At 43.4% G+C, this 288,358-nt stretch overlaps 3 protein-coding genes and 2 pseudogenes across 6 annotated transcripts; 1 reads left to right on the forward strand and 4 right to left on the reverse strand.

Moving 5' to 3' along the window:
• Window positions 1-10,732: 10,732 nt before the first annotated feature.
• CLDN23 (claudin 23) lies at window positions 10,733-12,258 on the forward strand. Its single transcript, XM_028094144.2, has one exon. It carries the CDS (start codon window positions 10,842-10,844, stop codon window positions 11,715-11,717), a length of 876 nt encoding a protein of 291 aa, XP_027949945.1. The 5' UTR covers window positions 10,733-10,841; the 3' UTR covers window positions 11,718-12,258.
• Window positions 12,259-20,197: 7,939 nt separating this feature from the next.
• LOC114202877 (uncharacterized) lies at window positions 20,198-56,526 on the reverse strand. Its single transcript, XM_088021306.1, is given in 33 exon segments — window positions 20,198-20,661; window positions 20,664-20,707; window positions 20,710-20,786; window positions 22,237-22,714; window positions 24,832-25,068; window positions 26,350-26,460; window positions 27,574-27,699; window positions 28,114-28,663; window positions 29,656-29,856; window positions 30,034-30,198; window positions 30,285-30,486; window positions 31,637-31,817; window positions 32,996-33,182; window positions 33,950-34,134; window positions 34,353-34,482; window positions 35,578-35,711; window positions 35,714-35,815; window positions 37,375-37,590; window positions 38,150-38,347; window positions 39,519-39,731; window positions 40,407-40,718; window positions 45,393-45,617; window positions 47,424-47,549; window positions 48,067-48,292; window positions 49,431-49,599; window positions 49,920-50,088; window positions 50,831-51,034; window positions 52,000-52,125; window positions 53,063-53,182; window positions 54,224-54,337; window positions 55,175-55,414; window positions 55,795-55,914; window positions 56,430-56,526. Coding segments are annotated over 33 exon segments (6,072 nt in total). The 3' UTR covers window positions 20,198-20,574.
• A 17,160-nt stretch (window positions 56,527-73,686) lies between these two features.
• On the reverse strand, window positions 73,687-74,136 carry LOC114202876 (ubiquitin-conjugating enzyme E2 N pseudogene; annotated as a pseudogene).
• A 44,942-nt stretch (window positions 74,137-119,078) lies between these two features.
• MFHAS1 (multifunctional ROCO family signaling regulator 1) lies at window positions 119,079-218,283 on the reverse strand. 4 transcript variants are annotated; one of them, XR_015767735.1, is made up of 4 exons: window positions 215,139-218,283; window positions 131,475-131,601; window positions 125,942-126,051; window positions 119,079-121,695 (listed from the first exon to the last, which is right to left on the reverse strand). XR_015767735.1 is itself a non-coding variant. In XM_088020939.1 (3 exons), the coding sequence occupies exons 1-3, from the start codon at window positions 218,134-218,136 to the stop codon at window positions 121,662-121,664; spliced, it is 3,159 nt and encodes a 1,052-aa protein (XP_087877065.1). In that variant the 5' UTR covers window positions 218,137-218,283; the 3' UTR covers window positions 119,079-121,661. The 4 variants fall into 4 exon arrangements, 3 of the variants coding, with proteins under 3 accessions (XP_087877065.1, XP_087877066.1, XP_027943401.1); XM_088020939.1 differs by lacking the exon at window positions 125,942-126,051; XM_088020940.1 differs by lacking the exons at window positions 119,079-121,695; window positions 125,942-126,051 and adding an exon at window positions 127,530-128,856.
• A 39,125-nt stretch (window positions 218,284-257,408) lies between these two features.
• LOC114196790 (small ribosomal subunit protein uS15 pseudogene) lies at window positions 257,409-257,928 on the reverse strand (annotated as a pseudogene).
• Window positions 257,929-288,358: the final 30,430 nt, after the last annotated feature.

A 288,358-nucleotide genomic window follows, 5' to 3' on the forward strand; every position in this document is an offset into this window, starting at 1 on the left:
GTATCCCCTTCTGCAAAACGAACTGAATTTTTAAAGTATGTCAGTTTTCAACACTTGAATTTACTTTATGGAATGAATAACTGAAATCTAAAGATAAATGGAACAAGAGCTAAGGATTCCGGTTGTTGTTAATGCTACGTTGGTTTGTAGACTGGACCCACAGGTTTTAATGCCACAGCACCCCATGCTGGCTCTTTATCTTATACCCCATAGCTACAGAAAACTAGATACACCGAAATATTGCCTTTTATTTCAAGTCACTACCACATCATCAACATGAACACACAACTTATCTGCTATGCCCTTGAGACTTACAGGTTCCCATCTTTATTATATTTTGGAAACATTATAAAGGTTAACTCATTTATCTTTATAACAATCTGGTTGAGCAGAAACTAACTGCTCTGTTTTATAAGTTAAGATTCTGGGAATTGAGGGGCGCCTGGGTGGCTCAGTCGGTTAAGCGGCTGCCTTCGGCTCAGGTCATGATCCCAGGCTCCTGGGATCGAGTCCCGCATCAGGCTCCTTTTTCAGTGGGGAGTCTGCTTCTCCCTCTTCCTGCCGCTCCCCCTGCTTGTTCTCTCTCTCTCTCTCTGACAAATAAATAAATAAGATCTTAAAAAAAAAAAGATTCTGGGAATCGAACTTGCCCAAAGGCAACCGAAGCGTGGCAGCGCCGGACTTAACACTCACATCAGTTCAGCGTCAAAGCAGGAGCTAAATACCTTCACTCCATAGATCTGAAAGTCACTTCTCTCCGCACCTCTGAGTCCACATCGGGAAAATAAAGAGGCTGGAACCCCCTGAAGGTCCTGCCAGCCCCAACATGTGTTTCCTTGGACGCACCCTGGTAGGCTTGCCCCTTTCTCTGTTGCTGGGTTTCGTCTGGGGGGGTCTTTCTGATGTAGAACAGGGTCAGGAACTGAAGTGTGCCTGGTCAGTCATTAACATTATGTGCGGTTATTGATCCAGGGGAACCGAAAACTGATAAAATGCCTGGCTGATGGCATCCAGCTTCGCAAACAACTGACGAGTTTTACAAGTTTAACAGGTTCTGTTTGGAATTGCTTCTACAACGTGGAGGTGAAGAAGAATGCTGGGCTGGCGAGAAAGGGGTCTTTCTCAAAAGCTCTGGCTGAGAAATGGCACTCTGGTATGGCATTCATTTGCCAGCTACTAGACTAACCAAACCCCACACCAACCGGAAAGGGAGTAATAACACATTTCGGCAGGTTTCTCGGTAATGTGCTGGTGAAATCACTATCCAGATGTCAGGGATATAAAACCCCTCTGTTTCTCATACTCAAGTTGTTTCGGTGAAATTCCCCCCAGTCTCTGTCTGTTGATGTGAAACATAACTGTGAACGGCAGCAAGACAGGGCAAAGAACTTTCCAGCGCAGTCTATACTGCAGTCTCCTCTTAGGGATGAGGGGCAGGGATTGAAAATGTGCAACTGTCCAGACAAGGGGGATTATCTTTGCTCTGAAAATAAGGAGGAAGACACATTTTCTTGTACTCCTTTTTCATTACCGAGTCCAAAGCATCCATCAAGCAAAACACCTGCTTGCTACATTTATTACCTTTTACTTTGTCCGGTTAAATTACATCCTATGGGATAGGGCAATCGTTCCCTTTAAAGGCACTATAGTTTTGATATCTTTAGGCTAAAACTTCCCCTTTGGTCTAATTTAAACTTCCTGACTGAAGCCTATGGACTAGCAGTATACAGTTTCTGCCTGTTACTGGGTTCACTGCATTTCCCACAGGTATTCAGACGTAGCATAATATGGTAAATACAACACTGAGTCATTCATAGAATTGTATTATCTGCTTAGCAACCACAGGAAAGTGTATTCAGAGTTCCAGGAAGAAAAGGAGAGAAATATGTTTCTTTATATTCATAAGTATAAGCATTCACCACAATTATGAACATATCATTAAAAATGCCTTTCCAAAAGAAGAAATAACATAGAAATGAGAAAATGGGATGTATGGTCATTCGGTTAGGAGTGAGTTGGACCGTGAGGTGGATGGTCAGTCAGGCCAGGGTCCCCCAACAAGAAAATATGAAGTCAGGACAGCTAAAATAAAATAGCACTGACATCCTGTTCTGCAGCTTAGACAGGACCCGCACTAACATTCTGCTTGCAGCCTTTGCAGAAATGACTTCCGCAAAACGTCCTAAAATAAGGTAATTAACCACAAAAAAGCATTTGTCAATATCACCGACAAGGGGCAGTTAAGACATAAGTCCCGAGATGTCAGCAAAAAAAAAAAAAAAAAAAAGACCATCTGCACACTGACATTAACCTAATAGGTAGACAGATATGTGACCAAAGCCCGGTTTGCCATGACTCAGCACACCCTGATTGCTTAAGATATTGCCTTTTATTTGAAGTCACTACCACATCATCAACACGAACACACTACTCTGCTATGCCCTTGAGACTTACAGGTTCCCATCTTTATTATAGATTATAGAGTATAGATTTGTTGCTATGTAAACAGTGTTTCTATATTTATTAATATATATTATATATTTGTTGCTATGTAAAGAATGTTTCTATATCATGTATAAACATGAAAAATACCCAGAAATATAGAAAAACAGCACCCAATTTTCTTCCTGAAATAAGTGCATATCATTTCTTGTGCATGCATTTCTGAGAACAAGTCAATGCCACATCACAATAGAATTCAGCTCTTTCACTTTTCACTTAAGAGTAGGCCTAGTTGCGGCCAGAAAAGATGAGGCATTCACAATAGTGAAAGAGATATTTGTGTCGTAAGAATATGGAACTTGACTTTCAAAGTCAGAAAAACAGGGGAACTTAACTGACCGTGAACTTTCAAAAGTTGTGTTTTTCAAATTTAAAAAAGTCTACAGGAAGGAAATTTTGAAAATTTAGAAAAGCTCAAAGAAAATGAAAAGCAATCGTAAATCACATCACTTCAAGAACAGCTAACATTTTAGTATGTTTCCTTCTAGTATCTTCCAGTATACACACACATCTTTTTAACATAATTGGTTTCATGCTGCAAAGCTATTTTACAATCTGTTTATTATAAAGGGTACCACAGTGAATATCCTTATAGCTAAAGTCCTCAGTTTATTTCCTTGGGGCAAATACCTAGAACATTCATTGATAAATCAAAGAGACAGCACATATCTAAGGCTTTAAAAAACAAACTAACATTACCTCTACAATAAACACACGATTTACTTTCCCTCCGGTAATGACTTTTTCTGCAACTCTAGCCAAACTTGGGTAGCATTTTTCCCCCCCTTAACATTTCCGGTTTAAGAAAACTGGTGCCCCCAGGTTTGGTTTTGGATTTATGAGTATAAAAGAATCACTTAATCGATCACCTCTGAACAAGGCTTATTAGATGTTTATTTTCTTCTGTGATTGTGCATTTTCTTTGCCCGTTTTTCACTCTGTTCTTAAGTATTACTATTGATTTGCCACATAGATATGAAATATCAACTGCTTTTCTGCCACGAAAACTAAAAAGATTTGTCCAAATTTTGAGGAATTATTAAATTTAAAATATTAAGTTTCCATACAGTTAAGTCTATCGAGCTTTTTCTCTATAATTGTCATCTTTGATGTTTTGCTTAGAAAGTCTTTTCTCAGCCTATATATTCACCTTCCCCTCTTCTTCCTTCCTCTTCCTCAGGATTCCCTTTTCTACGTAACTATGCAGCCCACCTAGACATTTTTCCCTTTGTTTTTCTACATATTCTGTGATACGGAGACTTACATTTTTTCTTCCCCCAGAGCTCAGCAGTTGCCACAACACTCCTGAATTTTCATGCCTTTCTCTACAAGCCGAAATCCTACTTTATCATATTTATAAGTTTGTACATAACTGGGGTCTACTTTTTGGCCTTGACTATATTTTATTAATCCACCTTCCTATTCTAGTGCTAATTTCACACCGTTGAATTATTAATTACAGCTTCGTAGCACATTTAACAGCCAGAGTGTGCATGCCCTTTCCACTTCTGCTGTCTCCAGAAATTTCTTAGTGTATTTCACTCATTTATTTTTGCAAATGAACTTTGAAATTACCTATTTGATCCTAGCATGACATTTTATTGGAATGGCATCGAATCTTTGCATTACTTTGGAAAGCATCACGATCATTAGTGTACTTGGTTTTTCCATTTAGCAGTTTGCCACGGTTACCATGGAGTATAAATTTTTGGCACACACAAGCGCACGCACGCACACCCACACAAAAACTTGTAAATAAAAAAATTCCATCCTTAAACCGAAAACTATCTCAAAGGCCTACAGGAACCTCGTCCATGGCCTGGCAAATATTTTTGCTCTGCGGTGGACAGGGATGGACAGTGTTGGAGAGAAGCAGGCTCTGTAAGGCAGCAGGGGCTGCCTTTCCTTACCCACACCGTGCAGCCTCATTTTTGCCCAGTAGCAGCCTGATGCTAACTAAGGCAAGAAGGGTTTGAAGCCTTTATTTTTTTTTTTAAAGCTTTTATGTCTTTATTTGAGAGAGAGAATGAGCCGGGGGGAGAGACAGAGGAAAGAAGCAGGCTCTCCGCTGAGCAGGGAGCCCAATGCAGGGCTCGATCCCAGGACCCTGGGACCATGACCTGAGTCACACTTAACCAACTGAGCCACCCAGGGGCCTGGGTTTGAAGTCTTTAGAAGATAAAACTTAAGCAAGCTTTTTTTTTTTTTTTTTTTAAGTGGCATGATACCTTCTGATATGTATGCAAGGGATGGCAAATAGGTTCTTGCTTTGGATAGGTAATCACCATGCAGAATGAAATGGAATCAATTAGAAGCGATATGCCATCATAGAAACATTCTTCACAAAAGCCAAAAGGTGGAAACAACCCAGTGCCCATCGACAGATGACCAGATAAGAAAATGTGGTATACACATACAATGAAATATTAGTCAGCTTTAAAAAGAAAGAAAATTCTGAAAAATGCTACAATGTGGATGAACCCTGAGCACATTATGCTAAGGACATTATGCTAAGTCAGTCATGAAAAGACAAATAGTTTATAATTCCACGTATATAAGTTGCACAGAGTAGTCAAATTCATAGATTTTTTTTTTTTTTTTTTAAGATGTATGCTGTGGGGTGCCCGGGTGGCTCAGTTGGTTAACTGACTCTTGATTTTGGCTCAGGTCATAATCTCTGGGTGGTAGGATCTAGCCCTGCGTCTGGCTCTGTGCGCAGGGGGAGACTCTCTTTCTCTCCCTCTGCCCCTCCCCCCTCTAAAATAAATAATTAAATCTTCTGTATGCTATAACTTCCTTATGTGTTATTGCGTGGACATTTTACAAAACTTCTTTCATCAGTTTAGTACATATTTACATATTGCAACGACTGAGTACTCATTATGAGCTAGGTACTCTTCTAGGTGCCGAAATACAGCCACAAACAAGACCAGCAAGGTCCCTAGTGTTTGGAACTTAACAAAGCTGTGGGAGAAACAGACTATAAATAGGTCAATACATAATTAACAAAACAAAATTTTGGTAGTGATAAGTTCCATAAAGAAAATAAATTAGGGTGATGTGATACTGAGCTGACTGGGTTCTCCTTTAAATGAGATATCAAAAGTTATTATTAGTTTTTTATAATATGAGGCACAAAGACTAGCAAAAGAGCTGTTGGGCTATTTGCCAACAAGGAAAGCTAATGCTATATTGAAGGGACTTTGTTCAATTCTAGCGGTTTGAATGCTGTTTTAAAATAGAGAATGAAAAACAAAATAATGATTATAGTTTAACTTTTTATAATTTATTTTTTATCCTATAACCTTCTGAATTTGCCACTGACAGACTAACGACAGTGTTTAGGGCCTTTGTCTGTGGAGAGTAAAATGTAAGGACCTTGCAGAGCAACTCTGAGGACACCTCAAAGGAGCACACTGATGAGCTGGGCCCCCTGGGGCCTGCCAAAGTTTGTCGTGTGACTTCCAAGATAAAGTCACTGCAGAAAATTGGAATTGTGTGCTAGGTGTTATCTGTGACCCAGCCTGTGAAGGCTAACGGGACCTAGCCTTAGTCCCTTTAGAATTAGTGGCTGGGAGCTCACTCTTCATCTGGAAACCTAGGGCATTGTAAATAGATTCTTGTCTCACAATAGGACCTGTCTTCAGAAAAGAAAGCTATTACAGGGCCTGGGGATCAGCTTACACTGACAGGTACTAATCTTAGCAATAATTCATTCCTGCTGCACTATGATTCGTGCTTTGTTTCTCACTCAGCCTTACGATGAACCTGGAAGCCCATGGAACAGAGAGAGAGAGTGATGCAGGTCTACAATCAGATGCTACACTTACTGCAATCTTTTCTTTCTCTTACTACCATAGAAAGTTACCCCCACAGGGCTACCCTTCTTTGTCAGAAATATCTGGAGCTAGCCTATTTTTCATTGTTTTCTATGCTGATGAACACTAAAGTGCTCATACAACAAACAAGCAAATTTGTTTAGTGAGATGCAGTAACAACCTGTTTTGGCCAGGCAGTCATCTGTAAGAGAAGTCTGCGGATACTATGGGGAAGAATGCAGGGCAGAAGGAGATACAATTGGGTTGTTGAGTGGCTACTGTGGCCAGGCCCTAAGATGGATTTCAGGGCAGAGCAGAACAAGACAAACATTACCCCTGCCCTCAAAGAATTTACAACCTAGCCAGACAACCAGGTGGTTCAAGTAACGAGAAATTGTGGCAGGTGCTATAGTAGAAGAGAGTGGACGGCAGGACACAGCAGGAAAAGTTAACTCAACCCAGGAGATTGAGAAGCCCTCCCCGAGAAAATAGTATTTAAAGCAAAGATCTGAAGGGTGCCTTGGGGTCCGGAAAGGGCAGTCAGGACTCCAGGAAAAGAAACAGCATATGCAAAGATCTAAGGACAAAAAGGAGCACAACGCTTTGGGGAAAAAATGAGAAAAAACATCCAGGTTTTGGGGGTAATGGTGTGGAAAAAGAGGTGGGGGGAGGGGAGGTGGGCAGGAGCGGGTAGTTCGGGCTGGGATGTAGGTGGCCTTAAAAGGGGTTAATGTAAGAGCGCCTGGGTGGCTCGCTTAAGCTTCAGTCTCTTGATTTCAGCTCAGGTAATGATCTCAGGGTCTTGAGATCCAGTCCCAAGTCAGGATCCACACTGGGCGTGGAGCCTGCTTAAGAGTCTCTCTCTCTCCCTCTACCCCGCCCCCCTCCCCCCTCCCCCCCGCCGCACAGTGCTCTCTCTCCCAAAAATTTTTTTTAAAGGCGGTGGTTAATGTAGGCACAAGATTCAGTTTCAGTTTTACAGTGTCAGTTCTGAGGGCCTGGGTGGCTAAGAGAAAGGGAGAGAGAGAAAGCGTGGGTGTAGGAAACCATTTAAAAGCCTGTTGAAGGGGAAGATGGTAGAATGTCATGGGTTGAGGTAGAGGCAAAAGGGAAGAAGGGGATGTGCAAGGGCAGGAGACAGATTTAGGAGGCAGAACAGAGCAGATTCCCATGCTCCTCCCAGGTCACACTGCCTGGGCTTCATTCATTCCACGCAGGACTCCACACGGAAAAAGGATTCAGATCCCGTAAAGTCTTTACAAAGTCTCTCTGCTCTTCTAAACAACAGTAAATTAGAGATAAGCTGTGAAATGCATTCAAAAGCAAAAATGTCCTCTCAGACCTGAAGGGGATTTCAATTGTTTTTGGCTACACTGGCTTTGTGTCCCATACTTCCCTAAACCTAAGAATCCCCTGGGGGCTTGCAAACCCTCACACTGCCCCGGGGAATCCCATTCGGTGGGAATCTGTGTTTTCCCTAAGTGGTAGCCCCAGCTGATCTCGAGTTCAGACAAATTAGGGGGCTGCTGGACCCGAGGAGACATGCTGATAGTCTCTTGTATGCCATCTATATTGTTGTCTGACTGCACTCATACAAAATTCTAGAAAGTGCAAACCAATCTATACTGACAGAAAGCAGATCAATGGTTGCCTGGGGATAGTGGTTGCCTGGGGACCCTGGGCATAGGCAGGGAGAGAGAAGAGGGAGAATTAGCAAGGGCAGAAAAGAAACTTCTGTAGGTAATGGATGTGTTTACCATCTTGATTATGGTGATCGGTTCGCAGGTGTTATGTATATAACAAAACTTAGAAAAGTTAATGTGTGCACTGCACTGTATGTCATTTATACCTCATTAAAAATATATATAGGTCAGTAACTTCCAATACTCAGTCTCAGAGCATCTTAGATCAAATTTCAGAACACATTCATCAACAACGTATTAGCAAGCAGGTGCAAAAACAGTCTTTGAATCTGTTCCATAAATTAGATGAAATCTCAGTTCTCTCTGTCCATTGAGGGGCTCCAAGAGCATCTCTCAGGAAAATTGACTGGAAGCAATATTCTAGCAGCAGGATTAGCTAACCTTCGGGCCGGGGTCAAGAGAGATAGGCTTCTCTGAGGCAGCCTCTAATCACAGGGTGATTTATAAATCAAGGCGGGGGCAGTATTCTTGCAGATATTGGGTGTCTAGATTCTAGCACCCTGTTCCTGGAGGGCCAAGAATGCCTTGCTGGTATTTCTAGCCAATCCACAAATCTCAGACAGGAATGACTTTGCCAGTGAAAGAGCATTAGTAACAGGTATTGTGTTCATTATCAAAGTCCCTGGTACTGATTGGAGACAAAGATGGCTGAAGCCTGTAGTTTCGACTTCTGGAGGGTGACTTTTTGATTCAAGGCTCTGAAATGTCACCTAATCACCCATACAGCAACTCAGAAGGTGGGAGCAGAGTGTGCATCAAAGGATGAATGGATAAACAAAGGAAGACATTCTGACACATGCTACAACATGGATGAAACTTGAGGACATTATCTAAGTGAAATCAGCCTCATAAATACTGTATGATTTCACTTATATGAAGTATCTCCCGGACTCAAATTCACAGAGACAGAAAGTGGGATGGTAGTTGCCAGGGTCTGGAAGCATGAGGAGTGGTGGTGGAATGGGGAGTTATTGGTCAATGGGTAGAGTTCCAGTTTGGGAAGATATAAAAGTTCGAGAGATGGTGATGGTAGCACAACAGTATGAATATGCTTAATGCCAATGGGCTGTAGACTTAAAAATGGTTAAGACAGTAAATTCCATGCCGTGTGTATTTTACCACAATTTAAAAAAAAAAATGTTTTTAAAGACAAGGGTAGTGATTCCTATACCTGGTTATTATCCATTCTAGAATGTTTTATTTCAAATCAACACAACTTTGATTTTTAGAAATAGTTTTCAGTTTAACCAATTATAAAGGTAACACACTTCCATTGTAAGAAATATGGGAAAATGAGAAAAATATTAAGAATAATTTTTAGAAAAATGTAAGATCATGACTCTCAAATATAAAATGAACATGTGTCAAAGATTGTATTTAACTCATTATTAATAAGGGAAGAGGTATGATGTTACAACCAGTTCAAAGAAGAATGCAAAGAACACATTTGCAGGTAAACAGCTAAAGAATTTACAAATCAATGTCAAATTGGTCAGTATCCATTGGGCAATCATCATTTAGGTTCTACTGACTCAAGCCCATTTGCGTTTCTTTGTTATTTTTTTTAAGATTTATTTATTTATTTTAGAGAGAAAGGGGGGAGGATGTAAGGGGTAGGGGCAGAGGGAGAGGGAGAGAGTAAGTCCCCAGCAGACACCCCACTGAGTGCAGAGCCCCAGGCTGGGCTTGATCCCACATCTGCAGATCACCACCGCAGGGGAATCAAGAGTCAGAGGCCCAACCCCACTGAGCCACCCAGGCGCCCCTCATCTGCATTCCTATGAACAAAAGTCACTGGCCGTACTATAGGCTTTCTACAATTTACGGAGGTATAAAGTAGCTCAAAGGCGATGACCGGACACAGGACCCTATATGGTTAGATACAAATGAAAAGTGTGCCACACAGGACGCCCAGTAACACCCTTCCCTTTTTTGGCCTCTTCAAAATTTTCCATGGGGCTAATAATAATAATAATAATAATAATAAATCCTCTGGAACGCCTCATCCCAGAAAAACACTCCCTTCGAGTCGAACTGGGAGTGGAGTACGGAGCTTTCACTAAGCACGCTGAACAAGGTTCATGAAGCAACCTAAGCGCAGCATCCCGGGACGCGCTACTCGACAGGGACCCCGGGCGCACACCCGCCAGGCGCATCCCCAGCGGCGCAGAGAGCAGCGCTGGCACCGCCCACTCGGCCGCGGGTGGCCCAAAGTCAACCGCGCAAAACTCGGAGCGGACGTCGGACCCGCTGGGAGTGGAGCGGGGAGAGGCTGCCTGCGCCGGGCCGACGGGCGGGGACGGAAGACACTCAAAACTCAGATCCGCCGCGAAGCAGGGCAGTTGCTTGGCCACCGAGCCAGGTGCGGCTGTCCCGGCGGCGCCGCCTCTTCCCTCTCCCCCCCACCTCCCCCCACCCGGTCCCCGCCCAGGGCCGGCCGGGGCCGCGGAGCTGCGCGAGGAGCAGGGCGGGGCGACCTTTGCTCGGTCCCGGAGAGCCCGGGCGGCGCGGCGCGCTGTGGAGGTCGCCCGGAGCCCGCCGCGCGCGCGAGCTTCCCCGCCGCCTCTCCGCTCGCATCCCCACCCCCACCCCCGCCCTTCCCACCCGGGCGGGCTGGGCCGCGGCCGGCCGTGTCCGGGCGCTCGCGCCTTGGCGGGCGGTTTCGGTCAGACCCGCCCGCGAGCTGGTTTCGATTGCGGACGGCGGGCCGGGCGGGAGGCCGGAGCGGCGGGCGACGCGCGGCGGAGTGGGGACGGTCCCGCGCCGACTTGGGCTAAGGCGGCAGGTGCGCGGTGGGGCGCGGAGCGCGGACCCCGGGATGCGGACGCCGGTGGTGATGACGGTGGGCATGGTGCTCGCGCCCTGCGGGCTGCTGCTCAACCTGACGGCCACGCTGGCGCCCGGCTGGCGGCTGGTGAAGGGCTTCCTCAACCAGCCGGTGGACGTGGAGCTGTACCAGGGCCTGTGGGACATGTGCCGCGAGCAGAGCAGCCACGAGCGCCACTGCAACCAGCCGGACCTGTGGGGCTACTTCGAGGCCGAGCCCGTGCGCGTGGCGCGGGCACTCATGGTCACGTCGCTGGCCACCACGGCCCTGGGGCTGCTGCTGGCGTCGCTCGGCGTGCGCTGCTGGCAGGAGGAGCCGCGATTCGCGCTGGCCGGCTTCTCGGGCGTGGTGCTCTTCGCCGCCGGCCTCCTCAGCCTCGTGCCGGTCTCCTGGTACAACCACTTCTTGGCCGACCGCACCGTCCTGCCCGCCGACGCCAGCCCGGTCACGGTGCACGTCAGCTACAGCCTGGTGCTGGGCTACCTGGGCAGCTGCTTGCTGCTGCTGGGCGGCTTCTCGCTGGCGCTCAGCTTCGCGCCCTGGTGCGAGGGGCGCTGCCGCCGCCGCCGCAAGGAGCCCCCCGGCAGCCCGCGCCGCAGCAGCATCAGCACGGTGCACGTCGACTGGCCCGAGCCCGCGCTCCCGCCCGCCATCAAGTACTACAGCGACGGCCAGCACCGGCCGCGGCCCGCCGAGCTCGGCGCCGCCCGCAAGCCCAAGGCCGGCTTCCCCATGCCGCGGCCGCAGCCCGGCGCCTTCACCAACCAGCTAGACGTGCTCCGCGGGGAGGACGCCCACTCCCCCGGCGACTCCCTGGGCAGCACCGAGCCCTGCCACGCCTCGCTGCCCTGCGACTCGGACCTGTAGATGGCGCCCTCCACCCCCGCCCCCCAGGCCTGCTCTGGGCCGGTGATGCGCTGACCAAGGACTTGCCCCACCGTGTCCAGCCTTGAACTTGCCTGTTACCTTGCGGCTGGAAATAACCTGACTCGGAGTCCGAACCCGGGACGCGTTCCTGTAACTGGTTTGGAGGGTGATCTTCCTTTCTTGTGGCTAAGCGAGACTTCTTGGACGATTAGGTCAGGTTGGGTTTGGTTTTCTGTCTGTAGAATTTAGTTTTGCTCCCCAGAGGGATGAGGATCCTCTTACGGAGTGACGGGCTTTTCATACTCGAAGCTGAAAGAGATCTAGAAGGGGTGCCTTTGCATCGTGTTGACATGGGACGAAAAGTCAAAATCAGCAAATAGAGGCTCAGGAACCATGTTAACACCTTGAAACAGTATCCGGAAATGCCAGTGAACCTTACATAAATATAATGTTTTTTCCGTTGTATAATTTATTCTCCTGCAGGCTCTCAAGAGACCAATATACTGGCTATGTTTGATTGAAGCTCTTAAAATAAACGTAGAGCCATGCAAACACCAGCTTCTGTGGCTTTTATGGAATAACTTGATTAACTCTTATTTACATTTCTTCAAGTATACACAGGATTTATCTTTATTACTTATTTTTGGTGTGAAAATTGAGGTCACTGGCGTTTCTGTCCTAGAAGCCAGGTGGGATTGAACAGACTAAACTCTATACTGCTCTTTTCCTTGGCTACCTCACACGGGACATAGAGGACCATAAATTAAATATTTGGTACAGAATGGAACCTGTTAATCACATTAGGTTAAAGAACATGGGCATATATCTCTTATTTATAAACAAAAGCTGAACACAAGAGTTTCAGTACACACACAAAAGCTTTTTTGTCTCCAATACAAACTTTGGGAGTTTACTCATCATTACTAACAATTCCCTGGCTGCTTTGGCACTGTTCCTGAAATCTGGCACTCAGATCTTTGCCCCTCTTCAGCATAAGATTACTAAAAGGAGCCAACGGGCCCCACTTAAATCCCTGATTGCTTTATTTTCAAGTCCGTGCTGTTTCTGGGCAAAGCCAAGTCTATTGTTGAAAAAACTAGAAGCACCAGTTTCCAACATGAAGTGAGACTGGAAATCTTTTCCTCTTGTAAACAGTGGAGCCTAAAATCACAGGTAGGCAGCCCTGTGTTCCACAAAGGGGACTAAATCTCAGGCAGGGCCCGCTCTAATTTCAAGGGGTTGGTTGATTTATGCACACCTTTCACTGAGTTGAATTTCATCTTTAAAACCTACCATTGGCAGCCGATGCAGAGGTAGGAACGTTCAGTTCAGTAAGCACTGATAACAGAGAGTTATAGCAGAACTGACTAAAGAGCACACACTACTCATTAGCAGTGGAAGAAATAGTACCGATACACTATTATTTTTACACCGGAATCACCTGTTTCTACCTTTTTCCAACCAAACCCTAAAGTGCAGGCGTATCACCCGGTGATCTCTTTCAAATGCAAATTCTCATTGAGTAGGTCTACAGTGAGGCCTGAAACTGATTTCCTAGCCCACTCCCAGGAGGGAGCCAGAGCTGATGGTTCCTGGCCCCCACTTGGGGCTGCGAGACTTTCCTTGGGACGTGCCTCGCTCAAATTGCGACCCCAACTGGCAGCAGAGAATCAGACCTTTGAGAGCTTGCCGCCTGGATGAGCTAGGGCACTTGCTCCAGGGAACAGAGCCAGATGGAGAAAAGGCAACCCTGGTTTCTCAGTTAACACCTCCAAAGGCAGGGATAAGCGTCTGGGAAGTCAGGACCTAGCCAATAACAAACAGAGACTTGAGTTCCTAGCAAGTACTGAATCTACTGAATTTTGTCTGCATGATAATTCCAAATATTTCTCAGGGAGGCCTGGGTAAAAACAAAACTAGTGTTTTGTGTGTTTTTACTTTTCCTCCCTGCCCAATTATCCTCTTGGGGGCTTATATTCAGAACACTCCGCCTCTGCTGATTAAGGAATTGTTGTCAAGAATAGAGCTCTGTTTTTGCCCTAGCAACAGAAATGAAACCAAAACTCCCTTAAAAAATGCAACCTGGTTTTTGCTATAAAAATAGTCAAGACAGCATGGCAAGGCACTCCTGTGTCAGGCTGGGATCTGTTTTGGGCACACAGGTCATTCTGTGTCCCAGCGGCACAGAGACACAATGACTTTGACATGCAAGACGCTGGACCAGGCGGGAGCCTCCGGAGCCTCTCTTGTGGGCATGAACTTACCCTAAACTGAATACCGACTAGCCAGACAACTTCCCCACAGGGAAGACACTGATGGGAAACAGCCCTGCCCCCTTGCACCATCACAACCTGTCGTTAATGATCCCAATCACATACAAAGTATGTGTCCCCAATTAATGGGCGAAGTCTTCTCAAGATTACTCAGATTGTGCCTGCAGGGACCGAGGAATGTGTGAAAGTAGAGCAGACTCGGCATTCACAGGGTTCCTGCTCTGCCTGTTGGCCAGTCTGGCTCTGATCTAGAAGCATGCCCTCACTAAGGAGGGGTGACGTTCTTAGCACACAAGCTGTTGAACCTTTGCAGATGCTGGTAGGAGGTGCTGCCAGAGAGGTTTCTCGACCCCTCTCCTCTTCACTGCATAGATCAGCCAACCAGTAGGTATGGGTACACCTGTCGTTTTGTCAGCACACTTGTGGCCACCTTGGGAAGCCACCATTCCAGCTCTGCCTTTGGGGAACTTATACACCCAAGCCCAGCCTGAGAGCTATGTACGAGGAAAATGACGAAGTAATAGACCAGGGAAAAGGGCTGGAGGAAAAAAGCGTGTTATTTTAGGAAAGGTGGTCAGGAAGGAGGTGATGCTTGAGGAGAGAATGGAAAGAAGGGAGGGGGGCACATTCCAGGCCCAGAGAACAGTGATGGCATAGCAGGCCTGGCACCGGCAGCATATTTTGCTTCTCCTTGGCTCTAGAACTGGCTGCTAAGGACAGGAAGAAGTTAGCGGTGTCTTTGAGTGTGGCTGGGAAAATCTTGCCCTCTACCCTTTGTCAGGCTAAGAGCTTCTTGAGGAGGGAATGAAGTCTGGCACAAACTCAGCCTTTTATAGAATGTTTTCAGAATCAAGTATAAACAATTTGACTTGTGACTACCTCATGAGGAACATCCTATTCTGTCAACGCATAGACAGCCCACGGCGCGGTGGGCAGAGAAATTCAAATCTCCAGGCCTCATCACATCCCCAGAGTTGTGGATCTCGCCCCCATACCCACCCCGTATGTTCAATCCCACCTTCTGAAAATGAAGGGCTGTCAATCATGTCTTTAAAAGCCTCGGGACCTTCCTTACTTGCCATCCACTCTCAGCTTAAATTCCATTCATGGCTTGGCCAAGGCTTATGTTATCACCCCCACATACCCTAAATGGCTACTTTCCCCCATCAGCTTTGAGGGGTCATATTGGAACATATCACTCCTGTGTTCAAGTGTGGCATGTTCTTGATGTACTTAACTGTTTTACCTCTAGATTGAAGGTAAGGGCGTGATGGTTTCTATGTATCTTTGTAGTCCCAAAATGGGTATTAACACTTGTTCAGGGCCCGTTAGAATTTTCTAAGTTAAAGTTACCTCTAAAATCTGTTTCTGTACCCTAAGTGCCTCCTCGCCTTATACACAACTTGTCTTGTACAGGGCCACAGGCCTACCCGGGGTGGAGGTGCACTGACACGGGGTGTGGGGGGAATGGGCCACAGGAGCAACTTCGTGAACGGCTGGCAAAGACCAGTCCAACGCAACTGGTGCCCCCCCGCCCCGGGTCCCAACACATCACAGAAGAGGTTTTCTCCATGTGAAGGGAACAAAATGAGAGACACCATCACGACTTCAAATAAAAACCTGTGTGAGGGGCCAGGGACGGGAAAAAAAACCAAACTCGTATGCATTTCTCATCCAATCTTCCCAATGGCCTCCGCGTACATTCCTCTCTTTCCTCACTGTGCGCAGCTAAATGACCCCCTCCAGCAAATCTCCATCACACAGGGCTGAACACAGGAAAACAAGGACCTTTGTCAGAATCAAGGAAACTACCCACAAGGCTTTTGGGGTGGAGGAGGGGGGGCAAGGCTGACGAGAGGCTTGCTTCTTCAGTTTGGCGTGTGTTGAGGAGGGCTTAAAACCCGCGGTAAAGACAACTCCACCGCCCTCTGGTCCCACTGGCCTGGGCCTGTCCAACGCCTCCTCCGACAGGCAGGTGGGCGCAGCCGAGCGCCTAAATCAGCGTGAGGTCCAGGCGGGGACCAGCATGTGCACTCACAGGTACCCAGCACCTCTGCTCTTCACTCAACAATTGCCCCCACCATGGCTCTCTCCAACCACCACGGGTGCCTCCCAAAGAGCTGCCATTCATCACAGGGCTGAGGGCCACTGCAATTTTAGAATTTGGGGGACAGAGGCTTTCTAATAGCAGAAGCCCTGCCCTTGTGAGATTTCAGTTTTCTCATCCGTACAAGTGGGAAGACGGGTTAGTTGTGGTGACACGGCCTTTCTAAATTTAATATCTTGGGCATCTGGGTGGCTCAGTCGTTAAGCGTCTGCCTTTGGCTCAGCATGATCCCAAGGTCCTGGGATCAAGCCCCACATCGGGCTCCCTGCTTGGCGCGAAATCTGCTTCTCCCTCTCCCACTCCCCCTGCTTGAGTTCCCTCTCTCACTGTGTCTCTCTCTGTCAAATAAATAAAATCTTTAAAAAATAATAAATTTAGTATCTTAAGAGTGAAGTTTAAGAATGAGATGAGGCTGAGAGCAGTAAATGTGAATAGTGAAGGCTGAGGAAGCAGACTGATCTGTAAATATAGTAACTGATCTGATGGCAACAAACTCCAAGTTCTAGTTCCTGGTTTCTCTGAATTTCACAAGCCTTCCAGCAGTTAAAATAGTAGCAACGTGGTGCATCCCTCCCATCATCAATGATCTCTCCCCCATTTGTTTCCTAAAACGAGTAAGTATCAAGAGTTTAACTGAATTGCTAGCTAGAAACCTAAAAGGTCAAGTTTTGCATAGGGCTCTTTGAACCTAAAGCATGAACCAATGAACTTTTCTATATTTTTTTAAGATTTTACTTATTTATTTGACAGAGAGAGAGAGAGAGAGAGAGAGCACAAGCAGGGGGAGCAGCAGAGGGAGAGGAAGAAGCAGGCTCCCCGCTGAGTAGGGATCCCAATGTGGGGCTCGATCCCAGGACCCTGGGATCATGACCTGAGCCAAAGGCAGCGGCTTAACCAACTGAGCCACCCAGGCGCCCCCACCAATGAACTTTTCTAAAGCTCCTTGTCCTTCTAGAAGAAAACCCAGACCTACCACCAGGTTACAGATGTTGAGTTTCTATAAAGAAATTCAAATTTTACATCTGCTATGGGGTTTACTGCTTCATCTATTTAGGTGGAGAGAAATTAAGAAATTAACACCTGATACTGAGATCATCACAAAAGAAGGTTCTTAACAGTTAACATGCCTTTGCTCCAAACAGGTAAGATTATGTAACTGACATATGAAAGCCAATTTTGGGGGCAGGGGTGCCTAGGGATTGTTAATCTTATGAATGGGTACTTATTTCTATTTAAGACTTTCCAGTGAAAAGGACTTTCAGAGGTGTCTTGTAAATTCTTTTTTTTTTAAGATCTTATTTATTTGAGAGAGCGAGAATGAGAGAGAGAGAGAGCACATGAGAGGGGGGAGGGTCAGAGGGAGAAACAGACTCCCTGCTGAGCTGGGAGCCCGATGTGGGACTCGATCCCAGGACTCCAGGATCATGACCTGAGCCGAAGGCAGTCGCTTAACCAACTGAGCCACCCAGGAGCCCGGTGTCTTGTAAATTCTTGAATTGGGGAAGCAAAACAGGATGCATTAAACTAGATTCAAGTGGGCTAATACTTAGGAACACATTCACAGGAAACCAAGGATAGGAAAAGACATAACTAAGCCACGATAAGAAGTAGAGAGAAGGAGTGCCTCCATGACCCACAGATTTGGCTGTTCCCTGGAAAAGGAAATGGTGAATATGTCTGGAGTCTAACCAGGAGGCGGGGCCTGCAGAAGTCCGGAAGTGGGAAGTCGGAGCTAGCCAGAACTCTAGCGTTGGAAGGCTGGTGGAGGCTCAGGGTGTGAAGGAGGTGAAGGCGACAGCTAAAGTTGTCCGGACAAAGTGATAATGCTGCTGCACGTCATTCGTGCGTGTTTTCAAGCCAGACTCTCATGTCTTTTTTACTCACTTTTCCACAGATGGAGGCAGAGCCTTGCCAAGGGCCAGCTTGGCCGGGAGATGGTTCTTGGGAGAGGTGGCAAGAGAAACCAGAGTCCCTCCGTGGCGGAGAAGGGTCTCGGGCGCTTCGGTGCTGAAAGGGTTTCCCTCAAACACAGCTAAGCGCTGGAGGAAACTGAACTCCGGCTGCGTGTGTCTCCCAGCCTCAGGAAGGGCGGAGCCGCCAGCATTTGTTTTTCCGGTCACGTTGATCTGTGCTTGAGAATTTTTATACTTGACTGCAAGGCACAGTGGATTTTATGTGCCATACCCACAGTAATAAGCTTAGGATTTCTCTTTATGCCTGGTAGCCTACACAAATGCATTCTGCAAGAAACTAGGAAGACTCTAGAAAAAAATCCAAGCAAGAAAAGACTTCCAAGTCAAGTCGTGCTTACAATTTGGACTTAGGTTCTCAGCCTCTGGTCCCATGCCCAAAGGAGTGCACAGGCATTTTTGTATTTTCAAACGATGATCCATTGGCCTGATGTAGGTTCTGTTGTCCCCTTGTTATCATCGGAGAAACAGTTTCATGATTAAGTGATTTGCTCAAGGTTGCTATTGAATTTTAGACAACACTCCTGTCACCCATCTCCCAACACAAATTCAGTGCCCTTGATTCCTTACATAAGAATGTGAAATAAGATGGGCGCCTGGGTGGCTCAGTTGGTTAAGCCACTGCCTTCGGCTCAGGTCATGATCCTGGAGTCCCGGGATCGAGTCCCGCATCGGGCTCCCTGCTCGGCAGGGAGTCTGCTTCTCCCTCTGACCCTCTCCCCTCTCATGTGCTCTCTCTCTCTCATTCTTTCTCTCAAATAAATAAATAAAATCTTTAAAAAAAAAAAAAGAATGTGAAATAAGATGTCATCTGGAGGGTCAAAGGGAGTCTGGGATCTAAGTAGCATCCGAGTGTTTCCCCAGCAGGCAAGAGCTCATTAAGATGAACCTCAGTCCATACCTGCAACACTATGTTAAGGCTCCCAGTGTCTACCCACTTTAAGTCTTAAACAAATCACTTGTCTGAGTTTCTATATCAGTAAAGTGGATTCACTTGTACAGGTGATCCTTGGGCAGATGGGTTGGGACACCCACCCACTGCAGTAGAAAATCCACATATAATTTGACTCCCCCAAAACTTAACAGCCTACTGTTGACCAGAAGCCTTACCCATAACAGTCGATGGACACATATTTTGTATATGTATTATATGCTATATTCTGACAATAAAGTAAGCTAGAGAAAAGAAAATATTACTAAGAAAATCATGAGAAAATACACTCACAGTATTGTACGTACTGATTGAAACAACCTGCACATACGTGGACCCATGCAGTTCAAACCTGTGTTGTTCAAGGTCAACTGTGCTTAGTTTTAGAATCAAGTGAGAGTGTAAGAACAACAGTTTTTATAAAGTTCCAACAAAAGCGAATACTAACTTTGTAATAAAACGTATCTGTGAGGGGAGTGATAAAGAACTAATACTTGAACACTGGCCACACTGCAGAAACTTGACCTTTACCTGAGAGGTAAAGATTTAAGAGAGATCATTCCCTTCTGTAAGATGAAGAAGCTGGTTCAGAGCAATTAAGTACACCTCAAAGTTAGTGACAGAGCCAAGATTCAAATCCAGAACCTCTGACTAGCAATGGGCCAGGCACGCTGGGATTCGACAGTTCCTGCAGGTGAACCCTAACCTAAATCACACAAAGCCTGTACTGAAATTGGACCCTGTCTGTGACTATTCAGTCCTCCAGCGCCCCCCAACAAACCCGGATGACCTCCTCCAATTTAAAAAGCAGTTATTTTGATAAGTTACCATTTTAGCACATAGTTACAGACGTTAAAACAGTACACAGTGCAACATCTAAACAATTTTTATTGAGATGTTTCAGCTCCTTTTTTATCAGGTTAGTCACTTTGTAAAGTTAACAATTCCTGTAGGAAAAGAGACTTCAAGTTAGAGAATATACACTACGATAGTTTTCCTGGTTTGGTTTTGTTTTTAAAGATTTTATTTTTAAGTAATTTCTATACACAACATCATGGGACATGAACTCACAAACTCTAGATCAAGAGTCACATGCTCCACTGACTGAGCCAGCCAGGCACCCCTTAATATATATATATATATATTTTTTAATTCTTATTTATTGATTTATTTTTTTTTAAATAAGCTCTATGCCCAGTGTGGGGCTTGAACTCATGACCCTGAGATCAGGAGTCACATGCTCTACTGACTGAGCCAGTCAGATGCCCCTGAATACACACTACATTAAAACAAAGCAAAACACAGAGGTGGTCGAGTGACAGAGAGGTTAGGAGAGATCACAGGGGGACATAATTTTAGGGGTAACTCCAACTAACCCTAATAACATCCCACCCCACCATAGGACTGAGCCCCTTGTGGAAGTTCACCAAAAGCTGAATGTCTTGATTACTATTTCATGTGCATTTCACTTTGGTTTGAACTAGAGATTGAACAGAGTCTAAAGATAAACAAGTTGCTGAACATTCATTTGATACACATAATAGCATCATCCACCCATTACAAAAAGCTCTGTAAGTTAATACTGCCTACTTTCACCCAGCGCAAATTTTTCAGAAGGGGCATTCTTTAGCTGTATCTCACAATCTGTTTTCCTCAAAGACACTTACTTCCCAGGCATACCTGCTCATCATAGGCTTCGTTGACAAAATCTCACTATTCATTAGATTCTCCTCTTCTTGACCGTTTTCTTTATGGCGGGTCGAATTTTTTGACGCTGCTGCACTATTTCTAAGAATCAAAGAAAGAGAGTCAAAAAAAGTTTTCCAAAAAAAAGAAAGAAAGAAAGAAAAGAGTGTTTCCTTGAGATTGAAGCTGGGATGGGTCGATGGTTGGAAAGGGCCAGCTCAACCCCTATCAAAGGCTATTGTTATGGGAATTTTCTGTCTTTTGAATGAAATCAAATGACCTAGAATGGGTGATACTTGTGTCAATTATGATTTGTTAGTAGGCATTCACTTCCAAAATAATACATCTTCTCAACTGGGGGACTCTACTAATTGGGGTCAGGCAGCACAGAATCCAAGGACAAGTTAGTGGCGATTGGACGCAGGTGAGCTAAGAAAGCGTGTTAATGTGGTGGAAAGACCTGAGGCGACCATCAAAACCCCATGGGTAGCATTTCAGTCAGTCTTAACATTAGTAATCTATTAACCAGGGTTACCTTAGGCAAAGATACACCATTTCTCCTTGCCTTTTTCTTCAGTCTGTGAGTGCTGGACAGAGATGTAACTTTTCAAACTTTCCTTATATTTCTTGATACATAGGCTGCTTAATGTCCCTTCTCAGCATATGCGTGGACCCTAACCAGCATGTGTAACCTAATCAGTGTCTTCAGTTACTATAACTTCTTATACTAAAGCCACTTTTGTCATCATTCCTACTCTAAGCCAGCATTTTGTTATTCTTGTTTGTTTCTTTAATCTCTCTTGCTCCCAGGCAAAACTTAATGTGTTTGCTTTAAATCTTTCCCGAGTTCATTTCCCCTCCCGCTATGGGCTGAGTTGTATCCCCTCCAAATTAGTATGTTGAAGTCCTACGCCCGAGTACCTCAGAGTGTAACCAACCGTTTTTGGAGATAGAGTCTTTAAAGAGGTATTTATGTTAAAATGAGTTCATCAGTTTGGGCCCGAATCCAATATGACTGGTGTCCTTCTAAGAGGAGATTAGGACACAGACATGTACAGAGGGAAGACCATGTGAAGGCACAGGGAGAAGTCTGCATCTATAATTCAAGGAGAAACCAATCCCACAGACACAATGATCTCAGACTTCCAGCATCCAGAACGAAGAAAATAAATCCGTTGTTTAAGAAACCCAGTCTGTGGTGTTTGTTATAGCAGCCCCGGCAAACTAACCCATCTCTGAATTTTTTTCTCCAGTCATTGGCACGAACTCTGCCTCGTTGGTAAAGAATCTCATCACTTCATCCCTGCAATTGAGCCAGTGACTGCTGCTGGGGCAGATTTTACCTGCACGAAGGCCTCCTATCCCTTACAATGACATTTGCCCCGGGGCTCAAAGAGGTGGCCTCTGTTGTCTCTCCGGGTCATCTGCTTCATCCCCTAAATCTTTCCTCAGAGGACAAGCTCTTAGGGGAAGAGTCATACCTCTACCCCCACTAATCCTATAAGCCTTCTTTGAAATGAACTCTCCCATGAGGACATTAAGAGCTGCTCACCTTTTTAATTTGTGCTCCCTTCTGAAACAGACAAATGCTCCCGGAGGGACTAGCACAACTGGAGAGACCATGGTTAAGCTGAGGGCGACGTAGCCAGGGGCAGGTCCATGCGCTGGCTCTTCACAGAACTCCCCGCCATATTCCATCAGACAGCGGCACTTCCTCAGCTCGCCTACCATTGTGCAGATTCCCCTACCATTACAGAAGTCCGTGCTACAGGGCAGATGTTTTGCCCTCTGTGAGTCCTTGGGCTGCACAAGCTCGCCTTTTTCCTTGGTTTCTGGGGTCTTGCTTTCTCTAGCAGGAATTGGAGGGATTAGTGTTTTTCTGACAGGATAACTCATCCCTTCTGGACCTGGATATCTAGCCTTGGTGGACTTGGTAGCTTGGAGAGGTAGGGCAGTTTTTGGAGTCAACCTTTTTCCAGCCTCTGCATTTTTAGATGTTGGTGTTGAATGGGTTTTATCTGGATAGGTACCTACAAAAACAGGTATGAGTGTGTGTATATACACATATTTGTCAGTTAAAAGGATTTCGGAAGAACAAGAACTCTAGAAGACAACCAGATAAGTTTGAATTTATGAAATCATCAAATCATTACCATTACCTTTTGGCCAACCATAAAACTATTAAAATCATATAGAAAAAAAATCCCTGCATATCCTAAGGCACTTAAAATGTTTGGTTTTGGGACCAGTCTATCATACCACTCTATTTTTAAATGATGGTATGCCCAGTTTTAGCCATGGCAGATTCCCTCAGCTACAAAAATAGTTTCTTCTATAAAGCATAGTATGGTAGGTCTAAGTGGTAAATATCTAGAAAGATTTTTGAGATGTATGTTTATCTGTAAATATATTTTTTTTTTTTTTTTTTTTTTTTTTTTTTTTTAGTCCAAGTAAACTGTTGGTTTCACAAGATCTACAAGCTGCAAATCTTGGACCAGATTTGGTGGCAGTAGTGGGCGGGAGGGAGTAGGCAACAAGATGCTTCTAACCGACAATCTGAAAGTTAGGTTTGCGTGTAAGACATTGTACCCTATCCCCCATCATTGTTGGCATGAGCATCGTTCCATACGGAAATACCAAAGACCAAACTACGGGGAGGGAAGGCAGCAGTGTTACCAATAAAACCACCCGCTGCCTCTGCCTCAAGCCGGTGTTACAGGAGCGTTTCTTCTCCTGGGCAGTTTGGGGTCCTTGACAGTTGGGTATATACAGAGGAAGGCAGTCTAGCTTTATATGCTCAGTACCATCCCCCCAGAAAAAGTTTAATGTACAAGTGAGCGTGAAATACTTATTGAGGAGTAGAGCCAACCCCTGGTCATCAGGATGGGAGGGCATGTGAGGGTGGGTTAGGCTTCCGGTTTAGTTCTAAAACCAGATCGAGATGGCGATCCATTCCTCACTCACTGACCTGCCTCCTAGAGTCACTGTAACATGGGGCTTTTGAGAAAACCACCCTCATTCACGAGAATCAATTCTGGGAATCAAAATCTGTTAGCTTTTCTATTTAAGATGAAGTCATTAGGGGGAACAACTCGTATTCCAACTCCTCAGCTTTGAGGAGGATGAGGATTTAAGTTGAGAAGTCGGTAAGCACTCTTCACTGTAAGATTCCTTTTCCAGTTTGTTTCCTTATTAGTTATGACAAGTCTCGGGGCTAAGCCCACGGTTTCTTCAATTCCACGGCTTACATGACTTGGCTACCCCTGGAGTGGTGTAGAATTTGAGGATAGTGACTACCACAGAATTGGATATCACAGTTGCTCAGCTGACTGGCCATGACAACACCCTTCCATGAAGGCGGTATTTGGCAGCAGCATTTCTGTAACAACCATCTACTAGCCAGCATGTAGGAAGTCACTTGACAATGGTATGTGCTAATATGGCAGCTTTATTCACACTCTCTTGTATTCCGTAACTCTTTGAGTTAGAAAGTGCTATTTCTTTTTTTTTTAAGATTTTATTTATTCATTTGACAGAGAGAGATAGCGAGAGCAAGAGGAACATAAGGAGAGGGAGTGGGAGAGGGAGAGGCAGGCTTCCCTCCGAGCAGGGAGCCCGATGTGGGACTCGATCCCAGGACCCTGGGAGCCGAAGGCAGATGCTTAATGACTGAGCCACCAAAGGCGCCCCTAGAAAGTGCTATTTCTATATTAAAAAGGGGGAACCGAGCCAAGACAGGTTAAATCATTAACCCCACCTCCTCCTCCTGGGCTATGCTCACTATGTGATCAATTTAAATGGACAGAATCAAATCTTGTTAAATAAGTGCTATTTCAGACAACATACAAACTGTTGAGCACTTTGGAGCTATCATATTGCCCATTCTAAAACTGAATCAGAGAGCTCATTAGCTTTCCAGAAGGCGTCCACGTAATCTATAGCCAATTGCCCATAGTTAGATGTTTTATGTTGTTCAATTTAAAAATGCCAGTAATAAAAGGCAATGATTGAGAGCATAAAAGCTTCAGGAATACTATAGAACTAGATATTAAGAATTAGATTGAGATATTAAGAATTATTTCATTAAATATTCAAAGTATGTCATGTATGGTGATGAACAGTGGGCTCCCAGATAGGAATTACTCACAGCTCAGCTCATCGGATCCATCCATCCAGTCAGCATGACCATCACAAACTTGCTCCATGGAAATGCACTTCTGACCATCCTTACAGGACTGGGATGGTTCAGAGCACGGGATAGCTTCAACACATTTGCTTATGTTAGCCAAGTAGTGCCCACTGGGACATTTACAAGTCACTCCTTCAGGGTTGGGTAAACACATATGGCGGCAGCCTCCATTGTCTTTTGAGCAGCTGTTACTACCTGTGGATCGACCCCCAAAAAGACACATTGATTTAGGTGGTTTCAGAAGGGTCTTTTGCAGATGTTCTACAAATACGCTATCAGAGTTACAGGACCCAAATGTTTTTTCCAGAGTGGGTAGCTTTTCAGTTTAACTCCTTTTGGTCAACCAGGTACGAAGTGATCGGTGATTCTTCTTCATGGGTAAGGATGGCTTTAGAAGGCTGGGAGTTCAGACAAGGGACCAGCTTAATAAAAATTGAGCTGAACTCTGGCCCATCCAAGACCCCATTGTGAGCTCTCCTTTCCCCTCATACCAAGCACCCAACATCAAAACTAGAAGGGTCTTAGAAATAAAGCTCTCTTTAGATGAAAACATGAAGGCTGTGGTGTCTGTTATCCCTAAGAATCCGGGTAGTAAGTCAGCCATTTATAGCTGACCGTGGCTCTGCAAGGCTCAGATCTCAAGGTTAACTTCTAGTAAGGTCTTATTTTGAGATATTCCAGAAACTGTGGAATAGGTATGTATACAGCACAGATAAAACCTGCTACAAGAGTGGCAAGGACCCACCTTCTGCTTCTCAGAACTAAGCCACAGATGATCACCACTTGGATGACCATTAATCACACTGAAGAATTCTGAGAAGGTTCTCTCCGAAAAGCCAAGACTTCAGAAGTTTAAGCATGACTAACACTAGTTTACAAAGTTTAGCTTTCCAAAACAAAGCAATGGAGCAGCATTCACTTAAGACCAATATACTCTACATGGCGCTTAAGACCAATATACTCAACATCCATGGTAGTGGTAGATGTGGTTAACATTTGAGCTCACATTGTTTGTGTTCATCTTGACTAGGAAAAGACTGTATATTACTACTTTAACTAAGCCCATCATCACTCTACTGAAACACTGGAGAAAAACATCTGAGTACCCCCAAGTTGGTATTTCAAGGATTAGTTAACATCACAAGTAGATACAAGTGACAATAAGTAGAATAAAGACTAGTTCCACTGCAGAACTAAAAGACGATTTCAATTATACCACAGATGAATTCCATCTACAATAGAACTTAAAATTATACCAAACTCCAGCCCCAAATATTTACCACTGTTTTGTCGAATCTAGATTTATAACTGAATAAAGACAAGAGAGTTATGCAGATCTGTAAGAACTTGCCAGAGAAATAATTTGGTGGGAAATACAAAGCCATTTCAAGGAGATATTGCAGGAGACAGAGGATCCCCTTCACGGGGAAATTCAGCAGGCTTCAGTGTTGTTGTAATCATTGCAAAGTTGCTTACCCTGTTGACTAAGTTTACTATAAACTTTTAAATCCACAATCTTCTGGTCTATTTGGAACCACTGGTTTTCTGAAAGTTCTGCCTTGCTGTACCAAACTTTAGTGATTTGGGCTGAAACAAAAGCCAGTGAACAATCATTAAGAAAAGCAAATTTTAAATACTTTTAAGAAAAGCAAATTTTAATTTTAAGACAACTTCCTGTGCAAAGAAAATTGCTCCCTATGAAAACCGTCACCCATCGGCATAAACTCCAGTTGAATAACAAGAGTTTTACAGAAGAGACATGTGTTTTTCTAAATTTTTTTTTTCTGGGAAGAAATTTCAAGACAAAGAAAACTAGTTCTATGCCTTCCTCCAAAATAAAGTCAAGTGTAAGTTATGTTGAGCATTCATATACATCCAGATATGCAAAGATAGATAATTAGGATATGAGACACTTAAATGTAGTCCATGCAAATGATGGGTAATGATTTTAAACATTGTTCTAGAACATATATGCAAATGGCTTTCTGCAATAAGTGTCACCAGTGGATTTTAAAACAGTTAGCAAAGGTCTCACCACATACCTAATAAATTAGCACCTCTGGGGGAAGGATCTGACAACTTGTTTTTGCAACTGTGATGTGGCCAGCCCAACTGGTCAATGGACCAGCATTTAGAAATATTAAAGAGATAGATTTTAAATAGCACTTTCCAGTTTCACCAAATCTAGACTCCAGCCAGAAAAAAACATACTAGGACACTGTTGTTTAGGCAAATCTCTTTAAATACTAGTAATATCCTGCAAGTACAGAATATTCTGTAGTTCACCTAGTACTTTTATATGTAGTGAGAAAACTGAGACAGGTACTGCCCTCGTTTTACGGGTAAGCTGTTATAGCTACTAACTGACAGAGCAGTTACACTACCTGGTTCCAATTCCTGGTCCAGTTCTCTCTGTACCGCATCACAACGTCTAAAGCAGAGAGCTTCAGATGAAAGCCAGAAATCTCAGGCAGAACAGCATTAAGCATCTTCATAGATAAAGAATGACCAAATAAGTCAAAGTTTCCCCAAATCATAGAATCCCTGTTATACATACATGTTAGATTAGGGAAGTTGCTTAATTATTCTTCCAGAAGAAAGACCTTGCCAAAGATCAGTGCTAGGCATTAGCAGATTCGTTTTAGAGACCCAAGAGTAAATTCAGATCACAAAGACAATCAGATGTTGAATAAGACCTACCATCACCAGTTGTCATCCAGAACATCATGCCTTGGCCAAATGTAAAGAGGGTAAGGCCCTCAATTCCTCTGCGGTCTACTCTGTATCTAGAGCCATCTTGTTGAATACTCTCTATGAGTCCTCTCCCTGGAAAGAGAGGCTCAGTTAATTTCACTTAGCCTGCACAGCTCCACTCTATCCTACAGCTCTTTGCGTGTCTTGCCTCCCCTCCAGGAGGACATTGTCTACCACGTGTTTTCTGAAGGACGGTTCTTCATTCACTCTACTCTAACAGTGATACACCAAAGATTTGCTCATGTACATTTGTTAAGTTCTCGATTTTATTCCTTCACAAAGGGACACCTGCATGATTCTTCAGGCTATTACATTCTACTCAGAATGGGGAATCATTGGGTTTGTTTGGAAGGTGGTGTAGAATATGTAAACTCAGACCTAAAAGCTGTTTGAAGTCATGGCTGAAGACCAGAAAGCAGAACGTCACTATTTCACTCTGGTCAAAGTCCTTCAGACTCACGGTTAGGGGGTGTTATAATTGCTTACCAGTATCAGCCCAGTAAACTCGGGTTCCCGAATCCGAAAAGGTCAGGCCCTCAGGGACCTGGTATTTCTGCCACAGCACCTTCCTCCTGCTGCCGTCCATGGAGGCACATTCAATGCTGGACCCACGCCTACCATCATCCTGGGCACCCAGGTCCACAAATCACATGGCTGCAGAGGGTGGGTGCAGCACAACAGAGGTTGGGCGGTAGAGATTTTCACTGACCAGGACAGTGGGATCCTGGCCTTTTGAGGAAGCTACATTGATGTGAGGATTCTCACTGTCAATCCAATATATGTTTCCACTCAACCAGTCCACAGCAAGGTCGATCACTGTTCCCTCCACAGATATGATTTTCCTCCAAGAGAGTTTTCCAGATTCTTTGAGACTCAGTAGCCTGATATCACCATTATCCAACTCTGAAAGGTAGAAAGCCTTTTCCTGGACTATGTAGTCCAGGGATGCAAGCTGTTTCACACTGGTAAAGGGAAGTATCCTATGTTCTGGTAAAGCTGGTTGTCCTAGTAAAGCTTCTAGATTTTTCAGATAAATCTGTGGGGAAAAAAATTAGGTGGATGGCACCAGCTGAATCTAGTATAATTCATCTTGATTTTGCGTTAATGTTACAATATTTAGAATGTATGAAAACCTGAATTTGTCATCTAAAAAGAGATAGCCATTATTTCTCCCCCTTCCTGGAGTACTAAGCACTTAAAAGTCCTTGAATCCACGTGGTTCAAAGATTGACTCCTTTGTTAAATGCCCTCCCCTTTATTTTGTAAATGTTTAAGCTATAATTGACATAACATTTGTCTAAGTTTAAGGTGTATAATGTGTTGTTTGGATACATTCATATATGAAAGGCCCTCCCCTTTAAATGAAACTCCACTAGTAATATCTTACTGAAACTGAAGTCAATCCTCCAACCCCAACATTTGTCATTTTAAAGTGTCCAAGTTGATAAATCCTCTATATGGTAGAAGTCAGAAGTGACTTGTTTGTTGGTATCTCCTATGACTTAAGAAAAGTTCCCTCATAAAATGTACTTCCCCCTCACCAAGCTAGAACCCAGCTGAGTTGCTTGGATTTAGAATTACTCTCTATCATCAGTGAGATGCTTGGACAACTACACTAGATGAACCCTATCTCAGATCCCTAACCTAGCTCTGGCATACTAGTTCTCAAGGAGTCTTTAGCACATAGCCCCTTTTATTTTGGTCAGGATAGCGCCCAGCACACAGTAAATACTAAAATTTAAGTTGTTTTTGAAGAATATTCCGGGGGTGGGGGATGGGGAGCGCCTGGCTGGCTTGATCAGCAGAGCATGCAATTCTTGATCTTAGGGTTGTGAGTTTGAGACCGATGGGTGTAGCAATTACATTAAAAGGAGTAATTAAAAATAAAAAATAAATTAAAAAAAAAAGACTACTCCAAGGGCCAGGGGCCCTACTATGTATCACTGTGCCTGGAGAATTCTAATTATTCAGTTCTGAAACAGACCACAGCCCAGGCACAGACATGTGAGTGAGGCTACGGTACAGTACCTGCATGATAACTGTGGGCAACACGAGGAACAGAAATGCAGACTCCTCGAGCGGAACACAGGTGATGCCATCATCCGCCAGCAGGAGTCCCACTGGGCAATGACAGCTCCCCTTGGATCGCGGGCTCAGAAGGCACAAGTGAGAACAGCCAGCGTCCAGACAAGGATTAGGAGACTTGGGCTGGAGCACTTTGTGCATTATCTGCAAGAGCATAGCTGGATGTCACTATGCATTCCTGAATCCTTACAAACAGCAAATGAATAAATCTTGTTTTAATCATGATGGAAGACGGTCACTACAGTTTGTACTTGGGAAGCTCATACATGTAGCCTTTTCAGGGAGAATTAGGGGGGATATTTTGAAGAGTACACAGTAGACCTTGAGTCCATGAGGCTGTTGGGAACGCTTGAAGAGGACAGCTCTGTTCTTGCCTGTGGTCTTCTTCATGTGCTGTACTGTTCTCGTCTTCATCTCAGACCAGAAGACTTCATCTTCGAACACAGCGACTGAAAAGGGGCGCTTGATTTGCGTTAGCTGCAACATCTCGAATGGGGATGATGAGGTTTCTGGGATGAGTTTTATACAAGGCATAAGACATCACACACAGCCTAATACCAAGGAATACTTACATGAACACCAGTACCATCTAGATTAGCAGAGCCAATACAGTGAAATTTGTCATCAGACCAGAATATCTTCCAGCTCAACTGGTCGAGAGCTATGCTGGTTGGCCAGCCAAGACCTTGACTGACGAGGATTTTTCTGCTGCTACCATCCATCCCAGCTTGTTCTATTTGAGGTTCTCCTCCGATTTCAGACCAGTACATTAACCTGTGTGGATAAAAGTCAGCTTTAAAGTATTACCTGACAGACAATATCGATTCATCCCTTAAACCACTGATTTCTAGCCCAATTATTTTTTCCTCAAACTTGGTCTATTCCTTAAGTGAAATTGTGAAGTAAAAAGAGTTTCCCTTGGAATCTTATGATGCTTGTTCAGTCATCACTTGGAGATAAAATATCATGACAGTTATAAGCAGCCAAGGAATCCAGTAGTTCCTGGACCAATCTCTCCTGGGCTAGAGAACAGGCTGGTTCTATGGGAAGATGTGCACCTCGGACTTTACGGGTCGCAGTCAAGGCCATTAGATGCCACAGAAACTACTGCCAATTTTCTGAGGACCATGGTAACAGATTCCGGGTTGAAGGTATTGAAAAGGTGAGAAAAGCAGAGAGAGTGTACCCAGTCTGGGTCACCTTTCGGTCCTAAGTTTTGCTCCATCTTGTTCTTACATTTGACACACACATGGCCACCCCAACGAGGGCTTGGCTCTGACAGCTAGGAAATGTTGTCTCTAAGTTCCCGGGCTTTTCCAGAGAGAAAGGACTCTGGAGGGAAGAACCTAGATTCAACCACAACACAGTTATTTCCCCCACTACTACCAAGCACATTAGTGTAAATTAAACACAACCCCGGGGCGCCCGGGTGGCTCAGTCAGTTAAGCATCCGACTCTTGATTTCAGCTCAGGTCATGATCCCAGGGTCCTGGGATCAAGCCAAGCGTCGGGCTCTGCACTCTGTGGGGAGCCTGCTTGAGGATTCTCTCTCTGCCCCTCCCCCTGCTTGCACTCTCTCTCTCTCTCAAATAAATAAATCTTAAAAAAAAAAAAAAAATCCTATCCCTAGTTCCATTCTCCTTCCTCCTGCCATTTAAAGCCATAAAAAAATATACCTCTGAATGGAGAATTATTTTCACAGAAGAAAGTACAGGTGGGCCACCAAGTGAGAACACCTATATCTCACCTCACTGAAATAAAGAACTTTTATCAGAAGCTTTTAAGATTACTATACGTATGGTTGACCCACATCACCATAAGATTTTAAAGTCAAGTCAGATAGGTTTTTTTTACTCATTCTGTGTTGAGGGAACACAACCAAAGTAGCACTAGACTTGACTGGCATTTTGACCCCCAGACTCACCCATTTAGGGGATCTAAAGCCAAAGACCGCGGTTGAGTCAAGTCATCCAGGACAATCGTGTGCTCGGATTTTCCTCTCCACACAGCGGTCAGCTGAACTGCCAAAATCCGGCCAGCTGTCCCAACCACCCAGTAGAGGTTCCTCCCAATGCAGTCAACCGCTATACAGTCTGACTTTATCCCTGAAGAGAGAGCAGAAACCAGTCACCATGTGGATCTAGGTTACATTATGGCTTTTACCAGGTTTCAGCTCATAGGCATCAGACTTGAATACCATGTTAATTCATTTTACAACTGGTATACACATCTCCATCAGAGCAATCTTTAAGTTCCTCCAAGGTTCTATTTGTAGAGGAAGATGACCATTAGAAACAACAGCCACTGGCTGACAGTTTGGAAGACTCGCGTGGTCTACTGAGGTAACAATGCAGCTTTCCATTTCTAGCCCACTAGCAGGCCTTGGTCCCTTTTAGTTAAGAAGATTTCACTGAACCAATGTTTAGAATGTTAACAGCCATTTTTCATGTTATGTGTCATTCATAAGGGCAGGATGAAGCCTGCACAGGGGACACACCCTTCACCACGGTCCCCTTCTTCTTTGTGTCCATACTTATCCACTTAATGCTTTCTGCACCGAGATCAGTCCAGAAGACTTTCTGCCCCACTAAGTCATAGTCAATAGAGACAATCATCACATTCTTGTCTACAGTTGCCAGAATGCCTTCCTTCAAGCTCCTCAAGCCATAGAGGAGGAGGTTGAACTGAAGCGCCACCAGCAAGATTGGTTCAGTACCTGCCAGATAAGAACTGTGTTCAGCATGTGGCCTTACGGAGCCTGAATGTTGGACTCAGCCCTGGCTAAGGAATAAGAGAACAAAGTAGTCTTGGCCTTCTCGCTGCCAGGACTGGGACACCAGCTGGCTGGTGGTTCTCCCCTCGATGTGATGCTTGTGCTAATACCCACAGTTTAAAGATACTTAGAATAAAGGCATGAGTAGCACAAACTGGAAAAAAAAATTTCTAACTAAGTATGTAAGCGTAGGTGGGCTGGAAAGAAGGGCTTATCGAGACTTCTGACATTTAGTCTCACTTGAGGTAAGGCTGACCTGTGGCTACAGGGGCCAGAGTCGTGGTTCTGTCATCATGCTGGCTTATCTGTCGACACCTTCAGATCTAATTCCATCTGAACTGCTGCCTTTAAAAAGGGGATCTGGAGAATGTGCCAGGCTTGCGCGGCAGACAGAAAGCAGGCGGGAGCATTTAAGACTTGAGAAAGAAGGTTTACATTTGTATTCCTGGGAGATTCAGGACTTCGAAGGTCCTGACCCAGGTCTTAGGAGACATCCCGGTTCCAGCGTACCTGTTGCTTTACAGGTGTGGCCATCGGGCTCCAGCGAGTAGCCAGGGTGACACGTGCAGCTGTAGGAGCCCTGGGTGTTGACACAGGTCTGACTGCAAGGCTGACTGCCCGGCTTCCCGCACTCGTCCACATCTTTGCAGACCTGGCCATTGCTCCCCAGCTCGAAGCCCCGCTCACAAGCACATACCTGAATGGGTTTCAAAAACATTAAGACTTCCTGAAGACACGGAGACATAACCTTGATGAAAAGGCCTGACCTTGCTATTAAAAGCACATGGCGATGAGCTTGATTTCAGCAGCTCAAAACAAAAAAAGTTCTTAGAACCAATTTCACTTAAAATCCCGTCATTCCGTCGGTCTTGTCAACGCTGACGCACACCTCACACCCTGGCCACCACCGTGGGTCCTGAGTTAAGGAAGGGATCCAAGTTCAGCCCAGGACACCTAGAACCCCAGCAGATTCAGTATGAGGCAGGGAGACTGAACTGAACGGGCTGCCCGCCAACGGAGAGGTTACCGTGATCAGACGTCAGAACACTGTTTCCTTCTACTTGCCCATCAGAGTTAAGTTCACGATGTTCAGCCAGCTAATAATGCTAGACCAGAACATGGGGCAGTCCTCGATTTAAGGGCAGGTCACATTCCAAATACACACATGGAAGAGACGTCCACAAAAACATGTGGCTTAGTCCCAAGTGTCGCCTGGAGCTCACAGCAGCAGGGTTTCTGGAGGCTAGGTGGTAAAACTCCAGGAGACACGACACAGGGAAGGAATCTGACAGGACTCAGCAGGAGCCAGGAAGGGCTCGGCGGACACGGGAGGACCGATCAGGACAGCTCAGCCTCATAAGACTCAGGGCCTCATGAGCAGTGGGGGCCAGCCTGACTGACGAGGTTGCGCCCGTCACTAAACCAAGTTGACAGCTGCTGGTGAGCACAGCTGCATGAACTCACCGGCCCGTGCGGGGACTGGTAGCAGGCGTGGGGACACCGCGCTCGGTGGCATGCCGACGGCGAGCACGTTCCACCTTCATCGGAGCCGTCGGCACAGTCCTCCTTCCCGTCACACACCGGGCGGAGGGCGAGGCAGCCGTGGGAGCGGCACTGGAACTCAGAGCTCTGGCACTTCCTGGGGGTGCCTAGAAAGGATAACTTTCTACTTGAGAGTCTGCTCCCCACCGCCCTGAACATCCCTCCCGCGGCAAGGATGTACAGTCAAGACACCTCCATCCTGGTCAGGGAATGGATGTCAGGGCCCATGGCACTTGCTGGCTAAGCTGGCTTCTCAGGCCTAGAGGAAGCAAGCAGCCGGTGCCCCTGGGAGCCCCCTCCCCTCAGGGGGTGCCCCCGCGCTTACACCCAGCTTCGTCGCTGCCATCCTCACAGTCTCTCTGCCCGTCACAGCGCCACACGCCAGGCACACACTGCTCTCCGCCGGCACAGGCCCACTGCCTGGGGCCACAGCGAAGCTCCTCCGGGTCACAGTCCTGAGGGGACAGTGACTCGGTCAGCGACACCTGCACTCAGAGCCCAGGATGGGGTTCTCGGAGGGAGAACGAGCCTGGCTTACAAGACAACACTAGAGTCCCTCCTGCAACGAGGCCAGAGGAAGCCCCAAGACTCAGAAAAACGTTTTCAGCAGCCAGAGTTTAGGTGAGGAGGTCTAGGTAAAGCGAACCTGGCTGTGAAGTGAAAAGAAAGGTCTTATTTTGTCAAACCAGGACATCTTCATTTGAGAAATCTAAGCATAAGAATGTGCTCTTGGAACCTTTCTTTAGAATTCCTTTGCCATTTGGGGGCGCCTGGGTGGCTCAGTCGGTGAAGCGTCTGCATTCAGCTCAGATCATGATCCCAGGGTCCTGGGATCGAGTCCCGCATCAGGCTCCCTGCTTCTCCCTCTGCCTCTCCCTCTCCCTCTGCCCCTGCTCATGCGCTCGCTCTCGCTCTCTCAAATAAATAAATAAAATCTTAAAAAAAAAAAAAAAGGATTCCTTTGCCAGTTCAAAACCACCCCTAGCACATTAAACATTACGGCATCCTTCGCACCTCTCCTGACTTGGACACTCGGCTCTGGGGCAGGATGTACTAGAGGAGGGAGGGGACATCTGTGCCCCTGCTAATAGCCCCGAAACTTTAGATGCATTCTCAACCCCTCAGGCACCACGAGGCCTATCTCCTACCCATTTGACAGATGAGGAAGTAGAACATGAGGGAGTTAGTACTTTCTTCAGGTCAAACACAAGCAGCAGGATTCAAGCCAGGCTGCATGTCCCACAACGTGGCAGGGTCAGTGCACTTCTCAGTGATGGGGAAGCAGAGCTTCGGAGCAGATCTCTGGGGGGACATTTACACCACAGCCATGAAGACCTAACACTTGCAAACCTACAATAAAAACCTCTTAAATGTTTGTCTTTCGACAAGAGCTCTTCTCACTCTGGACACTTTGTTGTTGTGACGAGTGGTTTTCTGGGCAGTAGGGATGAGAGCCTTCTCTGTTCTTGGGTTTTCTCACATTTTCTATAAGGAAGGCAAGCGTTGCAGTTGTGAGGAGAAATCAATTTTTCTGAAGAAGGGTGCGCTACCTGCTCGTCGGTCCCATCCTCACAATCGAAGTCCCGGTCACAGAGCCATGCGGCGGGCACGCACTCTCCACTCCCCCGGCACTTCACCTCCCCCAACGGGCACCGCAGTGGCCAGGTCCCAGGACAGCCGTCCCATCAGAGTGGTCCACGCAGTCTTCGTTCCCATCGCAGCGCAGAGAGCTCGAGATGCGCTGGCCGTTCTGGCATCGAAATTCTGGGGCGCTGCATTCTGCCTGAACTGGAAAACAGAGCTTTAGGTAAGAACTCAGCCAGATGTGGAAGCCATCTGAAGGCATGTGAAGCGTTGTGAAGACTCTCCAGTCTTCTGCTGTCACCCGGGGAACTAAACCCCAGCCCTCAAAGGTGGTTTGAATAGTGTTAGGCCAGAAAAGGCCTACTAAGCGAGCCCAGAAAAACCCCGTCTTGGAGAATGAGGGTGGGGGGACAGGCAGGGGACACATGAGGGACACTGGGGTAGGGTGAGGAGTAGGGCTCCTCTCAGGACCTTGACAACATCCATGAGGAGATGTCATGCCTCTCATGACAACCAGCATACCCTACATGTTTTGTTCTTGGGCTCAGTTCCTACAGACAGAAGTTGCTTGACTGGGCTCAAGAAAAAAAAGCTCAGGTCCTAGGCAAAACCATAAATACGCATTGAAAAGTAAATTATACTTGGGGTTCCTTCCTGCCTCTCCTCCTGCTGTTCTTCTCGTAAGTCCGAGTGCACTGATAATGGTCTGGCTACCCAGTGACCTCTGTACGCAATCCTATCATGGTACCTCCCCCAGCCTCCTCCTCTGCCCACTTCAACTCTCCAAATTCTCTCTTCTACCCTATTCTTACAATGTGATTAAGGCTCTTGAAACAGGTCACTGGGAAGACTAAAAAGAAAGACTGAGTATCCCATCGACAAGAGGGGAAAGCAATCACATCTTAAAATAAGGACAGCCCACCGCATGAGAAGACCTAGGATCAAAATTAAAATCTTCACGATGGTCGATTCGAGCTCAAGAAACATTGTGTCAAGTAGACTGGTTTTCCACTAACGGGAATCTCGTTACAGAGAGGGAAGCGTTGTACCATGATTTCCAACATCCCTCCAGCTCAGAGCCTTTCATCCTAGTCTGCTAACTTCGTGGTAAGTACAGTCCATCTTCGTTATCTGCAGATTCATTATTTGCACATTCACCTACTTGCCAAAATTCGTAACCCTCCCCCCAAATCCATGCTCCCACACTTTCATGGTCATTTGAAGATAAGCATACACAAAGTAGCAAAAACACTTGCGTTGCCTAGCGCATGTTTCCAGTTGAGGTGGAACAAGGCAACGCTCTGCCTTCTCGTTTCAGTTCAGGACACTGCAAACAAGTGTCCTTTCTGTGGTCTATTTAGAGCCATACTTCCCATGTTGTACTTTAGGGGGATTCTGCTGTTGAAAAGGGCCCCCAAGGGTAGTGCGGAAACGCTGTCTCGCGTTCCTAGCGTGAGATGTCTGTGAGCTGCCTTACAGAGCAAATACATGTGTTAAGCTTTGTTCGGGCAGGAATTATAATGCTGTTGGCCGTGACTTCAATGTTAATGAGTCAACAATACGTATATCAAGTGGTCTTTAAACAGCGATACACCTAAAACAAGATTATATGTTGATTAGTTGACAAAAATATTATCACGACAGATTCTCGGAAACCTCACCTTACATTTTTCCTATGAGCAATGATGTGATATCTGTTCATCCAGGGTTGGTGGCAACTCCGGAGAACATAACCTACCACAAGTGAGTTGCACGGTACTTACCGCATCCTTGTTCATCTCTCTCATCAGAACAGTCTGCATTGCCGTCACACAGCCAGCACTTGGGGATACAGCGGGTCTTGTTGTCACAACGTAAAGAACAATCTTCAGTGGGCTTCCAGCAGCCCAGCTCGTCAGACCCATCCGAGCACTGCTGAGCCCCGTTGCAGTGGTATTTCTCCTCGATGCACTGGTTTCTGTTCAGACGCTGGAAGACCCCTTAAGTGGAAAGGACCAAGGGCTCGTGCCATCTACTCAGTCCTACTAAAGGTTTAAAGTTAGATTAACTCACCCTCATCCTGGAGGTTGAGGGGTAGGTGGACTGCATCCTAACTGTTCAAGCTCCATAGCTTATCTAATCCATAAACAAGCTTTAATAAAGTGCTCAGGTCAATTAAATTAGCGAGCCGAACGAGGTTTTGTTCAAGTAATAAGGGCTCATATTGGTTTGGTGACTTTAACAACTTGTGGAAAAACACTGCCAAATCTGTTCTAAGTGGTCCATTCAGGTCAGTTTATGGCTCAGCCTTGATAGAGGCAAATATTGGAACACTTAAGCAAATTTGAGGAGGCAAGGAAGCGATAGTTAAAAATTACACCTGGTAAAACATCTGACTTCACTGTGATAACACGGATACTAGCAGAGTCTGTAATCTGACAGACTGGGACCTTTAGCTACGACAATTCACCTAGGGGAAGCAAGGGTGATTGCGATCAACGCTGGTCATTCACGCCACGTGCCCAAAGCTGAATCAGCATTCCTGGCACAGAGACAGACCTGGTCTGTTGCAGAACCGGGAACAGTCCCCTTCATCCGAGCCATCCTGACAGTCCGGCTTGCCATCGCAGAGGTACTCCTGAGAAACACATCCCTCCCCGTTCCGACAGGGGACAGAGGATGGGGTGCAAGGCAGCGGGAGTGCTACAGGAAGCGCGGGGGGAGGACCGTCTGCGGCCGCCTCTTCAAGCTCAGGATCTACAATAAACAGTGGCTTCAGTGAGGCAGGCCCTGAGGTCTCGGCACCAGAGATGTGCTTCTACTGTCCCCCTCCTCCAAAAGCCATGCGGGGGTTGGGCAGCTACATGTGTCTACCTCGTAGGAAGAAAAAAGTGAAATGGCCTCAAAGCCTAGATCCTTAGGTGAGATGAGGTCCATCGGTCCATCATCTAATGGCTTCATATTTGGGCAAATCGTTTTCTCCTTCAAGCCTAATAACTTCTTCTCACTGCCTGATGCTATCTGCTAGGAAGGAAAAGTAAAGTTTTGGGCGCCTGGGTGGCTCAATTGTTAGGCTTCAGTCTGCCTTCAGCTCAGGTCATGATCCCAGGGTCCTGGGATCGAGCCCCGCATCGGGCTCCCTGCTCGGCGGGAAGCCTGCTTCTCCCTCTCCCACTCCCCCTGCTTGTGTTCCCTCTCTCGCTGTGTCTCTGTCAGGTAAATAAAATCTTTAAAAAATAAATAAAGTTTCTGCAGACAGGAACTTGTTCTGTCTGGCTTCCTGCTATAGCCTATAACAAAGCCCCCCGCCCCCCCCCCCCCCCCCCCCCGCCGGATCCTGTGATAGGATTTCTGCTTTGTCTGCCTCAAGATCCAGGATCTGATTTTTTTGGCGCCAGGCCAAAGGCTTATGTGAAGAGGGGGAAAAAAAAAAAAAAGCAGCTGGAAGCAGGGTAATCTGAACTACGGGTGCAGCTTCAACAGCCGGAAGGAACTGCTTGTCCTGGTTGGTATCCACAGCCCCAGAATGGTTTCGCAAAGGATCCTCGGCGAGATGCTGCTGCTGGGGGAAGCGGGGGTTCCTCGGTAAAATCTGTTCGGGTAAGTGCTTTAGAACAAATTAAATGGATCTCTTTACTGCCAGATTAAGAGGTTTAAGATGCTAACATGCGAGAGGACTCCCCAAAGGGGTTATGGTGGGCAAACTTCCAGGAGTTTTGCCTGCGGTCTTGTGTCATTTAGCAACTTTGAGAAAGGTGTCCGATTCTTACTCCTCCAGGATAAGGCGAAGTTAGGGAGAAGGCCCGCTGCACTGTGGGTGAAGACAGCTGCCAATACAAAGATACCCAGGATTTTATCCTCTGAAAATACACAGGCGAGAGGCAGAGGAAGTGGATTTCAAAGAAGAAGCCCACAGAGGAAGACTCACCTGAAACCTGCTGATTCTCTGCCAGGATGATCATTTTCCTCACGTATGGCTCTTTTGACACCGCGAAAGGCTCCGGCGTCCTCCTGTCCCACAGCAGGAGGGCTCCGCTGTGCACGGTCACCAGGTAGGGCTCGTGAGCCGCTATAATGCCGTCACTCCAGGTTTTGTTCGAAGTGTACGTTCTATTTTTTAGGAGACTCAGACTTTGCAACCCTAAGGAAGAGTCAAGTGCTTACAAGCTGACAGAGAACAAGTAACCCGTGACAGAGGGCATGGGTAGCCCTCGATTAAGGGTCAGTGAGCCCCAGTGATAATAAGCACAGATTCTTCCTATCGAGTTTTGTAGGTTTTAGTTTTGTAGTTAAAGATAGTCCCAGGAAGTGTTTAAAGCTCCAGGAACGCGAGATCTGCCACGTGGAAGCGTCAGGCATGCATTTCCTGTCTTTCAGGCGGTGTGCTAACACGCTCAGTCGCCTGCACACAGCCACCAGCCATTGGAGGTGGCTTCTGGAGGAGGAGACCATCAGAGTGGGCAGCAGGGTAGAAGTTGTATCTGATATCCAGTGTACCTAAAGCACCTCTGTTTCATTTGCAATGCAAGTTTGGGTCTATTACTTCTACTCATGGAGACAGAAACAGATTCCGAACAAAAAGCAACTAAGTATATGTTAGCTCTGCAGTTTTCTACCTCTCAAGTCAGAATCTAGACTTACAAAGGAAACCGAGTTTGAGCTGAGGGACGTGTGCCCAAGCTGTCACTATGAAAATCAGAATTTGAGCCGAGGTCTAGCTAGTTCTCGGGCCGACAGCGATCCTCATGCTGAAATGAGCCTTACCACCACCACTCCCCCAGCTTCTTCCAACCACGCTGCTCTGTGTCGCGCTTACCTGACCCTTTGGTCGTCCAGAGGATGCTAGATGAGCCAAGGTCTAAGGCCATGTGGGTGTCCGCCGTCCAGGTGCCTGTCCAGACTTGCTGTCTGGTTTTGCCATCGAGGGTCATACTTTGCAAGTATTTCCCACTTTCTACCCAGTAGAGCACTCTCTTTGGCCAACCGAGAAGAAGATGCAGTATAATGCTGCCTGTTCTGTAGAGGGTCCGGGTGTCTGGGCCAGGGATTCTAGTCTTCTGGATAGCACTTCGGTCACAGGGCACCCAGTACAAGTTCCCCGTGGATATGTCCACATTTGCTGAGCAGACTGTGAGGGGAGAAAGGAACTCCCATTAGAAAGGACATTCAAATACATTCGTGCACGGTCTTAACGTCTTGGGTCAAGGATAGAAGATGCTTAGAGAGATGCAAAGCCTGGTGCCTACAAGTCTACATGCCTCATTCACATGAGGAGTCCCATCATGCTTACTCTGGTTCCAGCACCTTATCTCTCATACGAGCCCAGGTGATCCTCACAACCAGCTGGTGAGGGATGATATCCACCGCCTTTTAGAAGTTAGATATCTAAGTGGCAATGCTTACATTTGCATGCAGACCTGCAACTTTGGATTCACCTCCCTCTTCGTCAGTTAAGTATGAAAATCAATCAATGATATGCCAAGTGGCTAGAACTGAAATCGCTATGGGAAAGCAGAGACTGGGTAAAGTGTCACCACAACAGTGGTATGAAAGGTCACCGGTAGAGCGGATGGATAATGAGGAGACCTACAGCTAGAAGACAGAGATAGGGTAGGGACCAAGTATGTGAAAGCCACAAAGTGGTAGCTTTTAAATGTAACAGACATGGGCACTAACCCACCAAGCGCTCCCTACTCCCATCCTGGCCCAGTAGAGCTGCACCAGTGGGTCTCAGCTAGGAAGTACCCACCCTGGGGTGCAGTATAGCATAAAAGAGCAGTATTAGGCTAGCAAGTCAGATTGCTGTTTTTGAAGCACATTCCAAAATAAGGTGTCAGCTAATTACTGTGCCTCAGTTTCTGCAAATGCCTGGCTGGGACGGTGCTTCTCTCAGTTTTGAGGATTAGAGTTCGCACCCATGAAGAGCTTAGGAGAGCATCTGTTATCTTAGAGCCACGTGCTGGAATGGCCAGTTGTTAAATTCAGGAATGCCGCAAGCTTGCTGTCCGATATAATCATTATTAAAACTAAATTACTTCAACTTAATCGTATTTGAAATGAAAATACTCCAGTCCTCACATTCCTGCATTTTGCTACCGCACACCCCTTTCTAACCCCACGTTAAGTGACATTACATTGGGAGCTTGAAACCTGGCACTGTGGGCGTATTTTTAACCAGAGCCATTGGCAAACAGTCCCTGTCTTGGGAGGGCTTGATTTGTTTTCGGTTTTGTTTTCTAGACCAGGGACTGACAAACAATGGCTCTTGGGCCAATTCCAGCCTGCGGTGTGTTTTTGTAAATTCCGGGGGAACACACCATGGTCATTCGTGCACATATGGTCCTTGGCTCCTTTGCAGATACAATGGCAGAGTGCCCGACTAGCCTGAAATAGTTAACTGTAGTTACTGTCTGGCCTTTTCTAGAAAGAGGCTGACAACCCCTGGCCTGGACTTAAGTGGCAGAGGAAAAACATTAATATTGCAAATTAAACTCACATGAGTCTCACCTATGGCCATGACATTTTAAAGACCACAAAAGTTGGGGGAACATTTTCCTAGTATTTGAAAACAATTATCCAAATCCACGAATAAGTCCTTTGGGTCAATAAACTCATTCCAATTAGTTTTCACTGGTGCACTTCTTGCTTGTTTACGGGAACAAGTGTCAAATAACATTACAGTAGGACTGTATTCACTCAGCAATGGCAGCGACTCCTTGCCAAATCAGATCGCAATCAAGCATTTATTCACAGTTGGATTTTGTTAAATTTTGATTGAACTATAAACTGCTTTTTTGTTCTGAATTCTTGGATCTGTAGCCAATCTGAAAATCATGTAGCTATATGAAATTTACAACAAAGGACGTTGTATATTTTGTTATTTGTGAACTGTTACAACCTTTATATCAGTAAGCTTTATTACAAACATATATAACCTATCTATGCGCACATCCCCCACCCCCCAGAGAGCTGGGTCTTTATATAATAGAATACCCTGTAGTGTGCTGGGACGTATTTCAGAACTCAAATGTTAACTACGAGGGAGGCTGACAAACAGACGAGCCACAAAGCTGGGCCATGGGTAGCAGAATGGAGAAGCCTGTACACACATGATTCGTGTGTTCTAGTTCTTCCCACTGCCTGGGTGTTAGGCTGGGAGGTCTTACTCTTCCTCACGTTTTCATGTGGAGGAACTTGCACAGAGTTGTCCCGCACATTCCTTAAGTCACTCTAAGGAAAGAAGGGACTTGAGGTTGGCCAGTTAGTTAAGAACAGACTGGCCGCACCCAGTTCAGCTTCTCTCTTCTCCTTTGGGCTCAGCCATCGGCACAGAAGACATGTTCTCTCTGGCATTAGATCTAACTAGTACCGTGCAGATTCAAGGTTGAAGGGCCAGTTGTCAGGGACACAGAATGTTCTTTGAGCAATTCTATGCAGGTTCTTAAAGACATGAACTCTTGCCTAAAACAGAATTTTGAAGCCCTCCCATTTTTTATTAGCAATCTCCTCTGTATTTCCCAGCAACACTTTTCAATGAGGACAAGATTAACTCATTCAAGAGGAAACACTAGGGCACCTGGATGGCAGAGTCAGTTTAGCGTCCGACTCTTGGTTTTGGCTCCGGTCATGATCTTGGGGTCATGATATAGAGCCCCACGTTGGGCTCCATGCTCAGCACAGAGTCTGCTTACGTATCTCGTTCCCTGTGGCCCTCCCTGCCATGTGTGCTCAATCTCTCTCTCTCGAATAAATCTTTTTTTTTTTAAAGAGAAAACACTGATATTAGCACCCTCTAATATAAGGATAAGCTAAAAGCTGCATGCTTATGAGTTGTAAGGAGGTCCTGAGATCTGCAAACAGGTCCTGATAGGTAGTAACCAGCCTGATCCCTTCTGTGAAGGGCCTGCCTGGCTTTGTCAAGTCTTCAGCCACTGTACAGGAAAAAACACACCCGTGTGGCACCTTTACTTCTACACCTTTACTTCTCCAACACTTCTGACACCAGATGTGGGTGTGTGTGTGGGGGGGGTCCCCACACCAAGCAATTCTGCAACACTAGCCAAATGTCCCACAGTTCAGTTCTGACCCTGTCCTCCTAGAGCTAGCATCTAGGAGGACAGGCCCATGGGTTCTGTCCCAAGACCGCCCCCACTTCTGATGCCAGTCACAACTCTGGTTGTCACCTGCATTCTGATCCACCGGCTCTAAATCGGGGCTCCTACAACCCCCTTGAGTTTAAGAATTTGCTGCTCACAGAACTGAGGGAAACACATTTACTGGTTTATTTCATAAGAGATACAGATAAACAGCCAGCCAAAGAGATCCACAGGGCAACATCCAAAGGGCCCACAAGTAGGAGCTTCTGTTCCCATGGAGATGGGGAGTACTACCCTCCCAGCATACGGATGTGTTCACCAACCCAGCTCGCTGAACCCCCTACTTTGGGGATTTCATGGAGGCTTCATCACACAGGCATGGCTGATCACTGATTCCATTTCCAGCCCCTCTCCACCCTCCAGCGAACAGGGAGTGGGGCTGAAAGTTCTAAGCTTCTAGTCATGGCTTGGTCTTTCTGGTAAACAACCTCCCAGGGTCAGTGGCAAGGTTTTTAAATTTGTTCTGGCCTTAAGTCTGGATAATGTAGAAATGGACCTTAAATTCAATTTTGTACTGCACTGCAGACCCCACCAAAATTGCCTCATTCAAACCAAGCTCTTCCTATCACCTAGAAAATTCCAAAGGACTTAGGGGAGCTCTGTGTCCGATGCTATCACTCAGGAAGTTACAAAGGTCTCAGGAACTCTGTGCCAGTAACCAGGGACAGAGACCTATGTATTTCCTATTATTTCAGAGTCACCTATCACAGGGACTCAATGTTCCACAGTAGAAGCCAGCTCAAATGAAGTTGCCAGTCCCCCTTACAAATCCTTGATGTGATCATTGTAACACAGAAACCTATTGGCTAAGATTGGCCAGTGGAGCAAAGGTGGCTTTTTAATTGGTGGGAAGAAATGGGAAGAAATTCGAGATGACGAGTTTCCTCAGACAGCCATCAGATGTATTTCAAGAACGCTGCCCATTTCACTTTTTCCTGAAAGTTCTCCGGGGCAGGTATTGGAAGTTCTTAGGTGCCAGGCGTTGTGCTTGCCCACAGGACTCGGTAGAGTCTACTGCTCTGAAGGATGTCTCAGGAACACGCATTTCAATATGGCGCTTCTTGTAGTAAAGCACATCATTGGTACTTGGAGTACCCAAGGCCCAGACACTCAGAAATCAAATTACTCAGCCCAGAGCTCTAGCCTCATGTTCTCTTTTATAAAGTAGATGTTTGCCTTTAGGTGGAGTACAGGGTGATAAGGATGGGCTGTGCCATTCAGCAGTGTGGGAGAGGAGAGAAAGTATATATTACCACAATAAGAAGATATCTTGCTAGTTCTCTCAGAAATCTGCATTGCAAATCATTTCTAAATTAGTGCAAGAAAACTGAAATGCAAATGCAAAATTGAAATATTTAAGGTCTATTTCTATCCTACCCAAACTTAAGGCCAGAAAAATAGAATTGAATTTCAAAAAACTTACCATTGACCTTAGGATTTCCCAAATCATGGTAGCCTTTTAACAGCCTGTGCACCTTTCGTAAGTAAAAGGGTAAGTCAGATAGTTCATATTTAAATTACTTTAAAACCATTCTTTGGCATTAAGGTTGATTCAGATCAGGAACAGGTAGATTTTTTTTTTTGGCTCTAATTAATTTTAGAGCCAGAAAATAAAGAGGAAAATCCAAAATTGCCACCCAGCTTACCTGTATGCTCTGTCCAAATCTCTTGCTTTTCTCCTGAATAGCCAGTTGAGCAGAATAGCTGTCCCTGGGCATTTGTCCAGTAGATGAGGTTTCTTTTCCAGTCAATATCCAGTAAATAGATGTTCCTTGGATGCTCTTGAACTAGGGTTCTCTCTATAGCAGTTCCCATAAAACCAACTTTCAATAAGTAGAGACGTTTGCCAGAAGAAAACACTAGCTTTAACTCTACCAAGAAAAAGGAGAGATTTACTGTTTGGCCATTTGTCGGATAAGCCCCATGCTCCTTTCTTGAGCAATCTCTCCAGCTGAGGTACACTTCTAAAGGGGCCTTATCAAGTTCCCTTCTGAAACACATATACAACACCAATGCCCGAGGAACACCAATGCCCTAGCTTCCTTGGAGAAGGGAGTCATTTGGGCAAATGAAGAATTGCTCTGCTTTCCAAAGGCACTAAGTCTTTCGAATTTCTGCTGAAAGTTTACACAGAACCACAAGGATTAGGGCTGGGCGGTGCCCCATTTGATTCGGTAATGTCCTCAAATCCTTGCTCATGGCACACAAGCCTCAGTAGAAAGAATTTTAAATGTGATTGCCTACTTAAAGAAAAGTTACTTGGGTATTTAACTCTATATATAATGTTCAAGATACAATTTAAGCTGAAGTCCTGAGTTTGGCACAACAGCCTATTACATACACCATGATCACATTCAGTCGCTATCCTGGAGAATTATGTTCTTTAAAGGTAGTTAGAGCATGAACGTATTTACATCATTTATCCTTCTTAAAACCTGAGTGTTCTCTAGCAAAAAGTAATTGGGGGGGTGGGTACCTGGGTGGCTTAGTCAGTTAAGCATCCAACTCTTAGTTTCAGCTTAGGTCATGATCTCAGGATTGTGAGATTGAGCCCTGCATTGGGCTCCATACTCAGCGGGGAGTCGGCTTGAGATTCTCCCTCCCTCTCCTTCTGCCCCTCCCCCTGTTCACGCTCTGTCTAAAATAAATAAAATCTTTCAAAAAAAAAAAGTAATTGGGATAGAGATGCTCAATGGAGCTTATAAGCCTTAATATTTCAAAGACAAAACAATTAACAATACTGAAGTAGACCCTGCTTATAAACCTAAGTCAGAATACACAATAGTCATAAGACGATGGAGAATTTCTTTTTCATACCAACTTAATTTTTGGGTAAAACTGAGAGGTGTTAGCTATTTTTTCCTGCTTCAAAAATCAATCAAACCCAAATATTCACTGATGGATGAATGGAGAAATCAAATATAGTATAAATAAAATGATTATTCAGCCTTAAAAAGAAAGGAAATTCTGACACATATTACAACATGTATGAACCTTAAAGACAGTAAAGTAAAATCAGCCAGCAACATAAGGACAAATAGTGTAGGATTCCACTTATATGAGGTTCCTAGAGTTGTCACATTCGTACAGAAAGCAGAATGGTGGTTTAAGGGTGGGGCTGGGGGGAAAAGAATGGGGAGTTATTGTTTAATGGGTATAAAATTTCAGTTTAGGGAGATGAAAAAGTTCTGGAGAGGGGTGCCTGGGTGGCTCAGTCAGTTAGATGTCCGACTCTTGATTTCGACTCAGGGCATGATCTCAGGGTCATGAGATCAAGTCCCACGTCAGGCTCTGCGCTCACTGGGGAGTCTGCTTGAGTTTCTCTCCCTCTCCCTCTGCCCTTCCCTCTTGCTCACACGCTCTCTAAAATAAGTAAATCTTTTAAAAAAAAGAAAAAGGAAAAAGGTCTGGAGATGGATGGTAGTGATAGTTGCATAAAAATGTGAATACACTCAAAGCCACTATACACTTGAAAGAGGTTAAAATAGCAAGTTTTACGTTCTATACTTTTAACACACACACACAAAAAAAAACCCAATCAAGATCTTTGGACAACAAAACTTATCAAAGGTTGTCAGTGTTAAAGTGATTGATCCCAAAATGGAAACTCCATTATTTCCAGGCCTACCATGGAATGTGCCTCCTTGAGCCAAGCCCATTTCACCCAGCATACTTACCACTACATATCCCAGAAGGTAAAAGGAACATTCCCTCTGGACAAACACACTTATAGCCCTTGGGATGGACGGGGGACAGGAGACAGAGGTGGCTGCACGAGCCCGGAGCACATGCTGGGTATTTGCCTATTTTCAAATAGAAATAGGTTAGATATGATTTCAGAATTCTCCACACTAGTTCAAAATTTAATACTCAAGGGGAGTTAAGTTAGTTTTGCCTTAAGAGGAATCCCAGTATACTCGTTACCTTCTAGGTTAGGCATGCTGACCTTTAAACTCCCATGACCCCCTTTCGGATAGTAGCAATTACTTACCCATATTAAGTTCAGGCCAATAAGTCTTCAACTAACAGCATCTTCTGCCCTAGAGTTAAGGCAAAAGGACTGCCCTGGTTGCTGATAGGAAGACTCCTTTAGAAGTAAATAGTGGTCTCAGCTCTCTACTTTGGTGAGTCTCTCGGACCCATTTAAGAAGTATTATCTGAGTTGAATCTGACATATAATTTCTGATTAACAAAAGCTTTTAACTCCTAGTCAATGAATATTTGACTTCCTTCTATAAACAGGATGCTGGGCTTTCTTCAATTTTCTGTCAAGAACTGAAAACTTCTACGTCATCAACAGTTAACATGTCAGTGACATACCCTTGGGCTGTTGGGATTTGTGGAGGACCGAGAAAGCAGATATGGAAGCATTGAGCAATACCACTCTCTCCTTTGGGGTGTGGGGTGAAGTGTGAAACAGCCGTATTTTATTTGCCCAGAAGAAAGAGTTCTCAAATACAGCTAGCCCTATCGGGCCATCATCTTCCAAGAAGATCTCAGGAAAGGTGTGCCTCCCACTGCCATCCACGTTTACTGTCTCTATGGACTGAAGGGTAGAGTCATGAGAGCCGGGCAGCATTAGCAAGAGGTGCTGACGTCAGTGCGCCTCTTGCGTGGACGCCAATTAAACATCTTCACACGCTATCAACCTGATAAAGATGAAAGCATCTTAGAATCCACGGACGCTAAGGCCAAAGCCAGTGGTTGGACTGGCTGGGGTCACAGGTACGTTGTATAAGTAGCTTCTATATCTTACTGTCTGCATCCAGACATTGTACCAAGTCCTTTCCCTACATTCTCTAACTGCTATCTGAGATAAACAGAGAGGGCAATGGGAGCTCAAAGAGGTGCCATAAATTGCCAAAATCACAGCTGAAGTAACAGACTTAAAAATACAACTCCTGGGGTCCCTGGCTGGCTCAGTTGGTAGAGCATGCAACTCCCGAAGTCAGGGTTGTGAATCCGAGCCCCACATTGGGTGTAGAGATTCCTTTAAAAAAATGGGGGCGTCTGGGTGGCTCAGTCGGTTAAGCATCTGCCTTCAACTCAGGTCATGATCCCAGGGTCCTGGGATGGAGCCCCGCATTGGGCTCCCTGCTCAGCGGGGAGTCTGTCTCTCCCTTTCCCTCTACCTCTCCCCACCATGCTCTCCCCCAACCCAAATAAATAAATAAAATCTTAAAAAAACAACAACAACAACTAAAGTCTTAGAAAAAAACCATGACTCCCAAGCCTATGCTTTTAGCCACCATGTCATATTGGTCTGTCAGTTTGATGTTTCCAAAAACAAGATAAAATCAACTGTAATATTAAGACCTAGAAATAGGAGTACAAGTAAGTACAAAGTAAGAAGTACTTAACGACATGCTTTCAAGGAGGTGGTCTGCCATCTTAAAAGGTTTTATATCCTGGGTAACAACATGGAATATGACCTATACTACCAGGAAATTCCAGTGTTAAGTTTGACTGCCGTGTTTGAGAAAGTCACACTAAGTCTCCCAACCTATGTTGATCTGGTCGGGCTCTACCTAAAGATACTGTGCCATCATAGCTTGCTTTTCTCAGTCTTCATGGCCAGAAGGCACCTTGCAGTGTTGATGCAAGACTTAGGAGAACTTTGTAGTTACCTACAGTCCTACCAAGCCCCTACTAAAACCATTTTCTTCCTAACCTCTCTCCAGTACCTCTTTACATTCGCTGATCCAGTAGAACCAGCCGGCCACGTAGTCAAGCATCAGTCCCACAGGCTCCTCCATGTGGACGGCTGTGAGCACCCTCCGATCTGAGCCGTCCATCCCCGCAGCTTCGATAGTTCTCCTGCCTTTCTTAGCACGATTTACCCAAAACAAGGACCTGAGGAAAGCAAAAGCACAAAGTGTTAACAGTACCCCCCTCCCCGCCGCACTGCACATATGCTGTCCTGAACAGCCAGGCCCTCTTAGCGCTCTTGTTCAGGCCCCAGGTCACCGCACAGCTAAGAATGCAGGAGATTTCTGCCCTCAGGCTCAGTGGGCTGAAAAGCTGCTCTCCCTAGGATTCAATTTAGACTTAAAATGAAGACATTTTTGGAGCAAATGAGACCTATGCTGAAAACGTGGAAGGGCTCTCTTATCAACTTAAGTATCTAAGATAACCAATGATTTAGGATATATTCTGAAAGAAACAATACTTACTTCTTCGTGGGAAACACGATTAGCTGCTCTGGCACCAGATCCTTTTCCAAGATCTTGACGTAGCCTCTGCCATCACTCAAGCCAGCACCGATGACCCTCGCGAAGCTGCTAGCCCAATACAACTGCCCCGTGAGCCAGTCCAAAGAGATGCTGTCCACGGTTTTAAGTTCTGGGGATACATGAGACAGGATTATGCTCCTGTATTCTTCTACCTTCTTCTTGCCTTGAAAAAAAGATTCGGACTAAACTTTTCTACATCTTCTGATTTCAAGCCATATGAGGCAGCAAACGGGACACAGGGAAGGAAGACCAGAGATGTGCTATGTTCAATATACAGTGGGCAGTAGGGAAAGAGAGGGACCTTAGCAGAAGCAGAACCAAGAAATCCAAGAGAATGCAATGAGCTCAGTTTGGGGCAACATCTATTACAGAAGTCTCAGGGGGATTATTAGGAATTGCAACTCTTAACTGCTAGCAGAGGATTTCTATGTGCCCAGGACAATGTCAAACACCTCCTCACATATACCATTCTTCTTGAATCCCCAGCCCACCCCACCCATGCTTACCCAATGAAACAAGGGCTATCCCTTTCGTCTTACTGAGCGTGGCTCAAAGGAGTTAACAACTTGCTCAAAGGCACATACCTAGTGATGGAGCGGAGACTAACCTTGGCCTGAGGCCACATCCCCAAACTTTCTGTACTTCTTTAGAGGGACCTCATTCTCCGGTTATGCTCTACCAAAGCTCCTGTTGAGCCAAATTACGTGGTCTTATCTCAAATCGGGATTGTATACACTCTCATGATTCATGACAAGTGAGTCCACAGACGATGTCCAGATAAATACATAGGTTGCTTATACTCTGCTGAAGTAGCTTTAAGAAGTTAAGGCTCTTAACGTCAAGAAATATACCTGGATAGAGAGGAACCGAGTTTGGCCGCCCAAGGATGAACACATGTAAGACTTCATCCCCCCAAAAGTACATGCTTCTCTCAAGATCATAGGCAACAGAAGTAGGCCTCGATTTTATAGGTATCAGAGTCTCATAGAGGCCTGTTCTTCGATCCAGGACACCAAGTTCTCTGTCTGCAGCTATAAGAATTTTAACAGCATCATCTGCAATAGAAGGTGGAAAAGGAACAGTGACACATCCCTTTGACACTTTCTTTCAGGCCATTCTCTTTCACCAAAGATGCTGTCCCATCTCCCATGCTAAAATCCACTTATCCCTGAAGTCTGGACTCAGGTGTGTCCAGAGGAGATCTAGCTGACCACCCTAAGTTACAATTCCTCCTCTGAAGTCCAACACTTTCCAACTCATCTTTGCAACTTTGGGCCTATTTGATTTCAGATGCAGTCCTTCCCCCACCTAGACAGAGGTGCCCTCCACCACCACCTCCATCTCGTACACGAGTTACCTAGTTACCTAGGCAGCCAAAAGCAATTCACCATTCCATCGTCAAAGCAGAGCAGGCCAAGTTAACATTTTTTCGGTGGGGGGGGGGTCTCTGGAGCACCTAGGTGTATAGCCTACAGAAGAGCTAAGTCATTTTATTTTATTTTTTTTTTAATTTTATTTATTTATTTGAGAGAGAGAGAGAATGAGAGAGAGCATGAGAAGGGGAAGGGTCAGAGGAAGAAGCAGACTCCCTGCCGAGCCGGGAGCCCGATGCGGGCGGGACTCGATCCCAGGTCTCCAGGATCATGACCTGAGCCGAAGGCAGTTGCTTAACCAACTGAGCCACCCAAGTACCCTAGCTAAGTCATTTTAAAGATACTTAATATGGGGGCACCTGGCTGGCTCACTCAGGAGAGCATGCAACTGTTGATCTTGAGGTTGTAAGATGTAGCCCCCTAAGTAGAGATTACTTAGGGAAATAAAAATAAAGAAAAATAAAGACACTTAATAGCAACTGATACTTGATTTGGCCAAGGAATGTTGTAATAGCAGCTTCTTTATGGAAAGAATAAAGTCATCTCTAATATTAGACCCTAAAGTGAATCATCGATAGCACTGCTATCTATAATTACTGCTAAGGACAGAGCAAGGGCTAGGCTTTGCTTAGGGTTGCGAAACTCACCTGTAACTCGACAACTGGTACCATTGTAGAGCTGGTGACCTTGAACACACGCACAGGAGTAAGAGCCTGGGACATTACGGCATAGCTGACCACAGGGACCGTAGGCCTTGGAGCACTCATCTATATCTGATAGAGAGTCAGAAGTCAGAGATGACCACGGAGCAATCTTTTGAGTGTTTTGGGGCCACTGGGCCCCCTTTCAGATGCTCACTGGACATGTATTATGTGGAAATCCCTGTGCTGGGTGCTGGGACGGACAGTCCCTGCCTCTATGGAGTTGCCATAAAAGTAAGTGTAATTCAGCAGGAACGTCAGTGTGGAGACCCCAGATGTGTGGCTGGTACAGAATCCAGATGGAAGTTACCCTAGCAACACCGTTGGCGCTGTTGCTGATTCAGAATGAATGGTAAGATGCTTGTGCACTGCTGGGGGGAATGTCAAGTGGGGCAGCCCCCTGTGGAAAAGAGTTTGAAGTTTTGTCGAGTGAAACGTAGAAGTTACCGCATGATATGACAATTCCCCTTCTGGTGCATACCCTGGAGTATCGAAAGCTGGGATTCAGACATATGTACACCAATTGTCCATAGCATTGTCCACAATAGCCAAAAGGTGGAAACCACCCAAATGCCCATCAACAGATGGATCAACAAAATGGGGCATATACATAGAATGAGGTATTTGGCCTTAAAAAGGGAAGGAGAGTCTGACACCTGCTACGACATGGATGAACCTTAATGACAGGCTAAGTGAAATAAGCCAGACACAGAAGGACAGATACCACATGACTGCACTTAGATGCAGGACTAGAACAGGCAAATTCAGAGAGACAGAAAGTGGATAGAGTTTCCCAAGGACTGGGGACAGAGTTCTTGTTTAATGGGGACAGTGTCTGTTGGGGAAGATGAGAAAGTTCTGGAGATGGATCGGGGTGATGTGTACACCCGTTGTGAATGTGGTGGAGGCCACTGAATTACATCCTTAAAGTGATTAAGATGGTAAATTGTATGGCATGTATGTCCCGCTGCCATAAAAACTTCGGAAGATGCACCAGACGAACTCTGACCTGCACAGCTCTGCCCGTCCGGCTGTAACCGCCACCCAGCTCCACACGAACACTGGACTCCCCAGGTGGTGTCACTGCACTGCCTCTCACAGCCCCCATTAGCCAGGGAGCAGTTTTTCCCTGGTAGAGATAGGGCAGCGGTCAGGAGAGCTGAACACAGTCCGGATCAAACGTGGTGTTACAACCCCCTACACGGTGAGAGGACTATAGAGGACGTCTGAACAATAACCTTTGACCCTGCCCTCTGACCTAGGAATGTGGAGGCTTTGGGGCAAGACCATAGAACAGGGCAAGTGAGGAATCATGGCGCAGGGGAAAGGACTTTTCTAGGCAGACAGTCTGGATAATTTCAAATGCTAGTGTATTGCTCACCCACGGAAGGGCCAGCAACCTCTTCCCTATTTTCTCTAGAAAACAGGAGTGGCCAGGACCCTCGCCTCAGGAAGCAATATAGTAATTGCTTAGTCTCAGCGAATTACCTCTACAGCACCGGAAACCTGTGCTTTGTCCCACTGTTCATGCTTTCAGTGTCTTATGTGTTCCTTTAGTAGAAAGCGGCTTTCACAGCCCTTAGCAGCACTACAAAGGTCTCATCATACACATCTAAGCCCAGATTTAAGGAGGAAGTGAGACAGATGACAAAGTGACCTGGGGACAGGTGCTCCCCCCCCCCAACTTGAAACAACAGTGATTTTTATAGTGAGAATCACAAGGTTTTAAGGTTTGAGATGCTTGCTCAGGAGCCTCCCTCCTCACCAGGAAACAGTCTTCCTCAGTCCTTCCTCAGTTAAATCCTTAGAGAATTCACCATATGGTCTTGAACACGTGATTCGCTTCTCAGTGGCAAAGTCTGTGTTTTTTTATTCCAGAATTTTTGGAGCAATGTGGTTTGAGGCATTTAGTCTGTTTCCCTAGAGCCATAATGTGAGGAGAACTCACAAAGTTTTACAGCTCAGGGAAGCTTTGCACACACTCAGGAGACCAGAGCCGAGGCCCGGAACTTGTAGGATGTGGGGGACCCATCATGGAAGGGTGACTGCTGACGTAGGGGTTTGGTCCAAGCATTCCCAGAGAGCGTGGACCCCCATGACAACTAAGGCATTGGCTGATGTAATCGGAGTCTCCCCACCCCCACGTGACACCGGGCAATTGGGTCCTCACCACATGTAGTGGGTTCATCAGCACCATCCGCACAGTCTGCCTCCCCATCACACATCAGGGATTCCAGGATGCATTTCCCTTCATCGCATCTAACCATGCCTTCTGGACAGGAGGCTGTGTAGGAAGAAGAGCCTTCTTTTCCAACAGCACGTGGGGGAAGGAGGAGTCAAAACAGACAACCATTAATTACAGTAAGGCGGCAGGATTTTCAGAACCAAGGCAAGTCGAGGTAGGAAAGAAAGTCTTATCATTTTAAGCAGAGTTATCAGGGAATTGGGACTTAAGACTTGATAACGATGAAGTCACCCAAGCCACTGGGCGCTGGGTTGAAATAATATTGAATTCGAATTGAATTAGTATTAAGTAGTTGTAATTGAAATGGTGTTAAAATCTGTCAACATGAACCCTAAAGGAAGACCCTCTTACAAAACCAGTTTATACATGATAAAAATGTTAGAATCTGAATATATTCAATATTGCAGATTTAATTCTAGAAAGATCAAGTGGGATTGTGGTTTGCCATGAAGTTGGGGGTTCCACTGCATTGTGTATGTGGGGTAAAGAAAAGGAACGTGGTACTCATCAAGTTCTTCGCAGGGGTTGGGGGGTGGGGGAGGGAGTCCTCTTTTAATGAAAATTTCCCCCCCGGCATTGACTGCACAAGGACGTGAGGCATCCGTTAGGAGGCTTCCTTCAGATGTGGACGCTCCGGGGTTCTGAGCCGTGGCCATATGGCCTAGAGCATCCAGCAGAGTTACTATTCGAGCACTGCTCGATGCTTCCATGGACAGCTAACTACATCTTGGTCATTGCTAGGAAACATCCTGTTTTTAGATATAGGATGGAAGTCTCGGTTATAGGAATTAAAATGCAACTTTTATAAAGCAGCCCACATGGTACAACGGTCCTCTTCAGAGGACAGGCCGGGAGGGGTGGGGGAGGGGCACTCACCACAGGCGTCCTCGTCTGAGAAGTCCTCACAGTCATTGACCCCATTGCACCTCCAGCTATCCGCGACACACACCTGGTTCCTGCACCGCCACCGGCCCGCCAGGCAGCGCTTTGGGGAGCAGCGTGCTTCATCGAGCCCATCTCCACAGTCCGCGTGGACGTCACAGAGTTCCCAAGCCTCGCGACACTGAGAATGTCCCGGACACCTGACTTTCTGGCCAGGGCATGCCGTGGAGACCTCTGTAAAAGGCAGGCGTTGGCTCAGTGTGGTGGAACGGCTGAGCTGCAGGCTTGTGTATTTGGGTAGTCACAGTTTGCTCATGGATTTGTTCTCCAGAAAACCAAGAACCGAACGGGATGCGGGCCCCTGGAGATGTGGCCCCCAACTCTGTACACTGAAGTTTCACCCCCAAAGCAGTTTAAAAAGCCAACAGAGGCAAGAATCTTTTAGGTGATTTTGCAAAATGCAGAAGTGGATAAAAGGTCACCTGTCATCCCGGCGACAATCGAACATCCGGCAGAAGACTATCCAGTGACTCGCTGGTGTCACTTAACTGCGTGGAGGTTCATCGACGTGGCTAACACAGAACATGTCCGAAGAGAAAATAAATTGTACGTACCACAGTTAACCTCATCGGAGCGTCCAGGCAAGTCCCCTGCGCCATTACAGAGCCAGCTAACAGAAATACACTTCCCGTCGTCACACTGCCAGGCCCGTGGGTGTCCACGACACACTTCCTCTGCGGGCCGGGGGTAGTGTTCGAGAGGCAGAGAGGAAGAGGTGTTTGTCAGGGCGTTGGCAGCTTTTCAATTTGGGTTTCGTATGAAGTATTTTCATTAGCAAAAGTACAATTAAGTCCCGGTCTGCCACGGAGTCCATCCTAAATTTGCCTGCCCTTTCCATGTCACCCCGAAACAACACACCATACCCCTGCCTTCCAGCTTCGGTACTTATTTAAAATGTTTTATCCCAGTTTCAGTACTTGTCCCATGCTTAAGCTAGACTTGAAGGTGAGAAGCCAGACTTGTGCTGGATTTTCTATTCCAACTAGCCCCCCACACTTGTCCTGAGAACAGTGCTACCAACATGTACATCCCTAGACTCAACCTGCTGAAAGCCGGCAACAACCCAGCACACCTAATATTCCTGAATACCCCCTAAGAGGGAAAACCCTAAGACCTGACACCGTCAGCCAGGCACACAGCACTAAGGGCCATTCATGGGTGAGAACACAATAGAGCGAGGAGTGCTCACCACACTGCTCATCAGTCCCATCAGGGCAATGTTGCTGTCCATTGTAGAGCCAGGTCACAGGAATGCACCTTTCCCCACACGCAGCTTGCCTCGTCATGTTACACCTTACTTCATCTGCATTGGATGAACAAAGAGCAAATCATGCAAGTTCCTGGCTTCCTTGGGTACAAGAGAACACCTTTCCACGAGAAGCTGCAGTGAAAAGGTCATTCAGAGGAAGGTCCTTCATCTAATACCCAGAACACTAGGGGGATTCAGTACCATAAAAATCCATAGCACTTCTGCAGTAATGATCCTTGGAAACTGTTCTTTCTGGTGGTGTGGAGTTGGGAAATTGCCATTCACCTCTGTTTTCCCATTCGAATGGGGCCAACCTGCACTGTGCTCAAAGAGACCCAGCTACTTCTCCAGATCTGGTTTGATCTTAAAGACTCTGTATGAATAGTTGCACATTTAGAAGTCTAAGCTCAAAGTTTGGGCTCTAGTTTACTTTAAAAAAAAAAAGATTTTATTTATTTTTTTGACAGAGACATAGAGAGACAGAGACACAAGCAGGGGGAGTAGGAGAGGGAGAAGCAGGCTTCCCGCTGAGCCGGGAGCCCGATGCGGGGCTCGATCCCAGGACCCCGGGATCATGACCTGAGCCGAAGGCAGACGCTTAAACGACTGAGCCACCCAGGCGCCTGGACTCTAGTTTACTTTTAAGCATGTGCAGACACATCTAAAAATTAGATTAGGATTTTGGGTCCTACATACTATCTTCATAAGAATGACTCTAATAGGTTGGTTATAAATCTTTAAGGTTAGGTTTCAGTTATTTGCATGAGACTGATTTACACTATCTGTTTTATTCAAGTCATGAACTTGTGTTTATCAACCTTGAATGATTAATGCTCAAAAATAAGCCTGTTATGGAATGTGGTCCTCAGAAGGAAGCACCAGGAAGGGCTGACTATACTGAATTTACTACACTGTCCTAACTTTCACAGAGAAAAAGCCAATCTTTAGTTCCTAGAAAAGATAAACCACATGGCCTGTACTAGAAGTCTCTGCAAGATGCAGTGAAGAACCCCCCTCCATGGTCCTACTCCCAGACACAATTTGTACATGGAATGGAAAGTGGTACGCAAGGTTGTGTAATGGAAATTGACAATGGAAGGCCATTGTGTAGACCACACCTTCTTTGGTAAGCGACCATTCCTTAGTCTTACTTGTATCCCTCTAAGATAGTACTTTTAGCTTAGCTACTCAAGGTTTGATTTTGTTTTAAGGCTGACTTATAAAAACATTTCAAATATTCAGACAGTATTGGTTACTAATGGGTAGCTAACAACTCTGCCATCTACTCACGTGCCATGCAAGCCCTCTCACTTAGCTTGACCAAAACCATTGAGAGCAGGTGATGTTACCAGCCATTAATATGGAGCACAGATTTAGCTGTCAGGCTACGTAGGTTGGCATTTCAGTGAGATCACTTACTAACAACATGACCTTGGGAGAGTTACTTCCTCTCTCTGGATCTCAGTTTTCTGCCTATAAAATGAGACTAGTAAATAAGTGATCAGAAGAGAAAGATTCATAGATTAAATGGCCACAAAGCCACTTGGCGCAGTATACCCACCATATAAATCTTCATAAAGCGTTAACTCTGGAAGGATCTTCCAGAAGGATCCCAATTAGGGGTCCAGTCAGCCCTCAAAGACTCACACTTGCAGGTGAGTCACACCTTGAACAATATTTTGCCCTGGTGATTCTCAGTCTGGAGACCAAGTGTGCATGTAGATTCTACACATCCGCAGATGGGTCTCAAGACATTACTTCTCACCTATGTAGATGCTTACTGTGAATAAATCAGAAATGTATTAATATATTTACTTCTATGTTAAGTATAGGGTAGCTTTCTCATAGTCTGTTAATATGCCAAGTAGGGTGATCACATGCTATTCTAGAACAGACATCCTAAAGAGGGCTGCATGCCATAAGGCTTCGGTAACCACCGCTTTGTAAAAAATGCAAGTAGCTGTAAAGGTGCTTCAGGAGTGATGCAAAAAGACCACACAGAGCAAGGGCTTCTCATCACTGCAGAGATGCCCCACCAGGTGAGGCAAAAATCCTGTGGGTTAGAATCCCTCCTGGAAGACCAACAACTCAGTTAAGCGGCACCTCCTCCAAATTAGTTAACACCCCCCTTGACCAAGAGTCTGCATAAGTTAAAATGATTTAAAACCAGCCTTCAATCTATGAGGGCTATTGAGGAGCACCTGTCGGGAGAGATCCGCAGGCCAGACAGTTTGACAAATGCTAGGCACCTCCTAGACATAGCTAAGCCAACAACCGGCCACCCACCACTTGGAAACTGTGGGTGTCTCAGTCACCCTGGGGCATGGACTCAGCTCTCCTCTGCCCTGGGGTCTGCCTGAACCTGAGTGGTATATCAAGTGCCACAGAACTGCACCTCAGACCCAAGCCCCATTTCCCCGTGCTGTTTCTGGAGTGAGGTTATGTCTTCCCGAGGCCCCGGGCCTCCACCCAGGCTAAATCTGCTGCCTGGTGATCCCTGAGCTGCGGGTCCCCTCGGAGACCAGGGCTAGAAAGCGGATCCCACTAGGCCAGGATGTTGGGGGAAGGAAGAGGGTGCGCCCTGCACTCAGGTGTGCAGAGAGCTCTCTCCCACACGCTTGGGGAAGGATGAAGGAAAGACACAGAGGGTGTCCGCGGAGCCCACCTACCCTTCCACCCACTGGGCAGAATGGGAAGGAGTCAAGGGCAGAGAAGCAGGGGACCACGCGACTCATCTGGCGCCCCCCCCCCCGAAGGCCCGACGTCACCCTCCTCTGTGGAAGGTCACTGCAGAACGGGGGCTGGGGGGCGTCGCGCACACCAGACAGGGTGCCCCAAGCTCCCCTCCCGCCCCTTGCAGCGCCCCCCAGCCCGCCACCCCTGCACCCTGTGAAGCGGGCTGCCGTCCCTTCCAGGGCGCCCCGCCCGCGGCCCCACTCACCGGTCCCGGAGCCCGCGAGGCCGCCCAGCGCGGCCAGCACCCGCGGCAGGAGCAGAAGGAGCGCCCGGCGCCCCATGGCGGGGAGCGGACTGGGCGCCTCGGGGCTGGCGTGGCGCTTGCGGGAGGAGACCGCGGGCGGGAGGAGCGCGGGCGGTGCCGGGGGCGGGCTTTCCTCGGCTCGCGCCGCTCATTGGGCCTGGCTGGGGCCGTGGGCGGGGCGTGGGGAGAACCGACGCCGCCAGCTGCCGGGGCCGCGCTGCCCGGGCCGCGCTGCCCGGGCCCCAGCCAGGCTGCCGGGAGCGCGGCGCCCGCCTCTCCGCAGGTCTCCCCTCCTGCGGTGGGACAGGAGACACTCGCCTAACTCGGGGCCTAGCCATTGCCACGAGGAGGGGCAAAGTGGGAGCGCTCAGCCATGCTTAACCAAAGGATTCCCAAACTTTTAAGAGCACAGGAATCACCTGGCACTCTCCTTAATAGGCAGACTCTGATCTTACAGGTCTGGAGCGGGGCCTGAGAGTCTCTAACAAAATCGTCATCAAGTGATGCCTTTGTTGCTGGTCCTCAGACCTCACACTGAAACCCCAGGGCTTAATAGCTTCCAAACTAGGGCAGCACTGGGAACCCAGGTCTCAGGAACCCTTCTCTGCCAGGACTCCCGCTCTGCCTCCTGCCTTCCCAGCGCACCGTGGGAGAAGCAGGCCCTCCTGACCTGGGTCTGTGCTGATGGCTCTGAGGTGTCAGCCCTGAAAAGCTCCAAAGCCCTGAAAAACACCATTCCTCTTCCAGTCTGTGTCCCTGCGGGAGTGGAATGCTTGCTCTCATCAACCATGGGACACCGACATGGATTTGGTGGGTGGAAATCCCTGGAGGGTCGCAGACTTCTAGGACGGGAAGGATTCGAAGGTCATTTTATCCAAATGCTGCCATTCGGGAATGAGATTATGGATAAAAATGAGAGTTGGTGACAGGTTACCAAAGACATAGACCACCCTCCCGTCCTCTTCTTTAGCTAAGCTGTGGCACTCCTTCTTTCCAGTACACCCAGAGAAGTGAGTGTCACATTCTCGGAGAGAACACGACCGAGTTAGAATTTTAGAACGTTAAACTGGCAAGGAACATTTATAGTGTTTGGGAGCTCAAGCAGCAAAAAACACCAGGAAAAAAAAATAGAAACAGAAAACTGAATTGCAAAGTGCCTTCTTAGATTTTATTTGCAACACAGTACTCCAACGGCTTTTTTTAAAATCATACCTCCTCTTCATGTTCACTGCTGGTCCCATCAAACCACACTTTGAAGATATCAGAATGCCATATGCTCTGAAGTTTTCTTTAAATTCGTTGTATGCTCTGATTGCATAAGCCACTTAAAAAGACCCCTCCACTTTTAACAAAAATCTCCTAGTATATCATACTGACTTCTGCTGAAACGTTGTTGCTTTAGAAACAGATTATCTCAGATGCTGAATGGTCTTGAGTGACACAATAGAGCAACGCAGAGTTTTAAGAATATAGACTAGTTTTCCTCCCAGAGAGGAATTGAAGCTAGTGGTGAGTACCTGGAATTGAAGTGTGGGAGACCTGGGTTCAGTCTCAGCTAAATGAAGTGGTATGTGGATACAAATGGTAGCTATATTGTTATGAACAGCCAGTGTCGACTCTTAATAACCCACACCAGCTGAAAAAAGCCGCAGACATGAGTGATAGAAGTAAGAATTTCGGTAACATTTATATTTGTCTTTAAATCCTTATATTCCGACTCATTCTTAGTGACATGTGTTGTCCTCTCCTAGGTCTGTCCCCACATTTCACCTTTTCAATCGGCTCTGTCAGCCTGGGGTGATCAGAATAATGTCCCACCACCACCTGAAAAAGGTAACATTCTAATCCCCAGAGCCTGTAAATTGTGATTTATTGTTGTTTTGGTTGCAGGATATGAAGAAAATCTGGCCTCACACAGAGAAGTGTTGGGCTACAGAAGAAGTAACAGCCTTTCCAGTTAAGCGTAGTTACTCTTTGATGCTGTTACTGGTTTGATTTTTCTGCCTCCCAAAAAATATGTCAATGTCCTAACTCCCAGTACCTCAGAATGTGACCTTATTTGGAAAAGGGTCTATGCAGATTTACTCAAGTTCAGAGGAGGGCATTAGAGTGGGACCTAATCCAATATGGCTGGTGTCCTTATAAAAGAGAAATATGGATGCGGATATATATATATATAGAAGGAAAAGGGTGTGAAGAAACACAAGGAGAAGGTCCTATGAAGGTGGGGACAGAGATAGGAATTATGCTTCTACAAGCCGAGGAGCATCTGAAGCTCCCGGAAGATGGAAGAGGCCAGGAGGATTTTTCTGCTAGAGCTTTCAGAGAGAACATGGACACCTTGATTCCAGACTTATGGCCTCCAGAACTGTGAGGCGACACATTTCTGTTCTTCTAGGCCACCCAGTGCTGGTAGTTTGTTATGTCAGTCCTGTGAAATTAGTATAGATATGAAGACCAGAATTTAAGAAGTGGTCATTTCTGAAAGGTTAACTGCAGTGTGGGATCCGAAACCACATCAATTTCATACTGTTCTTATTAAAATCCATCAGCCTAGGGGCACCTGGGTGGCTCAGTCAGTTAAGCGTGTGCCTTTGGCTTGGGTCATGATCCCCAGGGTCCTGGGATCGAGCCCCACGTCGGGCTCCCTCCCGGGCGGGGAGTCTGCTTCTCCTTCTCCCTCTGCCACTCCCCTGGCTCACACACACACACACTCTCTCTCTCTCTCTCTCTCTCAAATAAATAAATAAAATATTTAAAATAAAATAAAACCCATCAGCCTATTTTGTACTTTGAGTGGATCTTTTACCCATGCATGACTTTGTAACATCATGCATTGATCACTTGGAAAATAGGGGTTCGCTAAGTTACGCTGATATTCCAAATGTTGACACCTTCTATCCTACAATATTTTATTTATTTTTTTTAAGATCTTATTTATTTGAGAGAGAGAGACTGAGAGATAGAGAGCATGAGAGGGGGGAGGGTCAGGGGAGAAGCAGACTCCCTGCTGAGCAGGGAGCCCGATGCGGGCCTCGATCCCGGGACTCCAGGACCATGACCTGAGCCAAAGGCAGTCGCTTAACCAACTGAGCCACCCAGGCGCCCTATCCTACAATATTTTAAAAGTCACCTTTGTGAACATCCCTACTGCTCTCATCAGAAAAGGTTTTGACTGGTGAAAAGCTGGTAAGCGCATGATGGTGGACTCCAGTTTCCAAAAACTATAATTTTCCTCGAAAGCTCAAATTGTATCATTGGTAATAGATACTGCCAGTTGTTTTCCTTGAAGGGACACATATGCACCATTCATTTTTGAGGGTCGTGTCTGCCAAGTACCCGAGTCTGAATAACCAGATGTCTATCAGTCATTCTTTCCTGTAAAAATGGTATTCTGTGAGAAGTGGGGCTCGGCATGCTTGCAACTCAGAGGGTGGTACAGGTGGTTTCCTCCTCCAACTCTGGTACGCAGCCGATGGGCTTAATGCAAACTCCCCATTTAGTAACAGAGAACATTAAAAAGCTATGTACTACCGGGCTAAAATTTAATAAAATCAATCATTTGTACAGCATGAAGTACATTCTCAAGTTTTTGTTTTGTTTTGTTTTGTTTTGTTTTAAAAAAAGACAGGTGCCTGGGTGGCTCAGTCATTAAGCGTCTGCCTTCAGCTCAGGTCATGGTCCCAGGGTCCTGGGATCGAGCCCCACATTGGGCTCCCTGCTCCGCGGGAAGCCTGCTTCTCCCTCTCCCACTCCCCCTGCTTGTGTTCCCTCTCTCACTGCGTCTCTCTCTGTCAAATAAATAAATAAAATCTTTAAAAAAAAAAGGCATATTTTAAAACTACAAGGATGTGGCTGTGCAGAATATACTGACCACAGTACAGTACAGTTTGGTACCACTGCCTTGATTCATGGTAAGGAAGCAGCAGTTCTACCCACCATTAGTGTTTGTTTGTTTGTTTGTTTGTTTACCATCAGTGCAAATGTCAACATAACAAAAAAGGCAAATATTATTTTGAAAATAGTTTTGGCCTTGTAGACCCACAGGTATCCATAGACCATCTCAGAAAGCTCTCATATCCACCATATATAAAGATCTCTTATAACTCCATAGGAATGGAGTTCCTAAGCTGACCCCTTTCTTGCTCCCAGCCACCTTGGCAGTTGCTGTTGTTGGGGCTGTCCCACACCTAAGGCAGGAAGATGGTGGCTGCACAGAAAACAAAAGTCTTTGGATTCAATCAACTCTAGGCTCCAACTCATTATGAGAAGTGGAAAGTACATGCTGGGGTACGAGCAGACTCAAATGATCAGGCATGGCAAAGCAAAATCAGTCATCCTTGCCACAACTGTCCAGCCTTGAGGAAATCTGAGGTGGAGTACTACACCATGTTGGCTAGAACCGGTGTCTACCACTAATAGTGGCAATAATACTGAATTGGGCCCAACATGTGGGAAATACTACAGGATATGAGCACTGTCTCTCATTGATCCAGGTGACTCTGATATCATTAGAAGCATGCCAGAACAGACCAGTGAAAAGTAAATCACGCAAAAGTTTTCTTTAATAAAACTGGCCAGAGCTTATTTTTTTTAAAAAAGCTAAATGACCAAAATTTTTAGCTGGTTAAAATTGGAACAGCCACTTCACAAAAGTAGATATATGAGTGGCCAATAATACATAAAGAGATTTCTATACTTGTAATTGTCAGAGAAATACAAATTAGGTAGACACAGCTTTATAAGCACTTAGATAAGCTCAAGTAAAAAAATAACTTGATAATACCAAATGTTAATCAGGATGTGGAGCATCTGGAACTCTCATCCATCGCTGGTAAGATGTAAAATACAACACCCAGTTTAGAAACACAGTTTGGCAGTTTCTTATAAAATTAAACATCTACTTAATATATGACCCAGTGATCCCTCTCCCGGATGTTTAACAAAGAGAAATGAAAGCATGTGTTCAAAAATAGACTTTTATGTGAATTTTATAGCAACTTTATTCACTCGAGCCGCAAATTGTACTAACGCAGATATTTATCGACAGTGGATCAACAGTGTGTGAGGTATATCCATACAATAGAATATTATTCAGCAATAAAAAAGAACAAACTACTGATAGGTCCAACAACTTGGATAATTCTCAAAACCATCATGGTAAGTAAAAAGGACATACACAGAAGAGTACATATTGTATGATTCCATTTATATGAAAGTCTAGAACAGGCAAAACTAAGCAATAGAATGGAATCCAGACCAGTGGTTGTCTGGGGTGGGTGACAGGGACTACAAAGCTATAAAAGGAAACTTTCAGAGATGATCGTGCATGGGATGGTGCTTGCACAGGTGTGTTCATTTGCTAAAACTCACTAGACTACCCTCTTAAAATGAGGGCATTTTATTGTAAACTATAGCTCAAAAGATGCTTTTTTTTCTTTTTAAGTGTTAGGCTCAGTTGAGTTTTTTTCTTTTTTTTGCCTGAGATCTAGTTCACTTTTAAAGGAAAGATAATTTGGAAGCTATTAAGACCATTACTGATCAGAGAAAATTTTGGAAATAACTCCACTTTATCTTATGAAATCAATATAATTTAATACTTCATAACAGACATATTATATATGAAAATGGAGACAAAAAGTCTAAACACAATAAAAGTAAATTGTATCAAGTAGTTTAAAAAACAGTACTGAATAATAAGTATGGTTTATTTTGGTAAGGCAAAGTTCATTTATCATTAGGAAATCTTTAATTAATTAACTCAAAAATTGAAGGGTTAATGTTATATTATCCATATGATTTGTAAATATATGCTCAAAAACTTAGATGAAATTCAACAGCCATTCCTATAAGACAGGGAAACATAACAGTACAATAAAATGTATTATAAAAGGAAAGATATTTTATTTACCAATGCTGCTATATCCAGAAAACTTAATAAACCCTAAGTCAAACTAAAATTAGTAAGAGAATTTGCTAACATGGGTGAAAACAATATGACAGTACCTTCTCTGAAAGCAAAAAAAGCAGTGGAAATGGAAATGCAAAAAAAAAATTAAAAATAACAAAATCTATAAAATACTTACAATAAAAAAGACACAGGACATAGATTGGGACTATAAAAACTTACCAGATTTTATTAATATTAAATACAATATATGGTAAATGTAATATGTTACATATTATAATATATTTCTATTAATATTAAAATAGTATATTATAATATTTCCTATTAATATTAATACAAAGATACATATGTTTCTAGATAGAAAGACCTTAACCTCTTTATTATAATTTTTTTTAAGATTTTGTTTATTTATTTGACAGAGAGAGAGATCACAAGTAGGCAGAGTGGCAGAGGCAGAGGGAGAAGCAGGCTCCCTTCTGACCAGGGAACCTGATGTGGGACTCAATCCCAGGACCCCGGAATCATGACCTGAGCTGAAGGCAGATGCTTAACCAACTGAGCCACCCAGGTGCCCTGGTAAGAACCTTTTCTTAATCATCTTTGAGCTCCACCATCTAGCACATTTTTGGTATAAGTGAAAAGTCTGTGATAGTTGTGTGGGTGAATAACTTCTAAAGGAGAGGATCCAACTGTTCTGTTCTCTACTGAAGACAGCGTCCTTCTATAACAATGCTCCAGAACCTAGTGGTCAAATGCTTAACTGGCTTTTGGTGTGGCCCAACAAGACACATCCTGCAATCATCTACAGGGGCTTAACTGAACCGGTCGTGATAGTTAATTTTATGTGTCAGCTTGAGAGGCTAAGTGATGCCCAGGTAGCTGGTAAAACATTATTTTTGGGGCATGTCTGTGAGGATGTTTCTGGAAGAGATTAGCATTTGAATCAGTACACTGAGTAAAGAAGATCCACCCTCGCCAATGCGGGCTGGCATCATCCAATCCATTGAGGACCCCGATAAGAACAAAAACATGGAGGAAGTTGTGAATTCTCTCTTTCGTCTTGACCTGGGACATCCATCTTCTTCTGTGTTCCAACATCGGGGCTCCTGGTTTTCCAGCCTTTGGACTCCAGGACTTACACCAGCAGTCCCCCTGGCTTCCCAATTCACCCGCTTTCAGATGGCATATCGTGGTATATATAAACCCCTATCATCGTGTTAGCCAATTCCCATAATAAATCTCTTATCCATATATCTATATCAATGTCTCTCTTTATATATCCTATTGGTTCTGTTTCTTTGGAGAACCCTGACTAATCCATCAGTGTCATGAAATTTGAATGAATGTCATCCTAAATTTGAACCGTATATAAAACCAAAATCTAGACTCCAACGCCTGAGCCTCTAGAGTTCTATTAGGTAATTTTTTGGCACGTTCAAGATTCTGTCTAGAAAAATCTTATATTAGTTCTCCTATTTTTATACATATCTTAGCAGGAGATTTGCATTTATGGTTATGCCCCAAAATTTCAACCCATATAAGGAAAACAAGACAGAAAAATTATGTAATATAATCTGCAATGCTGAACTCTCACAAGTGGGATCTATCATGCAGGTATTCTGAAACTTTATATTTTTACTTTTTTTCTGAAGTTCCATGTCTAGTGAAAATGAACCGATATCTTAGTAACCAGTGTCCTGCCTACACGATATACACGATAAATGTGGAACCAAGTTGAACTGCTCTTAATGATTGTTCTGCTGTTAAAGGTTTTTTTCTTATTTTCGATTTTTTAATTTAATGCCTCAGCCTTCTGATCCGATCTAGAAAATACAGGTTGTTTTATAAAAACTAAAGTGCTTTATGAATTTAGTTGATTAATATTAATAAAACAGCCCTCCCTCTGCGCTCTGGTTGATTTAAAGAAAAAAAAAATGTCAGGAAGTGAAACTCTGCACTCTATGCAGTAGGCTCCTACAGAATTTTTTTTTCCTTCTTTAAATGTTTGTATTGTTATGTTAATCACCATACATTGCATCATCATTACCTACATTTGTGATGTAGGGTTCCATGATTCATTGTTTGTGCATAACACCCAGTGCTCCACGCAGAACGTGCTCCTTAATACCCATCACCAGGCTAACCCGTCCCCCCACCCCCCGGCTCTTACAGAATTTTATGGAGCACCAAGCCCTGAAGATTCAAAATAATTGAAGATATGTGTCCTGCAATTTACAGCAGTGGTAACAGCCTAGCACACCAATGGCTGCAACAGGACAGAACAGTACGATAAATGTAACACAGGAACACAGAGGTATGTTATGGACACAGAGAGGAGACAGGGGTTGGCCTGGGAGATGCACAGTCAGGACAGGCTTCAGAGAGGTCATGATGTTGAGCTAATTTTTGAAAGACATGTTAGCTATGTAAAGAACATTCCAGGCAGACAGGGTAGAAACTGTGAAGACACTGAGGCATGTTCTAAGAAATTCCCATTAATGGAGGATTGCTGGAGTGAAGGGTTCTCATGAGGTGGTAACGGGCGAGGAAGCTGGACTGTCTAGGCGGATCCTAGAGCATGAGGCGCCTGATGAGCTAAGCTGAAGAAAACTTTGGACATCCACATAGGAGTACAAAGATTCAAACTAGACCCAGGTTGAGCCTTCAAGAGGTAAAGAGGAGATCCAGTGGGGAAGGGATGAGGTGATGAACAGGTTGCAGGTATAGCCATTCTAGAAGTTCTAACCAGATGGAGCCATGGTCCAGCAACTGGAAGTAAGAAACCATATCCATACTGCCGAATTCCCTCTCCCTGGCCCCTTGGAGAAGGGTAGAGTCACCAGACATGGAATCTGCCAGGAGAGAAATGGTCTGGAGGCGAGGATGGACAACAACCTTTATTTCAAAAATCCATTGGCCATAGATTCTTTAATAACACTGAAGTTCATAATTAGGATCTCAAAAAATCTTTTGAACTCTCAAAGATATACTGAAATGTAGTGACATGGCAAAGAACTTGGAGTGAGAAGACCTGAATATTACCATACAGCAACACTTTGTTGATTTTTTTGGCCCCTTGGGATCTGGGCACCTTCTTAAGAGCACCTAAATTGCTTTGTGGAATTACCTCCTCCATGCTGTGGGGGCATCTTGGTGGGAGCCTAGCCCCTGCCTCTCACTAATGGCCAGGGTCAGATTCTTTCTCTGCCCTCCCCAGTAGGGTAAGGGAGCAGGCACGTAACCCAAACATGGCTGATTCATCTCCCCTGGGACTTTGAATTTTAAGCCAGCAACATTCCCAATCTTGAGGGAAAGCATTCAGACTTTCTCCATTATATAAGATGTTCACTATGGGTTTTTTTATAGACGCCCTTTAACAGGTTGAGAAAGTTCCTTCTATTCCTGGTTTGTTCGGTATTTTTATTATGAAAGGAGTTAGATTTTGTCAAGTGCTTTTTTTGAGTCTACTGAGATGATCATGTGGTTTTTATCCTATTTTCTACTAATATGATCTATTATATTGATCTACTTGCAGACGTTAAACCAATGTTTTGGTCTGGCCTCAGCCTGTCAAGTAGGAATGCCTGGGGCGCTCACCTGGGCCCCACTACTCACTGCAGCCCCCACAGACTTTTCCCGACCAAAACTGTGGCCGGATCGGCCCTTGCGGTTCTTATTATGATTGCGATTAATAATAAAATGATGGGGCATATTGCTACAAAGCTTTATACGAATGATTGATACTAAAGTTATTAATTTGGTGTTATAAGTATTTTATCTTCTAACTGTGGGATTTGCTAATTTGTATATGTTTAAGCATCGTGAATCTGCGTCAGTGAGCTGATTCACCAATACCTTATACTCTGCCAAGCTGGGTAGCAGAGAACCGTGTGGGTGTCCACGTAAGTCTCAAACAGCCAAAAGGAATAAATGTTGAATGATGATGTGCCAAGAGATATTAGTCTGTAAAGATTTCATGAAAGAGGTGAAATTTAAGCAGCCATTTGAAAGAAAAAAGAAACATGCTACAGAGGATCATTTATGTAGCAAGTCAGATCTGTGTTAATTTCCCTAGCTGTTGAATTGGCAGCAATGGCAAGCTGAACCATGTTGGAAGCACCCATCTGTTGGAGTATAAATACCAGAGAATCACCTTTTCCCAGCCTCCCTTGCAGGTGTCCATCTGGGCCATCTGATTAACAGATTGCTAATATAATCTGGTGTGACATGAGACATTTTGAAAACGGCCACCTGCTTCTCCACCAATGACTTTAACCATGTTTCTTGGAGGAGTCTCCATTCCATGGATGCATTGACTTCACTCCTTGCCCAAATCTGTGTTGTTGGATTATTTCCATTTAAAACACCACACTTTCCATTTCTAATGAGTCATTCAAATGTTATTGTCACCAGTAAAAATGAGTCATCTTAACTCTTGCTGTGTTTCTCCAAAGAGTATGCCCCGGGGCACTCAACCTAAAAGGCAGAGAGTAAAAGATCTTGAAGTTATGGAGCAGGAAAAAATAGTAAGTCCCGTACTGGCATTTCCTTTATAGCGTTATTAGTCTTTATCTTAAAAATAGTGGCAAACGTCAGCATGGAATCATCACAGCAGGGACCACAAAAGGTACAGATATAGCAAGACCTCAGAGCTGCAGCCGAATGTTTGGGGACAGTGTCCGTGCCAGCATGTTCTATTTACATATTAAGTTTCTAACAAGAAAAGCATTCGTGGGCGTCTGGGTGGCTCAGTCAGCTAAGCGTCTGCCTTCTGCTGTGGTCATGATCCTGGGGTCCTGGGATCAAGCCCCTCATGGGGCTCCTTGCTCAGTGGGGAGCCTGCTTCTCCCTCTCCCTCTGCTCCTCGCCCCCCATACTCTCTCATGCTCTATCTCTGAAATAAATAAAATCCTAAAAAAAAAAAAGAAGAAAAGCATCTGTTAGTGAATTTCCTCTATACCCTAATAACAGTTGCCTTGTTGGTTCCATCAGGTATTCATCAGGTCAAATAATTCCACCTATTCTACCTGGTTCTCCCTCTCACATCACCCCCCTCCTAAGTCCCCTGGCTGCACCCCAGCTCTGGCCCCAGGGGCGCCTCCCACGTGCCCTTCTCAGAGGCTTGCATTCGGTGTCTGTGCTTGGCACCTGCGTGCTTGGGGGCCGTTCACGTCCCTGCAGCAGGCTGCTCTCCGACACGGCCACAGGCAGTCTTATATTCCATGGAATACAGATCCTGCTGTATCAGAAATTTTCTTTCTCTGTTTCTTTTTACCAGATACTGCAAGATCGTGTCTAAGAGAAAGACAGAGCTGCCTGATTTTATTAGACTTTTGGAAGTGCAGCTTGTTATTTCATTTACCGGATTTTTTTTTCTTTCTCCTCCTCCTTTCTTTCCTTTTCTTTTTTATCTTTTGTGGTGGTGGTGGTGGTGGTGGTGGTAGTGGTGGTGGTGGTGGTGGTGGTTTTTGTTGTCTTGATTTGGTTCTAGTTTAGGTGTGTCCTGGTAATATTTGAAGATCATATTCATTCGCTGATAGAACATCGATAAAAATTACCGCCCAGGAAGATCTGGGTGGTGAAGTGGGGAAAGAAAGCCATGGTCTAGAAATGAAGAGACCTGAATTCTTCCCCTTGCCCTGCTGCTGATTTGCTCGATGACATTTATTAAACTCTGGAGCCTCTTTGGACTTCACGTATAAAATCAGATGATGGAAAACCGATTCTCTTCCAGATCTTTCTAAACTTCAACATTCTATGAATTGAAAACCAGATTGTTACAAGCATCTAAAAACACTCTTGAAAACCTATAAGGATGGAATTCTGAGAAAATGTCAGGTTAAGTGTACATTTCTGGACCCTCCAGCCTCCGACCTCCTTTCCAAGGCCACCCAACAACCAAGATGTCTCTGATGTGCTAGCAGGTGTCCATGGCTGGGGGCAGTGGCCCAGGGCACGATTCTTTTATACTTTAAAATATGGACAGGTGATCTAGGGATCTTGTTACTATGTGCATTCCTTTTCAATAGATCTGAGGGGGGCATGAGAGTCTGCATTTCTAACTCCCAAGTAAGGCTGCTTCTGCTGCTGGACATGCATAGGTCCCTTGAGGGGTTCTTAAGTGCGTCTGAGGATTACATTCTCCGGGCGCTGGACAGGTGCAGAGACTGACTTTGGACATGCTTGGTGGAAAGCAGAAAGCTTTGCGTCTCCCACAGAGAGGCTTCAGGATACAGACTGCAGATGCTGAGGCGGTCTGAGGAAGCCCAACCGAGAGACTCCGGTGGATCTTTCTGGCACTCTGCGTGTTTGCTGCATGTGTCCTGGGGAAGACTGCAGATCCTGAGCTGAGCCACATAAGGAATGAGCTGCTCCCCAGCCACCTCCAGAAGAGACTTTCCCTGTAACCCTTCTGCCCAGTGTGCATGGCTTCCCCGTTCCCAAAACAACGAGCTCCCCCATCCACTATCAAACTAATTTGCCACAATGTCCTGCTGGTTCACCACTTAACCATGGCTTTCCACAGCCTCACTTCGGTGGGGGCTGAGGGACCCCCCCCCGCCGCAGCCCATTAGCAGGCAGTGAGTGAGGAAGGATGAGCAGGCTGGTTGAGAACAGGGGGGTTCGGTTGAGGTAGAATCAGCACACAAGACAGGAGGACATTTTAATAAATACATAAAAATAACTCTTTGGAGATTTAACTGGAGCAAATAGAAGACTTTCGGAACTTCAAAATACGATTTATGGATTTAAAAAGTCAGCAGACATGAGAAGTACAGCGGTTACTGCCGAGAGCCGAACTGGGATTGTGAGACGAAATGGAAAAAAAGAACTGAGCCCACTAAGCAAAACACAAAGAAATAGAAAATATGAAGGAAGAGATAAGAATGGGTCTTGCCTGGAGATTTATTATGTGAATAATAGAGTTTCTGAGGGAGAAAAAGCACTAGATGGGGAAAAATTCATGCTTGTATAAATATAGAAGAAAATCTCCCTAAGCTGGAGAGAGAATGTTTTCTGTCAGAAGGTGCTTGTCAATTCCCAGGCAAACTTAATGAGAACAGACTTCTATCTGGCCATACATCACTGAAATTTCTGAACCCCGAGAATGGAGAAAATAGAAGGTTTTAGACAGAGGAAACAGTACTTGCAAAATAAGAGAATCTAGGCTAGCAGCAAACGTCTCATGTGCAGACTTCTGGTAGACAAGGGCTGTGATCTCGGAGCCGTGGACAGAAACATGCCATTCAGATGTGAGGGCAGAAGAAGATTTGTAGACATTCAAGAATTCAGAAATGTATCACCCTTGTTCCATTATCAAGGAAATCACACAATGCTCCAAAAAAAAAAAGAAAGAAAAAGAAAATTTAATTCAATTCCAAAACCTAATGACGAAAAAAAGTGAGAATACAAAAAAAATGTGACAAGCGTATATATTCCTATAAAATGTATACATCGAAATTGATAAGGCCAAACGCAAATGAGCACAAACGATACAAAGTTATGCCGTCTCTCCCTCTCCCTTCCCTCCTTTTTTCTTCAAGCCTGTATTTATATCAACATGAACTGAGTGATTCTTACTTTATGCTTTCTGTCATAATCCAATACTACTTTTTATTTTTATTTTTTCTAGAATAACAAAAAATATTTTACTAAAACACAAGATTTACAGAAGTTTCCAGACAAGCCATACAAAATGGTCACAAGCTTTTTCTTGAAGGAAGGATTCTACACAGTCACAATATTAGTAGTGAGGGCTGTGATGTTTGTTTAATGTTCCCATTTTGGTTCAAACAATCAAGTTTGTCCATCTACAGCAACTAAATAAAGTTAGACTTGGCTAGAGAACATATTCTAAAGAACTGGTTCACTACTTTTAACCAATGCAATTAGATCACCATAAAAAGGGGGAAAGGAGCCCATAAAATTAAAATAACTACCTCTTCGCTGCAAAAAAAAATAATTAAAAAAACACCCGCACTTCTGCAGCTAACCCTGACAACTACCTTCATGCACAGTGCTTTATACTTAAACCACGATGAGGGAAGTGAATAAAAGCAGAGAAGGGCCACTGCTTTTAAACGTTTCACAACAATCCAGATGGTACTTCTAGCCTCTGCTCATGCTTTACAACAGTGAATCAGGACAAGACATAGATTTGCTAAGGTGCATTTAATCACAAAAAACTGAAGATGTCTGGGCTTTTATTCTGTAATGTTTCTAAGACTGTGTCCGTTAAATGCAAACAAAAAAGGAGGAAGTCTTGGCCCAACAGGAGAAGTGATGCACACTTGATGATCAGATCGATTTTAAATATTATTCATGGCATATAGCCTAGTGCATGCTCTAGCTGTTTCTATGGCTTGGGCTTCATTGGTCTTCCACTCCATCATTTGCTAATGGATCATCTGGATTGGGAGCACTTAACAAAGCCTGGATCCACAGCAGAACTGTGTGGATCTGCAGTGCTGGGGACCACTTATCTTTCAAGATATCTAAACATATTCTTCCCAACTTGTCTACATTAGGATGATAAATTTTGGTCACGAAACGTACCTTAGGGGTTGCCATCGGGTATTCCTCTGGTAGGAATAGTTCAAGCTTAAAAGTCCCTCCCTCAAAGGGAAATCCTGGGGGCCAGCAATGACCACATGAAAATAACAGGCCTTGCTCTCATCTGGTTCTGCTTTAATGCCAGGAACTGGTTCTGCCAGCAAATGCTGGGTTTCCTTGATAATCCTGTGGGGCAGCCTGGCCATCTTGTCAGATCCCGAGTTCGGCCTCTGGTCTCGATTCTCCCAATACCACTCTTTAAACATCTCTTTGCTCAAATTGTTATTGTGTATGTGTGTACAGGAAGGAAGGAAGAGAAAGAAAGAAAGAAAGAAAGAAAGAAAGAAAGAAAGAAAGAAAGAAAGAAAGAAAGGAAGGAAGGAAGGAAGGAAGGAAGGAAGGGAGGAAGGAAGGAAGGAAGGAAGGAAGGAAGGAAGGAAGGAAGGAAGGAAGGAAGGACCAAAGAAAGAAAGAAAGAACCAAAGAATCCAAGTACCTTGTGAACACAGTATTTGCCTACATTGCCTCATTCTGGGCCACTGAGGTGGGGGAAGAATTGAAAATGAATCTTGAACTCTTTTTAGTGATTGGCTTATTTTAGCAGCATGGACAAAGTAATTCTGAAACTATTTTAGCTGAATTAAAGGACTGAGCAGACTAAACATGCTGATTGTTAGGAGCCAAGTTCTCAATGTGGAAGAAGCGACACACAAATATGACTCCTGCTGCCAAATCTGACACAATTTGAGTGCCAAAATAATGAAGTACAGTATTGAATTACAAACCATTGAAAATATCGGGATTAATCAGTCCACGTTAATAGATTGGATCGATAGGTAGGTAGCTCGGTAGATAGATAGATAGATAGATAGAGAGATAGATAGATAGATAGATAGATAGATAGATAGATAGATAGATAGATAAAATAAGGGCCCTTATTTACAGCAAAATGCCAAAAGCTGATTGGTAAATGTGCAGGAAGTAACAGAGCTGGAAAATCACTATTTTGCAAGCATCATATGTAATGACCGGATCAGGCAAGAACCATCAGTGGATGATAAATGTAGGGGGGAGTTGCATGGAAATGAGGTGTATCATTCCGGACTGCTTATTAGTGGCAAGGGAGAAAAAGAAAACCATAATGACAGAACAGAGAATAAGACAACAGTCTGCACAGGTGATCGAACTTCACATCAGCAGTGGAGGGCAGGTAGGTATTGTGTGAGGGCAGATGAGATAAACTAAGGGAGACCCAAGCTCACCTGATGAGAGCGAGATAAGGATGCATAACCTGAATTAATCATGGTGGAAGAATCAGACAAGTACAAAGTAAACAACCTTATATTTTTTAAATGTCAAGGGAAACTCTGCTCTTATAAAATGTGAACTTTTTCCAAGAAGACATCCAGATGGCCAGCAGACACATGAAAAGATGCTCAACATCACTCGTCAGGGGAAGTGCAAATCAAAACCACAAAGAGATATCGCCTCACACCTGTAAGAATGGCTAAAATCAACAACACAAGAAACACCAAGTGTTGGCGAGGATGTGGAGAAAGGGGAACCCTCGTGCACCGTCGGTGGGAATGCAAACTGGTGCAGCCACTGTGGAAGAGAGTTGGAGGGTCCTCAAAAAATTAAAAAGAGAAATATCATATGATCTAGTAATTCCACTACTGGGTATTCACCCAGTAAAATGAAAACACTAATTCCAAAAGATACATGCACCCCGATGTTTATTGCAGCATTATTCATAATAGCCAAGATTTGGAAGCAACCAAAGTACCCATCTATAAGTAAATGGAAAAGAAGAGGTGGTAAATATATATATATATATTTTATTTTATATATATATATATATACACACACACATACATATGTATTTATTATATATATACATATACACACAATGGAATACTACTCAGCCATAAAGAGAATGAAATCTTGCCATTTGCAACAATGTGGAAGGACCTAGCCAGATATAATGTTAAGTGAAATAAAGCAGACAGAGGAAGACAAATGGATATTCTCTTACAATGGAAACTGTAAGAGAATATCACTCTTCTTAGGAAATACACACAAAGTGTTTAGAGATAAGAGTAGATATAAGGGTATATATGTAACTTACCCTCAAAAAATAATCATATCTGTGTGTGTGTACAGGAAAGTAAATGATAGAGGACATTGGGGTAAAAATGTTAATAGGTAAGTCTGACAAAGGGCAGTGTAGATGTTCTTTGTACCAGCTTTCTTTTTCTTATTTTTTTTTAATTTTCTTTTTAAGGAATCTCTATACCCAACATGGGGCTTGAACTCACAACCCTGAGATCAAGAGTCACACGTGCCACTGACTGAGCCAACCCAGGGGCCCCTAGTTTTGTTTTTCTAATCATAAAATTGTTTTCTAAAAAACTTAGAAGAGGGGTGCCTGGGTGGCTCAGTCGGTTAAGCGTCTGCCTTTGGCTCAGGTCATGGTCCCAGGGTCCTTGGATCGAGCCCCGCATCGGGCTCCCTGCTCAGCAGGAAGCCTGCTTCTCCTTCTCTCTCTGCCCCTGCTTGTGTTCCCTCTCTCGATGTCGCTCTCTCTCTCTCTCTCTCTCTCTGTCAAATAAATAAATAAAATATTTTTTTAAAAAAGAAATCATTTTAGACCTCGCCATCTTCTGTCTACCCCTCGGAGAGTCTGCATTATTTCCACAAGGGAGAATGTGTGGGGTGCCTGGGGGGCTCAGTCAGTTAAATGGCCAATTCTTGGTTTCGGCTCAGGTCTGATCTCAGGTTCGTGAGATCGAGCCCTGCTTCAGGCTCCACGCTCAGCACAGAGTCAGCTTGAGTTCCTCGCTTTCTCCCTCTGCCCCACCTCCTCCTAAAATAAATAAATATATTTTTTTTAAGGGGAGAAGTTGGGGCGCCTGGGTGGCTTAGATGGTTAAGCACCTGCCTTCGGCCCAAGTCATGATCCCAGGTCATGATCCCAGGGTCCCGGGATCAAGCCCCACATCGGGCTCCTGGCTCAGCGGGGAGCCTGCTTCTCCCTCCGCCTCTGCCTCTCCCCCTGCTCATGCTCTCTCTCTCTGTATCTCTCTGTGTCTCAAATGAATAAAAAAAAAGGGGGGGGGAGAACTTGTCCCACCACGAATAACATGAATGATGGCTGTCACAGGCCATAATTTGGAAGCTATCTCTAATTAAATGTTGAACTTCACCTAATACTGCCCTATTGCTGAAGACATTCTGATTTTCTTTTTTAACATAAAGAACCACAAACACATGATTTGGGGAAGTTTGTACAAATGACCTCAGATATCTTCATTCATGCTGAAGAACAGATAAGATAGCTTCAAATGGTGTGTCAAATCTACAAATTATGGATGTTACATGCTTCCAGGTCTTTTACATAAATTACTAAAAGCAAGTAGCAGACCCCCTACAGGGCAGTTCCAAGGAAGGCTTTATGGACTGGCTTTTTTTCCATGCCTGAGTTTCTGCTGCCACCTACAGTCTAGTCTGGGCACAGCAGTCCGCCCTTCGCGCTATTCTTCGCTGTTGCTAAGGTCCCTTAAACATCGGTCTATGCTGCATCTGGAACAATGATTATGGTGTGTATCCCGCACGTACAGACACACATCTACGTGCCAGGAAGAAAATGAAAATGACACAATTAATTCATACCAGGAACATTTTCCCTTGCCAGCCCTGAGATGACCCGAGTGTAGAATCCCAGGGTCACACATTCTCAGACAGGAAGTTCCACTTAGTCCACACTGACCCATGCTCCTCCCCTCCAGAGTTAGCCAGAGGTAGAGACGAGGCCTCAGCCCACCCACTCCGGCACTCCAGTGCAAATAAGAATGACGATATTCCCAAGAAACACAACATTTATTTCATGCTTCCTCTGTGCCAGGCACTTCATCTGCGCATCATCCCGTAAGAGTTCCTCTTATCCCCTTCTTTACAAACAAGGAAACAGACCAAGGCTCAGAAAAATCAAGTTCCTTGTCCAGAAAAATCATACAGCTGGTAAATGATAAGCCCCAGTTTCAAACCCAAATCTTGGGGTTCAGAGTCAACAACTCTTTACAGTACGACATGCTTGATTCGCTCAAGGACGTGGGAAGATCACCACCATGGCTGAGCAACTGAGACAGCTCTCCCTGCCGAGAAAGATAAAATGTTAGTTCACCATGAGGCTTTTCCATGTTTTATTTTCCTAATGGTATCTAGAGAGAAACGTCCCATTCAAAAAACCTAGAGCGGAGCGTCTGGGTGGCTCAGTTGGTTAAGCAACTGACTCTTGGTTTCGGCTCAGGTCATGATCTCATGAGTCCTGAGATCAATCCCCCCCAGGGGCTCCTCCCTCAGTGGGGAATCTGCTTGAAGATTCTCTCCCTCTGCCCCTCCCCCCCAAATAAATAAATAAATCTTAAAAAAAAAAAAAAAAAAACTAGAGCAACCGGGCGCATGAAATTGCTAAGTTCTTAAGAAGTCAAATTAGTAAAACGGCCATATTAGGTGACCACACTAGCTTCACTGAGCCGTTCATCCGGTAAAAGATGTTGCCATTCCCTCCCTCCCTCCCTCCTTCCCTCCCTTCCTTCCTTCCTTCCTTTCCTCCTCCCTCCCTCCCCCTCTTCCTTCCTTCCCTCCCCCATTCATTCATGTCAACAGGTGTCTGGAACTGCACCGGCCACAGAAACCAAACCGGGGTACAATGCAGTAGTTACACCAACAGGGGTGTGTGGGGCCCACGGGGCACAATGTGATACACTATCATCTGTCAGCTTTCATCTCGAGTCAATTGCTGCATTTCCTTCTTCAGATACCTTCTTCATGAAAACTATCTGATATCTTCCTCAAACTACAAAGGTGACGCAAACCTTTCTTTTTATCGCTATGGGTTTCAAAGTTTACATTTTCTTAATTTTTTCCACTTTTGTGCAGTTTCCCACCTTTTCCTAGGCTTGCTTCACTCTATCTTCTCCCTTCCCCACGTTCCTCAGGATAGCCCCCAAGTAGCAGGATAACACATACTGCAAATATTACGTTTTTTCCTCCATGTTTATGTATTCACATGTGGGCGTATAAATCCTTACACCTTTGGGGGGAGAAAAGCCAAGAAAACACTTCTTTCTGTGTGTACCTATAAAGTGAGCAAAGCTATTGTTTGGCTGTTATCTTTCACCTGCTCAGCTTCCGTGCACTCTTGCAGCTGGAAGGCTCCAGAACCCACCTGCTTCAACGCTGCCTGTGGCAAGTGATAGTCAAAGCCTGCGCCTCAGATTATTCTCCTCTTAAAGATCTTCCTGATCAAAGGCTTAGTGATGACCCCAGGCAGGTGAACAAACATGTCTGCATTTCATCTTTTAGGGCAGATACAGTGTTTTCTTACATCTAAGTAACAACTCTCCAGCTTCATTTCAATCCACTTTACAGAGTAAATATTTATCTGATCCTTTGTTTCTAAAATCCTTAAAAGTTATTTGAGAAAACAAAACCTGCCCTAAAGGAGAAAGCACCGATGATTCCAGGGGAAATTCAAGGAATGGAAAGAGCACAGGCTCTGAAGTCTCAAACCCAGCCCCGCACCTGCAGGCTGTGTGGCCTTGGCCAAGCCAGTTCACCTCTCTGAGCCTCTGCTCAGTAGACATTATAAACTCTTTGCCCTCTCACTTGAGATAATACATGCAAAGCACTCAGCCAAAGCCAAGACTCGGGCATTAGTGATAGATTTTAGAAGAATACTGCTGACCCACTTTTCTACCCGAGAAGAGATGCTCCCCTTGGCTTGGCAGACAGAAGCAGAAGGGACGCAAACATGAAAATGCAGCAGGGTGACCCGGAGAACGGGGTTCTGAGTCCACATCCCACGTCCCCACATTAACCGTAGGGCTTGGGATTACAAAACCCCCAGAGGAGCTGAGGAGCTGAAGATGGAAGTGGCCCGTACCTTACCTCCTGGGTGGATCCAGGGAGACAGCAGGACCCAGGCATCCTGTCCCCCGAACGGAGGAGAGGCCGCAGCGGGCGTCACCCTGAGGGCAGCTGAGACAGCTCCCCCAAAGGTCCCAGTGACACTGGGGGGCATCACAGTGGCCCCCGAGAGGACTTGAGGTGTCAAAATGCAGAAGTCGCCTTATCTGGGTCTCTTTCCGTGGAAACCCAAATGTGGACATCTTCCAGGTGGCCACTGGTAGTGGGATTCAGCAGAGGATGCCAGTGTGGACACACACAGATGAGGAACCGGATGCCCCCACATGCACCTTGACTCTGAACGCCGCGGCACTGAGATGCAACGCTGAGGAGGGAGGCATGGGGTGAGAACCCTGGAATTCACAGCAGAAAACCTGAATTGGTTAAGATGGCATTCCTACTCTCAGTGGAATGTGGGCCCCAAATATGAATTCAGATATAAAAAGTAACTGATAAAGTTCAGGGGAAGGGCTTGTGTCTGAGACCCGAGCAATCTGTTTCTGTTTTGCAAATAAAGCACTTAGCTGAGCACCTGGCTGTCATACATGCTCCATCAGTGTTAACGAGGAGGATCGTTAATTACAATGTAGGCTAAAATAACAGTTCAGTGAGGCAGGACGAGAAAGTTCCGAATGACGAAGGTGCCCAAGTGTGGGGGCCCTGGAAGGTGCACGGCCCAGACCTCCTCCTGCAGGGAGCCAGCGGACTGGCTGCCCTTGCATCTCCTCTCCGACCACTCCTGGGCCAAGGCCAAGGCCAAGGACTGGGGCTCCTCTGAGCCTGCTTCAGCCCTGGAAGTCCGCTCCAGCCTGGCCCAAGAGCCCTTAGAGCTGCACCTTCCTCCCAGCCCTCCCTCCTGCCCCCTCTCTCCCCAGAGTCAGGGCCTCTGGTCCGCAGGCTCCTGGCCCATCCTGACTCTCCTGCTTCATCCTTCACAGCCGACCCCCAGGAAACCCCTTGCACACGGAATCCGAGCTCCGTGTCTACTAAATAAGGGTCCTGATCCCACAGTCACCAGGGCCAAAAAGGACCTAGGTGGCTTCAGGAAGAAGTCAGACTGGGGGACCAATAGGAAATAGACATGGCCCGGCTTAAATTCAGAGGATGAGCACTCAGACACACGTGACCTTCGGAGCAAGTGTGGGGCTGGGCTCTGGATGGTTCTGCTCAAGGCCGGTCCACCTGCAGACCTGGTTTCAGAGGCTGGGCTTTATGGAGCAGTCAGTAGGGACCTTGTTGAAGGGCTTTGGTCACGCGGACAGAGGAAGAAGGAGCCGACAGCAGCTGGGAGATTCTGCTCTCCAAGCTTTATCTTTTACTGTGGAATGCAAACCCTTATCTTCCGTCAAATGAATCCTATGCTTTAGCCAGTATTTGAGGAAAGGTATCTCAACGTTCCACACAAGTGAAGGCTGATCCTAGAAACACAGAAGACTTGGTATAATTGCTGCAGAAATTCCCAACTTAAAAAAAAAGAATCTTTATTATAAAAGGTATGCAAGGTTTAACTGGGGAGGAATCATCAAATTATTTTCCCTTTTTGAGCCTTAGTTTCAGGAAGCTGAACAAAATGAAACGAAACTGGTTTTATGGCTCTATAAAAATCCATTGCAGCTCTGCTCACCTGTGCTTTTCAGAGTCGCCCAGCCACGAGCGGTGGCATCATTTCAAATTTCGTTTCAATAGCTGGAAGAGGCTAAGCTGGTTGTATCTGCCAATGCTTAACACTGTGTCACCGAAAAAGATTTCTAAACAAATGTGTCTTTCTTGTGACGTGAGACTTTCAATTTCATCTGTTACATGAATAATCGTTGTTGACAGTTTATACTGACAAGTGTTTGAGCAGTTGTTGGTAAGATGTTCATTTTATTGATTCTTTTTTCTTACTTGTATATCATGACTAAAATATCTATCTGCAGCTCAGAGTATAAATATTAATTGAGAAGTAAGAGCTCCCTGACACACGGCCGTGGAATCCAAGGCTCCCCCTCTGATGCTCATGTATATTAGAAGTAACAAGATTTCCGGAACAAAGACCAGAATGCAGGCAGGCTCAGATTGGTGTCTGAGTAATTTATCAAGAAACCTTAAGAACAGCCACAAGTTTCTTTAGAGATGATTATCAAGATCCCTCTGGTGGATAGAATGAGGCTCCAGATCAGAAAATAGAAGTGAAAGTCACATATTGTGCCAAGAAACACCCCACCCAGTCCCTCCCTCTGCCCCCCCCCAACCCCCGCTCCCTAACATCTGGAGCCAGACTTACAAGCTCCTGGCAGGTAATGGGGGGACATGCATCCTCCTCAGGGAGCTATTAACATTGAGACGTTACCCAGTGAAGCAATAAAGCATCAAGGTTCCTTCCCCGGCCATGCTACAAAGAAACCCACCCAGCAGACACTAACCTCAGATGATACACAACTTACAATCAATTCAGAAATAAGTCTCTCCCATAAATGGCCTGGCACAACTTGCCAAGTATTTAAGGAGAAGATCTAAAACAAAAGCAAAAATAAAGTAAAAGAGACAAAAATAAGCAAGTGGAAGCCAGAAGTCAGAAGAAACAGAGACAATGCAGGGAGCGAAAGAAAATTCCATGGAAATGATGAATATGCTCAGAGAAGTAAACCAGTGTGGCATCTGTGAAACAAGATGAATATAAATCTTTAAAAAGAACAAAGAACAAGGAAAGCCTTGGAAATTAAAAATCTGATAGCCTATATTTTTTTTAAAAATCAGTAAAAGTGTTGAAAATCAATCTCTCAGTTAGCTTTTTTTTAAAAAAGATAAGAGGAGGCAAAAGGTAAATGAATCAGAGGATCATTGCAGGAGGTACACAGCAAAATAATCAGAATTCCAAGAGGAGGGAACGGAGAAAATAGTGCAAAGAAAATTATCAAAGACAAATAGAAGAAAACTTCCCCAAACTAAAGACACAGTTCTCCAGACTCTAGACCCACCGAGTGCCTATGACCATAAATACTCACAACATGACACATCGCCCATAAACTTCAGAACTGGAGATGAGAAGAAAAATCTAAACAGTTCTAGAAGAATCAGGAGATGGGCAATAAAAAACAGCAATCCAAGTGGTGGTGTCAGACTTCTGAATGGCAACTCTGGCAGTAAGAAAATAATGGAACAATGCCTTTAAAATTCTGAATGCAGGGCGCCTGGGTGGCTCAGTCGGTTAAGCGTCTGTCTTCGGCTCAGGTCATGGTCCCCGGGTCCTGGGACGGAGCCCCACATCGGGCTCCCTGCTCAGCAGAGAGCGTGCTTCTTTCTCTCCCTCTGCCCTTTCCCTCCGCCCCCACCCCACTCATGGGCACTCTCTCTCTCTTAAATAAATAAATAAAATCTTTTAAAAAAGAAAAAATAAAACTCTGAATGAAAGTGATTCTTCCAACGCAGAAATCCAGACCCAGCCAACAATCAATTGTGAGGCCAAAGACACGTTCTGTGTTACTTCAAGCTGGTGTCATAACCTCTCTGCCCCTCTAGTGTTCTCCCCTATCAAATGAAGAAGTATCACCTGCCTTGCGCGTCTCACAGGGTCTTTGCTGAGCCACGAAACCAAACATGGCTTCCGTCCATGGAGTACTAATTCCGCTGTAAGTCGTAAATTCTGGGGCAATGTCTAATCACCTTTGGATCCTCTAAGTTGCCCAGGCCAGTGACTTACACATAGTAGGCATTGATAAAGAACAAATAAGTAAGATTTGTAGAAAGACTTTCTAAATGTTGAAACATGGGGCACCTTATATATAATAATAACCACTTAGAAACTTAATATATACAATACTGCATTAGAGAAAAATAAAGGATGGCATAGCCATGAAATAGAATATTGTGTATTTATTTGGCCTGGCAGAGTGTTCATGCTGTAATACTGTGGTGTTGAAAGAGTTACAGGTCTGTAGGAAGTGCCATCCTACACACACACACACACACACACACACACACACACACACATCCATACACCTGCTATATTTCCCAATTTAGTTACCCCAAAAGAAAGAAATGAGCAGAAATGCAGTTGCTCCCTGAGGGAGCAGGTAAGGGACTTGAGAGATGTGTCTCCGCCTTTGGCTTCCAGCTGAAGAAGCTGGTGTCACTCCCCGTCCAGGTGACCCTGTCAGAGTTGAGAAAGTAGCTCAATCTTTGCAGAGTTACTACCCTCTCGTGCTGAGGTTAGCAACAGCAACCCACCATAGTGTGCACCCATCATCTATGTGCCTGCATCTGAAGAAATACTTCTGAGCATTGATCTTTCCTTGTCCTTGAACCTGACTCCACAGCCCCAAGGCTGCATACTCTTGCAGGTAGCAGGTAAGGCCCGGAGTCAGACCTCTCCACACCGCTCTCTCCACTGTCCCAGGAAGCCTGTACCCACCATCCACCCCTGCTCTGATTCCATCCCCTGCTCCCCGGCTGGTTCTCAGACTATGTTGGCTTGAGGCCACCATCACACATCCATATAGTCCACGATCTCAAACAGTCAAAACTCTGGATGAATGGATGAAAATATGATAAAGTATTCATAGTAGCTGCTGGGATTACAAATAGGTTTTTCTTGCTGTTGTTCCTTTATGTTATGTTGTTTTGATTTGGCTCTAATGCTTTTTCAATACTTGCTAAGGGTCCTGCCGTCAGCAGGCATTGACCAGGGCAGGGGAAGCCCTTAGCACAGTGGCCCGTGCACGCTGCTGCTGGGCACAGTCAGAAACCGTTCTCCTGGGGCGCCTGGGTGGCTCAGTCGGTTAAGCATCTGCCTTGGCTCAGGTGATGATCCCAGGTCCTGGGATCGAGGCCCGCCCCAGGCCCCCCCCCTCAGCGGGGAATCAGCTTCTCCCTCTCCCTCTGCTCCTCCCCCTGCTTGTGCTCTCTCTCTCTCTCTCTCTCGCTTGCTCGCTCAAATAAATAAAGAATCTTAAAAGAAAAAAAAAGAAATCATTTGCCCTGTATCATTACTTTTACTGTCAAAGACGTATGCTATTTTTGAAATGTGCTATGCAGAGATGTTGAATATCTTGCCAAATACCATGGGCATACTTGTCTCTGTAAAGTTTTGGTCCATTAGGACTCTAACTCCCTGTGAGATAATAAAAAAACATATATTGGTCTCCGCCCCTGGTTTCTGGCAAAAAGGTCCTATAACCCTTGTGATTTCCTGGGGGACAAGAGCATCTTGGCTCTGAGGAGGAGACTCTGAATGGCTCCTGGATGGAGACCAGTCCCCAGAAAGCTCCCACCAGGTTTAGAGGCTTGGAATTTTCGGCCCTGCCTCCATTCTCTTGAGAAAGGAGAGGGACTGAAAATGGAGTTAATGATGAATCATGCTTATGTGATAAAGCTTCCATAAAAATCTCAAAAACATGAGTTGCAAGGAACTCCCAGGCTGGTAAACACATCCAGATACCAGGAGGGTAAGCCCAACTGCATGGAGGCAGGGGCTCCTATGCCCAGGACCCACCCTATGCATCTCCTCAGCTGGGTGCCCTTCTGCATCCTGTATCAAATCCTTTAACAAACTGGTCAGCAGAAGTAGGCGTTTCCCTGGGCTCTGTGAGCTGCTTTGGCAAATGACTTGAACCTGAGAAGGGGGTCATGAGACGCTCCAATTTGTAGCCAAAGCACACAGGAGTAGTGGGTAACCTGGGAACCTACTATTTGTGATTGGCATCCGAGGGAGGGGGCAGTCAGCATGAGCCTGTGGGATCTGCCCCTCTTTCCGGGTAGAGAGTGGCAGAATTGAGTTAAATCGAAGGATGCCGAGCTGGTGTCACCAAAAAATTGTGTGGTGGGGGGAAGGAACCCATGCATTCACTGACCAGGAATGTCAGAAGTGAAGTACTCCGTGTGAGTAGTGAAGGAGGCACACAGGAAGGGGGAAATAGAGGTTTTCCTAATAGTCAGCTTTTAGTACCATACAGTTCATACCATTTTCCAGTAAAATCCAATGTGCCTTACATCTATTCAGCTGATGGTGAGGCATAGTTCTGAGAATTCGTGGGGGGTGGGGGCAGGACATCCCCTCTGCTGCCAGGAGGCACTACCCTCTTAGGTACATGTATGAAAACCAAAAGAATTCAGAAATCGAAAAAACAAGGACATGGTCTTCAAAAAGCAGAGGAACGAGAGAGTGCGAAAAGAATCAAAATCCCAACAGACTATTTAAGATCAGACTTTTAAATGAATTTCTATTTCCTATTTTGGGAAGAGCTGGAAGCCTGGACAAATGATTTGGAGAACATAAGACATCCCATGGCACCAACTATCACGTTTCTGCGGACAGAGTTTGCAATCTCCAGCCACAACTTCCTTAAATTCCAACCACACAGTTCCAACACCCTGCAGAATTCTCCATAACCAATCAGTGTCCATCAAATAACCTTAGGGGACATTCACTTGTTCGGTGATTTCGGAGGCCCCTTTTGTAGCTCCTTCCTCCTGCTCCAAATCAGCTGGTCTACGGAGCAGTACTGACGTCATTCCAGGAGGTGAGCGACTGGGATGGACACGTGAGAAAAGTTTCAGCACAGCAAAAACTATGTCTCTCACGTTATAGAGAGAAGGCCGTGAGCCCCAACAAGCATATGTTCATTTGTTGGAGAAAAATTCCCATAATGCCTCTCCTTAATCAATTTCCAGTCCCCACCTAATTCTACCATAAAATTATTAATGCTATTCCTAGGATGTGGACAATTGATGCTTTTTTTGGTGATCTGTACCATGCAACATAAAAACAAAATTCTTATGAAAATACATGCAGCTTTCTAGCACATCCCCTACCTCCCTCCCACCTCCCTGGGCTCAGGCTGTAGGCAAGCCCTCCCAGAGACACCATTCAAAGAATGACCTCACACTTTTTCACTCCTGAAACAGAATTTGGTAAAAACTATACCCTTCCTTGCACGGGGTTAAGCTGATAAAGATATTTCCTCATCCCAGTTAAATCGCTACAGAAGATGTCATTCCTGATGTATTTGTAAATGCTGACATTTAGAAATAAAACTTGTAGTCTTCTAATATATTCAACAGAATCCAAGCACTCTAGAAATTTAATAACCACCACGGTTCATTTTAAATATGCATGAGCTCCTTTCATAGTAAGACATTTGATATTATTTCTCTTCCTCCTCGACGCCATTTCATTTCTTCCAGAATTGTATCCTTTGGCAGCACTTTTTTAAGCTTGCAAGTCTTTTTTCAACCATGCTTCATATTTCTTGGCCATCAAAACATATGTAGCTACGCAGAAATTTGCATCTTTTGTTGTTGTTTTTGCCTATCATCATAGAACTCTAAGGGCTACATTTTTTTTCCTTTGGCCTGACTATCTTTACAACTAGTAGTACAATCATTTTAATCAAAGCAACATCGGTATCTTTCAAATTGTGATGAATATTCAACATCAGAAGTGTAGATGCATTGGAAGTACATCATTTAATTAAATGAATGTGGCTCTTTTATTGCTAACTTCGTGTATCCATAGATCAAAATTAGTTCCAACAAAATAAGGTTCAGCATCCAGTCTCTTCCTATTTTCCCTTATTAAAGACTTAATCGAGGGGCACCTGGCTGGCTCAGTCCGTGGAGGGATAGACTTTTGATCTCAGGGTGGTGAGTCCAAGCCCCACGCTGGGTGTAAAGATTACTCAAAAATAAAATCTTTAAAAACAAAAAAGACTTAAGCAAAGAGGTAATTCACATAGATAAATAAGTGGAAATGACAGGTATGTTGTTGCCATAGTGTTATCCACGTCTTTGAATTCCTCTGCAATGATACACGGAGCGCTACACCATGATCTATCATGTCCTCCTTGCCAATCATCTGTCAGCTGACAAATCTCTCTTTTCATTTCGCTCCTGACTTGCAAGAGCATTTGTTACCCGGACATTAGAGTCCATCAGACACCGATATACAAACCTGTTCTTCTGCCAGGTACCGTAGAGATTTTTTGCACTCCTGGGCAATGAACAGGCGTGGGGGCGGGTGGGGAGTGGGGTTTGAGGGGGTGGGACGAAAAGGGCGTTTTGGGAAGAGACGCCCCCTGGTGGCGCCGCACCTTCAATGCAGAAGGATTTTAGACAAATGGACAAAGGGAAGTGCCTTACCTGTAAACAAATGTCCGAAAACCACCTTGCAAGAACCCTTGTCAAGTTTCCGTGCAGGATCAGGGCTATACATAACCCCTGTTCGAAGACTACTGATTCGGAACTCCAGGGCTACGAGATCTTGCTAAAAGCACAACCTGCTAAGAGAAGCGCTAGTGAAGCCAGACGCAGAAGGGACTTGGCAACGATCCACTTCCGTAGGGTCTATGTTTCTCCGAATGGGCTGCCGGATCACCTGCATCCAATATGACCCGGGTGTTTCTTTAATATGTTTAAAATAAGGATTTCTAGACTCCGCCCCAGGCCAACTGACCTGGACTCTAGGAAGAGAGACCTAGGAAGCTGTTTTTCTTTAATGAGCAAGCCTTGTGTTTCTTAGGCAGGGTAAAGTTGGAGAATATTCTCTTGGCCATCTAGTTTCTATTTCTTTGGATCTAGCTGAGGCACCAGAGAGTGTATACTTAGCTGTATTTTTTGCCCACAGCTGTCTTTACTGAATTTCATCTTATGTCTGAAGATTTTGTAAAAGTTACAAACACATATATGTATGGTGCTGTCACATCAGTTTATTACATTGTTATAGACCATATTGATGTTTCTATCGGTCAGTCTTCTGCATTGTAAGCCTCATTAAGGAATTTAATTTAGAAAGCAGTGCTTAGAAATACAGTATTTCCCTTGCTGGTCTGGCATGAGATGCAACACATTGTAATGAAAGTGTGCTGACCCTGTTTTTTCCTATTTTGCCCTGAAGCTCATAAGTTAATTTAAAGTTTAATCACACCAACTCTGTTGAACTTCAAAATTAAAAAAGGGATATTCTTTTTTATTGATCTAGAATTTTAACATCATTTTTTAAAAAGTCATTGTCTGTGCTTTTGTAATAAACTATATTCAAATATAAATTTTTTAAAGTTTTATTATTTAAGCCATCTCTACACCCTGCATGTGGCTTGAACTCACAAACCCGAGATCAAGAGTCTCTAGCTCTTCTGACTGAGCCAGCCAGGTGCCCCTCAAATCTAAATATTTGACAAGACTTGCTGCAAGTAACTTAAGCCAGAAGGTGTAGTTATTTCTTTTTTATATTTTGTTACAGCTATTATTTTTTGTTTATTAGAATAATATAGGTTAATTATACACCATTTTAGAAACCCGGATAAAAGTATAAAGAAGAATCGATCCACAATCTTATCATTCGGAGACAGTCACAGGATTTTCTTGCTTTTCTTTTCTTCCTTTTCTGTATATATGCAGAGTTCTTAGGGTTTGAGGGGGGTTGCTGTTGTTTTTACAAAAGTGGAATCCCGACTTTTTTTTAATGTAACATGATTGTATCCACAAAAGCATTTAACCATGTCGTTAAATATTCTTGAGAAACCTAACCTATTTGTCCTTTCTTCTGGATATATCAAAATATATAGATCTCCTCCGATTGCTTCTGGTTATCTTCTGCTCTACCAACACTGTGATAAGCATGTGATACACACGTTTGATGTTCACCTGTGATCATCTTGAGATAGACTTCTAGAAGTAAAATCACTAGGTCGATGGGTAGGAACGTGTAAGACCTTTGTGATTCTGTGCCAGTTCACTTCTAGAAATGCTCTCTGAAACTTGTTTAATTCTCTAGTTCCCCAAACTCCATAACAATAAAACCCATCAGTTCTCCTTCCGCAGATTTCTTGTATCCATTCCTGCAGCCCTTTCAAGTCCTGCCATCTCTTACCTGGGCTGTTGGGAGCCCTCCCCACCCACGGGTCCGTCTCTGATTCTTCTTCCTGTCCCTCCTCCCCTCTCCCCTGCCCCTCTTCCTCTGCCCTGTCACCTCCCCCTTCTCTTTTTTAACTGGGACACTTTCTTTTGCGTATTTTGTTTTCCCTTTGCTCAAATTAGCTTTTCTTCCCCTTTTAATGAGTGAATGGTTGCTCATGCCGTGACACAGAGCTTTCCAGAAGTGGCTAGAGTAGTGAGCAACATTCTTTACCTCTTGGTAAAAATCCAAGGCCTTATCTTTATAAGGCAAGGAGCTTGAACGCCCTGTTTCCCTGAGGAACAGAAGCCCGCATCTGGCATATGTGTCCAGCAAAGCTTGGACAGACAGCTTCTTTAATCATGGATCTGACTCTCTTACTTCTTTGCTTAAAATCACTGAACGGTTGATGTTTTTTTTTAAAGATTTTATTTATTTATTTGAGAGAGAGAGTGAGTGAGAGAGAGAGAGAGAGAGAGAGAGAGAGAGCACATGAGAGGGGGGAGGGTCAGAGGGAGAGGCAGACTCCCCGCTGAGCAGGGAGCCCGATGCGGGACTCGATCCCAGGACTCCAGGATCATGAGCTGAGCCGAAGGCAGTCGCCCAACCAACTGAGCCACACCCAGGCGCCCGAAAGGTTGATGTTTTATTACTACCTGGATGAAGTCCACATTTCCTGCGCCGTAATCAAGACCATCAGGATGTGTTCCCAGCCCGGTTTCTAGTGTTATCGCTCATTACTTGTGTCTTGTGAACTTGCTGTTCTGATTCCAGCCAAAGTACATGACTGGTTCTGCGGAAAATTCTCCCCAGTCTGGCATCTCACCCCTTGATCTGCCTGGCCCTGTGGTCTTCCTCTGTCCAAATTCTACACAGTCTTCAACATCAGTTTCCATGCTCCTACGAGAAACCTGCCCTTCTGCTTGGAGTCAGCTGCTCTTGGCATTAGAACACACAGAATCCTGCTTTGCCTAATGCTTCCAAATGCATTCCTTTGCCTCTACCGCAGCACTGGGGAGCCTTCAGGACAGGCTCTATGCCTTCTTCTTCAGATCCGCGTCTCCTAGCCAAAGGGCCAGCACATATCTATGCTCAAGAGATATTTGTTGTATTAATGAATTCATACTAAGTGGGAAATACAAAAACCAAGAAGATGGAAGGAATAGGTAGGACCCCCTTGCCCGCTATATAAGGTTAGTGCTTAACTGCATTCACTAAAGAGAATCATGATGGGATTTTCACAACCAAAAGGCAGCCTCCGTATCATCTCTATCTGATGACATATGTTTTCTATTATCTTAATATTACGTACCGAGTTAGGGTCCGTGGTGGAAAGGGCAGGATAACGGGATGGAGGATAGGGTCATGGCTTTAGTTTTTGGAAACATGGGCTATCAAAATGCAATGTGTGAACACCTATCTGCTGAGGACCCTGTAGTCCTCTTAGAAGATAGTGACAAGAACTTGGGGATACGTCTCAGGACATTCACTATCCAGATTAATATGTATAAGCCAAGCCTGGAGATGCTCTCTACCACTCCGGAGTGGGGGTGGTAATCCTAGAGGACAAAAAACCCGGCTAATTTGTTAGTCAGGGGCTTTTCGGCCCAACGTCGGCGAATTTATCTTCAAGGCCTACATCTAGGAGTTTGTAAACTAAAAGAGTCAAGTTACCCACCAGAAGACTAATTAATGGCTGAAAATCCCGGTGGGTGAGGAACTTCAGTAAGAAGATGAGTGCAAGGGCGCTTGGGTGGCTCAGTTGGTTGGGCGGCCGCCTTCGGCTCGGGTCATCGTCCTGAAGTCCCGGGATCGAGTCCCGCGTGGGGCTCCCTGCTCGGCGGGGAGTCTGCTTCTCCCTCTGACCCTCTTCCCTCTCATGTGCTCTCTCTCTCTCTCTCATTCTCTCTCTCAAATAAATAAATAAAATCTTAAAAAAAAAAAAAAAAGACGAGTGCAAGACAGCAAGATAGTAATTGCTCATTGTAACCACCGGGTGGCGCAGCAGAACTCCAAACTCTCAGCAGTCCCGGGCAAACTCGTCTTTCGGCTGTGCCCCCGCAAAGAAAAGATTTGGAGACGGAAATTTGTCTGCAGGAGGGCTCAGAGTCAGACACCATTGAGACTGTAACCCAATACCTTAATTTCATCCTTCTCCCAATTTTACACTAGAAAGTACTTCCAGAAAATATGTTATCTGATAGAACTGACTCGTGAGAGCCAATCGCTAAATTTTAAAATTAGAATTAGATTATATAAATTTACAATTAACTAGATTATATTTAAAAACAAAGGCAATAAACATTCCAAATGTATTGTGTCCTAATTCTTTTATTACATGTTACCATTTTTCTGTGCTCTTGAGGTTATATACATCTATCGTGGTGAGAGGATGCAAACACTATAAAATGGGGTACACGTCTACATGATATAAATACAACATAATGGAGAGTGCTACGGCCCATCTTTTCCCAACTCCGTTCGGTGACGTCAAGTTGGGGATTTGAAATTGGCCACTTAGAAATTGGCCCTGGAAATTGGCAAAGGCTCCAGATCAGCTCTTCCCCGAGGGCTGGTTGTTAAACATTCACCAAACACCCGCGGACAAGCAAGACGGGAAACTAGACATAAAAAGTGCCGGGAGGCAGAAGGAAGGGCGGGGCGGTATTCCGATGTGCCTCTGATAATAACTCAGACACAGCAAAATGCAGCAGCTAAAAACTTGTACTCTGGAGTCAGGATTGGGCTCTGCCCTTTGTTAGCTCTGTACCTTCCGCTACTGACTCCCGGTGCCTATTAATCTGTAAAAAGGATATAATAGTCCCCCTACCTGGTCATAAGGTCACTGTAAGTATTCAACGAATTCCTGCCTATATAAGTCACCTGCAATAGCTGCATGTGTTGGCTATTAACCCCCACGACAAAAGAAATGATGACTTGACGCAAAGAGTAGAAACACACTTGAATTCTAAAACCCTAAGGCCATCTATCCATCTTGTTACATTTTTACATTTAATTTCAAATCATGATTTAAATTTATTTTCTGCAAAGAGACTAAACACACTGTCAAATTTCAGTACAGAACAATACATGTTTACTGTCATACATTCCTGTTTCAATATTTGGAAAGTAAATTTTAAATGTCCAGGGTTCAGTACTAAAGGCTTTTATCCTGCTTTCTTTTTTTTTTTTTTAAAGATTTTATTTCTTTATTTGACAGAGAGAGACACAGCGAGAGAGGGAACACAAGCAGGGGGAGCAGGAGAGGGAGAAGCAGGCTTCCCACGGAGCAGGGAGCCCGATGCGGGGCTCGATCCCAGGACCCCGGGACCATGACCTGAGCCGAAGGCAGACGCTTGACGACTGAGCCACCCAGGCGCCCCTATCCTGCTTTCTTAAATATTTTGTAAACATCAGAAAATTGGTTGGGTTCTCCCAAAGAACATGCCATTTAACCCAAGAGTGTATTTTAAATCATCGGAGTCAAACAGAGGGTTGCTCAGAAATTGGGGTAATAGAAACTCCATGTCAAATGCCTCTAATGGGGGGTTAGGAATTCTTCTTCATATCTGAAAGGCGGCAGCCTTTGAGAATAAATTCGGGGAATGATCTCTCATAGTGACAGAAAGGAATGAGAAGAATTTAGAGTGATTAGACATGTGATTCTCTTTCCAAAATCACAAATTAAAAGAAAGACCCAGCTTCGTGATGTGAGGAGCTTGATCAGTTAGGACTGAATTTTTCGTGATATAAAATTTAGGATGTCGGCTTGCACATAGTTGCGAAAGCCCTTTCTGGAAGTCTTGGAGAATGTCGGAGGGCTGCCTACCCTGTGAGATCCTGAAGTCTTAACGTTTTGCTCGTTGCAGCCAGAGGAAAACTCAGTGACCCGCCAAAGTCACCTCCAGCTAGCAGACGCTGGAAAGCGGTGAACTACATGGGTCAGAGACGGTCAAATCCATTGCCTTCATCCAGCCTTTAAAGCTCGGACTGCAGGGTGTCCTACTTACGCCAGTCCCTCAGCCTGTTTTGATTCACTTTTCCGTTAGCTAATCAAACTAGTATTTCATGTCTCTCTGTGATTTATGCCCCATATTGTGAGAAATGCTGTTTTAAAATTTATTTTTAAAACTATAAAGGAAAAAGAATACTTTTCCAAGATACACAAAGATCAAGAGGGCAGGTTCTATAAATCTGCAATAAATAACAATTCACTCTAAAAAAAAAAAATCCACGACACTTTAACAGTGCAGACAAGTCCAAGTTCATCACTCTGGAACTCTTATGCCCTCCAGAAAATCACAGGGTGTTTCTGCACCAGAGTATGCACATTCTTAGGATTCCTTCTGTTATATGATATACTCATGGCCTCAGGGGACAAACATGGGACACTCTAAGAGACTACAGCTGTCTTACTGTCACAATCCCATTGAGAACTATTTTGGCCCTGCCACAGCTGCTGGGAGGGTCCAGATGGGTGTAACCACACACGAGGAGCGTAGTGATACGGACAAGACAGCTGAACTGACAAGATGCCATCATGACATCAAGGTGACAGCCCTCAGTAGTGCTTTTGAAAATTTTAAATATATGTATATGTTAAAAAAACAGATACATGCCCATGGTTGCATCTGTATAAAATATAAAAGCATAAAGAAGATTGATTTTCTTTTCTTTCCCCCCAGCTTTACGGAGATAGAGTTGAGAGACAACATAGTGTAAGTGTAAGGTGTACAACATGACGATCTGATGCAAGTACAGATTGCGAAATGTTTACCACAGTTAGGTTTGTTAGCACATCCTTCATCTCATGCAATTACCTTTTTTGTGGTTGTTGTTATGGTGAGAACATGTAAGTTCAACTCTCTTAGCAACTTCCAAGTATATAATAGAGTGTTGCTAACTGTAGTTACCATGCTGTACATTAGATTGCCAGAACTTACCTTATAACCAAAAGTTTGTGCCCTTTGACCAACAGGGCCCCATCTCCCCCACCCCCTGGCAACCATGATTCCGCCCTCTGTTTCTATAAGTTTGGTTTTTTTTTCAGATTCCACATCTAAGTGAGAATATACAGTATTTGTCTTTCTCTGTCTGACTTATTTCACTTAGCATAATGCCCTCTAGGTCCATCCATGTTGTCATGAAGGGCAGGGTATCCTTCCTCTTTAAGGCAAAATAATATTCTCTTGTGTTATATATGCCATATTTTCTTTATCCATTCATCTATCAGCGGACACTTAGATAGTTTCTATGTCTTGGCTATTGTAAAAAATACTGCAAAGAACATGGGCAGATATCATTTTGAGTTGGTGCTTTCATTCCCCTTGAATAAATACCCAGAAGTGGAATTGCTAGATCACATGGCAGTTCTATTTTTAAAGTTTTGAGGAATTTCCATACTGTTTTTTTATACTGACCGCATCAATTCACATTCATATCAACAGTGCACAAGGTTTGCCTTTTCTCCACATCTTCGCCAACACTTGTTATTTCTTGTTTTTTTTTTTTTTTTTTTTGGTGCTAACCATTCTAACAGGTGGGGGGTGATCTCTCATTGTGATTTGAATTTGCATTTCCCTGATGACGAATGACATTGGTTATCTTTTTGGGTACCTTTTGGCCATCTGTCTGTCTTCTTTGGAAAAATGTCTATTCAGATCCTCTGCCCATTTCTAAATCAGACTGCTTTTTTTTTTGGCTATTGAATTGTAGGAGTTCTTCATTATTTGGATATTAACTCCCCATCAGATATATAATTTGCAAATATTTTCTCCCATTCCATTGGTTGCCTTTTCATTTTGTTGACAGTTTTTTCCTATGCAGAAGCTTTTTAGATTGATGTAGTCCCCTTTGTTTATTTTCACCTTTGCTTCCTTTGCAAGAGAATTAATTTTGAATGTAATGTCCCACCCTCTAGATATAAACACTACTCACACTTCTGCAACATTTTTTTTCAGACGTGTTCCCGTGTGTTTGTGGGGGGCGGTGGGGAGAGAGAGGGGGAGAAAGAGAAGAAGGGAGGGAGGCCGGGAGGGAGGGAAGGAGAAAGACATTTTTTCTTTTTTCCCCTCACTAGCTGTCCCATTTATTTTGAAACAGTTTCAAGCTTACAGAAAATTTGCAAAAGTAGTATCAAGAATTCCAGGATACTCTTCACCCAGATTCCCTAAATATTAACATTTTATCATATTTGCCTTCTATCTGCCCCCCCCATATGTGTTATATTTTTCTGAGCCATCTGATAGAAAATTGCAAACTGTTCCCTGGCTTCTAAATAATTATGTGTGTATTTCCTAAAAACAAGACCAGTCTTATACATACCCACACGGACTCAACAAAATTGGAAAATTAACAGCGATACCACCGTATTATATAATCTACAGAATTTCACCACGGAATTTCACCTATTGTTCATTGTTCTTTTAGCAGAAAGAAAAAAAAAATCTGGCCCCGGGGCCAGTCCCACATCATTTAACAGAATTTAGTCTCTTTTGGGGTCTAATGTGGGCGGTTCTTTAGCCTTTCTTGCTGGCTCTTGAAGATTTTCTTGCTGGACATTTTTGAAGAGTACAAGCCAGTTACCTTGTAAGAGAGTTTGAAGTTTGTTGCTGTTTCCTCCTAATAGATCCACATATATGCATCTTCAGCAGGAGTGGCACAGAAGCAAGGCCATTTTGTTCTCGGGGCATCAGATCGGGCCACATGCTGGGGTGTTGATGTGTTACTGGTGACGTCAAGTTTGATCAGTCGGTTCAGTCCGTTAAGGTGGGGTCTGCCAACATGTTCTACTGTAAGTGATACTATTTTACCCTTTGTAATAAAAAACTATCTTGTGGGGAGAACTTAATACTATGTAAATATCCTATGACTCTTGCATTGCTTTTACCTACTATTTTTACCATCCTGGCTGATTTTGGCCTGAATCAATCACCATTATGGTGACTATAAATGTTGATAATTCTCTAATTCCATCATTCCTCATTTACTAGCTTACATTATCTGGTGAGGAAATGCTTTCCCTCCTCCTCATTTATTTATTCACTTATTTATTCAATATCAGTACCCACAGATTCTCATTTTAGTCTCTATTTATTCTGAGGCTCACATTGGTTCAGACTTGGTCAGCGGGCACCCCTTCAATCTGGCTCCAATGTCTTTTTGAGATATGCCCAACATCCTTTGCCAACGTCCTTACTTATCTGCACAGTAAGAAGTTCTCACCCTGGAATCAGCCAGTCCTCCAAGTACTCTAGGTTCTTTTCTTGGAGAATGACATTTAAAAACCAGATGTGGGCACTAAACGCGTTCATCGCTCCTGGGGTGGCCATTGTTATAGACGGTCTCAGCAAACAGATCCAAGAATATGTTTGTGTCCTGAGATTCATGTTCATTTCTGAATCTATATATTTCATAACTGTATTTACACTAACACCTCCAATTCCAATACAACCCCACAGGGTATATTCTAGGCTTCTCCTTTCGTGTATTTGTAATTTTATTCTCTGATGGTGAAAAACCTGGATCCCATTATTTGCTCAATCTAAGAGTCTCCATAACATAGTTTCAGAATTGCTAACATATACCACTGCGGGGGAGGGGGGAGCCCAACCCCCACTAACTACAATAATTTCAATAGTTTTTGTCTTTAGCCTGAGGGCATAAAATCAAGTTACTGTTTTCAAAAATTCCTTAATTGGTTCCCTATGCACCCTTTCTGTATGGTTGTCGTTTGTCTTAAATACCATTAGGATTATTTGTTTCTGTTCCTGTTCTATTTGCAGCTTTTATCCCACATCCCAATGGATTCTATTTACTAATGTGTTTGTTTATTTATTTATTCTTTCAGGGTGTGAAGAATACACATGTTTCTAAAAATCGAAACCATACAAAAAGCTTACTCAAGAAAAAGCGTGACTTCCCTCACCCATTCTACCTCCCTGAACGTGACCAGTCTCATTTATTTCTGGTCTATCCTTCCTATCATTCTTTTGACACAAATAAACAGACATGTAAATATTTTCTTATTTCCCATTTCTTTGTTACACGAAAGGTAGTAAAACATAGAGACTCCTTTGCACACAGCTTTTTCATGTAACAATGCATCTTGAAAATTATTCTGTATCAGTCCACTGGGAGATGTTCATTCTTCTTTTATAGCTGCAGAGTACTCCATTGTGTGGATCATGGTTTCTTCAACCCCTCTTGTATACAGCCCTTGGGCTGTTTCCAATATTTTAAACAATGCTACAGGGCATAACCTGGTGCATATGTATTTTCATTTTGCTGGAGTTTATCTGCAGGATAAATTCTTAAGAGTGTAATTGCTGGGTCAAAATGTAGTGTTTTTTTGGTTGTCAGTTTTTTAAAGATTTAGGTATTTGAGAGAGAGAGAGCGCGCGCGCGCATGAGCGCATGAGCAGGGGGAGGGGCAGAGGGAGAGAAACTCAAGCAGACTCTCCAATGAATGGGGAGCCTGCCCGGGGCTTCATCACAACCCCGAGATCACAACCTGACCTGAGACCAAGAGTCAGGTGCTTAACCGACTGAGCCACCCAGGTACACCCAAAAGGTAGTTTTAATTAGATAATGGGGTTATTACATATTGCCAGAATCCCCTTCAAGGCACTGTACCGGTTTCCATTCTCACCAACAATGTTCAAATTGAGTATATTGTCATACTTTTTAATTTTCACCAATCCGATAGGTGAGAATTGGCATTTCAGTGAAGTTGTAATTTGTATTTCCCTAATTACGGATGGGGTTGAACTTTTTCTTTCGGGGGGAGTGAATATTTTTCACATATTTAGGCTATTTTTGGATCTTTTTTGTGTGTGATCTTTTATCTTTTTTTTTTCTATGCAGTCTTGGTCTTCTTTCCCTTAATTTTAAACAGTTCTTAATACATTGGGGACATTATCCCTTAATCTGTGATAAATGTTGCAACTATCTCCTCGCAGTTTATCAGGTATATTTTGTTTTGTTCATTTTTTTGGCAAAAGATTTTATTTTATTTTATTTTTTTTTAAGATTTTATTTATTTATTTGAGAGAGAGAATGAGAGACAGAGAGCATGAGAGGGAGGAGAGTGAGAAGGAGAAGCAGACTCTCTGCTGAGCAGGGAGCCCGATGTGGGACTCGATCCCGGGACTCCAGGATCATGACCTGAGCCGAAGGCAGTCGCTTAACCAACTGAGCCACCCAGGCGCCCAAAAGATTTTATTTTAATCAAAAGATTTTTACCATCTTTTTACTTTTTTTGTTTTGTTTTGTTGTTGCCTCTGGCCTTTGAGTCTTAGAAAACCTTTCCTCACATACATGTAATAATAGATTTACCTCCTGCTTTCTTCTAGTACTTCTTATGATTTTATTCTTTAAAAATTCAGATGATGGGTTTTGTACCCCTTTTTACAAAGTTTATATTATATGTGAAGACTTTCTTGTCTTGTCTTGATAAAAATTATCTGAAGAGGGGCGCCTGGGTGTCTCAGTCATTAAGCGTCTGCCTTCGGCTCAGGTCATGATCCCAGCGTCCTGGGATCGAGCCCCACATCCGGCTCCCTGCTCAGTGGGGAGCCTGCTTCTCCCTCTCCCACTCCCCCTGCTTGTGTTCCTGCTCTCGCTGTCCTCTCTGTCGAATAAATAAATAAAATCTTTAAAAAAAATTTTTTATCTGAAGATACGGTTTTTAAATGCTCCATTTTCTTTGAGTGGGATTGATTATAATTGCTTGATTTATCTGTTATTGTTGGACATATCGGTAGCTTCTACTTTTTTGATAATCTAAGTAACACTGTAATATATATGTATTAGGATATATATGGATATATAAGGATATATATACATATACATAAATCTTTTAACAAGTCTATGATTGTTTCCTTAGAATAAATGTCTAGAAAAGTAAAATGGACAATTTTATGCCAATAGGCAGGCGAATCCATCCACTAGTGATGGTACATCCATACCATGGAATACTACTCAGCAATGAAAAGGAAAAATCAGATGCATGCAACAACATGGATAAATCTCACAATCATCATGTTAGGTGAAAAAAATAGAGACCAAAAGAAAAAAAAAAGGATGAAATGTATTATGTAATTTATATAAAAATCTTAAAGATGTAAATTAATCTATAGCGACAGCAAGTACAGTGGTGGTTTCTTGCGGATGGAGGTGAAAAGAGCACTAGATTATAAAGGAATAGATTATAATAGATTATAAAGGGAATGGATGTTATATAGAAACATTTGGGGGACATTTTCTTGATTGATGATAGTTTCATGGGTGTGTGTGTATGTCAAACTTATCAAGTCGTGCCCTTTAAATATGTGCAGTTTACTGCATGCCCATTATACTTCTTTAAAATTGTAAAAAAAAAAAAAAGATATCAGGCCAAGTGGACCGGGAGAAAACAGATAACAGGCATTTCAAAAGCCCTTAATACTTATGGCCAATTCCTGGCCATCTTACACTTTATGGAGTAGATATGTATAACCACTTCTCCACAATAATTAGCAGCAATTTGGCATCTTTAAAAATCTTTGTTTTTACCAACAAATATCAAAACAATCTAAGATTGTTCTAAGGGGAATTTCATTAATAATGCAGTCCAATATTTTCATATATATGTGTGACTTATATTTCGTCTTCTGTGAATTATATAGGTTGACCATTTTGCTAAATTTTCATTGATTTTTAAGATTTCTTTTTATAATATACCATACCTTCATTCCTGTATGTTGCAAATATTTCTTTAAATTTGTCTTTTGCAAAAAAAATTAATAATAAAATAACAAATTTGTCTCTGCTTTCTTATGTTGTCTATGACATTTTTAGATGGACAGAACTTTTTTTTTTAAGATTTTATTTATTTATTTGACAAGGGGGGATCACAAGTAGGCAGAGCGGCAGGCAGAGGGAGAGGGAGATGCAAGCTCCCTGCTGAGCAGGGAGCCCGATGCGGGGCTCGATCCCAGGACCCTGGGATCATGACCGGAGCCTAACTGACTGAGCCACCCAGGCGCCCCAGATGGACAGAACTTTTAAAAGATGCATACAATCAAATGTGGTGATTTCCTTCATGGCTTTTGTTAGAAAATTCAACCACATTCTGAAAGCAATTCATTTTATTTTCCTAATGTTTGTTTAATTTCAATTTTTATACTTAATCTCCTTATTCCCCCCTGGAATTTACTCAGGTGTATGCTAAGAAAAAAAAAATCTAACTTTTTTTCCCCCACACGTAGTAAAACCTATTTCTGAGGATCATTTTGGTGATATTTCTTTTTTTTTATTGTTATGTTAATCCCCATACATTGCATCATTAGTTCTTGATGTAGTGTTCCAGGATTCATTGCGTATAACACCCAGTGCTCCACGCAGAACATGCCCTCCTTAATACCCATCACCGGGCTAACCCATCCCCCCACCCCCTCCCCTCTAGAACCGTCAGTTTGTTTCTCAGAGTCCATCGTCTCTCATGGTTCGTCTCCCCCTCCGATTTACTCCCCTTCCATTTTGGTGATATTTCTAAAGAATAAACGGCCATTAAAAAAAAAAAAAAAACCAACCCAGGGATTTGTAGTTCTATTGTCCTAGTCGTTCTATGTGTAAAGTATAGTAATTTCCACCCCATCACTGTGTCGCACATAGGAAACATTAGCTTACGCCAAACTGAGCTGGCTCCTGCTTACACTCATGATAAGCATTTTGAGAAAAGGATGTGATCCCCCGATGCCCTGAATTAATGCACCAACAAGGGCTTGAATCAATTACATCTGTAGCCTATCCAGAGCTAAAATGAAGCACTTTGGCAGAAACATGCTCACTGATGACATTCTCAATGTTATCCCTAAGCCTCTTGTTTTTCTCTTTTTCCAAACCCTCTATGGACCATTCATCAGACATAAGGGTGGTAAATCAGATCAACTGCAAGACAAGGTGAGGGAAAGAGGAATGGATAGTAAAGTTCACCAGCTTAAAAGAGAACCTACAATTAATTTCACCTGCATGAATTTGACTCCAGAGTTTTCCCTCTATATGCTATCCCTATATTTATTCCTTAAACACCAATGTTTAAGAAAAAAATGTGATGTACTGACTCTCACCTTTACAGACTTTTTAAGTATTGCAGATATAACTCCTAGCACCTAATATGTGAAACCTCAAATCTATATAAAATATAAATTAGAGGGTCTGTTTGCTACTACAAAATTAGCAACTTTACGAATCCTTTTAAAGAGTTAGCTGTCCCAGTGCACTTAAACTCTGACTGAACTGACAAAATACAATGTTCACAGGTGGAGAAAATTAAGCTCATGCCACTTCTGTTTGGCTTTTAGTCTATATATAGCTGAACTTCTACCCAGGAAACACTGGAATCATCTTTTTGACCTTCATCTAGAAAGTATTTTGTAAGTGGTCTCACCATTTTAATAATATAGGAACCTTTATAACATTTTATGATCACAGGCTTGGATACACCATTGGTTACATTATGCACTTATAAAACAGTCACTAAATAAGAACATTGCATCCTTAGCAAAGATTCTGCCAAACATGGTCAGCTTTATTAGCATTTGCAGCCTTGTGGACATTGGTTCTTCTCTTCTCTCCCAGGAAAACCTACGCAAACATTTGGAAGAATCTCTGCAGAGCCTAACAGTGCTAATATGATTGGTGAACCCTTCTTCTTGAAGCGCTTGTATTTTGGGGGTCTGTCCCCCCAGGGGTGGGGTCATGCTCCTCGTGTGTCTACTGGTATACCTAATCCTGTTGGATTTGCTATACCAAAACACCATAGACGGGAACCTTAGGAGTCCAAGATCAAGGTGCTGGTAGATTCCTTGCCTGGTGAAGGCCTGCTTCCTGGTCCATAGATGGCCATCCTGCTGAGCCTTCCCATGGCCAAGGGGCAAGGGAGCTCTCTGAGGTCTCTTTTATAAGGGCACTGATCCCAGACATGAGGCTCTACCCTCATGACCTAATCACCTCCCGAAGACCCCACCACCTAACACCATCACAGTGGGGGTTAGGTTTCAACATAAGAATTTTGGGGGGGGGGGCCACAGACATTCAGTCTGTAGTGGGGCCTCAGAACAGTTTTAATGCTATGGATTCCTTTTTAGTTTGAGGCCAATTCTTAGCCACCTGCGGGGTGGGGGCCTCTCTTTGGAGAGGATGGAACCTTAGCTTTTTTAGTGCGTGGAGAAAGTTTGGGGAGGAGATAGAAGAGAAGTGGCATTGGGAGAATTCTGTCTCAGAGAGTGGCAGGGAAAGAATTCACGGCTTTTGCCAGATGCTGAAAGAGGAGGCGCGGCGACTCAGACATCTACCTAGTAAGGCTTCAAGGATTCTAGGGGCTGATTGCAAATCCTGCCTTGTGGGCCTATCTTCCTCCCTCCTCCCTCTGCCCTCCTCCCCTCCCCACTTCCCTACCTTTCAGCAGGAGTACACAGTCTGATGGAGACAGCTCAGGGTCCCTAGGCACCCCCCGCCTCCAGCATTTATAATACAAGGGTTCTCTGAAGGTGCGACCCGGGCCAGCAGCACCAGCAACACGTGGGATACCCAGACTGAATCAGAAAGTCTTGGGGTGGAGCCCAGCCGTCTAGGGTCTAAGAAGGCCATCGGGTGATTCTGAGCATGCTGAATTTTAAGAATCGTTGCTATTAGGTAATTGTGTGTTAACTTGTCTCTCCTCTCAAGACCGTGTCTTAAGGGCAGAGACCAGTGTTTTTCTCAACGCCTTCAAAGTACAGAATAGCAAAACTGTTTGGGGAATGAATGAACGAAGCCCACGAATTCCTGCCCAGTCTTAACTGTTTAATAAATGCTCGGTAAATACTTTTGACAGCATCAGACTCAAGGTGAATCTCTAAGGACCAGAGCCAATGAGTCGCTGAGAAAAATCCTTCCCCTACCCTGGAAATAAAAGACATCTAGCTGTGAAAACAAACATTTCTCCAGAATCCATTTAGGACTCATTTAAGTAAATGTTTTGTTTTGTTTTGTTTTTCCTGATGGGAAATGGAACCGGTTTCATTGTAAAACAATTAGAAAAATGCAAAGAAAGTATAAAAATGAAAATTAAAATGGATCTCTTACTCTACCACCTTCTGAGTCTTGTCTATGTACTTTTATATATGTCCCTCCATTGTGATGTTAAAAATAAAAAATAAATCTTTTCTTTATACTGAAATGCAACACCTGCTCAGAAAGTTTGGAAAATACGGGACAGCGTCACAGGGAAAATAACATCACCGATAATTTCATCACTCAGAAACGTTAATGCCTGAGGAATCTCCCTCCAGACTCCGTGTGTGCCTTTGTATGTTTTTTTAAAACCTGGATAGGCTCGTAACCTCCTCCTCTGTGATTCTACTCCCCAGCTCCAGCATTTCATACGTGATTTCTTCCTGCGCTGTGTAATATACAAGGCATACTCACAATGAACTTGCAGGAAAGCCTGTGTTCTGGATATGGCCCAAAGACCCAAAGCTTGAATCTACTCTCCGATTTTCCTTAGCACTACCCTGACTTCTTAAAGGATGAGTTACTTTAATGGGCAAAATGCTGGGAACTTCTTAAGTCTTGGGCTCTCACTGAATAAGAAGCCTGTTCTATTCCAAGGAAAAGTATGAAGATCACTGGGCTTTCCGTGGAGGATGAGCTGGGCTGACATCAGTCTGCTCTTTTCTGGCCCTTGGCTGATGCGTAGGATTTCAAGCACAAGCAGTCATCCATAGATGCTCATCTTGCTGTGTTTCTTCCTATTGTCTTCAAGGTAATCATTTGAAAATAGATAGGATATTGCCCCCACCCACCCATCCTGGAACTCTCCACTGAACCTGTCTACGTGGACTATGACGTTTGTAATCCTCACCAGCAGAACTGAATTCTGTGGCTTTGATTTTCTCGTTTTCAGTGTATCTGTGGGGAGAAAGGGATAGTGGTGATGAATGGGGAGACAAGGCAATCTCAGATAAGGGTGGGACAGTCATCGGCTTTTTGTAATGATATTGTAATTTCAAGGTAAAGCTTATGGTAGGTGATTTGGAAAGCAGAGTAAAGTGTAAAGAAGGAGGGAAAGTAATCACCTGTCCTCCCAAATCTAAAGTAATCCCCATTAGCATTTTGTTTTTCAGCTTTTTGTCTGTGCATTTATCTTCATAAGCATTGAAAAAATACTGTATATAAAACTTGCAACCCAATTTTTTCACTGAAAATTGTAGGAAAAATTTTGTATATTATTATAAAACATTCAGAAGCATAATTTAAATGTCATTTCCCATCATATACTTTCCTGAATCCTTTCCCTATTTTTGCTTTAAATTTTTTTATAAAGATTTTTATTTATTCACTTGAAAGAGAGAGAGAGCATGAGGGGGAGCAGGGGAAGAGGGACAACCAGACTCCCCACTGAGCGAGAAGCCTGATGCGGGGCTCGATCCCAGGACCCTGAGATCGTGACCTGAGCTGAAGTCAGACCCTCAACCGACTGAGCCACCCAGACGCCCTGCTTTAAATCATTTTCTAAGTTTTTATTTTAATCCCCTGGTGCTCATCGCACAAGTGCACTCCTTAATCCCCATTTCATCCATCCCCTCACCCACCTCTGGTAGCCATCAGTTTGTTCTCTATAGTTGAAAGTCTCTTTCTTGATTTGTCCCTCTATTTTTCCCTTTGCTCATTTGTTTTGTTTTTTGAATTCCACATATGAGTGAAATCATTTGGTATTTGTCTTTCTCTGACTTATTTCACTTAGCATTATACTCTAACTCTATCCATATCATTACAAATGACAAGATTTCATTCCTTTTTATGCCTGAATAATATTCCATTGTGTATATATATATATATGTAGCGTATCTTCTTTACCCATTCATCAGTTAATGGACACTTGGGCTGATTCTTGGCTATTGTAATTAATGCTGCTATAAGCATAGGGGTGCATATATCCCTTTGAATTAGTGTTTTTGTATTCCTTGGGTAAATACCCAGTAGTGTGCTTGTTGGATCACAGGGTGGTATATTTGTTTAAAGATTTTATTTTTTATTTATTTTAGAGAGAGGGAGAATGCACGTATGTATGAGTGGGTTGGGGGTGGGGAGGCCAGAGGGGGAGGGAGGAGAGGGAGAGATTCTCAAGCAGACCCTGTGCTGAGCGCAGAGCCTCATTGGGACTTGATCCCATGACCCTGAGATCATGACCTGAGACAAAACCAAGAGCTGGACACTAAACCAACTGAGCCACCCAGGTGCCCCATAGGGTAGCAATATTTTAACTTTCTGAAGAACCTCCATATTGTTTTCCACAGTGGTTACACCAGTTTGCATTCCCACGAACAGTGCACCGGTGTTCCTTTTTCTCCACATCTTCACCAACATCTGTTGTTTCTTGTGTTTTTGATTTTAGCCATTCTGAGAGGTGTGAGGTAATATCTCATTGTAGTTTTGATTTGCATTTCCCTGATGATCAGTGATGCTGAGCATCTTTTCACGTGTCTGTTGGCCATCTGCAAATCTCCTTGGGGAAATATCTATTCATGTCTTCTGCCCATTTTTAAATCAGATTATTTGGTTTCTGACTGTTGAGTTTTATAAGTTCTTTATGTATTTGGATACTAACCCTTTATCTGATATGTCATTTGCAAGTATCTTCTCTCATTCAGTAGGTTGCCCATTAGTTTTGTTGATTGTTCATTTGCTGTGCGGAAGCTTTTTATTTTGGTGGCGTCTCAACAGTTTATTTTTGCTTTTGTTTCCCTTGCCTCAGGAGATATATCTAGAAAGAAGTTGCTATGGCCAATGTCAGAGAAGTTACTGCCTGTGTTCCCTTCTAGGATTTTGATGGTTTCAGGTCTCACATTTAGGTGTTTGTTCCATTTTGAATTTATTTTTGTATATGGTGTATGAAAGTGGTCCAGTTTCATTCTTCTGCATGTTGCTGTCTAGTTTTTCCAACACCATTTGTTGAAGAGACTGTCTTTTTCTCCGTTGGATAATCTTTCCTGCTTTGTCAAAGATTAACTGACCATATAATTGTGGGTTTATTTATGGATTTTCTATTCTGTTCTATTGATCTATGTATGTATTTTTGTGCCAGTACCATACTGTGTTGATCACTACAGCTTTGTAATATAACTTGAAGTCTGGAATTGTGATGCTTCCAGCTTTGGTTTCCTTTTCAAGATTGCTTTGGCTATTCAGGGTCTTTGATGGTTCCACACAAATTTTAGAATTGTTCTAGCTCTGTGAAAAATGCTGTTGGTACTTTGATAGGGATTGCATTAAATCTGTAAATTGCTTTGGGTAATATAGACAGCTTAACAACATTTTTTCTTCCAATCCCTGAACATGGAATGTCTTTCCATCTCGTTGTGTCATCTTCAATTTCTTCCATCAGTGTTTTATAGTTTTCAGAGTACAGGTCTTTCATCTTTCACCTCTTTGGTTAGATTTATTCCTAGATATCTCATTATTTTGGGGCAATTGTAAATGGGATTATTTTCTTAATTTCTCTTCTTGCTGCCTCATTATTGGTGTATAGAAATGCAACAGATTTCCCGTAGATTGATTTTGTATCTTGCGATTTTACTGAATTTGTTTATCAGTTCCAGAAGTTTTTTGGTGAAGTCTTGGGTTTTCTGGATATAGTATCATGTAATCTGCAAACAGTGAAAGTTTTACTTCTTCCTTACAGATGTGGATGCCTTTTGCTTTAAGTTTTTGCTAAATATTCTTACCTACATAGCTTTGACCATATTTCTGCAAAGCTGGGGTAGACTCCTCAGAGTGGAATAAAATTTGGATACATTGATGTCTTTGGTAGCTATTCCTAATTGCTTTCCAGAATGGTCCAACTTCCACTGCCATGACCTCAGCGTATGAGTGCAAAAGAAGCAAACGTGAAAGTGAAAGGTGCACTGTTTGGGAACCTTCACAGCACTAGATGGCCCAAGATGTCAAAACTCAGGTGGGTTTACTGACATGACCCCTCTTAGCATCTATATTCTACAATCCTAAAAATGCAGCACAAGTCTCTTTTAGATTCCATCTGGGGAGTTTGGCCTCAGAAATGGCTCCTATTATGGTCTGGTCAGCCCATGTTTCGAAAACATGGGTTTGAAGCACAGCATTCTAGACGTGTCCCGGGTGTAAATATTTCTAAAGAATCTAGATTTACTGTTTTCCTTTAACTGTGTTGAATTTTTACAAGACATCACCCTTGCACAGAAAATGTACCACTCATCCAACCTCTCTACTTAAAAACTTGAACATTTAGTTCTTTTCACTTGAGTTTAAAAATAACACCATGATAAAATCCTTGAAGGCCAGTGACCACATGCTTTGGTTCATTAGCTACTAGACTCTGCTACTGAGGAGACATGAGTCTGAGAGGCTGGTTCCTTCATGCCATGTATGGGTAAGAAGAAAAGTGTCACAGCCCAACCAAATCCCATTACCTTAAGCCACCGTGTGACCGATGCAGAGTTAGTCACAAGGAGAACCAGGCCAGAACATGTGTGTGGTTCAGGTCAGTTAGAAAAATGACCTTAATGTTGATGAGTCAGCTCTAGTACTTTTGTAGATGTGGGACAACAGTCTAATGAACTCTCATAGATGTGATGCAAATTGTGGAAAGGACCCTGAGCACTTATTGAGTACACAGATAAGCAGTTAAGAAGTCAGAGACATACCCAAGATCCCATGGCTTGTTAGTGGCTCTCTGGGTCTTTAACTAGGTCTTCCTATCATAAGCTAAGTGCACTTTCTAGTACTACATTCAGTGCCTCTCTGGCCCATGTCCACGGAGTCTTGGCAATGTCAGCTGAGCTTGGCAGAACGGGTTGAGAAAGAAGCCTGGACTCGTGAGAGGACCTCCCTTATTATTTATGTTGCTGTCACCTGCAAATAGTGGAATTTTCTGGTGCAGCCCTGAAGCTGACAGTCATCCACTTAACTTCATATGTGTCTCTCAGGAAGAAATAAAATGCGCTTAAGAATTCAGTTCTCTCTCCCCTTATTTATAGCAAACCCCCTCTACATGAAAGGATAGATTCAAATCAAGATTCCTTTCCAATGAGATGCAACCCGATCTGCAGTGAAACATGTAGTCAGGCGACTGTAATTTCCTGCCCTCAACATCATTAAACCTCAGCAAGGCCATCCCATTAGCTTGTTGTCATGTAATTGTATAAACACAGGTTTGCCGGTTCAAAGCACTTGGAAGTATTTCATTTGCCTTCTTCATAGCTAGGAAATACTGACCACATGCTGAAGCTAAAAAAAATAACTAGCTCGTCCCAGCTAGTGAAGATTTGGATTTGTGGGAAGGCAGCTGGACAAGTCTTCAGATATATGCCACCATTTTGTGGCCATCTGCTTGGGTGTGGAAACTGGGAATAAGAGAAAGGTGTGAATGTCCTCCTTGCTTTCTCCCTCCCTTGTTCCTCATAGGCTGAATTTAATTCAGTTGAACCAACACGCATTGAAGGGATCCCGGGTGGAAGGTTCAGTGATAGGCGGGAGGAGGAATCAGGCCCATTTTCTATTCTCAAGGAGTTCAAGTTCCTGAAGATGAGATAGGCATATAAACAACTCTAACTCAAGGCGGAACAGCAGGGATGTCGTGATGGCTATGGAAGCGCTATGTAGCACCACAAAGAGGGAAACTAATTTTGCTTGAGAGATTCTGGAAGGCTACAGGGAAAAGTGTAGCATTTAGCAGGTGAAGGGAATTCTCTGAAGAGGAACCACTGTGAACAGTATGAGTCAAAGGCACACGGCCAGGGGAGTGCAAGTGGGGCTAAGGAATTCAGTGGGAGTAATGAACATCATCATCTCTGACCACAAGAAGATCGGGTGTATGCAGAGGCCTGGTGGTGTGCCTCCTCTAGTGCTGAATCCCCAGTGGGGCCAAACAGCACTTAGCGTGTCATGAGTGCCCGGTAACGGAGTGAAGGAATTCCTGGGAAAGAGGTCCTGCTCCAGCCGGGTATTTTTGGTGCATATGCAGAGATCCGTTCAAGTTACTTCTAGCAATGGGTGGTTCCTTTTAATAATATATTTGACTGGAACAATGGAGGCAACTCTAAGGACCCCCAGCTCTAGCAGGTGTGGTCTCTGGAATGCTTTTTGGCACTGGTCAGCTCTCCTCTCTTACAGCCAGCTTCCTCTGCTTCAGCCAGGTCTGGGTATGGAAGTGGTTCCAATCGCCACTCCGACTCCGCTCTCCATGTCACAGCAGTCCCCCTGCTCCTACTGTTGTTTGGCTCAGGCTCTTCCATGTCTAATGCTAGGAGCAGGACACTTGCTGGCCTGGATGATTTTTGCATACCAGGCCACAAGATGCCCCTGCCTACTTCAACCAGCACTGCCAGGCTGGCAGAGGGCCAGCAAGACCTGCGGGCAAATGTGTCTCCCTTAGAACTGGGGTACGGTTGCCTTGAGAGTCTCAAGTACACCTGCAGAGGAAATAGAGTTCAGTTAGGTTTATGCCAGTTGACCAAGGAATCTGAACAGTGTTCAGTAGGCACAGTGTTGTCAAAGGCTTTTATGAGCAGAGCCTGCTGGCTCCATATCCTTTTGAATCCTCAGACTCTATCATGCTGCACGCCAGCAGTCTAACAACTCATTGCCCTATAATATTTTCCTTTATTTCAGTATTGTGTCTTCACTTGCAAACCTTATCACTCCATTCCCAATTTGGCTCCATCACTCCCTTTGTTCTCTGAGTCTTTCTCATAGAATCCTGTGCCCTCGGCAGATGGCGCCCCATGAGTGGGCCTCGTCTAACCAGTTGAAGGCCTGAACAGGACAAAATGCTGACCCTCCCCTGAGTAAGAGAATTCTCCTGCCAGATGGCCTTCAAACTGAGATCAGCTCTACAGATTTTGGACTTGCCAGCCTCCATAATTGCGTAGGCCAATGCTTTCATTAATCTCTTTCCAATATATGTTATTGATTCTGTTTCTCTGGTGTACCCTGACTACCACACTGCCCTAAAAGAAACCCAGGACTCCGTTAGTCGTCATTCCCTACCTCTCCTCCCTCCAATCCCAACCAACCACTACATAGGCCTATACTGGATTATTTCAAACAAACGGAATCCTACAATGTGGGGTCTTCCGGAACTAGCTTCTTGTACCTAGCATTATATTTTTAAGGTTTCTCCAAGTGATAGCATGTATCAGTATTTAGTTTCCTTTTATTGCCAGATAATGTTTCAGTTGTATGGATATACCACATTTTAGTTTTCCGTTCATCAGTAGGTGTCTGTTTGGATGGTTTCTACTTTTTGGCTATACTGAATTGTAGCCATAAACACTTGCTGACAAGTTTTTGGATAGATGTGTGCTTTTTATTTCTCCTGGGTATAAATTTGGAGTGGGGGGAATGGAATTGCCCAGTCATAGGTAACTATGGTTGACATTTTGAAGAAGTGCCAAACCATTTGCCAAAGTGTCTTCACCATTTTACCAATGATGTATGGTCCCAATTTCTCCACATCCTTGTCAACACTTACTGTCTATCTTCTTTTGGTAGCCATCATAGTGGGTGTGAAGTGGTATCTCATCAAGGTTTTGCTTTTCATTTCCCTCAGAGCTAATGGTTTTGAGTATCTTTTTATGTGCTTATTGACCACTTGTATATATTCTTTGGCGAAATGTCTATTCAAATCCTCTGCCCATTTTTAAATTGTGTTATCTTTTTCTTACTGAGTTTTAATCGCTCATAAATGTTCTGAAGAAGAGTGCTCTTCTATTTTGGGAAGAATTTGAGAAAGATTATTATCAGTACTTTTAAGATTTGGTATACTTCACCATGGAAACCATCTGATCCTAGTCTTTGTGAGAAGTTTTAAAATTACCAATTCAATCTCTTTTCTTGGTATAGGTCTGGTCAGATTTTCTACTTCTTCTTGAGTCAGTTTTGCTACTTTTTATCTATAGGAATTTGTCCATTTTGCCTAAGTTATCAGAGTTATTTCCTTTTTTTAAAGGAGGGGAGGGGCAGAAGGCGAGGGAGAGAGAGAGAAGGCTCTTCTGCCCAGTGCCAAGCCTGACCTGGGGTTCTATCTCACAATCCTGAGGTCACGACCTGAGCGGAAATCAAGAGTCAAGACACTCAACTGACTGAGCCACCCAGGTACCCCTAGGTTAACAGAGTTATTGATTTGAGATTATCTTTTTAGAGGCATGCCTTTATGCAGATTGCCTTAGCTATGTCCTACAAGTTTTGGTATGTTGTGTTTTCATTTTTATTCATCTCAAAGTATTTTCTAATTTCCCTTGTGTTTTCTTCTTTGACCCATTGGTTACTGACTCCTGTGTTGTTATATTTTTATTCATGGCCCAAATTTCCTTTCCTTCCTGATGGATTGACTCTTTTTCACCATGAAATGTCCCTTGTGGTCTCTAGTAACATTTTTATATGTGGGTGTGCTTTAATGTCGATTTTGTCTGATATTGGCATAGCCGCCGCAGCTTTACCGTGGCTGTTTTTCGCCTGGCATATTTTTTTCCATCCTATTATTTTCCACCTATTTGTATCTTTATATTAAAATCTGCCTCTTGTGCAGAACATAATTTTTTAATCCAAAGAGGCAATCTTTGTCTTTTAATTAAGTTGCTTAATCTCACTGGGGCGCCTGGGTAGCTCAGTTGGTTAAGCAGCCGACTCTTGATTTTGACTCAGGTCATGATCCCAGAGTCCTGGGATCAAGCCCTGCATCAGGCTCTGTGCTCTGCAGGGAATCTGCTCGAGCATTCTCTCCCTCTCCCTCTGCCCCTCCACCATGCTCACTCAATCTCTCTCTCTCATAAATAAATAAATCTTTTAAAAAAAATCTCCTGATATGAATGGTATGGTTATTAATGATATGGTTAGATTCACATCTGCCATATTGATTTTTGTCCTCTGTATATCTCACTCTTTATTCCTCTATTCCTCCTTTACTGTCTACTTTTGCATTAAGTGGATATTTTCTAGTGTAACATTTTAATTCCATTAGCTTCTTAAATGTATTTTTTTTAAAAGATTTTATTTATTTATTTGACAGAGAGAGAGACAGCGAGAGAGAGAACACAAGCAGGGGGAGCGGGAGAGGGAGAAGCAGGCTTCCCGCAGAGCAGGGAGCCCGATGCGGGGCTCGATCCCAGGACCCTGAGATCATGACCTGAGCCGAAGGCAGACGCTTAACGACTGAGCCACCCAGGTGCCCCTTAAATGTATTTTTGAATTATTTTCTTAAGGGGTGTTCTAAATCTTACAACATACATCTTCACTTACCAGAATCCACTTCAGATTCATACTAGCTTTGTTCCAAGGAAATACAGAAACTTTATTCCTACATAACTCCATTTTCTCCCATGCTTTTCTGTGCTGTTATTGTTAATTTACATTACATCCACATCTTACAAAAAACAATCCCTTGTAATTATTGTTTTATATAACATCTTTTAAAGATGCTGAGAGAAGGAGAAGAGGAAGTATATACTGTAACATTTGTTATAATAGTTTTAATTATTTACCCTTTTGGCTCATTCATTTCCTCCTTTGGATTTCAATTACCATCTGGTGTCATTTCCTTACTCCATTGCTTCCTTTGTGCTCATGTTGTCAAATATATATTATGTTTGTGTATATTCTGTTATATATGGATTATTTTGTCTGATTGTTTTAAATCAGTTAAGAGAAGAAAGAAGACACGTGCAATCATACAATTTTTATCTTCTCCTCCGTAGTCTCCTTTGTTGGGGCTCTTTGATGTCCCTGCTCAGATTTCCCTCCTGATTTTTATCTTTTAGCCCCACAACCTAGGGGTTGCCCCTGGTTCTGTGTAAGTCACTTACCGGCCAAAAGTTGTGCTTAAGCCAGCAGTTAGATCTTTGCCCTAGGCTGCACCCATTCAGGAGTAATCAGAACAGGACATGGGGCAGACTTCAAAGCATCCCCAAGCCATGCCCAGGCCCATCATCACAGGGCAGAAGCCTCCCTGACTTTGCCCTCTACTTGTTGGATGCCTGTGTAGCTTGTAGGTTGCTATCACGTTTCAGGGAATTACACTTTTCGGTTCCACATTCAGCCAGAGACTAGTAGCATGGAGTTCCTCTCTGATTACTCCTGAGAGAGCTCAGTTTTGGACACGCACAATCTTCTAGGCTCCCAGGAATGAGTGTGATTTTCATTGCAAAGCTGCCTTCCTAGGAGTAGCCCCTTAGTGGGAGTAGCTTACTGTTCGGTCAGTATTTGCTCAGAGGTTATGTTTGAGCTCCTTGTGTCAGGGAGGCTTCCGCCCTGTGATGATGGGCCTGGGCGTGGCTTGGGGATGCTTTGAAGTCTGCCCCGTGTCCTGCTCTGATTACTCCTGAGTGGGTGCAGCCTAGAACACCCCCCCAGAATTGATTGTGATCCCAGGAGTTCTCTTCTTGGCTCTTTCCTTGGTTCTATTAAACTTCTGGCTGCTCTGCTGCTTTATGTGTATCATGGAGCCCCCCAGCCTCCTTTACTCTCCACCAAGCTATCCACTGGTTTTGACAACATCCTTAGGCATGCCATTCTCCAGGCTCTGTTCCAAATAAAGTCAGTCTTCTCGGACAGAGCTGTGGTGATATTCATCCTTATGGTCTGCCTTTCCTCTGGAGCAGACCCCTGTGCCTCTGCACCGGAAGCGAGGGTGGGGAGCTGCTTTTTCTGATAGTGACACCCCTGCTCCACAAGTGGGTACAGCAGGAGGAGGAAGTGGTCTTCCTGGGTCACCTCTCCCGGGGTGGGGAGGGGCAGAGATGATTCTGTCCCACCCTGACTGCCCTAGAGCTCCGCCTGCAAGCAGGAGGCCCGGGTCCTCTCAGCTACTCTTGCCTGGAACAGAGCTTCTGCCACAAAGGGCTGGGGAGGATGAGAAATGCAAGCAGGCTGCCTCTCCCAAAATGCAACTGCAGCCCCGACAAGGAGTCAGGGAGAGAGAGAATCTCCATCTTCTTGGCCACGTCTGTCCAAAGTGGAGGGCCCAGGGTACCACTTCTGGAACACAGAGCTATGGGGGAGGAGGGATCAGGAAGGCCATATCTCAAGTCACAGACCCTGGTCGATTTTGTATTTAGTAGGTTTTCTTGAATGAATACTTGTCCATTTGCTCTATGTCCTTAGGACAATTTCTGAAGATTTGAAATGACCGTGGCTGTGTGTGTGTGTTTTCTAAAGACTTTATTTATTTGAGAGACAGTGAGAGCGAGAGAGACCACAGAAGGAGAGGGAGAGGAAGAACAGACTCCCCAATGAGCAGGGCTCAGGGCTCCATCCCAGGACCGTGAGATCATGACCTAAGACAAATGCAGATGCTTAACCAACTGAGCCACCCAGGAGCACCGGTGTGTGTTTTTAAAAACACTTTCTCCTATTTGAGAGAGAATTTACCCTGAGCTCCTTATTCTGTCGCTCTGGAAGCCCACTCATCTGCCACCTTGGCATACTATCTGGAGTAGGAAAGAAAAGAATGAACGTATCGCTGGTTTGCGGGGCATTTCATCCACCCCTTGACACACACCGGGCCTGTGGCCTGTACCCAGCTTCATTTCATGCCATGATTTCTCTAGTACTGAGTGACTATAAAGCCAGGAGACAAATCGGTTAGTGAGATTCTGTTTTTATTTCTGATGAGTGAGAACAGGAGTTACTTTTTCAGTCTGGCTTCAGTAAAATATTCAGAGAAAAACTTTTTTATCTATAAGCGTCTTCTAGGAAAACATTAAAGTTTGCACAAAATCAATTTTCCCATTCAATTTCAGTTGTGTTTATATGAAAAGTTTTTGGCTGCACTGAACCATTTAAGATGTAGTGAAATTTCTTTTAAATTTCAAATTTAAAAAATACTAATTTTCTAATAATAGTTCTTTGTTAACCTTTCAGTAAATTTTTCTGGTGGAAAATTTAAAACTGTGGGAGTGTCTTTAAAAGCTTTGGGGTCTTCTGGGGCACCTGGGTGACTCAGTCGGTTAAGCATCGACTCTTGGTTTCGGCTCAGGTGTGATCTCAGGGTCGCGAGATCAAGCCCTGCGTCGGGCTCCACGCTCACCGAGGAGTCTGCTTTAGGTTCTTTCTCTCCCTCTCCCCTTGCCCATCCCCCTGCTCATGCGCTTTCTCTCTCTCTCTAAAATAAGTAATAATAATAATAAATAAATAAAAAAGCTCTGGGGTCTTCCAGACTCACAGAGCAATTTCCTGGTCCTTCCATGGGTTGTATTAGATTGTGTCCCTCCATTACAGTACCCAGACATTCACATACCATTTTCATAGTTTTCTGCCATATATTCACTCTTTGTATGCCACCTGCATTTACTCACTCAATATTTTTCTTTCTAATATATTTTAAAGTATTTCTTTCTAAATGCATTCATTTTTATTTTTATTTATTTATTTTTTTAAAGATTTTATGTATTTATTTGACAGAGAGAGACACAGCGAGAGAGGGAACACAAGCAGGGGGAGTGGGAGAGGGAGAAGCAGGCTTCCCGCTGAGCAGGGATCCCGATGCGGGGCTCGATCCCAGGACCCAGGGACCATGACCTGAGCCGAAGGCAGACGCTTAACAAATGAGCCACCCAGGTGCCCCAAAATGCATTCATTTTTAAAGCAAACATTTTATCACTAGGGCAAATAACCAATTAGTAAATATGATAAAACCAAAAATTATTAAAAATTCTAGGTAGGTACTCTTCCTTCCTTCTCTCTCTCCCACCCTCCCTCCTTCTCTCCCTTCCTTCCTCCTTCCCTTCTTCCTTTCCTTTTCTTCCTTCCTTCCTTTCCTTCCTTCCTTCCTTCCTTCCATCCATCCAGACTCAGGCTTGACGCCTGCTTTCTTGTTAAAAAGGGGCACCATGCAAACAAAGAGAATGAGCTTAGCTGCGTTTGATCAGTGCTCACCAGGGCTGGGCACTGTCATAAGCCCTTTATGCGCAGAACTTCATTTGACATTTATTAACAACTGTATGAGGTAGGCTGGTCCCCCCACTCTGCACATGAGGAGCATAGAGAGCAGGGCCAGGATTCAAGTGGAGGCGGTCTGGAGTGAGCGCTCTTCATCACTCCTGCTGATATAAAAGGCCCCCAGAGAAGTGATCATCGCCTGATGCTATGTCCACCTGGCCCACAAGGGGCAGCCCCAGACCCTGGAAAACCTGCTCTCGGAGGGGATCCGCAGCTGACCAGGGAAAGGCTTCCTTCCACACTCATACATGGAGAAACGCTGCGCGGAGGGCCCTTCCCCTCTGCCCTCTCCCCGCTCGCAATCTATATCCGCGCTTCTCAGAGGCCTGCGGCAACAACTGGTTCTTTAATGCAGCATTTCCCAAACCTATTTGATCTTGGCACTCCTCTGCAGAGGAATATGCATTAGTATCTCAGGAGACAACGAATGTCTCATGGAGCAGGTTGAGAAACCTCAATTAGTCTCAGTGTTTAGAACGAAATCATTTCATCCAAAGACATTTCTTGCATGTAAAGATGAAAAAGACGCTTCTTACTTGAGCTTAAGTCTTCACATGGGGTTTCTGCTGCCAGGTGGATTTTCTCACACCTTCAAACCCAGGCAACGTCCAAGGATCAGCTGCTTAATAAAACCTCTCCCAGCAACTCTGTGTCCCGGCTCTAGGAGTCAGTGCAAGAGCACCTAGTTCTAGCGGGCGAGGGCCTTCCTCATTCCCACCACCACTGGGTGCCGGGCGCCCGGAGGAGGGAACCCCTGGGCTTTTGAACTCAACGCCTGAGCGGCCCCCACTTCTGGAGCACTGTGTATTCAAAGCAAACCCAGAATCAACTTCAAAAAGTTCACAGTGAGGTAGGAGAATCAGACTGGAGAGGGAACGACGGGTGCTAAATCATTCAGCGTAGCTGTCGCCACCAGTACCTGCGTATCCAGGGCATGCTCAGCAAGTTCGAAGAACTCCGAGTTTCTTGGTTTAAAAACAACGAAACCAAAACAACGAGGCCTCAAATGATGAGTCATGTTCCCTGTACTACTCTCTTCAGCGGGAAGGGCAGCAGCAGGGTGGAGGACTCTCCTACCCCCCAGAAAAGGCTGCAGGGGCCCCCTCGCCAAGATTTTTTATTTATTTATTTGACAGAGAGAGAGAGAGAGAGATCACAAGCAGGCAGAAAGGCAGGCAGAGGGAGAGGGAGAAGCAGGCCCCCTGCTCAGCAGAGAGCCCGATCGGACTGGATCGCAGGACCCTGGGACCAAGACCTGAGCAGAAGGCAGACGCCCAGCCTACGGAGCCACCCAGGCGCCCCGCCTTTGAAAATTCTGATGGCCACACCCAGGTGTCAGCTTTCAGGCTGGTAGAGGTGGTAGAGGTGCATCTGGATCAGAGGCCCCCAGAGGCTTCACCTACCTTCTCGGCAGGCCCACGCTGAAGGGGTCAGGTTGAGGGGCCAAGGGTGGGCTTTTCTGCCCTCAGTCCCTCCCTGGAGGCCGCAGCTCCTGCAGAAGCTGACATTTTCTTTCCCTTGTCTCTGACCCAGTACCTGCAGGTCCGGTGAATACAGACCCCTCCCCACGCCCGGGGCAATATGCACAGGGCGGTGGCCCAGCCTTCTGCTAAGAAAGGACATTAGGAGTAGGAAGGGAAAAATGAAGGGGGGTACATCGGAGGAGGAGATGAACCATGAGAGACTATGGAATCTGAGAAACAAACTGAGGGTTCTAGAAGGGAGGAGGTGGGGGGATGGGTTAGCCTGGTGATGGGTATTAAGGAGGGCACGTACTGCATGGAGCACTGGGTGTTAAACGCAAACAATGAATCATGGAACACTACATCAAAAACTAATGATGTACTGTATGGTGACAAACGTAACATAAAAAAAAAGGGAACTTGGAAACGTGTAGTCTATGCCTAAGTTTGACAGAAGAGTGTAGTGGAGCAGCACCGATAAAGGGTCTGATTGAAGAGAGAGCCCATATTCAAGCGCTGAATCTGCGTCTGAAAAGAGGCATGGTTTTAAACAGGGGCCCTTCAGTTTTCCTTCTGGGGACTCAACCCCCCAATAGCGCGGCCACCATCCATCTCCCATTAGCTCAAAAGCGACTCAAATACATAAAGTTATTCCTAGAACTGAAATGAAAGAAACCAAAAAACAAAAATAACTAAACTCTGCAAATATAATTGCTTCATCATTTCTTTGTATTTTTATTGAACTTTTTTGACTTTTTTAAATTTCTGCTCAGTCAAGACAATTCAAGGGGAAACCACAATTACAATTTACAAACTGTGGCATGAAAAAGAACACACACACACCCCATCAGGAATTATACCAAACCCTTTCCTTTTTATTCATTCAAAAGAGTCCGATGCACAAATGTCAAATATGAGCACTGTCATTTTTTTTTTTTCTCAGAAGGGGGAAAAACATTTTATCCTGGCAGCACTGTTAAATTCCAGGAAGTGGTTTTGATACCACAGGTTGCAGGAATAGAAACCATAACAAACTTGAAGGGCGTTTGTTTGCGAGGCAAGGGACCACTGCATCTCAAAAGACTCCCCTTGTGCTTTAGTGACCTGCCCGTCAGCCTCGGCAGGCTGAGTCTTCCCACGTATGCAACCGCCTGCATTGACACTGAACATTCCAGTAGAGCAGAGTGTTTTCTGTATCTCCAACCCTCCCCCAACCCTGAAGCAAGGTCTCGAGCTTTTCTGGAGCTTCTGCTGGTCACGTGACCCTTGGACACAATGACCATTTTGCTAAAACACACGTGACACCAAGATTTCTTCTTACACTGCTTCTCTAGGGTTCAGATGACAGCACAAAACATCACTTGTCAAATAATAGCAGATATTAAGAATGTGGGCATTTATGTTCATAAGAATAACAAACATTTTGCAGGGTATGTCACCCAAAGGAGCCTTTTTTTTTTTTTCATTTAATATGGTCCCCTGGGGAGTTAGCCTGAAGTCGCATCCTTCAGTGTCCTTGCAAAAGACTGGTCAAGTCAGTTAATCTGACAGTTTAGGAACCGTCTCGTGCCAATTACAAAAGTCCTATGCCCAACAATTCAATGGTCCATAAAGCAATTAAATGTTACCATTTGGCTCACACGCACACAGATGCACGCACGCACACGCTCGCACAAGAACTGTGACCAAAGGATTAAGCAGGTGATCTTGTGACTGTGTTCTAAAAGGAAATGAAATTTCAAAATTGAGGTGTCATATTCAAATATCCAAAAATGCAGAAATAGTCTGATCCCATTTGATTTTATGGCCGTGAGAAATCATATTCGTTTAACTGAGGTTCTGGAGTCTCAACTCCTGGGGCACAAAATCTACGAAAATCAACTTGGGATTGTTCACAATGCAACCGCTTGCTAGTTTGTTATTCCTTTTAAAAATACGTCAAGACTTTGTATACTGGCATTGCGAGAGTCAATACTTTATAAAAGAAGGAAAAGAATAATACCAGCTGACTCACTTTTCATGCCTTACACTGGTGAGAAACAGTTTGTTTTACACATTTTTCCATCAACACGCAGAGGAGGCAGCCGTAAACAGAGTCCTTTCCATTCTTCAAAGAATGTGTTACTACTGCAGCAGATACGTTTGGCCCCGATTCGGAGTGGATGAGAGAGCAATCTGCTTTGCTTTTCATGTTCCACTCTGTGGAGACTGAACAACAATGGTTTTACTAGTTCTTGGCAGGTGACCATCCTATCAAGGCTCTGCATTTGTAAATAACCAATGTGGGATTATGCTCTCCAGTGAGGCAACTCACTATCTTAAGGTCTGACAGCCAGATGTGGAGGGCTGTCAGAGTGCTCTGCTAAATTTCACAGACTCTGTTGTAGAGAGAGAGAAAAAAAGGACTCGTTAGCAAAGCTCTTTGCACCATTCACAACTGACTCCTGATTATCTTGAGCTATTGAAAGACTCGGGTTTTCCATGGACTCAATGACCCCTCTCTGTCCCTGTCCCCTGAAGAATCCCAACACCAGGCCTCCATCAGTACATCAGCCAGTGACAACTCACTGTCGACACAAAACCCATCCTGGAGCAAGGACCACTTGGCTCGGTGCCAGCGGACAGGCGGGCAGAGCGACACAGGAATCCCACCAGCCCGCCCAACAGACAGGCTTACAGGCGGGGGATCTTTATTTAAAAGAAGGGCAGGAGACTGCCTGCCGTACACGTTTAAGGTTCTTGTTGATTATCGGCAGCCTCTATGACCCCAGCACTTAATCCGTGGGCAGAGAGATTTTTTTTTTTAAATCTCAGACGGATTAAAGAATAAAGAATGAACAAAAAGGTCTTACGCTAAAATAAGAAATTAGCCCCATCTCGGCACAGTTCTCATGCAGAATATTGCACCCAGTGTGAACTAACGCTAGAAGCATCAAACTGTATAAATTTAAATGTATTTGCATATTATAAAAATAAAGATAAACATATACATATTTTACACTAGTTACGGAACAGCAATGAACAGTCGATCCCTCTTTCACATTTAACAGAACTGAAATCTGAGTGCTCAAAACACGGCCACCTATACTGGAACTATGGCTTTAATGTGCACAGAAAACAAAATCCCTGAGAAGCCATTCGACTTTTTTTTTTTTTTTTCTTTTCTTCAAGTAGCGCTCTCCTCGGAGGATCACAGTTCTGAGGTTCGGGTTGTAAAACATTTGCTCCATGTTCTCCCCCAGCCTCCCCCTGCCCCTCCCCACTTCCTCTACAGGCCAGGTGTACGCCCTGCTCTGCAAGCACCCCGAACGTCTATTCGCTCAAGTTCACGGAACACGCGCGGGAGCATGGAGAGGGTTTGCCAGGTATGAAAGATGGTCCAGGTGAGTTCGGATGCTCTCTTTTCTCCACGGAAATTCCATAGCCATAGAAGTCATTGGTTTCTGTGCTTTTCACCAACGTTCTTCCTATATGGGTAGATGAGAAGAAAGCAATGACAAAAGGTGACAGGGATGAGATTCTCAATGATAAGAACCAGGAGCGATCTTAGGAATTGGTGTTTCTTTGCAGATTTTAATTTCTACTTCTGGAATTCCTTATAAAAATGTAAATGTCAGGCAACTCATGATCCTTCAAAGGAAAGTGTCTTTTCACTAGAAAGCTGGGCAAATGCTTCTGTTCATGACACGAAGCTCAGACATAAAGAGGAACTATACTAATTAGCAATAACCACCTAATCCATTGTAATTTCACAGCTGAACTAGATTTCTAATCAAGAACCCCAAACTCTAACCATAGCCCTGGGTCCTCTCAAGAAATATCCACGGACACACACACACACACACACACACACACACACACAAGCAAGCTAAATAACCCTCTACAGGTAGGAATCCATACTGAAAAGTGAGAACTCTCAGTTTAGGATGTCTACCTGGCCTAAAGCATTAAAGGCAAGACTGTCAAACTAAAAGCCAGAGTCAGATGAATAGAAAATGAAGAAACTCCTGCATCGCCACCTAATTAAGCAGAGTGGCATTCAATTCAGACAAAGTGGTTAGAAGAAAAAAATGTCAGAGGTCCCCATCCCTTATATCGGCTTTCCTATAATGACACGCAGACCCTCCACCCTCCATCTCTATCAGTGCTGCTTGATTTTAAGGAGACAGCATAATATTAGCTACTTTACCAAAAAACTGCACCTTCCATTTACTAGCTACTCACTACGCGCCAGGAATCACACCACTCACTGCAGTGCATTATTTAAGCCTCAATTCGTCACGTGCCCATGAAGTAAGCCCATCCTACTCTGCATTCACCAAGAAGGAAATTAAGGTTCCAAGAGGGTAAAGAACTTGCCTGTGGGGGGACACACCAGTGCGCAGAAGGGCCAGCCTTTAATGAGGGTTATTTGACTCCCAAGCACGCTGGACAGCTAAAAGCAAGGTTGGGACGTTCAGGGCCCTAGGGATGGTTTCGTGTTTCTCTGGCACTCAGCCCTGAGGACTTTTTGAAGGCCTATTATTATAGTAAACTTCCCAGTAGAGAAAGTTTTGAAAACTGCCTCAAATTCAAGTAATAATATAATAAACCTAACAGTGAAGAGGATGGCAGTGTGACAACTCACGCCTCCACCAAGCAGTTACCTTTGGCGGTTTGAGCTCTGGGTTTGGGAGGGGGGTGTGCTGGGCAAATGTCTTTCTCACTGACTCCAACGAGCCTTTGGAAACACAGACAGTTGTGTCTGGCTGTCTGTTCCCCTGAGCCACACGTAGGACAGAAACACAAGAATGTCTACGCAAGGGCACCCAGAGGGAATCGTCCACTGTTTAAGAGAGAAAAAAGGAAAACCAGTTTGAGTATATTTCCACATTGATACCACTTTTCGTGTTTAGGCTCTTCAGGAAAGGGAAGAGCCATCACATCACCAGCCTTCCCCACCCCACACTGCTTCTCCATCCCAAAAGATCCACCTCGAATGCCACTTCCTAGAACTTTTCTTGATCCTTCCTGGTAGAGTTCTTTCCTCTCGGTGCCTCCAGGGCTTTGTTGATATACCCACTGCAGCAGGGATCACATTTTAATTGTAATTAGACTCTCACAAGTTTGTTTGGTTGAGTCTCTGATTCCCATTCTCCCCAAAGAGACTCTTAAGATTCATGAGGGCAGGGTCTATCCGCCTATTTCTGCAGCCTCAGCACCTGGCACGATGCCTGGAGGGTAAAACCTCAACAAAGCCCTGCTTAATGAATAATGAATAAGATGCGATGAGAAAGTCACAGGTGAAAAACAGCCAAGATACTACGAGACCATTACTGTCATGGAGGTGTGTAAGAAGCGAGGCAAAGGGTGATTACAGGTAGAAGGGTTGAAGATGGCGTCTCAGGGGAGCTGACACGTGACCTTGGCCTTAGGGACAACGGGCCTTCACCGAGTAGGAGAGGAGGGGTGGCAGCTTGCCATGGGCTGAGAGCCAGCCAGGCGTGCCCTCCCTCCCACAGTAAGGGAGTGTCGCACATGTCAGCAGGGTGGCTGGGGGCTGTGAGTCATGCCCAGGGGTTTAAACTCGAGTCTATAATCATCAGGAAGCCATTTAAGGCTTTTAAATAGAGCAGTGGCAGGGTCCAACGTTGAAAGATAACATTGGTTTGAAGGAAAAAAAGATTAGAGAGACGGAGGCCAGTTGAGACTCAAACACAGGTAGCTTGGTAGGGACGGGGGCATCTAGGGGAAAGCACGGCGGGCCAAAGAGAAAGTTGTCTGGCCCAAGGTACTCATGTCGAGGCACCCTGAAAAGACGGGAGAAGAGGCCTCAGCGGAAGGCTGGGGCGGGGGGGAGGCCTCAGCGGAAGGCTGCGTGGGGGGATGCGGGAGAGGGCGGCCTTGCAGCTGACAGACTCCTAGTTTGGCAGTGGGTGCAAAGCAGTGGCGGCAGGCACAGACTGATGGAGAACATGGAGGGGGAAGACCCTAATTCACACCTACAAAGCCTATGGGACCTCCCAGGGAGATGCAGTGGGACGCTGGCAAGAGAGGTCAGCACGGAGGCTCAGACCCACAGTCCTCTCGGGTTATTGAACCTGCTCTTCCTGGAACACAGCACAGTTCTTCAAGGCAGTTAGCAGCTTAGGCTGAAACTGAAGCTATCCCATGTTGTACTAACCAGGTCTTTTATTCTCTGTTTTCTGATGCTTTGATATCTGGGCCCTGGCTGCCCCTGGCGGGACTGCCCTCCCAGCGTTAGGCAGTTCCCAGAGATAGCACACAACTCCAGTATGAGTGTGCCTCTCAATACAGACCAACTCTGCAGAGCGCACACCCTGCGGGCCACCTTCTTTATCAGGCTCCAACAGCTCAGGCCGCTCTCTATCTGCTCTCCTCACTCCAGGGCCATGTACCCGACAGCCACCGACTGCCCCCACGCCCCACAGCCCGCTGAAACTACTCAGACTGGCCATGCCCGGCCAGCATCTTCCCCCGGAAAGCACAGTACAGGTTCCTGCCCAGTTCCTCCCTCTCTGCCTCATGCCCGAGCCCTGACCTGCTGGCCTTACTATACCTCCAACGTTCTGTTATTACACTACATTCTAAAACAAACGTGTAAGTAAGAACTTGGTGCGAAAACGGCGCTGAACCTGGGAGCTATGACGTAGGTTTGAGGCCCAGCTGCGCCGCTCGGTACCTGCGGCTGTCAGAACGTGGCTTGGTCTGGAGCCCAGAGCTCCCTGCCCTGTGTGACCTACGGGGTTGGTGGAGCATATGAGTTAGGGGGCTTTGCTCTGACGGGTTCAGCAAGCACCAAAGGCATTTGTGATCATGGTATGAAAGAAATGATACCACTCATCTCCTCTTTCTCCCATGAAGATGGGGTTAGGACACTGCAGGGGGCCTTAGACACAGATCCTCCGGGGTGAAGGGGAAGGTAAGCCAACATTCTTCCCTACCTACCCGGCACACACGTTTACCTTCCTTGGGCAGGCACCTCAGTTAAGAAACTAAATGTTGCTAGGCAAGTCAGTGAGCACATTTCATTCTAGGATCTAGATTATCTAGATTTGCATTTTGAAATTTTGTCTTTTAGGATTACCTTGATAGGCCACCCACAGTGCACACCACTACCATTCCTGGTAGAAAAAGCAGCAACTGAGTTTGTTGAGCGCTGTGCACTCTGTAAGGCATCGTGCCAACCATTCCCCTCACAACGGTCTCTCTAAATGCTCACAACAACCCCACAAGACAACCGCTTCTGGAACCTGCATCTGCCAGAGGTCTATAGTCACAGCACCAACAAGTTGCAAAGATTCGAACTCAGGCAGTTTAACTCTGGAGCCCAAACTGCCTTGAGAAAATAAATGCAAACACTACTTTTAAAAAGCTATTTGCTGTGTGGATCCACTTGAGATTTTCCCCCGATTATGACAGCCGTGCATAATACATTTTTTTAAATGACTTCTTTTTTCCCAGCAAGGAACTAAGATGACTAATGCATGCAATATCATAGTTTTAGGCAAAAGAATCAGGCAGTTTCCTTATTCTTAATCCCCAAAGGCTTCTTGATTGGGGATAAGCAAAGGATTTGTAATTTTGAAATGCACTGCTGTATAGGATCTCTTCATCCCAAACCCCACCCCAACCCGTTTTCCCTCTAAACTCTTGAGGCCTTAGGAAGCCCTTATCTATTTAAGAAACCCTCTCTGCTTCCCAGAGACTTACCCTTAAAAATTGGTGCTCCTAAAGTCACAGATTGGGTACAGAAAAATGATGACATAGGGGAAAGAAGCACTATCTTTTCCACTTAATTTTCCAAGAAAGTATGGAGATACCTAAGCAGAGAGGAACAAATTCTAATATCAGTGTGGCTGACGGGGCACTAAATAATCCAACAGACACTATTTCTCCTGGCCCTTGAAAGCAGCAAGGCAATGAGCTGTCTCACTCCTTACAAAAAACACAGCAAATCAACGTGATACACTCCCTAGGCCACCTCCACATTGAGCTCCCTTTCTTCCGAAATACCATCCCCACTCATCGTGCTTTACAACATCTGCGGTCAGTAGAAGATTCTCCCATCGTTATAAAGCCAAATTCATGTTGCTCCATTGATTTCATAAAAAAAAAAAAGAAAGAAAGAAAATGATCAAGTCCATACTAACTAATCTGAGTGCAGTCTAATGTATTTTGCTTGTTTATCTGATGAGATAAAGGGCATAGAGTCTCCATCCTACTTTTTATAAAAGGGCTGTTTCCATGGGTCTTAAATATCCTTATGTCATAACAATGGAACTGCCAAAATTCCTATGCGAGGTCTTCACTATATCTTTGGGACTACTTATAAACAGTAAGAAGCTGGAATTTACCAGGGTCTTGCTTGAATGGGAATGCTACAGTATGTACACAATGACCCCACTTTAAAAGGTAGTTCTGAAACGCAGTGTCTCGGCCCGGCCTTTCATCCTTAGTTGTACTTTCTGGAAAAGGAGAAAGCTTATTAGCTCAACAATTTTCAAACCAGCCCGTGTTTTCCAATTCGGTGACACACGAATTGCCCTGATCCAGACTGACTTCTATGGTCGTGTCTACCACTCCACGTGCAGTGCACACAGGCGTGGGGTCACCGCCGGAAAAATGGGCAGCTGGTAAGAGATAAAAATGCTACAGTCCCATTTCCTGTACGTCCAAGGGTAAGTCCATTAAGAAACTGCACGGAAGAATGTGGATTGCATTTCAGTATGCCTTAAGGTAAAACATTTTTAGATGCTAACCTATTAGATTCTGTCTCCTAGATGAAAATCAGGAGATAACCTGGGTCATCTGGCAGAGCCTATACATTACTTGGTATAGGCAGGGTTGTTCTAAACCTCTCTGGAAACGAGAGAGAGGAATGTTCTACAGGTACCTAAAAATAAAAAGCAAACAGTGAGCTGCCCCTTGCCTAAAGAAGTTCACACTTCCCTTCTGAACTGGAATTTTAAGTGTCTCGATGTGCGGGGCAGGCAGGATAGAGGCAGGAATTCACAAACAAAATTTTTAAAAATAAACTTAAAAGGAATCTACTTTCTCCTTCCTTTCCCCACTGAAAGGATATTTTTGCCTCTTGTGACTTGTAACGTCCAAGACTCAGTATCCCTTTCATGTCTAGGCATCAGGTAGGCAGACCATTCAGAATTTCTGAAGGATGAGTATGTGAGGTGTTGGACGGGGTGACTCACTAGATGGCGAGAACCCGTTCACAATGTACCATATATCAAATCACCACGATGAATGTTTCAAATATCTTACAATTTTATTTGTCAATTAAACTTCACTAAAGCTGAGAAAAAAAAAAGATCACTGGTTGCCAGGGGTTGAGGAGGGAGGGAAGAATGATACAGATGGAGCGCAGAGGACTTTTAGGGCATTGGAAATATCGGTTTTGATACGATAATGGTGGATACACAAACCCATGGAACGGACAGCACCAAGCATGGACCCCGATGTAAACCGTGGACTTTGGATGACAAAGACGTGTCAGTGTGGGCTCATCCACTGTGACAAATGTGCCGCTCTGCTGGGGGGGACGTCGATGTGGGGGAAGCCGTGGTGTGTGGGGGTGCAGGGGACACGGGATCTCCCTGTACCTTCTGCTCAGTTCTCTTGTGAACCTCAAACTGCTCTACAAAATAAAGTTTATGTTTTTAAAAAATGCTACCTATACTAAAAAAGGGAAATGGTCTGAAGGAGGCTACTCTCCCTGCAAGCAGCTCTACTTCACCCCTGCTGTCCAACGGTGGGCTGGCAGCAGGGTGGGGGCACGTGATTCACTGCCTTTGGACTGAATCAGGCCAACAAGAACACTTTATAAGAATTGCTTTGAAACTCACAAATCTGCTTAATACCAACACACCAGGTTGCAAAGCCATTCCTGAAAGTGACACGAAAAAATTTCTTGACTGCACGGAATGAGGTGTTGCGTTAGACAGAAGCCGCTGCAAATGGGCACACATTTCCTTTAGGAGTGATGAAAACGTTCTACAATTAGACCGTGGTGATGGCTGTGTACCACACAGTAATATGTCAATAATCACCGCATTATTTAAAAAACGTACCAGACAGAACCCACATACCCTTAAGGAGGTCAGAATTTTTCAGAGCAACCTAGCAAATGTGCTACGAGGTGAAGTTTCACCTCATCTCAAAAGCAAATATCCTTGAAAATCAGCCCAGGAGAGCCAAAGTCTGAAGATGACTCATATTTCTATCTGGTAGTCAGCAAAGAGGACAAGAAGCCACTCAGCTCCTCAGTTATCCCCTTGGAGGGTGAGGCAGAGGGGAGGCATCTCATTCATATGACCGCTTCCCAATGGAAAGTTGGTGGCGACCCGAATCGCCAATCGCCAAAACAAATGATGAAAGGAAGTCGTCTTTTTTTAAAAAATCACTACCTACTCTTTATTCTCTGTCTCTCCCCATAGGGAAATAAAACATAGAAAATTTTTAAAATGAGAAATAGAGAAGCTTGGAATTGATATGGAAGATCCAATCAAATAACAGTCGTTGATGGTTTTTCTTTATAAAGCACATGGCAGCATCATTATTTTATACATGGTCAGAGGCAGGCTTCAAGTTAAATGACAAGTCTCTGATTTGACCTGTAAAGGAGAGGAGTAAGCTGGTTAAAGAGCTTGGATTGTCTTTTCAAAAACCACCATGAGATCTAGATCAATGACACAGGAGTGGAGGGTGATGATTCTGATAGGTCTGGGAAGAGTTTTCTGGCTGAGGCCTGTTGTCCTGGCATAATTAAGAGTGCTCCTGTCACCCTCAACCCTTTCCTGATTTGAGCAATAAAATCCTGATCCACGTAGCATGGATCAGCGTTGCCTTGGTGCTGACGACTGGTTACTGACCCGAGAGAGGCTCTGTAGCCAAGGATAAAGCCTACTGGCGAGGGAGCCCACCCTTCGAATCAGGGATGGGGACCCCAGTGATCAGAAAGGCCAGCATGCACACATTAGAATCAGCACGGGGACGACTGTTTTGCAGACTAGCACCTGGCCCTTCCCCCTGGAAATTCTGATATACATGCCTGATTCAGAAAGACGGATCTCCACCATCCACCCGCATTTTATGGGATGACCAAGAAATAAGAAATCACTTGGCCACGACTTGCTGAAGTTAACTTGGCTGGAGTTGCAAAGCCATTGCAGTAATAGCCCAAGACTCCCAAGTTCTCCTGCCTGCTGGGAGCCCCAAGTCTGATTGTCAGGGTCAGACCCAAGTTGTGACCCCATGACAACCACTTCTCATGACAGTGTTCCTCCTCAGTCCCCGGAATTTCCTACTTGTAATACCCTGTCATTGGCGTGTCAATCACCCCTCCGCTGGGCAGGGCCAGACCTGCATGTATATGTTTGCTTTCACGGATATTCCTTCATTTAGAACTGAGACTTCACTCCAAACCTGCTGTCCATTGTATGAGACTTAAAAAAAAAAAAAAAAAAAGAAATCCATTTTGAAATAAGACTACTCACATAACTAGGTCAAAAACAGCTTGATCCCTAAAGGTATTCTCTCCAGCATCTAGACGTTGGGAGGTTTTACGGCTCTGATTACCCAAGACCTTAAAGCTGCCTATTCAGGTAGGTAGAATAAAGTGTGAGAGACAGAGGGGCTGACAGCATTTTCTCCAGGCTGGTGTAAATGTCCTTCTGTGGCAGTACAGGGAGAAGCCCATGGGAAAACACGGATAAAGCTGGCTCAGTGCCATGGTCGTTTCTCGTACAAAGGGATATGTTAACTTCTACCTCTATCTCGCCTCTGAAATGCCACGTGGCTATGGCAAAACAAGATGTTAACGTCTCTGCTGGCTCAGGAAAATCTACACCAGTGCAAAGCGTATTGCAAACTGTTGCCCTCCATGTCACAAGCCTGCGACTTCTGTAAATCCCCTCAGGCTCTTCCTACGTGTGTCTGAAAGAAAGGGACCCATGTATGCCAAAGGACAATCACATTGCTGTCGTTTGATATGTTTGGGACAGGGGATGCTCAGGTTAATAGGTTACTATGTAATCCTAAGAAGAGCTTCGTGATTTCACAATGTCTTAGGGGCACATTAGTGATGAATTAGACCATGTGCAGCAGGTTTGCTAAAACAGCATTCTGCTTATATAGCCTGAGCTAAGAGTTTCCCTTGGGCATTCAGTGATATTTTCCAGCAAAGATGACGAATTAACGATGTTCTAATGAGTCACCCGCTTTGGACAAAGGGGCGGCCCTCTTCCGCAGCTGCTAAGGAATGAGCGCCCACTGAACCCCTCGCTCTGCAGACAACACACCAAAGTCAGGAAAAGGGACACTTCAGGGCAGAGGCACGAGCTCCATTCGGCACAGGGCTCTCTGGAACGTAGCCTCACGGCAAGTTTCTCAACATGAGGAGGACGGGTTACCATTTTCAAATGCAAACTTCAGAAGCGCCCTATAAAAAGCTTATATATATGGAAAAAAAATTCTATGTGGTCAACTAGAAAGAAAAATGAAAGTCTGCTGTCTGAACACTGCTGTACAAATCACGTCACCATCCCCCAGATAACGAGATCGGCTCCCAGAAGACTGCGGCTGCCACTTTTCAAGATTTGAGGTGAAAAGGTATTTCATCTCAGTTTAGGAGTGGCCTGTTTGGTTCCTAATACTACAAAAAGAGACAAACAAAAACCCAACCCAGGATGAGTCTGATGTATAATACTACTGTAGCTAAGTTAGCTCACGCACGTACATTCTCTGGGGGAAGGTGGGAGCTTCCTTCTGCACAGCCGCTGATTACTAAGGACTGAGAATCAGAGACCTACAAAGAAAAATAATCTACAGATTTTCTGTAGGCTTTTCTCATTTAATGGGCCCTCACTGTTCTCACTATCCACAAAAAAAAAAAATGCTCTTTTTGGATGCATATACCTGCAAATATACTAAAAGTCAATTAATTACATACTTTAAATGAGTGAACTGTATTGTATGTGAATGATAGATAGCTCAATAAAGCTGCTAAACACTCCTTTATCAGCAAAGCAAAAAAAAAAAAAAATCACAAACAAGAAAAAAAATTCCTAGTTTGCTACATAAGCCATGGGCGTCTATGTCACCTAGGTATCTAGGTCTGCCCTGAGAGAGTCTTCGAGGTTTGCCAAAAGGTACTTTAACCTGGCTTTTTGTTGTCACAACTACTGAGGCAGGATGAGGAGTGAGGGGCAGTGGTACCACGTCTGGAACTCACTTAGAACAGGGGCTGATCACAGTCGGTGTAGGTGGGTAAACCAAGGCAACATTCACTCGCTCGCTGCCGTTCTTAGGGCAAATGATTTCTGCCACTCCTTCTGGTCTGGGCTGACTCAGCAACTCCCCTGCAGGAAGAGAGAGAAAATGCATTCATGAGATGTACCTTACGAATGGGACCATTTCACAGAGTAATACAGCGCTCGGGGGTGGGGGAAGCAGGGGGGAGGGCAGGTAGTGAGGAAGTAAAGGGTCTCCAGGCAATGGAGTCAGAGAACAAATACGCACCCAGAATCACAAGACTGGCCCCGCTCCCACTCCACTGCCTAAATTCTCATCTGCGTCACCATGGAGAACATTCTCGTGGTTATGGCAAAAAGGCCATCATTCCAGACAAAGACAGCCTCCGCTAGCATTTTCCTCACCTTCCTTTTCACAGACTGACTCTGGAGATCTTTATCTAGATGTCGCAGCGAATTGAGCGAGGATCCCTAGAGCCCAGAGAAGCAAGGGCTGCCAAGGTGTCCGTAATTAGCATTCGGGGGCAGATGGGATTCGGGCAGACTGTAGCAGCCTTTCAACAAAGCCCTGCAGAAATGATCTCGAAATGCAGCCGACTAAAGGTGTTACCAGCTTCACCCTGGCAAGAGGATGTCCTAGGTAGGTATGTGTGAGGATTTGAAAGCACCAGCATAATACTATGTTATGAGTAATGGGGGCTAGTAAAAACAGACAATTAACTTAATGGATTACCACAATACCCAAGGGAAATCTGCATGCTCTGCACAGCCCGGATATAATCGCTCTCCAACTAGATCATTAAATCCCTAAGAGCAATGATGACTTCCATTCTTTCGTCTCCCCTCCGCCTCGTCTACTTATGGGCAGTGGCCTGCCCTCTCTCTCTTCTCATGGCTAGCACGGTGCTCTCGCTCAGAGAAAATGCAATAACTAGCTGCTAGCTGAGGATGGTACCTGTTACTGCCTAAATCCCCTTACTTTAAACCTAGAAGTTAAATAGACCAAACCAAGGACACGAAATGGATACCAACTAGAAAGAGCTGCTACTGAAAATAAAACATCAACTCTTTGGCAGCCATCACTGGTATAATGGATCTGAGATTCTAGTGATCCTGAAGTTAAGCCAACAAAGGATAATAAAAAAATCCTTTGCCTCAAAATACCCTATATTTCTAAAGGCCTCATCTTCAGCAGAACTCACAGTGATAAAGCATGGCCACATGCCGGCCCTTGAACCAAGAGCTTTAAATGTACATCTCATTTCATCTGTGCGATGTCTCTGTGAGGGTTACCCTCATTTTACAAATGAGGAGGCTAACGGTCAGGGACGTTATGTGGCGTACCCTGAGTCAAGGGCTAGCAAGTGGCAGACTCGGCATGTGACCTTGGGAAGTCATCTCTGGGGAGCTTACTCTTTGCCACCACCCTCCGAGACCTCCCAGAGTGGGAACTGCTTCTTTATGCCAGAACACAACTCCTTAGAAGAGAAATTTTAAAACACTATTTTTAAATAATAAACTAAGCATTGACATATTTGTACTTTTATGATAGGCATTCATTTCCTGCTTTGAGCATTTTTATATGACTTTGGACAATATGAACTGAAGATAATTTGAAGTTCCTTAACCAAATTGCTGTCAACACCCAATTACTGCAAAGTTAATTTAGCATGACTAGCTTATACCACAGATACATGGGTATCAGAGCTACACTGTAACACCAGCTAGGAAAATATTCCAAAATATAAAAATGCAAGTTAAAAATGTAAACACTGAATGCTATCAAAGCAATAAAATGAACCAAAGTAATAATAGCACGTTAGAGCTGGATGAATAGTTGGAAGTCATCCGGCCTAAACACCACGTTCTAAGTCAGAAACTCTCTGAGTTTAACGGATTTGCTCCAAGTCCCACAGAGCTGTGCATCTTTGACCCAACCCAGCCACCACGTGACTAGGACTGCAAGAGGGTGTTCTGAACACCGCAGGCCTGGTAACACCCTGGTCCTGGACTGCTCTCCCCTGGTTCCTTACGGGATATTTTCCAATTTGCACTTTCTGTCCCAAGATTACCCCCAAGGCCTGAACACAGACTCAGCTTCTCCGGTTTCCCTTGAGAACGCTCTCCTGGTTGGAAGTTCACACGGGCCTTTCTCAGCTGCCCAAGTGCCCGGGGATCCAGCTGCAGATGCCAAGCCCCGACTCGGGTGCCCACCCCCAGCACAGGGGCTCTCTTGCTGGCTCTGCTGCAGGTTTCCAGAAGCAGCCAGAACTGAAATAATCTGTAGTAGACTAGTAAGCATCTGTTATCAATTTTTATTAAACCAACAGCTGTAGTACAACCGGCCCCCCTCCCCCGATTCCTAGTATCCTACAGAACCAGGTAACCGGCTTTGTTTGGGTCCTCCTCCCAGCAGCGTGGCCAGCCGCAGAGGCAGCATGAAAGCTGGAGGTACCAAGAGGGCTCACGCATCTGAAAAATTCACTTGATGCTCCAGAAAACGGAGCACCGGGCTGCACGGTTCACAATCTGCAGCATGTCCATGCACTCCCACAGGCTACCGCGTGCTGTCGGGATTCCTAGGATGGAAGATTTGGCTAAGGTTTCTGAGAAAATAAGGAAAGTAGCTGCTGCTTCTCAAAAAATGTACCACAAATACAAAAAGTGGTTCGTAACTAGTGTTGTCTACTAAAATAGAAGCTCATAGTCTCAAATTTCTTTAACACAAACTTGATTTTCAAACTAAAGGGCTCCATGCCTTCGGCTCAGGTCATGATCTCCAGGGCTGGGATGAGCCCCACATCGGACTGCTGGCTCAGCTGGGAGTGTGCTTCTCCCTCTCCCTCGGCTGCTCCTCCCTGCTCATGCTTTCTCCATCTCAGATGAATAAACAAAATCTTAAAAAAAAAAAAAAAGCTAAACTAAAATACAGCCATTCGCCGAGTATCTAAATAGGGAGATCTTACTGCATGTATAAGGGGATGCAGGCGATACAGGAGTCTAAGGCAAGGCCTCTGATATGAAGGGTCCCAACATCAGAGAAAGTCAAATGTGCATAAAAAGAACTACAGTCCTGTGTGATAGGGGCCCCCAAGCAAAGTTACAAAATGTTAGAGGAGCAATGAGAAGGACAGACTACTGTTGATTTGCAGGACTGGAAAAGACCTCAAAGAGTGGAGGACACGATCTCAGAAGACACAGTAATATTCGTTACCATGCGCTCTACCTCATCATCATCCTGTTATATACATCAAAGTGAAGGACACACATTAACCCCAGAAGAAAAAACGATGATCACAGTAGCAGCTAACATTTATCGAGCATTTATTATGTGCTTATGCTATAAATGTATTATGTCACTTAGTTCTCATGACAACCCTATGAAGTAGGTATAGCTTTTATCCTCAGGAGAGTTAGGCTCAGGGTTAAGTACTCACCAACATTCATAAGGAAGGAGTGGCAGGGCCAAAATTTGGACCCAGGACTATGTGACTCCACTCTTTTTTTTTAATTAACGCATAATGTATTATTTGTTTCAGGAGTGGAGGTCTGTGATTCATCAGTCTTACACAATACGCAGCGCTCACCATAGCACATACCCTCCCCAATGTCTATCACCAGCCACCCCATCCCTCCCACCCCCCATCACTCCAGCAACACTCTGTTTCCTGAGATTAAGAGTCTCTTATGGTTTGTCTCCCTCTCTGGTTTCGTCTTGTTTCATTTTTCCCTCCCTTCCCATATGATCCTCTGTCTTGTTTCTCAAATTCCTCACATCAGTGAGATCACATGATACTTGTCTTTCTCTGATTGACTTATTTCACTTAGCATAATACCCTCTAGTTCCATCCATGTCTTGCAAATGGCAAGATTTCATCTTTTTGATGGCTGCATAATAGTCTGTTTATCTGACTCCACTCTTAACTGACAGGACACACTACTGTACTGTCCTGGGCAGGGATATCATGACGATTAAATTAGATAACATAAGAAGTACTAAACGTTGTATCTGGCATCTAGTAAATTCCTGACACTATTACTATAATGATGAAATTTTTTTGAAAAGCTTACTTTTCCAACTATATAAAAAATTCATTTACAAATATATGATTAGTAACCAGATTTTCTATAGCAAAGCAATACGCAAGGATTAGACCATACAGTATCTGCCTGCAAAACACCACGTCACCAGAGATTTGAAAACTTCAAATGAAAAAAAAATTAGATTTATTACACATCTGTTGTCACTAGCAAAAGCAAATAAGAAATAAATCCCAAAGTTGGTGGGAGTTGTAAAAAAAAAAAAAAAAGCTACATTTACAGAAAATATGTTAGCAGTAAAGTGAGGACAGATATACATGTAACCTGGTATATTTCCATTTTCAGGAACTTGCCTCAAGGCCTTTCTCTCTGACAAAAATTATACAACGATTGCTCATAGCCACACTATTTACAAAACAGTGAAAACTTTGGTAACCCTCTCAAATGTCCGACAATGGGGAGACGATGAAAAACTATGACACACTAAGGAGGCGGGATCCTCTGCAGTCATTAAAAATTATGAGACTGACATTTCTGGGTGGCAGAGTCAACTTAAAAGTACATTCTAATTAGAAAGAGCAACTGACAAAGAACACAAATGAGTTTAGAGTGAAATGGGCCATTCAAGATGAAATGGTCCTGAGGTTATTTATTTATTATTATGTTTGAGTCAATAGTAAAACAAGACGAAAGCATGTTTCACAACTGAAGGGAAAGGCCAGCCGTAAATGCTAATGCTTTCTCTTCTGTCAGATTTTCTATTCGTGTGCAATAAGTGCCATCCGTCTTCCTGAAGAAGCAGAAATTTAGCCTCATGCACAGAACACTGCAATCACTAAGGTTGTATTAGGCTTTATCATGAAAAATTATTGAAAATTATGAAAATTATTGAAAATTATGAAAAACTGTTCTTAATTACTCCGGCTCGAGATTTCTGGCATTAAAAAGCTACCACATCAACTGTTTTCCCCCCCTCTGTGGAAGAACAGAACACTAAGTTTTATTATGATTTAAAAAAAAAAAAATCAACAGAAGATAAGTGGAAGGAACTCTTTTTCACCTTTTTCTACTAAGTATCAAATTCTCAAATATTGGGCACATTACTCAAAATACTACAAACTGATCATAGTAATGACTCAAACAACAATATTAAACGCCCCAAACACTTCTTTTCAGTGTAAATGAAACCCACTTCCTGATCCGGGATAAAGACCTAAGTTATGAACATCCCTCAAAACAAGCAGAGTGGTCTTAGGTATTAAAACAAACAGTGATATAGGTTCTGTTAAGTAAATTATCCGGATGTCTTCGGGGTGCCTTCAGCTCTACTATTCTAAAATTCACACCCCTCGCCCCTCCAAGTCCACTGCTGTATTTTAATGAAGTGCGACCAGAGTAGCAGCCATGAGATACACGAATGCATGGTTCCCACGTCTCCTCAGGGTAAAGGCAGCATCGTCTGAAACCAGTGAGCAGGAAGGTCCCCCACTTGGCAAGCCCACCAAGTTATCAGAGACAGCAAAGACCAGAGAACTCCACGGTCACTTTATATGGAAGAGGAGAGCCAGAAGGAGGTAAGAGGACACCTTGTCTTAAGACGAAATAAAGCCCAGAGAGTATATACACAGGAGAAGTAAACATTCAACATTAAAATGTTCAATTTAAAAACATGCCATCATGCACACTTACGAGTGTGAGAAGAGGCAGACGAGATCCCCCAATACCTGCTGGTTCCACATAACCAGCCATTTGTAGACTTGGCTGCCATTTCAGAGGAGGGTCCCCCTACGCCTGCACCCCCTCCCACCACGGTGCCTCCCTCAGGGCCACGGCTGGGCGCCTCCTGATTGGCCGTGGCTCAGAAGAAATAAAATAAATACACCAGGTTGTGTGTTTTGGTAGTCTTTAAAAGAAATTCCATTTTGTTAAGCAGCTTTGGTCTCAGCCCTTTGATTATGAATTCTTTTGGCGGGGGGGGGGAGGGGGCATGAGAAAGTGACGTGCAGGAAGGAGCGTAGCAAGTCCTTGTAAAGAGCAGAAACATGCGGGTCTTCCATTTCGGAGCCCAGAACCGTGCCCATCTCTGGCAGTCGTCTATCTCGTAGTCCTCTTCTTCAGGACAGGGTATGGTGCCGGCCCCTGGAACCATAGGCCAGACGAAGCCGGCAGGCTGGCACCTATCCTCTGGGTGCTGACAAAATTCCCTGGGAAGCTGTGTGGGGGTGGGGGGAGCATGCTGTCAAGCTCACTCAGAGGCTGGCGGGGCGGGGGGGGGGCACTGGCTGGAGTCCTTGGAAAGCTCCCTCTGTGGGTGCCGCTGAATTCATGGGAAAGCCGGCTGGGACACCCCCCAAAACTCCCCATTAGGTGCCCACTGAGCTTGCCCGGAAACCGGCTGGGGTACCCAGAGGTTCAGCAGGAATCTTCCTGCTGGGTCACTGGAAGTCAGCTGCAATACCTGCAGACATCGTCCAGCACTTGGCTACATGTACTTCTTGAGAGTTCTGGGACTCCGAAAAGGCTCCCCAAAGCCACAGGGATGCTGCATTCTTCCGGTGAGCAGAGTCTGCTTTTGGCTCAATTAGTTCCTCTTGGAAATGAGTCAATGAGAGGACCACTTAATAACTGGATACATCTTAAGGTATGAATTCCAAAGGCAACTGCAAAAACTCACACCACCAGAAATTATGAACTTCTCATAAAACTGTGTTTTCATTTTCACCATATAGCCCTGCGATTCTTCAAAATGTAGGAATCTACTGAGTTCTGGGCAATTTAACAATGTGAAGACATTTCTGTCTCCAGCCATTTGTTGAATTCTCAAGACGAGTTTTGATTCTGAAAGCTGGGATTTCTTTTTTAAAAAAATATTCAAATGGCCTCCTATGCCTTGATGCTTTGGGGACAATTTGCGAAGTCTTATCAGTAAGAGTACACTCTACAAGCCAAACAGAAGCAGGTCAACTGGGGTTCTTGGACATGCCCTTGAACTAAAGGTGCAACTCAGTTCCTAAAGTCAGCGAGTTTTCAGGACCTGCTCATCAGACTGCACTAAACAAACTAAATTTCAACATGTTGCTTCAACTTCTCCCCAACATCCTCCAAGGTGGTGGTGGTGGTGACAGTTACATGCAGAAGAAGAAACAGAGATCACACTCTTGATTACTTCTGTGACTCACACAATGATTCTAACCTGTGAAGTCCTTAAACTCTCCTAAGGAATAACAGAAGCCAAGCCAAGCAGGAACCCCACACTGGGCACAAATGACTGATACCTTTAATTTTTCCTTTTATGAAAGGTGCTCCGTCTGGAGTGGGCAAACTCAGCTTTTCCTTGTTTGGCCCAATTCCCAAGAGATGAGTGTCCTAATAGTAATGTCTGCTTACTAATTACATAAAGCTTTGTTTGTTTGTTTGAAGGACAGAAGGAGTGACTAGTATCTCGGGCATGCTTCGCCAAGAGGGGCTGCATTCAGCCCCTCCCTGATGGAGAAATACTCCGCTCTCTTCTGGATCAAGAGTTGTGACCTAAGATCACAGTACCCCTTCCAAAGCATTTGACCAGAGTTCAACCAGAAGGAAAAAAAACCTGCTAACGCGATTTCTTTTCAAACCTCCGCCTGAATTTTGTCACTTCCTTCACATTACAAGCTCACACTTCCTTGTCCTCAAGTCTGTTTTCCTTTTTTGTTTTTTTATTCACATACATCCAATCCTCTGTAGCCTTCTTTCCTACCACTTCCTCATGCTTGGCTTGCTGCAATCGCCTTGCCTACAGCCCCCTCTTTCTATCACCTAGAGCGGATTTAGAGCCCCATACTCCCCTCCTCCAGGCTGCTGTTGTGCCTAGACTCCGCACCTGCTGAAAAGCGTCAGGGTCTCTGAATCTACAGAGTCTCCTTCCCCCAGTATTTGTCACCGCACTGGGACAAGACACCAGGCAGAAGTTTCATGAGGATTCCACTTTAAAGTGTGAGGTTCCAGCAGACACAAGATAAATATTCCTGGGGGCCAGAATAAACATCCAGGACAGCAGGTGAACCTGGCTGTGGTGGTATTTATTACACGGAGGAGAAATGACTCCAGGGAAGTTGCAGAAGTTCAGGAGCCTACTAGAAAGGGTTTTGCCTTTGGATCTAAAAGAGTGAACCCAGCAAAATAAAAGATTATATATCAAAGTTCTTTACACTTTCTGGTCTGGGAGTCTTTATCAGGCCCAGATTAGCCCAGATAATATACAAAGTGCAATAACACAAAAACAAGATATCCTATCTTTATTTAGATTATATACAAGATTTCTCTAGAACGTCTAAAAATAAAGCCCCATGCATCCTAGAAAGGCAGAACCATGAGGCACCACTGTTAACTTAGATGAGGTGGTTTTCTGACAGGAAAGCATTCAGACCATGGCAAGCACATTTTAAAAAACTCACTACCCACAGGAAGTGCCAAGGGCAGGTCCAGAAAGTGTTGACAAATGCATGCAGGTAAATCAACAATGGACACACTGTGAGAAAGTAAAGCTTCCAGAGTTGAAGTTACAGAGGACAGCTAAGGCCCGCTACAGCACTGTTCTCTTAGTAGCAACAACAAACATGAAGTGAATGAATCCATTCCATACACACACAAATCCCACCGGAGTTGTGATCTGAAGGTAACCCGTCGGCTGCTGGCTCAGCCAAGCTGTCGGTGATGGCCCCACGTATACATGTGTCCCTCAGAAAATGCCCATGAGGACTTACACCGCCCTGTCCTCACTGACCCTCAGAAGGTCTGCCAGGGTCTGACCCAAATCAAAGCCGGTCCGGGCCTCTTCCACCACTGACTCAACTTGCCTCTCCTCAGACGCAGGTGCCTGCCACTTGGCTCCATTTTCATTGCTAAGGGTTTATATAAATACAAATCCACCCAAGAAAGGAAAAATATTTCCCTTTTTCCTGCTCTGGATAAAGTTCCAACAGACTTGGCTAAGGATTAGACATGCTTCACAGATCAAAGACTGTATGGGGGAAGGTGGGGGGGGGAAGCAGAGCCCAAACCCAACTCGGCCCTCCCTCTCTCAAAAGGCAAGTGAGGATTATAAAAAGCCCACAATGCTGGCCTGAAGTGCCTTCAAAAGGTTACCCTTTATTTGGATAGCCTGTCACCTACTTCTTAGTGGAAACGGTTCCAGGCTCAGAGAAGTGAACGCAGACAGCATGAAAGCATTCCTACTACAACTGTCTCTCTCCAACCGTAGCTTTCCTTTCAACTGTAAATGGGAGGAACTTTTCTGATTTGAACTGAAATTTGAAACACTGGCCCAACAGCCTTATCAAAATCAACCTGATTCAGAAGTGCTAGGATGATCAGAAGCCATTGATTTGCTTGTCTCCTAACAGGGAAGATGACAAGATTTCTACATGTTCATTTTTCTTGGGAGGAAAAAGGAGTGAATGTCAGCCTGGGTCGGGCAAGCCAAGGAGGGGCCTGGGAGACCAGAGAAACCCACAAACTTAAGTCTGGAAGGTGCCCTGAGATGGTCCAGCTTGCTTATTTTGCATATGGCTGATCTCTCCCAGACGCATAAACAAACCCTACAGGAGAACCTACAGCGGGGGGGAGGGGGGGGTCCTCCCCCAACATGAGCTTCCCTTTACTTACCCCCCCTTGCCCGAGTCTCATTCCCAGAAGATCCAGACTGGACTTGGGGCCATTATAAACAACCAAGAAGCATCCATGATGATCTGAAAAGTATTAAATTGCATGAACGGTGGAAACCCAGAACTCCCCGGCCTCTCTAACCTCTTACAAGTTGCAATTACAAATAAGAAAGAATTCTTTATATTTCAGTGGCACCTCATCTTGAAGCAGACACAGCTGGCTTCCAGACTGAAAGCTAAATACAGATAGAGAAAGAAAAGAACATGATCGTGAAAGCATTAAGACCAATTACAACGTATGGGATCACCCAAACGGGCTTAGCTTCACGTGGGGCAAGGGCAGTACCGAGGAGGAGCCAGTTCTCCGAGCAGTTTGGTCTATGTGGAACCCGCCGCTCAACTAGGCCATCTGCCTTGCCTGGGTCTCCATTCACCTTGCCTCGAGCTTCTCACTGAGTATCGGACCAAGATCCAACTACCTACTAAGCATGGTCACTTGGATACTGACACGTCCAAAATCAAACTCTTGGTTCCACCGGCCCTACCTCCCCAAAGTTACTCCTCTCCAAGTCCTCCCCACGTCCGTAAGTGTCCACTCCGTTCTTCCAGCTACTTTGGACAGAAAACGTAGAGCGGCCCTGACCCTCCTTTTCCCGCACGCCCACACCCACATCCCACAGCATCAGCACATCCTGCTGCTCTATTTCAATCCCACCCAACCTATCTGACCACTTGATCAGCTCCCTTGCCCACCCCACCATCAACCTGGACTACCGTGGTGCCCTTCTAGCCCACCTCTGGCCTCCACAGTCCATTTCCCCACTAAAGCCAGAGGGGTTCTTTTAGAATGCAGATCAGGTCATGTCACTCTACTCAGAACCCTCACTGGGAACAAAGTTCTACAAGGTCCCATGTGATCTGCTCCCGTCTACTTCCTGCCCTTGTGCTTTCATCCTGCTCCCTGTTCTGACCACTCTGCTCCCCACCCTCCCCTCGTCCCCCATACATGCTTCATTCAGGTCTCTGCTCCACTATCACCAACTCAAAAAAAAATCTCCCTGACCACCTGGTATGAAATGGCATCCCCACCTCCCCGTCCCTCCACATTCCATTTCCTGATTTATTTTTCTCCGTAAGATTTCTGTCCACCTGACACAGATGGTGTGTCTCTTGTTAGACCATGTAAGCTCCACAAGGGTGGAGATTTTCCTTGCTCACTGTTGGATCCCAAGCATCCAGAACAGTGCCTGGTGCACAGGAGGCCCTCGGGACATGGTGAAAACCTGAATCAATCAATGGCGGAATCCACAGATTGAGGGCACATACAAGGCAGCCTCTCAAGTTCCCTCAGGTCTCTGGTTCCAAATCTGACACTGGTCAGTGCACAGTCAAGCCCTTAAGGCCGAAGTCTACAGCCTCTCCTTCCAAAGGGTATACAAATGCCCAGCCAGGGCCGGTTGCCAAACATCCCCCCCCACGCGCACGACGGCCAGGGGCAACAACCAAGAAGGGCCCTGGGAAATCACCCTGCTTTTCTGTCTTACTTGATTCTGCTATCTTTTTCAAACTGAAAAGCCATGACAAAGTCAAAATCCACTTGGGGAGATTCTAATGCCAAAATCTTAAAATATTTTCTAAATGTTAAGGACGACACAGTTCAGAGACACTTTAGGGAAACCTGTAAGTGTAGCTAAAAACGCCCTCTTCTGAACTGCAGCTGAAAATGGGTTATTTTGAGAGTAGTAGGGATGAGCGGGGGAGACAGGAGGGAGCAGAGGTACCACAAATTATTTAGTGCTCTGGATGTGGGGTAGGGGAGACTCCAGCTGAAATAAGCTCTTAGCGCCCCGCTTCTTTTCCCAGTCATATCGTTTCCTCTCATACAGGCTCTGAGCAGCACCCTGCTGGGTTTTCCAGGGGACGCTGCTCCGCAGATCTCTGGAGTTCCTTCTCTTCCCCAGGCTTCTGTCCTGCTAACTCTAAAGCTCTAGTTCCCTTGGGCTCCTTCACTCAGGGAGCCGGCCAGGATGCCTTGGTGTACTCCCCACCCCGCAGCCGAGGGTGCTAAGCTGGGGCAGTTACGAGGCCCACTTCGTTTGTTCCCCATCGCTCAGGATCACTGTCCTTTGTTGCCTGATGCTCGGGGTCTTGAAAATCATCATTTTATACATGTTGCTGGTTTGTTTTGTTTTTTTTCAGGTGCGACGGTAAATACAGTCTCTGTTGCTCTATCCTAGCTGAAAGTGAAGTGTGGCTACTGGATCTGAAGTACTTCCTGTACTGTGAGTGAAATCGTACCTTTCTAAATGGTTAACCTGTCATCAAGGTTAAAAACTTCAATGCTTCTAAAGACACTGAATCAAAAGACAAGTCACAGATGGGGAGAAAGTATTTGCAAAGGATGTATCTAATTTAAAGGACTTGTATCGAGAATATATAAAGAACAAAACTCAAAACTCAAAAAGAAAATAAAGAAACCCAGTTTTTAAAATGGGCAATAAATAAATAAATTAAATAGGGGCACCTGGGTGGCTCAGTTGGGTATGCATTGGCCTTCGGCTCGGGTCATGATCCCAGGGCCCTGGGATAGAGTCCCGCGTCAGGCTCAGGGGGGAGCCTGCTTCTCCCTCTCCCTCTGCCTGCCTCTCCCCCCTGCTTGTTTTCTCTTGCTCTTTCACTCTCAAATAAATAAAATATTTTAAAACAACAACAACAACATACCATCTAATACCTGATAATAATTGGTAGGTGACGCTACCCACCAACGGCTATAAAATTAGCAGGTCAAAGTAGTTAGAGATAATTGATGGTCGTAAACTTCTGAGGAGGACCAATAATACGGGACAACCAATGAGGGCTCCTACAGGACAAACATGCAAGAGCTGACACATAAGGGAAGTCAAGGGGTCAGACGCCCACGTGCCTCTAATCACCTAGAGACATGGAAGCTTGGCTTCTTTCTCCTCTCTTCCTCTTCCACTTCAGGAAACTGCTCTCTGCCTATTACAAGGTTAGGAGTATTATCACACAGAAGTGAGACTTATGCTTTCGTTCATCCAACGCTATTCCACCAAACTTCCAGGAGACAAGGCTAAGGGTAAAGACATTGGCTCCCGTTCAGTCTGGAAGCCCAGAGGAACCCAGTGGCTGGCTCACAAAAGCAGCTCAAAAGAGCACCCACTGTCTCTCCACTTGGACTGGAAATTATGCCAGAAAAAGCACCCATAATGCCCTCCAGCATCTATGAGAAAATTTGTCCTGCTTTTCATGGGAGGAGAAAGCTCCTTTATTTCTGGAGCTGAGAAAGTATGCCAAATTATATCCAAACTCTAACTGAAGCCAAATTTGCATCAGCGGTTACCAGTCTAATAAAGCCATTTGAAACAAAAAAGGATAGGCAATTCCCAACCTACGAACATTTGACTTTCAAAAATAATCAGTGGCCTCATTCCTCTTAGCGGTGATGCCTTAATTTAATGATTCCAAAAAGCAAGCCTTCTCTTGCCCTGTCTCCTTGGTCCCAGCCCCAGCCTCACCGTAGCCAGCCCAGCCCTCAGATGGGGGAGCTCTGGCCTTTCGTATCTTCATCCTCACTGTGGCCTCTGAGCCCTTATCTGATCCCTATGTCCTCACCCACACATTCCCCTAGGGACTGACAGTGCCAAGATATATGGCCATGAATACTCTTTCAGAATTTTGTAGGTTATATGGGTTTTGTGGTTCAGCCTGGAAGCCAAACCAGCACTTAGAGCACCGTCACTTCAGGACTGTGTCTTCCCCTTTAGAGTCAGTAGACGAAAAGGAATTTTGGAACACAGGCCTTTGTAGGGTACGGACAATCCACACAACCCAACAACAAACTCTGTCCTTCCACCCCACAGACCCATGAAAAGGGATTTCTGAGGAACAAGCAACATCACACATCTATAGGTCAACCGTAGGTGACGTTGGTCTTCTATAACTAGCTCATTGCTCCAGTGCATCCCCAGATTTTCTACAACACAAGAGCTACAGAGATTTCTAAATTTCCAAGAGACAGGGAAGGAGAATCAACGTGAGCATGAGTGCACTGACAAAGTCTGAGAAGTGGCCGTGCCACTTACCCACTGTGTGGCCTTGGGGAAGTTACCTAGCCTCTCTGAGCCTCCCTGCTCTCATCTGTGAAGTGTGGATAAGAAATGCCAAACATATACCTCATAGGAGTGCTAGAAGATGAAAGTGACCTAACCCTTTGCCTGGCACATGGTAGCAGCTCACTAAATGTTCATTTCTTCTTCATATCCTTGTTCATCTGAAGCCAAAGTTCATGCAAAAGTAACTTCTGGAAAGAGATGGGCCTATCAGAGGAGCAATTGAAAAGGCCCGACTCTCCTATCACCTTCCCCCAAATCCCTGTTGCTACCATTATAGTATAGCCCACCTCCCAGGCAGCAGGCGCCCGCTAAAGAACATCTAGCACTTTTGTGCATTTCTGGAGGAAGAGTCAATGTGGACCCCTTCTTTGGAGAGAAATTTGGCATTCCACTTTGACGTATTTATTCTACAGCTATACCCACAAATGTCAAAGGATATAGTCCCAAGTATGTCTTCGGTATGGTTTCTAAAGTAAAAGACTGAAAACAACTCAAATGCTCATTGATAGAAGCCTGGTTAAATAAAAACAGCTTAGATAATGGAATATCATACAATCAATAAAAAAAAGAACCAGACAGCTCTATATGTGTCTGTATGTCCAGAGTGTATTTTTAACTTTAAAAAAAGGCCCAAAGCAGTGTTTTCCTTCTGCTACAATTTTGGAGGGTGGGGGGTGGAAACCTCTCTCTTCCCCTATTTATACATGCAAATATATATTTGTAAAAACACAGAGCATCTCTGAAAGGACGCCCAGGAATCCTGGCTGCCTCCAGCGGGGGGCAGGGAATGGATGGCCATGGACAAGAGAGAAGACTTTCTTTTCCCCATAGAGCCTTTTGTGCCTTTTGAAAGATACCCACCACTTACAGAGACGGCCTATTAAACATAAAACTTAAGTCGAGCCCTGGCGGACTCAGTCAGTAGAGTGTGTAACTCTTGATCTCGGGGTTGTGAGTTTGGGCCGCATGTCAGGCATAGAGATTACTTAAAAAAAAAAAAGAAAAGAATATTTAAAACCAAAAAAAAAAAAAAGATAAAACTTAAACTAATCTATCCCAGTGTAACTTTTTTCCTTTTTTCTCTTTAGAATAGCTTTCTTATTTAAAGGCTTATTTATATTTATTATTTTAATTATAAAAAAGTTAACACGTGCTGGTTTTAACAAGTAATTAACACAAAACGTGTAAAGGAAAGCTGAGAATCCCTTTCCTCCCTTTTTCCCTCCCCAAGTATCCAGGTCCCCTTCCTTTTTTTTAGATTTTATTTACTTATTTATTTATTTAAGAGAGAGAAACAGCACGAGAGGGGAGGGGGTCAGAGGGAGAAGCAGGCTCCCTGCTGAGCCAGGAGCCCGATGAGGAACTCGATCCCGGGACTCCGGGACCATGACCTGAGCCGAAGGCAGTCGCTTAACCGACTGAGCCACCCAGGCGCCCCCCCAGGTCCCCTTCCTTGCCTCTGTCCTTGCTCAGCTCAGACATACTGAATGCTTATCTTACACACCAGGGATTTTCTTGGTTGATTTCTTTTCCATCAGGCAGAAGCATAAGTGCAACATTCTTTTCTTTCCTCTGACTGCATATTACCTGACAGAGGTGTCAGAGGGACAACTACATTTGTTCGCCATTTCTTCATTCATCTGATGTCAGTATCTTTCTCTTCCCTGGCCCTCATTCCCCTGCCCACACTCACACAATTTTACATAAATAGACTCATGTCACACAACCGTTTTTTAATGGGGCCCTTTTGTTTGGTTGCTTTTTGCCACCACCCTCCCCCCCCCCATTTCCTGAGCAATCTCATGTGCCCTTGGAGGGTGAATTTGCCGCCCACAGCCCTGCCCTGTGGTCCTCCTCAGGGAGCCCTCCCTGACCCCTACCCATGCCCGCAACCTTCCCGCCGGGGGCGGGCGGACTCCTGCGCTGGTGGCGTCTCAGAGTCAGGGGTGCCCCGGGGCAAACTGCAGCCAGCGGGCCAGGCAGTGAAGCAAGGGGCTCTGGCCAAGTACTAAGCGTGATTCCAGACTCAGTGGACATGCCATTTGCGTCGTGGAATGAAACGATCTAAAAGGAGAAGCCACTGGAAGTTTTTCACAAACCCAGATCACACATCTAAGAAAAAATAGCACAAGTGACAGAGAAAAGCTCCTCCAGCAAGCAGAGGCTTCTAGTTTCCGCATCCTTCCCTACCCCTCTTCCTTTACAAGCCAACAGAGATGAGAGAGCACGTGAGTCAGAAGGGGAAGGTATCTGGGTCTGGGTTACACAGCCGGTCTGAGCAGCTCCCTGCCTGGCCTCGGGGTGAGAGGGGGCAGCTGCCGGATGGAGCCAGAACGAAAGGCTGGGGGATTAGCGGCTTCTGTGCCCGGTTTACTGTGCCTCCGAGGCCACTGCAGCAGGTCAAAGAACGATGAGGAGGGAGTGGAAATGGAAGGTCGCTTACTACTAAGCCCATTTCCACACTCCACTTCTCGGTTCTTGGATTTCATCGCAGCAAATTTCACGGAATGCAAGGAAATATGTAACCATCTTTGCTCAGCAAGGAGGATGGTGTGCAAATGATCACCTCCCTCCCAAATACGCTTACAGGTGTTCTGTCCATGTAAGATGTTTACTGGTGCCAGGGGCTACGAAAATATAAACCAATCTCCACTGATTAAAAATATGATTTATGCCAGAGCTTTGCATTTTCTTTAAAAGAGGTGGGGGGGGCGCTTTTTAAAATCCTGACAACCAGCTCGTGATGTTGAAATCTCACTATGGCATTTCTACAAGGACTTGACCTAGATCAAAGAAATCCTCCTCGGGCCCCAAGCATGTGAAGATGTTAGTAGATATCACACAGGGTCTCAAGCCAGGTTTTCATAAAATCCTACTGATCTCAAGTCTACAGACAGCCCAGGGGCCTTAACAGTAACTTCAAAACGCATGCAAAAGACAGTTGGGTCTACCTAGCATCAGAGCACAGTGACTTCTCGGGATTGCACGGATTCACTTCACAAGAGCCCAGCATGAGGAGGAGGAGGGTGCAGTGCTGACCTCAGGGGCTGGCTCCCAGCTGCACCACCTCCCGGCAGTGGGGCCCTGAGCAAACGGCTTTAAGGACACTAAGCCGAGGTGTCCACGCCCACCTGAGAGAAGACACGGCATGCCTCGTAGGCCCGCCGTGAGGACTGAATGAGATCATACACACAGGGTCTAGCTGGAGGCTGGCTGCCTTTCCCAGGGCTCCTGAGGCCCCCCAGGGTCCCTGGCCTCTGCCCAGGGCCGGCCACAACCACCCCGTTCTGAAGAGTGGCAGCAACTCGCAGCCTGGTGAGAAAAGGTGAAGTAGGCGGATCAGATGGCTCCATGGGGAACTGGGAATTGGGGTGAGAGACGGAATTAGTGAGTGAAGCAGAGAGAGGCTGGGGCGGTCACCTGCATCACATGTCAGCTGCAGAGGAAGCTGGTCTGAGGGGAGAAAAAAATGGGGGCAAGTCCTTAGGGAGGGACAGGAGTTGGGAGGGAAACCAAGCTGGGGGACAGGGGACTGAAGGTGGGAGCAGGGGATCAAGTCAGGGGACTGGAGATGGGAGTCAAGGTGACCGACAAGTTGAATGACAGGACCTGAGGGCTTATCAGACAGACCCTGACTCTTCTGGGCCCCAGTCCTTCAGTTGCAAAAGGAAGAAGCTGAACTGGTTTATCTTCAGGGTCTGTTCAGCTTAAAATAGTCTGTTCCAGCTTAAAATACTGTGAAAATGTATTTTCTACTAAATCTTCTAGGTTTCTCAAGTTAGACTCCTCGCAAATTCAGCATGAAGTAGAACAATCTCTTAAATAGGCCAAACAAACATGGCCTGGGCTCTCCCCAGCCACCCTCTCATTGCTTCCCTACTTCACCCCCCTCGTGCTTTGATGCAAGGGACCGCATCCCACTGGTACCCAGAAGGATGGTATGTGTGGCTCTGTCTCACACTCAGCACACGGAACAGTCAGGGCCCCAAGAAAAGATATGATATGGCCAGTAAGGCCTTCTTCTCAGATATTCATCTGTCTCCCTAGGCTTCAAAGAACTCAGCCACCCTATATATATAGGAGTTTGAGTGCTCACAGAAAAGGTCTGTTACTCTTCTCTATCATGGCAAAGTTCCCTAGAGTGAAAAAAAAAATCATAAACCATACAAAAAGAGCAAGATTTAATTTTCTATATAAATAAAAGTGCTTTTCATTCCCCACTTAGTAAAAACCAGTAGCTTCCAGGAGCTCACAGTTGCGTGCATTTAGCCAGACCTAAGTATTTCCATCTGTGCAGCTCTGTGCTCACCGGCCTGTCCACAAGGTAGACCTGCTGACCAACGAGGTGGCCCCGTCCCACCCAGGCTACACACTTCCTGAGAAGAGACTGGTGAGCAGACAGGCAAACCTCACAGATGAGGCTTCCCTCTCCAGGGGCTCTGCAGGGATGGGAATGCCGTGAGGTCAACCTCTGCTCACCTTCATTCAATTGACATCTGTTGGAAATGCAGGCCTGGCTCCCTCCTAACCCAGCACATGGGTGACCCTGCAGTCACTGTCCACTGGGACAGGGAAAATGCCTCCCCCCCAATTGGCCCCCCAAAAATTCAAGTCTCCCTTAAAGAAGGACCACTGCAGGCCATTTCAGAGTCCTTTGGTCCTGGCGGAGGCCAAGGCCCTGGCTCAGGCTGAGTGCTAAGCTGGAGGTGTGCAGACCCCAAAAGCTGAAACTTCAAGGACAAGGGTTCTCTCTCTCTCTCTCTCTCACACACACACACACACACCCTTTCCTGCTCCATCAGAAGTGGAATATAATTCTTGCCAGTATGTATTTTAAGGCAACTCATATAATACAGGATCCCAACCACTCAGGTTCAGATCATCTGTAAGAGACAAAATTGTTTGTGATCAAGATGGATTTAGCCATCAGAGGCCAGAATGAGGGAGAGCATCCGTCGGTCCTAGAGTTCAAGGAAAGAAAATGGATCAGAGACCAGGCAAGCAAGCTGGAGGCAGGGCTCCAAGGAACCCGGGAATGAGGCATTCAAAGCAAGGAGACCCTTTAGAAAGCCCTGTCAGAGATCTGTCCCAGCCCACATTGAGTATTTCCAGGTTCCCAGCCTAGTCACCCTGGGGACCAGCTTTCACCTGGGAAAAGAAGACGGGAGTAGCCAAGCCAAGGGCAATCTCGACTATCCTGAGATTCTGTAAAACAAGGAACTATCCCCACCAAAGTTTAAAGGGATAGAAGAATGTTATTTGTTTGCTAGGGCTGCCATAATAAAATGTCACAGACTGGGCAGCTTAAAGAACAGGAAGTGGTTTTCTCACAATGCTGGAGGCTAGAAATCTGAGATGGAAGTGTCAACAGGGATGGTTTCTTCTGAAGCTTCGGTCCTGGGCTCATAGATGGCCATCTTGTTCTCTCCCTGCTCTCCCTGTGCCCTCATGTGGTCTTCCTTCTGTTTGTGTCTGGGTCCTAAGCTCATCTTTTTTTTTTTTTTTTTTTACGATTTTGTTTATTTATTTGAGAGAGAGCAAGAGAGAGCGTGCATGAGCAGGGGGGTGGGGGGGGCAAAGGGAGAGGGAGAAGCAGATTCCCTGCTGAGTGGGGAACTTGATGCGGGGCTCGATCCCAGGACCCCGGGATCATGACCTAAGCCGAAGGCAGACGCTTAACTGACTGAGCCACCCAGGCGCCCCTAATTTCATCTTCTTATGAGGACACCAGTCATATTGGGTTAGGGCCTTCCCTCATGACCTCATTTAATTTTAATCTCCTTTTTAAAGACCCTATCTCTGGGATGCCTGGATGGCTCAGTCAATTAAGCGACCAACTCCTGATTTCCGCTCAGGTCGTGATCTCAAGGTGGTGAGATCGAGCCCCGCACTGGGCTCCACGTTCAGTCTAAATTAAAAATAAATAAATAAATAAAAGGAAAATCTTAAAAAAGATCCTATCTCCATATAGAGTCACATTCTGGGGTGCTGGAGGCTAGAACTTCAACATATGAATTTTTGGGGGGGAGTCACATTCAGCCTATAACGAAGACTAAATAAGAACGTCTTCAAAATGCTAGGTTTCTTTTGTGACCAAAGAGGCTGACTCTTAATCCTCTTCTTTGGTTCCTGGAGAATGTATAAATTATAGCTTGTATAATTGGAGGAGGCTCAGACCCAGAAGGAGTCCAAGATACCAACTGGCTGGACAGCTGTACCCAAGGGGTTCTGATAATGCACTGATGTCAACTTCCTATCAACTTCCTTCCTTTACATTTAACACATATTCATTGTTTAAAAATAAATAAATAAATTCCGGGCCTTGCCCCTGGCCCAGGCACCTGCTGGGGGCACCCGCAGCTCGAGCACCCCGGCCTAGAAGGAAGCCAGAAGCAGCGGAAGTGTGCAGGGTTTGTAACGCTGGTGCCAGCCAGCCCCCAGCCCAGCTGTCGGAGGAGCCCGTGGGAGCCCCTGCCATGCAGCCCATCCCAGTGGCGGACGAGGAGGACACAGGGCTGGAGGACCCTGAGGAGAGGATCCGGGGCAGCTCCTGCCCCCTCCCGGCCTGCCCGGCTCGGCACTGTCAGCCGCCAGCCTGGGCAGCCTCCTGCTCACCCTCCGCTGCTTGCGCATCCAAGTCCCCTGCCAGGGGTCTTTCAAAAGGACGCCCACCTGGGCCCCCTCTGCCCTGCCCCTCCATCAGACCCATGCTCATGAGGAAGGGCTTAGGTCCCTTCTTTATGGGAACCATTTCATACTAATGTCAGGTACGGAATAAACTCAAGGAAACCTCCCCCCCCAACCCCCAAAACAAATCTCACTGGGAATTAACAATATAAAGTGAAAAATAAATGTCCCTCTTTCTCCTGACTGCTGGTCGGTTCCACAGAGGTAACTACAGATGATCCAGAACTTACAATGGTGCGAAAGCCATATGCATCTGGTGGAAACCACACTTCGAATTTTGAATCTGGATCTTTCCCCAGGCTGGCGACCTGCGGTGTGATCTGCTCTCGGGAGGCTAGGCCCTGGCAGTGAGCTGTAGCTCCCAGTCAGCCACGTGATCACGAGGGTAAACAACCCACACACCCGAACAACCGCTCTGTACCCACACACGCAATCTGCTTTCCACCTTTAATAGTCAATCAGTTACACGAGGTATCTAACTTTCTTATAAATTAGGAATTGTGTTAGATGATTCTGCCCAACTGTAGGCTAATGTGAGAGTTCGGAGCATGTTTCAGGTCGGCTGGGCTAAGCTATGATGTTCGGGAGGTTAGGTGTACTGAATGCATTTTCAACTTACGATAAGATTTATCAGGACATATGACGGATTTATGAGGACATAACCCCACTGTAAGTCGAGGAAGATCGTACTGTTATCCAATTCTCAAGTACCTTCCAGAAATATCGTATGCAAACTCAGATTGTGTGTGTATGTGTGTGTGTGAGAGAGAAAGAGAGAAAGAGAGAGTGCCACACTTCTAGCTGCCTGCCTAATATTCCTTCTCCTCTTCTTCCATAATCACAGAACCCTTCATTACATGTGAGGAAAAAAACATGTGCCTAATTAAAATTCTTACCTTCGCAGATTCCCTTAAAGATCTAGAGAGCCGTGGAATAGTTCTAACCAACAAAACGTAAGCAGAAGTCTGCTGAGGATTTCTGGAAACATTCTGGCTTTTATGATACAGATGTCTTCCCTTTCTCCTACTTTTCTCCTTATGTCTTTTTCCCACCTGGAAATCCAGATATGGGGCTTGGTAGAGCAAAGCCATCTTGCTGTGATGAAGGGAAAAAAATATGAGGGCAGAGGCCCACACAATTAGGGACAAAGAAATGAAAGAGCGTGTGTGAGGCACAGATGGCATACTTGGGGCCCTGCACCAACCCTGCACTGCCAACATATGCAGATTTCCTATGGCATAAGATAAATACACCCACTCAGGCTTTTTATTATTTGTAGCTAATACCTTCCTGACCGATATACATCTTTTTTAATAAAACACATGATATCAGATTAGACACACGGATTTGATTTTTCATTGAATATCTTGACTCAATCAGGATACTGAGAATTGCAATTTTTTTTATATTTTTAAGTAATCTCTACACCCAACATGGGGCTCAAACCTACAACCCTGAGATCAAGAGTTGCATGCTCCACCGACTGAGTCAGGCAGGCGCCCCAGAGAATTACAACATTTTAAATCATCACAGCATTCCACTGTGTACTACTGACATGATTTGCTTTCATTTTTTCCCCTTACAAACACTATTACAACAAATATCTATGTAGCTATTTTTGCATAGTTGCTGGAAAACATTTACAGGGTCAGTGGAATTCCTGAGTCTGAGGATAATGACCTTTTAAATTCTGATAGACATTGTACAAATGACCTTCAAAAACACTCATCAACTATTTATGTCTGCCTATTTCCTTGCATCATCTATAATAATGGGTATTACCAAACTTAATCATGGTCGTCTCATAGGTAGAAAAGTGAGATCTCATTGTTTTAAACTGAACTTCTAAACAGAGTAAAGATTAGGATGTTTTAATATGCTTATTTCTGTTAATATCAGTTCAACCTCCTCATTGTCCATCTTTTTCTTATTGATTTTTAAGAATTCTTTCTGTATGAAAAGAATTGACCCTCTAACATACATACTGCAATCATTTTTCCAAATACATTCTTTGCCATTTGACTTCATTTATGGAATTTTTGCCAAACAGAACCTTTTAATTTTCATATGAAATGTCCCTTTTTGGAAAGGGACATTTCTTTTCCTTTATAGCGTCCACGTTCTGGGACATGTTTGGGGGGAAAAAGTCTTCTGTCTTCACTCCAAGATGTATTTAAAATTTACTCATGTTTCTTCTAATAGTCTTTATGACTTCGTTATTAAAGTTTAAATCTTAGAGCCATTTGTAATTTATTTTTACATATTTTATCTTAAGAATGAGGACAGACTCCAGTTTTCTCTTTTTCCAACAGGTATCCAGCTGTCCTAAACACCATGCAGTAAATGAATTTGCTTTCCCCACTGATTAGAAATGCCACAATGTTCACACCAAAAGGCACAGTGCAAAGCCAGAGACATCTGGCAGGACTCAGATTCAGGTCCTATCCTCACAGGCATCTCAACGATGCTGGTGAAAATATACAAGGGAGCTCATAAATCATTCAGTTAGCTTATAACCAAGAGAATGAATTAACATTGAACAATGAAACCAGAGACTAAAAAAAACCAAAAACAAAACTCAAAAGCCTGGAGCAACAGGAAACGTGTAAGATAATGTCTAAAAGGAATATAGTTAGAGCCTACAGTTAGATGCAGTAAAATTAACAGCATCCAATACAGAATGGGAAGTAACATGGAAACAAAGGTATGTCAAGTGTTCTTTGGAATTCTGTGAGTAGCTTTGATGTATGGTTGTTAAAAAGTTACAGTGATGACTTGGTACATACATGACCTTCAATGAAGCAGGTCTGTATCTTAGGCCATTTTAATAGAAAGGAGGTACTACACTGCTCAGGTATTCTACATTATCTGAAGTACTTAATTCTGTTCTGGACACCACCCTTCAAGGAGAATATTAATTAGATCATTTCCATGAGGAAGAAAGCCAACGATAAAGGAGTTAAAACAATATCACATGAAAAAATTTAAAAAAATAAAATGACAAAAAAAATTTAAAAAATAAAACAGTATCACCCGAAGAAGAAACAACTTGAGATGTCCCCTGCCCCACTAAACAGTGAAATTCTGGGGTGGGGGGCAAGGCCCAGGCCTTCTTTATTTATACATCCGCCAACCAGAGCAAAGTCTCTAGAAAGAACTGGTCTGTAATAACCAGGTATTGAACAAACGTGAAGAATGTAGGGGAAAGGATTCGTTCTTTGGTTTTCTGAGGCAGACCCATCATGGCCCCCAGAGGCCAAGCCCTAGCTGCTCACCCCCAGTTCCATCCTTCATCATCTTTCCTTTGGACTGTCGACGACAGGCTGGGAGTGCTCCCTGCCTCCGCCCTCAGATTCCTTTGGCATTGTGCAGCTAGCACTTACCTTCCTAAAATACAAATCTATCTCCCCCAGTGTCCTAGATTAAATAAAGTTAACGCCTTGGGCACTGCATGGATGGGCCCTTTGTGATGTGCCACTGTCACGTCCCCGGCGTAAGCAATATCAAACTTCTCCAGGTCCCCCAGCACCTGACATCTCTCTGTGGCCTCTGCAAAGCTCCGCTCTCTGTCTGAAATATCCCCCCTCTGTCCCTCTCTGGAACCCCTTCCCCGTGTCTAGCACACTCCTACTCCACCCTTTACCTGGAGGCCTTGCCCAACACCCTGATTCTGACAGAATCAGCCACTCCCTCCTTCGTGCTTCCTCAGCATGCTCGCCATGATCTTCACGGAGGTTATCACATGGTACCACAGGCCATTCATGGACATTCCTGTATCTAAACTAGATGGAGTTCTTCGAAAAATCAGACTGTCTTATTTATCTCTGTGTTCTCCATGCCTGGCACATTGGCAGCACTGAAAGATGCCTGCGAGTCACACTACAAGGTATAGGAACATGGATTTCAAATCAATTTAAAAAAAAAGGAACATAAACAGAACTATCCACAAATGGAACAGACTGTCTCTGTGGGGATACCCTCAGAGATGTCTAGAGGCCAGATGGTCTGGTGGGAAGGCCAAGGAGAAGATACTTACTGTCCAACTTGAACAGTGCTTCTCAGCCTTTAATACACAGACCTGTGAATGCCTGATTTGCTAGGTTTTGGGGTGTGGCCTGAAATTCTGCATTTCTAATGAGTTCCCAGGTGATACCAAAGCCGCTGGTCCAAGGAACACTTTGACGACCGGGGGAGCTAGATGACCTCTGCTTTTCTCCAGTTCGGAGATTTATCCATGGACCCTGATATGAGAGGTAGCCAGTCCCACAGCCTCTGGCCTGTGGAGCCATTAACTAAGTTAATAACTTAAGAGTTCTGTGTTGAAACACCAAGCTAGAATTTAGGCCAAAGGAAGGAAAAACTATAAAAGCTCCTAAAAGAAAGAGTCCAGTTGTGCATCAAGATTTCCTAAAGCATTTCCACTAAAAGGGTACAAAGTTATTATTAAGTGTCAGTCATTGTTTTCATTAAACTCTTTGGTTTTCAGTACTGTTTTTGCTTGGCTAGTTTAAAACTTGAATCACAGCATAGTGTACAAATTAAAGAGAAAATTGTTTATGAGCCATATAAAATTACAAGTTAGTAAGACTCAAATGGGACATTGGTGAGCACTATTCTAGAGTCCTCTAGACCCATCTTCTCATTTCACGGGCAAGGAAACGGAGGTCAAAGGTCATTGAGGCTGACACTGAAGCAATATCACTTGTCCTTTATGCTCAGTATACTTCCTCTGCCTTTAAAGGCAGTTTAATGTCCAAGTTTGAAAAGAAATATGCTTATTTCAGTTTTCAGAGGTACAGTTACTGAATAATGCATTTGGAAAAAAATAGCTGTATAAAAGAAATCAAATGTAAAAATACATCCTTCTCCATCATACCACCTGATTTCAAAATTGATCATAAAGCTACAATGGTCAATACAATGTGAACAGACGGACAGACCAATGGGACAGAACAGAGTTCAGAAATAGACAAACATATCCATGGTCAATCAATTTTTGACAAAAGGTCTAGTTAACTCAGAAGGGAAAGCAGTTTTTTCAACAAATGGTACCAAAAGAACTGTATATCTGGATGGGGAAAAAACCTCAACCCTGATCTCATGACATACACAAAAAATAACTTGAAATGGAACCTATACCTAAATGTAAAAGTCAACACTGTAACATTAAAACATATTTCCTTCTAGAAGAAAATCTAGGGAAAATTTTCTTAATCTTGAGAGAGCAAAAACAAACAAATAAAAAGTACTAACCAGAAAAAAACCTGATAAGGTGAAATTTTAAACTATTGCTCTTCAAAGGACACTAGGTTAAGGAAATGAAAAAGCAAGCCACCAACTGGGGAAAAATCTTTTTATACATACATCTGGCAAAAGGCTTGCATTCAAAGTATATAAAAACTCTTATAACTCAATAGTAAGATAAGCAACCCAATTAAAAAATGGGCAAAAGATTTGAACAGACACTTCACACACACACACACACACACAGAAGCAAATAAGCATATGCAAAGATGCTCAACATTATTCATCAGGGAATCACAAATTGAAACCATACTAAGATATACAATATACCCAGTAGTAGAACAGCTAAAATTTTAAAGGCTGACAATACCAAGTATTGGAGAGAACTGAAGCAACTAGAATTTTCGTACACTTTTGGTAGGAGTATAATGGTATGATCACTTCAGAAAAGTTTGTCAGTTTCTTATAAAGTCAGACATGGGTCATTATATGAGCTAATAATTCTAATCTTAGAGAAATGAGAATATACGGCCTACACAAGGACTTCCACATGAATGCTTATGTGGCCTTTTCATAATAGCCAAAAAATGGGAACAACCCAAATGCCCTTCATCCAGTGAATGGATATACTATGATATTTCTGAAAATGGAATAGTACTCAGAAGAAAGGAAAAAAAGAAAAAAAAAAGGAATGAACTACTAACACATCGAAAAACATGAGTGAATCCCAGAAACATGATGCCGAGTATAAGAAGCTAGATCTGTAGTTCCCAAACTGTGCACTAAAGTCAACCCAGGGCACCATAGTGGACTCAAAGGTATACCACAGAATATTTCAAATTTATGAGGGAAACATAGCAACGTCAAGTACCATGCAAAGTACTTCAACTGAGTTCTCTGGACCTAATGAAACCATTAGGTACCGCTTTTGGCTTACCATGAAAAAAAATACTGATTCTTTAAGGGTATTACGAACCAAAAAAGTTTAGTAATCCCTGAGCCAGATACAAGAGAGTATATACTATACGATTCCATTCATATGAATTCTAGAACAGGCAACCCTAATCTACAGTGACGGAAAGCAGATCAATGGTTGTCTGGGGTTTGGTGAGGGAGAAGGGTGATGCACCTTTAGGAAGATGGAAATGTTCCCTATCTTGATGGAGATGGTGGTGGCATGTCAAAACTCATGGAATTTGTCATACACTTTAAAAAGTTACAGTTGTACTGTATGCAAATTAGACCTCAAAAAAGTTCATTTTCAAGGAAAATGCCCTCCAAAAGTTAAAAACACACATTTACAAAAATACTCTCTCTCAAGGGCCTTGATTATCTTTCCAAGATAGTTAAGTGCCTCAGAGCAGGAACTGTGTGACAGCCATCCTGGTAGCCCTCAGAGCCTGGTCAAGCATCACTTCCCACTCAGGAAAACATTTGTTCATTAATTTCCTAATTTTCCTCACAATGAAGATGTTTCCACAAGGAAATGAAAGCAAAACTGAATTCCAAACTTGCTATATAATTATCTTTTTATGAGAACCAATTTTTATTTCAGCAACTTAGTTTTTATTATTTATAAATATTTATAAAGCTTTTCTCTCTTACTCCCTCTAGATTTGAGTCACCAAATAAAAGTTCAAATTAAAATTTTAAAAAATCGGGGCGCCTGGGTGGCTCAGTTGTTAAGCGTCTGCCTTCGGCTCAGGTCATGATCCCGGGGTCCTGGGATCGAGCCCCACATCGGGCTCCCTGCTCAGCGGGAGGCCTGCTTCTCCCTCTCCCACTCCCCCAGCTGTGTTCCCTCTCTCGCTGTGTCTCTCTCTGTCAAATAAATAAATAAAATCTTTAAAATTTTAAAAAAAATCACTTAACCTTCTGAGAACTTCTGAGGCCCCAATAATACCATGTGGAAGGGTCAACATTTATAGACAGCTCTCATTAACCATGTGTTGAGATTAAACTTTGCACGGCCCCCTGAGAGAACAGGTTTCAGCAAAGTAAGGCCTGCTGCCTGCTCTTATAAATAAAGTTTTATTGCCAGTCCTTCACATATTATCCATGGCTTCTTTCCAAGATGGTAAAACCCTGCTTTCAACTCTGCTACAACAGCAGAGGTGGGTAGTTGCCAGAGACTGTATGGCCTACAAAATTAAAAATATTCTATCTACCCTTTACATAAAAGTTTGCTGAGCCCTGATCTGGGAGATAGCCGACTTAAAACATTATATGCAAGACAGGAGAAAACCAAACACCGAAATGAAAGATGACATGCAGGTTGTGACTGAGAAGAGAAGTTTGTTATTTAAAATGCAAATTTCAGACTCTTAAACTTTTTAGAAAAAGTACCCAGCTTTCCATTTTAAACACTTCCTGGGCGATGGATCCATATGTCCATGAACTCAAGGTCTTATGCGCAATATTATTTCAGGAGAGAACAATGAAGTGGAGATGGCTTTCTTTTGTCCTCCTTCAACTTACATGGGTCTGAAAAATCTGATTCTTTTTTCCCTCTTTGAATTTCATCATTTTTCTGTAAGTGAACCAACCTTTCTTCTTTCCTCTTTTCTGTCCACAGTAATAGTTACCTTGTTGTTCATTTAAACTGGCTCTTTACATGTATATGAATCCTATTTTATCTCTTAATATAGGGACTAAAACATAGTTCCATATAAAAACATTTTAGGTAAAAAAACAAAAACAAACAAAAAACTTTAGGTATTTTTATAAAAGTTGAACTGTGTTAGGGAAAGCAATGGGGGAATAGCGACCCTGTGACTTTGACAAAACATAACTATGTTCCATGTCTAAAAATATTCATTTAGCATTTGAAATATGAACTATTATCATATGTAATTAGCAACTAGATGTTCATATCACTGTAGTTTTTAAATGATGATACAAATATTCTGCTAAGGTGGACAAGCTCTTCTTAATACAGATGGCCAAGTAAGTTATCCTGCTAGGCTTTGAGGACAAAAGATTTTTAAAAGCAATGAGGCAATGCTTGATTTTCTGCAAAGAAGATATATAAATAGCCAATAAGCACATGAAAAGATATGCAAATCAAAACCACAATGAGATACCACTTCATACCCACTGCGATGGCTACTATAAACCAAACCAAACCCAGAAAATAACAAGTGTTGAGGAGGACATAGAGAAAACGGAAGCCTTGTGCACTGTCGGTGGAAATGTGTGATAGGGCAGGTGCTGTGAAAAACAGTATGGCTGTCCCTTAAAAAATTAAAAACAGAATTACTATATAATCCAGCAATACACCCAAAATGCCCAAAAGAATTGAAAGCAGGGTAGGGCACCTGGGTGGCTCAGTCGGTTAAGCATCTGCCTTTGACTCAGGTCATGATCCCAGGGTCCTGGGATCAAGTCCTGCATTGGGCTCCCTGCTCAGCAGGGAGTCTGCTTCTCCCTCTGCCCCTTGTGCGCACACTTGCACACTCTCTCTTTAGCAAAAACAAAATCTTTTTTTTTTTAAGATTTTATATTTTTATTGGCAGAGAGAGACAGCGAGAGAGGGAACACAAGCAAGGGGAGTGGGAGAGGGAGAAGCAGGTTCCCCGCAGAGCAGGGAGCCTGATGTGGGGCTCGATCCCAGGACCCGGGGATCATGACCTGAGCCAAAGGCAGACACTTAATGACTGAGCCACCCAGGAGCCCCGCAAAAATAAAATCTTAAAAAAAAAAAAAAAAAAGAATTGAAAGCAGGGTCTCAAAATGATACTGCTATACCCACATTCATAGCAGCATATTCACATTGGCTAAAACATGGAAGCAACCCAAGTGTCCACTAACAGTAAATGGATAAATAAAATGTGGTGTACACACACAATGGAACAGTATTCAGCCTTAAAAAGAAAGGAAAATCTGACACATGCTACATCGTGCATGAACCTTGAGGACATTATACTAAGTGAAATAAACCAGGTAAATACTGTATGATTCCCTTTATATGAGGGACCTGGAAAAGTCAAATACACAGAGACAGAAAGTAGAATGGTCGTTCCCAGGGGCTGGGAAGCAGGAAGAATGGGGAGTTATTTAATGTGTATAGAGTTTCAGTTTTGCAAGATGAAGTTCTAGAGATGGATGGTGGTGATGGTTGCACAATAATATAAATGTCCTTAATACCACTGAACTGAATACTTAAAAATGGCTAAATTTATAAATATTAATGTTATATGTATTTTACCACAATAAAAAAAGGGGGGGAGTAATGCAAGAAAGGACTTGCATCCATAATTTATAAAGAACCCTTAGAATTCAATAAGAACACAGACTACCCAATAGAATATATGCATAAGGTTTTAATGGAAACTTCACAGAAGAGGACATATGAATAGCCAATATACATGAAAAGATGCTCAACATCATTAGTTAAGAAAATGCAAATTAAAATCATATATCCACTGGAATGGCTTAAAATAAAGACAATACCCTAACGTACCTAGCACACTCATACAGTACTAGTGGGAAAATAAAATTATGTAATCCTTTTGGAAAAAAGTTTGACAGTTTCTTATAATAAGTTAAATATATACTTACAATGTGACCTAGAGATTCCACTCCTAGAGAGGTTTACCCAAGAGAAGTGAAAACATATGTCTGATGCACACAGATTTGTGCATGAATGCTCATAACAACTTTATTCATAATAACCCAAACCTGAGAAAAGCCTAAATGTCTATCAGCAGATGAATGAATAAACACACTATGGTATAGTCCTAAATGAAATGCACTCAGCAAGAAAAAGGACCAACTACTGATATATGCAACAACACGGATGAATCTCACAAACATTACACTAAGTAAAAAAGCCAGACAAAAGATAATCCTTTATGATTCCCTTTATATGAAACTCTAGAAAACGCAAACCTAATTTATAGTAACAAAAAGCACACTGGTGGTCAGTGAGACTGGAACAAGAAAGAATTGACTGGAAAGGGGGAATGTTTAGGAGTCTATATAATCTTGAGTGTAGCAGTGATGATACACGTGTATAAATTTGCCACAACTCATCGAACAGTAAATTTAAAATGGTGCATTTTATTTCATGTAAATTACACATCAATAATTTTTTTTTTAGTTATTCTGTTGGGCTTTCATTTTTTTTTATTTTTTTATTGTTATGTTAATCACCATATATTACATCATTAGTTTTTGGTGCAGTGTTCCATGATTCATTGTTTGTTCATAACACCCAGTGCTCCATACAGAACGTGCCCTCCTCAATACCCATCACCAGGTTAACCCATCCCCCTACCCCCCTCCCCTCTAGAACCCTCAGTTTGTTTTTCAGAGTCCATCATCTCTCATGGTTCGTCTCCCCCTCTGACATACTCCCCTTTTCTTCCTCTCCTGTTATCTTCTTCTTTTTTTTTCTTAAAATATGTTGCGTTGTTTCAGAAGTACAGATCTGTGATTCAACAGTCTTGCACAATTCACAGCACTCACCGTAGCACATACCCTCCCCAATGTCTATCACCCAGCCACCCCATCCCTCCCACCCACAACCACTCCAGTTAACACTCAGTTTCTTTCCTGAGATTAAGAATTCCTCATATCAGTGAGGTCATGTGATACATGTCTTTCTCTGATTGACTTATTTCACTCAGCATAACACCCTCTAGTTCCATCCACGTCGTTGCAAATGGCAAGATCTCATTCCTTTTGATGGCTGCATAATATTCCATTGTGTATATATACCACTTCTTCTTTATCCATTCATCTGTCGATGGGCATCTTGGCTCTTTCCACAGTTTGGCTATGGTGGACATTGCTGCTATAAACATTGGGGTACACGTACCCCTTCGGGTCCCTACATTTGTATCTTTGTGGTAAATACCCAGTAGTGCAATTGCTGGATCGAACGGTAGCTCTAATTTCAACTGTTTGAGGAACCTCCATACTGTTTTCCAGAGGGGTTGCACCAGCTTCCATTCCCACCAACAGTGTAGGAGGGTTCCCCTTTCTCCACATCCCCGCCAACATCTGTCGTTCCCTGACTTGTTAATTTTAGCCATTCTGACGGGTGTGAGGTGGTATCTCATTGAGGTTTTGATTTGGATTTCCCTGATGCCGAGCGATGTTGAGCACTTTTTCATGTGCCTGTTGGCCATTTGGATGTCTTCTTTGGAGAAATGTCTGTTCATGTCTTCTGCCCATTTCTTGATTGGATTATTTGTTCTTTGGGTGTTGAGTTTGATAAGTTCTTTATAGATTTTGGATACTACCCCTTTATCTGATATGTCATTTGCAAATATTTTCTCCCATTCTGTCGGCTGTCTTTTGGTTTTGTGGACTGTTTCTTTTGCTGTGCAAAAGCTTTTTAGCTTGATGAAATCCCAATAGTTCATTTTTGCCCTGGCTTCCCGTGCCTTTGGCGATGTTTCTAGGAAGAAGTTGCTGCGGCCAAGGTCGAAAAGGTTGCTACCTGTGTTCTCCTTTAGGATTTTGATGGACTCCTGTCTCACGTTTAGGTCTTTCAACCATTTGGAGTCTATTTTTGTGTGTGGTGTAAGGAAATGGTCCAGTTTCATTCTTCTGCATGTGGCTGTCCAATTTTCCCAACACCATTTGTTGAAGAGACTGTCTTTTATCCATTGGACATTCTTTCCTGCTTTGTCAAAAATAAGTTGACCATAGAGTTGAGGGTCCATTTCTGGGCTCTCGATTCTGTTCCTCTGTTGGGCTTTCAAATCAAAACAATTTTAAAAGCAAAGCAAAAGGCCTGTCCGTCTTCCCTCCATACCCTAGTCTTTCTAAGAAACCTCATACACAAAATCCACACGATATCCTCAACCTTCTCTTTTCCTCTCCTGAGTATCCATCATGTCGTTATTTTAGAGGACTTTCTCTTTCTTTGTCTAACACAATGAAAATTAAGCAAAGGAATACATGATAATACACACAGGACTTGTCTGATACTTAACTCTATGCATGTTAAAGAGAGACTTTAACTTCAGTCACAAGTTGCTGCTTTAAAAGATAAATGCTATTAAGAAATGAGAATAATATCGACAAACTAGAGCACTAGATTTTATGAGATCAATAAGCACATTTCCTACAGGAACTATTTGTTTTGGATAGTAATTACTGTTACAACTTTTCTTTTCAAGAAAATCATGACTGGGGGGACCTGGGTGGCTCAGATGGTTGAGCGTCTGCCTTCGGCTCAGGTCATGATCCCAGAGTCCTGGGATCGAGTCCCGCATCAGGCTCCCTGCTCCTTGGGAGCCTGCTTCTCCCTCTGCTTCTCTGTCTGTCATGAATAAATAAATAAAATCTTTAAAAAAAAAAAAGAAAAGAAAATCATGCCTGGGGAAAGAGAGAATAAAAAGAAATAAGGATTTTAAATTTAGAAGATTTTATGCAAAAATTAACTGAAAAAGAGAAAATGAAATAAAACTGGTTCTTCTCAAGCCTCAACGGACATTAAGTAATTTAAAGATAACATTATTGTTCAACTTGTGAAGAAAAGGTGATATCTATGTAAAAGCCTTGTCAAACCGTAAAGTGCTACACCTTTGAAAGCTACCATCATAAATGAGCCAGATGGTCCCCTTTAATATGGTGTAGTAGTCAGGTTCTCCAGAGAAACAGGACCAATAATGAGAGGGGAGGAAGATTATATATTAAAAAAAATAAAAACAAAAAATACATGTGTGTGTGTATGTGTATATACATATATATATATAGGGTCCCCATCTTGCAGACAGCATGAGAATTCCCATGCTGTCTGCAAGATGGGGGCCCTGGAAAGCCAGTGGTGCAGTTCAAAGGCCTGAGAACCCAGAGCCAATGGTGTAGATTCTAGTCCACGTCTGAAGGCCTGAGAATGAGGAATACCCAGGGCAGGAGAAGACTGATGTCCCAGACAGAGAGCAAACTGCCCCTTCCTCCACCTCTTTGTTTTATTTTCGAGGTAAAATGAAAGGATTATATGCCCATCCACATTAGGGAGGGCCATTTGCTTTACCCATTCACCAATTCAAATGCTAATCTCTTTAAGAAACACCCTCATGAATACACCAAGAAGTTATGTTGAATCTGGTTATCTGGGCATCCCCTGGCCTGGTCAAGTGGACACATAAAATTAACCATCACACATGGTATCAGAGAGAACACTGAACTAAAAATTAGATATCCTAGGTCTGGTCCCAACTCTACAGATTATGAGCTAAGTGACCTTGGGCAAATAACTACTTGCCTTTAGCCACAGTTTTCTTATGCAGACCCAATCTATAACACTCCTCATGTAACAAGATTGCTCTGCAAACCTGATGACTACATATGAACAAACTCTTAAGACCATCAAGACTCTCAATCAAAGGCAATATTATTTATTCTTATCAGTTTGGTTCAGACAATTTAACACATTTTTTTAAAGATTTTATTTATTTATTTGTCAGAGAGAGAGTACAAGCAGGGGGAGCGGTAGCTGAGGGAAAAGTAAGCTCCCCACTGAGCAAGGAGGCTGAGGTGGGGCTCGAGCCCAGGACCCTAGGATCATGACCTGAGCCGAAGGCAGACGCCTAACAACTGAGCCACCCAGGCAACCCAATTAAACACATTATTGATTACACATATCAATGGAATATTCTCATGATACACTTGGAACATGAGCCCAAGGAATAACAATCACCTGGTTGAATCCAACTGTTTCAAGAAATAAAAATCATCTAAATTCATTTAAAATGATGGTAGAAGATCCAGTATCCTCAATGTCTGGACCTGATCTGTCCCAGATGAGTATTTCCAGAGTTTTGATATCAGCTCAAAATGAGCACAATCATTGAAGGGAAAAGCCCCATTAGTGTCTGGATGCATTCTAGTATAGGATTAGTTCTAGTATACAGAAAAAAGAACTTGCATATTTGCAAGTATTTGCACTGTATCTGAATGCTTTTAAAGGACTGTTACTCATCAAAACATATATCTAAGCCCCAACTGTCCCCAGTCCCCTGTTATCAGGGAGGCTCCAAGGATGTAACAAGATGGCTCATTACCATCTGCACTGCCCTGCCCAAATCTCAAAGGATGGGCAGCCATGAAATCACTAGTCACAAGACCACCACCGAACATACCATACTACACATGAGAGCAAAGTGTCCTCCACGTGTTTTAAGGCACAATCTTTTTGAATGGATGATCATTTCTTAAACTTTCCTGTAGGGACGATTCCATTATAGCTGGATGCTACGGACACTTAGAATCCCTGCTCCCCAAATCCCACATCACTGCACGTCTACTGTAATTCTATCTGTCTGGAAGTCTAATTTAGTGATTTGCTTTGCTTTGTGTTATAAGTGTGCTCCCAAAATGATGGTATGGAAGGGAACACTTAAAAAATTCTTAAAGGAACTTACCAATAATACATATTGTATCTATTATAAATCCTTTTGTAAACCAATCCACTTCTTATACAAAAGTATATTCTACCATTGGGTTGGTTTTAAGCAAGGTAACATTGTGTGTAAACCTAGGCATTAAAAGCTTACTCGTATGTAATATTTTAAATATCTTCCTTTAACCCTAAATAACTAAAGAAAATAATAAAATGAAGAACAATTACAAAGCAAAGCTCCCTAATAAAAATCATCAACCTACCTATGCAACATCTCCTTAAGGATACTTGCAAAGGGGCACCTGGGTGGCTCAGTCAGTTAAGCGTCCGACTCTTGATTTCAGCTCAGGTCACAATTTCAGGGTTGTGGGATCGAATACCACGGCGGGCTCCATGCCCAGAGCAGAGTCTGCTTAAGATTCTCTTTTGCTCTGCCTCTTCCCTCCCCCCAGTTGTGTGCACATGCACGCGCGCGCACACGCGCACACACACACACACACACACACACACACACACACACACACCCTCTCCCTCTCTCAATAAATAAAATCTTTTTTTTAAAAAAAAGGATACTTGCTAAAAATACTGATGGCAGACTATACAAAGATACTTTTTTGTTGTCTAATGGGAATGAAACCAGCACACACAAAACACTAGCTAGCTCCCTGTAAGTAAGCACACTTAATGCAAGAGGCAATATGAGTTCGCCAAGACCTTTTCAATAGTCAAGTAGAGGATCCTTATTTTAGAAATGACAACACTAAGGCCCATAGAGTCTTACAGAGCTCACTCTAGGTTACAGAGACGGATCAGGAATAAGAAGCCCACTATCCCACTGCTCCACAAAGTCCCCCCCACCCCAGGGGCACTACACCACCCTGTATTTGTTATGTGTTGATCATACAAAAGCCTTGATCAACTACTCCAATCCCAGAATATGTCACCCCTTATGTTGCTGCATAATTTTGGGAAATATGCCATCCTATTTTGGCAACTTGATGTAAGATTTTCTGAATTTAAAGAAAGAGGGGTATGTGTTCTGTCTTGGTACTAGAAATAAAAATGCCTCCTCAGTCTCAGCAAGGCATGCTGTCAAAAAATAATCAGGGTCTGATTCCACAGTGAAAGAAAGCAATGTGAGAGGTGGAGAGTAAACAGGCTTTTCCTTTTTAATAACCTGATCTAAGTCATCGACTTCCTGATGTAGATTTTAAAGGGAAGCCCAGGAAGAAGCACATCCACTCCTCCACATGTTTTTTGAGAGACTGTAATTTCAGATGACTAATTTAGACACTAACACTACCTCAGTACACAGCCTATCACTCAACTTTTAAATGATTTGCATGGAACGTATAAACCCTGCTAAGAAGTCCATCCCTGACAGCATGCTGACAAGTGTGGTCTGGTCCAGCAGCACCAGCAACACCTGGGGGCTGGTTAGGAATGCAGAACCTCCAGCCTTGCCCCAGACCTTCTGGATCACTATCATCCATTTGAAAGAGATGCCCAGGTGACTTGTGTGCATGTTCAAGTTTGAGAAGCACTGCCTTAATCCTGGCAACCACCTGCACTGTCCCAAGGAAATCCCAGGATGCTACCTCGAGTTTCTTCCCAACAGGCACTTTAAGACCTAAGGATGCTCATGGCATTCCATATTATCTCTTAGTTTTCTATCTTATGTTCGGGCAATTTTGATTTGCAAACTGGTCTGGCTTTAGCGAATATGAAAACAAGAAAGTAGGCCACCTGGTTTGCATGCAAGAAAATGAGAAAGAGAGGGATCTGTGAGAGAGAGAAAGAAAGAGAGCGAAAGGCAGATAGGTTCAGGGTGGATGCCGAGGCCAGGAACAGAAGAGGAGAGAAGGGAAGGCACAAGTGTGATTATTTCTGCCCTGCACTTCAACTTGGGGCCCCCTCCCCACAAGCACTAGGAAATTCAGCCACATCTTACAGGCTAAAAACAAAAGACTGGCATTAATCTTAAATTTAGCTTTTACCCTAATGTCAGTGATAATGAATCAAAAATGGAAAGATAGAAACTGAGAATTATCTCTCTTTTTATCATTATCTGGGGTAGAATTACCTGCCTAAAAGGACAAATTATAAATAGCAGAAAACTATTTTATGTATGATCGTAGGATCAATTTAATAGAATTAAAAATCTGCTCTTCTCTGGGACTCTGATTGTATGGGTGTCATGCTGAAAGACATGGAGACACAAATTCTAATCACTTTGAAGCATGTGACAGATGGAGAGGAGGACAGCCCTGCCTGCAGTCTAGCCCTTTCACTCACGAGGGGGAGAGCCTCGGGCAGAGGGTCCATCTGCCATCAGCTTAGTCATTCCAAGAAATGGGAGAAATCAAACTAGACAGTCCCCAAAAGTTCTTCCCTTTCAGCCCTAATACTGTTAAGATTCTAAGTCATATAATCATGGTCCCAACATTACTACGTCTCGTAAAAATGGGGAAAACAACCCACAGATGTTCTCACCAGATGCAGGCTTCAAATGTGTTATTTGTTCACTTTGGAAAACAGTAAAGCCTTCTTCAAAATATGACTCTATTCACACTTATGCAGGTTTCTTTACAAAAATACAAATAAAATATGCACGGGCACATACATCAATCCTGTCATTGTTTAAAATTAGCATGACTCTTGCACTAATTTCTTATCTGAGAAGATCTCAAACTACACAGTTAAGATGCTTGACGTTTTCGTTTTTTTTAAAGATTTTATTTCTTTATTTGACAGAGAGCGAACACAAGCAGGGGGAAGGGCAGAGGGAGAGGGAGAAGCAGGCTCCCCCGAGCAGGGAGCCTGACACGGGGCTCGATCCCAGGACCCTGGGATCATGACCTGAGCTGAAGGTAGATGCTTAACTGACTGAGCCACCTGGGTGCCCCAAGACGCTTGAGTTTTGAAGAGGCAAGCTGGCTTCCATCCCCCAGCTGACCATTAAGCCAGGAGGCCATGCAAGGTTAGATCTTGATTTCAGATGCTCCCTTCTCAGATCATCCCATGCACTGCCATCACTCTCTATGCCCTGGCTCTCTGTATATATACTCCAAAGTCACATATTTGCATACTGGACTACTGCTCCCCCACCCCCAATTAGATTGCAACTCCTGGTTGCAGGGGTACTGGCTGTCACTGCTGCATCCCTGGGCATCAAACAGTGCCTAGCACATAGGGGTGATGCATGAACACTGCTAAATCAGCACATTAAGGTTCTCATACTGGGCACTTAGTCTGTTGCTTTATTTTTTAAAGAAGGCCCAAATATTGTCAGCATCACAAAGCAACTCTTGAATGAAGTTACGAACAACAACAAAAGATGAAAAAGGAAGAAAATGAAAACTCATTTCAGTTGCAATAAGAGGAGGAATAAGAGGACATTCAAAAGGGACTAAGCTGGGGTGCCTGGGTGGCTTAGTTGGTTGAGCGACTGCCTTCAGCTCAGGTCATGATCCCAGGGTCCTGGGATCGAGCCCCGCATCGGGCTGCCTGCTCGGCAAGAAGCCTGCTTCTCCCTCTCCCACTCCGCCTGCTTGTGTTCTCTCTCTTTCTCTCTCTGTCAAATAAATAAATAAAATCTTTAAAAAAAATAAATAAGTAAATGCAGTTATGTTCTTTTTCCCTTAAAGCTAGGGACAGAGATTTAAACTGGCCTGCTTTCATCCATGTACAAAGACAATAAAATAGATTTTTTTTTTTTACACTCTACTCAATATTGTGATTCTTTGTCAGGTGTAATCAGCTAAACAAATAATGGAGTTTTCTAGGTTAGTTTGCATAAAAATCAGAAATAGTACTGAAAGGAAGGAAGGGAGGGAGGGAGGAAGAGAGGAAAGAGCAGAGCTATTTTATTTTATTTTTATTCTTTTTTTAAAGATTTTATTTATTTATTTGACAGAGAGAGATAATGAGAGCAGGAACAGAAGCAGGGGTAGTGGGAGAGGGAGAAGCAGGCTCCCCGCCGAGCAGGGAGCCCGATGCGGGGCTCGATCCCAGGACCCTCGGATCAGGACCTGTGCCAAAGGCAGACGCTTAACCGACTGAGCCACCCAGGCCCCAGAGCAGAGCTATTTTAACAGTGAAAACCAATACTGGCAAGATTGCAACTGATCCATCTATGATGTATAAGAAAATCCATATTCCTTTTTAGTAGTATTAGCCGCATCACACAGCACATTGGGTAGCGAAGTCCAAACCTGATGCACACCCAGTTAGAGCCAGACATAGGAACACTTTTCCTTCTGGAAAAAGGTTCTCAATTAGAAGCCTACAGTTTAATTAAATTGCTTTTTATAAGACTCTCTTGCTGGGTCTCGTATCATGCTCCTGGGGGTGCTTTCTCCTAACTGGCCTTTTCTGATCTTTATCCTAAATTTTTCTCTCCTTGATCCAGCGTTTACATAGCTTAAGCTTAGCGCTGCCCTGAGATTTATTAATAAAAGCACACTTATGCCTATGGAAAAGCATTGGGAAGCTTAAATGAGCCAATAGTAGCTTTTAATAACTATCATAATAAAAAAACTAAATAGGTTCCACACTCAACTTTTTATTTTTTCCCCTCAGAAATTCCTCTTCTCCCTGTCTTTCCCACTTGATAAACAGCAACTCCATCATTCTGGTTTCTCAGGCCAAAAACCTTTGTCTCTCTTGACTGCTTTCTCTCATAAGCCAAAGCCAAACCATCAACAAACCCTTTCGCTCTACCTTCCAAACAGAGCTGACTATGACTACATTTTACCAGCTCCTCAGCTGGTATATAGACCAAGGCACCACATTTCTTGCCTGGACTACTACAAGAGTCCTACCTCACCTCCCTCATTTACCCTTGCCTATCCCCATAAAACCTCTGGGGTTTTTAAAAAACATTTAATTTAAAATTTTCTTAGCTCAAAACCCACCATTGGCCTCTCAACTCTCATGGAGTTGGTGAGACTGCAAGCATCTTTTATTTTCTCCTTCCTGCTTTAATGCATGGACAATAAACATATTTTATTGTCCCTAGAAGGTACAGCCACAAGATTTTTAGTTTCTGCTTCCAATAAACTAGTTAGAAAAGTCTTGAGAGATGAAGATTCTCAGAAGTAGAAAGGATTTACTTAAAATGTAGAAATATGAAATAGAATATAAATTCGTTGTTGATAAGAAAGCAAGCAGTTATATACTAAGAAATAAAAACAACCCATATTTAAAATCGTCATGTATTAACTGTCTAAATGAAGACAATTTTGCAGTAAATTCCCTGCACATCCCAGACCTTCAGAAAACATGAATTTTTTGTTTCAGATAAAATTCTGCCTTTATCATAGTGGTGAAAGGAATATTTCCATTCTCAACCACTTCAAATAGCAGTCATGTAAAGTCAGATTGTTCTGCTTAGTATAACCGATACTTGGTACAGCCCATATGGCTGAACAACCTCCATTTCCCACCACATTCATGCTTAAGAAAAAAAAAATCTGCAGACAATGTGAGGGGGAGCATATTTGGTATCTCATAAGCAGGCACAAACAGGTACACAAATACCCCCTCCGATTTTGGCCTGTCTTCCTCCCTGCTGGGATAAGAGGTGAGAAAAGACAAAGTACCAGCTAGACACCAAGGGAACTGCACTGCATGGAAACTCACCCAGGTCTGCTGTGCCCCACACGGGCTGCCCGGGTGGCAATGGCTAATCCATTCGCTTCTCAGTCTTTGCACGGGACGCAGAGGGTGTCCTGCCTGACAGCAAATGGCTTGGGACGGCCACTTGCGTCCCACTGTACTCCTCATCTTTAATGATTTCCAGCACATTTATCATAATAGCATTCCTCCTAGTGTTCAAAGAGGATTATAATCCCAATTTACACACAGCTGAACATGTTAGCCATTTTGAGGGAGTGACTCTCCTGTCATTTTCTGAAGAGCCAGTCAAGCTTAAAAATAAGAGTCATCCAATTTCACTTCCTTCTCCATCTCGAGCAAAGGATAAAAGGGAACACTGTTAATATAAAGAGACACAAATATATCAGCAAACAGAACTCATGAGGAACTCAAAATCCCCTCATCATTAAACTTGAAACTGAAATATTAAAATACTTCATGAGGTCAAGGCCAGCTATCTACTAGCAGCAGAGCTGGATAATCATTTTTAAACAGTAAGTAAAACATTCAGAAGAAAACTGAAAAGGCTTTCTGTCCTTACATTAGGACTTTTTTTTTTTTTAGGTTAAAAAAAAAAAACAACCCACCACCACCAACGAAACCCCAAACAACTGAAAAACACAGACTACTATAGCAAGCCACTAGCCCACAGGCTACTTAACACAAAGAATTAAATGTCCACACAGCTCCTTTTATCAAACACAGTGTGATGTCACCTTCCACACACAAGACTGGTTTGGAAAAAAGTGGTTAAATCAAACAACTTCTTTTTTTTCCCTGAAGGTGGGAAGGAGGTTTACCTCTGATTCCAAACATCCATTAAACCTACTTTCCTCTTAAATTGCTTATTACACTTACCATTTCGCCCCACACATCATGGGTAAAAGTACATAGTAAAGTAGAAACACTCTGAAGCAATTCTGAAAGTGCACAGGTCACAGACTTTCATTCCCTCACCTACCCAGCCATGTATGTATGTGCATAGGTATGTATCTATTCATACAGATATGTAGATATGTTCTATGTTGGTAATATATCCTACTATAATGACAAAGTAATAGAGGGGCGCCCGGTGGCTCAGATGGTAAAGCATCTGCCTTCGGCTCAGGTCATGATCTCCAGGTCCTGGATGGAGTCCCACGTCTGGCTCCCTCTGCCTCTGCCTCTCCCTCTCAAATAGCGCCTGGGTGGCTCAGTTGGTTGGGCGACTGCCTTCAGCTCAGGTCATGATCCTGGAGTCCCGGGATGGAGTCCCACATGGGGCTCCCTGCTCAGCAGGGGTCTGCTTCTCCCTCTGACCCTCTTCCCTCTCGTACTCTCTGTCTCTCATTCTCTCTCTCTCAAATAAATAAATAAGGGGTGCCTGGGTGGCTCAGTCATTAAGCGTCTGCCTTCGGCTCAGGTCATGGTCCCAGGGTCCTGGGATCGAGTCCTGCATCGGGCTCCTTGCTCAGTGGGAAGCCTGCTTCTCCCTCTCCCACTGCCTCTGCTTGTGTTCTCTCTCTCGCTGTGTCTCTCTCTGTCAAATAAATAAATAAAATCTTTTAAAAAAAATTAATTAAATAAATAAATACAATCTTTAAAAAAAATCTTAAAAAATAAATGACAAAGTAATATAAAAATAGTAAGATACATTACTAAATAGCAATATAATATATAGTAACACATATAACTACATATTAACATCATATACATTGTATATATTATTGTATATTAGCAATATACATACTGTGTATATGTGTGTTAATATGTATATTATGTGTACATATATATGTATGTTATACACACACACACACACACACACACACACACACACACACACAAATACTATGTCAGCGAGAAGAACATGGGGTTACCATAAAGGTATTTACTCAGTTGCACATTTGTACCTTCCCTCAGAACTCAGCCCGGAGTCTGGCACCAAAAGAGCCTCCTGGGGCCTGAAAATACATTGTGTCTCCTGGACACGAAATGAGCAGCCTAAGTAGCTGCTTTACTGTAGTCAAGGGACCTACGCTTTTGTATAAATATACACTCGTCCTTTCTTTAAACTGCAAATAGGTAGAGATAGATAAGCTTCACTTTCTAGCAAGAGCAAAAGTTATCTCCTTTCCCTTTCTCTCAAAGGGAACCAAACCCTGGGAGATAATTTATGGCTCAGAGCCCTAGTTGCCTGGTATGACCCAGGGAAAATTCCACTTTGAGAAAATGTACTTTCCTTAAATACTCTGAGACAGAAAGCAGTCAGGTCTCTGTCGAAGCAACTAGACTTTCTCAGGATTAGGTAGAAACTTTTAGAAAATCAAGGAAAATTAAAATACGTAAAGCTATCACTCTGAAATCTTTACCCTGAGCAACAATGAAGGCTAATACTATGCCTGTTCTAATAAGATAATTTTATATGAATCATCCACTTCTGACCAATTTTGAGGCTATAGAAATGAAAAATCAAATTGTAAACTTTTCAATCCAGTGGCAACTGCTTTCTATTAAACTAGTTTGCCCTTATAAACTATCAACTCTCAGCTATACCCCTTGGTAAATGTTAATAGTCACTTAAAGTTCTCTTTCATTAACTGAAACACAAACAACTTTAACATGGGTTTGACAACACACACTAATAATTTCCCAATTTTATAAAATGTTATAGCAAAAGTAACTTTTATAAAATGTTAATAGCAAAAGTAACTCTCACTGAGACCGAACCTGAAAATGCTTGCCATATTAGAGACTTTGGCACTGATATTTTCCTGACAGTGTATTTCCAAATGATAGCAGAATTTTAAACCGGAAGAGACTTCAGGGGTTACTTAATCCAGCACCTCATATTAAAGATTAGCCGGTAGGACCAGAGCACTGAAATGTCCAAAGTCACAGAGTTAATAAGCAGAAATAATATCTGAGGACCCTGAATTCCCAGACCACCACACTCTCCATCAACCCACCTAACCCTTTACCACTAGTGTAATCTCAACAGAACTTTTCTTTTTTATTATTATTTTTTAAAGATTTATTCATTCATTTGAGAGCGAGAGAGAGCAAGCATGAGCGGGAAGGGCAGAGGGAGACAGAATTGCAAGCAGACTTCCCCACTGAGTACGGAGCCCAACACAGCGCAGGCCTCAATCTCATGACCCTGAGATCATGACCTGAGTTGAAATCAAAGTCAGGTGATTAACCGACTGCACCACCCAGGCGCCCCTCAGCAGAACTTTTCTTTGCCCCCATCTCCCACACAGCCACTCCCTCTTCTAGCAAGTCCCAGATACACTCCAACAGCTCCGGTTTTACTGCTCTGGGAACTCATCGCCTACAGCCCATTGGCTTCTCCTTAAAGTAAACCTCCTCTGCTTCATAATCCAGAATGTTACCCAAGGGCTATGAATGGAAATTTGCCTCAAGGGCTTAGAAGAAAATTCCAGAGCCAGGTGAATTACAAAAATTAACAGTCCAAAGTTTGTTTTCCCTTCTTATTAAGCTTTGCTTGTTTTCAGGATTCCCCACTCTCTCAAAAAGAAGCTACCCTTTGCATTTGTGCTATGATTTAGATTTGGGTGTCTGATTCCTAGGAACTGGATTTACTGTCGGATCCCAAATACTGATTCTTAGTATCCTTAATATTTCTGGTCCTTAATATTTGCAAAGTTTCTGTCATTTGAATGAGAAGTACACTGGCAAGTGAGGAGGACATTGGGCCTCAGACAGACACATGATGAATAGTTAGCAAAACTCCTGCTCCATGAATTCACAGATCAGTGCAGACCGCTCTTAGAAGTAAGGTCTGGAGGGGCGCCTGGGTGGCTCGGTCCGTTGAGCGGCTGCCTTCAGCTCAGGTCATGATCCCAGAGTCCTGGGATCGAGCCCCACATCGGGCTCCCTGCTCAGTGGATAGCCCGCTTCTCCCTCTCCCTCTGCCCGCCTCTCTGCCTACTTGTGCTCTCTCTCTCTCTGTCAAATAAATAAATAAAATCTTAAAAAAAAAAAAAAAGAAGTAAGGTCTGGATGCCACAAAACAGGCTCTCAAACTCTGCTTGTGGAGTTGCAGTCTAGACAAGGTGATGGATTTGCTTGGCCGTTTAACCAAATTCAATACACCATGTAGTACTATAAAATGGAGTTTCAGTGTCTTGTTCAACAACCAGGGAATAACAATTTTAAAGTACTTATCTACTGTTGCAAAACGGGACTAGAAACAAAACTCTATTCTTCCATATTATACCCCTTCCCCTTGCTTTATTTTTCTCCTTCCATTCACCAAGTAACACTTCAACTAAAGAATGGACTTAAAATAAAAACAAACACGGGAAGTTAATCTGAGCAAAACATTAGCAATAATGTTAAACTAAGGTACGTGGAAAATAGGAAGTTTCGATGCCTCCCGTGAACAAGGTTTTCTGGCACTGGCAACTTCAAGAACAATCACCGTGTCCTCCATTCTCAGTAAGACCACGGAGACAGAGAACAAATATTTTCTCTGGGCACGGTTGAAGCTGGAATGTAAATTCCCGGCCACCAAGTGCATCCTTACAAAGGACTGAATGCTCCTCAGAAACCCTCCTGAGGGGCACAGAAAGTGGGGGTGGGACGCCAGCTTCCTCTCAAGGGAGTCAGCTCCAGCACCATGCAAGCCACCCCCCTACCAGAGATTCTCTTCCAGAGAGCTGAGGTGGCCGGAGTGCCTGGCACGTACACATGTGATTAGCATGACTACCGAAAACATACTACGCAAGGGTTTCTATCTAGTGTCTGCTGCTTTCGGTGGCTTCAGAACCAACGGGAGCATTTTGTTTCTTTGCGAATCCTGTGTTTTCAGAACACCAGCACACCCTCATTAAGGCTGAGATTCCAACTTCCGTGGCCATTTGCCACTGATGCTCTTAATGACCATACATTGATTTGGTTCTCAAGTCTAGAGAAAAAAGCTTTCTATTTTTGCTTTCCCTAATCTAGTACAGACGACAGAACACACCCCACCACGCAAAGCTCTAATTTGGCTGACGTCCGAACAAAGTCTGCTAAACGGTTTCTTATATTAGGCTACAATTGTTTTTAGCCCTACTGAGTCAAATTTATATTCTGGGAGAAGGGCATGAGTCCTCACTTCCAAATACTTAAGGTCAGGACTGTTTATGTTTCCACAAAAACATTTATACCCAGACCTATTCCAGAGTCTTACTTTGTGGATGGGAAGATGGCCTAAAAAACCAATATTACCCAAAGGAGGCAGGAGCTCCTGATTCTATTCTCAGCAGCAACCACTGCCTTGAATCAGTCTGTGTCTCTGCTCTGAAGCCCCTAATTTCATCCCTACATGCTCTACTTTCTCCTACCAGGAAGACGGGGAGATCACTCATGCTTATGCAGTTATACTCTGTATATACACTGACCCACACATACATACTCACACACCCCGCAAAAATCTGGAGATTTAAAATACCTAGCATTGTCATACCCTGCTCTGATCTCCTCTAGCTCAACAGATGACAATCTCCATTCCTGCCTGTCCCTGCTCACCTCTCAGGAAGGAAGCAGGGTGCTGGAGAGCTGCAATGAGAGGAACAGAAAAGGAGAAAGGGTGAAGGGGGCCAGTACCTGACTCAACCACAGTTCCATAATCCCAGACAACTATTTCATTTGGCAATATGCATGATTTCCCAAGATGGAGGCTCAGGAACATAAAAAACTTGGATTAGAAGTGCCTGGCTCACGGAAGGCAAGGAACACTAGCAAATCCATTAATTCAGGTCCTCGATACATTATTTCTATAATCAAGGCTGTCTAGTTGTTGCAGGTGAAATGGTCCATCTTCACTAATACTACTTGTGAAGGAGGGTAATTACTCTTATTTGCAATTTCCATCCTACAGTTCATGGACGAGAGCAAGTCCCCTACCTAAACACTTTGATTTGCCTTAGCTGTGGTCGTTGTAGAATTATACCATTTTCGTTCAAAAAAATAGTTTCTAAGTAATGGACATTATAGAGGATTGCCAGATGTAGCAAATACAAATACAGGATTACCAATTAAATCTGAATATGGCATGGGACATACTTATCTGAAAAAATTATTTGTTGTTTATATAAAACTCAAGTTTATCAATATATATATATATTGGACATACCTAGAAGAAAACTAGTTGTTGTTTATCTGAAATTCAAATTTAACTGAGCATCTGTATTCTATCTGGCAGCCCTAACATTGCACTAGGCCCTGGAGAACAAAGATGAGTAAGATATGGTCTCTGTCCCCCAGGAGCTCACTGTCTGGTGAGAACCAGACCTGAACAAGAACAATACAGGTGACAGTGGAGGATTACAGGCACTTACCAGGTACTTTGAAAAACACAGGCAAAGGAGCCACTAAATCCTAATTTCGCACACCAATAAATTCTCTACCTTTTGTAATAAAAAGAAATATTATGGAATTTTTTATTCTAGAATTCTCTATATTCTGCAGATTCTATAATCCTGATTCATGAACTTGCTTAAGTGTTCCAAGTGTTCTTCCCCACCAGTGGGACGTCACCCATCATTTCTCCTTCAGGAGTATTGTCTACAGTGTTAAGAAGTAATCCCCAAGCTGGCTGAAGTTTCAGAAACTTCCAGGGATTGCTTAACTCAGAGAGCTGTTGTTGATAACTTCAAAGGAACCCACATGAAAGCACAGGGCAATGTGGCTTGCATACAGCAGGTGCTCAGTAAAGGTCAACTGGATAACAAAATTGAACTCTACCAATGCCACACTATCTTCATGTGTAAACCAAAAACCTCAACCGTTGTGAAGAACATTCATTATGCTTTCTGCCATTCCTTGCCTCTGAAGCAGGTTAGTGTTGAGCTAATCTAAAAGGAGTTCGAGAATACTGGCCATAAAACAGATTTTAAAAAGACAGATGAGCAAATAAACCGAGTTATTTACAATGCCAAATAATCTTGATGACTTGTGTGCTTTGAGAGTTAGCATGGTTTGAGAGTTTGCCTCTTTCAGATACAACTTAGAGGACAGTCTTCACCATCTCTGTTGAAATGAGGGATTCCCCACATACTACTCATGTACACAGCTCTGAAAGTAAGATTTTGGGCCCACATTTGGAAAACTAACTCTCTCTTTTGTATCCTGAGGTCTTTTTTTGTGTGTGTGCCAGCAGCCAAGGGAATTGGGCAAGGCACAGAGTGGACGGGTCAGGTAGGGGTCAAGCAAGGACAGTGCTGGAGCGATCTGCCCCAGTCCCACGTGATTCTCTCTTGATGGCGCTAGGCTCTCTGGCAGGTGTCATCTGCCCAGCCTGGCACAGATATACCTCCAGCCTACAAGTCACCTGAACCTTCTTATGAAGGGCTACTTCACTTCCCCCTTGATATCCAGATCACAGGAGAAAAAGCAAAAGGAAGGTAAAAAGAAAAAGCAAAAAAGCTAAGAAATAGGTGGTTATGTACCTATTTCCTGCTGGAATTGCCTTAGACTATGGTAAAGAGCACATGAGGGCTGTCAGGTGCATTAAGTAAGGCTTTGGGGTCCACTGGTGGAAAACCCAGAACATATCAAAGACAATAGTTCAAAGACTTAAAATTGGGAAATTAGCTTAACATTATTTTACTTACAAGGTCTCATGTCTTGGTGTTTGTTTTTTTTTTTAAGATTTTATTTATTTATTTGAGAGAGAGAGAATGAGAGATAGAGAGCACGAGAGGGAAGAGGGTCGGAGGGAGAAGCAGACTCCCTGCTGAGCAGGGAGCCCGATGTGGGACTCGATCCCGGGACACCAGGATCATGACCTGAGCCGAAGGCAGTCGCCTAACCAACTGAGCCACCCAGGCGCCCCTCATGTCTCGGTGTTTTAAAAATAAAATTCCCTTTTATTCCCAGCCCATTCATCTGTGCATCCCCAGCACTTAGCAGTGTCATGGCACATAGCACATATGCCATGATGTCTGATAAACTGATGAGTTCATGGATGGTACCCGTGAGGTTTCAACCCTAGCAGCCAGGGTCCCTATCATGGGCACTCACTGGGTACTGCACACAGGAAATGCTGCAGCTCCATGGTTCTGCTGATACGCTTTCCTAACAGCCTGCATCATTCTCTAGGTGACGAAGAGAAATAAGTATATTCAAGTTCTCATCTTTCAAGGCCCGAAATTAGAACTTACTCAAAACCAGACACATTTACAAGTCAGAAAAGTAAAAACACGATTTCATAATGCATCAAAAAAAAAGAAAGTCAACCTGTTTGTAATTCTGTTTTGGAGGCAGTACAGAAGGAAACATTTTGGAAAGCACTGCCAAAATCTTAAAAAAAAAAGAAAATTGTAAAAAGCCAAAAACAAATTCAGGCCATTAAACAAAAAGGAGGGGGGGACTGCATTAATTCAAGGCAATAAAGATTTAAACAGAAAGTTTGTGAAAGATTTAATTCCAGATGTGGCCCCACTAGTTAACTATTAAACAGGCAACTTAACTTTTATTGGTTAGGACAGGTTGGCTTCTAATTTAATATCCCTTTCAGATCTCTGACTCCATAATGAGATTCCGTGCAAGCCAAAATATGCCAACTTTTTCTGACTTGAAATAAACACATGAACTTTCTGGGCTTAGGTACTTTCTTCTTCCTTTTATTTAGCTACAAATAATCTAGTCATCTCAGCCACATTCAATAAGCAATGTACAAATAAAAACATACACATATTTGTATATAATATATACACATAAGTAGTATATATATAACATAATATACATATAAATTAAAAACAAAAGTGAGTACAAATAACTGACAAATGAAATTAATTAAAATAATGAAATTAATTTTAAGGATAATTTTAATTAAAAATGAGCTCAGGGGGCGCTTGGGTGTTCAGTCATTAAGCGTCTGTCTGCCTTTGGCTCAGGTCATGATCCCAGGGTCCTGGGATCAGCCCCACATTGGGCTCGCTGCTCAGCAGGAAGCCTGCTTCTCCCTCTCCCACTCCCCCTGCTTGTGTTCCCTCTCTCACTCACTGTCTCTGTCAAATAAATAAATAAAACTTTAAAAAAACATGAGTTCAGGGGCACCTGGGTGGCTCAGTTGGTGGAGCATGTGACTCTGGATCTCGGGGTTGTAGGTTCGAGTCCCAAATGAGGTGCAGAGATTATTTAAAAATAAAATCTTTAAAAAAAATGAATTCAAAATTAATCAGTCTTCTGTTTTGTGAACTCGATCAATATATATGACTTTTAACTCTCTGTTAACCTAACAAAAGGTGACATTTATTGGGCGCCTGGGTGGCTCAGTTGGTTAAGCGACTGCCTTCGGCTCAGGTCATGATCCTGAAGTCCCGGGATCGTCCTGCATCGGGCTCCCTGCTCGGCAGGGAGTCTGCTTCTCCTTCTGACCCTCCCCCCTCTCATGTGCTCTCTCTCTTTCTCTCAAATAAATAAATAAATCTTTTTTTAAAAAAAAAGGTGACATTTACAAACTAATTTTAAAAGTTGCCTAAAACCTAAAGCAACTTTTACTCTCAAGTTAGCCAGTACCATCTGCTCATCTGCCCCACTTATTGATATGTACCCAAAGTTACCAATAATCTATCAACACCAACTTTTGGTAAAACATTCTTTAAACAGAACTGAGAAAAACTAAGATGATTCAAATACCTGAGCTGCACCAAGCAAAATGCTCTAATACTATGACCAGTGTATACTACTCTTGGTCAATCCCTCCCTCCAAGTCCGACAACATTTGATCCGACCCACAGTGATAGCCATCTGTCTAATACCTGGACACAAACTGGAAGGGGGTCAGGGGGTGACTAAGGAACCAGGAAGGAAAAGAAGGAAATGGTTTAATAAGTGCCTACAATGTGCCAGGCATTGTTATGCACTTTTACACACATTCTCTTACTTACTCTTTACAACAGCTCTATGAAAGAGATGTAGCTTGTGTATACTGAAGGAAACAGACTCAGATGTCTCCACGTCATTAAAACATAAATAAATCAAAGTGCTTTTGTTCACCCTCTTTTTATTACTTTTTGATATGTAAGAAAATTCTAAATGGCCCATCCATTTAGAAAGATTCAATATTGAACTGTTTATTGGGACCTAGAGCTACAAACTAGGTCTATACTACTTAAAATGATTATGGGGGCGCCTGGGTGGCTTAGTCTGCCTTCGGCTCAGGTCATGATCCCAGGGTGCTGGGATCGAGCCCCTCATCGGGCTCCCTGCTCAGCAGGGAGCCTGCTTCTCCCTCTCCCACTCCCCCTGCTTGTGTTCCCTCTCTCGCTGTGTTTCTCTGTCAAATAAATAAATAAATAAATAAATAAATAAAATCTTTAAAAAAGAGATTATGTGATACCACAATTACTATATTAAAATGATTACGCCTTTTGGGGTGATAAATATGTTCATTATCTTGATTGTGGTTGGGCGCCTGGGTGGCTCAGTTGGTTAAGCGACTGCCTTCGGCTCAGGTCATGATCCTGGACTCCCGGGATCGAGTCCCAGGATCGAGTCCCAGGATCGAGTCCCGCATCGGGCTCCCTGCTCAGCAGGGAGTCTGCTTCTCCCTCTGACCCTCTTCCCTCTCGTGCTCTCTATCTCTCATTCTCTCTCTTTCTCAAATAAATAAAATCTTATCTTGATTATGGTGATGGTTTCATGGGTATATACATACATCTAGGTCAATTGCACTTCAATTAAACTATAAAAAGAAAGTTTATGCCATGGATCAGAGGTAAATAGATGTATGGAAAGTGAAAATATCCATAAGTGATAAGGTATTTTGAGTCAAAAAAGCTATACAATGAATACAAGCAAGATTTCTCTATCAGCATTTCTCAAAGTATATCCTATATAACACCAACTCTAAGGGATGTTAACAAGTATTACACACATGTGCATTTGCACACGTGCGCATACACACACACACACACACACACACACACACAGGTTCTGGGGTCACCTGAGTTTGAGAAATGCTTGGCTAAACAAGGCTCACCATGTTTCTTAACTGTGGAACTTCTCAGAGGCTTTCTCCTATGCTGAGATACTTATTGCTTTTCAAAAACAGCTCTATAAAAATGTAGCTTTTCTGAAACTAATTTGACCAGAAACCTTTTTTTTTTTTTTTTTTTTTCCCAGAAGATCTCCTGGGATTGCTAATCCACACAATGCACTTTGGGAAATGCTGCTCGAATTCACAGGCTCATGGGATCTGGACTGGCTGAGAGTTTCGAGAGCAGTGAGGCTGGGCTTCTCCAATCTCAGCCCCAAGTGTAACTGCAGCTGTCGCTCGCTCACGAGTCCCCTCCTCCTTCACAACAACGGGGGACAGTGAGCACAACTCAGGCAATAGAGAACAAGGAGGGTGTGAGCAGAGATCCCTAAGTCAGGTCCTGCTGCAGAAGTCCTCCTGATCCCTTCTAAATTCGTGTACTAGGGCTGCTATAACAAAGTACCACACATTTAAATAGGAATGTACCGTCTGACCATTCTGGAAGCCAGAAGCCCCAAATCCAAGTGTGTGCAAGGCTGGTTCCTTCTGAGGGCTGTCAGGGCAAACCTTGTCCCAAGCCTCTCTCTCTCTCTCCTTGGCTCGTAGATGGCTGTGTTCTCCCTGTGTGCTTGTCTGTCTCCAGGTTCCCACTCTTTATGAGGACACCAGCCATGGTGGACTGAGCCCCTCTAATGAATTCATTTGAACTGGATTACCTCTTTTCAAGATTGTCTCCAAATAAGGTCATATTCTGAGGTACCAGGATTTAGGACTTCAACATAGGAATCTAAGGGGACACAATGCAAGCCATACCACCCTTCATTATAGTGCTCAACTGGCAAGACATTCGTGAGACTTCCAGTTTACAGATATACCCTACCTATGGAAGTTGTAACCTGCCAGATTTTGTTATCTATCTGAATATCCTTCTGTACTCTCTGACGCTTTCATTGATACTCTGGTTTGGTAAGCTATCTTTATTGTTATAGAAATAGACTATAAAAAAATGTTTCCTTCCTCTGATATCTACATATGGGTAGCTTTTACCCTGGTTTCTGTTAATGATCTACTGAGCCCACCCTATGTCGGGCACATTATTCATCAACCTCACGTCCCATTAAAGTCAGTATTTAAAGAGAAGGGGGTGATCGGGTAACTTTCCTGAAGTCACGCCACTAGTAAGAAGCCAAATGTTGGGATGTGTATCCAAGTCTGGCTCCGGAGTACCCCCCCTTCCTCCCCACCACACTCCAGTCCTAAATCCGGGATGGCTGCATTACCCCCACATTTTTACTGAGGTTTAATTCACTCAGCAGGGAAAGAAGTAGTCTTGAGTGGGGGGGGGGGATCAAGAGCTCTATTTTAGACATGAGATGCCTATTAGATATTCAAATGGAGGTATAAAATAGGAAGCTAAACATGCTAGCCTGAAATTCAAGGGGTAGTTGGAGCTGGAGATCCAAGCTTCTCGTTCATCTGCTTCTGTATGGTATATGAAGACCAAGGAGTGGATGACATCGCTTCCTGATACTGGGCACTTGTCCGCAAACTATGTGCAAACAAGCCGCCTCTTCTTTTGTATGATCTGTGAGCTCAGAGACGTTTAGACATTTTTGAAATGGTTCGAAAAATGAAAAATGTTTCAACACATAAAAACTGTCTGAAATTAAAATATCAGAGTCTGTAATAGTCTCCCCGGAACACAGCTACACCCCCTCAAATTTATGGAACACCAACAGCTGCTTTTGTGCTACAGCGTCCGAGTTGAGTCGCTGCAACCACATAAGATGGTCCGCAAAGCCCAAAAGATTTATTATGGGGCCCTTCACAGCAAAGTTTGATTTCCCCAGAGAGAGAAGAGAAGCCTAAGGCGAGACATATCCCTGGTGGCCTGCAACACGAGGAAGCACGCCCAGCAAAGGCGACTGGGCAAAGCAGGTAGTGAGGCGGAAGACCACCGCGCCTAGGATGATCCCCAAAGCAGCAAAGAAACAGGAAGCCAGGGCAAGGCAGTGTCTCCAGAAGCATGGAGGGAACGACAGTGGGGTCCAGTGCGAGGAGGACGAAGCCGCTACCACACGGGCATCACTGAAGACCAAGACAAGAGCAGCTCTGGAGAAATGGTGGGGACAAAGTCTGACTGAAAGAGCTTCAGAGGGGGGACGCCTGGGTGGCTCAGTCGTTAGGCGTCTGCCTTCGGCTCAGGTCATCAACCAGGGGTCCTGGGATGGAGCCCCGCATTGGGCTTCCTGCTCCGCGAGGAGCCTGCTTCTCCCTCTGCCTCTGCCGCTTCCCTTGCTTGTGCGCTATCACTTGCATGTGCACTCTCCCTCTCAAATAAATAAATAAAATCCTTTTTTTTGTTTCGAAAAAGGGGGAGGGCTTCAGAGAAAGAATGGGAAGCGAGGAAGTAAATACGGAGGATGAACAATGTTTCTGAGGAACTTTACTATAAACAGGGTGGAGACAGCAAGAGAGGACCATCAGGTAAAAAACATGCTTTGGTTGTTCAAGAAAGGAGATATTACAGGCGCACAGGAATGATCAGGTCGAGGGGAAAGGGAAGCGCAGGAGAGCGGGGAGCACTCACCGTAAGGACTGAACGCTTCAGAGGAGACAAGCGTAGAGGGCGTCCCTGAGTAGGTGGCTGGGACACGGGTGGCTTGTCTATGGGACGGGCAAGCCCGAGACGGGGTATGGGGACAGATACACTAAGCTGGCAGCCGTAGTGTCAGGAGGATGAGGAAGTGCTCATCCTCCTCTTTTCCTGGTAAAATAAGAAACAAAGACATCAGCGGACAGGGGGACAAAGGCTGCTGGACACTCACGGAGAAGAGAAATAAGAAACTGTCACCCCAGGGAGGGAGAAGGCAAACCGACGAGGGTGGGGTAGCAGGGCTGTCTCACATTCTCAGGGGAGGCCTGAGAGAGGTGATGTCGCACATTCACGGGGAAACCATGCGGCGGGGTTGCCGACCTTCAGCTATGTTCCAATACTGAACAGCAAAAAGATCGTGTGACAAGGAAGCAGGGCGGAGGGAACTGAGGCGAACAGGTGGGGTGAGGAAGTGGAAGACAGCGTCAAGGCGGTCAGGTCCACACACCCTGCAAGTCCCGGGGGGGGGGGGATCAAAGAATGTTTAAGTAGATTACGCAAATAATTAACTCAATATGCCCTATACATGTAGGTCTTCAAATATTACGGTTTTTTTTAAAACCCCAAAGCAGAGTCTTGCCTAGAACTCAAGCTGGGATCTGGTGGCAGTTTTCTCGAACAAAAATATGATATCTTAAGAAGCAGTCACCCCTAAGCACCTACCAATCAATCATTTTCTCCGGTCAGGGGAGAGGACTCTACGAAGGTCCAATATCATTCACTCCACATCTTCTCTGTCAGGCCATGAGTGATGAGATACGTGTGAGCAAAGCAAAGTGGGAGGAAGGGAGCAGGCTCTGGGGAGGAAGCAGATGCGGCCCACATGGGAGAGAAAGGAGAATCCGGAGGAGAAAGGGAGGGAGGGAGATGAGGTGAGAAAGAAGGAAGGGAGGAGATGGTGACAGTAATGATTAAAGCCACTTAAAAAAAGGGGGGGTAGGAATAAAAGAAGTGATGAGTTCTACACACGGTGGTATCAGCAGCGAGAACCATCCACAGGTCATAGACAGAGAAGTCATCAGCACCGGGGCTCCAAACTCATCAAACACCAGCTGCCCCTTCTTCCAACACACTGTCATTTTTAAACATCATTTTCATTAAAGACAGTGTGTTAGTTTCCCAAGGCGGCCATACAAAATACCACAAACTGGGTGGCTTACACAACACAACACAACACAAATGTATCGTCTCATTTCTGGGGGCTGGAAGGCTGACACCTAGCTGCTGGCAGGGTGGTCCCAACTCTGAGGGCTGACCCAGGTCCCCTCAAGCTTCTGGTGGTTGCTGGCAATCCCAGGTGTGCCCTGGCTTCTGCTGCCCCACCCTGACTGATACCCACCTTCGTATCCACTCAGCGTTCTCCCTGTGCACGTGTCTGAGTCTACATCGCCCCCGTTTCTAAGGACACGAGTCACAGTGATTAGGACCGACCATAACGTTCTCATTTTGACTGATTTCCCTCTGTAATGACCCTATCTCCAGTACCTCCACATTCTGAGGTACTGGGGGTTAACGTCAACATATCTTGGCGGGGGGGGGGGGGGGTGTCACAATTTAAGCCATAACAGACAGCAAGCTTAGTTAGAATGCAGATAACCTAAGGGCAGATATCCGTTTTCAAAGAATTACCTCCAAAGATGGAGGGATTTTATACACAAAGTACATATTTTATAAATTTGGTAGGGACTGATGTGAAATGTGGAACAAAACACAGTTTTGTTAAATTTCATGTCAGTGTATGATTACATTAGAAAGAATCTCTCAAAGCAAAGGAAGTAGTTTTAGAATTAGACTTTCTGCATTCTGGGGCCTCTAACGCGCAAGAATATGTAAGTGATACTATCCTGAGAAAGGAGGAAAGGGAGAAGAAAAAAAAAGAAAAAATTCCGTATCGCACCCCCCCCACGCTCCTGCCACAGGCTAGAAAAGTAATTCCTAACATATAGATGTCTTTTTTTTATCATAAGCTAAAGATTTTCCTAAATTTGGGGTGATATAAAATATAAATTAAGCATAATTTGTACCCCAAGGCCCTTTTCAAGAAGAAGCCTTTGGGACAGAGGGAGGGCATGATTATAAAAGGGTAGCAGGAGAAGTTTTCTGGGGAGTAATGGAATTTTTCTGTATCTTGCCAGTGGTGGTGATTTTATGAATCTATACATGAGTTACAATGCATAGAACTGTATACCCAGAAGAGTTAATTTTACCGTATGATCATTTTAAAAAGAATATTTAATGAGGTACTTGGGTGGTACAGTTGGTTGTGTAGACAACTCTTGGTTTCAGCTCAGGTCATGATCTCAGGGTTTTGAGATTGAGCCCAGGGTGCAGCTCCGTGCTCAGCATGGAGTCTGCTTAGGACTCTCTCTCTCCCTCTCCCTCCATCCATCCCCCTGCTCAAGCACTCTCTCTCCCCCTCTCTCTCTCAGATAAATAAATCTTAAAAAAAATAAAAAGAATATTAGCACTTGGTGTCTATTTTTCAATAATTTTAAGTGACATCTGATATTAATCCCATTTTTTCAGATAAGGAAAATGGCAGCTTAAAATTAAATAACTTGCTCAGAATTAAAACACCTTACATGGAGGATGCAGGATTTGAAACCATATTTGGCTGGCTCCAAAGCCTGTACTCTCTTCTCCTGTTCCACAATACCACCAAAAAAACCACTGAAGTACTTCATTTGGATATGCCTGCCCCTTCTCGTAGCTGCAAATCCTTGATCAAAAGGCTATTGTCAGAGGGAACACACACACACACACCACACACAGACCTGAGATTCCATAAAGAGAGCACAGAACAAAACATGGAAACCCATCCCACTTCCATAACATCGTTTCTTGGGTACACTCTCTTCTGTGGCAGATGTCCAAAAACAACAGCCTATGTGCTAGGTGTCAACAATCTCATCTCAGTTGCTAGGATAACTCCATTCCACATAAGAAGAAGAACCACCTGCTCTCCCTGTCCTCTGCACTCAATTATTAGAAAGACGAGAAAACATACCATAGTTAGGAAACATAAAGCATACATTCCGCTCTTCTCTTCCATTTTGCTTGAATGGGTCTCCACTTAGAAACCTAAGAAAACAGGGCATCGAGGTGACCAGACACTGGTCACTGTTGTATCGAGTTCTCTAGAATATGTCTTTTGGAGTTTCCCAGGGTTCTTCATGGATGCTGAGTGTGGCCCCTGTCACCATCTTAGCAAACAATGAAGTTTAGTCATAGAATGAAGTGACAGCCACTTGTCCAACATCTTCTGCACTCCAAATGAAAGACTACGAAGACACCCAGAAGCAAATCTCCTTAAGCACTCATCATCTCACTTAAGACAATGGCTCAATACATTCAACCAATAACTAATGAGTCAGTAGGAGGTCATCCACTAAGGAAGGGCAAACTATACCGATTCCTCTTGAAAACGGTTAAGGGAAGCTTGCTCGTGAAAGAATGCTCTAGTTTTCAAGCAAACCGAATTGCTGGTCTTGTTTCCATTTTTTTCTTCATGTTCATATGTATATATGTTTATGTATACAAGTTCACAACCCCTTATTTCTTCAGTAAGAAAACCCAAATACCTTTTTATAATTGCTACAGCGGAGACAATGACAACCAAGAACTGTATTTTAGTCTCTTGTCTGTGACTATAACAAAGTCCACACCTGACTTTTAATTTCTTCACCTAAATTCCTTTGGGCAGGAGCAACAAATTCATCTGTATATCCACCCACTGTAATTCCGAGGTCAAAGCCCTCAAAGTGGCAGAGATATATAAAGTTTCTACTGAACTGAATTAAAGCACAATGAGGTAAAATAAAAATGCATAACTTAGAATGAAAAACTGAGGCTTGTCTTACAAAACCCTTGGAATTTAACCACTGCAACATAGTCTTAAGCTGTAGCCATTGCCAAAAGTCTTTCTAATGAATCAGAAAGGAAACAAAATGTTTCCTATTAGTTGAACCGTAAGAAATTGCTGCTTTTTTGTAGGTCAAAAACACTAGATATCAAAAATTTCTTGTGGTTTAACCCAATAAAGTATAATCAACCACACAAGTTAAGGTAGAAAATCTGGATATATCTTCAGTAACATGTTTCACTTACCAAAATATTCACATATAAAGGATATGATCACAAGGCATATAACTGCGTTCATGTGAAAAAAGAGTGTTGTTTCTGGAGATCTAAGGAAATCATTTTAATCAGAACTTACTTTTTTAAGTTAAAGCTTTAATGAGGTCTAATTTCCATAAAATAAAATTCATTGATTTTTAAGTGTAGAATTTGATGTGTTTTGACAAATGTATCCACTCTTGTGATTACCACAATCATGGTGTGGAATATTTCTATCACCCAACAAAGGTTCCCTTGTAGCACATCCCCTCCCCACACCACTAGCTTCCTGTCAGTGTAGCATTCTGCCTTTTCTACAATTTCCTATAAACGGACTCATACAATATATGCTTTTCTTTTTTAAGATTTTATTTATTTGACAGAGAGTGCACACATGACGGGGGGGGGGGGGTTGCAGAGGGAGAGAGAGAATCTCAAGCAAACTCCCTGCTGAGCATGGAGCCCTACCCCATGACCCTGAGATCATGACCCCAGCTGAAACCAAGCGTTAGACGCATAACTGACTGAGCCAGCCACGCACCCCCAGTATGTGATCTTTTGTGTTTGGCTCCCTTCACTTAGCACAAAGCTTTTGAGATTCATCTACATTGTTTTACTAGTAGTTCCATTTCCTTTTATTGCTAAGTAATACCCCACAATTTGTTTATTCACTCACCAAACAAGCTGTTTCCAGTATTGGGCCCTAATGAAAAAAAGCTGTTGTGAACATTTGCATATAAATCTTTTTTAAATTTTTTAATTTTTTTTTAAAGATTTTATTTATTTATTTGACGGAGAGAGACACAGCGAGAGAGTGAACACAAGCAGGGGGAGTGGAAGAGGGAGAAGCAGGCTTCCCGTTGAGCAGGGAGCCTGATGCAGGGCTCGATCCCAGGATCCCGGGATCATGACCTGAGCCAAAGGCAGATGCTTAAGGACTGAGCCACCCAGGAGCCCCTAAATCTTTTTTTAAACATAGGTTTTCATTTCCCTTAGAGTGAATACACAGGTATGTAACTGCTGTATTGTATGGGTAAATAGTTTTTTAAGAAACAACCACAGTTTCACAAAGTGATTATACCATTTTGCCTTCCCAACAGCAGTACAGGAGAGCCTGACCTATTACACATCCTCACCAACACTTGGTATAGTCCGTCTTTTTAATCTCAGCCATTCTAGGGGGGTATATAGCGGTATCTCCTAGTGGTTTTAATTTTATTTCCCTAATGACTAATAATATTGCTATCTTTTAATCTGCTTATTTGCCATTCATATATCCTATTTGGGAGAGTATCTATTCAAATCCTTTGCCCAGTTTTCTACTGGATTTTATTACTGTTATTGAGTTGTAAGAGTTTTGTTTTGAATCAGATATATGTTTTGCAAATATTTTCTCCTGAACTATGGATTGCCTCTTCATTTTCTTAACAGTTCTTCTGAAGACCAAAAGTCTTTCATTTTAAGTCTGATACATCAAAATTTTTCTTATATAGTTTTTGTGCTAAAAAAAAAATTTTAGCCTATCCAAAAGTTACAAAGAGTTTCTCCTATGTTTTCCTTGTAAGATTTTATAGTTTTGGCCCTTACATTTAGATCCATGATTTATTTCAAGTTAATTTGCGTATATGGTGTGAGGTATGGGTCAAGGTTCATTTTTATGAATATAAATGTCTAATTGTTTCAGCACCATTTGTCGAAAATATTACCCTTCCCTCTCTTTGTACTTTTGCCAATCAAAAATCAATTAACCATATACGTCGGTCTACTGTGTTGCATCGATTTGTCTGTCCTTACACGAATACCACACTGACTTGATTACTAGCTTCAAAGGAAGTATTTAAATCAGGTAGTATAAGTCCTTCAACTTAAAACACCTATTTTTAAATAATTTAATAACTTGTGACTGATTTCCCCTAGGACAGTTCACTCCCAATGGACATATCCTAAGACCTCTAACTGATGCTACTGCTCTTCCCATTATCACCACCACCCCTGTTTCTTTAAATTAACAGTGGCTCCTTCCATTCATATCAGTGGGACTTCAAAGCCCTTCATCTACTTCCTACTTAGATGGGGCATAATGAATTCCTACCCAGTTGACCTTACCAAGAATGGGCTTCACCTATACTGTTATTGCTGAAGCTCTTTCCTTGCTCCACCAACCATGAGCTCCTGGACTCTTGGTTTCTACTCCTTAGATTTTGACAGACCACATTACCAAAAAGTTCCTAACCTCTATCTTGATCATCTGATTCCTACACCTTTGGCCTGTCTCAGAGACTCATTTCCCTGGGTGCTGGCCCTAAATGTGGACTGTGACCTGGTTCAGTGTGAATTTAGACTTTACTTTTAACCAGCCATAACTACAGATGAGTAAATCAATGAACAGTCCTTCCATTTGTATTCCCAATGAGCCTGCTGCTAATGGCCCTGAGGAGTGTTCACTGCCCAACTCCAGGTGCACGGTTTCCACTGATGCAATGGAATTGTGCAACAAAATGGCCCTGACCCCACTCCGCCACCTCTGCTCCCCTCCCCCACTGGTAGATACAATGTCTTCATATTAAAAACTGCAAAGTGAAAATATATTTAATGTTCCTTGGGCCAAATTCATACCCTAAATACTCTCATGTTAACTTTGATGCGTTTTGGGCAGGTCAAAATGCAGAACCATTCAAATAACTGGTCTGGTAAATCACTTTCAAATCTCTTCTTCCTAAAATACTCAAATATATATTTACATTATCTCATAAGAACCACAATAAGCATGAAATTAGCTATTCCTTTCCTGTGATTTATACCAGCTCTCTACCAGATGGTTTCAAAATTTATTTTCTTTATCATGTAAAATGAATTTTCCCAGCTGCATCCCAGGATAAAACTCATAGGATCTGGAGTCACTTGGCAGTCATTTTACCTTTAAATTCACCTATGTGCTCTAGGTACTGCTTAAAAGAAGAAAGACGGGCAGGAAGACAGACACAATGAAGGAAAGGAGGAAAAGAAAGAGAAAAGTAGGAAGTGAGATATAAAGTTACATAACATAGCACTGAAATTTTCTCATCCTAAAGATTACTTGAGATTTCTTTTGGCTTATGTATCAATCACAGATTAGCTACTAAAAAAGGATATCTAGTTTCCAAACTCATCAATGAGGGTTCCACCTAAGGTTAAAAAAAAAAAAAGTTTCACCCTCAAAATTAGAAGATTAGAGGCTGTTTCCTCATAAAGACCTAACATCATTTGTTTAACAAAACTCAAAAGGCAAATGCTGGAAAGCTCCTGGGTATATTGGTTAATGACGGGTAGGGAGACAGAGAGGGAGATTATGAGTTACCCAAACTCAGGCTCAGGCGGCATACTAACTCACCAGAGCCAGCCCAGGAAAACCCTGTGCGGTTGGCGGGGCGGGGGGGTGTCACACTGAAAAACAGCACAAGACACGACATTAATTCCTCTCTGGATGACTTCTCTTCATTTCAGAACGTGGCTGATGAGTACAATTTTGTAGCATTCAACTGTCAAATCTTAGGCTACTCGGAGTAAGCAGCCTAGAACTTCTCTGGAATTGCTAGTAATTGTTATAAAAATCGATCTGCCAATATTAAACCATACAGCCCCTTAGCCCCACTACTTTTTGGTCCCAAATTGGACATTCAGTATCTCAGAAGCATGTAATTTCCAGAGTCCAGAAAGGTCAGAAGCCTGGCGTGTATAAAGCAGTTGGGTGTCCTATTACTTCACTTGGGAAGACAGAACAACTAAGACAGGAGTGCTTCCTACGACAGACTAGAGGTCCTCCATCTACACCGTTCCTCGCTCGCTTTGCTCAGGATGCTCTCCTGATAATGCAGGCGCACAAAAGCACCAAACCAATCTCAAAAGGAGGTGATGACAAAGAGACTCCAAGGCTGGTTCTCTTGGGACTTGGCTGGACAATTTTGGGAAAGCTTACCCACTGAGTACCAGCCTCTTTACCTGCACTTACCTGCGCTTACCTAGCCACTTTACCTGCCCCAAGTGCTCTCCCTAACTGAACACTGTTTTTGCAGAAGATAAAACTCCGATGTTTAAATGGAGATTTAGAAAGGAATCTATGTATGGTTACCTAGTAGAGATCACTCTCAGAGCTGGTAAGAAGGATCGGTGATACAAAGGGGCCACTGATTCTCTTCTCCAATCTCCTACATGGTCTCACACATAGTAACTGCTTCATTTGTTTTCTGCAGAAAACAGAACTGCCTGAACATGATGGAAAATGCTCATGTTACTACTTGGATCTCTCTGGTCTTGTGAACTACCCTACTTAAGCAACTACCTCGGGGAAGCCTAAAATAAAATCATGATATGAAATTTGATAATAATTTACTTGCGTAATTAGCCTTCTGTAGAGAATGGGGAGGTATTTATCTGACACCAGACAATTTTAAAACTATAATCCCATCATTTGCAAATAACTAAAAATTTAGAAGGTGACACCAAGCCAAAGGGGAGAGAGGACTCTTCTTAGCATACAGTTAAGCTACACATCATATAGTCACACTATGTCCTATATTGCTAAGATACATTAGTATAACAGAGAAGGGGAAACAAAACAGGACTTCAGATTGAAGGAAACAAGATAATAAAGCAGATGGATGGAACTCTAAAAGCCAGTACTAGCAGCAAATGCAATTAAACAAAGGCTATGGTTTTATTAAAATCACAATGGTTAATAATGTAGATAGACCCCCTGAAGTCTTCACCATATAAGCTTTGTTACATTTTTAAGGCACAAATTAAAAATTAATCTCACACTACTGAAAGTATGCCTTTAGCTGTTCCTAAGATAGCAAAAAACAAACAAAACCCCAGAGATTCCTAAAATGTCATAAAAATAAAAGGAGGTACATACGTACCTTACATGTATCACATAGAAAAAAATGTTTAGAAAACCAATGTTTCTCCTCTTTTATTATTAGTTTAACCCCAGGATTTTAAAAGCAATGCCAACTATGATTACATGAGAATGAGCTAACAGTCATTCAAAAATTATGAAGTGAAGCCCAGGGATCTGATGTTCTCTCTAGAAGAAAAAAAGACCATTGACAACTTCCTTATTCACAGCATACCTTTCTCTCCCCTAAGTGGAATTCTAGTTTCTCCATGACCCACTCAGCTGGAAGGAGTCTCTTTCTCCTCTGGATTCCCATGGCACTTTGTCTAGATTCACTCCCTGATCTACTGCAGTTAGTTGTACACAAGCCTCATCTCCCTTTCCAGACCAAGGTCCTGAAGGACGTCTCTTATTGGGATTCCTGCCAGATCTTCCCAGTGCCCCTACGTTGCTGGAAGGCCACAGTGAATCTCTGCTGAGTGAATGTGGGGTGAAGTGAACAAATATCCTGACAAATGCCTACCTCTATGTTAACTCTAGATGTTATGTCATTTCTCTATATTGCATGAGCACGGTGTTGTAGCTTTTGGTTAATAATGTGGACGAAGAGGTTAAATGATTTTTCTTGGAGGGGCGCCTGGGTGGCTCAGTCGGTTAAGTGTCTGCCTTCAGCTTGGGTCATGATCCTGGGTTCCTGGGATCAAGCCCCACATTGGGCTCCCTGCTCAGAGGGGAGCATGCTTCTTCTCCCTCTCCCTCTGCCTGCTCCCCCTCCCCCCACCACTCATATATGTGTGTGTGTGTGTGTGTGTGTGTGTGTACACACACTCTCTCTCTCTCTCTCTCTGTCAAACAAATAAATAAAATCTTTTTTAAAAAATGATTTTTCTTGGAAAGATTTTCTTTTAATTTAGTATGAGCTAAAACCATAATTAACCATGGAGATGACCAGCCTCAACCTTTTTCAACTGACAGTAAATTGGAACTGACTAATACATCGGAACCAGCCCTCAGTAGACGTGAACTTCACAAGGTGACCACAGGCCTCAGGCTTGCTTTGATGTGGAGCCACTCCCAATGATTCAGACCTTTGCCTCGGATCATCCCCACGAGTGATCATCTTAGGGAAGAGGAGACAGCTCACCAACCCACAGTGAAATACAAGGGTAGGTAGGCCCTTTCTAATTCCAGGTGAGCCAGGTGTGACACCTGTGTCCGAGAGGTTCCACCCTCATAAAGTAGAGAGCCGCTTTCCCTACAGAAAGAAGTTATGAAGGACTAAAACAAGCAATGTTAAAACGGGCTTCTGCTTTTAGTCATCAGCACTTCATGTGTGAGATTTAAACAGTACCTTTGATATCTTTCTCCGATCCTGAAGAAATCTTTGCTAGGGGAGGGGGAGGGGGGAGAAAAGGCACAATCTAATTCTCTGCTGTGTTTCATGGTGTTTAATCCTCTCTAATCACAAGAGTCTGCAGAAAATTAGTGGGAGAACAGATCATGGGCGTGTTCTTAATAATTTGTTCCATTTTATTTTATTTATTATTAGGTTCAAAAGTAGTTAGGGCCCAACCTGCTCTTACACAGAGCATAAAGATCTTGGTGGAACTCACTGCCCTGATGAATTTAAAGGGGACACAGCGAGGAGGAAGAAGGGGGGGCAAGAGGGCAACCACTTTAGAAGCGCAGGTAGAGGTGTGCCTGCGCCATGCTCTGAGGCCTTTAGCCCGACCTACAGCTGTCAGCAGCGGGGGGCTTCTCCTCCCACTCTCCCCACATCCCACCCTACTACAGACCCGGCCCCAGGAAGAATAAACAAAGCACAAACAAAAGCAACTAAGAGAAGAGGATGGCAAAAGGCAATCAGCCTGCACCAAACAGATCTCCCTAATGCGTTTGCTTTGACCTCCTCTTTTGCAAGCACCACCACTGAAAATAAGCTAGAACAAAAGATGATTCGTTATGCGCGGCCATAAGGAACTCCAGGGCATGCTGCATACATAATTCATGATGCAAAGCAAGCTGCCATCAGCATCATTTGTCCTCTCAATATTTTAAAGTGGTGAAAGGTTACTAGCTATTTATAAAGTCTCTTATTTCTACAAGACTCTTCCAAATTCATCAACAAATGGGGAACTTTATTTTTTCTGAAAATGCCATTACTTAAGAACCAAAGACTATAAATTCTTCTAGGATTCACTTGGTATCCAACACAGGAGGGTGGGTAAACAACCCTAATAAACCAATTAAGTCAGCAAGCAACACGTATCAGTCCTGTTGAAATTCATCTTCTCAAATCACTTCAGCTCTCTGTTTCACAAACACATCAGCGTGGTTCCAGTTCATCCCAACCCATTCACCCAAATCAAAGGGAAATGCTATATACCTCACAGATAGGAAACACAAGCCCAGGAAGGTTACCTGACATACCTGAGCCCTCAGGGCCAGGCAGAGAGGCCTAGGACTCAACCTCATTAACATCCTGGACAGTTCCCGAGGCTCCCCAAGACCTGCCTCACTTACTGTGGGATTTACCTCAGAGCACCCCCTCCCACTGACTGCGTTCTTACTCCATTCAAGCCCATTTCCATGCTACCCGGAGCGGTCTTACAAAAGGGGGCTGTGACCCTTCCCCATTTGGCCCTTCAATATTTCCCTCTCACCCTGGGGGGAGGAGAGGGGAATAATCAAATAAATCAAAATATTTTAGCTTTAGGGGCGCCTGGGTGGCTCAGTTGGTTAAGCGTCTGCCTTCGGCTCAGGTCATGATCTCAGGGTCTTGAAATCGAGCCCCGCATCGGGCTCCCAGCTCCGCAGGAAGCCTGCTTCTCCCTCTCCCACTCCCCCTGCTTGTGTTCTCTCTCTCCCTGTCAAATAAATAAAATATTAAAAAATATATTTTAGCTTTATATTGAGCTGCCAAGAATTCTGCCAAGAATCTTAGCTAATCAGGTAGACAGGCATGTGCACTACGCAGTGAAAGAACTGACCCCCAATAATCTGTCCCACCTTCTTCCCCCCACCCCGACTCTAGGACACCTCCGTGGACCTGGTGGTTGGCAGAAAGTGCCCTAGCACCACCTCTGCTCAGCTGGAGACCAGTCCTCAGGCATCCAACCCCACCCACCTGGCTCCTGACGGGTCCCCTCCTCAGCCCCCTCCTGGCCCCAGGAGATGTGTTCATCTCGGCCCTTACCACACAGAACCTACATTGTACGTTCACTGCTTGCTTTGCCCACCTGGACTGCAGCTTCCTGGGATCAGGGCCTTCTTCACCTCGGACTCCCCATCACCTGCTCGATGCCTCACCATTGCAGATGGCCAGCTCATGTTTCTGGGCCAGCACCATAGGGTTGAACGCTCATGCTTTTCCCACACATTATTCCATGTTCCATTCAACCAACCACCCACATTTGACAGGTGGAAAGCTAGCATCTTCCTGAAAGGCAGTTCAGGGTGGTGACAGAGGGCATATGCTCTGGAGGAGGGGAGCCTGGGCCCTGGCACCTACTGCGTACACCTGGCTAAGTTACTCAGCCAACCTACACCTCAGTGTTCCTCACCCAGAAACAGGGATCATGAGCCAACATGTATTAAGCACTTACTGTATGGTAAAAAAACTTCTCTGGATAGTTGGCATCCATTAATTCATTTAATCCTCATGACATCTAAGGAGGCTGTGAGCGCAGGAACAAGTGCTCAGGAAAGGTTAGAATGATTTCTCCTCATGTACCCATGAAGAAACTGAAGCTCAGGGCAGCTCCCCAGAGGTGCAGGCTTCTTTACTCCTTAATCCACTGGCTTTGAAAGATAAAAGATATGAGGTCTCTCTCTCTCTCTCTCTCTCTGATGTTGCCTTAGCATAATGCAAGAAAGCTTCATGGCAGTATTCATCTCTAGCTAGAGTTAATGGGACACTTGTCCTATGTCACCCTCCAGAGGACACTACATAGACTCCTTGGGGTAAAGACCTGTCCCACTACGGAAACAAGCTGCGTTGCGGGGGGAGGGGGGAAGAGGTGAGGAGCTATTCATACTTTAAGTAGCAAGCACCGAGATTCCAAGCATTATAATATCATCTGCGTGATGCATGTGCCTGCCTCCTTGCAAGGCCAGAGAGCATGTGTTTTCTGGATGTGAACAAAGCCATCGGCACACCACCAGATTCTTCAAAAGCAAATATTTGTCTACAATCGCAGAACCAAGATTCTTTTCTAACAAAGAACAATGTGCGCCATTCTAATTCCTGATTCTTGCCCCTAGTTTACAGTGGGCTCTGATTTCAATGGAAATCCCCCCATGAATAAACGTGGCTCAAATCACAAAGGGCACAATAAATCAGAAGGTTTACAGACTGTGAATAGGGATAGCCTGAGTATTCCAATCTGCAGTGGACTACCTGGGGCCAGGTATCCAGCAGTGCATCTAGACTGGCAACAGTCACCTGGTTGTTTTATTTGTTTGTTCATTTGGCTCGGTGAGAGAATTTTAATAGCTCTGGTCATCAACAAGCTACAGTCCTCCCTGCTATTTGGGTAAGCTTGTAATGCTGCACCAAGTCACACAGACAAGGCTCAGAGGCATGAACAGTTTTCAAGAAGTAGCTGAGAGGTTAACAGATGTGATAAGCTCTGTCGGCCTGCAGTAAAGCCTGGCCCCACAGCCTCCAAGGCAAATTCCTGAAATGACCAAGCAGAAAACAAGTGAATTTTCCTTTTCTCTATGCCAAGGAAAAAGAGATGGAAACAATGTAGTAATCAGAGAGAATGCACATTATGTTACATAGTAACCAGAGGGCATGCCTATGTTTTTCTTGAGGAAGGGAAAAATCATACATAGTCGAAGAGGCTTAATAAAAGAAATAAACTCAAAAGAACACCTGCCCTAATCTGGAGAGGGTTGGGCCACTCACCAGCCAGCTGGGGGTGAGCAATATCAGCAACAGGGACAGATGCATCCTACAAGGGCTCTGCATCCCATTTGTTGTTACTGTGGCCTGGGCACAAAATAGCCCAGCTCTCAGCAGACCAGTGAGCTGTTTAAGCATTGGAGTGATCTTCTGGAAAATTCGTATCTCTCTTTTCAGTTCTTCCCTATGCAATTCATGAGCAACAAGCCCCGCTAATGAAAAGTACCACAGCAATGCCAGGCCAATGTGCAGCCAAGGTAAATCAGGAGCATCCCAATGAATATATATATTTAATAACATGTTCAGAAAATGTGGCATACTCTTTCCCTCATACTGCCTGCATTGATTTGGACCTTTAATGTGGGATGGAAAATTTTAAAGACCAAACCTTTCAAGGAGCCCTGTTAAAAAATCTTTCTCTAAGAAAATGGAGATTCTGGGGCGCCTGGGTGGCTCAGTTGGTTAAGCGACTGCCTTCGGCTCAGGTCATGATCCTGGAGTCCTGGGATCGAGTCCCGCATCGGGCTCCCTGCTCAGCGGGGAGTCTGCTTCTCCCTCTGACCCTCTTCCCTCTCGTGCTCTCTATCTCTCATTCTCTCTCTCTCAAATAAATAAATAAAATCTTTAAAAAAAAAAAAGAAAAAAGAAAATGGAGATTCTGTTAGCATTAAACAAAATATACAATTAAGTACCTCTTAAACACACCAGGTGCCTGGATGGCTCAGTCGGTTAAGCCTCTGACTCTTGACTTCAGCTCAGGTCATGATCTCAGGGTCCTGAGATTAAGCCCCTCATCCAGTTCTGTGCTCAGTGGGGAACCTGCTGGAGATTCTTTCTCCCTCTGCCCCTCCCCCCTAACATAAATAAATAAATCTTTAAAAAATAATAATAAACACAAAAGCAACTCTAAAAGGATTGAATTCTTTACTGTTTTTACAGGTCAAACATTTAAGTATGCTGGGCTGGACCCATTCTTTATTCATTACACACCCTGAAGAGCAAACAGTTCAGATTATCTCTTAAATTCTGAACCCCTACTGGTAACCAGAATAAAACATCCAGGAAAATCTCCTGTGCATAACAACCAAGCTGAGGTCTAGAAAATACGTTACAGAACTCTAGGATGAGGTGACAGGACAGAAATGAAAATTGTCCCACTGGCACAGGCAGACTTTTCTTTAGGTGACAATTGGGGTAAAAGGAGAAGCAATGTTTTGGATTAATGAGATACAGTTCATAATCCATTTTTTTAAATTCCTCACATGGACACAGCATTATTCTTGTTGCCAATACCTTACTTTGATCCGTGGCATATTTATTTGTGGACATGGAAGGTTTGTCAGTATTGCTGTCTCAACATGACATCACATTAAAATGGATGAATTAGGGGCACCTGGCTGGCCCAGTTGGTAGAGCACGTGACTCTTGATCTTGCAGTTGTAAGTTCGAGCCCCGTGTTACATGGAGAGATTACTTAAAAAATAAAATCTTAAAAAAATAATAAAACGGATGAATTAGGCTGTGAAATGCATAATCCTGCTGACTGCCTATTCCAGTAGGCATCACAAAGCCAATTTAAAAGATTATCCTTATTTTAAATCACAAAGTTAAATTTTTATAACTCCCAGGCCCCTTTGCAAGTCCCACCATTTTGACTCAGATATTTGTCTTTTTCTAATTGCATCTCAACAGTGTTCTAAGCACAAACCTGGATTACTAACCCTGAAGGAAATAAAATTGAGTATCTCTCGGGGCAGCTGAGGGTCTCGGTCAGTTGAGCGTTGGACTCATGGTTTCAGCTCAGGTCGTGATCTCAAAGTCCTGGGATCGAGCCCTGCATTGGGCTCTGAGCTCAGTGGGGAGTCTGCTTGAGGATTCTCTTTCTCCTTCTCCCTCTGCCCCTCCCCTGCTCTCTCTCAAATAAATAAATCTTTCTTAAAAAATTGAGTATTTCTCAAAATTCTGGAAACTGGGAGAATTTACTTAGTGTAAAATTTATAAAACAACCTTGAGAGAATCAAAGGTTTTTCAGTATACGACCAACCAAACAGGGCAGCCACTGGTAGAATAGAATTGATATACAGACATACATCTGTAACGACTCATATGAGAGCATCTCCAAAGTTTATTTTTTTAAGTGGCCAAATGCAAGGTGCAAAACAATGAGTGTAGCATTATCTCTTTCAGTTTAAAATATATGCAAATATATGCTTTCTTTTCCTTGAAAGAAATCACAAGAAACATTTTATAGAGGAGAAAGAAAACCAGGGTGAGGGGTTATGAGAGATGGGATTTTGCTTTTGAACATACCATCCACATACAGATACTAGTTTTTTGTTATCGGTAGAGGTTGTATGGGTGGAGAGATTATGGTTCCCTGTGAGTCCTTCGGTTACTTCTCTGTATTTAGAAAAATAATAATGGTATTTCATTTGATCATGAGGAAATGATCAACATGTTGTATTGGATAAAATTTAAAACATCAAAACATCAAACGTCTTTTAACCCTGAAAGGGGAAGTACACTAGAAAATAAACACCTTATGTGCAAGAGACAAAAGGTTATTATCTTGAACACTGGCAGAGAGTTAGTATAAACTGAAGTCTGTGGTTGCAAGAAATAAGAAGTCACTGTGATTAAAAACAGAAAAAGAAAAGTACCGCAAAGATGATGCCAAAAGATATTATTAAGCAATTCACAAAAGAAACAACAAAATTAGGCAACATTCATAGAGGAAAACACGTTTCATTAATTGAAAGTTTTAACCATCAGTGGGATATTGTTTTCCATCAAATGTTAGTGCATTTTTTGAGATGATACCCAATAGTGAGGAAGTACAGTGAAATCAATCTGGTGTCCTCAGCAGGTACGAATATGAATTGTGACCCGTCATGGAAAGCGGTGGAGACATGTAGTGGACCTTAGACATTCCTTGCCTTTGACTCAATGATTCCACTTTGGGGATTACTGCCCAAATAAGAAAGAGCTTTTGTGAAGAAATACCACCGTCAGAGAATTATACATAACAACAAAAAACTCAAAACAACTTAAGAGTCCAATGGTTAAATAAAGGTAAAAATCCCCTTGATGTATTGTTATGCAAGCATTTATAATTGCTGTGTAGATAACAATAACATGAAACCATATTCATGATAGCTTACTTAGGTTAAAAAAAAAACTATTTAGTGACGCCTGGGTGGCTCAGTCAGTTAAGCGGCTGCCTTCAGCTCAGGTCATGATCCCAGAGCCCTGGGATCGAACCCTGCATCGGGCTCCCTGCTCCATGGGGAGCCTGCTTCTCCCTCTCCCCTCTGCCTGCCACTTCCCTACTTGCATTCTCTTTCTCTGTCAAATAAATAAATCTTAAAAAAAAAAACTATTTAAATTATTTATTCAATGGGATTGTCCCTACCTACCTGTTTTAATAAATTTAAGATTAAGGGGGAAAAAACTGAAAAAAAAAAAGAGTAACTTGTGTTAAGTAATAACATTAGACATCAGTCATGAGTAATTTTTTTCCTTTTACCCTTTAAATTTGTGTGTGTTTTAATAAAGGGGAAAAAGGCACTTTCAAAAGAGCATCGGGTATTTATGACTAGGAATCACACTGTACTTACACTCCTTCCACAAAAATAAGAGGGGTTTTATCCATAAGCTTATCAGATTTTCAAATATACGTTTAGACTTGTGCTTTCTGGAATAACTATAGTTAAGAGCTGCGGCAGCTAACATCTACTGAGCTCCTGCAATACCTCAAGCATTGTTCTAAGCAGTTTACACGTATGAACCCGAGCCTCGGGACCACCCTATGACATGGAAACTATTATGATGCCCCATCACACCGCTAACCAAGCAGGGGGAATGGGGAATCCAACCCAGCCCTCCACTCAAGAGTCCCTGCATCTAACCACCCTACTATAATGCTTTTAAAATGCCACATGAGGGGCGCCTGGGTGGCTCAGTTGTTAAGCAGCTGCCTTCAGCTCAGGTCATGATCCCAGGGTCCTGGGATTGAGTCCCGCATCGGGCTCCTTGCTCAGCAGGGAGCCTGCTTCTCCCTCTGCCTGCCGCTCCCCCTGCTTGTGCTCTCACTCACTCTCCCTCGCCTATGCTCTCTCTCTCTAGCAAATAAATAAATAAAATCTTTAAAAAAAATAAAATAAAATGCCACACGAAATTCCAAGTGTTTCAACTCAAAATAGAAAGTAAATACAAACAAAATACAAAGTAAACATTTAAAATATCTTGCGCTTCCTAGGATTTCAAGGAAAATGTAACAGTATATTTTGATCAAGTAAGAGGCAAGGAAAGACAAAGTAGAATGCTACAACTAACAACCTGAGAAACTCTGTCAGAGTGTGGGAAGTGATGTCCAAACAAATGAGATGCATGAAATATGATATTCCATTACTGCAAAATTAAAAAACAAAAAACAAAAAACATAGTATTTTCAGTCAGTGGTGTCACAAAAAAGCACAAAGATAAGACGCTGAAATTTAGTCCACAATCAAATGCTAATTGTGTCAGGGCCAAACTGGCCTCTATTGCAAGATCTGTTATGGTAAGATTTAGAGGAAGGAAAATCGATGTTCTCGGATACATTCCCAGGGATTACGGAGGCATGCAGCCATCTGGCTGTTAGAATAACCAACTCTCCTTTTCTCCCCATTCTCAGAACTGGAGAAAGTGGCCAGCTGCAGGCTCAGACCAGGATCTACAGGTCAGGTGTTCTGTCGGCCCGGCAACAACTTGATTGTAAGTCTGAGCAAAACACTGGAAACTGCCCTCCCATTCTCCCAGTCATAAATCTCTTCCATGGTCTCAACACAGCACTGTCTGATGGAACAGGAACGGGCTAGGATGATGCTTCCAACTCTAGGGTATGGGCCGGCGGCGGTCCCTGGCAAACTTGTATCAGTTCCTAAGTGTAACTTGAATGAAGAAGCCTCTTCCTTCATACGATTGCTAAATGCTTCCATGCACACGCCCACCCCCAGGCATGGAACACTGAACCATATGTATCAGCCTCCAACCCCTGACTTTTTAAATCCCATTCTAATTTGAAATACCCTCCCCACTTCCTTCATGCGGTTAACTGGAAATCACCCTTTAATGCTCAGCTGCATTGTGGTCCTTCCAGGAACCTCTCTGAGACTCCATTTCTCCCCAGCACCTGACTGTGACCCCGCTGATCTCCACGTGGGCAGGTCCCATGCATTAGCAGACCCCACAGGCCCAGCACTCAGTGCTGCAGAATGGACGTGGAGCAAAGAGGAGCGAAGAGGAGAGGTGGTACGTGCAGGAAGCAGTGGGCAGCCTAGCCCTGAGGGGCAGAGCAGGACAGTGGGTAGAAGCAGAGGGGCAGGGCTGATATCCCAGGGCACTGTCACTCTGGGGGCAGTCCCGTAACTTTCTAAAGCTCAATTTCTCCACCTGCACATGAGGACAATGATAATATCTACCCCCCAAGCTGCTGGCGGGATTAAACGAGATCCTCCATAAGAAGCACTTAGCACACTGTCTCTCCACCATGGTGGGAACGCAACAGTGTCCCTGACTCCCACAGTCTTCCCAAGCTGACACCCTCAGAAAGCCTGGCGTGATGATTAGTACAATAACAGCCTTTATGGCATGAAAAATAAAAATCTTACTGAAACAACAAAAAAGTTGCTAAGTCAAACAACAGTCCCTGGGAAAATATCATTTTTTTCTGATTTTATTATTTTCTCCCTCCAATACTTTTTTTTAAAAAACCTTCTTTTCAAAAAAAGGAAGGAAAAAAAAAAGAAAGTAAGTAAAAAAAAAGAGGCTTGTTTCATGACTACTGTAGCGCAGTACTAATACAAACACTTCATTTTCAGGGTGGGAGGATCTAAGAAAATTAACTCTTTAATTCTCTCAACATTTAACATGCTGAGAACAGAAAGCCACCTCCACAAAGCTGCCTTCAACAAAGAAACCTGTAAGTAGCCGCCATATATTTTTATTATAACAGTATCCTATTTAATCTGTACCGTCTTTGGAGGCAGTGTTCATAAAAATCTTTGGTGTCAGAAATGACTGATCACTTCAATCCCTCTCAAAAGGAAGCAAATCCATAAATGGTTCTGAGAAATGTGAAGGCTCCTGAACAGAACGCACTCAGAAAAGCAGATTTGTTTTCAAAGTGTTTAGAAAGCCTCACCTACAATGCATTTTCTTCAAGATCTCTCTCCAAGATCTGCCTGAGATTTCTTGCAAATGATCCAAACTGAAAATCAACAGAAGAGAATGGCTTGGGCATCACTTTCCACCTATTTCTCTATGTCAAGCAAATTCAAAGCGGTAGCTGACTTTTCTCAGTACAATCACATTTTTTTTTTCCAGGAAAAATCAAAAGCCAGGTTTTCTTTTTCAGTAATTAGTCAAACCTGCAAATGAATTTCTCCGTATGTAGTCAAATTCCATATATACAAGAATCAAAAATTAAATCAACCAAAATCCCAACTCAGCTCCCTAGGCCATATGTTTATTTTATTTTATTCTCCTCCAACTCCTAGTTCAGTACAGACTTCTGTATACAGCAGGCATTCAAGTGATTAATGACAGAATCCGGCTAATAAACTTATGGTACACTTGTCTGTCTAATCTGGTAATAACCTAATTTTGCTTCAATGCAAGTCCATCCCCTTGACTCTCCTGCCTATGGTCTTGCCAATCATTTCAGAGCTCTACCCAAAATTTCTGTAGAAAAACAGCATTGTGGGGCGCGCCTGGGTGGCTCAGTTGGTTAAGCACCTGCCTTCAGCTCAGTCATGTTCCCAGGATCTGGGATAGAGCCCCGCATCAGGCTTCCTGCTCAGCAGCGAGTCGGCTTCCCCCTCGCCCTCGGCCCTTCCCCCCCGACTCATGCTCTCTCTCAAACAAATAAAATCTTAAGAAAAAAAAACAGCACTGCACGGAAGACGACAAGTGATTACACAATACTTATATGTGCTTCTCTTCTACGTATTCTTTACTGTCAGCCCTCCATTAAATCACAAATGCCACAGAAAAGACCAGAGGCCCATGAGCTACTTTCTATCCTCTCATCAACACCAAGTAAAAGGATTCTTTCTGCAGCCATATTAAAAAATGTTCATCGGGGTGACTGGGTGGCTCAGTCATTAGGCGTCTGCCTTCGGCTCGGGTCATGATCTCAGGGTCCTGGGATTGAGCCCCGCACTGGGCTCCCTGCTCAGCAGGAAGCCTGCTTCTCCCTCTCCCACTCCCCCTGCTTCTGTTCCCTCTCTCGGTGTGCCTCTGTTAATAAATAAATAAAATCTTTAAAATAAATAAAAAAATAAAAGATGTTCATCAACAAGGCATCTCAAGGCCCAGCGTAAAAAAAAAGCCCTACTCTTCTCAAGTCTCGCCTCAGAAGGAAAGTTGCTACAAAGAGCCTGGTGAGAGAATTTTCCAGTCCATTTGCCCCAGAAAGGAAGCCACCAGCCTCCCCTGCTCCTTGCCTCCAGAAGCACTTGACTTAAGGTGTGAGGGCCACGACAATGTGAATGCACTAAATTCCATGGAATTGTTTACTTAGGGGCGCTGGGTGGCTCAGTCAGTTAAGCATCTGCCTTCAGCTCAGGTCATGATCCCAGGGTCCTTGGATCTAGTCCCACGTCGGGCTCCCTGCTCAGCGGGGAGTCTGCTTCTCCCTCTCCCTCTGCTGTTCCCCTGCTTATGCTGGGTCTACCTCTCTCTCTCTAGCAAATAAATAAAAAAAATATTTTTAAAAATAATAATAAATAAATAGATGATAAAAAGATTAATTTCATGTTATATGGATTTTGATTAAGGAAAAAAAAAAGGAGGCGGCGGTAGAGGAGGAGAAAGAAGGGGCACGAAGCCACTCCACTCTGTCACAAGACAGAAAGACCCACACGAAACAGGAACCTCCGAAGAGCAGTCTGAACAACCCCAGCTTTCTCCTCCTTGCGCTTCTCCCAAGTGCCCTTGTGCACAGAGCTGCAAGAGTTACGGAAAGAGGCGGAACAGCCCGGGTGCCCGGGGCTGCGGTCTAGAGCAAGAAGTTCCTTCCTGAAGGGAGTGAAACAGCCTCCGGGCTCCCAATGCCCTCTGGAAGCCACGGCCAGTGCCCCGCAGTGCCCCACGACCTCCGGCCTGCTCGTTGCCCCCCCCCCCCACTTTCCTTCTCCGTTCGTGTTCTTTGCCTTCTGCAAATTACAAGGCTAAAGAGGAAAAAAGGTCTGCTGCCAGTTTTTCACTAATTTACTCTTTAAGAAACCAAGCACCAGAATTGTCAGCTAAGAGATTATGTTGAGAAAGGAAAAGGGAGAAAATGTTTTCAAGCTTCCAGTGCCAAAAATAAAAATAACTACGAAGCGTTCCTCTCCCTCTCTACAAATAAGTCAGGCCTGCTGGCCCTGGTGCTTGCGAGCTGTCATCCATCCGTTGCCCAGCGCGCACACGGGAACACATCTGCATTCGGGACAGCCCGCGACTCTTCCAGGCTCCCGGGAACTCCAACCCGCAACCCCAACTCCGTGCAGAGCTTCCGGGAAGCAACAGCACGCGGAAGAAGGCGAACAGCTGGTACAAACCATGGAAAACCTCTTCCCTGGACCCCCACCACCACACCTGCACTCTCCCCACCTACACTCTGCCCATCTAGGGGACAAAGTCAAGGGAGGGTTGGGGATGAGTTAGAAGGAGCAGGCTATGGAACAGTAGGGGGGGCCCAGGGGGCGGTGGCAGAGCTCACTGACTGACTCGAGGAGAGCAAATGTGAGATGGGGTGGGGAGGGCTTTCTGAACCCAGCTCCTGCACTTCATTCATCTCGACTTCCCAGGGAGCCCCTCCTTTGCCCACCCTTCTGCCATTTCTGTCCGAGCTCCAAGATGTCTGTATATAGGAAGCGGGAATAAAGGCACCAGAAAAATCACACGGGGAAATCATATACGTTTATGCTTGAAGGTAAAGAACATCATAAACAACCCAAACAAAGCACTTTGCCAAGGAATCAATTAAGAAACACTAGAATTTCTTGAGTTCTTTAAAAATAACCAATCTCTACGGAACCCCCCCGCCCCCACTTCAATCTTCTCAGCCCTGCGCCGGGCACTGTCCAGGAGTGCTGGGCCATCACAGGGAACATCAGAACTCGGAGGAAAGGATGTAACCACAGAGTCATATGGCCATACCTTACATGGGAAAGAGTCTGCGGAAAATGTCATCATACGTGTTCTGGAGCTGTCTGGCACGCCTGCCGATCACTCTGGGTTCTACGGGCTGTGCAGACCTGAGAAGCCAATCGGGGATCAGAGGGCAGCTTCTTTAATGCTAGAGCAGAACTGGGGAATGCAGGCCAAAATGGGGCCTCGTCCTCCCAAGCTACTAAAGTGAAGGTAGCCAGCCCCCAGAGGAATGTCAGCCTGACAGCCACCCAGCCACTGGTTTTGCCATCCGAGGGGCTGAACCAGGGACAGCGGAAAGCCGGCTGGGCCAGCCACCAGCAGACCCTACCCGGGGTCTAGAACCACAAAGCAACTCTCCACCCCAGGGCACAGGAGTGTAAAGATGCAGGAGCCAAGGGAGGGCAAGAGAGGAGGTCAGCACCTACCCCGGCTTTTTTTTTTTTTTTTTTTGTGAAAAGCACCCTAATGGTTGGATGACCAGGTCCTTAATCAAAACAGGCTCCCATGGAGAGAAGCAAGTTAATGGGTGAAGGGAGAAAGCAACCAGAAATGTTCACAACAATACCAGCCTGCACCCCCTCTCCTGTATTATAGAGCAGAAGCCCTACCCCCCTCTCTTCTTCAGAGACGCAGAAAACAACTTTTCCTCAACACATCTTCTCACTTAATCCCTCAAACAACATTTTAGGTGGTAAAATGAAGTAAATGATTAAGAACAGAAACAAGTGAGGTTTACTGGGGAGTAGATGAGCAGGCAGCAGAGCATGACATAAAACATCTGCTAACAAATAAGAAATACTTTCTCTGAGGATAATGCTAAACTACTTGTACAGAGATGGGCTTGAGATTCTAGAGTTTAAAGAAGAGGCACCTAATACTTAAAATAATTTAAATACTCCAAAGGCCTTTCAAGTCTTTGAATTCTATTATGCATGGTATTTCTTTCTCCCACTGCATGATTAAGGTTTTGATTTTTATATGAAACAAAGCCCGCGAGAGTTCAAAGAGGGCTGTTCACAAAATAAAAGCCAAGAGGCATCAATGTTAATAAAGCTAAACTAAAAAAGATATTTAATAACCTTTGTGAAATTAAAAACAATGACTAATTCAATCCAAACAACTAGGTCATGCTCAAATTCCAGTAACTCTAAAACTGAGCCATAATAAGGCAAGAATTCTCCTTTGCTTCAGTGGTCAAAATGAAGGGCCCATTCAAGGGAAAGACCAGTAATACAAACACCATGGAAACACCAGAGGGACATTTGCGGCGTGGAGGAGGGAAGCTGGGACACAGGACAAAGCAAGATGATCACTACCGGGCCACCTGGGAATTTGACAGAGTATGTGAATAACAAAGGAAAAAAAAGGTATTTCTCACAAAAAACCAAACAATCGTTCAGCCAACATCTGAGCTCTTACAAAAGCCACAAAGCCTCAGGCGGGTCTCCTGCTCAGACGAAGCGAGTGAACAACCTAACCAAAGAGATAGTATGACATCCAGAAACACCAACAGAGCGAGGCAGAATATGCTGAATGCCTCAGAGGTACACACTGTACAAGAAATGGAACAAGGGCAAAAGGCACTCAGGAGACAGAGAAAGGCATCGAGTCACCGAGTGAACGAAAGAGACCAAATATAACGGCGACCATATGCTAATTCTCTGTCTACTGCTTTGGGTTGCTTCCTAATTATTCCTAAAAAAACCACCTTTAATGATTTGGAGAGTAGGATATTTAATGAAAAATCACATGCAAGCCAAGTTCAACTCACTAAGACCCACTCTTTCAATTTAAAAACACACCTCCCTCATTCCATCCCTTGAATGTAATTATTGAAGGACTGGCGTCTTGCTCGGACCTATATCCAAGCTTCCGCATCTGACTCAATATGCCACAACATTATCCAACCTCAGGAGTGTTCAGCTCCTCTGGTCTAGATGCCCTATTGGTAGAAAAGAACAAAAGCATAAATAAATATTCCACCAGAAGAAAGTTACTCTAGGACAAGAACATCCCAAATAAGGAGGATGCCGCCTGGCTGGCAGAAACTGGCAGGAGGTCAGTACCTGGAGAACTCAGGCAAACACACACCTGACACTCAGGCTCTGTCTAACCTCTTCTGAGTTTCCAAAAGCATCTCTTTGTCACACAATCTTTTCGGCTTAAATCTGATAAATAGATAATCTAACAACATGAGGGGATCTTTTTTAACTAGAATTTTTTTTTAAGATTTTTATTTATTTAACTGAGAGAGAGAGAACAGGAGCAAGGGGGAGGGGCAGAGGGAGAGAGAGAAGCAGACTCCCCGCTGAGCAGGTAGCCCAAGGTGGGGCTCTCGATCCCAGGACCCTGGGATCATGACGTGAGCCGAAGGCAGATGCTTCACCGACTGAGCCACCCAGGCACCCTCACTAGAACTGTTAAAACCAAGTGGTCACACTCCTTTGGGAAACCAAAATCAAAAAAGAGAAATCCAGCATTATATCTCTCTAGGCCAACTGCATGAGTGCAACTCAGGCCAGAAAACGCAGTGTCCTTTTTACATTGAACAGGACCAATCAGGCTCCTCACCCCCCCTGCCCCCCAAAACATCTTTAAAGATAGTAATGCAACTTTACATTTCTTCTGTATAAAATCAAGGGACATAGTAATTTGATAATTATTCTTATTTTAATGTCCTAAAGTTGAAAAAATTAAAAACCCACTTTTTCACCACTGAAAAAAATAAATGAATATTTTCCCCCCAGTAAACTTTATTTTAATGGGTCTCAAATTTCTCTGACAGCTTTTTGCTCAAGTCATTTTTATTAAAAAGTACCAATTTGGGGGCACCTGGGTGGCTCAGTCAGCTAAGCATCTGCCTTCAGCTCAGGTCATAATCTCAGGATCCTGGGATCAAGCCCCACATCAGATCCCTGCTCAGCAGGGAATCTGCCTCTCCCTCTGCCCCTCCCCCACTGGTGCGCACTCTCTCCCTCAAACAAATAAAATCTTTAAAAAAAATAGTTTGCGGGGCGCCTGGGTGGCTCAGTTGGTTAAGCGACTGCCTTCGGCTCAGGTCATGATCCTGGAGTCCCGGGATCGAGTCCCGCATCGGGCTCCCTGCTTGGCAGGGAGTCTGCTTCTCCCTCTGACCCTCCCCTCTCTCATGTGCTCTCTCTCTCTCTCATTCTCTCAAATAAATAAATAAAATCTTTAAAAAAAATAAAATAAAATAAAAAAATAGTTTGCGAGGGAACTTGATGCTTTACTTTTTTTTTAAGATTTTATTTATTTTTTTGTCAGAGAGAGAGAGCACAAGCAGGGGGAGCGGCAGGCAGAGCAGGTAAAGGGCGAAGCAGGCTCTCCGCCAAGCAAGGAGCCCGATGTGGGACTCGATCCCAGGATTCTGGGATCATGACCTGAGCTGAAGGCAGACGCTTAACCTTACCGGACTGAGCCACCCAGGTGTCCTGGGAACTTGATACTTTAATTGAATGTAAAACTAAGTAACGAATTGTTTCAATGTCTCTAAAATACAAAATGACCTCTTAAAAAGGCTACCAAAAGATTCAAAGGCTTCTGCTGGCTGAAAATACATTTTAATAACCTAGGGACTCAGGGGCACCTGGGTGGCTCAGTCAGTTAAGTGCCTGCCTTTGGCTCAGGTCATGGTCCCAGGGTCCTGGGATCGAGCCCCACATAGGGCTCCCTGCTCAGCACAGGGCCTGCTTCTCCCTCTCCCTCTGCTGTTCCCCTTGCTTGTGCTCTCTCTCTCTCTCTCTCTCTCTCTCTCTCTCTGTCAAATAAATAAATATTAAAAAAATAATCACCTAGGGACTCAAACATATTTTTAAATGTATGCCCTAACTAACGGAACATTCAACATTGTAATTCTGTTCCTACACTGCCTTCTAGTTATTTACTATTTTAGTTCTTCCAAATCTTTCAGAATTGTGATAAATACTATCAAATGATGGCTGTTACAGAAACATCTGAAAGAGGAAAATGTGTTTTTTCCCATTTTCTGTTACTTATTTTTTTTACTGAGATGTATTAACATATATCAGTTTCAGATAAATAACATAAGGATTCAATATCTGTGTACACTGCAAAATGATTGTGATGCTAAATTTAGTTAACATCTGTCACCATCCAGTTACTTCCCTGTCTTCTTAATGTCACGAATGTACCTCAATCATCTTTTTTCCACTACTCTGTGCCCTTTGCTACTTTTCAAAGAAATATAATCCTAAATGAAGCAAAAAAGATAAATTAGTTCTCTGACCATAAATAAGACAAAAATGCACAATCTCTGTTACAAAAACAACTAATGACTCATTCCTACTCGATATATAAGATAATTTGACAATTTTCAACCATTTATCTGTTTTTTACACTGAGAAAATCATCTTTTCCTTACAGCCTAGATTGCAAACCAGGTGTGCCTCCTTTGAAAGACAAACAGGCAAAACAATAGCAAGAGAATGGGCTCTCAATGTCTATAGCATGGCACATGCTTGTTGGTGGAATTCACGACTGTTAAAAATAAAAAGTAAAGAGCTGAGGTTAGAAAAAAAAATCCCGGCCTTGTGGTTTACTCCTCAAAGTTTTTGGAATTCCCCTACACAGATCTCTACTTGTCCAATAATCTGGGTCTTTCCCTTTGTCGATAATAACAGATGTATTAATGCTCCATCTTTAGATTATGAATCAGCTGTAGGTAGCTCCTTCACTAAGTGACTCTGTGACTATGTAACTCTTAACCACTTTATTCAATCTAGTAACATAATAAAGAAGTATTTGCTTTCATGAATAAGGTACAAAGGCAAATATAAAACAAACTAGAGTCTACCAAGTCACAGACAATGACAAGACACCAGATAATCACTCACAATGGACAGCTCAATTGACTGGTAACTGAATATGGCGGCTTTTTTCAAGCTGGAGAATTAAACTCAGTCTAGATCTAGGGCAACAGGAAGATGTTACCCGTGGAAATACTGGTGTCCAGTTGCTTCCTGATACTATTATGAGCTGCATTCAGACTAGGACAAAGATCAGAGTGGCCTGCAGTCTTTCATTTCAGCACCGCTCAATGCACCCTGGGGGTGGGGACCGAGGGGAAAAACTGGCCATGATGCTATCGCTGGGCCTTGTCCTCAGGTCACTTGGAATATTGTTAACCATGCCTGCACCCCCAAAATCAGAGTTCTTTAAAGAATGCTCCAGGGTGAGAAATGGACACATTCCCAACTAAAGACTTAGGATATCAATTAACCTAGCTCAGAAAATCCCAGACTACTAGTCCTGGAATTCACCCACTCAACTATAATGGTTTAAAAAAGTGAAAAAGAAAAAAGCCTGTTGCAAAACATTCCCCAAAAGAGAAAAAGGAAAACACACACACAAAACTCTTGTCAGCTTTTTGTCCCTTCTATCTCCTACAAAATATTACCAAAAAGCTCCACTCTCTAACACTTAGCAAAAAGCAAACCTTTAGACCTCTATAAAGCATGAAATTGGCAGGAAATACCCAGGAAACTCCCCTGAGAGATTTCAGTAAACCATTCCTCCCTGCCTTCCAGTGTGCTGGGTAACTGTGATCCCAGCACTTAGTCATGCATTTCAGATTGAAATTTTTGTCCTTACTAATCCATCATTCACCCTGATTACAAAACATTCTTCTCTAGAATTTCCTAAGAAAATTGAGCAATAATGTTTACATTATGATTACACTGAATTCAAACAAAAGATGGTGACAATGACATCCCAAGCTGAGAGCACCCCTCAGAGATGTGTCTAAGATGCGCCAATAACCCAGTGCTCAGCGCGAGGCTCATGTCAGATGCGACCCATCTTCTGTTCAACCGGCTGAAATTCCTTCCATGAAAGGTAGGCTCAGCTGGAAAAGGGAAAGGAGATCCAAAATCCAAAAGTGCGACTGGAAACCACGTTTGAAGTCTAGGTCTTTTTATTAGGAGACTATGATACTGGGGACCATTTCATTTTGCTCATGTATTTACTGTCTCTTTTGCTTATCCCCCCACCTGCCTTGTATTTACCCTGGAAAACTTTCCTGGGGAACCTGTGAGGTTAAGCAAATAATCAAATAAATGAAAAACAAGTATCTTCAAAAAATGCATCTTAAACCATTGCCACAGAAGAGCCACATCCCTCTCCCCACTTACCTGGGAAAGCGTGTGGATTGGGCGACCCTCTCTTAAGGCACTTAGAACAGAGAATGTGCACGGTGTAGTGCAGTCCAGGCCATTCCTGAAGTAGGACATTCAGTTCCTCTACTAAGGGGGTTATGGCTTGCCATGCCGTCCATATATTTGGTAAGGATGCGTGGCTGGCAATGGACAGAGTGTCTGGCTGCAGGACGCCCTTGGCAGGTCTGTAACTGACCACCACGGGAACCTTCCCTCGATATGCAAAGATCTGAAGTTTCCCATCCGACCTGTGCACCACGTGGCTGTTGATCTGGACGCTGTAGCGTGCAAACAGACCAGGTGGAAAGGTAAAGGGGAAACTATATTCAATCTGCAACTGCTCAGCCACAAAAGACTGCCCGGCCAGGTTGGTCCCATTAATCCAGGCCTCTGCATGGGGCACCTCGTTCTGCACATAGCACGGGAACTTGTACCAAGCCGTGGACCCATTCAAGGGCTTGCCCTTCGGTTTATTGAGGCAGTAACAGAGTCCCATCTTCTCCAGCAGCTCCAGCAACAGCTGCAAGTCCTGCGGGGCCTGGACGTGAGGCTTCAGCAGCAACCGAATGACATGGGCTGGCAAGAGCCCGTGAAGCAGAAAGCCCTCCACGTAATGATGGAGCTGGGTGGCCCGGAGCAGTTCCTGGCCCGGGGTGGGCGTCGCCATCGCTGGGGCGCTTTCACCCTCGCCCTCGCCCTCACCGCTGGTCCCCAGGAGCAACTTGTGCAGCAGCAAGGAAGGATCCCTCTGGAAAAAGACATTGAGGATGTCGATGAGGCGGGTGAGGTTGTGGAAGACGTGCTCCTTGAGGGCGGGGCTGTCCTCAAAGTAGAGCAGCTTGCCGCTTTCATGCAGGTAAGAAAGGGCACTCTGCAGCCGGTCCTCGGTCAGACCCGCCTGCAGGCCCAGACGGGCCGAGTCCCACCAGCTGAGCCACAGTCGCTGTGCCTGAGGCGGCTGGAAGTGCAGTTCCTCCAGCACCTGCCAGGACCGAGGCAGTACTCTGTGTAAATTGGGGAAGATCTCCCTGTGCTCTGCTACTGAGAGCAGTTTGTCCCGAAGCCGCTGTAACTGGCGAGGGTCCCTACAGCTAACAGGCAACACCGGGGAGAGGATCTGCAGCCGGTGGTTGAGCAGGTACTGAAAATGGGCCTTGCGCCGCCGAAGGTTCTTGTCTGAAACCCCATAGTAGGCTGCATGGGGGCTGGCGGAGCGCAGCTCAAAGTCCCGGGCCAGTGCCTCGTCCACCACCTGGGCCAACCGGCTCAGCCCCTCTGCATCATGCTTCTCCTGCAGGGCGATCTGGCGGTGAATGTCCAGGCACTTCTCCTCCAGCTCCCGCTCCCCACACAGGTCTGCGTGCGTGCCCACGATGCACACCACGGCATGCGGCACGCGAGCCCCCACCCGATGCAAGAAGGAGCCCACGGTGGTGGGAAAGCGGGGTGGCTCATAGGTGGCCAGGTTCACCACCAGCATGTAGAGGGCTCCTGGGGAGAGGAAGAAGGGCTGGATCACCTCGTAACTCTCATCACCAGCTAAATCATACACGATGAACCGCAGTCCCCGGGAAGCATCAGCCGTCCAGCTGGTCACCTCGATGCCTTTGCTCACAGGAGGAGCGGAAGGGGGGTAGCTCTCTTCCTTGTCCCCTCCTCCTTGGTGTCCCTCCACTCTCTCCTCAGTGAGGCAGTGACGGAGCAAGGTCTTCCCCGCAGCCTTGTGGCCCATCAGGAGCAGCTTGAGGCGGGGCTGCACCGCGGGCTGGGAATGGGCCAACTCCTTCTGGTAGGCGGCAATGTAGGGGATCCCCTTCATGCAGACCTCGTAGGGGGGCTGGATCAGCGGATTGTCCTTGATCTTCCACAGGCCCACCCTGGAGAGCTGGCCAAAGTTGTCGGGCAGCACGGCGATCTGGTTCCCTTGCAGCACCAGCTCCTCCAGGCCGGTCAGCTCCACGATGGAGTCGGGCAGATAGCGGATCCGGTTGTTATCCAGCCAGAGGGTGAGCAGCCGGCCCAGGCCCGAGATAAGGGATGGCACCGATGTGAGCTGGTTGCGACTAAGGTAGAGCTCCTCCAGACCAGCCAGGGGCAGCAGCGCGGCAGGGAACTCCTCGAACAGGTTGGAGGAGAGGTTGAGCATTTTCAGTCGCTGCAGGCGGCTGAACTGGGCGGGCAGCGCCTGCAGCCCGTTGTTGTCTAGCATGAGGCTCTCGAGGCTGGCCAGCTCGCAGAAGCCACTGGGCAGGGTGCCAAGCTCGGCGCCACTCAGCCAGAGGATCTTGAGGGCGCGCAGGGCACTGATATCCTCAGGCAGGCCCCGCAGCCGGTTGCCGGACACGTCCAACTCCTCCAGGGCCGCCAGCTGCAGCAGCTGCCGGGGGAAAGCAGTGAGCCGGTTGTGGTCCACGTCGAGCGTGCGCAGGCGGAAGAGGCAGGAGAGGGAGTCGGGCAGGTGTGCCAGCCGGTTAAAGCTGACATCCAGCTCCTCCAGGTGGGCCAGGGCACCCAGCTGGGCGGGCAGGGCGGGCAGCTGGTTGTGGCTGAGGTTGAGCTTGCGCAGCTCCCGCAGGGCACTCACCACCTCCGCGCCCAGGGCGGTCAGCCGGTTGTGGCTCACGTCCAGCTCGGTGAGGTGGTGGCCCAACTCGGCCACGGCCGGGGGCAGCCGGGCGAAGCGGTTCCTGCGCAGGACCAGGACGCGCAGGCTGCCCAGCGCCGAGCCCAGCCCGTCGGGCACCTCCTCCAGGCCGTTGTTCCCCAGGTTCAGCACCTCAATGTCGCCGATGTTGGCCGGCAGCACGAGCTGGGGGGCGTCGGGGCAGTCGAGCTGCTCGGCGCCCGCCCCCGGGCAGCCCCCGGCAGCGCTGAGCGTGAGCTGGCGCAGGTTGCTCCGCAGCTTCCTGGCGCGCAGGGCGGCGTCCCGCCACAGCCTCACCGTCTTCAGGTGCCCACTGTCCTTCCCAGCCATGGCGGGGCCCCGGGCCGACACCCACACGCGGGCGCCCGCAGCTACATGCCGCGCTGCGCCCGCGCGGGCGCCAGTCTCCCGGGCCCTCTCGCTCCTGCCTTCCCACCAGCCCTCGGCGACCGGCGGCCGAGGCTCCTAGCGCAGCCAGCGGCCGGGCGCCCGCAGCTGGGGGGCGGCGGCGACGCGAGCAGCTCCGGGGGGCGCCGAGAGCGCGGCGCGGGGGGAGGCGGCGGCGGCGGCGGCGGCAGCCGGCGGGCAGTGCAGCTCGCATTCTCCTTGCTCCCGGGCCATGGGCGCGCCGGGGCAGCAGGGCCGCCGCCCGCCGCGCCGCGGAGGATGCCTGCTGCTCCTCCTCCCGCTCTGCCCGCCTCGCGGCGGCGCCTCGGTGCCCACTCCGGCCCCGCTACCCCCGCCGCCGCGGCCGAGCGGCCGGCAGCGTCGTCGCCTCCGTGAGCCCCTGGAGGAGGGCGGCGCGCGGCTCGGCCGCCGGCATGTTGCGGGCGCAGGGCCGGGGGCGCAGCCGGGAGGAGTGGGGGTGGGGGGCGGGCGGCGGCGGCGGCGGCGGCGCCTCCTTGTCTCCGCTTCCCCGGGCTCGGGCGGGAGCGCGAGCGCCGCGTCCCCGGCACTGGGAGGGCGCGATCGGGAAGCGGCAGCGCCGCCCGGCTGAGCAGCCCCCACGTGACCGGCGGAGGCGCCGCGTGTTCCCGGCACCGCCCCGGGGGCGGGAGCCGCTGGCGAGCGCCGGCTGCGGGGCTGAGGGCGCCCGGGGCGGGTGCGTGCCCGGACCGTGCCCTGCGCTTGGCGGGACGCGCGCGGGGAGCCCGGCGCCGGCTACGCAGCGGAGCTTCGGCGTTGTCCCGCTGGGGTGCGCCTGCTTCTGGCTCTTTGTTGGCCCTCCGCCTCTAAGGATTTCTTTCTCTTCCCTCTTGTGTCGGATCCGCTGGCTTCCCTTACTCATTCTTTACAGCCCTTCTCGTCCCACTGACCCTACGTCCACGCCGGAATGGAACGGGCAGAATTCAGGGGCCTGGGTTTCATTGTAGGAGCTTAGAACGAGAGTGTGACTAAACAAAAGAAGGACTAGAGCAGGCAACCATTCATTCATTTGGTAAATATTTACTGAGGCTCTATTTTGTGCCAGACCGACTGAGACAGACGTCCTCAGCTCCCCTGGGAAAGGCTTTGAGCAGGCTTCTTGCCGGCTTCGCTGTGGGGGTTGGGGCTGGGGGGCACGCAATGCCAGGGCTTTTGATGTGGGGTAGCCCATTTATCCTCACAACAACGCCCTGAAACAAATCCCATATCCCCATTGTACAGTTCTTTTGCTGTTAGTTCAAGAAAATGATGCTCAACTTTAAGGTTTATTTTTCCTCTGTGAGGACGTTTCCTTCAGATCACATCTACACTAAATAAATAATTTCTTCAGAACTTACCAGAACCTGGAAACCTATTAGGTGTCTGGATGTCGCCTCCATCACTGCTTCTAAACTGGTTAATGCTGAAGCAAATAGTTTTCAGAGACGCAAGACTAAATGTGATTGGTTAACTGCACCACCGAGCGCACTGTTGCTTTCCCTTCACGTGAGCTTGTTGTCATTCGGGGACCCATATTTGGTGCGGTTATTTCAGTAGTAATAGTTTGTCTCTTCAGAGAGAGCTGCCGGACATCTCCGTCTGGGAGTCTGCCCCAGGGATGGTTATCCAGCCTTGGTCCCACACCTTGTAACTGGAGGATGCTCCTGGGGCCAGGCTGGTCCCAGAAGCTCCCACGCCACAGGTGAAATGTGGGTAGTGAACAAGGAGAGCTGAGCTGGGTCCTGAAGGAAATTCTTGGGAGATCAAATTGCTCAAGGATTCCTCCAGCCTCCCACACCCATTCACACCAGGCCCTGCAAAAGGTAGGGATGGCCCCACACGCTAGGGTTTTCCTAAAAGCAAAGGGCAAATCATCTCAGTCTGGAGTAGAGGGATTCTGATCATTCAAAATTTTCTTGCCTTCAGTGTTTAATGTCATGGACCTAATCTATAAACTTTCCAAATCTTTTCATTGACCTATTTTTCTTACTCTGAAGTTGTTTTCATTTTGGGGGCTGCCATGATTATAATAACATTCCATGCAGATGGGCTTTCTCCCAGAGCACAGACTCTGCTTGGGCACCAGTCCTTTCAGTCATTTTGGGGAATGGGAGAGCACACTTGAGGAGGCTGGGTCTTAAGCAAGGCCTTAAAGAGGTGGCTTGCTAGAGGAGAGGATTCTGGGCACTCAAGCAAGAGTCTTCTACTTAAATGTCTGTCAGTAATCCTCTAAATGGCCCTGGGGGCAGTGGTACCCCTCGCTTACCCCCTGCTAAGCCTAGCAACTAGCTAAGCTCCAAGTAAGCTCTGGTTTCTTTCACTGTGTTTTCAACAAACTCAACTTTCCTCCATTTTTTTTTAAAGATTTTATTTATTTATTTGACAGAGAGAGACACAGCGAGAGAGGGAACACAAGCAGGGGGAGAGGGAGAGGGAGAAGCAGGCTTCCCGCTGAGCAGGGAGCCCGATGCCGGGGCTCGATCCCAGGACCCTGGGACCATGACCTGAGCCAAAGGCAGACGCTTAAAGACTGAGCCACCCAGGAGCCCCTCCTCCAGCTTGACGGATTTTTCTCTTGACCTTGCTAACCCCCTAGCTATTGTCTCACTGCTTTACTTCTTTGCCCTGTCAAGTATCTTACATAAGTGGTCTGAAGCCAGTGATCAGGCTCCTCTCCACTGGTTCCCTCCTTGGGCCCCATAATCTGGCTTGCATCCCCACCGCACCAACAGCATTGCTTCCTAAAGGTGAACTTACCCTTTCTCCTTCCTGACCTCCCATTGTGAAAAAAACGGTAAGCAACCCCCTTAGGAAACTTTCTGCCTTCTTGGCCCATAGGATATTTGGTGTCACGTTAAGTTTAGGGTTTTCAAAAAGAGCCTTATAAAGGCTAATTATTTCCTGGTAGGAATCAAGTTTGCAATTAGAGTTAAGTGCTATAAAATGACCCACTATGACAAGTACTTGGACAAACCTGCTAGGACTTGCTAGGATATACGGATATCTATAAGCTATACGGATAGCTTCTTATGAAAATATTTAGTCATTATGCTCTTCCTGTTTGTATTTATATGATTCTATTTATATTAAAAATGCTTAATTTGGAAAATCATCTAAGTACCCTTTTGCACTGAATTTTAGTTTTATCAACCACAGCTTAATCAAGTATTTTGGGGTAACCAAATGTCCCAGTGTGCCCAAGCCTGAGGGGGTTTCCCAGGGTAGGAGACATTCTACACCTAAATCCAGGGCAATCCTAAGAAGCCAGCACAATTACTTAATCTACTTGGTCTTTCAAAAGAGCCCTTTTTCTTGCTTTCTTTTTACCTTTCAGGAGTTCAAAAAGCACAGCTTCCCAGAAATGCCGCATTTTCCTTGCTTCAGCTGCTTTAGATTCTCAAAATAGTTCTGATTTACTTAGTAAATAAATGCTTATTGACTTATCAGAGAGGACAGTCATGAGCTTGAGGTTCTAACTAACTTTGGAAACTACCCGTCTAGTCTTAATAGGTAATTTGGCTATCCCTTAAGCCTTCAGCGCAAATGAGACCTAGAGAAGTGGGTTACACCATTTACTCAGTTCTCTCCCTGAAGTCTGGAGAGGCCAGTGTATGCTGCCTTTATCATGAAAAGAGGGAAGGGCTTCCCACATTCTCCTTTCTTATAATTTTAGATCCAGCTAATGTTTGACTTTAAAAAACCAGTAACAGCAAAAATGCTCCTTTGTGCCTGGATAAAGGTAAGTAAGAGAAAAATCTCACCTTCACGATTTTAATCAAGCCATATTCTTCTTTGCTTGATTTTGTTGGAGATAGAAGTGGAGGAAATCAAGGGAAGAACAGAAAGAGGCAAAGTAGGTTATAGCCTTGTCCTGAAGAAGAGGATTAGAAATAAACCTTGAGGGGTGCCTGGGTGGCTCACTTGGTTAAGCGTCTGCCTTCGGCTCAGGTCACGATCCCAGGATCCTGGGATAGAGCCCCTCATCGGGCTCCCTGCTCAGCGGGGAGCCTGCTTCTCCCCCTCCCTCTGCTTCTCCCCTTGCTCATGTTCTCTCTCTCTCAGTATCTCTGTATCTCTGTGTCTTGAATGAATAAATAAAAAAAGAAAGAAAGAAAGAAAGAAAGCAAGCAAGAAAGCAAGCAAGCAAGCAAGCAAGAAAGAAAGAAAGAAAGAAAAGAAACCTTGAGAATTGACATAGGAGAGTTTAGCCACAAAGGATCTTGGAAGTCATGTCATCTCTTTGCTATGGGGCATGACTACAAAGATATCAAAGAATAATCACCCGTATCAGTAGCTAATGTGTATTAAAGGTTGTCTATGTGCTCAGGCACTGTGCCATAAGCTTTTCATGCAGGCTTTCATTTGATCTTCACAATAGCCTTGAACTGTGGGTTCCATTTTTCTCCTCGTTTTACAGATGGAGAAAAATGAAGACAGAACTATTGAGTGGTGCAATCCAGACTCCAAGGAAGGCAGAGTCCAAAGCTCATGTTTTAATCACTGTGCTATTTCTTGGGAGGGGAATGGGTCTTGTTCACTGTCAGCAGACTGTGTATTTTAAGCTATAGAGAAGTGGTACCAGCTGGAGAAATTGAACTTTGCTCTTACAATATTGAAGAATGTCATATTGGACAACCGAACGCTTGAAACAAACAGTATCTCCAAACTACAAGAAATGGGTTTAACATCTGTTGTTAAACGTTATAGCAGGAAACAGAATTTCTCTGCCATTTGTAGATAAGTTGTGTTTGATTTGTTTGTCTGTTTGGAGAGAAAGGATTTAATACAAGTGTCCATAAAAACCTATACTTCAAACAGAAGGCATTTCAGAGTCTGTCTTTTGGGAAGAGCATTAAGCAAAAAAAAAAAAAAGGTAAAAAACTAAATTGTCAAGCTAAGATTAGGTACAAAGAATCTGACATCCTTTGTCTTTTGTTTAGGGGGGAAAAAAAAACCCAAAATTGAAGTTTTCCTTATCCACTTTAGACTCACCATCTGATTTGAATGCAAGCCAGTTTATATCAGCATTGGCTAAGAAGGCTGAGTGGTCACTTAACTACCAACAGAGCATAAAAAATGTGTTCAAGACCCTGACTCCCCCAGAGAGCAAAGGCAAAATTGTACCAATATGTCTGTTGTTTTTTCTTTCCCCTGTGCTACAGAAAACAAATTTATCTTGGAATGGGCAGCATTCAATTTAACATTGGCTCTCTTTGTGTTTCCAGGTCAAGCGGGAACACATATGCTCCCTACTGAGGAAAATAAACTGCAATGTATTTTTAGCATCCGTTGGAAGTACTTTCAGCTGAAGAGATTCTGCAGGATCCAGACAATTTCACTGAAGGCCAAAGGATTGGCCACAGTGTCACCTAGAATTCTAGAACTTGCCCTGGGGGTCTATAAGTAGCAGTACCCCTGAACCCCTCACCCCACCCCCCATCATTCTCGATGCCAATTCTGTTGCAAACATCCTCTTTCAGAGAAAAAGAAGGAAAATCATTCTAGAAAAAGATAAATGGAAAACATCTGTGAAATAGTCATGACAAATGGCGCTGACTGTAGCACACTTGGCCCTTTGAGATGAAGCATGTCCAGGAGGAGGGAATAGGGAGCTTGCAGAGCAGAGAGGATGTCTCCCACCCCTTTTATGCCTAATGCTGAAGGTTAGCTATGAACGGGGAGCTGCTATATGGTGCATCTTTGTGAAAGGTGCCTCTGGGTGCCTCTGTGAATGGTAGAACAAGGCACCACTCCCACAGACCTAGCAGCTCCCTGGCGTGCTGAGTGACAGATGGTTTCAGCTTCTGGGCCCTCCCTCCCAGGGTGGTGCGTGCAGCCTTGGCAGCGGAGTTTCAGTTACTAGGCTGAAATGCAAGAAGTTTCTTCATGGGATTTGGCGACAGTGAGACAAATGGTTTGAGACTTTGCCTCTGTCTGCATAGTTTTGAAAAATATTTTTCATATTTAAAAGCAAATTTAATTGGGGTGCCTGGGTGGCTCAGTCGGTTAAGCGTCTGCCTTCGGCTCAGGTCATGATCCCAGGGTCCTGGGATCGAGCCCCTGCTTGGCAGGAGCCTGCTTCTCCCTCTCTCCCCATTCATGCTCTCTTCTTGCTATCTCTGTCACTATCTCTGTCTCTCTCTCTCTCAAATAAATAAATAAATAAAATTTTAAAATAAAAAAATTTAGTTAACTCCTAGCTTTTCAATAGATGACACGGGAATATTGCATCCTCCTTGTGAAACATTCTATTTCTAAAATAAATACAGTCCACGGTGACATCTACAATGACACAGTAGAACACGTATCATAAAGTACAGCATACCATCAAAAATGGGAAGTCTTTCCAAAGAACTATAGTTCTGATTATTATTATTATAAAGCCATGTGTTTATTAAAAAACAGGGAAGCCGAAGTTACCATTTATGTTCTTTCTGAAATTTTATTACTCCTGTAGCAAAAAGGAGTTTCTGTTTCCTCTTCCAAAATACAGAACAATAAAACCCGATTCCCTACCTACCCTACCTCATCCTATGAAATGGTGAAATGTTTTGGAATAATGCCATGTAAATATAAGGAACTACGGTGTGTTGAAATATAAGCAGTTGGTTGTGGCTTCGTTATTCACCCAACAAATATTTCTGTAAGGCTCTGTGCAGGGTGCCTGAATACCAGATAACCTAAAAAGACTTCTGTCTCTCTTGTCTTCATCAGGATGGACAAATAAAGTATTGTCTACTGTTGATTAAGACAGTCTTCAAAAGTGTGGTCTTCTGAGAAGTGAAAAAGCTAGTGTCCTTTTCAAAACTCTCAGAGCATATTTGAGGGAAGTCTAGAGGACTCCTAAGTTTTGTTCCTTTGTTCCCAAACTGCAGTGGCTCTTCAGATGTTAAAGAACAATTTGAGGAAGCTTTTCCCTTCCTCTGTAAGATAATACTGTTCCATGGTCTTTGTGGTTCTTGAGTACAATTATATTGACATTTAATTTACGTTTTCAAAACTAATAGTATGAAGTTCATGTGTCAGGAGTTTGGGCTTTGTTCTAGTACAGAATATTAAATTTATTATTTTTTTTACATTGGCTTTCTAAAATAAGCCTTTTAAAAACAAGTTTAACGTGATGTACAAATTAAATAAAAATATGCCTCAAGATTAACTAGAAAAATTAGAGGAGCTTTATCATAGGAGTTTAAGTTTGTAAGGGAGGAAGAATAATTTTCCCTGTAACTTTTTGAGTTTTTGGCTGAGGTCTCTGTAATAAAAGACAGATTGACAAGAGAAAAACTAACAGAAGTTTATTAACATGTATATATAAATGGGAGCTACCCAGGGGAAAACAAGTAACTCAAAGGGGTGGCTTAGAACTATGGCTTATATAGCATCTTCAGCTGAAGACAAAGAAAGAGGTGGGGGAAGGCCAGTGAGGGGAAGCTGGATTGATAATGCACATTTAAATCAGTGCCTTCTCTATTGATGAGGGTCTAAAGTTGTCCTCAGGGATTAACTTTATCCTGTCTGGTAGAGAGGGAGACCTTTGTAAATATATGTCTTGCTTTTTAGGCAAATGGGGGAAGATACAAGCTTTTCTTGTATCTCCTTCTCAGTTGCCTTCAGCTCAAAATAATTCTTGTGCTGAAGTGGCATATTCTGCTCCCCTTCAGGACTGAGAGTAAGAAAGTCAGTCTTTTTATGGGCCCAGATGTTAAACTGGAAACCATGAGCAGCTATCCCTAGACTATCGGAGGGACTTGGGAGGAGAAGAAAGCCAGTCCACCAAGAAAGAAAAAGGCTGATGTGAAATGATAGCAGATATAAGACAGAACATAAAATTTCTTGAATTTCCAACATTTTGGTTTCTTGCCTGGTATTCATGAGTCTTAGCTACATTCCCTGCCCTAAAGGCTTATAATAAATCCCCTGCTTTTGCTAGAGCACCTTGAATTGGTTTCTCTTTGAAACCAACAGAATCCTAGCCTAGAAATTTGTATCTGGAAGTGAGTTGACAAGTTACAGACCACTGAAGGAAATAGTCTTGTCAAAGCAGAAGGGGTGAGAAGTGAATGGTCCTGGAAACAAAGGAGACTATGTTAAAGTGTGTTCAGTTCTTGCAGCCTTTCAAGGAAGTGCAATGAGAGCAAGAAGGAGATAGGCTTTGGGCCAGGGCTGCCTGGAGAAAAGCAGAGGAAGAATACAATTGTGAACCAGAAGGCCTTCTGACTGTAGCCAGCCACCTCAGACTGCTCAGTCAGTCTGAACAGCATTTACAAAGACAACGTATGGATCAGTACAACTGGATTCTGTGCTAGGACTGCTTTTGAAACTTTAAAATTGGGGAGCGCCTGGGTGGCTCAGTCGTTAAGCGTCTGCCTTCGGCTTACACTGAAGGGTCCTGGGATGGAGCCCTGGATCGGGCTCCCTGCTCAGCGGGGAGCCTGCTTCTCCCTCTCCCACTCCCCCTGCTTGTGTTGCCTCTCTCTCTGTGTCTCTCTCTGTCAAATAAATAAATAAAATCTTTAAAAAAATAAACTAAAATTGGTGGGTTGATCGAGAAAATGTATAATCTCAGCAATTAGAATGGAAATATCCATGAGAAACCAGAGGTGCTGAAGACTTCCAAAACTTTAGCTGTAACTCCCCCAAACACTCCATGTGTCCCCTCCATTCATTCTCTCAGATAAATACAATGAGGGCTCTCCCCACTGTAAAGTAGTTCAGCTCAAATAAATCTGCAGATATGAGTGCCATTTCATGACACATTAGAGGAAAAAAGTGCCATCATAAGCTAAAGAAAATGAAATACGGGAAATATTTTCAATACATATAACAGGGTTTATAATCAAGATATATAGGGAATTCCTATAAATCTACAAATCAGTTTGCAAATGATGAATATCATAATAAAAAGTGCAAAGAAAACAGCTTATAATAGAAGAAACACAAATAGATATCCAATATATGGAAAATGGTTTAATTTTGATTATAATCAAAATTACAGCATGACCTGTATCTTCATATAAAGCATGACCTGACTTTGATGTAAACAGATAGATACATACCTGTATGTATATGTACATTATGTACGTGTGTGTGTAAATACACATTAATAGAAAAAGGCCTGAAAATATATGCCTCAAATTGTCAGTAACTGTTATCTCTGCCTGCTGGAATTACAACAATTTTATTTTCTTCCTTTTTCTGTTTTCCAAATTTTCTCTAATAGGTATTATCTGTAGCATTAGATTAAGTTATATTTTATTTTATTTTTTTAAAGATTTTATTTATTTATTTGACACAGACAACGAGAGAGGGAACACAAGCGGGGGGGAGGTGGAGAGGGAGAAGCAGGCTCCCCTCTGTGCAGGGAGCCTGATGTCAGGCTTGATCCCAGGACGCTGGGATCATGACCTGAGCCGAGGCAGACACTTAATGACTGAGACACCCAGGCGCCCCAATTAAGTTATATTTTAAAAGAAAGTCATGCAGGGGCGCCTGGGTGGCTCAGTCAGTTAGGCATCTGACTTTGGCTCAGGTCATGATCTCAGGGTCCTGGGATCAGCCTGGTGGACTCCTGGTTCAGACTCTGCTCCTCCCTACCCCCCACCCCATGCTCTCTCTCAAATAAATAAATAAAGTCTTTGAAAAAAAATAAAATAAAAAATAAAAATGAAAGAAATCACGCAAAAAAAGTACATATATTTTGTTCAAGCGATCAGAAAAGGCACTTGTTGGATTTATGTTATATTTCCACATTTCAATTTATGATTTGTTTGAGAGCAAAGATGTTCCTAAGGAAATCCCTCTCTGATCTGGAATATCAATCCAAGCTTCCTTCTTGGCCTTAACACAACCATGATCCAACATGTGCAGTTTCTCCAAGTTAATTGCATGAGACTCTTAGAACTGGGCATTTTTACATACTTTTCAACAGTATCAGGAATATGGTTGCCTAGTATTATAATACAGTACATGTCCAGAACTCTCACTTCCAGCTACAAAAAAATATCTGAAGCACATGAAGCTCTGAAAATGCTGCCTTTGCTTAGCTTTAATCCTGGTAAAGAGAGTTTTCTGCCTCACCCCCCTCTTCTGACACCACATTCTCTAGCCCCTCCTCCTTGTTCTACAGACAAGTGGGCAAATAAGTAACGGTGCAAGGTCAACAGCAGGTAAGGAAGTCAAGAGTCTCAAAGCATGAATTCATAATGAGAGAAAGAGAGTCTGGGCTAGTGACCCGTATCAGATTTGCCTTCAGCCCGCATTTGAACAGAGGACAGTGATGTCCAAGGTAATGTCCTAATGTCCAAGGTAATGCAAATATGCTACCTGAAGACCCCACATGTGAGAATTTGAGGCACTGTCAGAGGCTAGGTCAGGACATTTAGGCCAATGGGGCCTCTCCTATCAATTGCATAAGTTTAGATGAACTCTTGCTTAGACATTTCATAACCAAGTAATAGCAAAAATCGCTTTGTAACTAGAGTGAACTCTCTACCCTACCTCACTCTGTAGCTGTGGGTGGGCCACATAGCCACAGTTACTCTCAACTCCATTAACCGTAAAAGGAAGGAGTTGAATTACTAAGATGCTTAATAAGGCATCAGACAGTCTAGGAACATATGAAATTATAAGCAAAATTATATGCATTTTTTTGAGAGAGAAGATGCATATTTTTTTCAGATTCTCAATTCATGAATCCAAAGCAATTACATAACCTTTAAATTCCATTTAACATTAATATTCTATGATACTCTATTTATGCATATTTTGGATAGCACTTTTACTTAGCGGTATTAGAGAACTAACTAGTGATTAGAGAACTGTATTTTATAATATGTTCAGTTTACTTGCACTTCAAGTTGGTGAATATTATTATGTCTTCCAACTATCATATTGGAATGTGAAGTAAAAACTATTATTTCCTCTCTCATGTACATGGAGTTTTGCTACAGGAGAGGTTTGTTTATGTACACAGAGCTACAAAATGCTAAAAACTTATTAAAATAGTTAACCAATTATATTTCATATCAATGATGGAAACTTTACAATTATGTGAAATTGGACACAATTTGCTAATTTAGTTTGACCAATTAAAATATTTTAAAATTAATATATATTAAGAGCAATTTTCCGTCATATTATCTCTATATAATCCTGATGCTAACCTTAATATATTTTTAAACAATAGGTTGGAAAAAAGTTGCGAGAAGTCATAGAACTGTATTTCTAAGATCCTAAGCCCACCAATCTATAGTTAACTTTAATGAGTTCAGATCTTTAGATTTGCATTTCCTGCTTGACATCAATAATGCAAGATACCTATGCACATCGGTCTCCCTGACGTTCCCTATTCTTTCAAGAGCCCACACTGGAAGTGACTTGATGATGATGATGCAGGTACATGGCGTCTCGTTGCTCTGCAAGCCGACTTGCAGATATATTGGGAAATTCTGTCTGGGATTGAACACGGGCCGTGTCTTTGCCAGGGGTGCTGAATCAACATGCCAGGGCACAGTTCTCTTTCCTGACCCGCCAAGCTGGGCAGACAGAGCCAGCCTTGCTGGTTCTGTACTCTCTGCAATGATGTTTCAGCATGTGACAGATATCATACCCACCAAACAAAAAAGCAGCTGGCTTCATAAACTGTGGAGAGTGGTTTGTTTTTATTTTCAAAGTAGTTAACTTTGGATTGTCTGAACTCCTATGAAAGTCTTTAAAAAAAAAAAGATTTTATTTATTTATTTGACAAAGGGAGAAAGAGAGCACAAGCAGGGGGAGTGGCAGGCAGAGGCAGAGGAGAAGCAGGCTTCCCCCCAAGCAGAGAGCCCAATGTGGGGCTCAATCCCAGGACCCCGAGACCATGACCTGAGCCAAAGGCAGACGCCCAACCCACTGAGCCACCCAGGTGCCCCTCCTATGAAGGTCTTATAAAGGTTTAAATTCTGTCATTTAATTCTTAGATTCCTTTTCTCTTTGGGTTTCGAAAAATATCACTACCACATGTTTTTTGTGCAGTGCTGTCCTTAGAGAATTTAGTGATTTTGCAAATAAAGACCGGAATAAAACAGTTAAGAAGAATTATGAGACAACTGAATACACAAAATGTGGCATATACATACAATGAAATATTGTTCAGCCTTTAAAAAGGAAGGAGATTCTTACACATGCTACAACATGGATGAAGCTTGAAGACATGCTAAGTGAAACAAGCCGATCACAAAAGACAGATATTGCCAGGTTCTACTTCTAGGAGGTGTCTAGAGTAGTTACATTCATAGAGACAGGAAGTAGAATGGGGGTTGTCATACTCCTGGGGAAGAACAGGGGGAGGAATTGGGAGTTATTGTTTAATGACTGTGAAATTTCCTTTTGGGAAAATGAGAAAGTTCTGGAGATGGTTGCACCACAATGTGAATGTGCCACTGAGCTGTCCACTTGAAAATAATTAACATGGTAAATTTTATGTTTTGTATATTTGAACTCTGACTGCATAAAGGAAGTATTGTTCTTTTTTTTAAAAGACAACCTTTTTTTTTTTTAAAGATTTTATTTATTTATTTGACAGAGAGAGACAAAATGAGAGAAAGAACACAACCAGGGGGAGTGGGAGAGGGAGAAGCAGGCTTCCCACCAAGCAGGGAGCCTGATATGGGGCTTGATCCCAGGACCGTGGGATCATGACCTGAGCCGAAGGCAGATGCTTAACAACTGAGCCACCCAGGCACCCCTAAAGACAACCTTTTAAAGATGTATAATAAAATATTTATAGATAAAATGGTATGACACCTGTCCTTTGGGCATAGATGAAACAATTTTGGCCATGCATTGATTAAATTTAAAAAGAGAGAGAGAAAAGAGCAAAACTATAAGCAGGTATTGCTGTTAACCTGCTAAATGAAATAAAAATATAGATTATATTTTTTACCAAAGTGTATTATCCACTATATTATTTTCTTTACTTTTTGGTTTGCTGTCCATATTTACTATTTTTAAAAACTTTCCTTCCTATTTTGATTGTGAATATCTTAATACGTTTTCCTTTTCCAATACTATAGTCTATAAGATATAAACTTCTAGAAAGAATTCACTGTGTTATTTTGAATGATCTTTCAGCGTAATCAATAAATCTAGTGATGTGTTTGAGAGCATAGAGAAAATACAAATTATTCCTTTGGAGTCTCATTCCAGTGTCATTACTTTTTAGGAGTCACTTTTTTATTTGCAACTTTACTAGGCTAAAAATAATTGATGTAGCGTCACCATAGAATCTGCCTAAACTCTAACGCAAACTTAGTATTAATGTAGTTGAGTTTGCTCATCCAAACTGAGAGCGAACCTATGTATATATTCTCAAAAATATATACTTCCAGAGAACAACATTTGCATGTTTTTAAAATCTAGAATATAATGGGTACTAATAAATATTTGACTAAGAATGCCCAAGGCTCCCTTTTTGGAAGTCCTATGCTGACCTATAAGCCAGCACCATCTACTTGGAACAGTAGTCACTTTGAGCTTATCTAGGTACTTTGGTCTTATGATGCATGGGTTAATATTAATATATTAATTTAAAATAATCCTCCTCACTCACTCTGACCTAGATACAATAGCCTTTGTATTATTCTTGAAGAGCCTGAGCACATTCCATTTATGGTTCCCTCTGTTTAGAAATCTCTCTCCTAGAAAGAAAGAAAGAAAGAAAGAGAGAGAGAGAGAGAGAGAGAGAGAGAGAGAGAAAGAGAGAAAGAGAGAAAGAGAGAAAGAGAGAAAGAGAGAAAGAAAGAAAGAAAGAAAGAAAGAAAGAAAGAAAGAAAGAAAGAAAGAAAGAGAAAAGAAAAAGAAATCTCTCTCTTAAGATGTTTGCATGAACAACTTCTCCCCTTTTTCTTGTAGTCTTTCCTAGAGACCATCTATAACCACCCCCATTAAACTGGATCCCCTCTACCACTCTGCTTAACTCTCTATCCCTCTACATATCCCTCTTATCTGTTCCCTAAGCACTTATCACTACCTGGTATATGTTTGTTTGTGTGTGTTTGTTGTCTCTTTCCCATGCAAGAATATAATTTCATGAGGACAGGGAATTGTTTCTTACCACCTAGGTGGTGACACATAGTAAGTCACAATTGACTATTTGTTGAATCAATGAATGGACAAAGGGTTGAAAATGAACATATGGTTAAGGAGACTAACTTCTAGGTAGAACAATGAACTTCAGTCATATCTTCAGCAACGTCCATAGGGACTCTCATGGAATTTAATTACATGTATTTTTCACCTTCCACGTGCCTTATAAAGGATTAATTCTTTTAATTTCTCCATGAAATAGATGAGAATATACTCCATTTTACAGATGGGAAGACTAAAGCATGGAAAAACTAAATCCCTAAAGATCAATGCATGAGTCAATCTTAGAGCTAGATTTAGAGAATTTTGGATATTTCATCTTGAACAACTGACTCCCAACATCATTTAATTATAGCTTGTGCTTATTATAATTCATTTAAAAGCATTTACTATTCCTGAATTTGAAAGTCTCTCAGGTAAGAAACTGATTTGTTGTGACAGCAGATGACTCAGTTACTGTAAATGTTCTTCCAAGAACTTGTTCTTTAATCCATATCCAGTAATTCACAAAGTAAGTTGCTGTCTTAGCAGAAATATATGGTTTATAAGTAATTTACCAATTAGTTTCATTATGCTTGTCTCCCATTTAATTTAAAGTGAATTCTACCACCCCTGATCTATTGCAAACATGAGGGAAATACTTTATGTGTTATCAATAAAAGGTTTTCTCAAGTCTAATTTTACTTTTGATTCCTCAAACATTACCACAGATGATTTGACCCCAAAATTCAGTATGCCAGGAGGATCACACACTTTGTTTTTTATTGAGAAGTCCCTTTTTAAATAGGGACAGTGGTTCCCAAATTTGACTGCATTTTGAAATCACCTGAAAAATTTACAAATACTGATACCTGAATCCCACCCCCAGGGATACTGATTTGTTTGATCTGGGGTGTGGTCTGGGCATTACAATTCTTAAAAGCTTCTGAAGTGTAGCCAAGATGGAAACTTTTGTGGATTTCCTGACATGACCCAAGAATGAAATCCAGGAAAGAAGCAAAGCTAGAGGACCGTGGATATAATGGTTTCTAGATTTCTCTGTAATGCCAGATATTTTAAACTATTTCAGTATCTTTAGTATTTTATTGTGTTCTTCACTCTGGGGATATTTCTTGGAAGGATCTGGTTTTACTATCTAAGATATATATTTTTTAAGATTTATGTATTTTAGAGAGAGAGAGAGAGAGAGCGCGAGTGGGAGGGGCTGAGGGAGGAGAGAGAATTTCAAGCAGACTCCACGCTGAGCACAGAGACGCACATGGGCCTCAGTCACACAACGCTGCGATCATGACCTGAGCCAAAATCAAGAGTCGGTCGCTTAACTGACTGCGCCACCCTGGCGCCCCCACAATCTAAGACTTAAGTTAAATTGGGCTAAGATGGAAAGGATGTCAAGATGACAACAACTGGGACAAAGTGTATCAAGAACACTCCTTCAAGTGCAGCAAGCTATGCAAATGTAGGAAACAATTAACGTTCCTCTAAATGCTGACACACTACACGAGCCATATAGAACCCAAAGGCCATTTGTATATTATAAATGTGTATATTACAAAGTGCCTTCAAAATAATTCTTAGTAATAAACAAAATCCACTCAAAATATGTCCACATTTATTTGGAAGACTTTGTACATTCATCATCAATTACTCTCTCTTGCAAGACAGTGAATTTAGTTTCTCGTGCCTGCCTGAAAGTTCTACCAATTCTAATACCTACAGCTTAAAGGAATATAGAACCCTATTGTAACCCACTAGTTTATAGTAACCAATTCAGATGCCTCTACAACAAAACCATTATAAAAAGTCAGACCTATATACGGTTTTTATTTGTTTTCTATCAAGTGCTCACACTTGGAACTTCTTTGGTTTGCTCGCTTGCTTAATTGTGAATGGTAATAAAGGTGACATAGAAAAATAGCAACAGATGCAAGAATTACTGAAAAAGGAATGCTTTTTTTAAAAAAAAAAATCAGCAAGAGGGGTGCCTGGGCAGGTCAGCGGGTTAAGCGTCTGACTCTTGGTCTCAGCTCAGGTCTTTTTGATCTTAGGGTTGTGAGTTCAAGCCCCACCTTGGGCTCCAATGCTGGGTGTGGAGCCCACTTAAAAAAAAAAAAGAAAAAAGGGCAAAAAATTCAGCAGGAAAAAGCTCATGAACTCAGCTATGTAAGAGCAAGAAGTAGACACCCTGCCTTGATCAGTGGCTCATCTTGTTGGGTGCTCCTAGAACCCAGTCCCCCTGAGTACCCTCCTCCCTTCACAGGCTGTGGGGCTTGGTGTTCTGTCACTTGATTACTTAAGCTCTTTGAAAGAGCTGTTTTTCCCTACTTTGCTCCAGGCTGTTGGGCTTGCATTTGGTGTAGGTTCTCTGAAGCAATGAAGCTGGTGTTATCATTCAGCACTCTGATTTAAACACTCTCTTAATTCCTCCTGTTTAGTCTGGCTCACTGGGTGTTGCCCATAAAAAGTTTGGCTTCTGTAATCACAATGAGAGCAGAGTGATGTGACTAATCAGTCTGTTCACTGCATCTCTATCTTCTGTGAAGTGAGTCAGTTTCAACATCAGCTTTGTGCTCACATGGCACTCCCTACTCTCTAATGTTCAAGTCTATATTTGTTCCAGACTCTAGATGTTTAAAAAAAAAAAAAAGTCTGTTTGTTTTCATTCTTAAAACATGTTCTATACTCCCTCTCGGGAGTGGAACTAACCCCACAGGAATTTGGAGAAATTCCCAGAGTGCTAGCTCACGATAGAGAATTTCCAGGGCAGGGAAGCTGTTTGTTCCCTCATTTGGGGAAATTGTACTGATAATACAACCAGTGCAGGTCAACATACACGTAATGAATGTTTACCACGTGCAGAGCACTTTTCACATATCGTTGTTTTAAAATAAGGTTTCTTTTAGAGCAGTTCTAGAAAAACTGCAGTTTGCAGAAAAATTATGGACAGCAAATTTCCATATATCCCATACCTAGTCTTCCCTATTGTTAGCATCTTACATAGGTATGATCTATTTGTTACAACTGATATAATAATATATTGATGATAGTGTATTAATGATTCATAAACTGATACATTATTATTAACTAATATTCATGCTTTATCCATATTTCCTTAGTTTTTACCTATTGCCCTTTTCCTGTTCCAAGATCCCAACCCAAAGGCAACATTACATTTAATGATCGTATCTTCTCAGGCTCTTCTCGACTATGAGAGATTCTCAAGTTTTGAGGAGTACTGGCCAGGTATTTTGCTGAACATCCCTTAATTGTGATTTGTCTCATCTTTTTCTCAACAGAATGGGGTTAAATGTTTTTGAGAGGAAGACCACAGAGGTAGAATGACATTTGCAAAACATGTCAAGGGTGTATACTATCAACGTGACTTCTATTGTTGATGCTAACTTTGATCAACTGGCCGAGGTAATATTGGTCAGATCTCTCTACCATACCTTTCAGGTAATTTTGTCCTCTTTTCCCGCTTTTTATTCTATATTCTTTGGAAGGAAGTCACTATGCACAGCTTATACTTAAAGAGTAGAAAGTTATGGTCCACCTCTTTGAGGGCAGAGTATCTGCATAAATTATTTGAACTTCCTATTAATTCAGTCATTTATTTATATCAGAATGGATTCAAGGATTTTTAAAATAATATTTTGAGTTATAATCCCCCAAATCCTTCTTTATTTATTTTCTTGCTCAAAATTTTCTGGCTTTGGCCATGGACAGCTCTTTTATTTGGCTCCTTGTCCCTTTAACATGCTCCTTCATTTGTGTGTGTGTGTGTGTGTGTGTGTGTGTGTGTGTGTGTGTCTTTTGAAACACTGCCTTAATTTCTCGGTCTACCAGATGTTCCAGGTTCATCTTGTATTTCATGTTCCAGTCCTAGAACCCCCTATTGATCTAAGGAACCTGGTTTCCTTTTATTGGAGAATGGTATTAGGAATCAGGATCTGGATGATAGATATGATCATTGTTACTGGAGTGTCTTTGCTTCTCAGCTGAAAGGGAAAGGGACTATATGTGCATATACTAAACCAGATATTTGCACATATGCATGAATATTTCTATATGTAACTATCTGTATCTATATTAAGCCAAACATGAGCTCATACAGATGTCTCCAACTTCGGTCCATTACCACATGGATCATTCTAGTCTCCTCCCCTTGCTCCAACAGTGAGATACTGGGCTCCTACCATCCCCCATCCATGTATTTAATTGTTCAATTTCAGTACACATGTATAACGGTACCCAAATTGTTGTTAACATGTACCCCTGTGGGAGGCAACTGTATCAACTACTTTTCCAGAGAGTCTGGAAGACATTTTTCTGGATGGCCATGGACCTGGTATCATACAACAATTCTGTTACCATGGAAGAACAGGAGAATCAATAAGGGAACACAGTTAATGGTCTCCACCACAGAATGCATTAAAGTGACAGGTCACAGAAGAGAAAAATCCAGTGGCCTTATTTTGAATTTTAGCTGAGTTTCTATGAGAAAGTTAGCTGTTTTCTTCCTCAGACTACAACCTTTTGACACAATGCTCATTTCCTCCCTTGGCCACAACACCAGTTCCATCTTCTTTCTTGGCTTTCACAGCCATCAGCCATCACTAACAGCAGTAAGGGGAGCAACCCTATTGAGGACATCATAAACTGAGACATGAGAGGGCACAGCAGAGCAATGAGATGGCGAGGGATGGATAAATGGAAGTATCTACTGGTTGTTGGGCAGCGAAGGTAGCAGAGATTGCACCTGGGCGCTGACTGACCTAAGATATTAATATGACAAGGAGAAAGAAACATAGATGATGGGATGGCTTTTCCAAATGACCGTTAGTGAGGCTCTTTCCACAACTTCAACTAATCTGTGCCCCTTCATTGATCTATTAGCAAATCAGTTGTCACCGCGCTATTTTCATCCAGTGGCAGTTGGCAATTCTAAAAACAAACCCTTCCATACCCACTCTGCAAACCTGACCTGATACCTAGGGACTGTTGTGCCAGTGTATGGGAAAGAACAAGCAACTCTGCACAGGGAAATCTAAAGTTTTCCCTACCACATGAGAAGATTCGAGACTAAGATTCTTGAAAAAAGAAAATGACACGGTAGGAAAGGGGACTTTGGAGATTCACTCATCTGGGTTTGAATCCTAGCTCTGCCACTGAGTAACTGTGCAACCCTAAATAAATCATCTGCTGCCATATATATTAAATTGATAAAAAAAATATTAAATGTAATTCCTTAAAATAACATCAAAATGGTATATTTTATTAATATTTAAAATTATACCTGACAAAACCTGTAGAATCTTATGGCACGAAGAGAGAACCTTAATGCATGCAATTTACAAATCCTTTAGGAAGTCGAGGGATCCCAGGACAGAATGCAGAATGTGACAAAACTGTCTGAATCACACTTGTATGAAACAACCTCATGCCCCGGGTGGGAGGTGAGGGGAAAAGGTGTCAACAGAAGTAACTTTGGAAATGTGTGGAGTGTAGCAGACTACAGGCAAAAGAAAGTGTACGTTCACACTGTGCTCTAGTTGGAAGTGAAGCTTCCTGTAACCGTCCTAAAAATGAGAGGGGCTGCCCTTCTCCTCACTTTTTTTCTTTCCTCGTTGCCCAGATGGAACATCCATCTTGGACGTGAGGTGGAAGACTAGGGTTGAGGAGGCTGGGGACAAGAAGATAGAAGAAGCCTATCTTTTCTTCACGATTATGGAGCCACCAAGCCAGCTGAATTTACATAGAATGACAAAGAAACTTCTGCCTTGTTTAACTCACTCTTAATTTGAATTTCCTGTCACAGATGAATCTAATTCCCAACTAATACAGATTTTACTTGTACCTTTTCCTCCCTGCCTTTTAACCCGTCAATTCCTGGATCCCTCAAACAAAATGAGGGTGCACAACTTTTCATGATATAACTCCCTCATAAGTCATTCTGTGGTATCCTTAAGCACCTATTCCAGCCAGTGAAAGGGATTCGTAAAGTGGACTCTTGCTCACAAAAAGATTGTGCCCTTGCATGGGATAATAACAATTGTCAGGAGCATAATTTGTATTAACTCATTATCCTCACAAAAGAGTTACTTAAATGGCCAAACGGCATACCTTTAGCTCTTGTCTCCTTTATATCAAAAGTACATACTTACTGAATTTGGGGAGAAATGCCAAGAAGTGTAGCCTTTAAAAATGTGAAGGTTAGGTAGTAAGAGTTGAAGATCTCTCTCTCCCCTCCCTCCTGGACTTTGATGTTCCACTGGATTTGAGAATTATAAGTCTGTTCAAAAAATGATGGAGCAGAAAAGGAAGACGGCTGTTAAGAGTTGCTAGGTGTCCATTTCAAAATGGTTACCTAGCAACCGCTGGAGTCCCTGGCTACAAGGAGCAGTGCCAGTGGCTTAGGGTGGAAAAGCTCACCTGAGCTACAAACTGACTCCATTAAACACCTTGTCTGCATGGTTTGTTTGTTTTTTTTTCTTTCTTTTTTTAAAGATTTTATTTATTTGACAGAGAGAGATAGAGAGAGCAAGAACACAAGCAGGGGGCATTGGGAGAGGGAGAAGCAGTCTCCCTGCTCCGCGGGGAGCCCAATGTGGGGCTCAATCCCAGGACCCTGAGATCACCTGAGCCGAAGACAGGTGCTTAACGACTGAGCCACCCAGGCGCCCCTGCGTGGTTTTCAAAATAAGAATCAGCTTTTGGAGTTATGTGGGCTGAATCACAACTGACCATCTGTTTTGTTCGTCCTATCTCACCTTCTAACAAGGTCTGCGTGCTTGCTGTGTTTATACAAAACCCACTCACGGTGTGAATAACATCTGACAGCATTTGAAGCCAAAACAAAATCTCTTTTAAAGTTCCTAGATGCCAGGGATGGCAGCTCTGTGAAGACACAAATTAAAAAAAAAAAAAAAGTCCACTTTTAACAAAATTAATTTTCCTTAAACTCACAGAATAAGGTTGAAGAGTTTAAAACAGTATTAAATTAAAAATTTTTTAAGTATTCTAAGAATACTCTAACCTAGCCTCTCAAGTTTTCATCTATTTATGTTCACTTCCAGGAAACTAAGACAAATACCTATAAAGGGAGAAATGCAGGCTGTATTGCAGGAGTTGTGGTATTTGATATTTAGATTCTATCATTAAGCTGCACCTCTCTTTCCTTTGTGTTAGGCCTCTCTCCTTGTTTATACCTATTTTCTATCTATATTTCAAAATCGTAAAAATATTTCATCTGTATGATTACTTGGTGAAGTCTTTGGGGCCTAACCTCTCAAAGAGAAAGCGTCTCAATAGAGTTTAAACACACATCACGCATGCTATATGGGCTAGAAATGAAATTTCTATGAAAAATAAAATTGGGGGCACCTGGGTGGCTCAGTCGGTTGAGCGTCTGACTCTTGGTTTCGGCTCAGGTCATGATCTCAGGGTCGTGGGATCGAGCCCCCCTAGTCAGTCTCCCTGCTCAGTGAGGAAGTCTGTCTAAGATTCTTTCCCCTCCCTCTCCCTCCACTACTCCCCCTGCTCATACGTGCTCACTCCCCGCAAATACATACATACATACATATATACATAAATAAATAAATAAAATCTGTTTTAAAAAATTAAAATAATTCACAGGGATTCAAATAGTTATTTGTATACCAATGTTCATAGCAGCATTATTCACAATAACCAAAAGGTGGGACAACCCAAGTGTCCATTAGCAGATGATGGATAAACAAATGTAGCGTATGTAAAAAATAGAATAGTATTCAGCCTTAAAAAGGAATGAAATTCTGATACATGCTCCAACAGGGATAAACCTTGGACATTATACTAAGTGAAATAAGCCACAAACACAAAAGGACAAATGTTGGATGATTTCACTTATATGAAATACCTAGTGTAGTCAAATTTGTAGAAACAGAAAGTAGAATGGAGGTTCCCAGGGGTCAGGGGGTTGGGGAATGAGGAATTATTATCCAATGGGTACACACAGTTCCAGTTTTGGAAGATGAAAAAGTTCTGGAGATGGATCATGGTGATGGTTGCACAGCACTGTAAATGTAGTTAATGCTGATCAACTGTAGAGCTAGAAAGGGTTAAAGAGTCGGTTTCAGTTACGTATATTTTACCACAATAAAAAAATCAAGTACATTCGGGCCAGATATTAACAATGTTCTGATTTTTCCTTCTGCTCCAGTGTCCTAATGGGACATAATGATAGGGGGGAAAAATCTGCTCTGGGTACTGTGTAATGTGCATCCATGTACAAAAGAATAAACAATGTTATCAAAAGAGCAAAATCTTGTCCTGATTATTGCTAGAAATTCTAACATCAGTTGAACCAAATTCTTTTTTTTTTTTTTAAGTGAAAGAATGACTGTTCTGGGAAGAAGGGGCTGGCAATATATATTCTAACAAATATCCATGGTGTTGTTTCTAGTTGGTCTTTTTCCTTCTATGGCCAGCCATTTCTTAAATTTGTCTATCCTGAAGAACTAAATAAAATACATTTAAAAGCCATTAAGACTTGAAATTATATTTCATTATTGCTTCCCCTAAGCATAACTTTTGTAAACCATACACAGCTTTTATAAGTAAGCCTGTTCAGCAGTATAAAATCTAACACTGGATTTTGCTTGTTTTCTCATCTGTGCCCTAAACTGAGACCAGTGGTCACTGTTATATAGAGATACTGCTATTTTAATTATAGTGTCATGTATTAGTCATGACTGACCCCAAATGAAGACCAAATTAGACTTTTAGGCTCTTCTGAGTCACGAACTTACAATGTGTATTTTTTATAAAGAAGACTCATTTCATTTAAAAGCATGATTTTTATTTCTTGTTATACATTTTCTTAATTTTTCCTTGTTGCAAAAGCAAAGTGTATCTGTTATAGAAAATCAGGAAATACACAAGGACCTAATAAATCCTAGGGGGCCATATAGTCCAGTGGCCACATGGGATTCTATCAAAGAAGGATGGCCGACTAGCACGTCACCTCTGACAGTGCCGTGCTGATTCTGTTCCGTTTGCTATACCCCATTTCTGACAGATGCATCCCCCAACCTTCTCTGTACTCCTGTAATCTCGTAGAGGCCACCCCTGTACTGTGTCATGCAGGTTTCCTGCCTCCTGGGAGCATTCAGCCAATGGAAGGACTAGCAGCCCCACATCTCTAGAGTCCCAAAGAAGTAACTACTTCCCAGAAGAAATCCAGTGTCTTTTGGGGGTTTCTTCCAAAAGCAGATCTTGAAATAAGGACTTGAAGGCAAGTAGTTTATTTTGGAGGGGATCCCAAGAAATAGTGGCATGGAAGTGAGAGGGAGAAACATGGAAGAGAAGAAAACAAAAGGGCATATCATCAAGCAAGTCACCCTTACGGACATTGAGGTTTAATCTGTTGGGAGAAATCTTAGCAACAGTGAAGCATATGCACCTGAGAGCTGTCTCACTTGAGGGGTGGGGAGTTAGTCTTTATCACCAATTCCCATCTGTCACTGACAGGAAATCGGTCCAGGGATGGTGTACGTGGTGATGCAAGGGCTGTGGGGTGTTAGGAGGAGCACTATCTATTGGGTCATGAAGACTAGAGAAGAGCAAGGAAAGGTCAAAAGAGTCAAAAAACACAGCGTTGCTGTAGGTTTTGAACCCTGCCCGCTGATTTCTCCAAAGAAGTTGCTGGAAGGACGGTCGGTCTTAGTGGAGTGGCAGGGGTTGAAGTCAGAATGCTTCAGAGGAAGAAGGGGAGATAATATGTGTGGACAATTCTTTCAAAAAGCTTGATTCTGAAGGGGAGAAGAAAAAGAAGGCTCTAGCCAAAAAGTTATGGGGTTAGAGCAATGCTTTTCAAACTGGGATTGCTGGAAGTATTCTTGGTTCCTAAGACCCGGGAGTGTTAACACATGCACACTGTATCTGCTGGGTGCCCACTTATAAATGAACACTGTTTCAGGAGTTCAGTTCCTCTGGCAATATTTGCGTTTACAATCAAGTTGCAGCCAGGCAGGAACCCTTTAAAAGTATGTTTTGAACAGAAATTGTTCGCGCTGGATGAGAAAAAGATGATGTCCATGAGAATGAACATCCGCTTCTGTGTTGACAAAGAGGATCATGATCTTTTCTTATGCTGTTTGTTCAAGCTTTGGAGATATTTGAATCAGAATGAATATTCCCAATGGAGAATGCTTACGTTCTAGAAAAGACATTGAGAACAAAGAGAACAAAGAGAAACAGAGGGAACAAAATATTGGGGATGTGATATTTGTCATATTAAAGAAGCAGCACAAACTGAAAGCTTAGCACATACATCTATCAAATCACTCTGGCTGCTATAGGGCACCTCTCTTCTTTTTTTTTTTTAAGATTTTATTTATTCATCTGACAGAGAGAGAGAGCGAGAGAGGGAACACAAGCAGGGGGAGTGGGAGAGGGAGAAGCAGGCTCCCAAGGAGCAGGGAGCCCGATGCGGGACCCGATCCCAGGATCCCGGGATCGTGACCCGAGCCGAAGGCAGACACTCAACGACTAAGCCACCCAGGCGTAGGGCACCTCTCTTCAAAGCAGCTCTGAAAACTTCCAAACATGAAGGACTTGTGGTCTTATTTTCAGAGAGGTTATACAAGTAAATGCTTCAAGCAAGACTGAGTGGGGAAAGGCTCCCATGTGGCCACAGCAGTGTTGAAATAGGGGGAATATGGGGTGCCTGGGTGGCCCTGTTGGCTAAGTGTCTGACTCCTGATCTCAGCCCAGGTCTTGATTTCAGTGTTGTGAGTTCAAGCCCCATGTGGGGCTCCATGCTGGGTGGGGAGCCTACTTAAAAAGAAAGAAAGAAAGAAATAGGAGGAATAGTAGGCAAGTAGATGTGAATGGCACTTGTTTGGCCACCCCAGAGAATCTTCCTGTCTGTATGGGAATGCAGGACATAAATATGGTTTGTGTATATTTGCAAAAAGCAGAGACCCTATGTCTAGGTAATCTCAAGATTTTGATGTTTAATAAGGAAGCTGAAGAACATAGCTTCAATGATTAGGATAAATAATCCTAGAAGTATTCAGTGTTTAAAGGAGTTTTACACACACACACACACACACACACACACACACACACATCCATGGAGAACAACACTTTGAAGAGAGCAACTATTTGCAGCTTGTTACGGTCTTTCCAATCTTGCTCTATGTATGTACAGTTTTTAAACCTTTGTGGTCAATGTGTTGAATATTTCCTGAGTGACCTCAGACAAACCACTTCAGTTTCACTCATCTGTTTGCTTATCAGCAAATGGAGAGAATTGCTTCTATTTCACAAGGTTGTTGTGAAGAATAAATGAGGTAATGTAACATAAACACAATTTGTAAACTCTGAAGTATAAAATTATGAGGTATAATACTCACGTGTGATTGTTTCTTATATGCTTTCCTATATATCAGTTTTAATGGTCACATATTATTCTAACTGAATTACTGTCATAGTTTATTTAACCATTGTCCAGTTGTTACTCATTCTTGCTTCTTGGCCATCATAAATAAAGTTGATTATAAACATCTCTGCATGATTAGCATTTTTCCCTACTGAAATAGTTGCTTAGGATGAATTCCTAGAAGTGGAATAAGTGGGTCCAAGTAGTTGGAACATTCTTCTTTAAATGATGTACATCTTCTTAGTCCAGAAAAAAAAAAAACAACACTTCAAAACCAAAAAAACAAATTAATTATGATGCACTGCAATTCAGATGAATTAAAAAACTAAATCTAATCCTGGCGATGATAACAACTCAGCACATATAAAACAACATCAGCATAATTTTCAAATAATTACATTTCCTTCGATCCTGGAACATGTCTTCCAATGGCTAAAAATCCTTTTTGGAATGTGGCAGGATAGAGCATGAAATGCCAAGACCGTGACCTGGTAACCTTCTTGTCCAGTTTTAGCAGCCTCTGTTTACAAGAGACCTCGTTTTTAGAGGATAAATTTCTTCCCATCAAGCTTCAGGCACCTTTTTTATTTTTCAGTTGATTTAGATTCAGAGCAAAGTAATTTTGGTAAAGGATGATTTGCTACATAGATTTTAGGTTAAAGTTGGGGAGATGAATTCTGTCCTGCACATATATAAAATATGAAAATATATTCTTCGTGTTCTGTTCCAATTTTCTGGAAATACTATCTTAATATTTATAAAGTATATGCAGATTCCTAGACTCCTGAATATAAATGCTTTTACTCTCTATTACCTAATACCACTTTTGGAGGCTTAAATGCTCAGATTGGCAAGAGTTCTCTCTGCCTAAAAGATTCTTTTTTGAATTGAAATTCTGCTTTCCTCTGGACCATTTCTTTAGGGATGGCTGCAAGAATCAAAGGAGAAATATCCAAGAAACTAATATGGTTCAGTAAAAACGTTCCCTATGAGATGTTGCAGGGGAATACTTACATCGTTAATTAAGGGGCCAATGTGATTGATCATTAAATGATTAGCTCTCTGAGGTTTATTTTGTTTCTCTAGATACTTCTTTTTTTAAATGACTTGAGAGGGAGTTAAGAAAAAGTATAGTAGACAAGTACTGGCTGAGAGTTTGAATTGATTTATGGTTTCAGCTTTGCCACCAACTAGCTCTATGACCAGATCTAAGTTACTTACCCTGTTTGAACTTTAGTTTCTTCAACTACAAAGTTGAATCTAACAAACTTTCTGTGGCTCTGTATGGAGAAAAGTCCCGCCCCCCCCCACCTCCCGATGAAGTCATCTTTTGGGGGCCAAATAACCAAGAAAAGTCTTCTAAATGTTGTGTTACTGCTAGGGCATTGCATTTGTGCAGGTGTGGTGGCAGGGTGGGTGAGAAGAGAGATTTCCACTTCTCTACGTATCAGCAGTTGAAAAACAGATTGAAAAAAACATTGCGCTCTCCTGTACTTGGGCAAACAGGAATCAGGTCACCCTGACCTCATGGTCCCACAGAGAGTGCCAGGAAGCCTGCAAAGTCCATCCAGTGCTGCTGAGACAGCAGGTTTGGCAGGGCGGAGAGGAAGCTGGAAAGAGCAGGGCAGCAAGGTAATGCTGTAAAAGGGCAAGTGTGGGGCGCGGACTAAGTACAGAAATAACACCTGCCTTACTGATCATTATTAGCACTTTCAGAAATCCCTTGATGACACAATTCACAGTGCTCGAAACAAATAATACATTATATGTTATAAAAAAAAGAAAAGAAGATAGCAGAAAGGGAAAAATGAAGGGGGGGAAGTCAGAGGGGGAGATGAACCATGAGAGACGATGGACTCTGAGAAACAAACTGAGGGTTCTAGAGGGGAGGGGGGTGGGGGGATGGGTTAGCCTGGTGATGGGTATTAAAGAGGGCACGTTCTGCGTGGAGCACTGGGTGTTATACGCAAACAATGAATCATGGAACACTACATCAAAACCTGATGATGTAATGTATGGTGATTAACATAACATAATAAAATTAAAAAAAAGAAATCCCTGGAGGACCCAATAGAATTACCTAGGGAGGGGAAAAATCCCTTTAACTTAAGTGAACTTCACTTCAGTTTCATTCATACTTGAAAAAAAGTTAACTGCAATACTTCTACTTGTTGTTAAGGCATTAAGATTCCTTTCAGATTCAAATTCTGGCAGTGGCTTCTTTAGGTCTTCCTTCCATGTTTCTCTGGCCTTGCTGTTGAATCTCAGACCCAGGCTGGTTGGATCAACTCCTACAAAGCACTGTTGTGAGAGCTGAGTGAAAGCAAGCGCCAGGTCTCCTTCCCTTCCAGTCCCACTTGCTCTGCGGCCCCGCCATACCAGCCCCGGGGCGGTGGTGCCCGGCCCTCCTAGCAGCTTGGCTAGCTTGGCCTGCCCACCTCTGCTGAAGGCCCTCACTCTTTCATCCATGCCTAAAGCCTCTCTGACCCTGACTTCTGCTCTTGGTGTATACCCTGCTCCTTCTCCCCACAGCCCTTAGCTCCTGGAAGATGATTTGCCATGGGCTGCCAGTTGACTTTCCCTGGCTTTCTCTGCCTAGAAGGTTCTTGCCCTGTTTGTTGGCTTAGTAAACACATACACCTGCCATCCTTCAAGACTCAGCTACAACGTCTCTTCCAGGCACTGTACTGCTTCCTCCTTCTGCGCAGAGCTGCCTCAGCACCCAAGAAAATAATATACACACAGGACACTGAGTTCTTGGGGTCGTGCATTTTATTTTGGGTTTTATATTTTGAGCGCAGAATCAGGGAAAGGGGTGCTCAATAAAATGCTGAATACATATTCAGACCTGTGTTTCAATAACCTCATCTTCAATTCCTATTTAGAACTAGGTGGGGGGGGGAGGGGTTTCAATGACAAAAAAAAAGTTGGGGGGAATTTATAGTAAACCATGTTTGTAAAATGGGACCAGATGACCCAGAAGCCCTTTCAGTTTCAAAAATCTTATCTAAGAGAAAATTCCCTCAACACCTCACCTGACACCCTGTCCCACGAATTTCTCTTTCTATCAACCATGGATCCATTTAGATGAACAAGTTACTCTTTAAAATCTTTATTACTTGCTAGGAAGGCTAAGTGCAATTTACTGTAAATAAGAATCCTCCTAGAGAGAGCTATGAAGTGGGGAAGGTGAGCAGTGGTGAAGCACACTGAGTGGGAACGTTCTTTCCTGGCATCCGAGTCACAGCTCCAATGCTAATTAGTGCTCCTGAACTGCAAACCACTCTTGGCCCAAATTCCTGGCCCAGGCAAAGCCAGTCTCCATAGTGTAAAGAGCCGGGGCATCCTTGCCAGACAAAGCTAGTTTTAAATCCTGGCTCTGTCACATCCTGGCTCTATGATTTTGGGTAAGTTTTTTAACTCCCCGAGCTTCTATTTTCTACCCATAAAATGGTGGTAACAGCGGTAGAGTCCTCATAAATTGGTAAGAGAATTAAATGAAATGATGGGGCAAAGGTTGTCATATAGCAGGTGCACAGAAGTAGTAACTATTATGTGTGTGCCTGCCTCCGGGGTCCTTAGACTTCCTGGGAGTGGGTGTAGATTGGTGGGTTACTGGGTCTGGCTTTGAACTGGAGATGGTGTGGACTGGGGGGTGGTTCTGGGCATGGGACAGGAGGTCTGGGGAGGACACTCTGTCAGGTATGGCCCAACATGGAATCCTGAGCTGTGATCTGCTAGGGCTGCCATTTTCCAAGAGCTCCAAGACAACCATGACCCACAGTCGGCCAAAGGGGGTGCTGGCTGATTAGATTCGGGCGGCTCTACTCCTTCTTCCAGTGGAAGAGGAAAATCTTTTCCATTCCCAGCTCTCTGAACTAGGGAAGGACACTGCATTTTAAAGAGCTGTAAAACACACAGAAACTTTTATTTCAGACATGAAATAAAATACCAGAATCAGTTTTGTACCTGCGAATAATCTTTCTCCCTTTTGGAAGTGAAGCCCATGGAGGGTTATCTCTCACATTACCTCTTAACGTGGGGAATTCTGAGCAGCTACCCCTGAGCCCCATCACAGACAGGTTGAATCAAAATCTCTGAAGTGGGCATGGAGAACCAACCTTAAATCAAGTCCTCCAGGTAACCCTGATGCACCTTGAACCCTTGCTTCTTCTGGTGAGGCCCCTGGGCAGCAATATCCGCATTACTCGGGAGCGTATAAGAAATGCAGAACTTCAGGGCGCCTGGGTGGCTCAGTTGGTTAAGCGACTGCTTTTGGCTCAGGTCATGATCCTGGAGTCCTGGGATCGAGTCCCGCATGGGGCTCCCTGCTCCGCAGGGAGTCTGCTTCTCCCTCTGACCCAACCCCCTCTCATGCTCTCTCTATGTCATTCTCTCTCTCAAATAAATAAATAAAATAAAATAAAAAGAGAGAGAGAGATGCAGAACTTCAGGCCTTGTCCCAGATCTACTGAATCTGCATTTTTAAAAAAGGGTGCTAAAATATTCACAGCACAAAATTTACCGTCTTCACTATTTTTTTTTTTTTACTGTCTTCACTATTTTTAAGTGTGCCTTCCAGTAGTGTTAAGTGCCTTCAGGCTGTTAGGCAACCCATCTCCAGAACTCTTTTCCTCTTGCAAAACTAAAACTCTACACCTATTAAAACAACATCTCCCTATTTCCCTTTGGCAGTCACCCCGAATCTGCATTTTCACAGGATCCTCATGTGATTCATATGCCCATTAAATTTCAAGCAGCGCGGCTCTACAAATGAGAACCAGAGACAATAAAATCAGGAGCCACCATGAGTTTACTGAAGCAACCCCAGGCCCCCTACTTGGGTGAGGCAGTGGGAAGCAGCCAGCGGAGCAATGATCAATTCCTCTAGATAATTCTGGGGCATGCTCACGTTTGAGACCCACTGCTCTAGAGCAGTGAGATGCAGCCCTGCCCACATACTGGAATCATCTGAGAACTTTAAAAAACCATGACTGAGACCCAGCCCAAATCAACTCACTCTAGTCCTTAGAGGCAGGAGCCAGGCATTCGTATTCTTAAACTCTGCCGGTGATTCTGGTAACATCGGTTTCAGAGCCACCAATCTGGAGGAATGAAAGAGGCGAATAGGATAAAGTGGACTCCACAACAGTGTGTGGCCATAAGAGGGGAATAATGGTATCAGGGAAGGCATCATGACTGCTTTTCCATTTTATAGTTGCCCAGCTACCCTGATAGGAGTGATTACTCTGGGGAGCTTAAAAAAAAAAAAAAAAAAAAAAAAAGCTGTGTTTGTGAAAAAAAAAATAACTATCTTATCAGAAGCTCTAACACTTTAATGCAAAAATCCCTGCCACCTCCTCTCCCATTACTTGTTATAATTTTGCTCTGTTTATTTTCTTAATAGCATTTGCTACAATTAGCAATTATCATGCTTATTGTCTGCCTCCTTTCACTAAAGCGATAGCTTCATCTCCTTAGGAGCCAGGTTCATGAGCTCCTGCTCACCTACCTCTCCCTCTTACAGAGGCCCTCGATGAATACGTGAGCTAATGAAACACATATACCAATCAACCCTGCCATGCCACCAAATCACTTCCCAAATCTGTGGCCCTAGACCAACGGAGCGTGATATAGAAAGAGGGGAGCAGTCTTCGGACAGTGAAAGAGACTGCTGAACTGTCAGGACTGAGAGAATCACGGTGGGGGGGGGGGTCTGCATAGAGCCGTTCAGGTCAGTGGTGGTGAGTTTTCCCAGGTGGAAGAGGCCAGCAAAGGTAGCAGCACAGACTGATTCACTGGGTAGAATTCTTAGATGGGTAGTGGGGACTTAGAGCTAGTGAAACCGGAATATATCAATGTGACCTCATCCAGAACCTCCCAGCTGGTGAGGCTTGGATTACGATACAGTGATGCCACCCTTCATGGAGAATTCTGTACTGAAATGGGCATAGATTTTGGAACAGCCCTGCATTCAAATTCTGCTCCCTCTCATGGCTGCCTGTTCAACCATGGAAAAGTACTTATCTGAACTCTAGCTTCCTCATCTGAAAATGGGATAGCAATATTTATCCTATAGTTTATGTGAAGCACTTGGGAAAGTGCCTGACACATAGCAGCACTCAGTAAATGTTAACTCCCCAATCTGTGATCTGGATTTCCTTACCCATTCTTTTTTAAACCCTTTCTTCCTTTAGTTACACTCTTCCTGCCCATCACTACAACCACAGGCAATCACTTATGGCACTTCTGTTCTATGCCAGTGGTTGGGGGGGAAAAATCACACACTTGACTTGTAGATGGTCTTCTATCATTATGTTGAGAGTTTTTGTATATAGTGAATACATGAAAAGGTGAAGGATCTATTTAACTTATTTCTAAGGCCAAATGGAAATGACTTTTGGGACGAGAACCTTCTGTTCTTTCTGTCCTCCGGCACTGAATTCTGCAGTCAGACACAGAGCTGATACGCACTTTTCAGTTCTCAGTAAACAAAATGGTTCAGACAGGGAACAGTGGTTGCTCCTTGAAGCTTCTGCATCCTTCCAACCAACCTCTCCACAAATATGGCCCATTTGTGCACTGCTGACACTGCAAGTCCATTTAAGCTTTTATGATATACCGTACTGATTGAAACAGGTTTTACTCTTTTTTTCATCAGATATTTATTTATGTGCTTCAACTTTTAATAGAATTCAAAGTATTATGAAAAGAGATAGAGCATCTTTACACCATCATGATGTTATTTATATTAACAAATGGCAGAGAATATAAACCCCCCCCGCCCCGTTGAATCTCCCCTTTTCTTTTACTAACAGATCCCAAGTTTTCAGTTGGTGCATTGAAGTCCAGTTAAAAAATGAGATTTTCTAGTCTCATTTGCAGTTGACTGGGTCAGAAGACTAGGTAGTTGCCATAGAGATGCAAGTAAGAGGACTATGTAGTACTTCTGAGGGAATCTCCTTATAAATAAAGTGTTATGTGTTTATTTGTCCTCATCTGTTGCTAGCCTGGAACGTGGATGAGAAGGCTGGAGCAGCAGTTACTTTCTTAGACCATTAGTACAGGCGCCACACCTTAGAGAGAGTAGACCTGACGGCCAGAAGGAGACTGAGTCCTTCATGAATTTGGAGCACTTTGCCACACCAACCCCAAACTGCCTACTTGTAAGATCCCTTTGCGAGAGAAAGTGGCCAACTGTTATATGCTAAATATAAACTGTTATATTAGCTGAACCTAATTTTTTTAAAAACATTTTTAGGGGGAGGGGCAGAGGAGAGGGAGGGAGAGAGAGAGAATCTTAAGCAGGCTCCATGCTCAGCACATGAGTCCAATGTGGGGCTTGATCTCACAAACCTGAGGTCATGACCTGAGCCAAAATCAAGAGCCAGATGCTTAACCAGCTATACTACCCAGGCACCCCCTAGCTGAACCTAATTTGAACTGATACAAGATATAGTTAAATTATGCTTCTTTCTTTTTTTTTTATTTATTTATATTAAAGAGAGAGAGAGAGTGTGAGCATGAGTGGGTGGGGCAGAGGGAGAGGGAGAGAGAATCTCAAGCAGACTCCACGCTGAGCACGGAGGCCAATGCAGGCTCCATCTCAGGACACTGAAACCAAGAGTTGGATGCTTAACTGACTATGCCACCCAGGCGCCCCAAATTATGCTTCTTTCATATTCAGTTCACACGCATGAGAGTTAATCACAGATAATTAATGCACTGATTCCATTATGATCAAAAAATTTATTGTCTACTAATTATACTGAACTGCTGAGTGTTGTCTTTTGATTTATAGTGAAAAATAAAAGAAAGGTTAAGATGCTTAAAAAAGAGTAGCTGAGGTTGCCTGGGTGGCTCAGATGGTTAAGTGTGTGCCTTTGGCTCAGGTCATGATCCCAGGGTCCTGGGATTGAGTCCCGCATCAGGCTCCCTGCTCCTTGAAGAACCTGCTTCTCCCTCTGCCTCTCTCTCTCTTTCTCTCTCTCTCTCTGTCTCTCATGAATAAATAAATAAAATCTTAAAAAAAAAAAAAGAAAGAGTAGCTGATCCAAAGTCAATTTTAGATAGCAGTTAATAGCCCTAAGCTTCTCTGGGCACCAAAGATTACTCCTTAAGGAAAAGATAGGCAAAAAAGCACCATAATCTATTTAAGATAAAAGCATCACTATTGGTTTTGTAGATTTTAAGAGCTATTTTTATTTGTCTTAAGTTTTAAACAGATTTTAGACACATTTATTGTGCTAGACAATTTTCATCACTAGTAAGAAATAAAGTCTTGTCCTAGAAACACACATTTTTTTTGTCTTCGCTTGTTGTTGGAAAATGAGCAGAGTAGGAGAGAAACAGAGCATGGAGACTAAGGGAGTATAACCTACAGAGAAAGAAGTGGAAGATCATGATGCCAGTCAGTAGGAAAATTGGGAAAAGTAGCGTTTGGAGGAAGATAATGCTAGAGTGTGTCCTATTGGCTGGCCGGCATAAAATCTCTACTTGAATAATAGATTTCTGTTTACCAAGGCCACGAATGATCTCAGTCAGAGAATAGGTGTAGAAACACAGGGAGGGTTGCCCTGGATATGGGTGAGGGAGGGGATGACTATAAAGGAATAGGAGGAGGCAGTTCTTTTGGGTAATAGAAAAATATAAAGTCTCCACACTCCAACAGTCCAAGATAATCATGACTGGCCATAATGTTTGTCATATGTAAATATCAGGGAATGATTCAGGTTTTGTACCTCACACCTAATGCCGTTTTGGAGAACCTCTTTACAAAAAATACAAAATTAATTTCAAGGTCTTGAAAGAGATTCATGTAAGCAAGAGCTCCTGAGCCATAAACTTGGTTAGCTTCACTGTAAATACAACTCTGGTCATTATTTATATTTTTCAAAACAATAAAAACAGGGACCATAATGTACATACTCTTCTGTAAACTTGTTTCCACTCAACTATGTATCTTGGGTACCCTTCCTTATCAATACATACGATTCTAGTTCATCTTGTAATTTTGTGGTTGTCCCAATATTCCTTATATACTCATTGAATAATATTTAAATTATTTCCACACTTTGATCCTTCACTGGGGGGTTGCTTTTTAGAGCAGAGCCTAGAGTATGATAATCCCTAAAGAAATGTTTGTCAAACTGGTGCATTGTCCTGAGCTATGTAGTCTCCGGGTGTGACAGAGTTAAAAAGATGGCGATCTCTACTTTGAAGCTGCCCCTGGCTGGGGTTGTGACAGAGAAAACAAAGCCCCACTCTTCAGTTCCTCCCCTGTCCTTCTTCCGTGTAGCCTTTCTTCCTCCCACTTCCCCTGGCTGTCAACACCAAGCCTAGCTCTTAGTGAACAATGGCAAACCTCACTGAACAGGTTTGGCCAGAATGCAAGTTGGTCTTTCAGGAATATGCTCTATATTTCAAAGCACTTTTAACTTTATAGGGGGAAGTTTCCTGGACATTCATTCTCTGAATCAAGGACAGCAAAGTCCCAAACCTAAAACCTGAAAGACAGTGGCAATCTGAGGGTCTTGAGTACACGAAGGCTGTTGTGAATTTGAAAAACAATATTAAAAGTGAATAAAAATTTCACAAGATCAAGGAGCATGGGACTCTAGAAATAAGGTTCTGTTTCTATTCTTATGTGATAGAATGGATAATGAATATGTTGCCTTTAGCTGGGTCAAAGGGCATAATCAGTTCATTTATTTTTAGAGGCATTCTCTAGAAATAATAAGCAGACTGAAAGTACCAGCAGAAGAAACAATAGGTTTAAAATCTATCATCCCCAAATAATGCATAGAGTTTTGATGTTGTTAATACAAAAAAAAATTATATGCCCATTTCCTTGAATAAATCCCTATGTGATTTATGGAAGATAGTGGAATATTTTCCACTATTAATTTCTCTTATATCCAGCCATGTGGTCTTCTAATATAAACTGGGATCACTCTTCTCTATGGATTCAGTCATATCCCCAGGCTCCGGAGGCTCCCTGAGCAGGGAGCCCAATGCAGGACTTATTCTCATTTCCTAATAGTACTTACATTGTTTTTCTGATATTTACCTCTTTCCTATGAAGTCCTGACATATCAGGAAAGCAGACCCCACCTGCAGCTCAAGAGGTGGGCTGAAGGCCACCAGCCCAAGGCAATCCTTTGGTCAGTTCATCTGTTCAGGGATGTGCCTGTGACTCAGCAATCCAATCACGGTGAATCTCAGTCTCATGCTTGTAAGGCAGAGGCTGAGGTGCTCTGCTTCTCACTGGATCCAAGCTAGAGAACATTTAGCTCCCACTGCAGCTGGCAAAAACTAGTTAAACATTCACCACTTTTTCTGGACATACAGCTCAGCTCAATGACATTTCCTGTCTCCCTTATGGTCACGTGTGGCCATGTGACTGAGTTCTAGCCAATGGGATGCGGCAGATTGACATCTCACCTTTCAAGCCTGACTCCTCATGACTGATCTTCCATTTTCTTTTCCAGTGTTCTCACTGAATGGAGAACCACAATGGAAGGAGCCTGAGTAAGCACTTGGAGGATAGCTTCCCAGGACGATTGCTTGCTGAGGAACACTGGACTGAACACTTGCATGGAGAAACATATTTATACTGTGTTAAGTCACCAGAATTTTGAAGTTATCCAAAGACAGTGTTGACCTTCCCCGACTGGTTCTCTTCCTTACCTCTACATCTTCCATTTTATTATCCCATGAATCGTTGTTGTTGATTAAACATGTTTAGGTTGGGTTTTTCTATTACTGCTTAGAACACGGTAGTTGATACAGATCCTGCCTTGCACCCCATCTTATGATGGCACCATGGCTTTTTTTTTTTTTAATGTTTTACTTATTTATTCATAAGAGTCAGAGAGAGACAGAGAGAGAGGCAGAGGCAGAGGGAGAAGCAGGCTCCCTGCCTAGAAGGGAGCCCGATGTGGGACTCGATCCCAGGACTCTGGGATCATGACCTGAGCCGAAGGCAGACACTTAACCATCTCAGCCACCCAGGCGCCCGGCACCGTGGTTTTTTGTTGTGCTGTTGTTGCTTATTTGTTCCTGGTGTTCAGTGTTACCCAGCCTAAGGAGAGTGGATCTTGTTTGGTTAATAGCTTAACTAGCAATTATGGTTAGGTGCTCTGCCTATTTTCTTTGTTCATTTGTGACTAAAATAGGTCTTTTTATTTTTTTTACTGCAATTTTCTCTCCATTTAGGGATTGGGGGTAATCACCACTGGTTCTCTGCTGCTCCTGGTTAATTACTTAATGCTTCCTGATTATTTACTAAAGAACCTAGCAGCCAGATAGTTTAAAGAATAGCACAAGGTAAGAAAAAAATGTAAATTTGGACAGGAGCACCTCATCCATGCTTGCATAGGGCTTATATTTCTCTATGACGAGATCAAAGCATCCACATTCCCTGTTCCCACAATTTTCACAGGGACCAAGAGTGTGTGATGTATGATATACTGTATTCTTACAATAAAGTGAGCTACGGAAAAAAAAAAGTGAGCGACACAAAGGGAAATGTTATTAAGAAAATCATAAAGAAGAGAAAATACATTTATAGTATATACTGTATTTATTGGAAAAAAATCTGATGTAAGCAGACACACACAGTTCAAACCTGTGATGTTTAAAGGTCAGCCATATACAAGTAGGATGGTGGAAGCTATGGGCAATCAGGGCCTAGAAGGGGCATCCAAGCATGTCTTTGATTTATTTACTCTTACTACGTTATAAGTTCCTAGAGTGTAGGAACCTAATCTGTCTTTTTCACTGATATATCTTCAGTACCTAATATAGTGTCTGGTACCTAAGCGATGCTAAATAAATATTTGTGGAACAGAAGGCATGCTTGGCAATAATGCCATCAGAAATGGATGTCATATAAATCACTTTGGCAGCTGTGTGGGACCTGGTAGGGGAAACCAGTCAGGAGGCTCATGCAACATTCCAGGTAGGGAAAGAGACCTCAATATGGCAAATGAGAGCAGGGTAAGGCAGAGGGGACATATTTGAGAAATGTTTATAAGGTAAAATCAGCAGGCCTTGGTAATTGGATGGAGGAGATGAAAGACTAGGGTTACTCTTAGTGATAAAGAATACAGAGCAGAAGCAGATTTGATGGAAAGGATAAAACAGAAGACACCCACGTGGCTAGGAATTGGCTTTTAATAAAATCTTTCTCCCACTGCCATCTCATTAATCACGCTTGACCCTCTTTGGGACCACGCAGACAAGTAATGTTCAAGTCACATCCATACTGTCATATTCATTCAAGGCACATTTGCATAATTTTGAAATTATATAATGTATAGAATTCTGTTAGAATACATGTATATATTTTAAGTAATATATGTTATTTAAAAATGTATGTTAGACCTTCTCACTGTATCTTCCAGGTTTTTTCTCTCTGCTTTATATTTTTCATATTTTTGGCTCCCTGAAATTCTTGATAAATATATGTATGTATATATGTGTGTTTGTGTGTGTATAATTGCAATAATATTGAAATTATAATCTACGAAAGTGGTTTTATTTCAGAGAAGATACTATTTCCCTAACCACTAAAGGAGATAAACTTTTTCTTTTTTTTTTTTAAAGATTTTATTTATTTATTTGAGAGAGAGAATGAGAGATAGAGAGCACAAGAGGGAAGAGGGTCAGAGGTAGAAGCAGACTCCCTGCCGAGCAGGGAGCCCGATGTGGGACTCAATCCCGGGACTCCAGGATCATGACCTGAGCCAGAGGCAGTCGCTTAAGCCGACTGAGCCACCCAGGCGCCCAAACTTTTTCTTTTATTAAGTCTATTGTTTATCATTAGAATGTAGCACGAGATTATTTTTATTTAAATAGAATGTATTCTTAATCTTACATATAAATGAGTTTTTATTTATTAAATTAATACTTAATTTACAAACGACACATTTCTTTCTCCTCCATTTTACTTTCTTTAGTTTTTGGTATTAATGAGTTATAGCCTCTGTGAATGATCAAAATAAGGGATGCAGCTTCTTTTGATTCTTTTTTTAAAGATTTTATTTATTTATTTGAGAAAGAGGGAGAGCGTATGCAAGATAATGCGAAACCTGACGGGGGGGGGGGCGGAGGGGGGAGGAGGAAGGGGAGGGAGAAGCAGACTCCCTGCTGAGCAGGGAACACGACACAAGGGGCTTGATTCCAGGACCCCAGGATCATGACCCGAGCTGAAGGCAGCCACTTAACTGACTGAGCCACCCAGGTGCCTCGCATCTTTTGATTCTTGACTTCTAAGTAGCATTATATATGGTTAAAACCTAGCTCTACTAGTCATCTATTTATATTTTTGTTAATTGTTATATCACATAAATATGATAGACAAATGTAGGAATAAAAATAAATGATAAAATGACCATCTGATTCTCCCCATCCAACTTAAGAAATGCCAATTCGATTCAAAAGTAATTTTTGAATATCATATAATACATATTTGTGGCAGATATTTCAGAAAGTACAGGAAAGAATGAGGAAGAGGAAGAAAAATCACCTATGATATTGTTACCCTACAGCAACCAATATAGCATTTTTATATGCTTCCATCAAATATTTTTTATGCAGGAAATCATATTATAGAAACAACTTTGTATCTTGCCTTTTCTTTTCCTTTTTTTCTTTTTTTTCTAGTTAGACAATGATTTTATTGCTTGAGTACATAGTCAAATTTATGCGACCAGGGCAGAGGCTGTGGATGACTCGTATTTCCAATTGGGGGGAAGGGCTCGTTTAGTCTTATAATATTGAGCCAACTGGTGAATATGGCTTTCGATCAGAATCAGTCAGAATTTAGCAACCTTGTCCTTTCTGTTCCTCTCAAGTTGCTTTCCAACAGCAACAGCGTTCTTAATCAAATGGAAGATCAGGAGCAAGTCCTTTGGACTTAAGAATTCTCAAGATTTTATTGCCTGTCACAAAACGTACTTGTGCAACACCTCTCAAGATCACACCTGTTTGTAAGGGAGTCAGGCCCTTCTTGGCCAGTTTGTGGATGTGCTCCTTCACGTCATCAGACGTCAATTTCAGCCAGGTGGGGACGCTGCAGCGCTAAGGCAGAGCCGACTGGGACAGGCCCTTCCCGGGAGCAGAGCGTGCATGCGACCCATGATGGCGGCGGTCAGGCAGAGAAAAAGAGAGCGAGGGTAGGAACCTGTATCTTGCTTTTTCTTCTTAATATTGGATCACAGGTATTTTCTTCTATTACTTCTTTTGTAGACATCTATTTTAATAGCTGCAAAATATCCCACTGTATGACTGAGTCATGACTTTTATTTTTTCATGAATTTTCTAGTTTTTTTAAAGATTTTATTTATTTATTTGAGAGAGCAGGAGAGAGAGAGAGAGAGCACAAGCACGGGGGAGGGGCAGACAGGGAGGAAGAAGCAGGCTCCCCACTGAGCAGAGAGCCCAACACAGGGCTCTATCCCAGGACCCCAGGATCATGACCTGAGCTGAAAGCAGACGCTGAATGGACTGAGCTACCCAGGCGCCCCTGAATCATAATTTTTTTTTAAGATTTTATTTATTTATTTGACAGAGGGAGACACAGCGAGAGAGGGAACACAAGCAGGGGGAGTGGGAGAGGGAGAAACAGGCTCCCCGCTTAGCGGGGAGCCTCATGTGGGGCTCAATCCCAGGACCCTGAGATCATGACCTGAGCCAAAGGCAGACGCTTAAGGACTGAGCCACCCAGGTGCTCCCCTGAATCATAAATTTTAAACTGTCTCCTAAACTATCCCTTAAACTGTTGGACTTGTAAATTACTTCCAATTTTTCATTATTATAGACATATTCTAATGCACATCTTTTGCATCAAGACTTTTTCGTATTGTGCTGCTGTGTACTGTATGTATACCGTGCACTCTATCTTCTTTAAGATATATGCCCCGAAAGTGGAGTCACCAGACCAAAGGAAATGAGCACTTTAAGGTTCTCAATACATAGGCCAATTGCTTTCCCAAAAGGTTCTAGCAATTAAGTAATTTTGAGAGCACCCCTTCACAACACACTTGTAAACACAGATCTAGTTATTTTTTGTTTTTCAAAGCACATAGATGAGAAAGTATGAATGGGACCATTTTAGCCACATGATTCTTTTAACTTGATTCTTAGTCCGGTTCATGGTAATATAAACCAACAGGTCACATGCATCTGTGCATAATTTTGTAGGTGATTTTATAAAATACAAAACTTAAGAATCACAAAATGCACATGCAGACTGCATCTCGGAGGTCATGGATGTAAGATCGTCAGTTGGCAGCTGTTTTTGGTTAGCATATTGGAAGATATCATACCACTGGTTTCTGGCTACCTCTCTGGCTACTCAGAAATCAACTCAAAGTCCAACTGCACTTTCTACAAAGGTAATCTGACTTTTCCTCTGGCTATTCTCTTTTTCTCCAATCACCACTTTGTCTTTAGTTTTCTTCAGTTTCACTCTGCCGTATCTAGGTATGGATTTTTAAATTATCCTTCTTGATATTAATGGGACTAGTGAGTCTGGAAACAGCATCTTTTATTAGCTCTGGAAAAGTCTAAATCATTTAAGTATTGCATCTTCCCTATTCTCTGTTTCCTCTCCTTCTAGGATTTTGACCGAATGTATGGTCGCTAGATGTTTGATAATATTAAGGGATTATATTATACGTTTTTAGGTCTAATAATGATGTTGTGGTTATTTTGTTTTAAGAGTCCTTATGGTTAAAAGACATAATTATGTTTTTGGTGAAAAAATTTATATTTAGATATAGCCAGCTGAACTCAGTTCTGAGGATCCCAATTTTGTTGGCAACATCCAAAGCATCATCATCAGGAGACAGTCCAACATATGACTTCTCTCCATGGGACTTGATCAGGGTGTTGACCTTGGCCACATCAATGTCATTGAGCTTCTTCACAGGCTTGTTAGCCTTGAGGTCCACAATGAACACAAGTGTGTTGTCTTCTATTTTCTTCATGGCTGACTCAACAGTCAGGGGGAATCTGATGATGGCATAGAAATCAAGCTTGTTTCTCCTGGGGGTGCTCTTTCAAGGATTTTTGGGCTGCCTTTGGAGATAGTGTCTTGGGCTCTTGGAAGGTAGGTGATGTGCTGAACTTTTTCTTTTTCTTATTTTTTTCTTTTTGTGACTATGGACACCGTTCAGCACCCCTTTCTTGTCTTCAAGGCTTTTGCTTTGGTTTTGGGAGGGGCAGGGGCTTTCTTTGCTTTCGGCGCCATCTTCAGGAAAGGGAAGACATACAATTTTTTTTTTTTACACTTTTTTTTTTTAAAGTGGTCTCTACACCTAGTGTGGAGTTCAGTGGGGGGGGGGGGGCTTGAACTCACAACCCTGAGATCAAGACCTGAGCTGAGATCAAGAGCCAGAGGCTTAATCGATCGAACCACCCAGGTGCCCCAAGACATACAATTTTCAAATCTGTGTTAGCTCTTCTCTCTGTCTCTTCCAGGTCTCTTTCCTCTGCTTTGTGTTGTCCATATTTTTGACTCTGTTCTAAATTCTTGATAATATACCCTGAGCTACTTTCAGTTCACTAATTTTCTGTTGTATCCAACCTACTGTCAAAGATGCTCATCTAGACATTTATGAATATGATTTATAATATGTATTTTATAGTGTATATACATTCTGTTTGTTTCCTTAACCAATCCATGTTATTTTTATAGTCTCCTGCAAATATTTTCAATTTTGTCATTTATTTATTTAAACTGGGTAAGTGAAGTAGTTTTATAATGAGTCTGAGAATTCTGATGCCTTAAGTCTTTGCAGCCCTTTTCTACTGCTATTTCTGCCGGTTCTCCTCACATAGTCTTGCTCTCTTGTGCACCTGGTTACCTGTAACTGCGTGTTTGCCATTGCCCTTGACAACTGCTTGTGAGGTGTTCCTAACGCCTAGGCTGAGTGTGTCTCCTCCTGCGAGGCTTTGCATTCGCTGCCATCAGAGTCCCAGAAACACTTCTGTGATGTTGGGGTGACATGAGGTCTGGGTGCGAACCACGAAAAAGAATTCTTGAGATATCTTCGGTGCCAAAAGTGTGGTTTTGTTAAAGCACGGGGCAGGACTCCTGGGCACAAAGAGCTGCACTAGGATTGTGAGGAGGGCTGACTATATACTTTTTAGCTAGTGGGGGTTAGAGATAGCATAAATCTCTAAGGAATTTGGAAGCAAGCCTTCCAGAACCTTGAGGGGCTAGCTGCTGCTAAGATAAGCTTATTTACCCCTGCCTAGTAAAACGTTAGTCATGAGACCCTTCATACGTATATCAGTGGGCCATATGTTTGAAGGATGATTGCTAACACACATCTTGGGGGGTGGTGAGGTAAAGGATTTCTAAAGGGATTTTCATGTATTAAAGAAGATTTACAGATCCTGGTTGTCAGGCTAATGTTAAGCTAAGGTTGCTCTTTGCCTCTAGCAAAGCATTAACATTAAGGCAGTTAAGTTGAGGAAGGTCACTCTGACTGTTTCAAGTACTTGTCATTGGGCTGCAAGTTGTAAGGAAATTTAGTTTTATCTACATTTCTTTTGCCTTTGTTCTCTTCACCAACTACTACTTGGGAACAACCTCAAATCACATTTAAGGTTTGTGGGTCCCTCAGACCATATGAACCCAGAATGAAAATGCATGTGAGGACTGATCTGTGGCCAATTTTCCATGGGATCTGTTTTTTCTTTTCCTTGTTTTCTCCTGTCTGTTCAGCTCCAAGGTAACATTTTTTAGTCTCTTGTGGTTGTGAGGCAGAAGAGGCTGTTTAATTCCTGTTTAACTTTTTTTAAAAAGATTTTATTTATTTATTTGAGAGAGAGAGACAGAGATTGCGAGAGAGAGCACAGGTGGGGAGGAGAGGGAGAAGCAGGCTCCCTGCTGAGCAGCAAGCCTGACGTGGGGCTGGATCCCAGGACCCTGGGATCATGACCTGAGAGGAAGGTAGATGTTTAACCAAATGAGCCACCCAGGCCCCTCCTTTTTTTCTTTTTTTTTAAGATTTTTTTAAAGTAATCTCTACACCCAGTGTGGGGCTCGAACTCACAACCCCGAGATTAAGAGTCGCATGCTCTTCTGACTGAGCCAGCCAGCAGCCCCTAATTCTGTTTAACTCTTAACACTGAGGGTGTTGTACTTCGTAGTTAAGTGTTACAGGGACAGTCTTCTAGAACTATGCCGGACTTGGACTTCTGTCCCCCTTAACCCACAGGGCAAACCAAATTAGCCGACTGGGTGTTGCCTTCAGTACCCTCAGGGCATAGGCCCCTTTGCTAGCCCCTCCTTTCCCTTCCCCTCCCCCATTTTATATATTATTCTGAAAACAGCCTTTTAAAAAAACTAGCCAGTCACCACTTGTCAATACTTTTCAACTTCCCCAATTGTTTTAAGGTGATCTAAATAATCCGGCCCTCCATTTCTAGGAACATGTCCTCTGCTAGAAGTTTTTAATTTTGTAATTAACAAAAAGTTGAATAACTCAGAGTTTTTTTTGTTTTTTTGTTTTTTTACTTTGAGAATCTGACAGTAAAAATGTAGGTGACTAGCCACTTGATTTTACTAAAGGATAAAATGTTTCCAATTAATAGTCAACAACATAAATAATTTCAGTTGGCATCATTAGTCTGTAACACTGTATGCAATTCCAGTTACTGCTGTCTCCCTATCAGACACCCGATACCCAATTGGCAAAGTGTTTTGAATAATCAGAGACACAGATGGTAACATCTACTAGTGTGTACTCATATAACCTTAGGCTTCCATTTTCTCAGGTCTGAAATGAGAAGGTTGAACTCTGAACTCTGAAATGAGTTTGAACTTTCAGTTCAAAAAGTAGCATTTTCTTTCAGAGTTAATAATCTGGGCTAATAATAGCTCTTTTCCCTGGGGAAGGAGGAGAAAGACCGGTTACCCAGTTACTTTTTTTCTCCCCTTCCTCCAAAAAATAAAAAAGAGTTTGTACCAGATAAATCAATAACATAACACACACTGAAATTTCAGAATCAGAGGACGAGAAAAGAGATGAACACACACAAATTTATCCCATAACGTCCTATAGTTGGGTCACGAAGTCTATGCAGAACTTTCTGGTGGCCCAAGCAGAAAGGACAACTTCATTAGTTACTAAACTCACATTGTTCCTAAGACAATAGCAAACCAAAGTAAAGCCTTCTCTACAAACTTGCTCTCCCATGGGTCTCATATTCGTTTCCTAGGGCTTCCATAATAAGATTACTACAAACTGGGGGGTTTAGAACAATACAGATGTGTTCGTTCTTCCACAATTCAAGAGGATGGAAGTATGAAATCAAGGTCTTGGCCAAGATGGTTCTTTCTGGACACTCTGAAGAGAATCAGTTGCCTGCTCTCTCCTAGCCTTTGGTAGCTGCCGGCAATCTTTGCTGTTCCTTGCCTTGTAGCTGTTACCACTCCAAATCCTCTGCCTGTCATCACATGGCCTTCTCCTCTGTGTGTGTGTGTCTCTGTATCCAAATTTCCTTCTCCTTTCTTTTATAAAGATACCAGTTACTGGATTGAGGGCCCACCCTGATCCAATATGACCTCATCTTAACTTGATTCCATCTGCAAAGACCCTATTTTCAAATAAGGTCACATTCACAGGTACCAGGGCTTAGATCTTGAGCATATCCTTTTGCAGGACACAACTCAACTCAGTATAGGTCTCTCACACTCTCTCTCTGTGTCTCTGTCTCTCAAACCCTGAGGGATGTAGAGGAAGCATTTGTCCCTCCTTGCAGCTGCTCTGCTTTGAGCACCCGATCCCTCCCACGCCCCACTCCTCTGCAGCCCACCGGCCCATGCTGACTCCCTGACTGCTGGGACATCTCTCACATTCTGACCAATTGTTCTGGACTACTTAGAGGAGTATTTAACCAATAACAGTCATTGGATCGACCAGTTCTTTGTACAAGAGATAGAAAAAAAATACGATGAATGCTTAGTGAGAGCCACAGATCCCTGGAAGACTACCTGGTTTTTAGAATTGTGACCAGATCATTCTGGTTGAATCTAAGCAGGATTTGGGTTCCTCACTTTGGGTTACTATTCAAGTAAATGGCCATGTTTGCTTCTCAGTTTTAGCTAAAGTAAGTAGTGAGACAGTGTTTTTGTGCAGAAGCCTGGGGAAGAAGTTAGGACGACAGAGGGGTTGGCCTGGTATGGTTCTCTTCACAGGCCTTGGGCCAATTTTGAGCCCCTGTGGTTAAATGGTTTAGAGACAGAAGCTGTTCTAGAATGAATTGGGGAGCCTCAAGGCACATACATTTTGCTCTGGGGCCCAGGATGTGGCTCAGAGCACCAGGGAGAGGGGTGCTTTCTCCATTTCTCTGTGGAACACAGCTCAGCTGTGTTCAGTCCTCAGGGAGGACTGCAAGGGGAACGTGTGCCACTCAGGGTGTGAGAGGCTATGTAGCATAGGCAATTTAACCAGAAGGGAAGTAGCCTCCCCCGCCCTTTTGTGGGAGACACTGGTAGCAGTGGCAGTGAATAAGTGATCCCTTCCTCAAAAACATCTGAGCAGAGGACTTATATAAGAAAACCAAAATGATGAACAAGACCCAGTTTGCTTCTGAGTAAATGTGAGACAATTCTGGGGTGTCTCAGGAACAAGTAACAGAACTATTTTTTTTTTTTTAAGACTTTATTTATTTATTTGACACAGAGAGAGAGTGCATAAGCAGGGGGAGCTGCAGAGGGAGATGGAGAAGCAGGTTCCCTGCTGAGTAGGGAGCCTGACGCAGGGCTCGATCCCAGGCCCTGGGGATCATGACCTGAGCCTCAAAGGCAGACGCTTAACCGACTGAGCCACCAGGCGCCCCCAGAACTATCTATTTTTAAATTTTTTTTAATGCCAACTGTTTTTTTACTATGTAAAACATACATAATATAAAACTTAACATTTTTTATCATTTTTAAGTATACAGTTCAGTGGCACTAAGTATGTTTACACTATGGAGGAACCATCACCACCATCTATCCCCAGAGCTTGTTCGTTATCCTAAATTGAAACTCTGTACCCACTAAAACCATTAAACACTACCTCCCCATTCCTCCCACCCCCCAGCCCCCGGTAACCTCAATCTACTTTCTGTCTCTATGGATTTGACTACTTTAGGTACCTCATATAAGTGGAATTACACAGTATTTGTCCTTCTATGTTTGGCTTATATCACTAAGCATATATCTTGAAGGTTCATCCGTGTTGTAGCAAGCATCAGAATTTCCTTCCGTTGTAAAGCTGAATAATATTCCGCCTGTATGTATATGCCACATTTTGTTTATCCATTCATCTGTCGACAACTAGGAGAATTATAATTGTGGAGACTGAGGCTCACAGCCATGTAGGTCGGAACTAACAAGTTAACAGAGTTCAGACACTAATTCCAACAGGAACTTGCTTGCTCCCATAGACAGACCTATCATCCCCGTGGACATTCAGGTTACTGAAATGTATAATTTTTTTCTTCTGGCATATATCTTAATTTACAGCGGAGGCAATGAAAACCAACCTGACTAAAGCCCCCCAGACCAGTAGCAGGTGGTCTGTTCTCTTGCTTTGCCTGTGCCCTGACAACTGGACACAGGCTTGGATTCTGCCAAGAACGAACCATGAACCCTCTTCCTTAAGCCACAGAAGGAAATATAGTACCAGCGGCATGGGGGTAGGGTGGGTGGGGGAGTGTCTTCCTACCCAGTCAGAAGGAAACAGAAATGAATCTCTCCTCTCTACTATCTACAGGGTGGATGGCAAGAAATAAACTCATTTTATCTCAAATAGGAATTCTCCCTTCCTTTTATGAAAACAGGTCCTATTCTAGATAGAACCCTTTCAGATTTGCTTGTTCATATTCTATTAATAGTTATACAGAATTCATAAATATATTACTGCTATTTGGCCCATCTGACAGATGGGATATGGACAAGATGTGATTTATGTGCTCAGAATGGCACAGCTGGAGGGCTCTTTGACTATAATTACTTAGGGTTTTATTACCCTCTCTGCAAATCGAAAGTGTGCAAATGTTAAAGCACCAATTATTCCCAATTACTTGAAATATTTTCGGTAAATATCTAACCCCTTCCTGCATTATTAGTCAAATTGAAAGGAAAATTATCAGATTAGTGTATAGAATCTTAAAGTGAACAAATGGGTCTTTAAAATTGCTCAATAAAACAATTAAGTGGTTGAAATAGGATCATCAGAAATGATATCTGAATTCAATTAGGATGGTATGTGTCACATCTCTGATGCCCAATGGAATGTTAAATACCAAAATAAATAAATAAAGAGGCACATAGAAAATACAAATGACTTTTTATGAATAACAGCTTATTGTCATAACAAGGTATGCACAGTGTACTTGACAGACAGAAATAGCAAAAGAAAAACCTGAAAGCAAAACTTTTTACCAATTTTCTCTCCTGACCAAAAAAAAAAAAAAAAAGCCTAGGAAAAATAAAATTAAAAAATAAAACAAAATTAGAAATTTTCGGGCACCTGGGTGCCTCAGTTGGTTAAGCAACTGACTTAGACTCAGGTCATGATCCTGGGGTCCTGGGATGGAGCCCCACATCAGGCTCCCCCTGCTCTGTGGGGAACCTGCTTCTCCCTCTCCCTGCCACTCCCCCTGCTTGTGCTCTCTCTCTCTGTGTCAAATAAATAAATAAGAATTAAAAAAAAAAAGAAATTTTCTCTACCAACTAGTCTGTGTCCTTCCGATGGACACAAAAAAATTTAACGTGCATTTGGTTGTAGCAGCCCATTGACCTGTTTAACTATGGGGAGGAGTTTGATTTTGTTTCTATGACCTTGTGTGAATGCAGGAGTGCTAGAGTTCTTGAACTTGAAGATACTTCAAAGTAAGAAGCAGCTGCAAATCTTCAGGTCACTCATGCTTGTTAGACTGAATTGCTGTGATGCTCTGAGCTCACTGTCAGGCCAGTTGGCTAGTTGTTCTCCTCAGACAGCCTGTACCAAGTAGGAGGAATCGTGGGAAAACTCAAGAGTATCATTGATTCTCATGGCTGGAGAATGTCTTCTATGCCAGTGAATAGCCTGCATGTACTTATAAATAAGCTGTTCAGTGACCAGGTTGTTTAGTTATTGTTTTAAAGCATAATCTAAGTAGTGATCAAACATTCAGCTAAGTGATTCATTGTACTCAGCAACTTCCCTAAGGAAGACCTCTCCCAGGAAATGGTACCCTCTAACCTACCCGATTTTAGGAATTTAGGACCCCAAGAAGACCATGTGATAATGTATTGGGCTGGCTTTACTCCTCTCTCACCCCACTTCCATACACCCTAATCTTTGTGGCACATGTAGGTCTAGGGATTTTACAGATAGAAGATGAGCCATTTTCTCCCACTCTAGTTTCCTTATATTACACATTTACTGGTCAGAAATAGAACAGATGCGACCACTTGCTAGTAACAGTGCCATGTAACTGCAAAAAATGGATTACCCCAATCTCTCCTATCTACACACATTTATCTGTACAATTTAGATAAATGAAATACTGATATTCCATATGCATCAGATGAAACCCATTATTTGTCTCTTACTATTAAATCCCTGGATAGTTTGTATTTCTTGATGCCCATTGTTTGGCTTCTTTCCACTCATTTCTACTTTTGTATTCGGTTGATACTCAAGAGCCTACTGAAATAGACTAACAAGAACTGAATAAAATTTCCGTTATAGCACTCTCTCACCGACCTATTGTTTTGCTCATATACTGAACTTAAAAAGAGCAAAACCCTCTCTGTGAAAGGGGTCTGTCAATGGAACCAACCCAAGTGCCAATGAGTGTCCTCATTCACTCAGTTACAGCACATATTGAGAGGAGATACCTTTCCCAACGTGGTTTAATAATACAGTGATATTCAAACCTAAGTAAGCAGACACTTCTTTTTTTTTTTAAGATTTTTATTTATTTATTTGAGAGAGAGAATGAGAGAGAGGGCATGGGGGGGGGCAGGGAGCAGAAGGAGAAGGAAAATCAGACTCCCTGCTGAGCAGGAAGCCCAACATGGGGCTTGATCCAGGACCTTGGGATCATGACCTGAGCTGAAGGCATCCACTTAACCAACTGAGACACTTCTAAAGGCACCCCTCGAGACACTTCTAAAAGAAAAAAAAAATCCTCCTAGAGGCTAAAAGATCCAATGCAAAATCACTAATATTTTATTCTATAAAAAGATTTTCCAATTGCAAAGGCAAGGGCAAGAGGGAGTGGTTTTTGTGAACAGGACTTTGATATGGAAATGATGAGTATTTGGTTAACTTTTGAACCTCTACTGTGGTTATTATTTCCCCTAACAGAGTTTTAGGAACCTGTATTATTTCCTATTTTCACTTTCCAAAGAATTTCTGATGTGCTTGGCAGAACACTGAGGGAAGAGCTTGGCAGATATCTGAGGGGAAGAGTTATGCTTTTTACAAAACACCTTTGTGTTTGAATACTTGGGAAAATTAAAGGGGAACCCTCCCCACCTCAGGAGTTTATTCTGCTAGAACTATATGAGAAATGCTGAGTGGAACTTCGGTTACCAGGGAAGTGACAAGCCATTTCCTGGGGTAGCAGTGTCATCACCAAGAATCTAGTGAGAATAAGAGAATACAAATAATGGCTGATCTAAGAATTTTCATTTGGAGGTTAGACAGAGGAAGGCATTTTCAAAACTCTTGTACTGCTCAGGAGTGATACAATGTCTTGCACATTTGGTGTAGCTCTAGGGACCAGGGAACTGGGTAACATTTTGGAGAAAAGGAACCAAAAGTCTCTCTCTTGTTGAAGATGCCAAGAAGTGGATTTAAAATAAGTGCTCCATTTGACTTCATTTTCAAATGCACTTTGTTAAAGCAAAAGCAGGACACCTTCTTTAGAAATTATTTTCACACATATATTCCAAAAGGCGTATTTTGTTACCCCCCCAAAAAAGATAATATACACCTATGCTTATATATGAAGAGTAAATGGCTAGTAGGATACATATAAAAATGTTAAGAGTGGTTGCCTCTTCACTGATATGTGGAATTTGACAAACAAGGCAGAGGATCATAGGGGAAGGGAGGGAAAAATGAAACAAGATGAAACCAGAGAGGGAGACAAACCATAAGGGCCTCTTAATCTCAGGAAACAAACTGAGGGTTGCTGGAGTGGTGGGGGGTGGGAGGGATGGGGTGGCTGGGTGATGGACACTGGGGAGGGTATGTGCTATGGTGAGCGCTGTGAATTGTGTAAGACTGTTGAATCACAGACCTGTGCCGCTGAAACAAATAATACGTTATATGTTAGTAAAAAAATTAAAAAAAAAAGTGGTTGCCTCTGAGCAGTGGGAATGGGACTGGGACTGGTGTGAAAGTGGGGTTTTACTTCTCACTTTCTATATTTCATGTTTGGAAAATGTTCACCTGAAGTGGGTGTCATTTTTATAATAATTAAACTTAAAATATATCACTGTGTACCTGATCTGCACAAGGCATTAGACCAATGTGTGAACAACTTCAGAGTGCCCAGATGTGTTTGGATACAGAAAGTCATTAATAATCATGTTCAGTTAATAAATACTGGTATCAAGATTACTTTTGATTTGTAATCTCTTAATTACAGTTACATTAAAAAAGCCAGTAACTGTCAAAAATTGGAAGCAATCATGATGTCCTTCAATAGATGAATGGATAAATAAACTGCACAATATCCATACAAAAGAATATTATTCATTGATAAATCTATTTATTTATTTATTTATTTACTTATTTATGTGAGAGAGAGAGAGAGAGAGAGAGAGAGAGAGAGAGAATGAGTGGGGTGGAGGGGCAGAGGGAGAGGGAGAAGCAGATTCCCTGCTGAGCAGGGAGCCTGACACAGGGCTCGATCCCATCCCAGGACCCTGGGATCATGACCTGAGCTGAAGGCAGTGGCTTAACCGACTGAACCACCCAGGTGCCCCAAATCTTTTTTTTTTTTTTTTAAGATTTTATTTATTTATTTGAGAGACAGAGAGAGTGTGGGGATGGGGGAGGGTGGGGGTGGGGGAGGAAAGGCAGAGGGAGAGGGAGAAGCCGACTCTCCCCTGAGCAGGAAGCCCAACTCGGGGGCTCTATCCCTGGGATCATATGACCTGAGCCAAAAGGAGATGCTTAACCAACTGAGACACTCGGGGGCCCCAATATTATTCGGTGATTAAAAAAACAATCTATCGAACCATGAAAAGGCATGGAGGAGACTTTGCATATTGCTAAATGAAAGAAGCCCATCTGAAAAGGCTATATACTATGTAATTCCAACTATGTGACATTCCAGGAAAGGCAAAACTAGGCCCACAGTAAAAAGATCAATGGTTGCTAGGGGTTGGGGGAGAGGAGAAAGAGGGAGTGATGAATAGGTGGAGCACAGGGGATTTTTAGGGCAGTGGAACTATTCTGTATGATACTATAATCGACACAGGATATGCAGTTGTAAAAACCCATAGAACAGTGCAGTACAAAGAGTGAACCCTAATGTAAACTATGAACTCCAGTTAATAATAATGTATCTATATTGCTTGGTCAATTGTAACAAATGTACTACCCTAATGCAAGATGTTCATAATCGGGAAACTGTTGGGAGGGAAGAGGGAGCACATTGGAATTCTTTGTGCTTTCTGCTCATTTTTTCTGTAAAACCATAGCTACAATTTTTAAGAACTTAATTTTAATAATTTAATTCTGTCTTCCAATATGTAATAATAAAAGGCCAGTAATAACGCAATTAAAAAGTAGCATTTCGAAACCAAGGCAGGACTATGCTGCTCTGAGCCACGTTTTACAAGGGAAGGCGCGGGAATGCTTCTCTTCCCCATCTACTTTGCACAGCCGTTTTGGGACGGGTTCACCCTTGCGCTGTGCTGGCGCAGGCATATTGCACCCTCCTCTGCCTGCATGGCCTTGGCAAGTGCTCGCCTTGTGCGCCCTAACCACCAGAATCCCTCTGGGTCTCACCAGGGTGCGGGGCATCACGGGTAGCTTCTACCCAGTTGGTGACCTCTGTGGCCACGCTGTCGCACCCACAGCACCGGGTGCACCTGCCCGCCCAGCCCTGTGAGTAGCCTACCAGTCAGGAACCACGCCCAGGCACCCACGATGGCCAGGACGCTGAGCTAGCCTCTCTGCACAGTGCCTCTCTGCCAAGGGCTGTCGTGACTAACAAGAGAGCAGGCAGCACGGATGCTCTGTGAGCATGGTGGGTTGGAAAGCTGGGAAGGAAGCCCTGTGCAGTGCCGGTTTGTTTTTCCCCTCCTCCCACCCAGCTCGGGGCCATAAACCTGCAGTACAACACACGCACTTATACACCGTTCTGGACGTTCAGTCTGTCATTAGTAAAGCCTGGCTGGTGGTGCTTACAGCCTAAAAATAAACACCCACTTCCCTTGGGGGCATTGGGATTTATTCTATTTAAATTGCACAGATTGTTTTCATTCCTCCGTGTTTGAAGTCTTGAAGGCTGAAATCTGCTTTTCAGCTTTTTGCATGTATTTGTTTTAGTATGGAGTCACCCCTGCAACAGGGCTTGCTCCTATAGCAACTGCAACAAAACAAGATCAGGCTTCCACCAGAATCGGGAAAGGAAACCTCCCAAGAAAGCCAGGCGCTGCAGTCATGGGTGTGGATCTCTCTTTTAAGGCCTGGTGAGCAGGCACTGAAGAAAAGCCAGTATGCCAAGATGTTTTCATGATGAAGTCCTGTACTGTATTAATTCGGCTGAAAATTTTAAAATTATGTCCTATGCTTTTGAGTTAGAACTATTGGAATTCAGAATTAATGCTTATTTCAAACAGTTACACGAAGGGAAAGTGTTACACCTTAGCTCATATTCATACAATTGCATGCATTATTCTTGATATTTTACATACAAACATACATACACATTATGCGTGTCCAATGCATACTATATATTACATATATGGTTATATTTAACATGCAGTATATGATGTAATTATATTTATTTTGAAACTTTCTGAAACTTGGTACTTCCCAGCAAATAGTGTTTGGAAAACAACTTGCACATTTTATACCTTGAAGTTTATCTTAAGTTCTTATATTAAATACAGAGTTGAGGTTCAAGGTTCCTCTGAATCCAGCCCCTAAAAAGCAAGGCTTCATTGCTTTCTAAAGGAAGAGTTCTCAACCCTATTAGACCCCATACTCACTTTTCATAACAAATATTTTGTAACACCTAAGTATTTTAAAATGCATTCATAGTTAATATCAACTACCTATCACATATTTTTAAAAAAATGAACACAATACCCTAAAATATAAAGGAGAAATAAAAGGAAAGTAATAATAACATAATACAAAGGCACAAAAGGGGAAGACATAATGAAGTAGACATAAAGTCCCACATGAAAGTGACAGCTATAAATGAAGGCTAATGCAGGGGTTTCATATTGGCAAGGAAAAGATCCCAAGTCAGTGACAGGATTTTCCGAAATGGCAAGCAACTCTTAGTAAAGCAAACAAAGTGAGTATGATCTTCCCTCTTTTTACATTGTAGTTGCATTCATGGAATTCGGTGTGTATTAAAACCACACAAAAGATATGTTGTATTTATATGTAAAATGGAGTTGGGTTCTGGGCTCAGATAATCATAAATATAGGGTGTTGGGTTGTTGGATTCTCTTAGACAAATATCTGATGGGATATTCAAAAGTTGACAGAATTGTCCCATGCCAGCAATGCTACCCAAATAATGTGGTAAGTAATCCTCCCTCCCACATAGATTTCCAAAACATCCCCGAGGGTAACTTCAAAACACTCTTACCTTTTAAACTACTGTTCTAAAAGACAAGCGTCTGACTCCAACAGGAACAGAGTGTATTTTATTCATTGACTTGAGATGTGAGTCAAAGAATGGAAGGCAAAGTTGCTGAAAACCAGACTGTTTTAAAATCACACGTGGTAAATTGATCACAGTGAAAGAAGCTTGCCACTTCTGGTGGGGACTGAAATGAATAGCTTATTCATAAACAAAAAAAGCTAGGTCTCTCCAAAAGCTTTTCTAAGCATTTTATAAATGCAGCTGGCCCCACGGCCAGGTGATGCCTTTGAAGCTCAGTCATGGGGAATAACGCTGTAGCAAATACGTGACCAGGGATGAGCTGAATGAAATGGGGGGAATGAGATGCACTATTCTCAGTCTTTCCATCTCCAAACAGCTGCCTTCTGTAGAAACCAGGTCAAGCTGCCTTGAGCGCAGCATCCCTTCTACAGGGCTAAGTCCCTTTTGCTTATCTGGAAATAACATAAATCACAGGCAGGTCCTATATGCCATATACCATATAGCAAGTGAGGATGTGCAGGGTAGGAAGAGTGATTGAGACGAAGGAGGCAAGGCAATCATTTTCAATTCTGGCTGCACACTGGGATCCCCTGGGAAGAAATTTGGGTACTCATCATTGTGGGTCTCTTTTTCAATAAATGCTAGCAAATGTTATTGGTCTTATGTCTTTATTTTGTATACTGTTTATCCCCAATGAGATTATTTCTGAGAATTACTATTGTTGCAACAGTTTTCTCCTTCTGAATTCATGGCTTAGAATACTTATAACACATTTTGTTATAAAATCAAAAACCAGGGGTGCCTGGCTGGCTCAGTCGGTGGAGCATGCAACTGTTGATCTTGGGGTTGTAAGTTTGAACCCCATGTTGGGTATAGAGATTACTTAATAAAATCTAAATTTAAAAATTAAAAAAAAATTGAAAACCAGAGACTCTACATTTGTTTCCTTATCTGCTACCCCATCCACTTAACCTCTCACTCACTGAAGCTAAAAACTGTGTAGTTCTATCCCCTTCTCTGTCTAGTTTACATTCTTCTTCTTTTTTTTTCTTCAGATTTTATTTATTTGAGAGAGAGAGCACACAGAAGGAGAGTGAGAGGGAGAAGCACACTCCCCACTGAGCAGGGAGCCCAATACAGGGCTCGATCCCAGGACGCTGGGATCATGACCCCGAGCCGAAGGCAGATGCTCAGCCAACTGAGCCACCCAGGCACCCCCTCTCTAGTTCACATTCTTCTAACCATGAATTTAAATTTACAATCAGATTTTCAATGCAGTGGTGGTCTCCTTTGTTTTTTCCATCTGAATCCATGTGGTTAGCTTAACTTGTTCTACTGTGAATATTTACCCACAGCGTTCTGACTTCAATGGCTGGAGGTAGGACCACAGCATCAATTTTACAAACTCATCAGGTAATTCTAATGTGCAGTCATGGTGGAGAATACAAATCTGGCAACTGGAAACAAAAGCGTGAACATTTGTCTCTTTTGCCAGTCTGGAGTTTTTACCTAGTAATTAAATACATATGGATGCTTCTACAAAGGAGATTTGGGCCATGTAGTATGCATCCTGAAATATTATCTAGTGGTATGACCTTGGGTTGGTTAATTTCTCTAAGACTCAATGTCCTCTGTCACAGAAGGTTATTGGCACCTGCCTGATGCAAGTATGAGGCTTAAATAAGATAATATGTATGAATAATACAGTACCATAATAGAGAGTGCTCAATAAATAACTGCTATTTCATCATCATCTTGTTATTTAATGGAATCAAATATATTAGATTGAAGATTCATATACAACATATTTGCCTCCATGAAGAAGTGGACATTCCAAGATGTAAGCAAAAAAAAATCTTTAAATCATTTCCTTTGAACATAGATGGAGGAGGATTTAATAGATTTTCAGTGTCCATAAATGAATCTGTTCCCCGTCTTCTTTGGCTTTCTCAGCCTTGAACCTCTCATTTCTGTCCATTTATGCTCTATAAATGCCAATCCCAGATGTGCATTGCCAGCACTTTTCTGGCCCTAAGGGCTCTACAACATAGACTAGGACCTTCATGTATAATGCATAGTTTACTGGGTTGGTGTAAGTGGATAAGATGATCTGTGGTATTGAGATGGAAAGAACAGGGTGGGAGAGTCAGGCTCCTAATCACTTCTGTCCTTTCTTACTACCAGGAAGAGAGAGAGAGAGAGAGAGAAGGAGATATATAGTTGGATGATAGACAGATAGAGGGATTTGTGGGCAGCAGAGAAGAAAGGGAAAAGGAGGGAGGGAGAGGGGAGGTGACGGAGAGAGGCTTTTACTCTGTCTCTCAAGCTGTGAGCTGGGCTAAATGATGTGAAGGATTCCTTTGGCCTGGGCCAGAGACAAGTTCCAGGGGCTGCCCCTAACAGTGGGACGAACAGCCTCTTGGACCCCCTTTCCTCTAAGCCCAGTCCAAGTTGCCGCCTCCTGAGCAGCTTGATGTGACAAGGCAAATCTAAGGGGTAAAAAAGAGGAATGTCTTCCCTCCTGAGAACTAGATCAGAGTGCCTCTAATCCCCTTCATTTCCCTCACTTGCATCAGCAAGGATCTTGTTTGCAAGCAACAGAATGGAACCTCAATAATTTAGGAAGGAGACACCTTACTGGAGGGCTATCTGTGAAAGCCAGTACAATGAGGACACCACTGCTACTGTCGCCCGTCGCCCAGTACTGATGCAGGCACAAGACGGTGCACACTGCTGAGGCATTACTACCACCAGGAACTTGATCTTGCTCCCTCAGCAGCCACCATCCACCTATAGATGTTTTTACCACCACCCTGCTTCTTGAAGGGCCCCCCAGATGGAAGCCTGGGTGGCGCAGTCGATTAGGCGTCTGACTCCTGGTTTTGGTTCAGGTCATGATCTCAGGGTCATGGTCTCAGGGTGGTGAGACTGAGCCCCATGTCAGGCTCTGTGCTTAGCTCAGAGTCTGCTTGAAATTCTCTCTCCATCTCTGTTTGCCCTCTGGCTCATGCTCTCTCTCTAATAAATAAATAAATCTTCAAAAGAAAAGGAGGGGTTAATCTTTATAGTCAAATCCCAGCTCCACCCTATATTGCTGTATGGCCTTAGGCAAGTTACTTCTCTGTGCCTTATTTCCACATCTGTAAAATGAGAACAACAGATTTATCTCACTGGGTTGCTGTGAGAACTCAATGTAATGATTCATGTGTGACCAAGATGTTGGAGAATTAAGGGGCGCCTGGGTGGCTCAGTCATTAAGCGTCTGCCTTCTGCTCAGGTCATGATCCCAGGGTCCTGGGATCGAGCCCCATGTCGGGCTCCCTGCTCAGCGGGAAGCCTGCTTCTCCCTCTCCCACTCCCCCTGCTTGTGTTCCCTCTCTCGCTGTGTCTCTCTCTGTCAAATAAATAAAATCTTAAAAAAGAAAAAAGATGTTGGGTAATTAAGATTCATGTGATGTAATCAGAAATAACCTTTATTTTGTTTCTCAGTGTCCATAAATTTATTTAAATTTATTTAAATTTAATGTCCATTAAAATTTATTTGGTGGGAGGTCTTTCTTGAATGAAAAATCAGGCAGTTCCCTAATGTTTCTGACTATCCTTGGATAATAAAAAGTTCTATAACCCCATTAAGTTGCAAAACACAATCCTGTTTTGATGCTTAGGAAGTCATGCTCCATATACTAACATGGTTCCGGTTTCCTCCAAGTTCCCCCTAGCTGGGGTCCTCTACTGAGAAACCAGATACGGGGCACAAGTCTCCTCTACTTCTTCACCTTATCCCTCCAATCCTGCTCTCCCAGTTTGATAACCAGGGGGTGGGCAGAAAAGTTCTTATTTAACTGGTATTTTTGGAAGATGATTTTCCACTTTCTGGGCTTGGGAAATGTTAAAGGTAATTTTTTTCCTGGTGTTTCAGAGTGCCCCACCATGACAATTCAACTGCACTTCCCATGTTGAGGGAAATGTATCTTCTGGTTGCTCCCCGCTCGGCCATGCACGTGTGTGTGTGTGTGTGTGTGTGTGTGTGTGTGTCTTTTCAGTTGTTCACTCCACACAGAATCTCTGCTGGAGACCAATTATTCCTGCAAGCACTCCCTTAGCCAGAATTCAGGAAGACTCTAAGCCAGCCTTCCATCCCTCCTGGTCCACTCATGGACTCTTTGTCCTGACATTCTGGGAGAGCAAGCTGATTTTAATACAGCAGCAACTCTGTTCTGTTAATCATGCTTCTAATCTACCCTTTTCTCTTACCCTCTAGATGCTCCAGATACCAGTCAGACAACCATCCACTGTGCCTCCTCATTGTATGGAACACATATGAAGCTTTGGGTGTTCCCAGGGGAAACCCTTCTTGACTTGAGATGAAGAAGGAAGCATCCCCACCATACTCCTTTGGTGCATAAGGGAAAGGATCCAGAAAGTACTTCTCTCCAAATATATTTTCTTCAAAATTTTTCTCTCAATCTCAACTTTTTTATATATTTGACTTGGCTAAAGTAGTCAAGAGTTGTATAACTAGTTTTCAACTGAATCCTGTTTTGAAAGCCTTCTGGGGTGGTCTGCCTTACAACTCACTTTGATATTTAATATCTATGGTCTTCATGCCTTAGCCAAAACCAGGAAAGGAAGAAACCCATTTTTATATCCTTTATGTGTACACAATGAGCATTTATAACCATGCTTAATAAATATTAGCTATTACTACTATCCTGGATGAAAAACAAGACATGTGGGTAGTTTAAAATAAGTAAGTAGAACCAAAATAAAATAATTAATCATATTGTCTTTCTCTAACAAATAGCCTTGCATAATCAATTTGATGTTGTGGAGTATTTTTTCCAGTTTATTTTCAGAGTAGAAGAAAATTTTTTCTATCTGGAATGAATTAACTACAGTTTAACTTAAGCAGAACAATGGACTTGTGACCTTTTACTTCTAGTCAGTGATGCTTTGAAACTGAACCACACTAAGCAAAGGTGTGTGTGGCAGAAACTGTGGCCAGTATGGGCTAAGCAAGTGTATAGGGCTATGGTATGTCATGCAATGAAGGTTGTGGAAAGACTGGCATCTAACTCCTTTGGCAATACAGTGATTATTACTTCAGCAAGTATAGGAAGGAAATTGGATGGTGCTCTCCACACTCTTGGAATGATTCCCTCATGGTTGACTTTTCTAGGGAAAAAGGCCTACTGCTTTTTTTTTTTTTTTTAAGAATTTTATTTATTTATTTGACAGAGAAAGAGACAGCGAGAGAGGGAACACAAGCAGGGGGAGTGGGAAAGAGAGAAGCAGGCTTCCCGCCGAGGAGAGAGCCCGATGTGGGGCTCGATCCCAGGACCCTGAGATCATGAACTGAGCCGAAGGCAGTCGCTTAACCAACTGAGCCACCCAGGCGCCCCAAGGCTTACTGCTTTTTAAAATGGAAATATTTTCATAGATTAGGAAAGACATGATTTTTTTGTGTGTGTTATATAACTGCAGTTTCTTTTTTGTATTTTCTTTTCCAAAGAATAATGAAAAGTTTATTGGATTTGGAGTAGGAAATGTAGTTCTAATTGAACCAGTCAACTCCTAGCTATAAAAGCCTGAATGAATGCTCTCTGAATCTCTTGGCACTTACTTTCCTACTCCATCAAGTGGGACCACAGACCTGCCCTAACTCACAGAGCTGTTTTAAAGGATTTGATTGGCATATGTATAAAAATACCAACAGTACTATTTCATCATTAATGGAAGTATTTCATAAGTACATCAAAGGAACCAGTTTTCCTGTTGTGTTTGGATTGAGATCTGCTAAAGATACATTTTATATTGAATATGCTGAAATAGAAAGCAAAGCCCCAGAGAGCCTGGAGTTTTCTAATTAACAGAAGAACCTACATAAGAATATAATCAGTCAGTTAACATGTGCCTGGTGAGTTCATTTGCCTTAGTAAGCAAATTCCAGTTTCTTCAATCGATATAATCGACAGAACAAAAAATTAATTCAATGTTTTTATAACAGTGTGGTCATCACTTATTTTGTGACTGAAAATCACATTTCCAGGAGATTGAATGAGAACTAAGGTTTTAAAAGTTAAGTATCCCATGGATTATTTTGAGAAGCTTGTTTCTTCTCAGTAAATACAAGTGATAGATCCCGCATAGATATAAACTTAAATAAGATAGCTGAGTGAGGAGACAGTAGGTAGGGCTCATGGAAATTGAGACAGCATGGTAGGGATACAGGAATAAGCAAACAACTATACCGAGAATAATGGGAACAGGATTTTTACTGTGGGAGTAAGAGATAACATACATGAGAGGGGGAGGTGAAATCTGAGGTGCTGGGTTGAAACTGGTGGTATTGATGTGAACTCATAGTTTATATAAATGGAGATAGGTAAATACAGAAATAGTTATATAGATTATGTGTATATCTTCTAGCTCTGTTCATGACAGGGCTCATATGCAATGGAATCCCAGTAGAAATGAGTACACGGTTTCCAAATATTATTCTTCATATTATTCTTCATTAAAATGAACCAGGACTCCTTAGAGAAATGGCTGATTCCAGGGCCAGGGCAGGGAAATACATGGAGCACTTGCAACATTTTGTTGCACAGAAAGTTGGGAAAAACAGTTGGAAACATGCTAAAAAGGACCCAGAACTGGCTTAAAGAGAATCTTTTGGGCAAATGTGGGTCGATTTGGACGTTAAGAAATTGATAGGAATGGGGGCACCTGGGTGGCTCAGTCGTTAAGCGGCTGCCTTCGACTCAGGTCATGATCCCGGGGTGCTGGGATCGAGCCCCGCATCAGGCTCCCTGCTCTGCGGGAAGCCTGCTTCTCCCTCTCCCACTCCCCCTGCTTGTGTTCCCTCTCTCTCTCTGTCTCTCTCTCTCTCTGTCAAATAAATGAATGAAATCTTTAAAAAAAAAAATTGATAGGAATGGATTACAACTCCTTGAATAAAATAGGAAGCCTGATGTAAACAAACAAATACATTGGTTTGGTACAGTCATGGAAAATAGTAACAGGGTATGGGTATTCCTCAAGAAATTAAAAATAGGATTACCATATCACCAAGCAATCCCATTTCTGGGTATATGTCCAAAAGAAAAGAAATCACTATTTTAAGGCGAGATCTGAGCGTATCCTTGTTTGGGTACACATTTATGCATGTAGAAGTGCTGGAGCAGCTCATCTGAAGCTTGTACTCACTGGCTCAAACACAGACTAAAGATTAAAGGGGGTGGTGGGGGTGCCTGGGTGGCTCAGTCGGTTAAGTGTCTGCCTTCAGGTCAGGTCATGATCCAGGGGTCCTGGATTGAGCCCCAAGTTGGACTCTCTGCTTAGCAGGGAGTCTGCTTCTCTCTCTCCTGCCCCTCTCCCTGCTTATGTGCTCATGTGTTCTCTCTCTTATAAATAAATAAATCTTTAAAAAAATAAAGGGGGGAGTGAAGAAAGTGAGAGCATAGGAGGTGAAACTGGGGAATCCAGATGAAGTGGATATGGGAATTCTTTAAACTATTTTTGCAACTTTTGTATACATTTGGAATTATTTAAAAAATAATTTTAGCATCTATCTAATCTCTTAACAGTGTTCTAGAACCACAGTACTCCTCTGATTACAGAGTTTAAATATCATTTAAATTTCTATTCCTTATCTTAATACTAGTTGTTTTGTAACCAAGTCCGAAAATGAGTAGTTTATCTTGTCTTATTTCCATTACAATGTATGGTCAGTGTTAATACCTACTCAGGATCTTTGAAGTGTTAGGTAAAAATGAAGACTCTGAGGCTGCCCAGATTGATGAAGTAAAAAAATTGAAATAAGGACCAGAAATCTACATTATTCTCAAGTTCCTTGGGTTATCTTATGCACATGAAGATTTAAGAGCTCTGTTACATGATTTCCATGGTGTTGAGTTTAGTAATTTTATTTTATTTTTTTTAAAGATTTTATTTATTTATTTGAGAGAGAGAGAATGAGAGATAGAGAGCACGAGAGGGAAGAGGGTCAGAGGGAGAAGCAGACTCCCTGCTGAGCAGGGAGCCCGATGTGGGGCTCGATCCAGGGACTCCAGGATCAGGACCTGAGCCGAAGGCAGTCGCTTAACCAACTGAGCCACCCAGGTGCCCAAGTTTAGTAATTTTAATGATGACTAAAGAAATGCCTTCAAGACAGACAAAATTATATCATGAAATGCTCATTTTAAATCTAATTATTTTTCATTTGTTTGGAATACTTATTCAAGTATTTTTTTATGGGCCCTCGCGTAGCTTGCATCACACATGACAGGACACTTGATTGAATGAAAAATTCTTGGGGCATAAATTTTCCTCTCAAAGTGCTATAGATATTTCAACTGAGTTCTGGAATTTAATATTTCAGAGAAAACTGAGGATGGTCTAATTTTTGTTCTGTTTTTATTTATTTATTTATGTACTTATATATTTTTTTTAAAGATTTTATTTTATTATTTATTTGAGAGAGAGAGAATGAGAGATAGAGAGCACGAGAGGGAAGAGGGTCAGAGGGAGAAGCAGACTCCCCGCTGAGCAGGGAGCCCGATGCGGGACTCGATCCCGGGACTTCAGGATCATGACCTGAGCCGAAGGCAGTTGCTTAACCAACTGAGCCACCCAGGCGCCCTTTGTTCTGTTTTTAGAGCTCTAGTATTTTTCTATAATCTTTTCTATATCTTTTATTATTTTATTATATGTTTCTATAATCTTTTATTATTTTAATTTAAAATGATGTGCCATTGGTCTTGCCTGTTGTACTAATAAGAATATATAATGCTAATATACTATAATACTAAGAATTCTTCAGTATAGGATTTCCTCCCACTGCATCTCTGACTCTAAGTCTGGTGCGTACATGCCAGATACCTCAGTCTTCTTCATCTTTACTCATACTGCTATCCTCGGATCTTCTTTCTCCATCATCCTGGGGATTCCCTTTGCCTAGTCCTGTGTTAGATCTTCGGTTTTCTGAATCCTCTGCCTTCTTTCTTGGCTTATGCTCACATTTTGTGGAGCATATCCTCAGTAGAGAAAGGATGCACAGAAGATAAGATTTTGAGACCTTGTATGTCTGAATACAGCTATGTCCTACTCTCATGCTCTATAAATAGTTGATTTAGAATTTAGAATTCTAAATTGCAAATAAATTTCTTTCATATTTTGAGAGATGTTACATTGTTTTCTTGCTTCCACTGTTGGTCTTCGGAAGTCAGAAGCCCTTCTGCTTCTGATGATACTAACTTTTCCTGTCTGGAAATGTGTAATGTCTTCTTTTTAATGCCCAGTATTCTAATATTTCACAAGAAAATGCCTCAGAGTATATCTTTTGAGCTAAACTTATTGGGCTCTTTTAATCTGGCAATTTATATCATTCAGTCCCAAGAAATTTTCTTGAAAATTTTCTTTGATTATTTTCTTCCCTTGAGTTTCTTTCTTCTTTCCTTCCGGTACTTCTATTATTCAATTTTTTTTGATCTCCTGGATGTCCTGTGATTTTTTTTCATCTTTTCTTTGTCATCTTCTTCCACTTTTTGAGAGAAGTCCTCAAACTTACCTTCTCAAGTGGTATCAACAGAACTTTCTGCCCTGATGGGAAATGTTCTATATCGGAAATGTCCAATATTTAGCAACTAGCCACATACGGCTTTTGAGCATCTGAAATGCAACTATTACAAATGAGGAGTTGAATTTTTAATTTTATTAAAGTAATTTGAATTTTAATCTAGTGGCTACTAGTTACCACATTGGACAGCATAAGTATTTGTCTTCTGCTGTCGTGTTTTTAATTTCCAAGAGCTCTTTTTAGTTTTTTGTTTTCCTAAATTGTCCATTTCCATAGCCTTGATTCTTGTTCAATGGATGCAATATCCCTTCTTATCTCTCTGAGGATTTGATTATAACTGTTGCTTTTAAATCTTGAATAATTTGTTTCTTCCAAGATGCTTCTTCTGCTTGAGCTTATTTGTTTTGATCTCTATCTTTTATATAACAGACTTTTGTCAGATGTCTGGTAATCTTTGGTGGTCTAGTCAAAAGTAAGAGTGAGCTTATGAGTTTCACTATAGGGAGATGTTGGTGGGGAGGCTACTGGGGAAATCTTGATGTCAGTATCTTTAAATATTTTCTTTTTGGATGGCCAGATTCCTCTAGGAAAGAGTCTACTAACCCCCCCCTACAGGGTAAAGGTCTAACTGCTGCCTTCTGGGGACCAAGTTGAGAAGAGATCTCTTAATCCCCATCAATGAAAATAAACATCCAGACTTCAGCCAGGGTGAAGGAGGGTCTAGGGCTCTAATTTCTTCTCAAACAGCTTTCATCTTGGTCCTCCTGATATTAGGTCTTCTCTCCCTTTTACCTCCAGTCCTAGATTTGCCATCATAACTTTTTTTTTTTTAAGATTTTATTTATTTATTTTAGAGAGAGAATGAGATAGAGAGCATGAGAGGGGAGAGGGTCAGAGGGAGAAGCAGACTCCCCGCCGAGCAGGGAGCCCGATGCGGGACCCGATACCGGGACTCCAGGATCATGACCTGAGCTGAAGGCAGTCGCTTAACCAACTGAGCCACCCAGGCGCCCTGCCGTCATAACTTAAAGGGCCTAGGAATTGTGCCCTTTGCAGATTTCACTGTGTAAATATAGTTGGTTTCTCAGCTTTCCCATTGACAGCTTGGGATTTTGTTTTCTCAGGTCTGTTAAGTCACTTACAGTGATCTGTCAGTTCTTCAGCTTCCAAAATTTGTTGCTATTGTTTCGTCTCCTACTTGCTTAATCCTTGTGGGTTTAGGTCTTAAAACACTTCCTATTTTTAATGTTTGCTCAAGAGGGAAGAAAATTAAATTCACATGTTCAATCCACCACTTTAACCTGGAAATTCAATGTGCCTACTCATTTTCTAAGGTTCAGTTCTTCTGTGAAACATTCTTCTCACTTATTTGCCTTTAGCAGAATTAATCCTGTCCTTCACTGCATTCAAATATTTTGTGTGGTACAAAACAAATTGGATCCTAATCCATTTGTTTATGTATGCCTCTTTCCCCAGAGAAAGTCTAAATTGTAAAATGTTAGGAACCTGTTTTTTAACTGCTCCCTATCACAACAGTAAGCACTCAATAAATGTTTGCTATATTCAGGAATGTATAATTAGATTCCAGAAAGGGTAGTGATGAAACTCTTTAAAAAAATTAAACACTTATTCAGATACATTTTCTACCAAACACATTCCAATTCCTCTTTTTTGTTGTCTTCCCAAACTAAAACTGAAAACCCATTAGCATCTCCAAAGCATAGAAGCCTGTTTATACAGGATAGAGTAATTTTTGGATTGATCGCCCTCTGGTGGCATTTCAAGAAATTAACTTCTTGTACAGCCTGTGGGTCATGATCAAGAAAGAAAATAAAATTAAAAAAAAAAAAAAGAAAGAAAAAGAAAGGGAGGATGTTTGGTACTATTGCTATTAACATCTCAAAGGGATGCATGACTCTATATTCTTAATTTTCCCAACTGAACATACATGACTTTTGTAATCAGACAAAAGCTGTAAGTTTCAAAATAATATGAGTTTCTGATACAATATAAGGTTATCAGGAAGTTAACAAAAGTACAAATATAAATTATATGTGTTTTTAGAATATAATCTCTTTCTAATGTTTAGTATATTTTTCTTATTTCTCAATCTGACTCTGCTGAATTTTGATAACCCTCAAATGAATTATTTATAATTCAAATGGTAAATAAATATTTGAAGTACTTTGTAATAGAAAATCTACTTTATTTTATATACCAAACACCCAAATTGATTTCCTTCTGCTCAATTTCAAAACAAATCTGAAATCTTTAACATCTATGTTTAGGCATGTTTATTTATTTATTTAAACAAAGACATATAGGGGCACATGGGTCACTCAGTCATTTGAGTGCCCAACTCTTGATTTTGGGTCAGGTTGTTGTCTCAGGGTCTTGAGATCTAGCCCCACGTTGGGCTCTGCACAGAGTCTGCTGGAGACTCCTTCCCCCTCTCCCTTTTCCCCTCTCTATGCTTTCTCTCCTCAAATAAACAAATAAATAAATAAAATCTTTAAAAAAATAAACAGAGACATACGAAATGTGCATAATAAACTTTCTTGGATGATCTGTTTAACAAAAGTGGCACCAAAATATGTACATACCTCCCCCGTCACTGAGTTGCCATGCAGGTCCGTGCTTGTCAGCAAGGCTACACATCCCCATTCTGTGGGTAGAGCAGAAGACCCTATTTGTTTTGTCCTCAAGATGAGACAGGACATGATTTATACCAGGTCACACAAATATTTCTAAGCAATTACCTGTGACTGTGCAAGAAGAAAAAGGAACAAGGAATTAGAACAAGGAATTAAACTATAAATTATATATATGTGCATTCATATATAAATATAAAATATACGGATGTATAAAATTATATGTTGTTTACATGATATATAAAGTAATTATAATTTGGGGCACCTGGCTGGCTCAGTTGGTAGAGCATGCAACTCTCGATCTAAGGTTTGTGAGTTCAAGCCCCACGTTGGGTGTAGAGATTACCTAAAAATAAAATCTTAAAAAAATAATAATTTGTCTAAGAAATTACATAACTATGCAATTATATATATTACCTATAAATGATTTATAGGTAAAATATAATTTATATATAATATACTATATATATGCATACATATATATTGAAGCTGAATAAAATTATTCAAACTTTTCAGTGTTTTACATAGCACAGGAGTTCTGTCAAGCAAATATAAGGAAAATGGATATTATCAGATGGGAGTCACAGAAGATAAAGATGAGAGAGACAACTCCCCCATCCCCAGTCCCCTAAGAGCAGAAACATTTGCCACGAGTTTAATCAACTTGGATCCAGTTCTTTCGGTTCCTGCTCAGTCAGAATTGGTCATTTTTATGGCCCAGTGACTTTGTATGTTTTCTATTCTTATTTTTCCAAATAAGCATTCTTATTCCAGTTATCCTGGTCTTGCTCCTACTGTTTTATATTGGGAATGGCCAGGGCAGATAACTCTTCTTTTGGTTTTTAAGTGGTTGAACCAAGAAGTGCCCCATCTGGGCCTGATGGAAAAGACTGCACATCACCCAGAGACTGTAACCTTTGAGCCAGATGCATTAGTTGAGTAGGAGCTGGGGGTTGTCACCACTGAAAAAAAGATGAGTGTGCTTTATGTGCAAAGAAGTGTGTACATGGGTATGTGTGTTCACCAGGATTGTGGCAGAGACTATCAACTGACCAAATATTTGATCTCTCCCTTTTCAACAATAGACTTTCAACTATTCATACTTAACTGTCCACAGAACCAAGACAATATTTTTGCTAGCCTCTTCTGTGACTAGTGTATGGTTATGTGACTAAGTTTCACCAGATGGGATCGAAGCATAAACAATATGCATGACTTCTGGGTGTGACTTTAAAAGGAAATGCACATTCTCCCTTTCAATTTCTCCTTTTCCACTGGCTGGAATGCACACAGAATGCCAAGCTGCCTGGAACATGAGTATGAGGTCAACATACTATGAATGATGGAGTAACAAGATAGAGGGACTCTGGGGCCTTGACATCTTTGCATTACAGAGCCAAGCTTGAACATCATCTTTTTTTTTTTAAGATTTTATTTATTTATTCGAGAGAGCAAGAAAGCGAGAGAGCATGAGTGGGGCGGGGGGGAGAAGGGCAGTGGCAGAGGAAGAAGCAGACTCATCGTGAGCAGGGAGCCTGCTGTGGGGCTCAATCCCATGACCCCAGGATCATGACCTGGGCCAAAGGCAGGCGCTCTTCTGACTGAGCCACCCAGGCGCCCCTTTGAAGTTCTGAGAGAAATGAAATTCTATGTCATTTTAGTTACTGCTATTTAAGGTCTTTTCCTTACACAGTCAAATCTTTATTCTAACAAACATGCCAAGGAAGGAAGCAGAGCTCATCAAGGGTAGAATCTTAACAAAACCTGGGAACTTGTGAGAAACATTCTGGAGAAGTGAAATTTAATCTCTAACCTAAAGCATGAGAGAAATTGGCTGGAAAATCCCTGCGATGGGAACTAGCATAGAATGCTGAGGTACTGAAAGAAGTTAAGTATGGAAGGACAGAGAAAGTATTTCATGCTAAACCTGGAGAGATAACCAGGTCATTCTGAGCTTTGTAGCCATCTTGATTAAGGAAGGTGAAGAAGATGAAAAGTCAAAAGTGAATCCCATATTTCTGGTCTGAACAACTTTGTGGATTGTTGAACCATTTATTGAGAAAAGAAATGACAGAGAAGTGGCAGGTTTTGGTTGGAAGATGATGAATTCACTTTTTGAAATGCTAAGTTTGAGGTGTTTGTGAGTAGGTAATTAGTTATGTGGATCTGGATCTCAGAAGTAAGAACTTGTGTAGAAGTGTAAGTTTGAGAATTATTGGCAAGTGGATAGTAAATAAAGCTAGAGGAATGCTAAGAACACGTAGGGTGAGAATCTGTACTGAGAAAGGAATGTAAGAGAAAAGAAGAGGGCCTAAGATCCAGCCCTGACAGAATTCCTGCTTTATTTTTTAAAGATTTTACTTATTTGAGAGAGAGAGAGAGAAGGAACAGGGGGAGAGGCAGAGGGAGAGAGAGAAGCAGACTTTCCGTTGAGCAGGGAGCCTTACATAGGGCTTGATCCCAGGACTCTGGGATCAAAACCTGAGCTGAAGGCACTTACCCAACTGAGCCACCCAAGCGCCCCGGGATTTCTGCTTTTAGTTTATTTTATTATTCTTATTTTTAAAGATTTTATTTATTTATTTGACAGAGAGACACACAGCGAGAGAGGGAACACCAGCAGGGGGAGTGGGAGAGGGAGAAGTGGGCTTCCCGCAAAGCAGGGAGCCCTATGCGGGGCTCCATCTCAGGACCCTGGGATCAGGACCTGAGCCGAAGGCAGACGCTTAACGACTGAGCCACCCAGGTGCCCCAGGATTTCTGCTTTAAACAACTGAATACAAGACAGGAGACTGACCAGGGAGATTGAGAAGGAATGGATGGAGAGAAAGGAAGGAAGCCAGGCAAGTGTGTTGTCACAGAAACAAAGTAAGAAAGTGTTTCAGTAAATAAATAGTGGCCAACAATGTTGGATGCTGTTGAAAGCTCATATAGGATGAGCTCTGAGAAGAGCCTACTGGGTTTAATTTAACCACAGGGAGATGACTGGTGACCTCAATGGAGAAGCAAAGGCCCTGGACTATAGGGTGGAATCCAAACTCTGGAATATTATATAGTGAGTGGATGGTATGGAAAGAGAGACACTTCTTTCAAGAGGTTTAGCTCCAAAGAGGAAAAGAGAGACAGGGCAGCAGCTGTAGGGCTTCTGAGGTTGAGGAAAGTGTTTTGTTTGGTTTGTCTTTTTAAGTTGGAAAATTTTGAGTTGAGCCCATTTAAATACAGAAGGGAAAGGTCCACTTGCCAGGAAAAGATGGAAAATACAGAAGAGAGACTGGATTATACAAAATTCAAACTTCCTAAGAATGTAGGAGAGGAGGGGAATTCAGAGAACATGTAGTGGTATTCACTCAGAAATTGAAGAAGGGAAGAATGGATGGATGGATTAGGGCTGGGGGTAAAGCAAATGAGACACTCACTTGCAAAATTTAAGCACCCAAAACTCAGCAATTAAGATAAACATTATTCCAGTGTAATAAATAAAAATTAATGCAAAAAAATGAT

This window comes from Eumetopias jubatus, unplaced genomic scaffold, assembly GCF_037043125.1.
Source record: "Eumetopias jubatus isolate StellerSeaLion01/CBP00866 unplaced genomic scaffold, mEumJub1_p1.0 scaffold_2, whole genome shotgun sequence".
Classification (NCBI taxonomy): Eukaryota; Metazoa; Chordata; class Mammalia; order Carnivora; family Otariidae; genus Eumetopias; species Eumetopias jubatus.

Bases quoted from the DNA above. Each gene is read 5' to 3' on its own strand.
- MFHAS1 (XM_088020939.1), bottom strand. From the start codon at position 218,136: ATGGCTGGGAAGGACAGTGGGCACCTGAAGACGGTGAGGCTGTGGCGG. The intron at 131,602-215,138 runs GTAAGTGGGGAG...CTCTTCCTGCAG, and splicing joins CAATCCACACGCTTTCCCAG to GGGAGTTGCTGAGTCAGCCC. The intron at 121,696-131,474 runs GTGAGTTCCAGA...CTACCCATATAG, and splicing joins GTGATCAGCCCCTGTTCTAA to GAAGAACGTTGGTGAAAAGC.
- CLDN23 (XM_028094144.2), top strand. From the start codon at position 10,842: ATGCGGACGCCGGTGGTGATGACGGTGGGCATGGTGCTCGCGCCCTGC.